At 40.5% G+C, this 217427-nt stretch overlaps 9 protein-coding genes and 1 pseudogene across 15 annotated transcripts; 7 read left to right on the top strand and 3 right to left on the bottom strand.

Annotated features, from left to right (window-relative positions):
- Positions 1-2304: 2304 nt before the first annotated feature.
- LOC113004807 lies at positions 2305-6692 on the bottom strand. Of its 6 annotated transcripts, none has more exons than XR_005575690.1 (9): positions 6543-6692; positions 5174-5400; positions 4799-5070; positions 4505-4651; positions 4197-4343; positions 3885-4085; positions 2771-2930; positions 2587-2686; positions 2412-2505 (listed from the first exon to the last, which is right to left on the bottom strand). XR_005575690.1 is itself a non-coding variant. In XM_039454315.1 (8 exons), exons 5-8 carry the CDS (start codon positions 3981-3983, stop codon positions 2412-2414), a joined length of 453 nt encoding a protein of 150 aa, XP_039310249.1. In that variant the 5' UTR covers positions 3984-4085; positions 4197-4343; positions 4505-4651; positions 4799-5070; positions 6543-6688; the 3' UTR covers positions 2305-2411. The 6 variants fall into 6 exon arrangements, 1 of the variants encoding a protein (XP_039310249.1); XR_005575692.1 differs by having other exon boundaries at positions 2786-2930; positions 5198-5400; XR_005575691.1 differs by having other exon boundaries at positions 3885-4004; positions 5198-5400.
- A 137-nt stretch (positions 6693-6829) lies between these two features.
- LOC105205076 lies at positions 6830-15258 on the top strand. The gene is made up of 3 exons (XM_039454314.1): positions 6830-7015; positions 7276-7719; positions 8120-15258. The coding sequence occupies exon 3, from the start codon at positions 12810-12812 to the stop codon at positions 15225-15227; it is 2418 nt and encodes an 805-aa protein (XP_039310248.1). The 5' UTR covers positions 6830-7015; positions 7276-7719; positions 8120-12809; the 3' UTR covers positions 15228-15258.
- Positions 10647-11402, top strand: LOC105206695. Its single transcript, XM_011176175.1, has one exon. The coding sequence runs from the start codon at positions 10647-10649 to the stop codon at positions 11400-11402; it is 756 nt and encodes a 251-aa protein (XP_011174477.1).
- LOC120358760 lies at positions 11961-12590 on the top strand. Its single transcript, XM_039454014.1, has one exon. It carries the CDS (start codon positions 11961-11963, stop codon positions 12588-12590), a length of 630 nt encoding a protein of 209 aa, XP_039309948.1.
- A 2443-nt stretch (positions 15259-17701) lies between the features above and the next one.
- On the top strand, positions 17702-117422 carry LOC105195850 (ATP synthase subunit b, mitochondrial). The gene is made up of 4 exons (XM_026140667.2): positions 17702-17883; positions 19496-19654; positions 81160-81512; positions 117101-117422. The coding sequence occupies exons 1-4, from the start codon at positions 17856-17858 to the stop codon at positions 117275-117277; spliced, it is 717 nt and encodes a 238-aa protein (XP_025996452.1). The 5' UTR covers positions 17702-17855; the 3' UTR covers positions 117278-117422.
- Positions 117423-166505: 49083 nt separating this feature from the next.
- Positions 166506-167287, bottom strand: LOC120358759. Its single transcript, XM_039454012.1, has one exon. The coding sequence runs from the start codon at positions 167274-167276 to the stop codon at positions 166506-166508; it is 771 nt and encodes a 256-aa protein (XP_039309946.1). The 5' UTR covers positions 167277-167287.
- An 11854-nt stretch (positions 167288-179141) lies between these two features.
- LOC120358758 lies at positions 179142-179750 on the top strand. Its single transcript, XM_039454011.1, has one exon. It carries the CDS (start codon positions 179142-179144, stop codon positions 179748-179750), a length of 609 nt encoding a protein of 202 aa, XP_039309945.1.
- Positions 179751-192707: 12957 nt separating this feature from the next.
- On the top strand, positions 192708-196448 carry LOC120358894. Of its 2 annotated transcripts, XM_039454632.1 has the most exons (6): positions 192708-192917; positions 194035-194138; positions 194233-194362; positions 194927-195428; positions 195526-195639; positions 195715-196448. In XM_039454632.1, exons 4-6 carry the CDS (start codon positions 195226-195228, stop codon positions 196115-196117), a joined length of 720 nt encoding a protein of 239 aa, XP_039310566.1. In that variant the 5' UTR covers positions 192708-192917; positions 194035-194138; positions 194233-194362; positions 194927-195225; the 3' UTR covers positions 196118-196448. The 2 variants fall into 2 exon arrangements, with proteins under 2 accessions (XP_039310566.1, XP_039310565.1); XM_039454631.1 differs by lacking the exon at positions 192708-192917 and having other exon boundaries at positions 193841-194362.
- Positions 196449-200144: 3696 nt separating this feature from the next.
- Positions 200145-200992, bottom strand: LOC105206712 (annotated as a pseudogene).
- A 6718-nt stretch (positions 200993-207710) lies between these two features.
- On the top strand, positions 207711-209736 carry LOC120358757 (golgin subfamily A member 6-like protein 1). The gene is made up of 4 exons (XM_039454010.1): positions 207711-208434; positions 208519-209057; positions 209108-209260; positions 209323-209736. Exons 1-4 carry the CDS (start codon positions 207711-207713, stop codon positions 209734-209736), a joined length of 1830 nt encoding a protein of 609 aa, XP_039309944.1.
- The last annotated feature ends 7691 nt before the right edge of the window (positions 209737-217427 follow it).

Here is a 217427-nt window from a genome sequence, read left to right as displayed (position 1 = left end):
GACTTTGTACATTAATGAAAATTGTGATTTCAAATTTTTTAAACTTGGATTAGAAGAAATTTGGGAAGTTATAAGAATGAGCTTATGTGTATGGCTAAATTGTTATATTTCATGTTTATAACAACAGTGTTTATTGCAACAGTGATTTGTGTTAAAGATAATAAATTTCAAGTATTTTTACATTTTTATATATTTTTTTTTAACAACTTCTACATTTTAAGTACGTGTGACTACATATGATTGTTCGTATTTAAATTGCGCGGATATATTTGGACCCAAATTTCATTGGCGCATCACATTGAGCCACGCCTCTTACCGCGCATTGAGCCGCCGACGATGAGCGTTGTTTCACCTTGTTTTTTACATCATGGATATTATATAATGCCTGTGATCTTTGACTATATAAATATGGACTGCTAGTACCCCTCCACTTTCTTATGTTTTCGTGTAAGAAAGATCTGCAACGCTTTCATCTCCTAAGTGGCAGAAATGTGAAACAAAAAAGCGAGACAGCAATAGTAGAAAATCAGAAAAGAAAGAGACGGAATACAATATATCGCTTTGAATTTATACGTTTACTCCAAAATGCGCGATTATATTTCTGTAAAATAAGAATTAATTTTACTAAATTAAAAGAAAATAAATATAAAATATACACATTTTATTATTAAAGATATATTTAAAAAAATTATATAATTAATATATATATATATAAAATAATAAAATATATAAAGCAAAAAATAGAAAGTAATTAAAAATAAAAACAAATAAGTGATGTCATATAAATAAAAGAAAGCCTCATTAGAAAACCGTCATTTTCGGGTAATAAAGTGTACAGTATAAATTATTGCCCGCTGAAAATAACAGTTTTAATTAAATTACGTTTCATGAAGTCTTTGCGTTCATTCAACGTAATTATTTTACCTTCATAAGCTAATTTAACGTTCAAATAATACGTAATAATTAATTTTATTATTACGTATTTGTGATTCTCTAATATTTCTAGATCTTTAATATGTGTGTCAAAGTTAATAATGTATCTAATCTTAGATTTCTTAATGTTTCTTGAATCATTGTAGGAATTATATTTCTCATTTTTAATTTATTTTTTAATTTAAAAAAATTAAAAAGTTTAGGTTACAATGCAATTAACTAATAACTTACCCAAAATATGGTACAGGAATGTGTTTCTCCTTTACACTTTTATATTTGATTGATTTACAACCATTTATAAAACAATATACTACTATTGTATTATATCACTCAATCGCACAAATGTTTATTACTGTCGCGTATAAAAGCCACACACCACACCATATGTTATTTTATACTGGAAATCGTCGCTTAGGAGATGATGGCGCTGTAGATGTTGTTTACAGCCTAAAAGAGCCAACTAGCAGTCCATATTTAAATAGTCAAAGGAAAAATCCGTTTGTTTTATGTTCCTGAACTCCCTGAATTAGTGTGCACTTAAAATGAAATAGATATATATTTGAAAGTTAGTGAAAGCAAGAAGGAACGTTCCAGTGTAGTCTAGTGCAGGAATAGAAAAAAAGCCTAATGAAAAAATAAAAAGTGAAAAGTGAAACGTGAAAAGTTCCACGTAAAATTACATGATTGACCCTGTTCCGTCGAAAAATATAGCGTGCTCCTTCGTCAAACGAGCGCGACGGATCGAGACTCGATCGGCCGTCGTAAACCAATCGCGACGCGACGTCAAAAAAGGAGACGATTGGCCCACGCAAGAATCACGGATCCGCATATATAGCAGTCGAAAGGCGCCGCGATATCAGATCGTTCCTTGCGTTCACGAGTGCATATACGAATTATCTGCAAATCAGTACTGATTTGAGAGCCGAGTCTCCAGCGCATCCGTTAGCAATACAGAAGCCGAGTCTTCATTTAGAAAACGTTACGAACAGAAGAGATCGAGTTCTCTCTGCATTTTGTACGAGTCTTCATCATCAATAAATTTCTACGAACGAGTTAGTTCCCACATAGCACGTAATATTGCAATGATATCACAGCAATATCACTTTTTCATTGCAATATTACAAATGAAATATTGCAGAAATATCACGAAATATTACTGTGATATCACAGTAATATCAAAATGTCCGCGAAAACGCATCACAGTAATATTATTGTGATATTTCCCAGTAATATTACTGTGATATTACACAATATTTCTGTGATGTTTAAATGATATTTATATAATATTACAAGGAATTAAATAAATAAATTATTTTAATGATTTTTATCATTTTTATTATTATTATTTTAAAAATTGTTACATGTAATATTGATATTGAAAAAAATAACGCATTAATATAATATCAGATATAAAAAAAAATAACGCATTCATATAATATTTAATATAAAAAGAAATAACATTGATATAATTTTTTCTCTTAACTTTCAGTTTCATTCCCCGAAAGGACGAGTATGTCGGTGTCTTCTTTCTGCGATGTTTTATTTTTCACTGCTAAATTTTGTTTCTTCATGCTAAAAGTTTTTTTGTATATATTATCTGTACAAGAGTTATTTAATTACTGTAAGTGATAGACACTTTTAAACTATGCTTACTTTTCTCGAGCCTGACGAGTAGGTGCATTGGCAAGCCAAATTCCAATTTTTTTTATTATATAGTCCTCTTTTACATCAAATTTATGATGATAAATAGCATCTGAAATATTAAATTTCAATTATTTTCCATTATCTTTGATTAGAATAATGTAATATATTAATTTACTAATTTAATACAATTTACCCAAAATGCATTTACATAAAACTAAATCAGAAAATGCTTTCTTTTTTTTCTTTCCAAAATAGCTATAGCTACACGCTAAAGAATTAGTAAAAATTAGACTCATTATTTTGTTCACAATTTCGTCAACATTTTTTCCTCCTCGATAGTATAATTTAGTTACCTTTAATTAAAAACAAAATGATGTTATATTTATAACAAGCAATACATGTATATTTATGATAGAACAGTGAGGCACTATTATTGTCAGTATATTCAGTAAGCATAAATAGAAGTAAAATATACTAATCAATGACATTCATATTTTAAAAGGATTACTAGTTTGCATAAAATATAAAAAATTTAACACATATGCACAAGCATTATGAACAAGTCAATTGTAGTCCCTGTAAAACATTTTTCATATATAATTATATATATTTTAATATATATGGATATTTGATATGTAATTATATATGAAAAATTTTTTACCGGAGTATGTTTATCATTATAGAATACATTGTTTATCTATAATAAGGTAAGAGTACCCTATAACCTAGTACTCAATTACATTATATTTCTTTTTTTCACAAGAAGTGTTGGAAAAATAGATAATAAAATGATCTAATGTTACATTTACAAGTTTATAAGTTGATTAACATATTGATAAATTTATTGGCATATTAACATATAAGAGTAAACAAAGAATTATTTTTGTCAACAATCCATTAAGTGAATAATTGACTTATTTTAACATATGTACCCCGATTTAAATAACTTTTTTTTTTAATTTTTACTGCACCCATGTAAAGATTTGAAATTGCCCCATATTTTAAATTAATGTTTCCTACTTTGAATTTAACCATCAGTTTTTAATTTAGAACTCAGCAAAAAATTAAAAAAAATCGCAAAGCTTAGATAGGCTATAGAGTACAAATACCTTATATAGAAAAGGTAAAATATATATATATATATATATATATATATATATATATATATATATATAATATATTCTTTTTAATAATGTATTTTAAAAAAACATTTTCTATTTTTTAATTAATATTATTTAAAAAGTTGCATTCCTTTAAGTAGCCAAATAATTGATTATTAAGTTGTAAAATTATAAAAATGTACATACCATTTGATTATAAATTTCCTTATTTTGTAATTCTTTTTCAAAGTTTTCCAGTTGTTCCAAGTCTTTAATTGGAAGCAATATTATCTTCATTTTTGTCATTAACTTTGATTTCTACAGGTCCTGATTTATCCAGACAATTTAGCAGATTATTAATTTTTGTTATTATAATATTTTCCTTTATAATAGATAATTTTTGTAATTCTACAAATATTTAAATATAATTAAAAATTGCTATGATCGTCTGAGCTTATCTTATTGAATTTGTCGTTAAAAAATTGTTTAGATCAAGTTCCACTTTTATGTATGACTCACCAATTAAGTAATTCATTTTTTCATCAGTTGTAAAAAATGTGTGATTTGTGTCTATAGAAGTATCTGTAATGTTGGATGTTTTCACGGAAGTATTTGCCTCTTGTACAACTGATGTGTTACTATCATGTTTTTTTAACACTGGGTTATCTATAATAAAAATAAAAAAGATTAATTAATTACATCAGTTTTAATACCTTATTTACTTTCGTAAGAAGATTTTTCTACTTTGCACTTAGTATTTGTAGTTACAGAAGAAATATTTTTAAACTATATATTTTTTTATACTCTTATTTTTATGTATGACTTACCAATTAAGAAATCATTTTTTCTACTACTCGTTAAAAATGTGTGATTTGTGTCTATAGAAGTATCTGTAATATTGGATGTTTTCACGGAAGTATTTGCCTCTTGTACAACTGATATGTTTCTATCATATTTTCTCAACACTGGGTTATCTATAATAAAAGTTAAGAAAATAAATTAATTATATTTAAATAAAAAAACATGTAAATAACAAATTAATAAAATATTTAATAAGTGATTAATGATGCACTGATTACAATACATCACTTGTATATAATTAATTGTAAATATACAATTACCATTTTCAATGTTAGTAAGTGGTGATCTGATGATGCTAGAGGCTGAAGGAAACTTTGGATATTGAATGTTGAGTTCAATTTTTTTTTTGCGGCACTTCTAATATTTTTAAACCTTTTTTTTTGGAGGATGTTTTTCATTCTCAGATTCCTCACTTGATGATGGAATACGACGTGCACGAGATTTTCTAGTTTTTTTTTGCATTTTCTGCAATCACTAATATCAGTTATCTGTTCTGCTAAAGAAACTTTTTTCATAGCATTGTCATAATCGGCTGGAATAAAAGTATTTTTATCACTCGTATATTATAATGTATATATTATTTTATTATTTGATATTATTAATTATATTTTATTATATTATTATATTAATTGTACATAAAAACTTCATTATTATTTTACATGCAGTTCCAAAAATTTTTATAACACTTAAACATTCCCAATTTTCATTAGGTTCTTCTCTTTTCGAGACAGCTTTAAAAATTTTCCTGTCATCATATGGAGGCCATTTAGCTCTTTTTTTGTCTGCGCTTAACCAAATAGTTGGAATAGCAATTATTCCATCATTAAATTCAACAATTGAATACATGTTAATTTTGAACTATCTGTAATAAAAGGAAGATTTGAAAATGAGATTTACAGAAACAAAGAATTCATCAAGAAAATTATTTATAATTTTTATAAACATTCTTGTACAATATAAAGTTACTTAATTCTAATAAAAATTTAAATTGTATCTTAAGATACAAATAGTGACAATTAATAGTGACAATACAAATAGTGACAATTGTCACTATTTGTATTAAAAACCTTAACAGCATATGATGTCGCATGAATATTTATACAATATCATATATGATGCTGTGAGGGAATGAATGACATACTTAACATGTCATTAATTCTTAATACAAATTAATTTGTCATACATGTACATGTTGATTTGTATTAAGAATTAATTGCATCTCTCTCTCTCTCTCTCTCTCTCTCTTTCTATTGCGATAATTGCAACACTAATATGTACATCTAATAAATAAGTTTCAAAAAAATTGGTAAGAAAAATGTTGCACTTTTATAATACCACAATTTTTATATATTTCTTATCCTCATTGAGAAACCTATATATGTGTATGTATGTGTATATTATTATGGATATATATTGTCAAGTGGGAAACAAATATGCTAGTCGAACAATAATGTCAAAACCAGGGCCTACCAAGTCCTGATCAAATTAATGCCAACGAACCAGATTTTACGATAGCAATTAATGTAACGACAATTTGATCATAATTCTTCTCTCTCTCTCTCTCTCTCTCTCTCTCTCTCTGTGTGTGTGTGTGTGTGTGTGTGGTGCGTGCGTGCGTGCGTGCGTGCGTGCGTGCGTGCGTGCGTGCGTGCGTGCGTGCGTGCGTGCGTGCGTGCGTGCGTGCGTGCGTGCGTGCGTGCGTGCGTGCGTGCGTGCGTGCGTGCGTGCGTGCGTGCGTGCGTGCGTGCGTGCGTGCGTGCGTGCGTGCTGCGTGCGTGCGTGCGTGCGTGCGTGCGTGCGTGCGTGCGTGCGTGCGTGCGTGCGTGCGTGCGTGCGTGCGTGCGTGCGTGCGTGCGTGCGTGCGTGTGTGTGTGTGTGTGTGTGTGTATAGATAGATAGAGAGAGAGAGGAAAGAGAGAAATAATAATTACGTGACTATTACCGTGCAATCAAGCGAATCATAAATATGTTAGGTTAGAAATGCAATACCTATACTATACATACCTTTTCCTCACCACTCTCACTTCGATAATACGCAGACTGTGTCAATAATGCCAAGTCAAGTCAGTCGATATTGGTATTCGTTTCTTTGAAAACTGTGTAGACGATACCACAGTCTACTTAAACTACGACCATCCACGACCATCAATCTTTCAAAACCATGCGCTTGCGCGTGTGTGTAAGGCCGGTATATTACACGTGTCGTACGACAAATTTTTTAAGCATGATTGGCTGCAGGATAGAAAAAGTCTAGAGACTCAAAAAATTTTCTATTCTGTAGCCAATCAACACGCTTAAAAAATTTATTGTACAACACATATTTAATAGCACCTAGCGTAACCGAAGTTAGAAATAAGGATGTATAAAATGTACATTGAGACATCGAAGCGTTGGACACTCGTTTGACGCTTGTACGACGCTTTCTATTTTCGCAAGAAGATGCATATGTGCTTCCTAATACGCTAAATTTTAGAAAGGTATAAATATAAATTAATTAATGTATGTACAATTAAACGTGCAGTGATGATATTATACACTCAGAAATGTACATTTCATGATGGTCTCCAGTTTTTTTAAATAATCAATTCATTTTTATTATAGATTGTTTTATGGAAAAGTAAGCGTAAAAATAAAATAAATAATAAGCAACATTTTAAACAATATGTTAGTAAAGTTGTCTAATTTTTTTAACAGCTGAGAAAATAATTATAATAATTTTTTTACATTTTTATTTCAGAGAAAAGTACATATTAGAAAAGCTAGTATTTCAAAGTAGACATTTTTAAACTATCAAACGAACTTGACTTTCTTATAAGTTATAAATACCATATTATTTTTCAATATGTCATCTAGTGAAGAAACAGACAGTGAAGTTATGCGGAAAAATTACACGGATAGACACAAACGTCGTTTAGCACATAAAAAAAGTACAAATGAATTTAAAAGAATATGTAATAAGATTAAACAAAACAGAACTTGTAATATGTCAGCAAATAATAATGATGACCAAATAGATTTATTATTTTGTAATTCCCGTACTGATATGGAAAATTTACAACATACCGACAACATTTATGTACAAGTGCCCGCAGAAAATTGCGATGAACTAATAAACGAGGAAATTTTTAATAACTACAATACAAGCATTGAAACAGAAATACAATCAGAAAACCAAGAAAATGTAAGTATAAATAACAATACAACATGGAAAAGAGAATGAAAATTTATAAGTCTATCGTACACTATAATAATTGTAGTGTTGTTTTAATTAATTTGTTTATTTAATTTTATTTTATTTAATTCCTCAAAATATTATATAAATATCAAAAAAATATATACTATTACAGTAACACAACTGTGAAATATTACAACAATATTACTGTGGTAATCTCAGTAAAATTTCAGCAATATTTCTACTAGATTTCATGTAATATTGCTGCGATATTGCTGCAATATTACGTGCTATGTAGGAATATATTATATGAACACAAGTTTATTTAAGAAGTTTTATTTATATAATTGCGATTATTTTAAAAAAAGGTTATATTATTATTTTATTTTTAAGTTGATTTCTTCTATAGGATATCGAAAATGCTGAGGATACTGAAAACATCGAAATCAATGAAAGAGATAGTGACGTTGCAAATAATATTCCTGCATATAAACTTGAGGAAAATGATTTTAAGTCTGAAATTAAACAATGGGCTGCAGATCATAAAATATGTTTAAATGCATTGACAAGTTTATTACGAATTTTAAATAAAAGAACCAATACAAAATTTCCTAAAGATGGACGTACGCTTATGTCAACTCCAAGAACATTAATTAATTGTGTTACTTCTATGGATAAAGGCTCTTATTGTCATTTTGGTGTTGAACCAGCTATTTATAAAATGATAGAAGACAGGATAAGTTCAAAAATTGATAACTTAACAATAAATTTAATAGTATCTACAGATGGTGCGCCAATTGCAGCTTCTAATGGAAAAGTAATTTGGCCTATTTTATGTTCTGATGAGCTTTTACTAAAAGTACGAGTCATTGGTATATATTACGGTAAAAACAAACCAGTAGATTCAAATAAATTTTTTGAAGCTTTTGTAAATGAGCTGTTACCGTTAATAAATATTGGATATACATATAATGGAATACGTTATAAAATCAGACTGCATGCTCTAGTATGTGATGCTCCAGCAAAAGCATTTATTTTAAAAGTAAAAAATCATACCGGTTATAATAGTTGTACAAAATGTGTTATTCATGGCGATCGCATTAACGATACCAATTGCTTCCCAATGGAAAATAATGAGTTATTAATATTAAGAGACGACGAAGTATTTCGAAATTTTGGTTATTCTGAAAATTATCAGATAGCCGAAACAATTTTAAGAAATATACCTTACTTTGGTGCAGTGAGTAATGTGGTTCTTGATTATATGCATTTAGTGTGTTTAGGAGTCATAAGAAAACTATTATTTTTATGGATAAGAGGACCATTAAATACACGTTTATCTAGCTCAAGTGTACAACAAATTTCAGAAAAATTACTATGTTTAAAGAAATATACGCCGTCTGACTTTCCTAGGAAAGCAAGATCTCTTGAATTCATTAAATTATGGAAGGCTACAGAATTCAGGCAATTTTTATTATATTCAGGTCCAATAATTTTATAAAATATACTCGATATAAACGTTTATGAGCATTTCTTAACATTACATATTGCGATTCGTATTTTGGCCAGCAATGAATATAGTAAAAATCCTCAATTACTTGATTATGCAGAAAAACTTTTAAAAATTTTTGTTCAATCTTTTGCAACAATTTACGGAGCTAAATATGTTTCTCATAATGTTCACAATTTGCTACATTTAACATCTGATGTAAAAAAGTTTGGTGCTCTAGATGTTTTTAGCGCATTCCAATTTGAAAGTTACATTTATGATTTAAAAAGACTAATTCGAAAAGGGGATAAACCACTTCAACAAATTGCTAAAAGACTTTATGAACTAAATTTTTGTATTAGTCGTTCCGAAGTACGTAATAAAAAATTTCTTGATAAAAATCACAATAATGGTCCATTAGATAATGATCGTGATTATAAAGAACAATATAAAATATTAAATTTAAATTCATTTTATTTAAATTGTGACGATAAAAAAAATAATTGCGTTTTATTGAAAGACAATACCGTCGTTTGCATCCACAATATTGCTAAAAATCAAAATAATAATCTGTACATTATAGGAAGAAAATTGATACCTGATATGAATTTGTTCACTACACCATGCGAATCACAACTTCTTGGAATAGCCGTAGCCAAACAAAATAGACATATAGAATCATGGCTCTGCCAAAGTATATACGCAAAAATTTATAAAATTCCGTACAAAAATAAATTTATTGTTTTGCCAATATTACATACAATCATATCATATCATGATGAATGTGTAGATCATGTGTAAATAATGAATGTATAGAGATGACCATATGTATAGGTTTTAGAAGTCTTAATAATAATGCATTTTTATTGAAGTAATGTTAAACGTATTCCATAACTGTCCTGACCCTATATATATAATTTTGTGATACTTTAACAACTTAACAAACTTGTTTAACAACTCTTAATGACATTGTTAACATCAATAAGACATAATTGAAACGTTGTTTGACATTATCTTATTCTTTTTAGGATAAAATATTGCAACAATATATTGCAATGATATCACTGTAATATTTCAATGTTATTATCAATGTGTAATACATCAGTAATATTTCTGTGATATTTCACAGTAATATGTAATATTACTGTGATATTGCAATATTACTGTGATATCACTGTAATATTACGTGCTATGTGGGTTGTATCCATACGAGTAAACCCTGGTCATCCATACATCTCTACGCAACATTTGGTGCCTCCTGTGAGGTCGTTTGCGACGAGAAACGGACGACACCGGATCGGACAGGATTCGACACATCGGAACACGTGGCAGCCGGTTCGAAGGATCAGCGCACAGCGCGACTGGGACCGAGATTCAGGCGAGTCAATTTCATTTGTTTATTTATCGATTAATCTCTCCTTTCCTTCAATTATCCGATACATACAACATGACCGATCAAATTAAATTTATCCTTCAGAAACGAGCGTCATTAAAATCACAAATTACGGGTCTAACAAACATAATCGAACGCGAACGATATGATAAAACCGCGTTAAAGTTGCGTATGACACGAATCACAGAATTATACCATGCCTACGAAGAATTTAATGACGAGCTCATGCTCTTAGAGTCAAACGACAATCACAACGACAAATTCACAAGCGTACAAGACAGATATTATTTGTTAACCGCCAAGGTTAATGAAATTGTAAAGCCGAACGAGCCGCCGCCCGACGCAATCGCCGGACCCTCGAACGTCGTATTAGCCACCGAAAACGCGGGAAATACTGTGACCACAAAACGAAAAATAAAACTACCGGAAACAGCTTTACCGACCTTTGATGGCCGATATGAAGAGTGGCTAACGTTTAAAAATACTTTCCTCGAAATGATAGACGTACGAACGGATCTCGCCGATACGGAGAAACTGCAATATCTGAAATCCGCATTAAAAGGCGACGCAGCCAATAAGATCAAACTCTTAACCATCGAAGGCGCGAGCTACAGTAAAGCGTGGGAATTGCTGACTCGTGCATACGAAGTAAAACGAATTTTGATTTCGCGACACCTCACGCTGCTCAATAATTTACCCACGTTAGAAAAGGAGACCACGGATGGCCTGACTAGACTTGCCGACGACACGCAGCAACATGTCGCATCATTGAACGCGCTAGGGGTCAATATGTGGCATCTGAGAGTTTAGTGAACCTGTTAGAAAGTAAGTTACCAAAGAACACCGCTGAAAAATGGGAAGAAACGCTTGATCGAGACGAATTTCCGAAAATAGACGACCTATACGAATTCTTATATCGAACCGCAGTCCGTGTTTCTAAACGCACCCGAATAGAGAGCAACAGACGAGAAGATATCGTCAACGGCAGGAAAACGGGCGCGACTAACTAGCAAGGCCTTCGTAGTTAATAAGGTCAATAATTGCACCGCTTGCGGGATTAAACAACATCCGTTATTTAAATGCGACAAGTTCAGACAGCTAGACATTCCTAAACGCATTGAAATAGTAAGAAAGGCCAGACTGTGTTACAATTGCATGCGTTCTCATGTAGGTAAAACATGCAAATACACGAATTGTACTATTTGCCACAAACGACATAATACATTGCTACACCTCGAAAGAAAAACAAACGCGGAAGGTTCCGGCGCGACCGACTCAAAAATGGCAAAAGACGAATGACTATCGGAGAGATCGGAAAGCGATACCACATGTCTGGCGGCCATCTCACCGGCATTTGTTTCACAATTGATGACGACCGCGATGATATTTGTTCAGGATCATAACTTCAGCCGAATAAAATGTCGGGCATTTTTAGACACGTGCGCTACAGCTAATTTTATTTCGGTAAATTTCGCGAAACACTTGAAGCTTCCGGTATCGCCATGCGCAGTGTCGGTCGGTGCGATTAATTCTATGAGTACGGTAACAAAGGGTGTTGTGCGGATAATCATTCAAGCGCGACATGACGAATTCACTAAAGAATTAACGTGTTTAATCGTCCCGACGATCTCGGATTTAGTCCCGTCGGAAGTTTTCTCGCGAAAGGGTGTAAAAATATCAGAAAACATTAATCTAGCCGATCCAGAATTTCATTTACCACGTCCGGTAGATTTATTGATCGGGTCCGGTACAACATTATCATTATTTTCACCCGGTCAGGTCAATTTATCCTCTAGAGACCGCGATCTCTATTTGCAGAATACTCGGCTTGGTTGGGTCGTAGCCGGCGGACTCACGACCGGAAGTAATTATACAATTAGTCATTTATGTACACTAACGGACTTAGAAACACAAATCGCTAGATTTTGGACAGCCGAAGAAATACCAAACGATTCGTCAGATTCAGTCGCGCGACACGATTGTGAAGCACACTTTTGAGAAATGTTACCCGCAACAACGACGGACGATACATAGTGCGACTACCGTTTCGCAATAAGGAAAGACAATTAGGAAATTCACGAAACCCCGCACTTAAACGTTTATATTCACTCGAGCGCAAATTAGATTTGAATCCAGAATTAAAAATAGCGTATACACAAATCATTCAAGAATATTTAAATTTAAAGCAAATGACATTAATTGACGATTCAACTAACGATGGATTTTACATGCCACCATGCAGTGATAAAGGCAGCGAGTAACACCACGCGGGTCCGCGTAGTTTTTGACGCGTCTGCAAAAACAGAGATCGGTACGTCATTAAATGATCAGTTATTAGTCGGACCCACCATACAAGACAACTTGTTCGCACATTTAATTCGATTTCGCGTATATAGATTCATGCTCAGTGCCGATATCGAAAAAATGTATAGACAAATATGGTTACACGAAGATGATCAAAGATATCAACGCGTCCTGTGGCGTCATAATAATGAGATTCGCACTTTCCAACTTAATACACTCACATTCGGAGTCGCATCTTCGCCATATCTCGCCATCCGGACGATTCATAAATTAGCGGATGATGAAGACGAAAAATATCCCGATGCCGCGCGATTACTCAAAACGCATTTATACGTCGATGACCTACTTACAGGCGCGAATACCGTGGACGAAGCGCGTAGATTACGAGATGAAGTAATTGCTCTACTTGTTCGGGGTGGCTTTAATATACGACAATGGGCCTCTAACGACAAACGCATCATTCAAGATCTAAGTCCCGATGCCATAAACTCTAATCTCGACTTTAGTAAGAATAACTCTCTGAAAACGTTGGGAGTAGCGTGGGATGCCCGAAACGACGCGTTACACTATTCGGTTCACAAAATCAATTACGCCGAGAGGATTACAAAACGGATTGTCATCGCGGAGATAGCCAAGATTTTCGACCCATTAGGAATGATAGGACCAATCACGTTGTTCGCCAAAAAAATGATGCAAGACCTATGGAAATCAAAAATAGGATGGGACGAACCCATACCCCCTAATATACAATCAACGTGGACGGAATTTATGTCGCAATTAGAAAGCATTAACGATCTATCTATCGATCGCGCGGCAATTATTCCCAATCATAAAATCATACAAATTCACGGATTTTGCGACGCAAGCAAGGCAGGATATGGTGCATGTTTGTATTTACGTTCCACCGATCAAAACAACAAGATACATTGCCATTTATTATGCGCCAAGAATAGAGTCGCTCCATTAAAAACCGTGACAATACCGCGACTCGAGCTATGCGGAGCGCTTTTACTAGCCAAATTATACGGCGAGGTACGTAAAGCGGTGAAACTTAATCCGAACAAGGTCATATTATGGAGCGATTCAATGATTGTTTTACATTGGATAAGAACTTCGCCTCAACGTTTAAAAACGTACGTTTCCCATCGAGTCGCTCAAATCCAGGAGCTTACGAATCCTCAAATTTGGCGGCATGTCAATTCGAAAAATAATCCTGCCGATGCTCTTTCCCGGGGTCAGTTACTGACCGTTTTCTTGAACAATCAACAATGGTTCTCAGGTCCATCGTGGCTGAAAGGGAATGAAAATAAATGGCCTCAAGGAGTTACAAAATTAATCGAAATACCGGAAATAAAGGGAAGCAAATGTTTAATCACTGACTTTAATGACCATAATATTTTGCAAAGATATTCTTCCTACGCCAAAACGTTACGAATTGTGGCATTATGTCTACGTTTCCGACCAAAAAACATATATCGGGGACAATTATGCTCACAAGAAATAGAAGAAGCCGAAATAAGAGTGATAAAAATCATTCAGGCCTCCCGTTTCTCATCCGAATTGAAAAAACTTACAAATAATCAAGCAATAAATAATAATATCGCATCATTAAATCCGTTTATCGATCAACACGGTCTAATTCGCGTTGGCGGACGTCTCAGAAATTCGAACTTAACCTTTGCACGGAAGCACCCCATTTTGATTCCAAATCATCACTTCTTAACAAATCTCATCATTAAAGAAACACATGAAAAACATTTTCATTCAGGTGTTCAAACGACACTATACATTATCAGACAGAAATTTTGGCTATTGGATGGCAGAAATCAAGTACGCAAAATTATACGTTCATGTGTTCGCTGCTTTCGTTTCGACGCCAATACGATTAAATACAAAATGGGCGATTTACCGAAATCCCGAGTATCCGAGGCTATACCGTTCGCTAATTCGGGGGTCGATTTTTGCGGTCCGTTCTACATCAAAGAAAAAAAATATAGAAATCGAAATCGTATTAAAGTGTACGTTTGCGTGTTCATCTGCATGGCTATCAAAGCAGTACTTTTAGAAGTAGTCAGCGATCTGACTACAGAAGGATTTTTAGCCGCGTTGCGACGATTTATATCTAGGCGAGGTATTCCGACACATATTTTCTCCGATAATGGGACCAACTTCATCGGTGCGAATAATCACCTAAGAGAATTATACGTTCTTTTCAACTCCGATGAACATAAAGATCGAGTCAATCGATTTGCTATTGACCACCGAATTACGTGGCATTTTATTCCTCCTATCGCTCCACATTTCGGTGGCTTATATGGGAATCAACAGTAAGACTGTTTAAACACCATTTTAAACGCGTTGTAGGCGATCTTCTATTTACATTTGAAGAATTAAACACCTTTACGATAGAAATTGAAGGAATTCTAAATTCAAGACCAATCTCCTATCTCTCATCTGATCCAAACGATCCTATAATTCTATCACCCGCACATTGCCTGATCGGTAAACCAATCATTAGCATGCCCGAACCTGATTACTCGTCTGTCCCAGCAGCACGCTTGTCCACTTGGCAGCATCTAACAAAGGTACGTCAGGACTTTTGGACCCGATGGAGCCTAGAATATCTTAATGAACTGCAAATACGACATACATGGACCAAAGATGAAGGGAAGGTCGACGTCGGGACAATCGTCTTTCTCAAGGAAAAAAACATGCCATGCACACAATGGGCCATCGGTAGAATTATAGAAACACATCCTGGCAAAGACGGAGTGGTGCGAACCGCCACCATTAAAACGAACACAGGAACTTTGAAGCGGACAACGAAATGTCTTTGTCCGCTGCCCCTCGATCAATAACGCTCAACTACTAAGCGTAATTAATATATTAAGTGTTAACATATAATTGATCGTTACACTCTCAATGGGGGGAGTATGTTCCGTCGAAAAATATAGCGTGCTCCTTTGTCAAACGAGCGCGACGGATCGAGACTTGATCGGCCGTCGTAAACCAATCGCGACGCGACGTCAAAAAAGGGGACGATTGGCCCACGCAAGGATCACGGATCCGCATATATAGCAATCGAAAGGCGCCGCGATATCAGATCGTTCCTTGCGTTCACGAGTGCATATACGAATTATCTGCGAATCAGTACTGATTTGAGAGCCGAGTCTCCAGCGCATCCGTTAGCAATACAGAAGCCGAGTCTTCATTTAGAAAACGTTACGAACAGAAGAGATCGAGTTCTCTCTGCATTTTGTACGAGTCTTCATCATCAATAAATTTCTACGAACGAGTTAGTTGTATCCATACGAGTAAACCCTGGTCATCCATACGCAACAGACCCCCTGTTTGCGCGATGACAGGGGAGAGTTCCGATAGCGCACATCCCGATAGCCCACCAACCAATCATCTTGACTTATCTAACTCAACCTACGGAAAATCTCTAGGCATCTGTCGATAGGTCTGTTCGAGTTGCTTGAAATCCCCAAAAATTTTTGCACTCGAGATGAGATAAATATATATTCGATCGTAAGAAAGAGAGAGACGACAAAGAAATTAATTCAAAAAGGGAAGCAACACGAACAGGCCTATTGTGAGTGGTTTGTGTACACCCAAAGACTTTGATTCTGTCCATGGGGAAATTTTCCAAACTGAGAAGTCACCACTTTCTACATACTCACAGTTCATGATTACTGAAACAACTAGAGCTTATTGGTTGTTACGTTAATCATGAACTGTAAGTATGTAGAAAGATAGCGACTTTTCAGTTTGAAAAATTTCCCCATGGACAGAATCAAAGTCCTTGAGCTGCGTTCAGATTCTCCACCCGGTGAGTGACTGGGTGACTGGGTAAATGGGCGGAGCTAATGAAAAGCTCCCTAGTGGTTTATGGAATCTGAACGCACTCTCAAACATTGGGTGTGTTTAGCAAATAACGCTGAGAAATAGTAACATAAATATCTCAGATTCAGAATAAATTACATAATAAATTAAGATAAACGATAAAGATAATACATAAATATTTTACTATGAATATTTTTATCAATATAACTAAAGTAGATGAAAATTAAATGTTAGTAGAATAGGACGAATCAATTTGAACAATAAAAATAAATTTTTATTTTAACAAATTAGATGAAGATATATATTGCGCATATCATCTATTATATGTATAGGCTTGTTTTCTATTCCTGCACTAGACTGCACTGGAACGTTCCTTCTTGCTTTCACTAACTTTCAAATGTATATCTATTTCATTTTAAGTGTACACTAATTCAGGGAGTTCAGGAACAGAAAACAAACGGAAGGTTAAAGTGGTGCAATTGTCAGTTGCTATCGCCAAAGTTAAAAGTTGGCCAACTCTCGTTTGACGACCGCGACAGTTCGTTGCCACCGGAAATAACGCTAGTTGCCATTCTTTGCAACTGACGACGGAGCGTTTTCAACTCATTAGGTTTGTTCTAGTTGCTTGAAATCTCCAAAAATTTTTGCACTCGAGATGAGATAAATATAGGCTGCGTTCAGCAGACTCAACAGTTTAGTGAGCGCTTGCTGTTATTGGTATATTCTTCTAAATCTAAAAGTTTGATTGGATGATCTAGAAGAATATCTCAACATGTTGAGTCTGCTGAACGCAGTCATATATTCGATCGTAAGAAAGAGAGAGACGACAAAGAAATTAATTCAAAAAGGGCAGCAACACGAACAGGCCAATTGTAAAACATCCTTAAGTGTGCATTTACTGCAGATAATTGGGCGTTTCCGTTGACACCGTCATCGCACAAACTGAAACGTCCAATTATCAGCGACGAGTGCACACTCGTGCGCACTAGTTTTTCAAGTGAAAAACGTTATAAAAAGAACAAACCTATAATCTGTCAATTCGGCCATTACTATTTATTCGTGCAGTGTTTGCCGTTGCTGTTATTAACGAGTGATAGACTCATTCAATCTAAAATGTTATCGAGGTTTTCTCTTCGCAATGGTAAAGCAATTTCAATGCTCTTTATATTTTTTTTATATATAATGTTGTGCGATAAATACATCCATTGAATAAACTTTGTTAATTACAGTTTGACTTTTCTATTACGTAATAGCATTCGGATACGTTCATAATTTCTTTCAGTTGCCTAATTTACACCGAGCACTTTGCTATGCATGCTAGACAAATGCTAGACAATTTACAGCGTTATACATATGCTAAAAATGCGTACTATTTTAATTCGATACATCTGATATGTATCGTATTAGATTAATATATCATCGTTTACACCATTGAACTGAATTTATTAGGAATATTGTACTTAGTACTTGTATTAAACGACCAATATAAACTAGGTAATATTTTACATATGTATCAAACGACCAGTATAAACTACGCAATATTTTAAAACTCATAAATATTTATTTATTACAAAGTTATGTGGGTAATTATTTAGAACATCTTACCTCACCTTCAATTTTGATGAAATTAGGCTCATTCAATGTGTTTTTGCACGAAATGAAAGAATCGGGCAAAAAAAGCATTACTGTGTCCCGCGAACATAGATATTAATCGTTAAAGTTGATTATACAGATTAGAAAACCTGTCATTTTGATGAAATGCAACAATATGAGTATACCTTATGGTCACATGCTCATGCGATAAGTGCAAAAATTTGAAACGTGTGTGAATAAATATTCTCTATACTAATTCTTTACTTTAAAACATAAATTCTTTGTTTTAAAAGCAAATAATTTTTTTATATAATTTTTGTTTTCTTAAAGTAGAAAATTACTTAGTATGTTTAAAGCAGAGAATTTGTATAATTAGAGCAAACATAGCTAAATACTGAAAATATTAACAACACTTCTACCTATACAAGGTGTTATATATCATGAATCAAATCTTTGCCTTATTAAATAGATGAATCTAGAATATATTAAAAATATAGAAAAGATTAGCAAAACTCCTGCAAGACTATTTAGTGAGGCAATGATTTGATTTATGATATATCACATCTTGCATAGAGGTCTTATTATTCTTTTTGGTATCTATATTTTTAGTATATTGTAGACTTGTCTATTTAGTAAGGCAAAGATTTTATTTATAATATGCCTTACTTTGTCTAAGTAGGGGTTTTGTTAATATTTTTGGTATATATATTTTTTCTAATTACACACAAATTCTCTGCTTTAAGAACACAAAAATTATATAAGAAGATAATTTGTGTTTTCAAAACAGAAAATTTATGTTGTAAAGTAGAAAACTTATGGTTTAAAGCAGAGAATTATATACAATTTATGTTTTGAAGCAGAGACTGTGTAATTAAAGAATATTCAGACATATTTCAAATTTGTGCATTTTTTTGAATGTGCATGTGATCATAGGGCATATTCATGCTGGAATATTTTGTTAAAATGACAAGTTTTTTAACCTGTATAATCGTCAACTTTAACGATTAATATTTTGGTTCACAGAGCACAGTGACACTTTTCTTCTGCCAGATTCTTTTATTTCGTACAAAAACGCATTAAATGAGCCTAATTTTATCAAAATTGGAGGTGAGATTAATTAAACTCTATCTTTTTCATGATAATTGTGTTTTCTGTTGTAGCTCAGTTACTATCTACAACTGTGCGTGGAGTACAAAGTACTTCATCAATGGCAACAGAGCCACCTCGTCCCAAACGTTTAATTGATCCATCTCCAGTTAGACATGGATTTATACCTGAAGAATGGTTTCAAGCTTTCTATCCAAAAACTGGTGCCTCAGGTAATGAAATTTCTAATAAATATATGTAATACAGTTAATGTAATAAATAATAATACAGTAATATAAGTAATACAGCAAAAAATTATTGTAATTGAAAAACTAAGAAATTTTATTGACCTTGATCTTTGACCTTTTTGTAATCAACTGATTTGATTTATATTTTGGTGAATCTAATGTTCTTGGTTATTTATTGGAAAACAGATTAGAGAGATTAAACTATTTTTGAAAAATATTATAGAGATTGATGGAAGAATAGTGTATAGACAATAGTATAAAATTATAAACAGAATGTTGAAATAAATTCATTTCAGTACCTTTGTATCCATTTATAAGAATAAAACATATTTTTATTCTAATTAAGATAAAAAAACAAGTTTTAGTTTTAAAAAATAGATTATGAATGGTATAAATACTGTTCAATTTAAAAGTCTGAATAGAAAATGCAGTTTTTTAATCCAATTTAACCCAAATTTAATTCAATTGAATCCAATTAAATAAAAAAAAAAAAAAACGCGCACGCGTGCGTGCGTGCGTGCGTGCGTGCGTGTGCGTGCGTGTGTGTGAAAATATTATATATACATACTTGTGGATACAAAGATATTGAAATGAATTTATTGGAACATTTACAAATACTTCTAAAAATCTGAATCCATTTTAATCTACTTTTGTTTACCATGGGATCTGATATAGCGAATTTGGTTGGACTGCACCAGTGTGTACTGGTGCACATTAAGGTCAATGTACATGAATGGATGTAAGATGTGTGTTTATTGCCAATATAAATATATAAACAGATTAAATTATGAAATTTTCTTTTTTATGTTATTTGATAAGATACAAGTATTAAAAATTTTGCCAGTCGAGATATTTGCAGTTTATTTTTATACTAGATCAATGTACAACAGTTTTAATATGCACTAGTGCATCTGACCGAATTTGCTATTAGAATCAGGATTGGGAAATAACACATGACTTGTTCATTGTTATCAATTTTTGTTACTTTTTGATAAAAATCATTATTTTGTTCTGTGTGTAAAAATAATGGTAATGCAACATTTTTACATATTTTAATGATATCTATTCTATAGATTACATGCTAATTATGGGATTAGATAGAAATATTCCGGCACAGTACTTTATTCTGATACAATACTGCATTCCGATAGTCACTTCAGTATTAAATGATTTACATGTATAGAGGAAGGAAGTGGTAGAATACCATTTTTTTTAAATAACTCAATAAATATTGACGTGACAATTCTCATCAGCTCCAGTTTGTTAGCCATAGAGTTCTACCAAGGATATAAATAGAAGTTTGAGTATATAGAATAAACATAATTTATAACTTACTGAAAAGGAAAAAAAGAATGTGTTTGTGAGATAGCAGAGGGTTGTGGACTTCTAACTAATGTCGTAAAAAGTACTTTTAATTATAAAAAAGTCACAAAATAACAATGCTTTGTAGATCTTACACACTAATATGTGCCACAAAACAAAGTTTTATGAATATTTTATAAAATATAGTTTACTTAAAAAATTTTTTTTTAATTTCTTTGGTGTAAAACATTAAAAACAATAAATAAAGGTAACGTTAATGAGAGTCAGCGTGGAAGTAGCGGCCTTATCTTTATTTATTGTTTTAAATACCGAGAGTCCTTATTTTCTTTTGTTTTAAATCATTAATTTTTAAAATAATTTCTTTGCTGTGTAAGCATGCAACATCCACTATAAGATTGTAAAGTCGCAAAAGCTATCTTACGCTCATAATGCAAATAGCTTACAACTATTTCACAATTCCTCTCACTACATCATTTAACTCTATGTGCCGATAAAACAAAATATAATTCTAGCTCTATACGTGTATATAGAATGTTAAAATAATAAAAGATCAATCAAGAGCATATAGATGTTAAAAATGAGATATGTAATTGTAGTTTAGTTTTTACATTCAACCATGAATTTTTGTTCAGGCTTATAACGCATGATGTGTGATTAAAATTCGTGAATACGCTATTCAAATTTCATAATTTTAACATTTATTTTATAATACAAAGGTTTGGGGTACAGTCAGCTTGGACATTAAAGCAATGGATAGATACAAATTACAAACTAATAGGAGCGAAATCGAAATTGTATTAATTTTTGTAATTTTAATGACGGAATTTTGACAATTTTTGACAAATAATTTTGACATCGACGGATTAATCGCTGCTTGACATGAAATTTGGAAAAATAACACACCATCAACCGTGAGATGCAAGTCCCTACCATTAACGATATCACACATAATAATTGGATGAATAGTACCAATCAAAAAACCACGGCAAAATAATTTTGTCAACGTAAGCGTTAGATTCCGTATCACTTTTTACTTAAATGTTTTTATAAACTGATTTTTGTCGTTTTGTTAACTATTTACGAATTTTAATCACACATTATGTAACAAACTATTAAGTTCACATGTTGGAAAGGGGCAAGTGAGCGCGAAACGTTTATATGATTGAATGTAATAATTAAACTATAATTGCATATCTTATTTTTAACATCTATATATGAATGTTCTTTATTTACCTTCTATTATTTTAACATTATTTATCTGCTAAATTACGACACACATTAAATTTAATTACATTATTTGAAAGCCACATTTAAGGCTTCCAAACTAGACTAAAGTTGAAAAATGAATACAAAAAAATGGAAGGACTCTCGAAAATAAATAGAATTGAAAGAGGGGCTAATGAGAGTCAAGACGCTGATGTTGGTGCGTATATTTCTGAGTTTATTTAAATTTATTTCTGAAAAATGCTACATATAAAGTGCCAAAACAACAGGCTAAATAGACAAGCAGACACTGAATATACACCATGCCTACACTTGTATCTTCGACAGATTATAACGGTTTGACTTAATATTTGTATATGTATTTTCAATTGTTCGATCTTATCGCCGACACTGCTTACGAACGGAGAGCAGTATCGCCTTGACTGTGATATAGGCGAGATGTATCGTCTTTACGCTGTTACATGATTGTCAATTCACCTTACTTTTAATGTTAATGTTATATTTATTTACGTTCTTGTGCGTTTAATATGCTCCTTGCTTCACATGGTAAGTTTTTGTAAGTTTTATTTAACATCTTAGCTAATTACTCATTGTAGTGTTATATATTATTAGTTGGTCACCCTTTAGAATTTCAATTTTACTCGGATGACCATTCGATTGTGACTCGTTAAGAACTAGGACCATGCCATGTGAAGTGAAGGTTATTTGATTTCGATTTTCTTTGCTGAAGATGACTCGAAACAGAGTTGAAACGCCCTTGAATTCATTTTGAATAAACTCAGAAATATACGCACCAACATCAGCGTCTTGATTCTCATTAGCCTCTCTTTCAATTCGAAAAATGAATATGTAACATTTTGAAATTACGTAGAGAATATACAAATGTAAAAATAGCTGCTACTTGCGAAATTGAAATTCAGCTTTTATAAAAACGCAATAAACACTAATAACCAGCCTTCAATATACTATAACGAAGTAATTTTAACGGTTACTCTTAAAATTCAATGCAAATTATAGAAGATAACATGATATCTCATCATCTCGCATGTATCTCACGATCCCCACCTTTCTTCTGCTATATTGTATGTTACTAGATTTTCAGTACTGGCAATGATTATTGGAGTGCATTCCTAATATTGACATTAATATCTTTAAAAAAATGTTTAAATTCTTGTAAGAATAAGTACTAAAAAAAGAAAAAAAATATTATTAAATAAGTTTAATATAAAGAAAAGCTTTGTTCTATACAGAATATAGAGAAAGTTTCTTAGAGAGTTTTGAATCTGCTTAATATTTATTATTACATTTAACATTGATTATCAAACAATGTAATTATAGATTCTGACTTATTTCAAAGCATTTCAAAGGTAACGAAAATGTCAAAAAGTAATAAACCATTATTTTTCAAATAATAACAATAAAGCGTTAACTAATGAAGGTAACGTTTTAAATCCTGTTTAGAATTATTAGATATACAATGTAATTCTCTGCTTTTTTAAAGAAAATGTATTATTTATTTACAAAGAAAGAATATTCTTTTAATCTTCGAGATAGTCAACATTAGTTTTTATATACTTCTCCTATCTTTGGGATAATTGACGAAATCCATTTTGGAAGAAGGATAGTGGTTTTGAGTTGATAAATTTATTGATGTGTGTGCTTTTATCGACTTTCTTAGGAGACTTGAAGTGAGAATCAATTAGGTGATGTAGAGATTGAAAAAATGGTAATCCGAAATCTAGAGAATACGTTGTATAAGGGAGAATTTTCCAGGCCAAGTCGGAGTTGATTTTTAAGGTTTTTGCTGTGTGCGGCCGCGTATTATCATGTAAACGATCCGCCTTTTGAATCCTACCGAACTTATGTACATTCCAAAATCACTTGTTGGCTTACTGAAAATGTATTTGCAAGCTTTAAATTAATTTGACAACGATTTCCTTTTAAAAGTTGTTCCAATTTTTTATTTTAAACTTTTTTTAGTTGGCCAGGGCGATTTTTATTCTAGAAATTGAAATTATCATCCCGAAATTTTTGAAACCACTTTTTACGTATATGTGGTACTACTACTATAACATACATTACAGAATTTGGGTATTCTTCCGTATGCATCACCTATCCAAATGATCTGAAATTTTACATATAAATTGTATTCAATGTGAGTAGTAAAATGTATGTGGTTCCAATTTTAAAAATGAAAAACAGATTTATAAAATATAAAAAGTTTTATAAAATATTATGTTATTATAACATCACATTCTCATCGACTTATTAGAGAATTAGGTAATTGTGCACTATAGGAGCCCAGTTTCGACCTTGACATATGTCAAGGTTATCACCCGAAGTGACCTTCAGAAAGTTTTAGCTGGTGCTCGTTGTTTGTTAAAAAGTTATTAACAAGTAAAATTGACAAATCAAATGTATTTTATATTTTTGCTTTTCGTAGAAGGTCGCAAACTCATGTAGAACAGTACAATCATGGACCACGTTTTCTCCTTAAGTAGGGGGAGGTGAGGTAGACCTTGTTTTATGTGGAAAGTCGCAAAGCCATGTGGAACAAAACATGAACTTATTTTGTCCCTAAGCAGGGAGGAGTGGAGGGGAGGCTCACTTTGCATGGAAAATCACAAACTCATGTGGGACAGTACAATCATCCCAGCAAACATAGTTACATAACAGCAACGTTGACATAATAAACTAGAAGGTAACACGCAATATAACGTGTTTGTTACATATAACGTCCATGTTAGTTGTAATTTGCCACTCAAAAAATATTACAGTTGCATTGTATCTACATAACATGTAACTGAGAGAAAACGTTGCTGTTATATACAGATTATTGTTGTTATATTGTTGTAATGATAATGTTATGTTTACCTATTAACCTAATTTGCTTCTTGCACATTTTAATCCCAGAAAAATTTTTGAATTAATTCTAAGCAAAAGCAAACCAAACAATTCGTTTGTTTTTACAGAGAATTGATCCAAAGATGTTTTCTGCGATAAATATATGCAAGACATATTTCTAGGAAATTTATATTTTAACAAGGAAAAAAAATATAATTATAAATTTTTTATAATTTATTGCTTCTTGCATTACTTTTCCATGGAAGTAAATGATAATAAATATAACTGCAAAAATGAATTTTGTTTCTAGAAGATCGAAAGATTTGTTTTATGTTAGTTTTCATTAAGATTTTATAACGAAATCAAGCCACAAAGATTATAGTATTTTCACAAGTATAAAGGTGATTCAAAATAACCTATTGGTCCCGAAGCTGGCATATTCGTAATTGAATTCTGAGACGATTTTTCCTTTTGCAAAAATTTGTCTGGAGCTTAGTTTTCAAGTTACAAGAAGAATTAGCGTATGACGGGTCGGATACAAGTGGTAGACAGGGGCGACGCGACTCACTGTTACACGTGGGTGTTTCCGTAGGGCACTTCCTGCGCTCAAATGACTGACAAAAGTACATGGACAGCACATTCTTATTTAAACTTTCTTTCTCTCTGTCACTTTAATTATACTACATTTAACTTGTCAAATTTTGATCTATCGTCCGGCTGTCAAATATTGGGATGACCGTGAAATCTTGAAGCAGGTTTACATTATTACAATGAATGTACGCCCGTGAATAATAAAATTTAATGCAAATAAAATTACTTTAATATTATTTGCAAGTTAAAAATAGAACTTTTAAAACGCACAAGAAGGAAAGGAAGAAGATAGAGAGAGAAAGAGAGACAGGGTGGGGCCTTCGAACAAGTTTAACCTTTAAACACGTATGTGGGTCTAAGAGACCCCATATGAAGTTTTGAACGCTTCCTGTGTGAAGACGGAATAAGATAGGAGGTTCGGACCAAGACATAAAAAAAGTTTGAAATCTCTTTTGATTCATATGGTTGATCAACTTTTTGGTCAACTAGAATTTGAACGGTACGGCAGCAAAGTTTTGTTAGGGTCAATGCGACCCATATAGTGTGTAAGTGAAACTTTTTTTGTGAGTATTTAACATAAAAAAGCTGGACAAAATACGTTTGAACAGGTCGGTTTGCGGATGTTACTCGCATATACTCTGTCTAAAGTTGAAATACTATAAAATGCTGTAGAAAAAAGAGTTTGTCTCGAATGTATCATAAAACATCAATTTTCAATTTTAGACACGATTTAATTAAAAATACTCATATTTGCCTTGTTACATAAATACATTTTTTAATAGAAATGACAATGATATAATTTTTTTTGAGTATGAATCTTTAGCTTTAAAACGCCGTATTGTAAAGTCTTTAAAAGTTTTTTGTTGCAAAGATATGACTTTTTGAAGGAAATGTGGATTTTTGATCAATTTTTTATTTTTGCTTAATGATTTTTTCTTTATAACTTCACAATAAATTATTTTTTGGCAATGCCGATTGTGCAGTCATTCCTGAGATTCTAAACTTCATTTAAAAAAAAATTATAGAAAAATATTTATTGTAATCAAAGTTATAGCTTCTCAAAGTTGAAAAAGTCTTCCAGACCCGAAAATGTGTTTCCGTATTTTACAGAATTGGTGTGTTTAAAGATTAAGCACGTTTACCCACGTACATGGCGATCAGCTTATTGTTTCCACGATGCAACAGTGTTATAGCTTAGCAATAACGTAAGGCATGGCAATCGAATGAGGTTAACATTCCACATAAATGTTATAATTAGGAAATACGCGAGGCATGACAACCAAATGAGGTTATCGTCCCACGAATGTAAAGCATTTTTGCAACACGGAGCCCAAAATCCCGAAAACCCGTGGTTTACTTGGACTAAGCGTGTCACGAAAATGCTGATGAACAATTGCGCCAAGCAACGGTTTATTGCAATTACCCTTGTACAAAAGGAGCGCCCAAACGACCAAACGACGGAGAATAATCAGTGAAGTCGTGTGAATAACCGTGTGTCGCGTCATACCCGTAGCTACATTAGGTGTAACTACGTTGTAATCGACTGTGTGTGCAATTATATTCATTATCTGAAGCCAAGTGGACTCCTTCATACTAAACCTTCTCCGCCAGACCTCGGAATTTCTGGTGTCCGCGAACTCATGCTTGCCTCGTGCGTTAGTCGCACAACAAAACTGGTGTCAGAGGTGGGATCTATATCCCGACATCACGGAAAAGAGGGAACTCTGAGAGACAAGAAAGATAAAGGGCAAGCCAGCAGGGCGAGATATCCCTGCTAGAGCCCAAGAAGATTCACCCACGCATCAAGCCATTGAGCCATAAAGTCACAAAGCCATTGAGCTATTGAACCACAGAGCCACAAAGCCATTGAGCCATCGAGTCGCAGATCTATCGAGCAACGAGCCACCCGAGCTGCCAGCCGCTGAGCCACCAAGCCGTCGTGTCGCTGAAACGCTGAGTCAACGAACCTGCAGAGTCGACAAGACCAACGCTGACCTACTGCCCCACTGATAAGCCTCCGAGCATTAGATTACGCAGCGCAGAGCGAGACAACAATATGCGAGCAGTCATTCTCACCGTACTGTAAGTCGCTATTGTTCTTCTTATACCGCGCATGTCAGACGAAAAAAACGACTCACTGACCGCGAAAAGAACCGCGAACAATCCGACCCTTCTAACACGAGTGGAGTAGAAGAAAACACGCCTAGACAAACGCACCGCGACGAAAATAAAGCGCCAACCGACTTCGTTAAATACACACACGTAATTACCGAACGCTACTTTAAGATCCGGTTGCTCAACTTTATCCTAATGGACCACGACAACTAACGCGACGGAAATGGAACTACCGTTTAGTGCCAACTTTCGATTGGCACGCTCCCCCGTACGGCCGCGGGACCGAATAATCCCGGCCCGTTGAACGTCGCAACTACAAGTAACACGCAGCAAACGCAAGATCTCCTGGCAGTCGACCCAGAGGCAAACCTGATATTACAAGAGGTTATGCGCGAGATACGAAGATTACAAATACGAATAGATGAAAATGAAAATCAAGCTCACATTCCGCGAAATACTGTAGCTCGCCGATTAAGTTTCCACGAACACGCATTCTACAATTTGCACGACCGATATTTGCAGGATATAAGGAACCAACGAGGGTTCACGGTCATCTTGCCGTTTAAAGACGCTGGAAATATGATACCCGAGATAGACGGTACCAAGCGAAACCGCGTAAAAGAGTTTATAAACGCGAGCACGTACACCATGAAAAATATACATCCCGCCGAGGAGCATACGTTACTAGAAGCCATTTTGTGCACAAAGTTTAAGGATAAAGCAATGATAGACTTCTAAACGCGTGAAATTCACAATTTTGATCAACTTAAAAGAGAACACGAACGTGAGTATCTCAAAAAGAGAAGCACGATACACAGGAAAAGGAAAAAATTCCACTCCCCGAGACAGCGGCACAAGGAAAGTGTCCGGGATTTTGGCTGTCGCGCCGATCAATTATCCATGAAAATACTCGAATTCATGGAAAAACGAAGAGCGATAAAGGCCACGAAGTCGCAAAACAGAAATAACGATGACGGAAAAAAGGATTCGTCACCCGAACAAACGGACGCTATGCACCGCTTCACACACGTCCAACGCACGCCTTATGCTGACAGTGCCGATAACGGATTAAATATTATTTCACTGCCCGTGCAAGAAGCCGCGCAAAAGAAAATTAAATTCCTCTTCGATACGAGATCAACGAACTCTCTGGTCAAGCTCAAGACGCTGGCAAAAGACACAAAGATAATAAGTAAGCAAATTTAGTTCACAGGACTCACAGGGCACTCAATCGCAACGCTAGGAAAAACATATTTACATCAAACTGACTGTCAAACTGCAGAAGCTTCCAGTATTTGTAATAAACAACGATGTACCGATAGACTACGAGGAAATACTCGGCCTCAATTTTATACACAACAGCCGAGCCACATGCTATTATGCCACGAGGCAAATTGTAATTGGAGACTCACAATTCTAACTTCACCCCTGCGAGCAAAGAACGCTAAAATCTCAACGCGAGATTATAGTACAAGTCACCGCTAACATACACACGATTGACATCGAATATAAAGAAAAAAAAAAAAAACGCCACATATACATTTGGCGAAGGCCCGCGAGACACGGAAGACAAAAGACCACTTGTCGCAGAACGAAATATTTAACGGAGATCATGCATATTATAACAGAAATAACGAGAACGCGGAAAAACACGCGAGAAGAAACAAATAGGAAACCAAAGGAAGAATATCAAACTAATATAAAAAGAAGCTTACAGCAAAACTTTAACAAAAGAAGAATGCGATAATAAAACGGAGGATGAAATAAACGACGAGAAAAAAACCTACTAAATAACAAAGATTACATACCCTATGACAAAAAGGCCGAAAAACACGGAAGAATACGCCAGAGGAAACAAAACTCAAAAAAAGTCAGAATTTAATGGAAGTGACTCCGATAAAGAAATGAAACAAAAATAATACAAAGCGTAATGATAGAAAACTAGATACTACCCACAAAAAAGATAAAATAAATTTCAGAAATAAAAGTAAGCTTGATAAATATTGCAGAAACAAAAAATAAAAAATCATTCACGAGGACAAAGATAAATTTTGAGAAAGGAAAACAAGTACGATAAAGTACCAGAAAAAGAACTGACTGTATGTAAAACAAGTTGTAATAATAAAGATTTACAAGTAATCAGTTATAGACGCAATGATAACGCACCTTGGAGAGGAATACGAGAAACCAACGAAGAAATAGAAAACGAAATCAAAGATAAAAATCAAGAAACTTGACGCAAGGCGAGATCAGAACCAATTTGGCATCCAGAAACAAGCAGCACACATCCGAAAATACTCATTTCAGAGTAGAACATAACCTGAAGAAATCGGAAGTAACACACCGATACAGAAAATATCCATTACCAATAAACATTAATAAATTAAAAAATCTAATAGAAGGTTACCTAAAGCGTAAAATAGCTAAACCAAAACAAGAACATAATAATAATAAGTATACAAAATTTACAAAATGAATAATGGGAACACAAACAAGAACATAATAAGCACAAATTAATAGAAAACAGTCAAAACTAGAGATAACACACAGTCAAATACAGCACTAATACAAATAACAAAAAGTGTAGCCGAGACAAAAACAAGACAGAACAAAATACGCCATTATACCCGAGACCGAATCGGAAGCAGCAGAAATAGCAATACACAACTATTAACAGCGACGAAGAAAAAATAGACCGAAGCAATAAAGGTAGCTTCAAGAAAGAAATTGGAATAAAAAATAAATGAATAAATAACAGGAGCAGAAAAAGACAATTACATAGATGCGTATATAAAATTACGAAGCAAATAATCCTACATAAACAAAAAGTCAATGGCAATAATTAATCAAACTACATAAAAACATAACACGAGAAGCAAAATACGTTAAAATGTAACGCGCGGGAGACAAAAGAGACAATGCGTGCAAGTGAGGTAAAAAAGTAACATATACTATAAGCGCAATAGGGAAAAATAATAAAAATGATAAATACCAAAAAAATTACCGAGCGGAAAACGACGTAAAAAAATGCAATAATGAAACAAAATAAAGTGAAGACAACGAAAAAAAGCGACGAGACGCGATCAAAGAAAAAGAGATAGTAACGCAAGCGAACAAGAGAAATGCGACGCAATTAAAACTGTAACGCGAATTGAAAACGCGAGAATGAAAAAGAAACAGTCAAAACAACCCATACACAAAAAAAGAGGCTAGCAAAGGACAACAAACTTTAAAGACACAGCGAAATACGCGAAGAAAAGCAAATTTCCATTATAAACATAATAACAGGGATAATCATGCATACAGACAAAAAAAGGTAAAAATAATGTAACTAAAATAAGCGCACACAGTTATAAAATAAAGGCACAACAAAAGACGTGGAAAACCACATACCAAATGCGAAAAGTGTCAGAAAAATAAACTGATAAAAAATAAAAGGCGCCAAACAAGCCAGTAAAAAAAAAGTGTTAACTGCTAATCAAATAGCTCGAGAAAATCTCAAGCAAGAAAAAACTAAAGTGAAAGAATACTACGACCAGAAAACAAAGGAAACCACCTATAAAACTGGAGATAAAGTTTTGCTGTACGACAAGACACTACGACGAGGAAGATTGAAAAAACTAGAGGCACCATGGACCAGACCACATGTAATACTAGAAAAGCAAGACGACGTAAATTATACAATCAAGAAGGAAAGAAGAGACTACGCCAGGAGTGTATATAGGCGAATGCTTAATAATCTCACACAACTATACGGGCGTAATAAACATGGTAAACACAACACGTGCCGGTAGAGATAACGACGCTGCACGCGACACTCGATACGATTGAGGAAGAAGACAGCAAGGAAATAAACGCCATGCATCAGCAAGAGAAAGAAAACGACGTGCCACAAGAAAAAAGACGAGATAGATTATGACAATTACTGCGTACAGAACACTTAAACGCTGAAGAACGAAAAACTCCAACAGAAATTGTGAAGAATTTTCCGACATTTTTTTTCGAAGGGGACACACTCTCGTGTACCCCAGCCGTGACGCACGAGATAAATACGCGAGTAGATAGCGCACCCGTAAACATAAGATCTTACCGCCTGCCGGAGAAATACAAAACTGAAGTAAATAAACAATTAGCAAAATGCCGAGAGATGGAATTATTTGACCTAGTGCAAAGCAGTGGAACGTGCCGATACTATTGGTGCCCAAAAAAGCCGACGCATCCAGAAAACGAAAAAGGAGAATTGTAGTAGACTTTAGACGACTAAACGATCTAATTATAGGCGATTTATTTCCACTACCAAACATAATGGACATATTAGATCAATTAGGAAGTGCTAAATACTTCATAACTAGATTTAGCATCATGGTGTTACCAAATACCCATGATGGAAAAAGATAAAAGAAAAACAGCATTCTCCACACCATACGGACATTATGAGTATAACAGAATGCCATTCGAATTAAAAAACGCATCGGCAACATTTCAGCGGCTAATGAACTCAGTGCACGCAGGCATTCAAGGTATCAGATGTCTTGTATATTTAGATGACATCGTCACATACGGGCGAAGCCTACAGAACACAATCATTGCTTTACAGAAATATTTCAACGATTAAGACAACACAACTTAAAACTTCAGACAGACAAACGCGAATTTCTAAGAAAGGAAGTTAACTATTTAGGGCACGTAATTACTGAGGAAAGAATAAGACCAGATCCAAATCAAATAACGGCGGTAAAAAATTTTCCAACGCCAAATAAAACCAAAGACAGTCAAGCATTCTTGGGCTTGGTAGGATACTACAGGAAATTTATAGAAAACTCTTTGAAAATAGCGAAACCGTTAACCATGCTAACACAAAAGGATAAAAAATTTGCGTGGATGGTAACGCAACAGCACACGTTTGAGTCGTTAATGGAAAAGCTGACGACAGCACCGGTGTTAAATTATCCGGACTTTAAAGAGACATTTATAGTGACGATCGTATCTCGCACACAAAAATCACGAAAGACGAAGACACAAGAAAAAGCGTAACAATAATTAAACGAATTAGTCGAAACACGACGAAACTAACGCTCGAAAGACAGCAACACGGCAAGACAGTGAACATATTAAAAAATAAACCAAATATCAAAAGTTGAAAAATAAAAAATTAAAATTACAAACTCATGCTCACGAAGAGCCTACCGGAGGAAGTAAAACGAAGCCACCGTACGAGATGCAGGAATTCCGGTAGGAATCCGGAATATACTTTGAGAAAATAGGAACGTTACAACAAGTAAAGGCATCGTGGAAATTAGCAATAAAAATAGACGTGACAGCAATAGAAGTACGTGTCCAGCAATTACAGCACTACCTACAAAGCACCGAGGAAATGTGCAACCTAAGCATAGCAGACACAAATAGAAACTGCAAAAACACATTACAAATATTAAATAAAGAGAACAAAAAAATAACGACAGCTGCAGAGAGACTACAAACGATTTACAAGAAACAAATACCAAAACAAGGATCAATAGACGCAATAGAAACAATTTCCAAAACATTATTTGGAACAATGGACGCAAACGATGCAAAGATCATAGGCGAACAAATAGCACTAATACAAAAACGCCAACAAACAGTAAAACACCTAGCAAAAAATTAATTAAAAATAGTAAACGCAACAATAGGCCACATATAGGCCTTAAAATAAGTAATAGATCACAACGAAAAAATAATCACTAATATAACAAAAAAAATGCAAGTACAAACAGCACAAGTAATAAATAACGAAGAAATAGACGAGCACCTCCTAACAATTACCGCCGTGCTTACAGAATTCTACGAGGACATCGAGGACGCTATGTACATATATATACACGCGCGCGCGCACACACGCGCACACACACACACACACACACACACACACACACACACACACACACACACACACACACATATGTATATGTATACAGGGTGTCTAAAAAAAAGGGTCACATATTTTGATAGCAAGTAGTATTAATCAAAACAAAAAGAAAAGGTCTAATTAACATGGGTCCTGAAACTAATATCTTCAAAGATACAAGCTATTTTATTATTTGAGCTCTTCGTCATTTTTTTATTAGTCGGGCCATTTTTAGAATGTAATGAACAAAGGAGTAGGGAAGAGTGGGGTACAATGGAGATATCTTTTTTCTAGATGCCTTAAAAAATAAAAAATAAACAAAAAGAGATAAAGAAATCATTTTTATTTTAATATGAAATGTAATCATTAATCTTCTATAAAAAAAAACTGAAATAGAGAAACTAAATGTATGTACATATGATAACAAAATAAAAACTCCTTTTTTTACAAAAAACAAAAAATTTTAATGCTGACTGAGACGATTAATCTCGTACTGACGAACTCTCGTATAGCAACAGTAGTAAACAGTAGTCTTTTGTTTATTAGGGCTGCTCACATTCGTCAAGGCCTACGCAATGTCGTTTGACTTGTAGTATCTATTGCAAATGTAAATATCAGGAGACATTCTAAATATGACACGACTAATAAGAAGATGACAAAGAGCTCGAATAACAAAATAGCTTATATCTTTGAAGATATTAGTTTTAGGACCCATGTTAATTAGACTTTTACTTTTTGTTTTGATCAATACTACCTTTTTTTTTTTTTTTTTTTTAACGGGGGGAAAATACTCATAGTACCCCGGGTTGGCTAGACCACGGGAGTGTGGGACTCGGGACGCGGTACCCCTCGCCGGCACAGACCGCTTGCGCGGCAGAAAGTTGGCGAGGCCCGGCTCGCCTACCCACTAAAAACCCACCGAGCCCATCTCGCCCCGTTGCGTGGAGGGACCGGGATTGCTATAGCACTCTCCAACATCCCTCCACTGGGGATCGGAGCATGAAGCTCCCCGACGCGCCAGTTCGTCGGGTTGGGAGTCGGGCTTTGCTGGCCCAGCCGAGATACGTCAGCCAGTAGGGCCTAGCCCGACCCCGGGGATGCGGAGCGAGGCATCACGCACCCCCGCGCCCATTTAGGGCCATGAGACCGCTCCCGACATATCGCCGGTGCGAGCCCCACGCCCAGGGACGAGCGGTCGCCGCCGCCCGCCCCGCCTCCTCCCGTCCACGGCGCTCGCGTGGCCAGGCCGGTCGCCAGAGGAGGGAACCTCTCGCCTGGCGCCGGGCCCCATCGGCCTGGGCCCCGTCCCGTCGCATCCCCCGAGCGCTAGGGGCAGCTAGGGGCGGGCACCCGAGGAGCGGCACTATCGCCGCTTCCCCTTGCCGAGGACGGGCGGCCCCGGGGAGGGCGCACTTGGCGCGCCTCCCTTGGGCCTCGCCTCCCTCGTGGCCTTACTCCCCCTCCGCTCCCTCTGCGGGAGTTGGCGGGGGAGGGGAGACAGAACTACCCTGGCCACGGGGAGGTTATCCCCGGAAGCGTGACTCGACACGCTGACTGCGTCGGGCGCGCCGGTCTCATCGACCGCGCGCGATTTAGGCGGCGGGGGCTCCTCCCCGGACTCCGAAGTGTCCGAGGTGGACCCCGGCAGCCGAGCATCCACCGCAGCCGGGGGCCCATCTACTGGGACCCCGCCCGCGGGAGACGCACCCCCCTTGGCGGCCTCGGCCACCGCCGGACCGTCGCCCCCAACGGCCTGAGCGCCGCGGGCAGCGTCAGCGTCCGGCGATGACGGAGGCCGCTCCATTTCCATTTCCTCCTCTCTCCCCAGATACGGGGAGGAAGGAGGAGGCCCCCCGGCCCTCCGGGGCATGGGGGGTATTTTGGGGCAGCCCGCGCCACCCGGTCGGTGGCCGGCTGCCCTGTTGCGGGAGGCACACTCGGGACAGAATGGCTGATTAGCGCACCGTGCCCGAGTGTGACCCTCCCCGCCGCAGTTGAAGCAGCACCGGGACCGGTCAAAGTAACCGGGGCACCGGTGCTGCATGTGGCCCTGTGCCAGGCAGCGATAGCAGCGCTGTGGAGGCGCCTTAAGCGCCTCCACGCGCGCAGCCGCCCAGCCCAGGGCCACTTTTCCCACCTTGGCGAGCCTCGCCGCCGCCGCGACCGGGCACTGTGCTATCACAGAGCCCATGCCCCGACGGCCGCGAGTAACTCGACCGACTATGATATCGGTGGCGCTGCATGCTCCGCCGCATGCCAGCGCCACCGCCACCTCCTCCGGCTCGGTGGAGTCCAGGAACCCGGACACTCGAATCCCCACCCTACGCATAGGGCAGGTTATCCGGATCCCCGGGCCCCCGGCCACCCGCCTCATTTCGGCCGCGAGGCGCTCCGCCGCGGGCCGACTCTCGGTGCCGGGGATCTCCAACAGGACACCCCCGGCCTGCGAGACTCTAAATTTGAGGCCCAGTTCGGGCTGGGGGAGAATATCCCCCAGATTTATCGCCGCCCTGGACCTCCTGATCACGTCGGTGTAGGAGGCACACCCCGGCTCCACCGTGATTGCCACCACGGAGGAGCGCGGGATCCGCCTCCCCACCGCACGCGGGGCAGCGGACGCCGCACGAGACGTCCCCCCCCGGTTTTACCCCCTTCGGCCCCTTCTTTTTTTCTTATCGCCGCGCCGCGCCCCGGCGGAGGAGGGGCGGCAATGCCGCCCCACCCCCGCCGAGGCACCAGCACCGGCAACGCCCGGCCGCGGAAGGGAGCGCCCACGGCCGATCTTCGAGGGCGCGGGGGCGGGAGCCGACTTCTTCGTCGGCGCCCCCCCCGCAGCAGCCCTCCTCTTCTCCTTGCGGCCCACCACGGCCGCCCAACTCGGTCCGTCCGTAGACGGAGCTCGAGCGGGCGAGTCCGCGGGGCCGCTGGGTGGCTCGGGGGAAGTGGGCTCCTCCCGCGGAGCCCTGTCCCCCCGACGTCCACCTCTAACGCGTCTCGCTCCGGTACCGGCCAAGGCGGGCGCTAAATCAACCCCCGCCTCGACCCGCACCAGGCGTCTCTCTATCTCCCCCACCGTCCCCGACAGCCGCCCCAGCATCTCGAGCACCGTCTCCTCGAAAGGGGACGGGTCGGTGACCGGAGCAACCGCCGGAGCCGATGAGGGACGGGAGGAAGCTCCCCCCCTGTCCCGGGACGCACCCGAGGACCCCGATTCGAGCACTAGTGCTCTCCTCGCGACCCCGAGCTGGCCCCGTAAATCGTCGACCTCGGCGCGGAGGGTTCTTATTTCCTCCTCGCGCGCTGCGGCCGACTCGTCCTCGTGACCAACCTCATCTCGCCCGAGGCGGCCCATGGCCCGATAGGCCAGGGTCATCAACGCCTCCCGGGCGAGGTGGGTGTACTTTTTCATCCGCCCGGACAAGGCTCCGTGCATGCCGAGATTGGTGCACTTTGCCCGGGCAGTTTCCACCTCCCGTAGCCAACCGTCGGCCAGGCCGGCCAAATCGGTTGTGGTGCTACGGGAGATAACACCTATTTCCCGGTCCAGCTCTCGGCGCTGTTCCGGTGTAAATAATGTCGGGGGTATCCTGATTCGCTGCCTGGGCCGCGAATCAGGTCCCCCCGACATATCTTCGTCCTCCGAGGAGTCTCGTAGCACATTGGCTCTAAGCCGCCGTGCTCTGAAACCCTCCATGGGCACTCCGTGGAGGCGGTCCTCAATGTCCGCCCCGTCCGAGAGGGGAGACGGAGACCTGAAAGGCCCGCTCCCATCGAGCCGGGGACGGCCACGTGCCCGCTTCCTCGCACGCTGAGTCCCGGATTCGGCGGGCACACCCGGAATATCCGGGGTTACCACTACCTCCTCCGATGACTCAGGCGCGGGAGGGGAGACCGCCTCCACCGCGCCCCTGGAGGTTTGTACAACCTCCTCCACCTCTGGCCGATCCACATCCACGGTGGTGCCCGGAAGAGACTCATCGGGTGAGCTAGGCTCACCCTCGCTCCTCCGGCCACCCCCGCGGATGCGGATCGGCGAGCGCGAGCGCACGTCGCCCCCCGCCTCCGCCAGGCTGATCGGCATCCGCCTCGCGGCGTCCGCCGAGCAGCCGGCCCGGAGACAGGAGCGCGTCCGACGCGCCCCGCAAACCGGGCCCCGTCCACCGACTTCCGCCTCGCGGCTTCGGTCGGGTGACAGGACCGACGTCTCCCCAGTGGGAGGCACGGGGGCCTCGGCCTTATCGGCCGGCTCCACCCCGGGCCGCCCACCGGGCAGCGAATCATACCCCTCGACCACGCCCGTTGCGGGGGCCACGGCTCGTTGAGCCGGCTCCACCCCGGTTTCGTCCTCGGTGGAGGAGGAAATCTCCTCCTCCTCCGAGTCCGTAAGGACGTAGTAATCAGGGTACAAGGCGGCCAATTCCCTTCGCTTGTCCCGAGTCCGACGCTTGAGCCTTCTGGTCTCACGCCGAAGGCGCGTCACTTCCTCCCGGATTAGCTCCGGGTGCGCTGCTAACTCGAGGTTAGCAGCGGTAACATTCTCCGCAGTCGCTCTGTGGTCGGCGGAGCCTGCGGGCACTCCGCTCGACCGCCCGTCGTTCGATGACGACAGGGGGGGACCCGGGACAATAGCCCCCCCGTGCCGGCCCTGGGGTGTCCGATCACCCCTGGGCGGTAATTTCCCTTTTCGTTTGCCCATGTGTATGTTCCATTGTGGGGTCTTATTTAACGAGGGGAACCCCACCCTCGCCCCGGAGCCTACTCAGGCCGATGTCCGGGGACCATCGGCCCGAGGCGCCATGGGCAAACGGATCCACCAGGGGGGAGACGGCCCGAGGAGGCCAGAGACGGGCGCAAGCACCCGCCCCGGACCACCCCGGACCGGCACCCCCACCCAGGCAGCACTCTGCCGACCAACTAAAGTAGTTGGCGTCCGAGACACGAGGCTCCGCCCCGCTGTTACACGGAACGACACCCCGCGCCACGGACGCCACCCTTGGATTTTTTATAGAGGTTTACTCCTCGCAGCCCGGGCGGTGAGACCCAGGCCACCGGTCCGTCCCGCACGTAATTTCAGTACGTGACGGATTACGGTATACCAGCTCGGGCGCCAGGGTCGCTGAGATCCCTGAATCTACGGCCTACGAGAGACCGCAGACCCCCTAGCGAGCTCGGGAACCGCAGGAACGCCAATTCCTGTATCTGGAGTCGTTGCGGAGCCTCGGGAGGCCCCGAAACGACTCCAGACCCCTACGGGGGATAAGACCCCTACGGGGTGATCAATATTACCTGCTATCAAAATATGTGACCCTTTTTTTTTAGACACCTGTATATGTACGTATGTTAAACCACATAAAATATTTTAATAACACTAATATTCTGTTTATATTGATGATTGATGTATTATATTAATTATATAATCTACTTACCTTTAATTTTTTATATTAATGATAGGTTATCAATTTGGACACATTTTTACACGAAACGGACAACTCTGTTAAAAAGTGCACTGCTCCGCGAACCAAAATTATTGTTCACGAATGATAAATAATTAGATAATATATATTTAGATTAAAAAATTTGTCAACGACAAATATGATATTACACAAAACGGACAACTCTGGTAAAAAAAAGTGTCGCATTGCCCGCTTGAACCCGCTTGAAGATTATTGTTGATGATTGATAAAAATGTTCAGGTTAGAACTGTCGCGGCGGCCATAATGATCAAGTCAAGAGGTACTACACCACATACACTACAAGTTGCATACGGCTGACTAATGTATAGCCCAGGAATTTTAGATAAAAAAAGAAGCTTACTTCGGAAAAATTGCCACCTAGCTAAATTTTTGCACACACCTTTATTTAGGCATTATAAACAAGGTGCAAAAAGTTCCCATCGATATCGTGTTAGCTTCAAAAGTTATTCGAGGTCAAAGGTCACAAAAATCGATTTTTTGTGAATATCTTGCTTCCTATTAGTCGTACGTCAATTATGATGGAACTGTTTTTTACAAAAAATGTTCTATACATTTTTTATGTACGAACAACCGTTTTCACGTTATACGGCCAACAAAGTGCAAAACAATAATAGCAATACATTTGTTTCCACACCACCTTCGAGGTAGAATATAAGGCGCGTTTTTTTTTTATATGGTTTTCCTTGTAGGCCTAATCCATATTTTTTTAAAAATAAATAAAATCAACCAAATTATACAGTGGATGGTGTATTAATGAAGAGTTAAAATTGAAGTCAAGAAGCATAAAAGTAAAAATGTGATGTCAATGAAGTTGCGCAAAAGTTGTCATAGCGCAAATAAAAAATGTTTCTTGTGCATTGCAGTAAATAAATAAAATTATTCTTCCTCATCATTGCTGTGAATTTTAGGCATCTCTTCTATAAATCAACAGGCGCGGTCGCGCCTTATGCCAATTAAAAAAAAAATAAACAACGCAAAGCGAGAAAGGCCGAGCGCCTTTTACGCGAGTTAGCGAATTCAAGCATAACGAGATTATCAGATCTCAGTAACGGCTGAACCGATCAAGTTTTGAGTAGTCTCAATCGATAGCTTGGTGACGAATTGCATAATAAAAGTGTTTTTATTTTTTCTCTCCGTGCGGAGGTATTGCAACGCAAAGTTTAAATCTCGACGTTTTTTTATGTAAGAAACGTCATTGTGGTCGTCAACGCCAAGCGAATCTTGCCCAGTACACGTTTTCGACACGAGTTCTTATTATATTATAGTCGCGCTCGTTATTATATTATAGTCATTCTACCACATGGTTCAACATCAACATGGCTGAACTCATGAGCATCGTGGCCATATGTATATCATGTAGTGGATAGATTAAGGCTGCGTTCGGGAATACACACCGAGTGCCTTAGAGTGTCGTTTTATCTTTGTTGTTCACTGAATGCTAAACAAGAATAAAGTCAAATACTCGGAAACACTTGGTGTGTATTCCCGAACGCAACGTAAGGTGACAGGTTTTCTAACCTATTGCGTGGTCAACCATGCACCCTCGCGTCTCTCTCGTTTTGTTTTGCTGTTTTCGCGAAAAGCGCGGTGCGTGAACTAGTACGGTTGTTGGTGCCGGTTGATGGTACGTTCTCGTGATGTCTCGACGAGGACAGCACGTAGTGTGTTAGTGGTGGTTGACGACGGGGGTAACGCTCGGTGACGGCGACGACGACGACGACGACGACGACGGGGAACGACGTGCGGTGACAGCGACGACGGGGAACGACGTGCGGTGACGGCGACGACGGAAAACGACGTCCGGTGACGGCGACGGCGGGGAACAACGTGCGGTGACGGCGATGACGGGAACGACGTGTGGTGACGGCGACGACGGGAAACGATGCGTGGTGACGGCGACGACGACGACGGCGGCGGCGACGATGGCAGCGATGCGACGGCGACGACGACGACGGGAAACGATGTGCGGTGACGACGATGACGGGGAACGACGTGTAGTGGCGGCGACGACGACGACGGCGGCGACGACGGCGACCATGACGACGACGACAACGATGACGGCGGCGACGACGACGACGACGACGACGACGATGACGGCGACGACGACGACGACGACGACGACGACGACGATGACGACGACGACGACGACGACGACGACGACCGGGAACGACGTGTGGTGACGGCGACGATGGGGAACGACGCTCGGTGACGACGGCGAACGACGTGCGGTGACAGCGACAACGGGGAACGACGTGTGGTGACGGCGACGACGGGAAACGACGTGCGGTGACGGCGACGACGGAGAACGACGCGTGGTGACGAAGACGGGAGAGTTCCGATAGCCCACCAACCAATCATCTTAACTTATCTAACCCAACCTACGGAAAATCTCTAGGCATCTGCCATTGTGAGTGGTTTCTGTGCTATCGGGATGTGTGCTATAGGGATTCTTCTACTTTGCCTTGCACATTTTTATTTTTCTTTGATATGAAAGAATCTGTGGTGTTAATTTCATAATCTTTTGACTCTTTTATGTTAATATTGTCATCAGAATCTTTATCAGGAGTGACATTCAGGCATGATTGACCACGACAATTACCACAAACTGTAGAGCACGGCAATCCCACTTTTCTCACTCGAAACGGTGATTCGTGATTTTTTAACAAAAAACTCGACTAATATCGTTCCACAACCACCGTATTCACCTGATTTGGCTCCATGCGACTTCTGGCTATTCAGCAAACTCAAGCAAGTCGATAGAAGAGATTCAAGCCGCTGCGAAGAAGGAGCTAAAGGCCATTCCTGAAATCGATTATTACAACTGTTTCGAAGATTGGAAAATCCGTTGGAATAAGTGTATTATATCAGGGGGGGATTACTTTGAAGGGGACAAAATTGATTTGCAAGAATAAATAAAGAATTTTCGAAATAAATGCAATGTCACCTTACTTTTTGGACACAGTAGTAGATGCTGTTGAGCGGCTGCAGCTGTTGGTGGGAGTAAGGATAATTTGACAGGTGTATTGAATCTTGTCAATTTAGCGATGTTCAAGTATCGATAGTTATTAATACAAGATTCTGTGATTGGAGCTCCATACATTGCCAAGAGAAAACGTACTTCATTATCTACAATTACATTTAGTGGGCAATTTTCCTGATTAAATACTTTTGCTGAACGCTGTAAATCTTGACGTTTCTGTAATAACTTCAAAGACTTTTATTTTTTCTTTATTGAAGAGTGCAGAAGTCGTAAAGAACATCTTTTATTTTTACATGCTATCGCATCCAGCGATAGCATGTAAAAATAAAAGATGTTCTTTACAATGAGTATAATTGCCGATGTTATTAGAAGAATATATTTGTGTCTCAATTTTTCTTTTGTCTGGTTAATAAAAAGAATATGTTTATGCGAAGGAGGAAATTGCGTGCTATTAGAAGAACTAAAAGCTTTACATTTTCTCTAACAACAGCTGTAATATTTATGTGATTTTTTAAGTGCTGTTTCTATTATTAAAACATCAGCATCATTTCGAGCTTGTTTCGTAACAAAGTTGGTACTTTGTAATTTTGGCATCAATATTGAAATTAATCCGTTTTTATTGGAGCGATTGGCAAGAAATTTTTCCTGACTCATAGTTACATGCATCGGTTTTTCAAAAATAACTTTAGAAATCTAGAAACTGCAGCGATTTGTTGAAGTTGTTCTATTGCTTTTATATTCTTGCTATTATCATTGTATCCGTCAAATACAACTATTACGTTAGAACCGAAATGTGTTTGTACATAATGAACATATATATTAATTATACAATTGAAAGTATCATTTTTTTGCCATATGACAAGGTGCAAAAGAAATCCATCATCGATTACATATGTAATGTTACTAGTAGCCAATTCAATATGGCAAGGTTCAAAACATTTGTAAACCGACGATTGTTTGGTTTTTTGCCTTCTTCGGTGAAGAGTGCCAAAGGATAGGGAGATAATTTATATTGTAAATGTTTGCTGAGATGCTTGTCAAATTTTTTGTTTAAGCTTATTCAATTTTAGCTCTTTATTGACATAACCACTGTATACTTTAATTTTGTTTATTTTTTGTAAAATAACGAATAGGCTACAGGAGAAACCATGTAAAAAAACGCGCCTTAAATTTTACCTCGAAGGTGATGTGGAAACGAATGTATTGCTATTATTGTACTGCGGACACTTTGTTGGCCGTATAATGTAAAAACGGTTGTTTGTACATGAAAAATGTATATAACATTTTTTGTGGAGAACAGTTCAATCTACAATTTTTATAATAACCATAATTGACGTACGACTAATAGGAAGCGAGATATTCACAAAAAATCGATTTTTGTGATCTTTGACCTCAAATAATTTGTGAAGCTAACACGATATTGACGGGGACTTTTTGCATCTTGTTTATAATGCCTAAATAAAGGTGTGTGCAAAAATTTAGCTAGGTGGCATTTTTTCCAAAGTAAAATCCTAAAATTCTTGGGCTAGTATGCCAGCGCCACTCTGTGTCGAAAATATGAAAGGGAGATTCCTGAGGGCGACGACGACGACGACGACGAACAAGAAGAAGACGTATCTTAATAGACAATGTAGAGAGATTAGAAACTTTGCATTGCGATATCTCCGCTCGTAAGGCACAGAGAGAAAAAATAAAATCATTTTTATTAGGCCATTTTTTTCAAGTTATCGTTTAAGACTAATTAGAACTTGATTGGTTCAGCTGTTACTGAGATCTGATGATCTCGTTATGTTGAATTCGCTGACTTGCGTAAAAGAGGTTTGGTCGCTTTTTGTTCAGTCAGAAAAAAAAACTAGGCTGAATCGCGACCGCGCCTTTTGATAGCTGCGTTAGCACGCGATAAACAAAATTTACAAAATAATGCCCACAACCTCTACGAGCAGAGCTTCGAGCAGTGCATTTAATTCCATAGCCGAATGCTCCCCAGCAATTGTTCTCTTTAATATTTCACAGTTTTCCGATCTTCTGGAAACTAAATCCACCTTAGCAGTCATATTTACAATTGCCATCCAAATGGGGAATCCAAACGTATCACGGAATATCGAATTATCGTATATCGGATAAGTCAGATATCAAACGTTAATCGCGTATTGCTAAATGGCGCTACTAAAAGCTATTTCAAAATTTAAATATAATTTTAATGTAATAGTTATATCTGATGCAATATAAATATTATATAACATTTTATATAACGACAATGTAGATGAAATATAAAATCTGTTATACGAATTTTGGAAAATGGTAGAGGATTTTTTGACTCAGTTTGATTCATTCTACTTACATGCAAGAGATTAATCATTAATTATTAAACACCCTGTATAAGTTTTGTTATGTTGCTGTTATTTCAATGTTAGAAGAAAATAACAAAAAAATGTAACAGTTGCATAAAATAGTTATATTGTACACCAGTAACATTTTAGATTGTATTTACATGATTGTGAGGTAACATCTGTTACTTCACGTGTTACTCTAATGCAATGTTGCAGCTATATTTTGTATTTGTTGGGATGGACCTCGTATCGCCCCTAAGCAGGGTGGGGGAGGACTTCGGTTTGCGTGAAAAGTCGCAAATCCATGTGAAACAATACAATCATAGACGTTGCTTTACCTCTAAGCAGGGGGGAGGGGAGGTTAACCTCGCTTCGCGTAGGAAGTCGCAAACTTATGTGTAACAGTAATCGTGAATCTCGTTTTACTCTTAAGCAGGAGGGAGGGTTAGACATTGAGTTGGGTTAGGTTAGATTATAACGTTTGTGTTTCGCCTTTTTATAGTGAGGGCGGACATCCTCTAGGTGAACCTTACTTTGTAAAGAAATACACATTTAATTTGTCAACTTTTTAATGAATAACGAGCGTTAACTAAAACTTTCTGAAAGTCACTCAGAGTGACAATCTTAACAATTTATGTCAAGATCAAGGTGATAGAAATTGGTTTCCGTATTTTGTTTTTAAATTGGAGAGTGTTTATTTTAAGTAAAAAATTTGTGTTTGCAAGGCCACAGAGCATGTTCACGTCGCTACATCTTGGTCAGTACGACACTTCCTAATAGTTGTTAACTTTAACGATTAATGGCCTAGTTTATACCGTGCGGCCTGACTTATGCACTAATCCTAATTTAAAGTCCCTATTGAGACGTTTACAACGTTTAGCCCTATGGCTACCTTAGGGCCTAATATAGCCTTACCTATCATGTTAATATTCGGGCTGTTACTTTTGACTTTGAAGATTCGAAGTTTTGAAAGAGTTTGACGCTTTAAAGTTAACTTTGATTTTTTAAAGTTTAAGGCACCTTTGAAGCTTTGAAGTTAACTTTGAACTTTGAAGTTTTGAAAAATACGATTGTGCAAATTAAAAGATTAGTACAATTATAATATATTATAGCATGTTCTAAAAATTTGCATTATACAACATATATTTGAAAAATATATATTTTGGTTTGTGGAACTTGGTTAGGTGTGCGTGTGGATGCGTGCGATAGTGAGCGATTGCGAATATAGCGATAATAGAGTAATTAAAGAAGCGAGAAAAGTAAGTAAGTAGAGGTGGGAGGGGAAAAGCAGAGGAAGTGGAGGAGAGTATCGGGGTGAAGTAGAATTAAAGGTTTCGAAGGTTTTAGTAGCGAGGCAAAAGTAAAGTTATGGGCTTGAAGAGTGGAAATGGGATAGGAGACGCGGGGATAGCGGGAAGATTGAGAGGAGATAACAAGCAAAGGAAATTGGTAGAGGATGAAGAAAGTGGAAAGAAAGTTACGTTTAGATTGTTGAGAGAGCATAAAAGTGTAGGGGATTTAGAGAAACTAAGGAAAGAAATAGAGCACTTAGAAAAGACAGTGAAAGCAGAAAGGAGGGCGATGAAAGATTTAGAAGAATTTAAAGTTAAAGAAAAGATGTAGAAAGAGAAGATAGATTAGAAGAGAAACAGAAAATATTAGAAAGGAGGTTAGAAAAAGTTATAGACGAATCAAAGGTTAACGAGCAGGTAGAGGTTAGAAGTGAATATCGTATGGGTAGCAGGCAGTCAGTAAGTAGTTTTGCGAGTTTGGGACTTAGTGTGAGAGAGGTAGACAAACTAAAAAGATGGATGACGAAAAAAGATAGAGAAGAAAGGCGTTGCAATGTAATAATTGAGGGGTTGGAAATACCGAAAGAATTAGAAGGAGTTAAGAAAGGGGGGAGGGGGGGTGTATGGCTTGAGGAATTTGTTAAAGAAAAATTAGAAGTAGAATGTCAGGTGAGAGAATGGAGATTTAGCGGCAAGGTAATTGTAGTTACAGTAGAGAATGAAGTTCAGATGAGAGAGATAATGGCAAATAAGAGAAAATTGAAAGGGGGCTTACTTTACATTGAAAGGGATTTGAGCTGGGAGAAAAGAAAGATACAAGAGAAAATAAACGGGTAAGGGAACAGAGGGGAAAAAGGGAGAAATGTAAAGGCAGGAGCGTGAAGGGTAAGAATAGAGGGGTTATGGAGAGCATGGGGGGGGGGGTTATAGAATACGAGGAAGAATGTAGAAATAAGAGGAAGGAAAGCGGGAGAGAAGAAGTTTTACGTAAGCCAAGAAGGGAGTAGAAGGGAGGGGAAGAAGAGGAGAGAGAAAGGGGAAGAAAAAGTGGAAAAAGCTAGGAGAGAGACAAGGAGAAGGAATATGGAAATGGAAAAGCGGAGAAAATTTGTTTTGAAACGGCAGGGAAATAGGCAATAAGGACAAGGATTTTTGGATATATGTAAATGAGTTTGATTTTATTAGTTTATGTGAAACATGGGTGGAGGAAAAAAGATGGAATCGGTTAAAGAAAAGGTTACCAGACACACAGGAGTGGGTTTTGTATAACTTGTAGTTATACAAAAAAGGAAAAGAATAAGAAGAGAGGGAGATACAAAGAAGGTTTTGTTATACGAAGAAGGAAAGGTTGGGATAGGCAAGGAAATAGTTTAAAGATGAGGGAAGAAGAAGGTATGATTTTATCAGAAATAAATTTAAAGAAGGAAAAATTGAATATAGTTTTAATATATAACACAGGATGGGAAAAAAGATAAGAGAAAGAATAGAAGAAGTATTGAGCGAAGAATTGAAAGAGAAAATGTTATTAGGAGATTTTAATTTAAGGCTAGGTAAGATGGGAACGGAAGAGATTGAGGGTGAGAGGATAAGATGTAGTAAAGATAAGACAATAGGAAATGGAGGTGTTATAACGAGCATAACGACCTGGCGCATGGCAACCGATCTTAGGTTACCATGCACCGAAAAGAAATTAAACTTATTGTCTAAAGCGCTGTCACAACGTGGGCAAACCCGGGAACCTTAAAACCCAATGCTAATTGCCTGAATTAATTGCGACAACGCCGACATAATGCTGACTACGCGGACATATTGGACATCGCACTTGCGATTGGCAATAGCCTTTCGCAATTGCGATCAATATAAAAACGCCGCTTGACACTCAAGTGGCGAGCAGTCATAATCAGCCTTGATACGAAACGTATCTCCATCAGCATACAGCAACAGCCACATCTGCGTAGAGCCATATACTGCGCCAACATACCATTAGCACATATACAAGCACTGCTCAAGGTACCGCACCTGTAATACGAGCCGCCGTTCGTGAGCCATATTTACGTTTATAAATAAATGTTCATATAAAAACGTTCAGACTTCTTTCTGAGCCAACGAATTTGTGGGTCCTCAACCCCTTTACGGCATCGATCGGGCTTAGGCCCGATTACGTACGTTAGCCATACAACAGGAAAGAAATTAATAAAATGGTTACAAGAGAAAGGGTGGTATATCTTGAATGGTGCATTAAATGGTGATTGGGAAGGAGAGTTTATATACGTAAGAGCGAGAAGTAGTATTGTAATAGATTATGTCATAGGAAACGATAAATTATGTGAAAGCGTTAGTAATTGTAAGATAGGAGAAAGAGTAGACTCGGATCACATGCTCTTGTGCTTGAAGCTGGAAGAAGAGAAAGGTGAACAAAGAGAGGCAACAGAAAAGGAAGAAAAAAGAGGAGAGGTAGAAATTATATTATGAGATGAGGAAGCAATCAGGATATACGAGGAGGCAACAGAAAAGGGAGAGGAAGATACTGAAGGACAGGATTCGACGTCAGTGGAAGATAAATGGCAGGAAATTAAACAAGTAATACAAGGAGCAATGGTGAAAAAAAAGATTGAAAAGAAGAAAAAGAACCTAGTTACAAGGACTGCTAGGATAAGAACTGTACAAGGAAGAAGAGAGAAATCAAAAGAGTATATAGGAAGTGGAAGAAAGGAAAGGTGATACAGGAAAAGTATATAGAAGAGAGAGGGGAAAATTTAGGGATCTAAAGAAGAGGAGGCAAAAGCAAAAGAGAGAGAAAGAAGAACAGCTAAGGAAACTGAGGAGAGAAGCAGATATATGGAAATTCATAAATAGGAAGAGAGGAGGTAAAAATTGGGTATAAAATAACATACCTAAGGAAAAATGGAGGAAACACTTAATGGAATTACTTGGAGGGGAAGAAGAAACACAAGAGACGGAGGTAGAGGTAAAAAGAGGGGAACTCCAAGTAAAACTGAAAGAAGATAGAGAAAAAGATCTCACAAGGAAACACAGGGAAGTATCCGCCTCAGATTAAAACGAGTTTTTAATATGTTGTAGTACAGATAAAAATAAGGGACACGTATTTTTTTATACGTGCCCATACGCACTTTAAGGGGGTGAAACACCCCTTTGAAGAAAATCGGTTTTTTTCTTTCGAAGCGTATGCCGTCGAAACTATAAGAGATAGAAAAAAATATTTTAAATGAAAGTTGAATGGCTCCAAGAGTAATTTATAACAGCGGAAAAAAAAGTTTTTTTAATGCTTTCCCCTACCATTTACCTATTTTTTTTCAAAATTTTTATTTTTTTTATAAGCAAAATAAAGCTTATTTTATTACGAATTTAACGGTATATGATAAAGTTACGATACAACATTTCCATTTTCCAAGAATAATTAAAAACCTCTCTATACGCACGGTACGCGCACCCGTCCGCGCGTTCATGCGCTACGGAAGTGACTCCCTCCGATTTTGACGTGCCTTTAATATGTTGTACAGATTAAAATAAGGTACACGTATTTTTTACACGTGTCCTAATACACTTTTAAGGGTGAAACACCCCTTTGAAGAAAATCGGGTTTTTTCTTTCGAAGCGTGTATCGTCGAAACTATAAGAGATAAAGAAAAATGTTCTGAATGAAAGTTGAATGCATGTTTTTCTCGCATAAGATGACAAAAACATTTGGAGGACAGTCTGTGTCTAACATGAAAACGCAGACATTGAGAAAAACATTTACTACAAAATAAAACGACACTACACTAAAGAATAACAACAATTACGGTGTTGACATTAATTTCTTGTTTAGAAAATAATATGTAATTAATATAAGTTAAACATTTATTTACTGGTCTACATGATTCAACTTCAAGAATATTTGTTCTCTTCAACATTTTATAAATAAGGAGACTTGGATTACAAAAAATTATTACTCACACATTCCATACCTTCACTATCTAACGCCAGCTCATCAACTAACAAATGCGTATAGAGAGGTTTTTAATTATTCTTGGAAAATGGGAATGTTGTATCGTAACTTTATCATATACCGTTGAATTCGTAATAAAATAAGCTTTATTTTGCTTATAAAAAAAATAAAAATTTTGAAAAAAAATAGGTAAATGGTAGGGGAAAGTATTAAAAAAAATTAAAAAAAAATTTTTTTCCGCTGTTATAAATTACTCTTGGAGCCATTCAACTTTCATTTAAAACATTTTTTTCTATCTCTTATAGTTTCGACGGCATACGCCTCGAAAGAAAAAAACCGATTTTCTTCAAAGGGGTGTTTCACCCCCTTAAGTGCGTATGGGTAGTACAGATAAAAATACGTGTCCCTTATTTTTATCTGTACTACAACATATTAAAAACTCGTTTTAATCTGAGACGGACACTTCCCTGTGTTTCCTTGTCAGTTTGGCGGAGATAGACAGGGCGGTAAAAAAGTTAAAAATGAAGAAAGTGGCGGGTATTGACGGTATTCCGATGGAGGCTTGGAAATACGCAGGACTTACGAGGACCATGACAACAGAATTATTGGAAACTATCTGGAAAGAGGGGGGGGGGATGCTTTCTGATTAAAAAAAGAGTATCATAGTTTCTTTATATAAAAGGAGAGATCAAGAAAAAGTTGAGAATTATAAAGGCATCTCTGCTTTGTACGGCGTACAAGATATATGCAGAGATAGTGAAGAACAGATTGGAGGAAGAGGTAGAGAGAGAGTAGGCCTGTCGTTGTCGGATGGTCAAGCAAGTTTTAGGAAAGGCAGGTCGACAATCGACAACATTTTTGTACTAACACACATGGTACAGAGAAAAACGAGTGTGGAAGAAGGAAGCCGGAAGGTATACGCTTTATTTGCGGACCTGAAAGCGACCTTTGACAACGTAGATAGAGAGGTACTATGGGAAATCGTAAGAAAGAAAGGAATAAAAGAGCAACTAGTGAGAAGAGTGGAGAGGATCTACAAGGAAACTCCAAGGTGGTGGCGAAGACGAACCGTAGGACATCGAAAGATTTCTACACAAGAAAGGGAGTAAGATAAGGATGTGTAATGAATCTCTTCTTATTTAATATATACATGGCGGAATTAGACGAAAAGATGTGAAACAGAGGGATAGGAGGAGTGGGGATAAAAAAAGGGTGTGGAGTATGACGTATGTAGATGTCGTCGTGTTGTTAGCGAGGAATAAGGAAGCAATGGAAGACATGATAGGCACGTTTAAAGGCTTTTTTAAGGAAAAAAATTAGAGTTAACAATAATCGAAAAGGCCAGTAAGACGAGCAAAAAGGTGTAGATGTTCGTATAACTTATAATACATATTTATTAGTATATCGAGAACACAAACGTTTTGACTCTACGGAGTCTTCTTCAGTGTGTGTGTATTCTTACATTACAGACGCAGAACGCAAACAAATCTTCAAAACAGCCTTTTAAATACAGTAGTCCGGGATTTAAAGCCCATGGTCCAAAATTTTTATTCTTGCTTCGTCGATTTCCAGTTCGCGAAACAAATTGTGTCAACAATTCGGTCTACATATCGCTTCTTGTTGTATGACTCGTGCAATTTAATCGATCTCCGACCAATGATACTTTAAAAAATGTAACAAAATAAAAAATAAAATAATAAAACTCACTAATAGCCGTTTTTTACAAGTTCTGTGTCAGTTGAATTACATATTTAGTGTAAATAGTTAAACTTACGGTTCGTCATTAGAGTCGTTGTAAGGTGTGTTCAACGCTGATCGCTTTTAATATTAACGCGTAACGATCGATCTGTATTGATCGGCGTGACAAGGGAGATTGAACATTTCTGATGATGCGAAGCGTGCGCAACCCGCGTATGAGTCAGATGTTTCTCTATTTACAATTCTATTCCTTATACTTTTTTTGTTACATATTGACCAGTTCATTCAGAATAGTGTTGTAACAGTCGTCTAACAGTTCCGTATCCGTTTTTTGATTAAGACCATTTTTTTTGTTCGTTAATGTGTATCATCTCGGAAATTAAGCGTTTATGATAATTTGGTTCAAAATCAAGGATTTTTACATTTTCCCAATCGATCGAATGACTTTGTTGGAATCTGTGTTCGCTAATAACGGATATTTTCGCTGTTTCAAGTTTAATGTTGTTCACATGTTCTTTGATTCTTGTTTTTAATTTTCTCTTTGTCCTACGTACGAGGCATTGCAGTCGTTACAATTTAATTTATAGACGACGTTGTTACATTCTGTTTTTATATTGTGTGCTTTAATAAACTTATCTAGCTTATTTAGACATCTAAAGCTTAGTCTAATTATATTTTTATTCAGGGACGTAGATATTTTTTCAGACACGTCTTTTAAATACGGGAAGACCAAATACTTTTTTCTTTCCACGATCGTGCCCGACACGTCGATCAGGTTCTGAACTCCGTTATTTAATTTCGTATTAATCAATTTTTTGATTCTTATGTTGATTTTGTTAAAAATCAATTCCATCGGGTAGTCGTTATTAATTAGGGTATTAACGCAAAATTCTAGATTCTTTTTGTGGTATTGGGGGTGTGATAATAACAGCGCTCGATCTACCATGCTGTAAATGGTTCCTATTTTTTGGCTAACTGGATGATGTGAATAATATGATAAGTATCTACCTGAGAAGGTATCTTTATGGAACCAGTCAGTATGTAAGGTGTTGTTATCGACTTTAATTAAGGTATCTAAAAAATTGAGGCTACGTTTCTTTTCACGATTGATAGTAAACTGTAAGCGGTTGTGGTATCCGTTAAATTCATTTAGGATATTATCAACCGCTTCGGTGGGTGCTACCAAAGCGATATCGTCCACATAGCGTATGTAAAACGGTAGAACCACATTTATGTTATTTAGAACTTTGGACTCCAGATCTTGCATCACTATGTCTGCAATTACAGGTGATAAAGGTGAGCCCATAGGGACACCAAACGTTTGTTTGTATATCTTATTATTAAAGGTAAAAAATGTGGACGTTAAGACAAACTGTACCGCTGTAATAAATTCGTCTTTTGGGATGTTGGTTTTTTTCTATGAATTTCCATCTAGAATTGATCTCCTCGATCGCAAGGTCTAACGGCACATTGGTAAATAAGGATGTCACGTCAAGAGATAGCAAGGTCTTGGAGTCCTGTATGTTCTTATTCGATAATAGTTTACAGAGTTCAAAACTGTTCTCGACGTGGCCCAACGCTCGTGGAATGCTGTCCGATATGGTGTTTTGCAGAAGAAAAATTAGAGTTAACTCTTAAACACATAAGTGAGTCTGAGAGACACATCAATTTTTAATTTTAGACATCTTGAGTTTATCAAAAATATCTCATATTTGTCTTGTTACATAAGTATATTTTTTAATAGAAATGGCAGACATAATTTTTTTTTGTTTTTTTTTTAAAGTATGACTCTAGCTTTAAAATGCCGTATTATAAAATTTTGAAAAGTTTTTTCTTGCAGAGATATGGTTAAAAAAAAATGGATTTTTAGACACCCAAAAATATCTCATATTCTTGTTATATAATTCTACTTTTTAAAAGGAATGACAATACCGTAATATTTTTTTAAGTATGATTTTTTAGCTTTAAAATGCCGAATTTGAAAGTTTTTTATTGTGGAAATGAATTTTAAAAAAAAGTGATTTTTTAAAACAATTTCTAATTTTTGCTTAATGATTTTTCTTTCATAACTTAAGTTATTTTTTGGCAATATTGATTATGCAGTCACATTTCTGAGATTCTGAACTTTCGTATGAAAAAAGATTGTTGAAAAATGTTGATTAGAACCAAAGTTATAACTTCTCAAAGTTGAAAAAGTTTTCCAGACCCGAAAATGTGTTTACTTATTTTACGGGATTGGTGCGTTTAAGGGTTAAGCGCGGAAAAATCAAAAGCATTAGTGTTTAATAGGAAAGGTAAGGAAAGAAAGGAGAAGTGGAAATGGGGGAAAAAGAAAATAGAAGAGGTGCAGACATTTAAATATTTAAGTTTTACGTTTAATAGGAAAGGAAATTGTAAAGAGAATATTAAGGAATTGAGTAAGAAAGGAAGGTTAGCAGCAAAAAAAGTGTGGGGGTCTAGGTGAAAGAATGTGCAAGATCAATTGAAGAAGGCAGATATTTTTTAAATACCTAGTACAGAGCGTAATGGCATATGGGGTTGAAATATGGAGATGGACAAAAAGAGCGGAACTTGAGAAGATAATGTTATATTATGTTAGGTAGATATTTGGGATTGAATTTTGCACACCGAGGTATATAATAACAAGGGAACTAGGAATGAAAAAGTTGAGAATAGAGTGGGGGATAAGAGCAAAGAGATACAAGGACAAGGTCAAAGCAGGAATAGCCAGAAATATAGCAAGAAATTGTTGGAAAGAGAAGGAGAAAGGTAGAGAGAATGAAGGTTATGATAAGGAAAAGGAAAAATATAATAGAAATGGAGTCTGAAAGGGCTAGAGGAGTGGGATGAGGCAGAAAAAAGTTTAGAGGCGGAATATTTCTTGTTTTAAAGTTTGGTAAATTTTTTCTAAATTTTTACTGTACCGCTTTTTTTGGTGGGCAGTGTAGATAAGATAGATAAGGGGGCGGGGATTAGAGCATTAGTGAATTTAAGATGTGATAACATGGAAAGAGTAATTAAATATTGCTTGAATGAAAAGGAGAAGAGGTGCGTATTATGTGAAATAGGTTGGGACAATTTGGAGCATTATATAGGAAAATGTAAAAAAGTGAAGGAAAGATTTAGTGAATTAGGTAGAGTTAAAGTTAGAATTATAAAGAAATTATGGGATAATGAACTAAGAGAGATAAAAAGTAGAATTTTAGGAAGGGTACGGAAAGAATGAGAAATAGAGGTGAATAAGAGGAAGAGAAAAAAAGAAAAGAATTGGTAGAGGAGGCAAACAGAAAGGAGAAGAGGTAAAAAATAAAAACGCAAAACAGATAAAGAAATGGGTAAAATTGTAAAGCAATAGGATAAGGATTAGGTTAAGGCGACACGGAACTAGTCGAAGGTCAGATCCTTTTAATATCTATTTCAAAAATGAGTATTATAAATTAACATTTGATTGGCTTATTAATCTTTACGTCGCGTAAATATGCTAATATAAGCTGCTCGTTCATTAATTTTTATTATTTTATAAGTCCTATATAAATAAGATATTTTAAAGACGTCTGAAAGATATCTTATTTGTTTTGGACATTTTTAGGACATCTCTAAGATGTACTGAACATATTCACTTTTTTTTAGGATGAAATATCTCCTGAATATATTAAACGGGAATGATTTTATAATTTACTTATTATAATGTACTGTTGATATTTTTAGGAAATTGAGATATATTTGCGATAATTTTAGTATATCCTACAGATCTCTATTGCTGTATGAGTGGCTTTACTTTACTAGAAACTTATTTTGAAAAATAAAAACATTTGTCAAAATATTTTTAAAAACAAGACAGTTCCGTTGTAACGAAACAATGTTACCCGCAGTTGAGAACTTGTGTTTACAGTAGTGAATAATTGTCAACAATAATATCTTTTGTTAGTTTGCGAGGTACAAACGTATTTTTTGAAATCCTGAAGTTTTGAAGTTAACTTTGAACTTCGAAGCTTTGAAATTCGAATGTTGAAGTCTTTGAAGCAAATTACCAGGCTTAGTTAATACCACTTATTGACAAAGACAAACAAGACAAAAAGTATCTCGATAAACATATTGCGCGAATATTGTATAGTACAATTTAAAAAACCCGTTTTTTTTTAAATTGCTAGAAAAAACCCCCAAAATTTCGATTTTTTTTCTGAAAAATTACTTTTTAGCGAAAAATTCCTGTTTTTTTTCTATAAATGACGTGTTACCTAATTTTACAATATTATTAAAATAAGACACTTTATGTAAGGGCTGGAATTAATATTGAATTAATTTTTAGGTTTGTATTTGGAATATTATATTACTTTAGGTTTGATAATTATTAATTATCAAACAAATTGTTGATTTACGCATTGTAAATCCTCGTGGCGGGAGACTCTCACCACAGTAAATCTTGCATAAAACAAAGCCATCTATCAGGATTTACTGGTACACTTTGTGCCACTTTAGTCTATCTTTATTTACACGCGCCATTTTTGGCGGCCTGAGAGCACCTAAGATAGGTGAGGGATCGCGAAGAAGTTCTCTGACCCAAGCAACTTCACAACTGTTTACAGCGTTGTAACCTATCGCGTTTGGGTCTAATATAGGATATAGGTGGCGGACTAAGCGCTCGGTATGAACTAGGTCAATATCTCGCTTTGCAGGACAGCGACGCTTATTTCTGCCAGATTCTTTTGTTTTGTGTAAGAATGCATCGATTGAGCCTAAATTCATTGAAATTAGAGGCAAGAAATTATACCATGGTGTAAGGATATAAAGTGAAGCAATGTGCATAATGACGTCGGCTTGAAAGGCTCTAGCCGAATAAGAAAGGTCGAAATCCCTCCTTAATGGATTTGCCCAAAATTTGTTTTATTTTTTGTCATTAAAAAGAAAACTAAATTTTCCAAATTTTTAAGTCCCAGGCTCCTCATTGTCCTTAACCTAAAAAAAAATTGACTTGGTAAATCATTTTTTTCTCTACGACTTTTTAATAAATTGATTTCAAATTTGGACTAGTGGTATTATTCAGACACATGACCACAAATTTTTATTATCCATTTTGACAGGAAATTCTAATTTTACGAGCTAAAAATTTTTAAATTGTAATATCACGGCTTTCATAAAACTTGCTACCTGCATATTTTAATTACAGTTGCATTTTTATGAATATATTACTTCCTTGATGTATTTCAGAATTTTTTATTCATGATGAGAACACCCTTAAATATTCCAAAAACCACTTTTTTTTGGTTATTTCTCGTGGTAACTTTTACGTGTAAAGACTTTCGTGGCTGCGTACAATAAAATTCTGTTCTCCAAAACAGAGACAAAATTCCATAATGTTTGTCTTGTCGTATTTATGACATCGAAACACTTACTACGTTACTAATAATTACCAGTGATGTAGAAACAGTTATGTACTGTAATATTTATCTCGATAATTATCCAAAAGTCTTGAGAGATTATTATGACAAGACGAAAATTATTTAATTTTGTTACAGATCTTGAAATTTGTTTGTACACGGAAGAAAAACAATAATTACATGTTGAAACGTTTATTATATTCAATTAGTAATGTTTTCGTTCATTGATTTTTACGTATAATACCTAGCACGGCTCTTAAATTTGTTTCTTGTTTGTATTTTTGAAAATAAATTACATCCTTATATGACATATTCTTTTGTTGTAATATTAATTTTGTATTACAGGTCAAATAATGTTTAAAATTGTAGAAAAATTATTTTAAAATGAGATTTTATACAACAAATAAATAATCTCCCTTGTTCTAAGAACTGGATTTGATTTAAACTGTAAATGTTTGCAGAGATGCTAGCGAATCCTTTTTTTTATTTTTTGTCTTTTTTTGTAAGTGGTCACTTTTAGTCTTTTTTTCAAAATTTAATCACTTTCTGTTTTTTTACTACTGAAATCTCGATAATATTTAGTAGCATTACAAAACAGCTGTTGAACATCTATGTTGTCAAAATCTATTTTAAAATTTGAGACAGCTAAACATTTTCAGTTTCTTTAACCTCATAAGTTGAAAAAATCTGCAACTCGTTCTGGTATCGCAAAAATCAATTGAGTCTTTACTAAGGATCTTTGAGACTTACTACTGTGTCCAAAAAGTAAGGTGACATTGCATTTATTTCGAAAATTCTTTATTTATTCTTGCAAATCAATTTCGTCCCCTTCAAAGTAATCCCCCCTGATATAATACACTTATTCCAACGGATTTTCCAATCTTCGAAACAGTTGTAATAATCGATTTCAGGAATGGCCTTTAGCTCCTTCTTCGCAGCGGCTTGAATCTCTTCTATCGACTCGAAACGGTGTCCCCGGAGCGGCCGCTTGAGTTTGCTGAATAGCCAGAAGTCGCATGGAGCCAAATCAGGTGAATACGGTGGTTGTGGAACGATATTAGTCGAGTTTTTGGTTAAAAAATCACGAATAATCAGCGCAGTGTGTGACGGTGCATTATCGTGGTGCAAAAACCAAGTGTTGTGCCACAATTCCGGCCTCTTCTGTCGGATAGCGTTACGCAAACGACGCATAACGTTCAAATAATATTCCTTATTGACTGTTTGGCCCGGCGGAAGGAACTCGTAATGCACAACACCACGATAATCGAAAAAAACAGTCAGCATAACCTTGATTTTTGAGCGACTTTGACGTGGTTTTTTCGGTCTCGGCTCACCTTTGGCACGATATTCACTCGATTGGTCGGTTGTTTCGGGATCGTAAGCGTAGATCCAAGTCTCATCTCCAGTGATAATGCGTTTTGTCTTGTCAATGTAGTCGGAAAGCATTGCTTCACACACTTCAACGCGGCGCCTTTTTTCCAAAAAATTCAATGATTTTGGTACCAGTCGAGATTTGACGCGTTTGAAAGCCAACACATCCTTCAAAATGGAATTGACCGAGCCTTTTGATATGCCATTCTCATCAGAAATGTCTCTAATGGTTAAACGACGGTTTTCCAACACCAAATCTTTAGTTTTTTGGACGTGAGCTTCGTCGGTTGCGGTTGATGGTCGCTCAGAACGCTCCTCGTCTTCAACACGTTCTCGACCTTCATAGAAGTCTTTGTACCACTTGTATACATTTTTTTTCGACATAACCTTATCGCCAAAGGCATTCTGCAGCATCCGCAACGATTCTGCAGCAGAAATTTGATTCCGCAAACAAAATTTAATGCAAATTCTTTGCTCAACAAATGTAGACATGGCAAAAAACGAGAAATTCACTTTTAGCAGCTCACAAAACAATGCGTATCTCAAACACTAATGGATATTTTGACGTGTTACTTCTCTTGGATGTCAAAGACAGTCCTACCAACCTAAAAAAAATTTTATTCCTCCAAATCCGTGCGCGCGGGAGATTTAAAATGCAATGTCACCTTACTTTTTGGACACAGTAGTATCTCTTAGATGAATGACATTCTTTAGCTTGAAGATATGCCAGTCCTTGCTGAACACGAGCGAATAGATCATTACTGGGAAAAAATTTTGGGTATAAAAAATTTGATGGGAGAATCGAAATTTTGTTTAATAACGAAAATTGTGAAAGTTAGTTTGAGTATCGTACATGGTAGTGCTGATGTAGAGAGGCGTTTTAGTGATTCTGATAACCAATTGACAGAAGAAAGAACCTTAATGTCAATAAAGACGTTCAACGCCAGAATGACACAATTAAAGATGATCTGAAAAAATAAAATAACAAGCCCGATTGAGTTCTCATCGCGAAACAACTTATTACAATGGGATGTCTAGCACGTAGTAGGTACAAAGCTTCTTTAGAAAAACAAAAAAAAAATGAACAACAGAAAGGCTAGAGAAAAACTACTCGAAGAGGGAATTAATAGGCTTAAAAGTACTCTAAAGGAAAAAGATTTGTAACAACACGCCCTCTACCGCACCGCCACTCCGGTCCGAACAACCGACTACCGTGCGTAAGCCGAGCACGTGCGTACGCCCGCTTAACTTCTCCGCGATTACGCGCTACCACGCGCACCACGCGCCGCGTTGGGTAAGCATTCCTACTCCGGCCCGATCATGCGCGCTGGTTGGTGCGTCCAACCGCGTGGATCGATATATAAGCCGGTAGTGGGAAGCCAAAGTCATATCACTCCAAGCCACCGATCTCGCACCTATTTCTCTCCAGCGCCGGGTATCCTCGGCACTTCCTAGCTTGGATATTCTCAAGCATCTCCGCGGGACGGGCATTCTCGTTCCAGCTACCTTATGACGGGCATGCTCGTCGATTCTAGCGGCTGGGAATACTCGACCAATCCAATCTCTCGCCTGAGACGGGAATCCTCATCACTCCCACGGCCGGGTGTTCTCGGCTAAGGGGATCCGTCCGTCAAGTACCTCCGTTCCCGGTGATACACGGGACCATTACCGTTGTCGGGGATACTCGACACCGTTCCCTTGTGTCCGACTTTTTCGTAAACCTGACTCCACGGAGTGTCCACACTCCGCCGGGTGAGATTATTTAAATCTTTATCGTCGACCACCCTCGCGCATTGCGGAACCGTCCTCCGCGTCACCTGTCGGCGATTCTGCGGTCGCGACCGGGCTTCGCGCGGGCCAATCACGGCCCGTTTAAATCTTTTGTTAAGTTTACCGCCTTATGGCAACTCCGCCTAAGTGTTTTTTGTACAACTATTTGTATTTTTTATACGAGTCTGTTTGTTTTGGTAGTTTAATCATGTATACGAGTCCGTTTATTTTGTTATATCCTTACTGTAATCACTTATGCGAGTTTATGCAGTCAGTTATATTTTTATACGTTCGTTCATTTTGGTTTGATCTTTAGTTTCATGATTTATTATACGACTTTGTGCCGTACTTACATCTTATGCGAGTCCGTTCATTTAGTTTAATTTCAGGTACTATTTCCATGGATTAGTAGATTTTTGTTTAACGTTACCGGATACACCGCTTGTTTATTGAGTTATTCTCTGTATTTGAGTATATTTAGAAAATATATTTACACTTTTATATTTCTACACCACTTACGAAGTTATCATTTTTAGAATCCTGGTATCCGGCGAGCTTTCCGAGCAACCAATCCCGATATCCCACACTAAAAATACCAGCGTTACAGACTTTAAAAAATTACAAATTGTTCACGGATTATTTGAAGGGGCTCAGGCAATGAAATCAAATTTAGATAATTTTCTGGTTGAACCACTATATAAAAAATAAGAGACGTGTAAAACTACTTTTATAATTAGTTTTTTAAAAAGCTCGAATTGGGAGTGATACTAATAATGATAATTTTGCCTATTGAAAACGTAATTGATTTTTTTTTTGTAATATATAATAAGAGTTATTTTATTTTGTTAAAATATAATTTATTAAATTTTATTTTGTTTTTTGAGATGAAATATAACATTTAAAAACTGTATTCTAGAACGTGTACTAGATTTTCCTGTTTAATACATAAAATACATATTAGGTTGAGGAAAAAGTAATCCATTATTTTACCGCTAGATGGCTTTGGTGATTTATATCTTGGAAAGTAAACGCTAGATGGCTGTAGCAGTATATATCTTGTGGGGAATGATGGCTCGAGTCCTCGAGACGTACCCACTAACGACGTACGGAAGGGAAGACTGATTAATTAAACACACCACGTAATTAGTAGAACGGATATATTGTCAAGGTACAACGTGTGTACAGGACTAGCGTCAGAGAGAATCTGAATCTTTTTAGAGCTGCTCGCAGGCAGCATAGTACCAACCTTAGAACTAGTTTGTACCGCTCAGCGCTAGGGAAGAAATGTGGTGGAAATCCCCACATACTCCCCCCCGAGTGACAGTAAATAAATGCTATATTAGATATCGATATTACAACTGGAACGTGACTTTTTTCTTTGGACGTGTATACGTTTTTATCAGCGGACGTTCGTTGCTGGACGGTTGACAAGTTGGATTATTACTTAAAATAGAGTCGGTGAGATCGTCACGAATACAAAATGCCGGCTTGAGGTTCTCGACGGACACACTGCGCTTGGTGCCGTTTACATCTATGTCATAGATCCGGTCGGATACGCGTTTGATTATGCGATGGGGACCAGTGTACGGACGTTCAAGCGATTTTTTAGCGGCTCCTACGCGAAGAAAAACGTGCGAGCATGAGTTTAAATTTTTAAAACAAAATGCGCGCTTTTTAAATTTGTGTTCCACGGGAACAGGTTTCACTTTGCGCATGTACTCACGGAATTCTTCCACGAACGCATGAGGGTTCGGCGTGAAATCTTCGGGAAGCACAAGTTCACCCGGAATCCGCAGTGTAGTACCGTACACGAATTCGGCTGGCGACATGCCAGTGTCAAGGCGGACATGGATCCGTAAACCTAACAGAACTGTTGACAGCGCGCGCGACCATTCTTTATCGGCGTGGCACATAATCGCCGCTTTAAAACTCCTGTGCCATCTTTCAATGAGACCGTTCGCCGCAGGGTGGTACGCAGTGGTGCGAATACGCTGGCACCCAATTAGCTGGAGGAGCGCTGCAAACAGTTGGGACTCAAACTGGCTACCCTGATCGGTGGTGAGAGTCTGAGGTGCCCCGAAGTTGGCGATCCAACCATCGTAAAACGCTCGCGCGACTGTGAGGGCTTCAATATTTTTGAGCGGAATTGCCACAGGCCAACGCGAGAATCTATCGACGAGCGTCAGGCAATATTTATAGCCGTCTGATTCGGGCAGAGGGCCCAATAAATCTAAGTGCACGTGCTCGAACCTGCAATCCGGCGCGATAAACTTTTCCGGAACAGAATGGACGTGCCGCGAAATTTTTACTTGTTGACATTGTATACAGTGCTTACACCACTTGGTGATATCGCGGTGCATGTTTGGCCACACGTAGCGTTGTCTTATTAAGCGGTCTGTGACTTTTGGGCCTGGATGAGCCGTGTTGTGGAACAAGTTAAACACACGGTTTCGTAATGAGCTCGGAATGTAAGGTCGGATGGCCTCACCGGTGATCTCACAAAATACCGTGGTGTGAGTAGGACCCCACTGAATACGTTTTAATGAAAGCGGGAAGTCCGGTGTTTCGCGAATAGTTCGTAACTCATCGTCGCGTTCCTGATGCTCAGCGAGTTCGACGAGCTCGATTTCGGTGGGCAAACGAATGGTTTCAACGCGTGACAATGAGTCGGCGACTACGTTGTCGCTACCCGAGACGTGTTCGATTCGAGTTGTAAATTGGGAAATGAAAGAGAGCTGTCTTTGCTGACGCGGTGACGCTTTTCCCGAGCGTTGCAGGAACGCGTAAATGAGTGGTTTGTGGTCCGTAACAACCTTGAAATCACGACCTTCTAAATGATGACGGAAGTACTTGATAGCTTCAAATATTGCTGTAAGCTCGCGGTCGTAAGCACTGTATTTACACTGTGCGGGCGTAAACTTGCGCGTAAAGAATGCGAGGGGTTTCCACGCATCGTCAAGCAATTGCTCGAGCACGGCTCCCATGGAGAAATCCGACGCGTCGCTAATGATGCGCATTTCGGCGGACTCATCCGGATGCGAGAGCATTGTCGCGCTGGCCAGGCTATTTTTACATTTGACAAACGCCTCCTCCGCCTCTGGCGTCCACGCAATTACACGTTTATCGTTTTTTCGGGACTCACGGAGGTACTCGTTAAGCGGCGCTTGCTCGCTGGCGGCGTTACGCAGAAGTCTACGATAGAAGTTTACTAAACCTAAGAAACGACGCAATTCGACGATTGTGCGCGGTTTGGGAAAATTAACGATGGCTTGAACTTTGGAAGGGGATGGCTTGCATCCTTCGCTATTGATTACGTAGCCGAGAAATTCCATTTCTGACTGACTGAACTGGCATTTCTCGACGTTAAGTCGCAAGTTATAGTTTTTTAAGCGTTGCAAGACAATGCGCAGATGCTTCTCGTGCTGCTCGGAAGACGAGGATGCAATGAGTATGTCGTCAATAAACGCGAAAACGAACTCTAAATCCCCCAGTGCGCGAAAGATGTGTCGCTGGAATGTTTGACTGGCATTTCTCAGACCGTAAGTCATGAATTTATATTCAAACAGACCAAAAGGCGTAATTACTGCTGTTTTGGGCACATCCTCGGGCGCAACCGGGATCTGGTTATACGCTTGAAAGAGGTCAAGCTTGGTAAACACGTTTTTACCCCGAAGGATGGAGGAACAATCGTGTAGGTGAGGGACAGGGAATCTGTCTGGAGTGGTTATGGCATTGAGGCGACGGTAATCACCGCATACTCTCCACGATCCGTCTTTTTTGGGCACCATGTGGATGGGACTCGCCCATGGACTGCTGGAGGGTTGGCAAATGCCCAGCTCTGTAAGCCGTTTGAACTCTTTTTTGGCTATGTTAACTTTCTCCGAGTTTAGCCTTCTGGGAGGCTCGGCCACCGGTTGGCCAGTAGTAATGATACGATGTTGTACGTCGCTGTTACTTGGTAGCGTAGCCTGCTTGAGGCCAGTGACTTCCGGAAAGTCCGCGAGAATATGCGCGAATTTCGTGTCTGGATTGACAGTGCTGGCTTTAAGGAAAGGCGTTGCCCTAATAATACCCGAAGTATATGCATTGTTGCGCGCGTCGATTAGTCTGCGACCTTCGAGGTCTGGCAGAAGACCGTAGTGTTTCAAGAAGTCGGCCCCAATGATCGGGTACGGAATCTTTGCAACACAAAAGTTCCACATGAGTGGACGTAAACCGATATGCAACGTGCGAAATAATTGCCCATATGTGTTAATCACGGTGTCATTAGCCGCGTATAACTTGAGATTACCGGGCGTTTTGTTTGAGGTATCGCCAGCGGGAAGCAATGAAATCTCCGCCCCCGTGTCAATCAAGAATAACTCTCCTGTGAGTCGATCGCGCACGTGGAGGCGTTTAGAAAAATTGGGGTCCACCATGCTAGCCTCCGTAATGGTGGACCTGTTTATTCCCCCTTCTGAGTAACTGCGGCTTTGTTTTGTTTCCACGAGCACGGGGACTTATCTGTGCTTTTGCACGCCCGCGCTGCCTCGCCAAAAGTTCTGTGCGGCCAACAGACTTTAGGCTGCCTACTGTTAGAACGTTCGCGGTGCCGTGATTTATCTCTACTTCGCGACCTGCTAGATCGTTTAAGTTGAGCCGAGAGGGTAGCGAGCTCTGCAGCAAGGCGATCGACCTTGCTTTCGAGGTCCGATGGCTGTGATTGTTTTGCAGAGGAGGCTGCACACTGTGCCGATTCGTTGGCCGTCTCCGTGATCTTATCGGCCATTTTCGCTAATTTATCTAAATCCGCGCAGTCCGAAACCGCAAGTATACCACGCATGTAGGGCGTTAAATGTTCGCAAAAAATAGTTTTAATGACGGCGTCATCGCAACGTTTATCTGCATTAAGGTTACGCAGCCGGCTAAGAATTTGCGACGGTTTTCCGGAAGTAAGCACTTGGCCTTTTAATAATTGTCGAAGCTGAGCTTCGGCTGACGCGGAAAAGCTTTCGATAATGCGCTCTTTCAGCTGGGTATACGGTTCTGTTTCGTCAGGGTCCGCGATCAAGTCACGACAGCACGCGATTGCTTCGGCATCTAGCGCACTGATGACATGATGTGCTTTGGTCTTTTGGTCCGAGATGCGGGCGGTCCCAAAAGACGCCTCAACCTGAATGAACCAGATGACGGGATCTTTGATCAAAAAGGGTGGGATTTTAGGAATTCGATAAGAATCCACGCACGGAACTCCGGCCTGCCCTTGCATCTGCTGCAAGGTGGTCTGCATCTGCGCCAATTGTACTTGCAACTCTTCGACCGTGGGCGGAGGCATTGTTACTAAGACGCGTTACAGAGTTAATTTACCACGACGCTCGCGGCTTGTATTGGTTATCGGAAATATAACGATTTTAAATTGCATGAATGTTGAGCCGAAACGCATGCGCCGTACTCAACGCAACGTGCTACGTGTTAGACTTAAAACGATGCGTAGCGAACAAAAGCAAATAAATTTCAATATGGCGTTTGGCGGGAAAGAAGACAGGCGCGAAAATGGCGTTGCGCGAGCTCGCGTGCGAGCGCGAAAACGAATGGCCGTAATGGCGGTCGATGCGCGAATCACGAATGGGACACGCGCGAACCCGACGATGGGCGCGCTTCGCCGCGCGGAAGGGTACCTCGACGGCTGATGCCAATGATGAGACCGCAGCTGCGGCTTGACGCCTCCAGCGGTGATGCCGCGTGCAGCCGCGCACCTGGCGATGATGTCCGGGTCTGCTCGCACCCTCGATGACAGTGTCACGGTGCGATCGCCTTAACAATGACGTGTGCCGGTACTATCGCCTTCCCGGCGACGGTGCCTTGGTGCAATCGCCTTCACGGCGACGGTCCTGGTGGAATCGCCTTCACGGCGACAACGTCTCCTTGGATGCCGAAGTCTCGTTCGGCGCACGCCTTTTGCTGTGGCGCACTTACTGGCGGTTACGCCTACTGCGATGATCGTAGTTATTGTCGTGCCCTTGGCGAGACTAATACCTTGGGCAGTGACGCTCGTTCTGTGCACGGCCCTCCTTTAGGATGTAAGTAAGGGCGTGCAGTCGATGGGCACGTGGCTGCGTGCCTTTCCTCAGTTTTTCTCGTTTCGAGGAACACGTGGATGATCGGCCGGCGGCCGAAATCAGTTGCTTCCTTAGATCACGTCGGGGTCACCAATGTGGGGAATGATGGCTCGAGTCCTCGAGACGTACTCACTAACGACGTACGGAAGGAAAGACTGATTAATTAAACACACCACGTAATTAGTAGAACGGATATATTGTCAAGGTACAACGTGTGTACAGGACTAGCGTCAGAGAGAATCTGAATCTTTTTAGAGCTGCTCGCAGGCAGCATAGTACCAACCTTAGAACTAGTTTGTACCGCTCAGCGCTAGGGAAGAAATGTGGTGGAAATCCCCACAATCTAGAAAGGTGACATTTAGTACTAAATAAATTTCATTTGTAGTTCTGTGTTTGTCCGATTTAGTTAGGGTTATAGGATGCAAAAGATGGACGTTAACAAAGTAAAAATTTGCTATATTCTACAATTTTGCTTTGATAAAGGCAAAAATGCAAGATAGGCGACTGAAATTGTGAATGGTGTGTATGATTCCAATACTGTCACAGCCAATTACGCGCCGATTTTGTTCCGGGAATTTTGATGTTATGGATGCACCTTGTATAGGTAGGCCCATCGTCGAAAATGTCGATAAAATCATAGAAATCGAAGTAGACCGTTGTGTTAGCAGTCGGAACATTACCCAGGAGCTAAAGATCGACCAGAAAACAGTTAAATCAACCACGTTAAATAAAATCTTTAAATAAGGATAAAAATAATGGATTTCTTTTTCTTCAACATAATATTAGATTGTATTTATTCTTAAAGTATTTTAAGCAAAAACTTCCTTTGTACTAAATGTGATACCAAAAAATAAGTATATATAAAAATTTTCTTTTTTGTAGAATCAAATACGTGTTTAAATTGTTTTTAATTTTATTTCGTTATTGAATTCAATTAAACGATACAGCCATGTATTTTATTTATCGTCTTTTTTGTCACTTTTGTGAAAAAAGTCCCTTTTTTATGGAAAAGGTCCATTTTTCCCTATTTTTTCCCTTGAACATTGCTAGCACCCTTGTGTTTGCTATTTCTCAAGCTAGATATTATCCACTGAAAGGAAAAGGATTTTATGCATTGAAAACATTCCCAGCAAATACAAAGTTACTATTATGTAAATGTTAATTATAATTTCCTACTTAACAATGTGAATGTTATATAACGAGTGTGATAACATTGTTGAGTGAGAAATTACAAGTAACATTAATATAATAGTGTTATAATTTTGTGTTGACTAGAATGGGAACCTGTTAAAATATGTTGGTTTTGAGAATTAAAAAGTTTTTGGTGGCATTTTCTATTATGAGTAATAGTAAAAATTATCTAGTTGCATAAGAACTAGCAAATCTATTTGGTTATAAATTAAAAAATCGCCTTTTAAATACACGAAAATGACAAAACAAGCGATAAAACGTGATATTTTTTAAATCAGAAACGTGATATTTTTTAAGTTATTGGTTAATAATGATGATTATTTCTGTTCTGGAGAATGGAAAATTTAATCAGACGCAGCTACGAAATAGTTTTTATAAGTGAAAGTAACCACGCGAAATAGCCGAAAAAGGAGGAAAAACGGTTTTGGGGGTATTTAGGTAAAGGTGTTCTCATGGATAAAAAATTCTGAAATATATGAAGGAAGTAGTATTCATGAAAATACTGTTTAAAATATGGGGGTAGAAAGTCTTATAAGAACTGAGATATTATTATTTAAAAGTTTTTTAGTTTGTAAAATTAGAATTTCTTGTCAAAATGGAAAACAAAACTTTGTTGTTATGTGTCTGGATAATATTTACCATTAGTCTACATTTCAAATTGATTCATTAAAAACTCGCAGAGAAAAATATTTACTAAGGAAACCTCTCGAAGTGTCACACTTCGATTTTAATGAAACTTTACACACATTTAGGTAACATAATTAAATGATTTTAGAAATTATCAGTTGCGGCTAGGGTTACCATATCTAAAATTTCAAAACTAAAACTTCTAGGCCAAAAACTCCGGACATTTCGTTTATAACTCCGGACACATACAAAAATGCAATTGTAGGTTAATAAAATTGGTCAGAAATATTTATTGTAATACATAAATATGAAACATTAAAGAATATATTATACATACATTAACAAAAAATAGTTTACTGATTTTTACTTAGTAATTGCACATTATAAATTAAAAGAATCATTTTTATGTTAAGACTACATAAGATTTTAACTAAATAATCTTTGGTAATATAAAATAACGTACATAAATTTATCATGTGAAAGTGCACATTAATGTCATAATAAAAAAGTTCTATAGGATGTCTATAATAGGAACAAAAAGAAACAAGAAAAACTATTTTAAATTGCAATTGAGAAAATCCAACAAATAATGACACATTTGTAAAAAACCGTACTCTATTTGTTTTTGTTTATATATTTTTCTGAACTTCCAATATTTTTTAGGACTTCCTTATTACCATGTAAAAGATACTGATAGAATTCTTCACATGTCATTTCAAAATTATATTTAGTTTTTATAATATCTGATATAGTTTGTGATTGCTTATTTCTTTCTGTACTTCATTGAGCTTGTATCAAAGAAAATACTCTTTCAACGTTTGCATTTTGAGCTGGCAAACAAAAAAAGAATTGTACTATTTTTTTTTATTTGTTGCAGTTTTTACCAGCTTCATATTTTTGAAAAAAGTTGCACCACATTTGATTGCAATTAGTGATAGTTTCATCTTCAGATATATCTTTTACAAACTTATGAAAACAAAGAAATTCGTTAAATAGTTTTTCTTCATCAATTAGTATGTCGCGAAAATTTAAAAATTCCAGTGAAGATTGCAGATCTGACCATTGTGATACTTTAACTTTATTAATATCCATCCATTCAAAAACATTCAGCTCTTCCAGGGGTGCAATCCAAGATTCTAAGTAATTTTTCATTGTTAAATGAAAGTTATGTACTTCTTCAATGAATTCAGTATTTTTTCCAGTATTTTTAATTGTACTTAAAATTTCTTTTATTTTTAATGGCATGAACTTCTGATTGATTCTTTCATTCAAATTGTGAACAATTTCCTTCAAAACTTTTCTTACTTCAATAATAGAATTATCAGCTCTTTCGAGTATCTCAATATTTCTATGCATTATGTTCATGGTTGAGTGTATTATAAATAAAAAAGCTTCACTAATATCGTTTTCGAAAAAATTTTTTAAAACTTTTGGTGGATTTTCTAAACTTAAAAAGTAATGCTTCAATGGTACAAATAATTTTAATAAACGTTTGATGGCAGAATATAAGCTTAACCATCTTGTTTTTGAATGATATAAAAGTTTAGAATATTCGATTTCAGATTGTTGGCAAAAATCTTTTAAAGCTTCTATTCCTACAGTATATATTGAAAAATGATTAAAAATTTTCATAACAATTGATTCTATATCAATAGAAAAAATGTCACAACCTTTATGAACCGTGTTGTTAATAATATGAGCTGGACAGCCGATGCCAATTATTTGTTTCTGAAGCTTGCTCTTTAATTTGGCGTAAACATTGTTTTTCCCTATTCTGTTTTTACCACCAAAATTGGTATTGCAGTTGTCGCCACTGAAAGCCACACATTTTGACAATAAAAAATGTTTTTCTAATTCAGTTAAAATGACATCACTAATTGTATTAGAAGTTTTATCAGTTATTTCTAATATTTCTAGAACTTTTGTTGTAATACCGCTATTACGAACGTCGTAGTATTGAATAAGTATGGGCAATAATTTTGTTGCCCCGTGATTACTGGTGTCGCATGAAACCCTTATGAAAGACACTTCTTCAATATTTTTCATTATTTTAGAAATTGACAGTGGAGATAACACATTTTTAATTATTGCAGTGGCTTTAGTTCTACTACCAGTTGCGGTTCTAGTAATATCGGAATCTCGAAATAATAATTTATTTAAATTCATCGTACAATCGAGAGATATGAATGACATATGATGAAATATTGTATGATACGCAATAGTTCCTTCTGCTGCGCGGACTTTTTCATTTTCGAACAATTTTGGAAAAAACTATCGATTTTTGAAGTGCCAACTTGATTTTTATCCCATTGTTTATGCTTTATCGTATCACATCACAAATGTTTGACAATATTATTTGAGCCTTTATTTGCAATTGAAATAGTTGATGAGCATAAGGTGCAAACTATTTCCCAATCAAAACGCCCACATTTCATAAATGGATATTTAGTTTGTAGTTCTGCATTAAATTTACATTTTCTTTTTGGCATCTTGTCAGTTCTGAAATAAAAGTTACGCGAATCAAGTCGAAACAAAATATTTCGATTATATTATATATGTACAAAAGTATTAATACTATCCATGTATTTATAAATAATGGTACATTATTTTTTACTTACATTCTTATAAAGTACTCTTGATTAAGTTTATTTGTTTAAATATTGTTAAACAAATTATAGAATTATTTATTATTTATTAAAATTTAATAAATAAATAAACCAAATAATGTAAACTATATAAATATTATAAATTATATAGGTTACATCGCACTGCTGTGAAACCGAATGAGAACTAAACAAGTAAACAAAAGACATTAGCGACTCGGCGTTCACTCGGCAACAGTCAATTATATGTTGGGACTCAGAGATGCTACATGGTGACAGACAATTGCAGCACGCTACGGCACGTGGAAGTGGAAGTGGAAGTCGAAGGGATAGGTCCGATTCCCAACCATCTTCTCCTCTACTGTAGCGTGGCTGCAAACGTCTGCAGTCTGGCATAAGTTTGTCATTTGGCATCAGTTCTTTGCACTTTATCAAAATTTACAAATTTAGAAAATGTCTTGAAACCTCGGACACACATAATTACCCCGGTCGCATTCAGGAACCCCCTCCCCTCCCGGACGTCCCCGGACACTTTAAAAAAGAGAACGGTGTCCGGGGAAAAGAGGACGGATGGCAACCCTAGTTGCGGCGCATATTTGGTTTCAAGGGGTGAAATCATCCCTTATATATATATATAGCGGTTTTCAGCTTTTTTCGTTATATCTCGGAAACTATTCGAGATATCAAAAAATGTTTTATACAAAAGATTTACAATAAAATCATCTCTATTCATTCACGTTAATAACATTTTTTTAAAATAATTATTTAAACAAATTTTTTTAAATTGTTTAAAGAATTATTTTAAAAAAATATTATTGACAAGAATAAATGGAGGTAATTTTATCGTAAAACTTTTATATGAAACATTTTTTTATATTTTAAATGGTTTTTGAGATATAGCGGGAAAAGCTAAAAATCGCTTAACACATGAGGACTGATTTCACCCCTTTAAACCTATATTGGCAGCAACTCATATTTTCTAAAATCATCTAATTATATATGTAAAGTTTTAATTAAATCAAGGTGTGACACTTCGTTTCTTGGCAATAAATCTTTTAGAACTTTTTAAGAAAAGTAATAATTATTAAGAAAATGATAAAGTGCTATCATTTCCACCTACCATAAGGTAGATAAGCATGGCGCGCTTATTTTATAGTGGTTTTTCCCGTAGGCCTAATCTACTCTCTATTCTATTCTCTATTTTTTAATGCACGAATTCCAAATATCATTCTCTTGAAAGATATATTATTATTACATAAAAATTCCCAAAGCACGTACATCACATGTGATATAAAATTGAAATTATTGTCACGTTGATTAATTGTATCGATCAAGTACGAACATTTTTATATCACATGTGATGTACGTGCTTGACTGATGAAATTAATTAACGTGTCGTTAGCGTCATTTTTATGTACGTACCTGATAAGAATAAATAATACAGTGATATTACTATGTAAGTCACAGAAAACTTGCAATAAGTTTAGTGTAACACATAATCAGCAAGTGTAACGAGTAAGTATAACGAGTTCAAGTGCAAAATCAAATAGTGGAAATTGTCAAAATGGTACAAGTGAATTTTGCAAATATTTTCAATATGTTAATTATTTTCTTCCAAATTTCAAAAATTCCGAAAACATCTGTAAACGATAGAGAAATTGAACTACACAATATGATAAAGGATATTATACAATCTTCAATGAATGAAATGTTAGATATTGAAACTGATACTACGTTACTGATACTACTTAAAATGTGTTTGTACCCGCTACTGGAAGTTTTAGTGTGCTGTTGTTAGATTCTTGGAGCGGACATTGTCCTACTAATCTGCAAGAATTTATGCCAAAGAAAGAGAAAGATATATTTTAACTATACCAAAGAAAACTACGGGAATGATTCAACTTCTTGATGTTTATGAATTTAGAATATGGAAAAACTTTATGAGAACATTTAGTGATTGCGTTATATTATTAAATTATGATATATTATGAATTTACATTTGAGAAATAATATCATCAAATTGCAATCTTTAACGCATATACAGCTATTTTCTCCGCAATTTCATAATCTTTTTAAATATATTTGGTTTAAAAGTGGATACATCGAGGAACGGCAGTCACATTTCGAAAATCCAGTCGATTTTTGTTTTTCTGGAAAGGATATGCAAGAACTACCACTTCTCTATATGTGGTGCACCTGCTATAATACGATGTTCTTGGTGCAAAATAATTTTGTATGGAGCATTTTTTTGAAGAATATCAATTGCCAACAATTTGTCATATAATCATCACGTTAGTATTAATAGCAAGATTTACAATTAGTTATAAAATAATCAATATAATAAATACATTCATCACTGTTTATAATAAAAAATGTTTTCATACATTACAGGAAATATATGGCACAGTGAGTCATCTTGATACCATGAAAATATTAAAATTTGTGCATATTTAAAATAAAAAAATTTTATTATTTTGTAGCATTATAACATAAAAGATATTTTGTCATATAAAAGTTGGGTAAATTTTTATGTAATAATAATATATCTTTCAAGAGAATGATATTTGGAATTCGTGCATTAAAAAATAGAGAATAGAATAGAGAGTAGATTAGGCCTACGGGAAAAACCACTATAAAATAAGCGCGCCATGCTTATCTTTATGGTAGGTGGTGTGGAAATGATAGCACTTTATCATTTTCTTAATAATTAATACTTTTCTTAAAAAGTTCTAAAAGATTTATTGCCAAGAAACGAAATGTCACACCTTGATTTAATTAAAACTTTACATACATAATTAGATGATTTTAGAAAATATGAGTTGCTGCTAATATAGGTTTTGAGGGATGAAATCAGTCCTAATGTGTTAAGCGATTTTTAGCTTTTTCCGCTATATCTCGAAAATCATTCAAAATATAAAAAAAATATTTATATAAAAGTTTCACGATAAAATTACCTCTATTTGTTCTTGTCAATAATATTTTTTAGAATAATTCTTTAAACAATTATTTAAAAAAATTTGTTTAAATAATTATTTTTAAAAAATGTTATTAACGTGAATGAATAAAGGTAGTTTTATTGTAAATTTTTTGTATAAAACATTTTTTGATATTTTAAATAGTTTATGAGATATAACGAAAAAAGCTGAAAACCGCTATACACATAAGGGATGATTTCACCTCTTGAAACCGAATATGCCCCGCAACTAATAGTTTCTAAAATCATTTAATTATGTTAGGTGTGTAAAGTTTCATTAAATAAATGTGTGTAAAGTTTCATTAAAATCGGGGTATGACACTTCGAGGGGTTCTTTTGTAACATTTTTTTCAAGGCTATGGACGATAGGACTCCGGGACTTGAAAATTTGGAAAACTTATAAGGAAAGGTCTTGAGGTGTCCTTCAATTTTGACAAGTCTTTAATATGTTATAGTACAGATAAAAATAAGGGACACGTTTTTTTTATACCTTCTTGTTTTCACCTTTAAATGGTGAAACACCCCTTTGAAGAAAATCGGTTTTAGTTTTAAGCGTATATTGAAACTATAAAAGATAGAGAAAAATGTTTTAAAAGTTAAATGGCATGAAGAGTACTTTATAACAGTGATAAATAAAAAAAAAATTTTATACTTCTTCCCATCACTTACGTATTTTTTTCAAAATTTTTATTTTTATTTATAAGCAAAGCAAAGTTTTTTTTTTTACGAATTCAATGGTATATGATAAAGTTATGTTGCGACATTTCCATTTTTCCAAAATAATTAAAAACCACTCATGGATGGGTGCGCGTATCATAACGCATGATACGCGCACCCATCCATCTAATATGGAAGTGTTTCTCTTTGATTTTGACGAGTGTTTAATACTTTGTATACAGATCAAAATAAAGGACACGTATTATTTTATACATGCCCAATCTCACTTTTAAGGTGTGGAACACGTCTTTGAAAAAAACTTAGTTTTTGTCTTTTGAAGCGTGTATCGTTGAAACTATAAGAGATAGAAAAAAAAATGTTCTAATTGAAAGTTACATGGCTTGGAGAGTATAACAATAATTTTTTTTTTTTCAATATCTATATACTTTTACCCCATTACTTATCTTTTGATTTCAAAATTTTTAGTTCTTTTTATAAGCAAAATAAAGCTTATTTTATTACAAATTTAATGATATATGATAAAGTTATGTTGCGACATTTCCATTATTCAAAAATAATTAAAAACCTTTCCATAAGCATATAGTACGACATCTATTAAGCTGACACATCTAATGCAGCACGATCGAATGAAACACGAATAGAAATTTGTTGCTTTTTTGTTGCTACGTTGTTACTCACTTCCGGATTTTGTTGTTCTAGCCGATTCGGAGAAAATAGTAGCTGTACTGACTTAAGATTAAAGCTAGCACAGCCATTTAAAAAAATAAAAATAAATTTAAACAATACAGATTCTTCTTCTACTAATTTGTTGCTAATTAGTTGTTCAATTTTCAATTATGTTGCTCCACTCCCAACTTCTGAAAAACGATCCCAAACAGTCGTACGTTAGCACAATACAATAAAATTGATAATTATTGAGTTATTTTGACTGATTACGATTCTCTGAATTTGTTGCTCGCTATTTTTCAACAAATCCGATTTTGTTCCTCCACCTTTGACCTTCCAAAAGCTACCTCTAGCCGTACGTCAGTACAACACTCGAAAATTGCAAGTAGTTGAGATATCTTGACTGATTACGTCTTCCCGATTTTGTTGCTTGTGATTTTCAACAAATCCGATTTTGTTGTTTGTTTGGAGCATCGAGGGTGGAGCAAAACGTACGTACGGCAGCTAGGGGTAGCGAGAAACAAAATTGTATTTGTTGAAAATTACGAGCAACAAATTCGGGACATTGTAATTATTCGAGATATTTCATTAATTATCAATTTTATTGTATTGTGCTAATGTACGACTGTTTGGGGTTGTTTTTTAGGGGTTGGGAGTGGAACAACATAATTAGAAATTGAGCAACTAATTAGCGACAAATTAGTAGAAGAAAAACCTGTATTGTTAAAATTTTTTATTTTTTTTAATTTTTAAACGGCTGTGCTAGCTTTAATCTTAAGTCAGCACAGCCACTATTTTTTTTTTATCGGTTGGAACAACAAAATCCGGAATTGAGCAACAAATTAACAATAAAAGAGCAACAAATTTTTATTTGTGTTTTATTTGATTGTGCTACATTAACTGTATTAGCTTAATAGACATTGTACCATATGCTTATGGAAAGGTTTTTAATTATTTTGAAATGATAGAAATGTCGCAACATAACTTGATTATATATCATTAAATTTGGAATAAAATATGCTTTATTTTGCTTATAAAAAGAAATAAAAATTTTTAAAACGAAAGGTAAGTGATGGAGTAAAAGTATAAAGATATTTAAAAAAATTTTTATCACTGTTATAAAGTACTCTCCAAGCTATTTAACTTTTAATTAGAACATTTTTTTTCTATCTCTTATAGTTTTGACGATACACGCATCAAAAGAAAAAAAATCGATTTTTTTTTTTTTAAAGAGATGTTTTACTCCCTAAAAGTGAGATTGGGCACGTATAAAAAAATACGTGTCCTTTATTTTAATCTATAACGTATTAAACGCTTGTCAAAATCAAAGGGGGACACTTCTATATTACACGGATGGGTGCGCGTACCATGTGTTATAGAACGGTTTCTAATTATTTTGGGAAAATAGAAATGTCGCACCATAACTTTATCATATACTATTGAATTTGTAATAAAATAAGTTTTATTTTGCTTATAAAAAGAAATAAAAATTTTTAAAAAAATGGGTAAATAGTGTATAAAAAAGTAAAAAATTAAAAAAATTTTTTTATCATTGTTATAAAATACTCTTCAAGCCATTATTATATTAACTTTTAATTAAAACATTTTCTCTATCTCTTATAGTTTCTATGATAAACGCTTCGAAAGAAAAAAACCGATTTTCTTTAAAAGGGTGTTTTACCCCCTAAAAGTGGAAACGGGTACGTATTAAGAAATAAGTGTCCTTTATTTTTATCTGTACTACAACATATTAAAGGCTCGTCAAGATCGAAAGGGTACAGCTTAGACCTTTCCTTGTTTTTTATGATACAAAAATAAGTCAAAAACTCTAGTTGCCTTTATATGTTATCCATTTCAAATAACTTATATATTATTATTATTATTACCTTTTTATTATTTCAAATATTATTGCTTGAATTCAAATTCCCTTCAAATTAAATTTAAATTGAAGTTTAGAAAATGATATTAAATTAAATTTTCTATTTTAGAAATTTGCATACTATATTAATATCATCAAGATAAATAAATACATTTATTTAAAAAAAAAAAAATATTGCACACATTTGGGAGCAAACCCGGATCTTACGATTGTGAAGCAAGCACCTAACGCACGGAGCCGATTGCATTGGTTGCGAGAACAGTTACCGGGAAGGCTCATATAGCGCACCGCGGTATGGCCAATTTTCACAAATTTATTATTTCGAAACTAAGGCTTATTTGATGAAACGCCGGGAGACGTAAACTTTTTTTTCGTCTCCAGAATAACTAAAAAAATTGGGATCAAAATCCCAGGGTCTCTCACCTGGTCCTCCCTTTGTAAAAAACAGTTATTCTTAATTATTTCAGAAAATATTTATTTTACAAAAAAATGTGTTAAACAAAAAATAAAGCTTGTGATAATCTTTACAAATAAAGTTCTATACATATTTTAGCTAACTCCAATACTTTAGGAGTTATTAAAAAATTATTTTAAAAAATTCAAATTTTTACATGTCGTACAGAAAACGCGTAGGCGGGGGAGGGGCTCCCCTCTCTCCTTGTATTTTTTCTACCCTAACTTACCTTGTCTCAGTGAGTCTACTAATGACATGGTGAGTGCAGGAGAGGGTGGGCTATAATTTCAAATCTAATATCGCAACATGATCAATTAGATATTCTTGGCCAAATTACAACTAAAATAGGATTAGGTTAGGTTAGAAAAAATACGGGGAGGGGGTGCAGGGGAGAGGCGAAGCCCCTCCCCGCTCAAGCATCTACATTTCACGCAAAACTATTCAAAATATTTAAAAAAATTATTTTAAAACAGTTTTTCTACTATAACAACAACAGTATTGAAGTTAGGTAAAATATGTATATAACCTTTTTTGTAGAGCTTATTACGAGTTTCATTTTTTGTTTGACACATTTTTTTGTAAATAAATATTTTTTTGTAAAATAAATATTTTTTGAAATAATTAAGAAAAACTGTTTTTTCTTTCTCTAAGTATATCTCGAAAACTAGACGAAACAATTATTTTATAAAAAAAAGTTGTTTTGTATCCTTGCTTCTAAAACATATGTCAAGGTCAACATAATTGGAACTGGATCCCCTATAGTGCATAATTACCAAAATTTGTTTTTTAAATTATGAACGATAGAAAAAAGCCCGGGACTTGAAAATTTAAGAAACTTAATTTTTTTTTTTATGATAAAAAGATGGGTCAAATTTGAGACAAATTTATTAAGGAAGGGGGGGGGGATTTTGACTCTCCTTTCGGCTAGAGCTTTTTGGACAAATCCATTGAGAAGGGATTTTGATCCTTGTTATTCGGCTAGAGCTTTTCAGATCGATCGGCGGGGGGGTGCATTTGGAAGAGCAGCTTAGCATTTTACTTAAGGTTAAGCAAATTATTTCTTTAGCTTTACTGGTATTTTTCTTTTGATATGCGAAAAGGAGACCTCAAATGCTGCTTTTTAAACGAGATTGTTTTTACTACTGCTTTTCGAAGTTATCTCAGCAGCATCAACTACTATATATTTTAAAGCTGAAAGGTAACGCTTTAAAACGATTACACGGCACAGAAAATTTAAATTTGAATAGATTAATTGATGTAATTGATTAAATTTATGAACCGAGAAGTGTATACATAGTGTTTGATAATTCCTACTTATGCTTTTGTGAGTTGATAGAGCAGGTCAAATTGAGAAAAAAAGTTCATCATTTTTAAAAATTTGCAATAATTACCGAGTTAAAAATTAATAAAGTCGGCAAATGAGCACGTACTTTTCCTACCCACCACACGCGGGAACTGCCTGTTGGTCGCCAAACTATGACAGCCGCGGCAGACAGCGCGGTGAGGTAGGTAAGACAGTCATTGCTGTTTCCTTCTCACCGCGCCTGCCGCGACGTTATGGTTTGGTGACCGACGGGCAGTCCTCGCATGCAGTGAGTAAGGAAAGTACGTGCTCATTTGCCGACTTTATTAATTTTTATCTTGGTAACTATTGCGAATTTTGAAAAATGTGAAAGACTTTTCTTCTTATCAGTTTGACCTGCTCTATTAACTCACGACAGCATAAGTAGGTTTCATCAAACACCTTGTATGTGTATACGTATTTTTACATAATACATAGAATTTTTAATAAAAATTAGTAAACATAATTTCTTATATAAATGGTAGAAAAAAGGTATAAGATTCTAGATAAAAAATTAAAGATTGATAGTTTTTTTTATATATAGTTATATATAGTTTATATGTAGTCTTATTTAGTCACTTAGTTTTTTTATATATAGCTGATACTATGTGTAAAATATAATTTGTGCAGTTTTATTAATTTATGGTTAGGGGACATCGGGGTTATTTGGAACACTTATTTCTTTTGCGTTTCTTGAATCCTGTATTATAAAGAAAATTTGTTGCATGGTTTAAGCGATTGAACCTTACCTTTCATAATGCCGTTATAGACAGACCATGGAATTGTACTTGTTTTGAACTACATATGAAAATGTCGACCAATGCAAAGTCTTTCAAATATCTTACAGTCCAGAGAAATTTGAAACAAGTCTGGGATTATTTGAGTGTTTTAAAATCAAAGAATATAAAACAAACTTTTTAAGACTTTATTTTATTAAGAATAGGATATAAAGTATTATTAAGAAAAGTTCCATATTATTAGAGAAAGAGGCAGGCAGACCGGAATGAAAAAAAGCACGTTATTATAGAATAATTTGAGCAATGTATTTTAAGTTGGGTATTATACAGAACGAAAGTAATCGAGAGAGCGATCGAGAGTAGAGATAAAACAGGTAGATGGGAAAAATGAGAAATAGACATCGTAGATGACGCCGTAATAGAGGCAATGAGTAGTTAGATTAGAGATGAATTCCGTAATTCCTGAATCGCCTTGATCCAACACTTACAAAAAAAAAAAAAAAAAAAACATACAATAGAGAATTTATGTCTTCATTGTTTTTGGAACAAGTCAGGGACTATTTCGTGCAATTACTATAATTTGTTGAGTATTAAATTGTGTATTTTAGTTCAAAGAATGCGAATATGAAAGAACAAAAATGATCCGATCGATTGATGAAGATTTAATGTTCTAAATAATTCTGGCGTCAATTCTGCGCATTATTGCATATGATTTACAAAAATAGACATTACACATCAAAAAACAAACACAAATTGCTTTAAATATATTCAACTGATACGATATATTCAAAGTTTTTAAAAATAATTTTATTTTTCTTTCTTAATCGAAAAAATGCTGATTGTCAGAAATTACTTTGTCGTAAAACACATTTTTTATTAGAACGTGATTACAATATTTAAAGTAAATTTTGAACATGTATCTATACAAAGATATTTTCATTATTTCGAATAACACGGTATTCCAAATAGTCTTGGTCTCCCCTAATTTGTATTTTAAAGAAATTTTCTGTTATTGAACTAATATTTTAAGAGATAGTATTGAGATTATAAATGATATTTTTTATTATGATTTTATATTATAATTTTAAGGTTCTTGAAAATAATTTAATAAGGAGAAGTAAAAATGCCTTTTTGAAATGTAGTTTAAAAGATGTCCTAAAGATGTCTTTTTGTATCGACTAAATAAGATTAATTTTTACACATGCCATTTTTGTAATTGCATTTACAGTTTTAAAAATTATTTTTCTTAATTAAAGGCATTACATTCTATATTGATCGACTTTGTGCCGAGAACGTTAAATTTATATCTTTTTTTAAATCTAATCTTATTGCTAGTTTAACATGACATCTAGAACTGAGAACGAGTGCCAATATTTGCTCCAAACAAATATTTTATAGTCTTTTTCTACAAAATAATGTAGTGTAGATTACACGCAAAAACAACGTAGAATTACCGAAATTTGGCTTAGAAATATAAAAAATAAGTATGAAAATTCGTGCATTCAATGAAGATGAACTATGGTAAACAGAGCAATAATTATAATATAGTAGATGACTGATCTTGCATTAAATGATGCTGAAGTCGAAAAACAAGGACAGATAATGTATTTATGAATGTTGACAAAGAACTTTAGCTTATTTTATTTCGCACGTGACCACATACCAACCAAATCTCCACTGAAAAAAATTCTGTAATATCGATGTCGAGTGAGTTCAATCTTTAATGCTAATTAGCATCCTCTTGTTATATGCGCGAATCTTTTGCAACAAACTATATTTTAAAAGGATATTTACACTTCTGCTTCTCTCCTTATAAACTTAGCAGAAAATGCTTTTATTTTAAACATTAAGTTTCTAATTCTGTGAACTATTATTTAGAAGAAAACCTTATACATAAAATCTATTTTATACTTTTGTTTCTGAAAAAAATCATTTTTTTAATTATATTATAGTTTGCTCTGTAATATATAAAGTAACAATCTCTTTATTATTCTTAATTGTTATTTTATTTTTAGGACCATATGTATTTGCTATAAGTGTGAGCACTTATTTAGTTTCTAAAGAAATTTATGTCCTGGAGCACGAATTTTATAATGGGTTATCTCTATTAATAATATGTGTGGCAAGTGTAAAGCTATTTGGCCCAAAAATTGCTGCGATGTTGGACAAAGGAATAGATAAATACCATAATGACCTTAATGAGACTAGAAACAGTGAAATAGGTCAATATGAAGACCTAATTTCACATGAAAAGAAAGTACAATCGAGTTTGGATGGACAGAAAATGATAATGGATATTAAAAAGGAAAATATCAAGATGCAACTGGAAGCAACTTACAGGGAACGCATGGTGCAGGTTTATCAAGAGGTATAACATTGTGTTGTGTGATATAATATAAAATAATGAAATAATTAATGAGGTATCTATCACTGAAGAAATAAATTTACTTATGATTAATTACGACAAAATTTTATCTTTTTTTAAATTACAAGTATGATTAGTTCTTTCCGTTAATTTTTGCCTGCTAAATATGAATTAAATTTGTTTAAATTTGGTTATCAACTCATAATTTTAAGAAAAATGCATTTTGTTTTGTTTTGGTATGCTTTTTTGTTTTTGAAATATAGTAATTTGTAAATATTTTGTATTTCATGAATTAGAGTTAAATTATATTTTTTATTCTCATGTGATTTATTTATACATCTAAAAGATTAAAAAATAAATCAAGATGCAAATTTTTACTTATTTATTAAAATTGTTGACAAGTGATATTTATAATTAGAATAACATAAAAACTCAGATTTAATTTTTATTTGTTATTACTACAAAATTAATAAGGAAAAACACAAATTGATAGTTTTGATATATCAAGACATTTTTATTGTTGATCAGTATTATACAGGATGTTTTGCAAGGAATATACTTTATTAACTGAATGTCATTCTAATATTATTTATTTAAAATGCTTATTTTTAATTTGCAAACGTATTACTTTTTATTGTACATACAAGGGTTTTACGAAGGGTTTTTTTTCCCTATTTATGTAAAAACTTGTAATAAGTATAAGGAGAATAATATTCACTTGATAAAATAAAAATTTTAATATAATCAAAGTAATAATGAGTTTGTTATATTGTAGGGATCTAAAAATGTCGACGAGGAAGATCAAACATGTTTACATTCTTTAACTAAATTGAATTAATTATTTGATTTTAAAAGAATCTTGCGATATGAAAGATTAGCACGATTATATATACACAAGTACACAATCGTATTTTGTGCGGCTCGACTGTCTTACGCCAGTTTCATTCCGTTTGCCCTTTAATGCGATATGATGCGATAATTACACTGTAATCGAAGAGAATCTAATCGATAGGGCTTTTCTTACAGTATATTATTTTTTCGTCTATTATAATGTTAATAAAATTATCCATATCATAATATTGAGTCGAAAATTAATTTTCAGTGTATATGAACTTTTTTGCTTAGAATGATTTTTTCTAAAATACATTCTAAAGTTTTATTCTTTTTTTTGCTCAAATTTTTGTGTATTGTAATTTCGTGTATTGAAATGTCACGGCAGATCAAACGTCGATTTTTTTTTAATTTTTTACAGTTTTCATGTCAAAGTTTGAACAAAAACTGTCATTTTTAACTCAAATTGATTTCATTTTTTCGAAATGTTTTAAATTTTATTTAAATACTTTATATATTTAAAGCATATTTCTTGAAAATAAATCTACCCAATTTTTTTAAACTGAACATAGAAATCAAAATAGTGTAGTGGCTTATTTTCTATCAAGCATTAAACAGTTTTAAAGGAAGAGTCCAGGTTTGACAAACACAATTATCTTTGGCGTGTATTTGTGTAATTAATAATTTATTTTAAGCATTTATTATAAAAGAAAGAGAGGTAAGATGACGAACAAAGTGGTTAAAATGACGAATTGTTAATTTTTGTTACAAGGAAACTGTCACGGGTATCCGGCGCCAAATTGATTTTCCTTGAAATATGTTGTCAAACACGAAAATTTAAGAGACCCGTATTTTTTTATATGGGCGGAATTTCATGTTTAAGGGATGAACTACCTTTTTAAAATAAAACGGTATTTTTCTTTTGGGGCAAATATCGTCGAAAGTAGAGATAGAAAAAATTTTTTTTACTAAAGTTATACGTTTTAAGGAGTACTTTAAAGTTGTAAAAATTTTTGTTTTGTTTAACAAAATACCCTACCACTTAAAGTTTTTTTAAATAAAAAAAAAATTTTTTTTTAGCCACATTAAAGATTTATTATTATTATTATTTTTTTTTTTTTTCAAATCCAACCATATTTAATAAAACTTGAAAAATTTGAAAGAAATTGGGTAGTGGTGGTATTTTGTTAGACAAAACAAAAATTTTTTTTACAATTTTAAAGTACTCTTTAAACCGTACAAATTTTGTTAAAAAATTTTTTTCTGTCTTCTACTTTTGAAGATATTTGCCCCGAAAGAGAAATAATGTTTTTTTTTTAAGGGGTGTTTCACCCCCTAAATATGAGATTCTGCTAATATAAAAAATACAGGTTTCTGAGATTTTTGTGTTTAACAACATATTTCAAGGAGAATCAAATTGGTGCCGGACACTCGTGACAGTTCCTTTGTTAGTTAATAGCATGATAAACCGATACTTAATTTATTAGACTTTAAATGATAATAAATAATTTATGGTATTTTGATTTCAATCTGTCAACAAAAGTAGAATATAATAAGAAATTGGGTTGCACCTATATGTAATTTTTTGGTGTTTGTTTATAATGAATGACATAATAATAAATATTTTCATTAAAAAAAGAAACGCAATATACATTTTATAAAATCTATAAGATCACAATATTGTACGACTATAAACATACAATAATTTTTTATTTTTTTATATAATATTTATATTTAATAAATAAATAAACACGACGACTGTGGATAAGATGACGAACAGCATGCATAGACGAATTAGGGGCCTTGACCAGGGAAACACGGATAGGTGCTTTAGCACCTTTAGCCCCAGTAGTCTCTTTCCCACTGACCCGGCTTTCGACGCTTCTCTTAGATGAGATGGCTTTGAGGCTGCACCCGCGGCTTCTTTCCTCTGGTTCGACTTTCCTGCTTCCACCGTGGAGACGGTAACACTCTTTGGTTTCCTGGAAGGGGTCTGAGGTTAACCGGAAGCTTTGCAACGCTTTTCGGTCTAATCCTTACTTGACCAAATTTAAAACTGGCTTTGCAGCCATTTTTCTTGAGGTTGGGAGAGGCAATTTATTGACATCGTGAGGTAGATCATCTTTCCCCTGCGTTTTTCTTAGGATCCTATAGTCGGTAATGCTCAGGCCATTATTTTGACTCTTCATGAGCTTAAGGATTCTCTCACTCTTGTCTTCTACACTGTCCACTAAGAAGGTGACGATGATGGCTTTAGGTAGGTCCTTTTTCTCAACGGTTTTTAGTTTGACTTCCTCCCATGGAGAGAGGGGGCCCGCGTTCTCCGATAGCCATTTGGCAGCCGTGGCTTCGTCTGCACAGTTGAGGATCATTCGCCCTATGTGGGATCTAGGAACTTAGGCTTCACAGAGCCTTTCTCCAGGTCTACAATCTTCTGTAGGATTGGCTCCCGAATAGCCTTTATTTAGTCATTGGAGAGATTACCCAATCTTCTGGGTAACCTTGGTGGAGAATCCCTACTTTCTTGCGTACCACCGCTTGTTTGAAGTCGATGGAGTCTGTAGCTTTTAGTGCCGTTGAGGTGTGCCCTAGGACTTGTTTGCACCTGTAGGTTTTGGTTTTTTGGTTGAGCCGTCGGATCGGGCCCGCTTGGATTTCTTAATCTCCGGATCTTGGCTTAGCAGCTTGACTCGTCGCTTAGTCTTTCGGGATTCCTTGTTTTAGAAGCCACCTTAGCCTCTTTTTTGCAGCTCTGCTAAGGCGCTTGTTGCGCAGCTTGAGTCGCTCGACAAACTCTTGCAACTGGTCGGTGTGCTCCGCGCTAAAGCTATCCTCCTAGATGGTTGTGGGGGCAGTCGTTGCCTTTTCTACTTCCATCTTGTTGATTGATGCATTTAGAGTGGCATCTCCCTTTATTAGGTTGTTCTCTGATTTCATAAAAGTCCCACGAGAAGCTAGGCAAGGGATGGTTTGCCACGGCAGAACCTTGCATGCCGCAGTAAGGGAGTTTTAAAACTGGAAGTTTCCTTGTCTGCAGAGTCCGCATGCTAGAGGCCGAGCACCTCTTTGGGCACGCAACCAAACGCTGTTCCACCACTGGTTTGGAGTTTTTTTTAGAGAGGTAGTCTTCTCTAGGTCCGAGCGTTGAAGCTAAGACCCCCTCCCTACTGCTTGCGAGACATGTTCACAGACAGCAGTGGGTGGTATGTCGGGTGTGGTCATTAGCCACGATATGATGGCTTGGAGATGGTTTCTCGACCTTCTCTGGTCTAGATTCGTGGTGTTCTGCTAGACAGGGACACCTTGAGGTAGGTTGGGATTTATCACCTTGCTTCACGATCTTTGATAGGAAGAGGCTAGGACCTTAAAGTGCTGTATATCTGCCACTGGCTAAAAATAACCTTACCTCCAAGAACTCCATTTACTGTGATTATTAAATGCATGGTAAGGAATACATCGAACAGCATATGCTAAAACAGCACTATTTTTTTTGGGCTAAAGCGTGAAGCATTGATGAAAGTATAATGTATTATCTTTAGTTAGCTCTCGGTGACTTTTTTCAAATTTGTACAATTCTTTCTTGACATTTGAAGACGCATGATTTATATCCGAGTGTTTCACAATAGTATGTGAGTTAGCTGCACGACAATCTGCTATGGTTGAGCTGTTATCGTCATCTATTAATACTTCAACTTCCAGATTTTTTGATTGGAGAATTGTACAAGAAGTTATAATTTCCTTTGTAACGTCAGGTTCCATTGCTTTCGCAGTGTTCCAAAAATTAAATCGACAATCATGATTAGCTGGATTACTTTCGCTGTAGCATTTTTTACATTTTCTATTACGAGTTGAGTAATCAAGAATAAGTCCAGACATGGACTTGTTCTTGCTTACTCAAGAATCTTACCGATTATTGCTCCAAATCCATTTAAACTATCATAATTCCTTCCAACCTCTTCTGCTCCAACCCATATCGTATGAAACCATAATACGCACATTATTGAATGTTATTGATGCTTGCTCTACTTCAGACCTGTCTAGTGATGAATTAGGAATCAGGAAATTGGATTGCAAACTTTTTGACTTGTACAATACATAATAAAAAAGAGCAATATGTAAATAATATTTATGTAATTTTCATAAAAAGTTTATTATTATTAATTTATTAAATAATAATTTAATATATGGTACGTTTTATTAATTAATTTATAATTATTAATTTATGGCACATTTATTTACTTATTTTTTATAGTCAGAAGATATTGACCTTGATTCTTTTTGTAGGAATTGTGAGAATGATATTTTTAGAAAAAACATTAATAGTTACACTACCTCTTATTAATGATATTTACAATTTAATTATACTATGCTATTACGTATTAAAATAATTACAATAGTCGTTTAATTTTTTCTGTATTCTAAATGCTAGTTGTCGTTCCAAATCTGCTGCGTTCTGACAACTTTCCTCCGCAATACTCTATCGCCTGTCCAGCTTCTTGTTCATATCTTTTGCATGTCTCGAAGTTGATAGTTGGAATATTCAAACTATCGATTAATAATAATTTATTGAGATGCATATGTCCTAATTCACCATGAAGAACGCTTTAAAACAATTATAAGAATAGAATAAAAATTATGTTTGTATTGAAGAGAATCAGGATCTACAGGCTGCGTTTAAAAACGTCCGAGACATTTTATGTATCATTTTAGTTTTGTTTAACATTCGGTAAACAATAATGATAGAATGATACAAAACTCACTTGATGTTCGAATATAGTTCTGAGCCATAATAAAATGTATGGAGTTTCTAAAAGGCGGAATAAATATGGTGAAAGTGCCCTTACGGCTTTTTGAGTTGGCCTTTTTTCTAAGATAACATATAAAAAGACGCTTGCATACCAAATTTTAGATTTCTATATGGAGATATGAACAAGATAGAGCGAAAAAACGATTTTTTTACATTTTTACAATTTTCACTTAAACAAATCAAACAAAATTTTGAAAAAATTCTGAAAAATTAATTATACTTACAAGGAAAACGATAGAGGTGTCCACCTCCGATTTTGACGAGCTTTTAGTATGTTGTACAGATAAAAATAAGGGACACGTATTTTTTTATATGTGTTTGTTTTCACTTTTAGAGAGTGAAACACCCCTTGGAAGAAAATTAGTTCTTTTTTTTTGGGAAGCATATATCGTCGAAACTATAAGAGATACAGTGCTGTTATTCAGTCACTGAAGTCATTTTTTGTTACTTTTTTTTGCAAGTCATTAAAATGTTACTATTGTCCAGAAAGAGTCACTATTATCGCCTTTTTTGTCCTAAGTTGACATGAAATTTGCAAAATATGAGTGGGAGTGGTTCATTGATGAACTAATCAAAACTGTCTTATGGCAGATTTTTATTTTAAGGTCCCTAGCCTTCTAAGGTTTCCAATCAAATTCACTATTATCTAGTTATTTACTATGCCGAGCCGTTACAAGCGGAGTCGTGGCGCGACTGATATAAATTGCTGCTGAAAACAAAATCGCAAAGATGAAACATTTACCAAACAGACAAAAGAATTTTAGAAGAGTACACAACTGTTTGTCAAAGTATCGGCTGGTGCTGTCGCAAGTTGTGGCCATTTTCATTGCGCTATTGAGATATCTCCAACTTAACTTTATTTAATTTTTGATCTCTTTATATGTGCCCAGAGGTAAATATATTTATACATCAGAAATCGATTTGTATCAACTTGTATTCTTTCCTGAATAACTCTGTCTTTAAAGCGAGTCATTTTTTTTCAATTTAACTGCTCAATAACTTACATTATTTGGAAATAATTGTAAGAAACTAATGATGAAAATAGTTGACAGTGAATGTGCTGTGAATAAATAATTGACGCATGCTTTAGAAAAAATAAATGCTAAAAAGCGTTTTACAATTTAGCATGAAAAATACTGCTGCTAATTCAGAGAAATAGACTGTGCTATTAACATTTTTTTTTAGTATCTTAAAATTTTAATTACTTTAATATTTTTTAAAATTAGAACTTAATTAAAATTTTTACAAAGACTATTTATATTTTCAGTTATGACTAATTTATAATAGTAATTTTAAAGAAAATTTTTGAAGTGACAATTTTCAAGAAAACAAGGTTTTTCTTTTTTTTTTGTTAAATTAACAAAATGATTTAACGATTTTAACACCCCACACTTGGATTTTCAGTTTTTTAATACATTGATTATTTTTGGAATTTTGAATGCTGCAGTTAAGAAATTAATTTGATCGCTTTGATTATTTTGAAAAGATAGTGTTATAATTTTTGTATCCAAAAAGTATACTTTTGCAATACGCTTGAAACGAATGTGAAACATGGAAAAAGTGTCATGTTTTTTCAGTACAATGAGAAAAAATTATAAATTTTCGGCTATTTGGAGTAAAAGAGATGATGAGCAAGGATACAAAGCTGGAGAATGGGCAATGAAAGTTCAATCAAATGATAAAAAGGCATACTGTAAAGCTTGTCTGTATAAAATGGATGTATCGCAAAAGAGATTTCAAGCTATTATTCAACGTGCTTCGACAATTAAACATAGAAAAAATATGACAGCGCAAAAATCAGTTGGACAGATGCATCTGACTGTCAGCAATCGGGGCATTATCTTCGTCAGCCGGCGGTGTATTAAACAGTACAAAATTATTTTTTTAAAAAAGGTTAAAAGGCATTTATGCGTGCGCTAAAAATCTTTATTTTTTTAAATCAAATTTATATGTATTAATATTTTCTACAAAATCTCTTATTCAAACCTAAGTCGTATTTACTTAAAATAAATATCTTGAAATTGTGTAATCTAATAAAAATGATGGGGACTTCCGTTTCCGGTAGCGAGAGTGACTGACGTGTGTGTGTGGAGAGTGCGAGTGATAAACAGGTATTAGGGGATAGGGTGAGACGTGGTGGAGTGCGAGGAGGTGAAGGGAAAGGGAAGGGGCTGGTGGTAGAGGGTGAATAAGGGTAAAGGGCTGGGGGAAGAGAATAGGGAGACAGGAGGGATAGTAGGGTTGGGACGGGATTTGGAGGTTAGACGGGAGAGCAGGTTTAGAGTGTAGAGAGAAAGCAGAAAAGAGGGAGGGTAGCGACATCGGGCGGTAGAAGTGAGAAGCAGACCAGGAGAGAGTAAGTGCAGTAGCGGAAAATTTTGAATTAGAGTAACGTTTGAATTAGAGTAACCGATTTAATATCTTAATATATGATTTTATATTTTTGCATTTGCTACAGCGGTATAATAATTATAAAAATAAGCTAAAATATTGTAAAACTTGTTTAAATTGTTTTTTTTTTTTTTTTTACAACCCGACTGCAAGTAAATAAACTCGTGAATAGGAAGTAGGCAGGTTAGAGGAAAGACGAGATGGAGAGAGAAAGGGAAGTAGAGGAGGGTGGGGAGACCGAGCAAAGCAGAGGGGATGAGGGATAGAGCATATAGTCTATCGCTGATAGAGGCGTTTAAGAGAGGAGAGAAAGGAAGGAGATAGATGCATTACAGGCAGATGTCTTTAAGAAAAGTATAAAGGTAGTGAGATCGCCGGAAAAACAGCTAGAAAAGCAGTCGGAAAAACAGCTGGAAAGGCAAGAAGAAGGGGGGTTGAGTGAGATATTAAGGGAAGTAAGGGAGGGTTTTAAGGAAATTAAAGCGGAATTAAGAGAGGTAAAGGAGGGGAAAGCAGAGATGAGGGAATGGATGGAAGAAATGAGGAAAAGATTAGACAGCTTAGAGAAAAGAGTGGAAGAGATAGAGAAAGGTAGGGGGAGGGAGGAGAAAGAGGAAGGGGATGAGGAAAGGAAGGAAGAGGAAGGGGTAAAGCAGATGGAGAGAGGGAGAAAGGGAGAGATGAAGGAATTAGAAGAAAGGATGAAGAGAATAGAGTTAGAGGGGGAAAAGAGGAGAAGGGAAGAAAGGAAGATAAATATAATAGTAAAAGGAGTGAAAGCAAAGGAGAAGGGAATAGAGGGGTTAAGAAAAGAGATAGAAGAGATAGTGGAGGCAACGGGGGCGACAGCGAGAGTGGAAGGGATAAGGAGTATAGGGAAAAAAGATAAGGAAGGAAGGGAAATGGTATGGGTAAGATTAGCGAGTGTAAGGGAGAAAATTGAAGTGATGAAAGGAAAAGCAAAGCTGAGGGAAAGAAGGGAGTGGATAGTGGATGATTTGACAGAAAAGGAGAGAAGGATAGAGTGGTGGATAAGGAAGGAAGCGGAAAGAATAAGGAGGGAAGGTAGGAAAGTAAGAGTAGGTTATATGAAAATATGGATTGAGGAGAAATTATGGGTATGGGATGAGATTAAGGATGAGTTGAGGGAATGGCACGGAAAAAAAGTAAGAGAATGGAAGGGGGGAGGGATGGAGAAGGGTAGAGGAGTGGAAAAAGAGAAAGAGGATTTTTAGTAGGGAGGTGGACGGAGGGAGAGGGAGAGGGAGAAATAGAAGGAAATATAGAAAATGAGAAGCATAGGAAAAAGAGGAGGAATAAGAAAAAAGAGGATGGCAAAAAGTATAAAATAGGCTTTTGGAATGTGGCAGGCATGGAAAATAAAGAGAAGGATTTCAGGGAGAGACTAAAAGAATGGGATGTGATGTTCCTGAGTGAGACTTGGTTACAGAAGAAGGGATGGGAAAGAGTTCGAAAATGGCTGCCAAAAGGATACGTGTGGGATGTGCAAGAGGCGGCAAGGAAGAGTAAGAAAGGGAGGGCAATGGGAGGAATGATTGTGGGGATAAGAGAAGGGTTAGGGAGAGAAAAGGATGATAAGGAAAGAAAAGAGGAGGGATTACAAGCAGTAAAAGTAAATTTAGGGGGAGAGTGGTGGAGACTAACAGGAGTATATGTAAATAGAGATTTGGAGGGAAAAATGGGAAGGCTGAGAGAGTGGATGGAGGACAGAGAGGAAGGGGTGAGGGTGTTAATAGGAGGGGATTTCAATGCTAGGACGGGGAGAGAGGGGGGAAGAATAGGTGAGGATGAAGAGGGAGGGGCAGAACAAGGAAAGAGGAGCTCGAAGGATGAAAAGATGAATAGAGAGGGAAAAAAGCTATATGGTTATATTGGAGAATTGGGATGGTCAATATTGAATGGAAGCGTAAAGGGGGATGACGAGGGGGAATGGACGTATACAGGAGGGAAGGGAGGGACCGTAATAGATTATGTGATCAGGAATGAGGAGACAAGAAGGAAGGTGGAAAAGATGAAGTTGGAGGATTGGGTAGACTCCGATCATCAGCCGATAACGGTATGGGTTGAGGGAGGAGGCCGGAGGGAAGAGAGGACCAGGAAAAGGAAAGGGAGAGGAAGAAGGGGGGTTTGGACGGAGAAGGGAAAAAAGAAATTTGAGGAATACCTTGGGAAGAGGGATAGTGATGGTGAGGGGGTAGGGGAGGTTTGGAGGAAAATGAAAAGAAAAGTAGAAGTGGCATTAGAGAGAGTAGAGAAGGAAGAGAAGAAGGAACGGAGAGGATGGTGGGATGAGGAATGTAGGGATAGAAAAAGAGAGGTGATGGAGGAATTAAAATGGTGGATGAAGAGAGGGGGAGAAGGGAAAAAATATAAAGAAATGAGAAAGAGGTACAGGGAACATTGTGAGGAGAAGAAGAAAAAGGAGAGGGAAAGATGGGAGAGGGATATAGAAGGAATAAGATCCGACAAGGACGTGTGGAAGGTAGTGAATAAAGGAAGGAGTAAGAGAAAGAGAGTCAGGGAAGGGATTGAAATGGGGGAGTGGGAAAAACACTTTAGAGGGGTGCTGGGGGAAGTAGAGTGGGGGATAAGAGGGGAGGTAATGGGGAGAGGGGTAGAGGAGGAAGAAGAGATTAGTAGAGAGGAAATTGGTAGGGCGATAAGGAGATTGAGGGACGGAAAAGCGGCAGGAGGGGATGGGATTACGAATGAAGTATGGAAATATGGGGGAAAAGAAATAAGGGAATGGCTGTGGGAGATATGTAATAGAGCGTGGAAGGGAGAGGGATGGCCGGAAGATTGGAGAGAAGGGATAGTGGTACCGATAGTGAAAAAGGGGGAGGGGGAAAAGGTAGAAGACTATAGGGGGGTTACGCTTACGCAAACGGCGTATAAAGTGTACGCGGCGGTTTTGGCGGAGAGATTGAGGGAAGAAGTAGAAAATAAAGGGATATTATCACCGAGTCAAACGGGGTTTAGGAGAGGGATAGGAACGATAGATCACATATACGTATTAAATTATTTAATAAATAAGAAAATAGCGGAAGCAAAAGGCAAAATAGTAGTTATGTTCGTGGATATGAAAGCAGCGTTTGACTCGGTGGATAGGGAGATACTGGTACAGACAATGAGGAGGAAAGGAGTGAGAGAGAGTCTGGTGGTGAGGTTGAGGAAGTTTTGGAGGAAACAATAAGTAGAGTAAGGGTGGGGGAAAGAGAGGGGGGAAACTTTTGGACAAATAGAGGAGTGAGACAGGGATGTCCGTTGAGCCCATGCATGTTCACACTACTACTAGCGGATTTGGATGAGGAATTGGAGAAGGGGGGATGGGGGGGAGTAAAGGTGAAAGGAAGAAAAATTTATTCCCTGGCGTACGCGGATGATGTGGCGATGGTGGCAGAGGATGAAGCAGGGATGAAAGGGTTAATAAAAACATTAGAAGAATATGTAGAACAGAAAAGATTAGAAGTAAATGTGGAGAAGACAAAAGTGTTGAGGTGTAGAAGAGGGGGTGGGAGACAGAAAAAGATAATATGGAAATGGAAAGGAAATGAAATAGAGGAAGTGAAAAGGTATAAATATTTGGGCACATGATGATGGCAAATGGGGGACAGAAAGAACATATAGAGGAGAGAGTCAAAAAAGGAGCGGTGGTGATGAGAGAAGTATGGGGAATAGGGAAAAGGAAATTTGGAAAGAACTGGGCTAGAAGGATGTGGTTATTCGATAGGCTGGTATGGACGGTGGTTAGCTATGGGGCAGAAATTTGGGTGGAAAGAAAGGGAAAAGGTAGAGAGGATACAGGACAGGTACTTGAAATGGGTAATAGGGGTGGGAAGGTACACACCGGGGTACATGGTAAGGGAGGAGATGCAGAGGGAAAAATTAAGGGGAAGGGCAGGAATGAGGGCATGGAGTTATGAAAAGAAACTGTGAGATGGAGGAGGGGGGGAGTTGGCAAGGTTGTGTTGGGAGGAGATAAGAGGTAGAGCGAAGGAGGGAAAGGTGATGGGAAAATGGGAGGAAGAAAGAAGAAGTTTCTATAAAGAAAAGAGCTGGAACATCAAGGAGATAGAAAAGTTGAGAGAAGAGGGAGGGTTAAGGGGGGAAGAGGTGGTGGCAAGAGAGAGAAGGCGGCAGGAAGAGGAAAGGTGGGAAAAAATTAGGAGCTCAACAGATGGTACAGCAGAGTGAAGGGAAAGGGAGTGCCGGAGTACTTGAAGAGGGATTGGAAAGAGGAAAGATGGAAAAGGATTGTGAGGTTTAGGTTAGGAGATGGTATGAGAGGAGGTAGATACTGGGAAGAGAAAGAGAAAAGAAAGTGTAGGATATGTGGATGGGGAGAGGAAACGTGGGAGCATATATGGGAGGAATGCACGGATTGGGGGACGGAGAAGGGATGGCAGGAGATGGTAGGAGAGGTTTTAGGTGAGAGGGGGGAGGGAGAAGTTTGGTTGAGAAAATTGGTGGAGATGCGGGAGGGAGGAGGGTGGCTGGGTATGAATGAGAGTGTAGAAGGAAGAGAGGAAAGGGTGGAAGAAAGCGGCGGAAACGGAGGTCCAAAGAATGAGTGTGGAGGTGTGGATGGATGAGTGATTTTTCTCTCTCTCTCTCTCGTGCGTTGTAAAAGAAGCAATGAATAAAAAGGTTGAAACTATGTAAGCGGAGCGGAAGTCCGCAATGTACTCCGCAAGGAATAAAGTACCTACTACTACTACTAATAAAAATGATGTGCGTTTCTTCAAAAAAATGTATGAAATTTTTAAAGTGCGCTTATTATAAAGAGAATATACATTTCTACAAAATCAAAGTGGTAGTATTTGTATTCTACAAAATCTCTTATTTCAACCTAAGTATTATTTACTTAAAATAAATGTCTTGAAATTGTGTAATCTAATAAAAATGTATTTTCATTGAAAAATCTTTTATCAGTTTTAACCCAAGTGGTTGTATTTAATTTCAATAAGTTTCAATGGAATATATAACATTTGATTTTAAAAAATTAAAAAGGAAACAGTACAAAATGAAAAAATTTTATTGAAATAAAAATTTTTAATGCACAAAATCATGGCTCTGCTAGATAGGAAAAACAGAAAAGACATAAAGAATTCAATAAATGTAACACTTGTAAAGTATGCGTTATGAAAGCAATTTGCAAAATAAGCTTTAGTTTCTTTAACATTTAAGTAACATCGTAAGTTAAAAATTAAGATATCATCATTTGGATTTTATTAAAAAAATAAAGATTATTAAAAAATTAAAAATTCTTTATTTCAATAAAATTTTCTTATTTTTGTTAAAATATAAATTTTATTTAGGTTGAATTATATTACAAAATTTTAATATATTATTTATTTTCAATTAAATACCATTTGGGTTGGAAGATTTTTAATAACAATAGAGAAATAGTAGCAATTAGGTTTTGTATAGAAATTATTCAATTTTTCTCATTGCTTTTTCTATCTAGCAGCGCCATGATTTTGTGCATTAAAAATTTTTTATTTCAATAAATTTTTCTCATTTTGTACTGTTACCTCTTTAATTTTTTTAAATCAAATGTTATATATTTCATTGAAATTTATTGAAATTAAATACAACCACTTGGGTTAAAACTAAAGAAAGATTTTTTAATGAACATACATTTTTATACACAATTTCAAGACATTTATTTTAAGTAAATATCACTTAGGTTTAAATAAGAGATTTTGTAGAAAATATTAATACAAATAATTTTGATTGAAAAAAATTAAGATTTTTAGCACACGCATAGGCGCTTTTTTTTACCTTTTCGTGAAAAGGTAATTTTGTACTAATATTACACGTTTTGTAGTGTTAAGCGATATATATATTTCATGTGATAAAAGTTGTGATTTTAACTTAGAAGTAAGATTATAAAAAATTCATGAATATACAGGGTGTCACATTTTAAAAAGCGCACCTCGATAATTCTTCAATGAAACATTTTCAGTAAAAATGTTTCAGACAAAAATTGCATGGTTTTAAGGAGGTCATAAGATGGTGTCATTAATTTGACCTTGAATAGTTGTTTGAAGGTCACGTGAAGAACACCTTTAATTTTTTTAATGGGATTTCCTACTTTTTATTACATATTCTTGTAGTAGGAGTACAAATTGAAAACCGCCGTTTTTTGTCAAAATTTGAGGATTGATTGTTGAAAAATGGTTACATACTTATTCTTGAAAGTATTGTCCATCGCTGGCCACTACTTTCTCCCACCTTTCGGGCAGCATACGAATCCCGCGTCGAAAAAACTGCTCGTCTTTTGCGGCGATCCACGAATCGACCTAGTTTTTGGCCTCTTCGTAATAATGGAAGTGCTGCTCAGCCAGGCCATGCGCCATTGATCGGAACAAGTGGTAATCTGAAGGGGCGATGTCAGGAGAATACGGCGGATGAGGTAAGACGTCCCATTTCAATGTTTCCAGATAGGTTTTAACGACCTGAGCAACATGTGGCCGAGCGTTGTCGTGCAGCAACATCACGTTTTTCCTGCAATGCTCGGCTCAAACGCATTAGTTGTGTTCGGTAGCGAGCTCCTGTGATGGTTTCACCCGGTTGCAACAGCTCATAATAAATCACGCCGAGCTGGTTCCACCAAATACACAGCATGAGCTTCGAGCCATGGATGTTTGGCTTGGCCGTCGATGTTGATGCATGGCCGCGGTAGCCCCACGATTTTTTTCGCTTTGGATTATCATAATGGATCCACTTTTCATCGCCGGTTACAATACGATGCAGAAAACCCTTCCGTTTTTGCCGTTGGAGCAGCTGTTCGCACGCGAAAAAACGCCGTTCGACGTCTCTCGGCTTTAATTCGTATGGCACCCAGTGTCCATGCTTTTGGATCATTCCCATGGTTTTCAAACGATGTGAAATAGCTTGTTGAGTCACGCCCAATGAATCTGCAAGCTCCTGTTGCGTTTGAGATGAATCTTCATTCAGTAATGTTTCCAATTGTGCGTCTTCAAACTTTTTCACCTGTCCGGGACGCTTCTTGTCTTCTACGCCGAAATCACCACTTTTGAAGTGTTGGAACCATTCTCGACACGTTCTTTCACTAATGGAAGCCTCACCATAAGTTTTTACAATCATTCGACGCGCCTCAGCCGCAGATTTTTTCGAATTGAAGGCAAAAAGCAAAACTTCCCACAAATGACGCTTATTGAGCACAAATTTCGAAATTTTCGATCACAAAAAAATATATAACGCCGATAAAAATTCACAACTGCAATGATAAGGAATTGTTGCCAGATGCCCAACCTTACATTTAAAATTTTTGATCTAACGTTTGATCTAACTAAGCATTTACCACTGGCGCCATCTACTGGAAAACGGCGGTTTTCAATTTGTACTCCTAAAAGCTTATCTCGAGACTTTTCCAAAACACTACAAGAAAGTTTATTTTTGTTGAGTACTTTCCGAGTTGTGAGGCTTGAAAGCTACAGTATACTGTAACTTTTAAGCGTCATAACTCGGAAAGTCCTCAAGGAAAGACTGGTGCGCGTACTATGTGTATAAAGAGATTTTTAATTATTTTTGGAAAATGGAAATGTCGCATCATAACTGTCATATACCGTTGAATTTGTAATAAATTAAGCTTTAATTGGCCTATAGAAAAAAAAAATTTTTTTGGAAAAAATAGGAGTGGAGGAAAGTATTAAAAAAATTTTTTTAAAGGTTTTTTAACATTGTTATAAAGTACTCTTTAAACCATTTATTTTTCTATTTATACATTTTTCTCTATCTCTTATAGTTTCGACGATATACGCTTCACAAAAAAAAAACCGATTTTCTTCCAAGGGGTGTTTCACCCCCTAAAAGTGAAAACGGGGGACAGGATCCGATAGTGTACAGTACGATAGTCCACCAACCAATCATCTTAACTTATCTAATCCAACCAACAGAAAAACTCTCTGGGCATTGGCCGCTGTGAGTGGTGGTGTGCTATCGGTCGCGTGTGCTATCGGGATCCGCCCAAAAATGGGCATGTATAACAAAATACGTCCTTTACTTTTATCTGTACTACAACATATTAAAAGCTCGTCAAAATCGGAGGAAAACACCTTTGTCGCTTTCTTTGTTAGACATCAATAAAAATATTTTTTTACATTTGTTTCCGGTGCAAATTTCGATTATAAAAAAATAAAAATAACTTTTAAACATTTTTTTATCCTGATTTTATTGATTGACTTCCTTGAAAAAATTATATGTGATTTCTGTTCTCAACTTCTACAACTTTTTTTTTTAGATTTCTTCAAAAGATAGGCCACAATGAAAAAAATATTTTTTTGTTAATTTTTTTAAAAAATGAGCAGGTAAATTGTTTTTATTAGTTTTTTAACATTTTATTTATCTATAAAATTCCATATTGAAATGTTTTGCTGATCATAAGTTGAAAGTTCGTGATAACTAAATTATTTTTCAATTTTTATAATTCCATAACATAAGATTTTTATTTCATAAATATGTAAAATAATTTAGCTATCACTAATTTTTAACTTGTGATCAGCAAAATATTTCAATATGGAATTTTATAGACATATAAAACGTTAAAGAGCTGATAAAAATAATTTACCTGCTCATTTTTTGCAAAAAATGAACTAAAAAATGTTATTTTAATTTTTTGTTATTGTGGCCCACCTTTTGAAGAAATTTGAAAAAAGTATATGTTGCAGGAGTTAGTAGGAACAAAGATCACATGTAATTTTTTTAAGGTGGTCCATCAACAAAATCAAGGTGGAAAAAATATTGAAAAGTTATTTTTATTTTTTTATATTCAAAATTCGCACCAAAAAGATATGTAAAAATATTATAATTAATAATAATAATAAGAAAGCCTTCATTGGTGGTAGCTAGATCTTGGTGCCTATATTTATTCGTGTGATTTTATATACTTCATCGAATTCAACCAGAATGTGCGCCGAATTGTTTTTTCGGTCGTAACACAGCATGTTGAATAAGAAGAAGTAATACGAGGTGTGTTCAAAAAGTATCGCGAATTTTGAATTTTCGCGGGTTACGTATATTCGAATTTCGATCTTTTTGTGGCGTTATGTTGGTACTCATGTCTCTCACTTATGCCGACAAGCTCGGCCATTTTGAATGTTCACTTAATTGTTGACAGCTGCTTTGCTTGCACGTGTTTTGGATCGTCTTCGATTTTTACCTATTCAAAAAAATGGATCAAAGAACCTGTATCAAATTTTGTGTGAAAAACGAAATTAAGTGCGCGGATGCATTCCGAATGTTGACTGTGGCATACGGAGAAGCTACCTTGGACCGAAGCAACGTTTATCGGTGGTACAAAATGTTCTCAGAAGGCCGAGAAGATGTGAACGACGAAGAGCGTGCCGGACGCCCGAGCACTTCAACAACAGACGAAAAAATTAATGAAGTGGAGAAAATGGTATTGGCCAATCGTCGAATCACCGTTAGAGAAGTTGCTGAGGACCTAAACATATCGATTGGCTCGTGCCATTCGATTTTTATCAATGATTTGGGCATGAGACGGGTCGCCGCGAAATTCGTACCAAAATTGCTCAATTGCGACCAAAAACAGCATCGCATGAACATTGCTAATGAGATGTTGGACTCTGTCCGCGACGACCCAAATTTGCTCCAGAGGGTCATAACTGGTGACGAATCGTGGGTTTATGGTTATGACGTGGAAACCAAAGCTTAATCATCTCAATGGAAGCTGCCGCACGAACCAAGACCGAAAAAAGCGCGCCAAGTTCGGTCGAATGTGAAAGTTTTGCTGACAGTTTTCTTCGATTGCAGGGGCGTGGTGCATCATGAGTTCTTGCCACAGGGTAGAACGGTCAATAAGGAATATTACCTGCAAGTTATGCGCAATTTGCGCGAAGCAATCCGCCAGAAACGCCCGGATTTGTGGAAGAACAAAAATTGGCTTTTGCACCACGATAACGCCCCTGCTCACAAATCGTTGCTTGTGCGCGACTTTTTGGCCAAAAACAACACACTAATGATGCCGCAGCCACCGTATTCCCCAGATCTGGCCCCCTGTGACTTTTTCTTGTTCCCTAAACTGAAGAGGCCCATGAAAGGATGACGTTACGCTACGCTTGACGAGATAAAGACGGCATCGAAGGAGGAGCTGAACAAGATAAAAAAAAATGATTTTTTGAAGTGCTTCGAAGATTGGAAAAACCGTTGGCACAAGTGTATAATATCTCATGGGGATTACTTTGAAGGGGACAAAATAGATATTCATGAATAAATAAATAATTTTTGAAAAAACACAAAATTCGCGATACTTTTTGAACACACCTCGTATTACGATTTTTATTTAATTAAGTAATTTAATATAATAATTGATGCTGATTTGCATCTATATACCCATTCCCCCCCTGAAAAAACTGTAAAGAATTTTATTGCGAAAGATAACACCCCATCCAGAGTTTGAACCTGGCATCTCCGGAATCTCCGGTTCCGGCGTCTTACCACCTTGACCACTGGGGCGCAGTAATATTTCTAGCAATATTTGTATATGAGTGACAATGCACTTGAGGCGCGCGATTTAAAATAGAGATATGTTTTTTGGATCGATAATGTAATAACACAATGATAATAAGAAAGCCTTCATCGGTCATAGCTAGATCTTAGTGCCTATATTTATTAGTGTGATTTTATATACTTTATTATTATTAATGTTTAAGTGTAATATTAAAATGTAATATTAAATTAAGTGTAATATTATTAATGTCTAACAATAAGTGTAATTTCATATTTATAAAATAAAAACTTTATGTTATGGAATTATAAAAATTGAAAAATAATTTAGTTATCACTAAGTTTTAACTTGTGATCAGCAAAACATTTCAATACGGAATTTTATAGACAAATAAAACGTTAAAGAGCTGATAAAAACATTTTATCTGGTCATTTTTTGAAAAAAAATTAACGAAAAAATTTGAATTTTAATTTTTCTATTGTGGTTCACTTTTTGAAGAAATCTAAAAAAATATATGTTGTAGGAGTTGGGAACAGAGATCACATGTAATTTTTTCAAAGTGGTCAATTAACGAAATCAGGGTGAAAAAAATGTTTAAAAGTTATTTTCATTTTTTTACAATTGAAATTTACACCGAAAACAAATGTAAAAAGTACAATATTTTTATTAATACCTTAGTGTAATTAATTTTTCAGAATTTTTTCAAAATTTTGTTTGACTTGTTACTAACAAGGAAACACAGGGAAGTGTCCGCCTCAGATTAAAACGAGTTTTTAATATGTTGTAGTACTGATAAAAATAAGGGATACGTTTTTTTTTATACGTGCCCATACGCACTTTAAGGGGGTGAAACACCCCTTTGAAGAAAATCGGTTTTTTTCTTTTGAAGTGTATGCCGTCGAAACTATAAGAGATAGAAAAAAATGTTTTAAATTTAAGTTGAATGGTTTGAAGAGTAATTTATGACAGCGGAAAAAAAATTTTTAAAAAAAATTTTTTTTAATACTTTCCCCCACCACTTACCTATTTTTTTTCAAAATTTTTATTTTTTTTATAAGCAAAATAAAGCTTATTTTATTACAAATTCAACGGTATATGATAAAGTTACGATACAACATTCCCATTTTCCAAAAATAATTAAAAATCTCTCGATACGCACGGTACGCGCACCCGTCCGCGCGTTCGTGCGCTACAAGTGACTCCCTTCGATTTCGACGTGCCTTTAATGTGTTGTACAGATTAAAATAAGGGACACGTATTTTTTACACGTGTCCTAATACACTTTTAAGGGTGAAACACCCCTTTGAAGAAAATCGGGTTTTTTCTTTCGAAGCGTGTATCGTCGAAACTATAAGAGATAATAAAAAAAAAACTCCCGACTGCAAAAGTTGGTTTAATAACAAGAATTAAAAAGTTTAAGATTAAAAATTAATTAATAACAAAAGAATTAAAAATTTAAAAAATAATTTAAAAAATTATAAAGTTAATTAAAATTAAATAAAAATTAAAAAATTAAAAACTTAATTACAAAAATTACAAAAATAAAAAAAACCAACAAATTAATAAAAATTAACTAAATTAACAAATTCAGTAAAAAATTGGAAATAAAAAACAAATTAACATAAAAACAGAAAAACAACAAAACTAAAAAATAATAATAAAAAGATTGCTTTAAAAAGTTTGAAATAAAAATTAATTAAACAATTAAAATAATAACAAAAATAAAACTACGGATACTAAAAAATAGTTTTAAAAGTTTGAAATAAAAATTAATTAAAGCAAATACTAATACTTGACATTTTAAATGCTAATTATACTTTTAGCACATTATTGTACCAATTAAAAATTAAAATTGAAATTTACACTTTGTTTAATAAAATACTTTTTTTTTCAATAATAAATTGTACTTAACCAGCAGTCGGGAGACGCCACGCTGAATGTTATAACTATTCAGGATATAATGTAATGTTATATTTATTATTTAGCGTGGCGTCTCCCGACTGCTGGTTAAGTACAATTTATTATTGAAAAAAAAAAGTATTTTATTAAACAAAGTGTAAATTTCAATTTTAATTTTTAATTGGTACAATAATGTGCTAAAAGTATAATTAGCATTTAAAATGTCAAGTATTAGTATTTGCTTTAATTAATTTTTATTTCAAACTTTTAAAACTATTTTTTAGTATCCGTAGTTTTATTTTTGTTATTATTTTAATTGTTTAATTAATTTTTATTTCAAACTTTTTAAAGCAATCTTTTTATTATTTTTTAGTTTTGTTGTTTTTCTGTTTTTCTGTTAATTTGTTTTTTATTTCCAATTTTTTACTAAATTTGTTAATTCAGTTAATTTTTATTAATTTGTTGGTTTTTTTTATTTTTGTAATTTTTGTAATTAAGTTTTTAATTTTTTAATTTTTATTTAATTTTAATTAACTTTATAATTTTTTAAATTATTTTTTAAATTTTTAATTTTTTTGTTATTAATTAATTTTTAATCTTAAACTTTTTAATTCTTGTTATTAAACCAACTTTTGGCAGCAGTCGGGAGTTTTTTTTTTATTATCTCTTATAGTTTCGACGATACACGCTTCGAAAGAAAAAACCCGATTTTCTTCAAAGGGGTGTTTCACCCTTAAAAGTGTATTAGGACACGTGTAAAAAATACGTGTCCCTTATTTTAATCTGTACAACACATTAAAGGCACGTCGAAATCGAAGGGAGTCACTTTTGTAGCGCACGAACGCGCGGACGGGTCCGCGTACCGTGCGTATCGAGAGATTTTTAATTATTTTTGGAAAATGGGAATGTTGTATCGTAACTTTATCATATACCGTTAAATTTGTAATAAAATAAGCTTTATTTTGCTTATAAAAAAAATAAAAATTTTGAAAAAAAGTAGGTAAGTGGTGAGGGAAAGTATTAAAAAAAATTTTTTAAAAAATTTTTTTCCGCTGTCATAAATTACTCTTCAAACCATTCAACTTAAATTTAAAACATTTTTTTCTATCTCTTATAGTTTGGGCGGCATACACTTCGAAAGAAAAAAACCGATTTTCTTCAAAGGGGTGTTTCACCCCCTTAAAGTGCGTATGGGCACGTATAAAAAAAAACGTATCCCTTATTTTTATCTGTACTACAACATATTAAAAACTCGTTTTAATCTGAGGCGGACACTTCCCTGTGTTTCCTTGTAAGTAAAAATTGTGAAAATGTAAAAAAATATGTTTTTTGCTCTATCTTTGTCACGTCTTCATATAGAAATCTAAAATTTGCTATGTAAACGTCTTTTCATATAAATTATCTTAGAAAAAAGGCCAACTCAAAGAGCATTTTCACCATACTTATTTCGCTAGATCCTTTGCTTTGAATAGCAGATACATTTATATGAACTTACCGATTATTGCTTTAGTATTTACGTCGAAACGAGACAAGCGTTGATTTGTTCAGCTATGGTGTTTACCCGTGGCGACTGTATTCAGGAATAGATACTTGTGGCATCTAATCAACAGTATTGAGCCCAAGTCTGCGCATTTCCTTTTTTATATATTGTAGAGAAAGAGCTTCCTTGCATGATACATCATAATTGTTTAGCGAAAACAGAAAATTCAACTACGCTGCGTCCTACCATGTAATCCTATTGCGATATTTCTTCTTGTACTAAATTCAGTTTGGAGTTTGCGTTAATTTTTCGTGTATTTATTGTTTTGCAATTTGGACTTTGTTTCAGTCTTTATTGATATACCGCTTCTGTAACTAATTTGCTTTTCCATCGTCTTTTTTTGCATTTCGGCATTTTTCTCGATCTTGTATCACGTCTCACGATTGTAAATATTAGTGTACAACTTTGTTTCCGCCGTTTTTTTTTTCGACATTCGAGTCTTTATTGTAAAAAACTGGTTGTACATTTATGATTCAAAACATTGTCTATCGCTGACCACTAATTTCTCCCATCTTTTGGGCAGCGTACGAATCCCGCGTCGAAAAAATACTCATTTTTTTAAGCAATTCACGTATTGATCCAATTTTTGACTTTTTCATAAAAACGAAAGTGCTGGTCAGCCAGACCGTATGCCATTGATTGAAATAAGTGATAGTCAGAGGGTGCAATAGGGAGAATACGGCGAGAGGGGTAGGACTTCCCATTTCAACGTTTCCAAGTATGTTTTGATCGATTTTGCGACATGCGGTCAAGCATTGTCATGCTGCAAAATCACTTTATCGCGTCTCTTGTTGTATTGCGGCCATTTGTCTTTCAATGCTTGACTTAAACGCATTAATTGCTTTTGATACTAATTTCCTGCGATTGTTTCAGACGGTTTTAGCAGCTCATAATACACTACCCCGAGATGGTTCCACCAAATACAGACCATGACCTTTGAACTGTGAATATTCGGTTTGGCCGTCAACGTAGAAACATGGTTGGGAAGTCCCCATGATTTTCTGCGCTTGGAGTTATCATAATAAACACATTTTTCGTCCCCAGTCACAATGCGATGCAGAAATCTCTTTTGTTGTCTTTCAAGCAGCTGTTCACAAGCAAACAAACGTCGTCACACAAACAAACAACTCTTGGCTTCAAGTCGTATTGCACCTAATTTTGTTGTTTCTGAATTATTCCCAACGCTTTTAGTCATTTTGAAATGGCTAGTTGAGTCACTCCCAATGATCCTACCAATTCTTCTTGCGTTTGACACGAGTCTTCATGAAGTAATGCCTCTAATTTTGCATCTCGAAAACCTTCTCTCTTCCACTGCCATACCGATCTTTGATGTCAAAATCACCGTTCTTAAAGCGTTGAAACCGCTTACGACACGTTCTTTCACTAATAGCGGTCTTGCCATAAGTATATAAGAGCATTCGATGAGCCTCAGCTGCAGATTTTTTCATATTAAAGCAGAAAATTAAAACTTCCCGCAAATGACAAGAATTTGGCTCGTAAACTGACATTTTCAATCGAAAATAACTTTACGATGCGGACACAAATCGACTAATGTTTTGATGGGGTTATGTTGACAAATGCCCAAGCTTATTGTATAACGTCTACATCTGTTTATTTTTACCACTACATATCGTTAAAGCCATCTATTGAAAAACGGCAGAAGTAAAGTTGTACATCTAATACAATAACTTAACCTAATTCTCTACCTAACTCACGATCGCAGGGGGTCCAAAAGTGGAGTACAGTGTTGCTGCACTTATTACATGATATCAGACATTCTGTTTTGACTTGTACAAAGTGCTAGAAGGGCAAATATTATGTTAATCTTTAAACACATAAGTGGGTCTGAGAAACCCCATGAAGTTTGAACACTTGTGTGAAAACGGAATAAGATAGGAGGTTCGGACCAGGACGTAAAAAAAGTTTGAAATCTCCTCTTTTGATTGATATGGTTAATCAATTTTTTTGGTCAACTATACTTAAACTGGTTTAACTATAACTTTAAACGGCACGGCAGCAAAGTTTTGTTAGGGTCAATGCGACCCATATAGTGTGTGAGTGAAACTTTCTTGTGAGTAATCTTATGTAAAAAAACTGGACAAAACACATTCAAACAGGTTTGTTTGCGTATACTACTCTGTTTAAAGTTAAAATACTATAGTGCCGTGAAAAAGAGGACTTCTGCGTAGGGTCCGAAATATATTATGAAACATCAATTTTCAATTTTAGACACTTTGAGTTTATCAAAAGTACCTCATATTCGCCTTATTACGTAAGTATATTTTTTTAATAAAAATGGCAGTGACATAGTTTTTTTTGAAAGTATGACTCTTTAGCTTTAAAACGCCGTATTGTAAAGTTTTTAAAAGTTCTTTTGTTGCAAAAATATGATTTTTTTTTTTAAAGTGGATTTTTAGACACCCAAAAATACCTTATATTCTCCTTGTTATATTATACTTTTTAAAAGGAATGACAATACCATAATTTTTTTTTTAAGTATGACTCTTTAGCTTTAAAATCTCATATTTAAAAGTCCTTGAAAGTTTTTTGTTGCGGAGATATGATTTTTTAAAAGAAAAGTGGATTTTTTAACAATTTCTCATTTTTGCTTAATGTTTTTTTTTTTATAACTTAACAATAAATCATTTTTCGGCAATGCCGATTATGCAGTCACATTTCTGAGATTCTGAACTATCATGTGAAAAAAAGATTGTTGAAAAATGTTGATTGGAACCAAAGTTATAACTTCTCAAAGTTGAAAAAGTCTCCCAGACCTGAAAATGTGTTTACGTATTTTACAGGATTACTGTGTTTAAGAGTTAATGATATTTATTTATCTTATGTATTTTTAAGTACCATTCGATACTTGATATACATTAAAGGTAATGTGCACAATGCATCATATATCCTCATTTAACGTTAGTTGAACAAGGACAAATGATGCATTGCATGCATTATGCATGAAACGGAACGCATCCTAAATGTTATCAAAATGCGTCTAGTTTTTTTTATTTCTTACAGTTGATTTCAAGTAAAATTCATGTCCAAAAGTTTTTTGCCGATGATCGCAAAAATTGCAAAATATACAAATACATTTGTAGTGCCAAAATCAGTATCATACTAACTGGCATTATTTAACCCTTAAATACATAAGTGGGTCTGGGAGACCTTCCCGAAAAAACTTTACTTTTGTGCTATTTTATTTTAGTTAAACAATAAAGTTGGTCAATTGTAGCAGTCGATAGAGGAGACTTCAAACTTTTTTTCTACTTAACCCGAATCTTTTTTCTCAATTCGTCTTCACACAGTAAGCGATCAAAAATCTAGGGGAATCTTCAATATGTGTTTAAAGGTTAAGTTCCATACATAATACAGGGTGTTTCAGATCACCCGTACACCCCTTTTCTCTTCGCAGGATTAGGACCAATCAAAAATATGTTCAGACGAAAGTTGTAGGGTTTCAAAAGATCTATTCAATGATCTTATCAGTTTGACCTTGAATGGCGTCGCCAAGGTCAGATCGAAATCACATTAAGTTTTTTAAATGGAACACCCTATTTTTGATTCCAGAATCTAATAGCTGGTGTCAAGACCTTTCCAAAACACTATAAGAATGTTTATTTTCGTTGACTACTTTCCGAGTTGTGCGGCTTGAAAGTTACACTACCGCCAGCATCAGCATTACTCAAGATGTACCATGTGGTGGTTACTTAGTCGGATTTAATCTTGTGTGTGGGTGTGTGCATACGTGCATGCGTATGTGTATGGGGGAGGAAAAGGGGAGTCAAAGTTTTATGTACTCTGCTTTTGTTTATTAACTGGATTGATTATGTTTGATGATCAATCATGTCCAGATTGACTGTATGCATTTTCCCGTGCTTAGCATTATCCAGAATGAACGACGTGGACGTGACGAGAATTTCATCCCATTGGGGTGCTTGATTCATGTGAGTCCCCTTGCCTCTCACGTTTGGGGTGCTTGATTCACGTGAGTCCCCTTGCCTCTCACGTTTGGGGTGCTTGATTCACGTGAGTCCCCTTGCCTCTCACGTTTGGGGTGCTTGATTCACGTGAGTCCCCTTGCCTCTCACGTTTGGGGTGCTTGATTCACGTGAGTCCCCTTGCCTCTCACGTTTGGGGTGCTTGATTCACGTGAGTCCCCTTGCCTCTCACGTTTGGGGTGCTTGATTCACGTGAGTCCCCTTGCCTCTCACGTTCGGGAATGAATGAGTGTATGTTTTGTTAAGCAACTAAATGTTCAAAGTGAGCACCATTCTCTGCGATGCAAGCATCAACTCTATTTTGAAAATCATTGGTTGCTCGAAGAATTTCCTCGGCACGTAAGGATCGAATTGCTTCACTTATTCTACGAATCATATTATCCCTTGTAGTCGGACGTTCATGATAGACCAAGTTTTTTATCCTTCCCCAGAAATAATAATCAAGGACGGTGAGATCTGGTGATCGGGGTGGATAATTGATTGGACCGTATTTGCCTATCCACTTGTCGGGGAACATAGTATTTAATGCCGCACGAGCAACTCTCGATGTATGAGACGGACATGCATCTTGTTGGAACCACATGTTCAGGCGCAATTGCAGAGGAATATTTTCTAGTAAGACAGGAAGATCTGTCATTATCAAGGCGGAATATCTATCACCGTTTAGATTTTCGTCAAAGAAAACAGGACCTATGATTTAACTTCCAATACTTCCACACCAAACATTGACTTTCCAAATGGTTTGATGATCTACTTCTCTCAACCAGTGAGGATTATTTTGTGCCCAATAACGAAAGTTCCAAGTATTAACAGATCTATCACTTTTAAGTGTACATTCGTCAGAAAATAAAATTTTCAAGTGGAAATCAAGTGGTTGCTGTCTTATAAAGTTGCAAAATACAAGTCTCTGTCTAATATCGTTATAATTCAACGCTTGATGAACAGACATTCTGTAAGGGTGAAATTTGTTATTTTTTAGAATGCGCCAAACACTGATTTTACTAACACCAGAATCTTGTTCTCGTCGTAAAGAATCATAAGGGTTCAATTCTGTCGATGCAAGAATTTCCACTGTTCTTTCATCCATAATCGGACGACGAATTTGTGTACCTTTGTTATGTTGAGGCTGAACGACACCTTTAATTTTGATTCGTTTAGCCAAACGTGAAAAAACATTTCGCGAGTGAGGAGTCCGATCAGGATAACGTTCCCGCCACAATCTTTCCGCTGCAATGAATGTACCTCGACACTCACCTAAAATTAGCAGCATATCATATGCTTCTTCATTGGAATAGGACATGGCTAAATAAACCTAGACTAATAAAGAGGGTCGGATTTTTGTTGCGCGATTGATACTGATATGACGGTTATTGAAGACGTAGGTGACAAGTTTGAGAGAGTTATTGTCACTCTTGTTGAGTTGAGTCACAATAGCGTTGTGGTGAATACATCTCTACTACATCCTATGCAAATAACAATATGTATAAAATCACGAGTTAGACATCGTTACGCAGAAAGCCGCGCTCGTTATTGCTCGTGTGCTACCGTTAAAGTAATAATGTAATTACATAATATTATGACATACATATGTATGTGACTATCTACGGTCGCGACAGCTAACTTTCACGATTTTTCATGATCTGTTTTTGTTGGCCCTCGCGTGTTTACTTTCTTTGTGTCGGCTGCACGGCTTTCTGCGTAACGCGTGATTTTATATTGTTATTTACATGGTGTTGGCGGTAGTGTAACTTTCAAGCCGCACAACTCGGAAAGTAGTCAACGAAAATAAACTTTCTTGTAGTGTTTTGGAAAGGTCTTGACACCAGCTATTAGATTCTGGAATCAAAAATAGGGTGTTTCATTTAAAAAACTTAATGTGATTTCGATCTGACCTTGGCGACGCCATCCAAGGTCAAACTGATAAGATCATTGAATAGGTCTTTTGAAACCCTACAACTTTCGTCTGAACATATTTTTGATTGGTCCTAATCCTGCGAAGAGAAAAGGGGTGTACGGGTGGTCTGAAACACCCTGTATAAGCACATATAGTGCACGTCTTAAATTATAAAAACAGAGAATTTCATCAATTTCAAATTTAAGTAACTTTTGTCTGAGATTGTATAGTTAGAACATTCTTAAGATGGCGTAAGTGGAAAAGGCAAAAAAATTTATTTTGCTAGCAAAAAAATCACAAATGTGTTAAAAAATTTGTCGTTTTTGATTTCTTTAACTTCACTTTTCTCAAAAACTTAACATGATGGAGTAATTTGCGTGCCAGATTCGTGTTTAGCGCGCAAAAATACATAGGAAATGATTATTTTTATTCAAACCAAACCACGTTGCCTAGCATTATGGTTTTACTTTTTTTTACTTTTACGCTTACCTTTAATTTTCTTTTTTTTTTTATTTTTGATCTTGCTTAGTGTTGTAAAACACATGCAAAAGATTGAGAGTTTGCTACGAGAGGACGAAACTTGAAAGATACGATTAAACCCAAAATTAGTTTTTATTTAATTGATTAACTACTTGATTGACCTCATTTTTGTTCCAAAATTGCTGCGTGCTCGATTGGAACGTGGCCAGTTAACACTGTTATTGCAACAAAAATTTGATGTGGGTTTTGTTATATCTTTCGAGTTTTGCTCTCTTGAATTTAATCTTCTCACTATATCATATTTCTGTTTTATAAAGTAAAACTGATTTTCATTTTACTGAAACGTGGTTTTTGTTTATGAATGCTTGCAGCATCTCAAAACATGAATTTTTGCAAGCTATATGGTTTGTTCTTGATTTTACTTTAGTTTTGGGAATAAGTTTTATAAACAGAAATTTGACACTTCCATGGGTTCTTCACTATAATTGTAGACCTTGTCATGCAGAATCTGAAGAACAAGGCCCTTGAAAGAATTGGAGTTTATTTTATTTTAGATATGTGGATGATATCGTGATGGCAGTTCTTAACAATCTAATTGACTTCACCTTGACGATTTTCAACTCTTTCTACCTTAGAATGCGATTCACGGTTGAGAGCGGGGGGAGAGGGGGGTGACAAGATAGATTTCTTGGACATCACCATTATTACAAACAATAGGTTAATTTTTGACTGCTATCATAAGCCTACATATTTAGGCAAATACTTGAATTTTCTATCGGCTTACTCCTTGTCACAGAAAAGAGGTATAATTCTAGGGATGGGTGACAGGACATTTTTGTTATTGGATGCGAAATTTCACAAAGAATATTGAGTTTATTGTAGATACTCTGTTAAATAATGACTACCCCGCTGAATTTTATTTTTGAGATTATCAATAGCCCCCTAAAATCTCTTATTCATAATAACACACTTAAACAAACAGACAGTAGCATTGACAATAATACAACAAACGAAAGAGCTCCGCGGTTTTTGTTACCATATATTCCTACGATCTCCGACAAGTTTAAGACTATTACTAACAATTACTTAAATATAAAATTGGCTTTTTCCAGTCTGAATAAATTAGGCAGGGTTATCAAAGTACAGAAAGATGTTCTCTCTAGTGACTCAATGAAAAACGTAATTTACAAAATTATGTGTAAAGATTGTGATGCGTCATACGTAGGTCACCGTCAGAAAATTAAAAATGAAAATTACCGAATATCGTAATCATTAATTGGAACAATCATTCCGTCATTATTGAATACACAGACTAGAATACAATCACTGTTCTAATTGAAAGATTTTGCTTATAAAAAGAAATATTTTTTTAAAAAAGGTGAGTGGTAGGGAAAAGTGTAAAAAAATCTAAAAAGTAATTTTATGCAAAGAAAGCACGTTTTTCGCGACATTCTGGGGCAGTTGGTAACATGGCCATAAATGGGTAATCTTTGGGGTGGGGAATATTGCCATCCGTGGAACACAAAATCGACATTTCTGTAAAGTGCGCATGCGCAATTTTGTCAAGAAACTGTGAACGTTTCGTTGCGCATGCCCTGAACGTAGGGTCGAAATGCATGAGCGAAGGTAGTACACTGATCTCTCATACCCTATAACCAGAATCGGCAATGACAGGAAAACGCCACGCGCTTGTTTTGCCTAGAATGCCATGAAAAACGTACTTTGCATACAATTGTATGTAACATGGAGTCGAGCGCGTTTTCGACTTTGGACGCTGTTTTCAGCATTTGGCTGCGCTACGCGCGCTCTGCTACGCCTCGTACTGAAAACATCGTCTTCAGTCGAGAACGGCAAAGCTCGGCTCCATGTTGCATAATGTACTATTTCTTATTACTGTTATAAAGCAATCTTCAAGCCATTTAACTTTCAATTAAAAAAAATTTTTTTACACTTTTTCACTTACCTTTTCCTATCTGAGAAAATCCATATTAAATCGATAGTCGCATCTCTCGAAGTTTATTGTTGGAATAATATAAAAAGGAAGAAAGAAGCATCAAAGAAGTGTAGAATGGAAATAAAATTGAAAGGAAAAAGGAATTGAAGGTTTTGAAGAAAGTAGAGATTTTTGATTAGAATAATATGAAATGGAAGGAAAGATCGAAGGAGTTTAGAAAGGAAAATAAAATTGAAAGAAGGAAGTAGTTGAAAGTTTTGGAGATGGTAAAGATTTTTGAATAAAATAATACAAAAAGGAAGGAAAGAAGAAAGGATCGAAAAAGTTTAGAATGGAAATAAAATTGAAAGGTGAAAGTAATTGAAGGTGTTTGAAAAGGTTACAATTTTTAATTAAAGAATGAATAAAATTAAGACATTAATTGAACACCAATTTGAAGTTTTTTTTAAAATAATGTGCGAATATTACGCGATAATATCCTAAAAATAAAAACTTTTTCAATAAAATATTATATATTTTATTAAAGTTTTTTCCAAATGTGTGTGCGCGCGCGCGCGCGCGCGCGTGTGTGTGTGTGTGTGTGTGCGTGTGTGCGTGTGTGTGTGTGTGTTACGAAAAATTTGATTAATCGGTTATTATGAATAGTTCCCAATTTATTTGGTTAATATGGTAAATAGAAGGGAATTAATCAAATTTACCGATTATTATATATAATTCTTAATGCCAAACGGTTATTTCGATAAATCATCTTATTTTAATTTCTCGGCAGTCTGAATGTGCTTTTCAACGAAAAACAGTCAAACACTGTGACACAGTATTACACAGTGACAACTTGTAGCTGAAGTTGTAACTTCCACACAAAACAATTTTTGATTTAATTATCGTGCCGGAAGTAAATGCTTTAAAAAGGGAACGGTTTCGCCGCTTCCCCCGCCCCTTTTTCCTAACTTAACTCGAATCCAAGTTTTAATTCAAAAATTGTTTTGTGTGGAAGTTGTAATTTCTATCTGTAGACCTTGCTTCGCTTGTGAGGGTACGGAGGGAATGAGGTGAATCTCGCTTTGCTTGGAAAATTGCAACCCATGTGGAACAGTACACTTGTAGACCTCGTTTTGCTCGCGAGGGCAGGGAGGGGGGTAGGGTGGACCTCGCTTTGCGTAGAAAGTCGCAAATTAATGTGGAACAGTACACCCAAGGACTTTGATTCTGTCCATGGGGAAATTTTCCAAACTGAGAAGTCGCTATCTTTTTACATACAGTTCATGATTAACGTAACGACCAATAAACTCTAGTTGTTTCATTAATCATGAACTGCGAGTATGTAAAAAGTGGTGACTTCTCAGTTTGGAAAATTTCCCCATGGACAGAATCAAAGTCCTTGGGTGTACATTTGTAGACCTCGTTTTGCTCGCAAGGGCATTGGGTGGACTTCGCTTTGTAAGTAAAACAAGTTGAGATTGTGGAAAACAATCTTATTTTTTCAAATATTTTTAAAATATATTCAGTAGTTTAAACCATTAATCATATTGTCTACTTGCCCGTGGACATTATGCATAATAACCGGTTATTTTGATTAATTTGAACATTTTTACTTTCATTTATCACATTTACCAAAACTAGCGGTTATTATGTATAATAACCGTATTCATCAAATTTACCGTAGCACACACACACACACACACACACGCACACACACACACACACACACACACAAAATATATACACATATGTATATTTATACCAAATATAACCAGAAATATAATGTTTTTATACAATAGTAAATACAAAATTTTGAAAGAATCCCGTACGATTTATATAAAAAAAAATATCAATTAATTGAATTTTTGTCAGGAAACTGTAACATATTAAAAATAAAGAAAATTTACCGATGTTTTTCTTATTTAAATCGTGTGGAGTCGTTAATATGGAACAATGAAAAAACCTATTTATTGCATGTAAATAAACATGCCATGTACACTTAAGAATATAATTCTTTCACTGAATCTTATTACATTTGCGATTTATAATCACAGTTGAATGATTGTAATTGATTATAATGATTAATCAAACATTATTGATCAATACAAAAAATTAACTTTAAGGTGGCTCTAAAGTGACATCGTTAGTCAATAATACAACTCACATAAAACTTGATAAAATACATTATGATTTTTCCTAAACATCTTATCTAAATAAAAATTATTAATATTGATAATGTTCCCATTGATTTTTATAAGTAGTTTATAAATTTATAATAATTATAAAAGGTCGATTGATTAATGTTGTCTTGATCGCAAGACCCATCTTTTTTCGCGTCAGTGCACAAGTACTGTGAAGATAGTGTAGATCTAGCAGCCGACTCGCCGTCTTTCCGCTGACGTCTATAACCTCTTAACCATTTTACTTCCGTGACACGCATGCATCATCACTTTCTCAATTAAATTTTCTTAAAAATTCATGGCAACACACAACCTTTCATATACCACTGGAAAGCTTGTGATTTCATCTTTCAGTAATCAGTTTTTTATTAACATCTCTAGTTTTTCTTAAAAGATATCATATCATTTCCGGTAAAAATTCAATAACCTCCCATAAGAGCTATGTTAAAAAGTGATTTTTTATATTGCTTGTTTGCAATAATTTACATGGCAACAGGGTCTCAAATTTTAAGAGATGGTTTATTATATATTAAAGAACAACCTCCCAAAGTTTTATCTTTGTGGCTAGTCTTTTAGTTTACTTTTGAACCACCTTAAATTAATTTAGTGAGTTATCATATATTTAAGAACATTTTCCAATTGTATGTACCTTGCATATTATTATGATTTTGAAAATTTATTGCTATTTGATTTGGATAGAAATATTCATTCGAAATATTTGTATTCAATCAAAACTCTAATGCAGGATCAGCGCATGATCTATTGAATAGATAATAATGAATTAAAATAACGATAAAAGTTACGACTGAATTCGTTACCGTTACTGTAAAAAATGTAATGACCTTACCGTTACAGACATAAAAAAAGTAATGCTCGTTATCATAAAAAAGTAACAAAAACGGTAATGGCGTTACAAGTAACGCGTTACTTCCCAAACCTGGGTTTGTTTATAGTCCAAAAACATTTATTTTATTGTTAAAAAGGCTTTAGCTGAATAAGACAGTTGAAATCACTTAATAGATTTGTCTGAAGTTTGGTCCACTTTTTTGGCATTGAAAACTTAGTTTCCTAAATTTTGAAATCCTGGAAACCCTATTATCGTCCATAACGTTAAAATGTGTTTTTTAATAAATACTTTTTTCTCTGCAAATTTTTAATATATTTATTTGAAATTTGGAATTGTGATACGTATTATTTAAATACGTAATCGTAAATTTTTGTTTTCTATTTTGACTCAAAATTCTAATTTTACGTGCTAAAATAAAATTTCAAATTGTGATATTTCCGGCTCTCATAAGAGTTGTAACCCTTATATTTTATTTATTTGAGTCTTATGAGAATCAGGATATCACAATTTGAAATTTTATTTCAGCTCGTAAAATTAGAATTTTGCGTCAGAATAAAACAAAATGTATGATTATGTGTCTTAATAATATCTACCACTGTTCCAAATTTCTAATTAATTCATTAAAAACTTGAAAAGAAAAAAATGATTTACTTACAGGAAAACGACAGAAGTATCCACGCCCGATTTTAATGAGTCTTTAATATACTGTAATATAAGTCAAATGAGAGACACGTATTTTTTTATATGTGCTCGTTTTCGCGTTTAAGGTAAAACACATTTTTGAAGAAAAGGTATTTTTCTTTTGAAACGAATATTATCGAAACAATAAGAGATAGAAAAAAAAATATTCTGAATAAAAGTTAAATGGCTCGAAAAATACTTTATAACGGTGATAAATACCGTATTTTTTTAAATTAAAATTAAAATTAACATTTTTTTGAAAAAAAAATTTGTTACTTTTATAAAGTATTCTTTAAGCTATTCAACTTTTAGTCAGAACATTTTTTTATCTCATATGTAGTTTCGACAATATACGCTTCGAAAGAAAAAACCGATTTTTTTCAAAAAGGTTTTACTCACTAAAAGTAAAAACGGGCATGTATAAAAAAAATGTGTTCCTTATTTTGATCTGTACTACAATATATTAAAGGCTCATCAAAATCGGGCGCGGTCACTTTTGTCGTCTTCCTTATAAGAAATACTTTAAAAAAAAAATTAAAAAGAAAAACAAAAAATCGAGACTCTTATGAATAAAAATTCAAATAAGGCAAGATGAGCTTAAGAGCCGTACTGGGTATTGTGCGCTAAAAACAAAAACAAAAACAAATAAATAAAACACTAAAATAAATAGAGTAAACATTTCGAATTTAATCATGAGTCTTTATCAGTATAAATCTATAACAAACGATTAAATTAAATACACTTTGTCGCGACACATTGAAATAATTAAAAAATTGAATTTTACCAATAAGAGTCAGTAACATCAGCTTAAAAAATGTACTGATCAAATCGTATCGGAAAGCGCCTTGGTCTAAAAGTAGTCTCGAGGAATGTGAAAATCGTTTTCGGAACATAATCCAGTGGAACAATACAAAGAGTGAAAAACAATAAGAAAAATAATAAATTAATTAATTAAGAACTACAAAAATAAATAAATTAAAATAATAAAAGTTGATATGTAAAAATGATAAATAAGAAAAAAAAGTAATAAAATATAACGAATTGAAAACTGTACAAGTCAAAGTTATAAAATTGTAAAAAGAAATTAAAAAATGAAGAAATTTGAAAGCTGTACAAGTCAAAGGTGTAAAATTGTAAAAGAGAATAAAGAGCTTGAAAAATAATACTGTCGATCATACCTGTGAGTTCCGAAAACGTTATCTTAGACATTTTTTTAGTTATTTGAATTTGTTAGGTTCGCGACAAGGTGTTTAATTTAATCGTTTGTTATAGATTTGTACTGATGAAGACTGATTATTAAAAGTCGAAACGTTTATTCTATTTATTTTGATATTTGTTTTCGTTTTTGGCGCACAACACCCAGCACGGCTTTTAATCTCATCTTGCTTTATTTGGACTTTTTTAAAGTTATAGATGATTAAGATTCTGACACCTCAAAATTTGAAACTTATTTTGATGACAAAAAAGAGGGCAAATTTTAGACAAATCTATTAAAGTGGGACCATTTTATTCGGCTAGAGTTTTGTACTAAATTTCTGCATGAAGAAAAATATGTACAGTTTCAGAATTTTTATTTGTTTACTGCTTATAGGTGAAGAATCGTCTTGACTACCAGGTGCAAATACAAAATCTCGAACGCCGAATTGCACAGAAACACATGGTACAATGGATTGTGAATGGAGTACTAAAGTCTATCACTCCTGAACAAGAGAAAGCGACGCTTCAGCAATGCATTAAAGATCTTGAAGCTCTTGCTGTAAAAGCATAAAGAGTTGCGACTAAATTAGATGAAATAGAAACAGGTTAATATAACACAAAGAATGATTGTCATCAAATATAGATTACTTTATGTATATTATTGTTCTTGAAATTGTCAAAACGTTATAATGAATAAACTATGTAACTCGATACAATATAAATCATTTATTAGCATAAAAAACGAAAATTTTATAAAAAAATATGAGACAATTATCACCAATCTTTAGATATTCTAATGAAGTTTTATTGTGACGCTGTACATTTGTCTACGCATCTAATGAGCAGACTTATTTGAGTGTATTTTTTAAATATTTATATTTTAATTATATTAGATATATAAATTGATTCTCTCGACTCTAGCATTAAGTTAAATGTAGTATTTATTTAAACGGAAAATTTTCCGCTAATATTTGGAGTTGTATATACTAACATAATAGATCACGAAACCGGAATTTGTAATTAATATAACCTCTATTGTACCTCCAGGTACAAGATAAAATATTTGGGATTTGTTCCGTTTTAATGGTTGGAACCCACGAGGAAGGCACTTGGAGGACGAGTGGAGTGGCAAATAATATTCTGTCTTTAAATACTTTCTTTATAATACTTTTATTCCTCAAAGGTTATTATATTTGATTTCCCTTAATGTAATAACGAATTATGGTGAGCGGATCACGTATTTTGTCGCGCACTTGGCCGCTGGATGTGTCGCGGGGTGTCGAGTGACCGACTTATCGCGGAGCGCGCTGCTCGGATTTTACTATAAGAGTCTTTCGCACCCTAATTTATAATCTTGATATTAACGTTATAATGGGGCATCGAGCTCTCGCAATGACCATATGTAATATTTCAACCGTGCGCAACTTAGGTTGCTTGCACGGTTGCAAATTCGGCAATCTTGCATTTCCGGTGCAACGAGAGCTCGTGCCGTGATCTAAGCAGATATGCAAGATGATCAAAGTAGTTAATGGGGCTACAACATCCCTTCCCCGTTGGAAAAAAACGAAGAAACGGCGTTTTTTTTCTCACTTTAGTTCAGTTTATCTTTCGATAAATAGATATACTCTAGTAGATATACTTCTATTTTTGTTTCATTTAATATTTTTTGTGACTTTAGTATCATGTCATGAGCTGTAAGTTGCAATTGTCTTTCAATATGATTTTGCCTGTACAATCGCTTGTTTTATTTGTCCGTGATCTTTACATTGGATATTAATTATTTGTTTCGCTAGTGACGAATATAACCATGAATGCGGATTACTCAAGGGTATTCACTCTTGTTCAATATAATATGTTTTGTGTTACAATAGTGAATTACATTTTCTGTATACATGTGTATTTTGCAACTCGGGTTTGCATTTTGTTCGCTATATCAAAATTTTGTTCGCTGTTAGATATTTGTTGTTAATTATTTTGCATGCTTGTAAGCTATTGCGTAAAAGTGTTATATAAAAATGTTGTTCGTTACTTATAGCTATTAAAGGGTTTTTTATATTGATAATAATAAATATATTTTTTTCATATGGTAACACGATTACATTTAATATAGTATATTTTGATTGTGATATTAAAGGAAATTGTACAATAAATATATTTTTGGCATCGCAATGTGCGCTAACAGTAATTATTTTTTTTATTAGAGACCGTTTATTCTCTGTAATATGAAATGGAATTCTTCTGGCAGTTGCAAACTAGCGTTTTTTTAAATTATTTATTATTTCTGTGATTGGTGCTAATCTAGGGTGTAATTTTCCTTGTTTTATTGCAACTAAATAATCTGATGTATTTTTCGTGTCGTGCGTTAAGTCTGCTATGATTGCGTTAATTACAATAAAGTTCTCGTGTATATTACTGTTCTTTTCATTAATTAATAATTTTTCTCTTAAATTTTTTGTTACATTTGCTAGATTTTTGTTATTTTGTATTATTTGTTCTGTATTGTCAATGTGTGCTATAGTTTGTTGTAGTATTTTGATTTGATTTTTTATTACATGCTGTGCCATCTGTTGTGTGTTATGTAGTAAAGTTAGTTGTTTGTTAATAAGTTTTTCATCATTTGCGTCCATTGTTCCAAATAGTGACTTTGCGATAGTACCTATTTCGTTGATAAGTCCTCTTTTTCGTCTTTTTGATGATTTGCACATGGAGTTTATTTTTATTATCTCTTTATTTATTTCTTCATAATCTTTCATTATTTAATATAAATTTTGACATGCTTTTTTTCTCTGCAAATCCTATTGCCAATATCAATTGGCACATAATTTGTTTTTTGTACATATGCTCTTAGTTGTTCTAATCTTTGGCTTAGTGATGTAATATTTATTCGAATAATTAGTTTCCAAGACGATTCTAGAAGGTGCAGATTTCTTATCTTCTTAAAGTATATCCTTGGATGGTGATTAAAGTTTTAATTTCATACAATCCGCTGGTTCACAGATCTTCTGTTCGGCTTAGTGCCATTCCTAGCGTCGCTCTGTAATATAATAACAGATGATAGGCATTAGTCTATGGTAGTATTTGTTTGCACGTATGTTCGTCCGTGTGGAGCAGTTTTGATTTTAAATTCTTTTATTTCGTATAAAGTGTCTTGTCAGCATTTTCTTCCTTTTGCATTCCCATCCTGGATTTGTTTCCAGAGATTAACGTGAGTTTGTGGACTACTGAACCCGGTCCACGTTTCGAAGGAGTTGGTCCTTGCAAGTTAATGCGCCGTTATCGTGCTTTTATTGCACTTTGTGGCGCGCCGGCTTTTCGCGATCGTGTCGAGGTGCTTCCCAAAGAAAATATACAAAGAGAAGAGCAAGCTCCATGTTAAACGGTGGAAACATGAGCGATCGACGCGATTTTAGTGGCCTGGCCTTGATACTACATGATTCTATATGTGTATATATTAGGTTTATAACTTGAAATCCGCCTTTTTTGCAAAAATTAAACCTTTATTTCAAAAACAAAAAAATGGTTAATCAAAATATTGACCATCGATTAATATAACTTTTTGCCATTTTTCTGGCAATAAGCGGATTCCACGGTGAAAGAACGACTCATCCTTAGAGGCTATCCAGTCAGAGATCTATTTTTCGACACTTTCATAACAATTGCAGTGTTTCTCAGCAAGTGCGTGTGCCATTAACCGAAACAAATGGTAATTGGAAGGGGCACAGTCTGGTGAATAAGCCGCATGGATTAGCACATCCCAGCGAAGTGCTTCCCATGTTTCTTTGACAGCCTTAATGACGTGAAGTCGAACGTTGTTATGAAGCAAGATTCCTTTATACTGTCTTGTCTCAAATTCTGATCGTTTTTCGCGCAATGCTCAGCTCAAACGCATCATTTGTTGTTGATAGAGATTCCCTGTGACTGTTTGACCAGGTTTCAGTATCTCATAATATATCACACCCCTTTGATCCCATCAAATACAGAGCATGGCTTACTTCCCACTAATATTGCGTTTTGGCGTTGATGTCGATGGTTGGCTGAGTCGCAAATGATTTTTCGGCGGGAAGGGTTTCGATAGCGCACATCCCGATAGCCCACCAACCAATCATCTTGACTTATCTAACCCAACCTACGGAAAATCTCTAGGCATCTTGTGGTCATTGTGAGTGGTTTGTGTGCTGTCGGGATGTGCACTATCGGGACCCGCCGTTTTCGGCGTTTGGGGTTATCGAAATAAATCCACTTTTCATCGCCAGTCACAATTCGATGCAAAAACTCCTTTTTTTTTTGTCTTACAAGCAACATTTCGGAGATGATTTTTCACCTTTTGATGTCTCTTTCAGTTCATATAGCACCCATCTTCCTTCCTTGTATACTTTTTTCCATATCTTTTAAACGCTTGAAAATGGCTGCTTGTGCAACATTCAACGTTTCTGCAAGTTGATTTTGTGTTTGACATCATTTATCAATACTTGCGGTTCTATATATTTGAAAATTTTTTTTGCTGTCCTGGATATTCTTTATTATTAGTATCACCAAGTTTAAATCATCGAAATCATTCCTTGCAAAATAGAAATATTTAAAATAGACTAGGCAATATTAAAATTAGGACATAAAACAGAAATGCGAATTAAACGCGGTAGTTAGTGCGTCAATAATAGTAGTACATATATTTCGCTTTTAGTACATCAAGGTGCATACAAATATTGGATGCGTTTTGACTTCCCTTGAAGTCATTCTCAACGATAAAGCAACGGAGTGCTTACTAAATGTGCGCGTTATAAAATCAAAAAAGGAAGAACTTATATTACGCATTATTTCACCTTGCGTGTAACAAAATTAAAATGTTTAAGATAGACTTGGCAATATTAAGGAAGTCGAAACGCGTCCGATATTTGTATGCACATTGATGTACTAAAAGCGAAATATACTATTATTATTAACGCACTAAATACCGTTTGACTCGCATTTCCTACATTTTATATCCTCATTCTTTGCAAGTTGTTTCCGATAAAGCAAGTTCCCCATAACCTTCAATAAGCATTCGATGAGATTCGGTAGCAGTTTTGTTTAAATTGAAACAGAAAAGCAAGGCTTCGCGCAAATGATGCTTATTTGGTTGAAATTTAGACATCTTCCCTGCAAAAAACTATGTTGTCACAAACACAAACTTTTATATGTTGAATAGTATTGACCATTGAACTATACTCTAACTGGAATGGGCACTAGCCGCCAGAAAACGTGACGAGAGAGAGCCATTTCGAAGGGCCACCTCTCTTTGTCAGTACAGTCACGTTAGAAAGTTTTGCAGTACCGGCACATGAGAATAAATAAACGAGCGACTTGAATGACATACATAAATAAAACAAAAACAAAATTGTATTATATTTTTTTAAGTATTTAAGTAACTTTTTAAGTAAAAGTTAATTTCTTCCTCGTTTCCAAGAATTCCGTTGCATGCTGTATCAACATGAAAACAAAAAGAAATTTAACTTTTGAGTAGGAATGTAAGGTGAATGCTAACGCATGCGCAGAGAACGCTTAGAAAAAGAGAGGTGGCACCTCGCACCATGCTATTTCTATCACGTTTTCCGGTTACGGACGTTATATGGCAGTGTCCATTCCAGTTAGAGTATAGTTCAATGGTATTGACACATATCTAACCTATCTAAAAAATAATGCCTTGTTCGATCATTAAACTTGACAATTGTCAAAACTACAGCTATTTATCATTAGAGAGCGGGTTTCAAGTTATAGTGTGGGAATAGTTGACTGCTCCCAGAATGGTACAACATCCGTCGTATACGTGCGGGAAAGCCGAATATAATTTTACTACTTTTTATACAGGAAACAAATATATTTGACATACAACTTATGTGTACTCGACTAGTGCACAGAGAGATCTCAATAGGCTTGTTTTCTATTCCTGTACTAGACTGCACTGGAACGTTCCATCTTGCTTTCACTAACTTTCAAATATATATCTATTTCATTTTAAGTGCACACTAATTCAGGGAGTTCAGGAACAGAAAACAAACGGAATATCGCAGAGCTGCTCGCAGCATGTCGCTAACCGAAAAGCCCTAGCTTGCCTCCACTGCTGCGCTAGAGAAAAGCGGCGGTAAAAGTCCCCACGTATTCTATCTCGAATAACGATGACCTATACCGAGCACTTAATACGCGTACTAACTCGTAATTTTCTATTAAATTATCTTACTTTCGACGATGCGATACATGATACATATATTTAATTATTTCGATTTATATTGTACAGTGCGTTGCATTGATGCCTGGGGTACCGATTTTAAGAACCACGTTTCTTTCTTAGTTATTTTTACGTTTATGACCAAATGCTGCCGTCAACGATCACCGCAGCATTCAGTCATGAACATAAAAATAATCAAGAAAGAAACGTGGTCCCTAAAATTGGTACCCCACGCATCAATGCAACGCACTGTACCAGCTTGTAACGATAGAGTCCTATATAAAGAGAGAAGCGACATCAAACCCCACCACAACCTTCAGTATCCATTTGAGTCCTCCATCGCCATTTTGGGACAGCTTAACGTCATCAAACACCATTCGTATCATTCTACAAACAGCTGTGGTCACAATATGGCTGCTCGTTTAGCCAATCAAGTATCAAGATTACCAATCAGAGCTTCGGACATCAATGTCGCTTCTCTCTTTATATAGGACTCTAGTAACGATACGACTTTTCTCGCGGTCGCGGATTAACTCGCCGGTGTCAGGGTCGTGAAAAGAAGGAACTCCGACTTGTATAAAAATAAAGAAAATATTTGTTTAATAGAGTCTCTGCACACTCCATGTTATATATAAAAATTTATTATGGAGAGAGGAAGTTGACACCTTCGGAACTCGTGTTTCCCGGTACGTTTATTCACACGCGGAGAGAACTTAAAACTAAATTATAACGCACACGCGTAAAGAACTTAAACTAAATTATAATGCTTGCGGTGTCATTTGAAATCTTAGATACTAATATGTTAGAAATCTTAAACATGAAACACGGATCTTACAAATTAACGCTCGGATACAAAAATATTATAAGAAAACGTGAACTTAATGCTAACGTAATGCTAACGTAACTTGATATCTAACGCTCGCCTGAGGGAGGGACAAAGCTACGCTCGCTACGCTAAGAGGGCGCTTGGTCGAACGAGGAATGCTCGGGATAGTGGATATTCGAGGAAATTTTCCGAGGAAGGTCCGGCGAGAAAGTCGGGACTCCTAGGGACCCAGATAGCACAAAATATTTATAAAATATTTACTAAATATTTATATTTATTTTAATATTTTATAAACATTTATCAAAACATTTAATAAATGTTTTTATGGCCGTAGATTGGACTGATCATAAATATTTATTATAAATGTTTCAAAACTATTTATGATTTATGATAATTATTTTGAAAATGTTTGAAATATCCGCATAAATATTATATTACACCATATAATCCCAATGAGTAAAACAATATTTCTATATTATAAAAAACAATTTTCGCAAAAAAATTCCATTCTTAGGAATTTTTTTCAGAAATTCCGAAGCGGTCACTCATCCAAGTCGCGACCAATATTTTAGAAAATATTTTAACAATATTTTTGATAAACATTTTTATAATCTTTTTCCGTCATATGTATATAAAATATGTATAAAATATTTCTATAATATTTATAAAAAATATTTATGATAAATATTTATTAATATTTATCATAAATATTGTGTGCTATTTGGGGAAAAGCGTCGTCGCCGACCTGGGGTATTATTAATTCGCTCTGAAAACAAGACTAAAAGTTAAGAGTTAAAATATAAAACAGATAACGGGTAACCGGATATGCCCAGTATCAGGAGGCCGAGAACGCCCGGCACAGGAGTGCAGATAACCAAGAACGCCCGGTGTCAGGAGTGTTTAGGAAAGCGAGGACACCCAGTATAAGGAAGCCGAGAACACCCAGTCAAGGAGCTCCGAGTACTCCCGGAGTGTCAGCTACGGTGATTTGGAACTGACTGGTTGCTCCTTCCTGGTGTGGCTCCGTATTTATATTCTCTGGCTGCCCATGCAGTCAGAACCACGTGGCTTCCCCATTTTTTGGTGTGCACCCACGCGCACGTGCTCGCGCGATGCTATGCGTCATGCGACCGGGCGCGAGAGCGAGCGAGACGGAGAACGAAACCGACGTCACGTGACCGGGCGCGCGAGTGAGCGAGACGGAGAACAATACTGCCCATGCAGCACAGAGAGGGGAGGGTTCCGATAGCGCACATCCCGATAGCCCACCAACCAATCATCTTGACTTATCTAACCCAACCTACGGAAAATCTCTAGGCATCTGCCATTGTGAGTGGTTTGTGTGCTATCGGGATCTGCGCTATCGGGACCCGCCGCACAGAGAGATTGCAGGAACATTGCAGAATGATTTCATTGAAACATTGTAATATTGCATTTTGATTGCGAAACATTGCTGCAGCATTGCTGGAAGATTGCAGCAACATTAAGATGTCCGCTTTTTGAAATATTGCATTACAATATTGTAACGATGCACCTACGCATCGTTCCCCCTGGGGCCACGAACCGCTCCCCTGTCCGGCCGAACACCCGCCGGACAGACGAACAGGCGCTACGCGCCGATAATCGCCTCACACACGCGCGCGCGAACGGTCCGACAAGCGCACCGTTAAACGCCCGAAGTCCGCGCGCACGCGCACGGATTCGCATGCTCCTGGCGTTGGAGCGACAGAGAGGCGTACGCTCAAGCGAGAGCGCGATACCGGACCGATCTCGGAGCAGCGGGGATGCTGTATTCCAAGGAGAACCGAGCTCCACTCGAACATCCCCGACTCTCCGAGATCGGGGTATAAAAGGCGGACGATCTCACAGAGAGATCGACTCTTCTCCGGTCCAGCCTCCGAGCCAGACCCAGGAAATCCGCGTGGTAAAGCGAGCTCTGTCACCGCTGAGAGATCTCAACGATTCCATCAAACCCATCTCCGTCCGAGAGTCCACGGTAACGACTGCCACCCAGGGGGTAGAGAGATCTCTGCCTCCATCGAGAGATCTCGAGGCAGCCGGTACCGACTCACATCGGGGATTCCCTACTAAGGGAATCCCGCCGCGCATCTGTCGCGAATTCGCGGAACACCGGCGCGGCTTCTAACGTAGGGCGTCCCGACTCGCGCGCGTCGCGGATCGACAAGGCCGGCGACGACGTAAACACCGTGGAGCCCTCGCGACGACACCGAACCAAGCGTGAGCGAGACCGCGCTATCGTGCGCTCTCTCATACCGGCCGCGGGCCGAGTGCGAGCGATCGAGAGAATGTAAATAGATCCCCGTTCTGTAAATACCGCGTCTTATTATTGTGAAATCGCGTCACCGTACCGTCGCGGATACACCTCGTGTATCCCCGAACTACGTGCGCATATTATCAGCATTATATCTCAAATAAAGTAGTTTCTCATTAAACGCACGCCCGATCTCGGAATTAATTAACCCGGCAACCTTCCTTCGAGCCCTGGCTTCCCTGAGCTCGTCCGCGCTCGGACAAAACACAGGTTGTTACATGGCGCCCGAACAGGGACCGTTTCCGGCATCCGCAAATTGATTCCGAGATCGGTATACAATATCCAACGACACGAATTAGTTCGCACATTAGAGAGCCTCCGCCTCAATCCCGTCGGAAGCGTAGCCGAACTGCGCCAACGTCTACGCGACTACGTCGTGTCGCACCCCGAGTACATTCCACCGCCAGCCATGCCAGACCCGGTCACGATCCAGGTCGAAATACCAGAAACTCCGCAGGCCAGTAGCGATCCTGCCGTGGTGATGAACCAGATACGCAAATGGGGGTGTAATTTCGACGGTAAAGATCCCGCCGCTTTCCTCGAACGCATCGAGAAGTTGCAAGTAGAATACGGGGGAGCAACTCCTGCGCGGACTGCCCGAACTGCTCCGCGGGGAGGCACTGTTATGGTATGGAAACAACTGCACGGCCTGGCACTCTTGGGGGGGATTTCTCGCCGACTTCCTACTTCTTTCCGCGCCGGTACATCGCGAAACTAAAGCGCGATATCCAAGCCCGAACTCAGGGGATCGAAGAGCCGTACCGCAAATTTGCGACCGACGTACTCACTATGATGCGGCGCGCGGGCGGATACGATAACGACGAACAAATTGACATACTATACGACGGCATGCACCCGCGGTACAAACTGTACATCCCGCGCGACGGTATATCTTGCGCTGCCGACCTCCTCCGAGGAGTACGAGGACATCAATGCGCAATGTACCGAACGCCAGAAAGCGACCAAACCATCCGCCGCCGCGACCGCGTACGACCGCAACGAGTGCTGCTGGCGATGCAAGCAGAGGGGACGTACCCGATTTGACTGCCGCCGCATCGCGAAAAAATTCTGCTCCCAAAGCTGCAAAGATGGCGTCTTCACGCGGGACTGCCACCCGCCACCGGGAAACGCCAGCCGGGCCGAGGAAGTCGCGGAAACGCTTCGGCCCTCCGCATAGAATACACCCCGCGACCGCACATTCGACTCGACGTAGGACCGGTCCGACTCACCGCCCTCCTCGACTCCGGTTCCGAAGCAACATTCATCAATCCGGAGGCGGCCGACCGCCTCGTACGCCAGGGATTCCGCGCGCGGCCAGCGACCAGCCAAGTTCGGCTGGCCGACGGCACGAACACACCGATCCGCGAGCACTTCATCCTCCCGATTCGCCTAGGCGGGCGAGCATTCGAACACCGGGTGCAAGTAATGTCCGGACTCGACGTTGACGCGCTCATCGGCGTCGACGTGCTCGCGCGCGCCCAACTATCGGTCCCCCCGCCGCTGCTGAAGACGAACCACGTCGCCCGAAACGCGCGCTCGGAGGAGATCACGGCCTCCGCCGAGGAGGACACGCAGGAGGACGCCCGCCTCCGGACGTTCCTAGCCGAGGAGCTACCACGCTTCCGACACGTGCGCGGACCCACCGACCGCGTCGAACACGTCATCCGGACAAAAGGGGGGCCCCCGATCAAACAACGCTACCGCCCGCGTAACCCGGCAATGGAAACCATCATCGACGCCGAGGTCGATCGAATGCTACGGGAGGGAGTGATTGAACCATCCCACAGCGCTTGGAGCTCCCCGATCGTAATCGTAAAGAAAAAAGACGGCAAACATAGGTTTTGCATTGACTTCCGCCGCGTTAACGAAGTCACGGAACCGGACGCGTACCCGCTGCCGCAGATCCCCGCGATTCTAGACAAACTACGCGGCGCACGATACCTAAGCATGCTCGATCTGGAGAGCGGCTACTGGCAAGTGCCACTGTCCGCAGCTAGCCGGCCGATTACCGCGTTTACTGTCCCGGGGCGCGGACTGATGCAGTTCCGAGTGATGCCGTTCGGCTTGCACTCCGCACCCGCTACCTTTCAACGCTTACTCGATACCGTACTGGGACCCGAACTAGAACCGCAGGTATTCGTCTACCTCGACGATATCATCATCGCCAGCCGCACTTTTGACTAGCACCTCGACACGCTTCGCGAGGTATTCCGCCGCTTACGCGACGCTCTCCTCCGCCTGAACCCGGACAAGTGCAAATTTTGCGTAAATCGCATCAAGTACTTGGGCCACGTAGTCGACCGCACCGGCATACGAACCGACCCTGAGAAGACCGACGCGATCGTGAAATGGCCGACACCGCAAAATGTGCGCCAAGTGCGGCAATTCATCGGCCTCGCCTCCTGGTATAGGCGATTCATAAAAAACTTTGCCACCCTCGCGACCCCGCTGACCGCGCTAACTAAGAAAAACGCCCCCTGGACGTGGGGGGAAGACGAGCAGCAAGCGTTCGAAGGTCTTAAAACCACGCTGACTACCGCGCCGGTCCTCGCATGCCCCGACTTTGAGAGGCAGTTCGTCTTGCAAACAGACGCAAGCGCTACGGGGCTGGGGGCCGTGCTCACGCAGTACTTTCCGGAAGGCGAGCGAGTTATCGCGTACGCCAGCCGCACCTTGAACTCCGCCGAGCGGAATTATAGCGCGACGGAACTTGAGTGCCTGGCCGTGCTATGGGGCATCCGAAGGATGCGCGACTATCTGGAGGGATACCGGTTCAAGGTGATTACCGATCACCAGTCACTAAAATGGCTGCAGAAGTTAGACTCACCGGCCGGCCGCCTCGGCCGGTGGGCATTCGAACTGCAGCAATATGACTTTGAGGTGCAGTACCGAAAGGGCTCCCTGAACAAAGTCGCCGACGCGCTATCCCGCCGAGGCAACGTAAACGCCGTCGCGCAACCGCGATGCACCTGGTTCCGACAAATGTGGCAACGCGTCGACACAGCGCCCCAGACCGTACCGGACTATCGTATCGAAGGGGACCGCCTGCTCCGCCACTTATTGCACAGCCTCGACCTGAGCGATATTCCTCCAGACGCGCAATGGAAAGAATGCGTACCGAAAGAAAACCGGGAAGAAATTCTACGCCGCTACCACGACGCGCCTACCGCGGGGCACTTCGGTATCGCGAAAACGATAGCCCGAATCGCCGCACGCTATTACTGGCCGGGAATGTTCCGGGACATTGCTCGGCACGTACGGCAATGTCCGCAATGCCTCGCATACAAGGCAGAGCAACAGCGACCAGCTGGCCTCCTCCACCCGACCGCAGTAACCAGGCCATGGCAACAAGTCGCCATCGACCTCGTAGGACCGCTGCCACGATCCACGGGGGAGCATATCTGGCTCTTCACCATGCAGGACCGTTTTACGAAGTGGCTCGAAATGCGCGCGCTCCGGCGAGCCACCGCGGCAAACGTTATACGCGCGCTTACCGAGGCGATTATTCTTCGGCACGGCTGCCCGGAAGAAGTACTATCCGATAACGACACGCAACTCCGTTCCGCGCTCCTCACGCAGCTCCTACGCGACCTACAAATCCGCCACCGACTAACGCCGGCGTATGCACCGCATTGTAACCCGGTCGAACGGACCAACCGCACGGTGAAAACTATGATCGCGCAATACGTCCAGAAACGGCACCGGCGGTGGGACGAACATTTACACGAACTTCAGTTCGCCTACAACACGGCAAAACACGACGCAACCGGGCATACGCCGGCGTTCCTGAATCATGGCCGCGAGCTACGGCGACCCGCGGAGCGCGCGAACGCGGATCACAACGATACACCGTGCGCGCTGCGGAAACGGCTCCGAGAAACGTACAAGCTTGTGCGCATACGATTAGCGCGAGCATTCCAGCGCCAGGAGCGCTATTATAACTTACGGCGTAGGACATGGGCACCGAGAGTCGGGGAGCGGGTATGGAAGCGCGACCATCCCCTCTCCCGACGCACGGACGCGTTTAACGCCAAACTCGCGCCGAAGTACGTTGGACCGTTCGAAATTCGGCGAATCATATCACCGGTCATCGTCGATCTCCGCGACGACCGGGGGAAGTGGTACCGTCACGTCCACATACAAGACCTCAAGCTGGCTCCCCCCCCGGACCCCAACGACGAGAATGACAGCGCCGATACCGGCACCGAGAGCGACTGAGAAGGGCGCACCGAGAAAACAAAAACACGAGGCACCTACGTCCGGATAACGCTTCGTCCGACGAAATTTCGGAACGATCGCTCACTTTGCGGGAAACTGCGCGATGGAGCACAGCGACGCAGAATTACTCCAAGCTATCGACGACCTCCTGGGGGAGGCCGACGTCGAGCGCTACGACCCCGAACGGCCAGGATTGGACGGGTCATCCGGACGACCGAAACCCTCCACCAGCAGGGAGACCGAACCACCGCCGCAACGCTCCGCCGCAATCGCCGGCATGCGAAACGGAAACTCCGGCAGCCATCCGATCGCCGAAACAGGGCCAAACAGACGTGGCTGACGATGTCACCGCCGCCGCCGCCCCAACGACCACCGCCGTTGAGGGAGCCCCCGACCAGACCCAGACCAACTCTGGACCCGCTCCGGGTAATGGGCCCGCTGCCTCCACCACCAATACCGGTGGAGGTAGAACCCGGCATAACTGTCGTAGTACCGCACTTCGCGGTACACGTCAGCCGACAGTACAAGCCCCGGCTAGGGAACCGCAGGTGGCATCTGCGGTTCAACGGAAACGGCCAACTCCGCTCCTGTAAGGAGAAGTCGCAACACCAGCCCGAGCGACTCGACCAAGGCCCCTAGATTCAGGCCTCCTTGGGAAGGGGGTGTTGTAACGATGCACCTCCGCATCGTTCCCCCTGGGGCCACGAACCGCTCCCCTGTCCGGCCGAACACCCGCCGGACAGACGAACAGGCGCTACGCGCCGATAATCGCCTCACACACGCGCGCGCGAACGGTCCGACAAGCGCACCGTTAAACGCCCGAAGTCCGCGCGCACGCGCACGGATTCGCATGCTCCTGGCGTTGGAGCGACAGAGAGGCGTACGCTCAAGCGAGAGCGCGATACCGGACCGATCTCAGAGCAGCGGGGATGCTGTATTCCAAGGAGAACCGAGCTCCACTCGAACATCCCCGACTCTCCGAGATCGGGGTATAAAAGGCGGACGATCTCACAGAGAGATCGACTCTTCTCCGGTCCAGCCTCCGAGCCAGACCCAGGAAATCCGCGTGGTAGAGCGAGCTCTGTCACCGCTGAGAGATCTCAACGATTCCATCAAACCCATCTCCGTCCGAGAGTCCACGGTAACGACTGCCACCCAGGGGGGAGAGAGATCTCTGCCTCCATCGAGAGATCTCGAGGCAGCCGGCATCGACTCACGTCGGGGATTCCCTACTAAGGGAATCCCGCCACGCATCTGTCGCGAATTCGCGGAACACCGGCGCGGCTTCTAACGTAGGGCGTCCCGACCCGCGCGCGTCGCGGATCGACAAGGCCGGCGACGACGTAAACACCGTGGAGCCCTCGCGACGACACCGAACCAAGCGTGAGCGAGACCGCGCTATCGTGCGCTCTCTCATACCGGCCGCGGGCCGAGTGCGAGCGACCGAGAGAATGTAAATAGATCCCCGTTCTGTAAATACCGCGTCTTATTATTGTGAAATCGCGTCACCGTACCGTCGCGGATACACCTCGTGTATCCCCGAACTACGTGCGCATATTATCAGCATTATATCTCAAATAAAGTAGTTTCTCATTAAACGCACGCCCGATCTCGGAATTAATTAACCCGGCAACCTTTCTTCGAGCCCTGGCTTCCCTGAGCTCGTCCGCGCTCGGACAAAACACAGGTTGTTACAATACTATGAATTTTTCTAAAATATTCATATAAATATTATTACACCACATGATTCCAATGAACAAAACAATATTTGTGTAAAATTTTTAAAAAAACATTTTTTGCAAAAAAAATTCGGGAATTTTTTTTCGGAAATTTCCAAGCGGTCACCCATCCAAGTCGCGATTGCGGTGAACGTTGCTTGACCTTCGTGATCGCTGCAAACTGATCACATGATGACCTGTGAACACTTTATGCTGATATGTGTATATAACTGGTAGATCAGGTCAATATACGTTATTGAAAAAATGAAATATGTACAATTAAAGCACAGTATTCATATAAACAAATATAAAATTGTAGTTTTTTTTACTAATTTTGCAAATGCAGAGTAACATCTGGAATAACTTTTCTATTATTTGTTTAAATAAGAATGCAATTAGAAAATATATATCAATATAATACAGTAATTAAATTAAATATAAAAAAATTATATTAAAAAAACAATTAAAAAATATTGTTTGTTTATTGGGATGTAGATTGAGGTTTCTTCATATATGGACCTATTTCGTCTATTGATATGAATATTTATGTTTCTCGACAATACTATGACGCACACAGCACCACGGGACCGCATGCCTTTTTCTAGACGTCTTAGAGTCAACATTTGGAGAATGTTTGCAGACGTGTATGCAAAGTCGATTTGCAGTCAACTCTGAAAGCCTGACTTGGATGAAGCGACTCTTACAGTCGACATACGGACGGTTGTGCTGTTCGGGAATGTAGAGATTCGGAAAATTTAGTAACGTCGCTTGGCCTTAGTTTGCTAAATGCGGATGAATAATTAGGGATGAGTTAAGTTAATATATTATTATACGCGAATATTCTGCTTTGGCTCTTTATTACCATTATTTTATTAAAAAATTATGATATTGCAATGTTTCCGGAATATTACTGGCATATGCAATGTGATGTTGCAGGCATATTGTTAATTTATGTTTCTGCACTGTCTCCGTAATATTGCATTGCAATCTGCAATATTGCTGCAATGTTGCTGCAATTTTGTGTGCTGTATGGGCTGACGTCACGTGGCCGGGCGTGCGAGTGAAAGAGACGGATTGACATTCCGCGATCGGGCGCGCGAGCAAGAAAGAAAGAAATTTTTACCTGCGTATTGTAACAATGCTATCGTTACAAGCTTAGTATACTATTCTTTAAATTCATTGTCGAAATTAAGATAATTTAATAGAAAATTACTAGTATATCAAATGCTTGGACTTCCGTTTGGAGACGCCTAGTAAATGGACGTGAATAGTGTGACGAGGAGATATTAGGAGAGAACGTGCGAAAGGAGTTGGTGAGAGGGGAGAGAGAAGAGTGGCGGAGAGAGAAGGGAGGCGAGAAGTGGTGAAGGTGGAGTGGAGCGCAAGGAAGGTGGAGTAAAGAGAATAGAGGAGAAAGAAGAGGCACGTGGCGAAGAGAGGTTAGGAAGCGGATAGGCGGGGAGAGGAGGGGAAGCGATGAGAAGGAGAGCAAACAAGTGTGTTCGAAGGAAACATGGCAACCGCAGGCGGCAAATTGTAGAATCGGACCCAACGTTGATAAGCTGGTTTCGGAAGCCAATCACGGTCGGTAGGTTCGGAGCAGTTGGCTCAAGGAGCGTGAGAGTAAGAACACGGCGCAGTGACTCCAGCGGAGAGAGAGAAAGACTAAGAGAGAAGTAGGTTTCTTAACGAACACATAGACAGAGAAGCGGAGAAAAAGGAAATAGGAGGAGAATAGAGGAAGGCTCGAAGGAATGGAGCAGGGAAGGCAGGAAGAAGGAAGTGGGGAAGAGAGGGGAGAAAAAGGGAATCCGGGAAACGTGTTTTGGGGAGGGATAATGAGACAGAACGGGCAGAGAAGTGATAGTATCGGTACAATAAAGGACCTGTGGAAGAGAAAGAAAAAGAAAGAGGAGGAGGAGGGAAAGGAGGCAGAAAGGAGTAGGAAGGTGACAAGGTCAGGAATAGATGACGGAGGAGAAATGAAAGAGATTTTGATAGAAATCAGGAAGGAGATCAGAGAGCTAAGAAGGCAGGGACAAAATACGGAAGATAATATAAGACAGGAAGTGAGAAAGTTAAGAGAGGAAATGGAAAAAAGAGAAAGAAGATGGGTAGCGGAGAGAGAAGAAATAAGAGGCAGGATAGAGAAATTGGAAAAAGGATTAAAGGACTGGGAAGGAAAGGAGGATAGGATGAAGAAGATTGAAAGGAAGATGGATCTATTGGAAGAAAAGGGGAACGGGGGGGACAACAGCATGGAAGAGAGAGTAAGGGTAATGGAATCAAGAATGGAAGCGAAAGAGAGAGAAGAAAGGAAAAAGAATATAGTGATCAAGGGATTGGATAATGATAAGAGCAATACGAAAGAAGAGATAGTAAATTGGATAAAGGGAGTAATGAATTTGGAGGTGGAGACAAAGGAAGTGAGAGAGATAGGAAAGAGGTTAGGGAAAGGGAAAAGAATGGTGATAGTTAAACTAGGAAGCATGGAAGAAAAAAGACAGATAATGCAAAGGAAAGGGATGTTAAAAGGAAGAGGAGAAAGGATTAAAGACGACTGGACGTGGAAGGAAAGGAGGATGCAATATAAATTAAGGTGTATTGCGGAAGAAGAAATAAGAAAGGGGAGGAGAGTGAGAGTCAGATATGGACAGATAAAAATTGAGGGAGAAAGATGGAAATGGGACGAGAGTAAAGAAGAATTGAGAAACTGGAAAGGAGTGAGGTGGGCGGGGAAGAACGAAGGGGTGAAGGGGAAAGGGAAGTAAGGGTAGAAGAAGGAGGGGAAGAAGGAAGTGCGGAAGAAAGGGGGAGAGGGACGGAGGAAAGGAAGATAATGTTCTGGAACGTGGCTGGATTAACAGGAAAAGATGAAGACTTTTGGAAGGAGATGGAGTAATGGGATATAATCAGACTTACCGAAACATGGATAGAAGAGAAGAGATGGGAAGCAATAAAAAGAAGAATGCCAAAAGGATATAGATGGGTATATCAGCCGGCGAGAAGAAAGAACAAAAAGGGAAGAGCAGTGGGTGGGATAGTAACAGGAGTGAGGGAGGATATAAGAGAGATAGGAGAAAGGAAAGAAATAGACGTAAGAAAAGAGAGACGAGTACAAAGAGTGATAGAAATGGTTATACTCAATAGGCCTAATCCCCTACAAAATATGTTTCAGTGTTTACATCGTTATTTGTATCATTTGATACGCATATCAGTTTAGTTCGATACTCTTGCTTGTTTGTACCAAGTTGATCCGGCAACGTTTACATCGTGAGGACTAAAAATTTAGTACAAATTTGATAGAAATATAATGCTTAATACGCGTATCGAGTGCACGATGTAAACTAAGCCATTATTATTTTCAAATTTGTTTTGATATTGGTTTCAATTTGATTTTATATATGTTCCTCAGGTTTGATTTACATCCTAATGCGGACGCAGTAGAATACGGTTTACAGTACAAAATTCCGCTGAAATTTGGTGCCAATTTGATATCCTTTTGCGTACAAAATGTTTGCTGGGAGCTAAAAGGTTGCAACACATTTTCTTCGATGGTTTTTAGAATGTAGACTTGCTCATCGATCGGCGAACATAATTGGTTGGTTCCACAGGTAAGAACCAATTATGTTTGCCGTTTGATAAGCAAGTCTACATTCCAAAAATCATCGAAGAAAATGTGTTGCAACCTTTGAGCTCATAACTGTACACCTAAGGACTTTGATTCTGTCCATGGGGAAATTTTCCAAACTGAAAAGTTGCTATCTTTCTACATACTTACAGTTCATGATTAACGTACCGACCAATAAGCTCTAGTCGTTTCATTAATCATGAACTGCGAGTATGTAGAAAATGGTGACTTCTCAGTTTGGAAAATTTCCCCATGGACAGAACTAAAGTCCTTGGGTGTACACGCGTACGCCCATCACATTGTGAGGGCACTGTGATGCACTTTTGCACACACAGCGTGATTATTATGTTGTGAGAATAACGTAAACTCACGAATTGTTATCTGGATATGCGTGAATTTCGTGCTCGGATTGATTGTACTGATTGCCATGGAGGGTGTTGCTCTAATGATCCCTGTGGCGACTGGCTGATTCCCCCTCTATCCGCCTAGTGAGTTAGAGTCTAGGAAAGCCAGGCATGTTTGTTGCTTGCTTGCGCCGTCACTCACTTGTCTGAGTTAGTCGTGGTTACACACACTCTCTTGTCAGCTCACGCGTTTCTTTGCCTTTGCGAAAAGTAGTGTTAAGTTGCGTCATTCTGTATTTTGGCTCTTAGTAATAAACTTATGTTGTTACTTAACAATCAGCGTACTCAGTAATTGAACGACCTAATAAACATAAAAATTATTGTGGCTAGTCCCCACAATTGGTGACCCCGACGTGATCGTGGTTTTTGCGCGTTGTGAGAATCTTTTTGCGAGGCCCGTCCCGTGTCCACTGCTCGGTCGGAGGACACGCGACGGTATTTTGTTTGTTGCAGATTACTTCTTGCCTGAATTACGAGCATTGCAAACCCTGTCAATAAGAATCTGTGCATCGTGCGTAGACAAGATCCAATACCACATCCACGTGTTGCATAACACGGCCATTGTGGCATCAGCACACGAAGCCACCTCAGGCCTGACACGCTATTGGACGAGGCCACTCTAGTTGGCATCTTATTGGTCGAGGTCATTTTAGCCGTACTATCGCGGAAAGCAGCTCGCGCACCGGGATATCACCCCTGACGTCGGCTAGCCTTCTTTTGTCTAGCGGATCACTGCAGCCTGTCGCGGATCACCGCAGCTCAACGCAGTGTGTTACAGCCGTCAAGAGCGCTCAAACTGTAACGTTGTCATTCAAATTATTTTCTTCGTACCACGCGCGAAGATTTAATTGTCTCAAACCGCCATCGCGCGTAAATTCCTGTGCAAGCAAAGCGAGTGACAGCGTTGTACCCCTGCGTATTCAACGCGTGCCAAAGGCGTAACGTGTGCCCGTCAGCTACCGAGAAGAGCATTCTTTTCGTTATCCTGCGTTCGTGTCTAACGTTTATTCTCGTTTTTATAGCGTTTACCTGTCATCATAACCTACAACGAAACGCCGCGCGTGGAAAATTACAGCGTACCGAAAATTCCGCCATTTTGGAAAAACTCGCCCGAAGCCTGGTTTATCCAGATCGAAGCGACATTGCTCGTTGCTAGAATTACGGTAGATCGAACAAAAGCAGATTTCGTGTTAACCGGTATTGACCAGGTAGTTGAGGTAGTCACTCACGTAACTGATTTAGTTATGGCCGACCCGCCTCCCAAAAATTTATATCAATTACTTAAAGAGCGTACTTTAGCAGTGTAGGCGATCCCGCCCGAAACGCGTTTGCGCAAATTATTAAAAGGTCAAGTATTAGGCGACCAAAAACCGTCTCATTTGTTAAACCACATGAGAAACTTAAATAATGGCCGATGTGGTAATGCAGTGCTTAAGTTGTTGTTTATTGAACAATTGTCGGAAACACATAAAGCGATTTTGACTGCGGCAAACAAGCCTGACTTACAAAAATTGGCCGAAATTGCCGATAGATTAGCGGAAATAAATAGTCCGACCATGTCGGTAATGCCAGTTGTCGCGCCGATTAATAAAGCAAAACCGCAAACCGCCGACTCCGCAACCAGCGTTGATGAGAAATTATCGCAACTCACCAAGTAACTCTTGCTTTTAAATAAAGAAGTGTCCAAATTGCAACGGAGAGGTTTCGTTTTTTGACTTCGTTCTCCCGCGCGTGCGTCAGACGCTAAAACGTCAGGCCTTTGTTTTATTCATAAAAAATATGGTGCAAAAGTGACGTCCTGTCGCAAACCATGTACGTGGCAAGATAAATCGGAAAAGCCGGAAAACTAAAGCTCTCTCCTCGCACGAAAACGGTTGCAGGAGACGGGGCAAACAAAAACCGTCTCAATGTTTACGATCGCGTTACAGGTCGTCAATTTCTTATTGACACAGGCGCGGAAATATCACTTTTTTCCGCGTCGTTTTCCGATAGGAAAATTCCGTCCGACCTTTTGCGGAACTGTTCGCGGCTAACAATTCCTTTATAAACACTTACGGCAAACGTCGCCTTACGTTAAATCTTGGTCTTCGACGACCCATCATATGGAATTTTTGTATCGCCGCAATACCTCACGCGATCATCAATGTTGATTGTTTTACCAACTTCTGATAGACTTACACAAGCGCCGACTTATTGATACGAGCACTAAGCTATTTTCTACAGGCAAAATCTATTCCGTTCCGGTTACTAGAATCTCTACAGTTAACCGTGACTCTGCTTTTGCAAGCATTCTTCTGGAATTCCCAGAAATTACGGGAGTTAGTCAATTTGTACCTTCCGAAATTCGCGATGTAGAACACCACATTTTAACTACTGGTCCTCCCGTTGCAGAACGCCCTCGACGTTTGGCGCCAGATAAACTAGCAGCAGCAAAAGCAGAATATAAGCGCCTCGTAGAATTAGGCATTTGTAGGCTTTTTAATAGCCCTTGGGCTTCACCAATTTATTTAGTCCGTAAAAAAAGCGAGGAATGGCGCATTTGTGGCAATTATCGCCGGTTAAATTCTATAATTGTGCTGGATAAATATCCAACCCCTTACCTCCATGATTTCTTTGCAAATCTAGCAGGTAAAACAGTTTCTTCGGTCCTTGACCTTTTTAAAGCATACCATCAAATACTGGTGGCTAAAAAAGACGTGCCTAAAACGGCCGTCATCCCATTCGGGTTATTCGAATTTGTCTTTATGACATTTGGCTTGCGTAATACAGCTCAGTCTTTTCAGCGTTATATTAACCGCGTTCTTAAAGACTTAGATTTCGTTTACGTGTATATCGATAATATTCTTATTGCTTCTTCATCTGAGGAAGAGCATAAAAATCATCTTTGCAAGGTTTTTCAAAGATTAAAAGAATACAGGTTATTTTTAAATCCTTCTAAATGTATTCTTGGCGCGCATCAAGTAACTTTTCTAGGACACACTGTTATCCGCGATGGCATTAAGCCGATATCTGAAAGAGTAGCTGCCATTCAAAACCTACCGAAACCACGTACCATCGTCGAACTTCGGCGATTTTTAGGTGCGTTAAATTTTTATAGACGTAGCCTACCTCAAGCAGCGCGCGTTGAGACTCCACTTTACGTATATCTTAAGGATTTGTGTCAGAATGATAAATGCAAGATAATATGGACTCCTAATGCTAAAAATGCGTTTGTTTCAGCTAAATCACAACTGGCTAACACAGCTTTCCTAGCGCATCCGTCCGCTAATTTAGAAACTCACTTAGTGACCGACGCCTCAGACTTTGCAATGGGGGCGGTCCTCGAGCAGAAATTTAACAATACGTGGAAACCTTTGTCTTTTTTCTCTAAGAAATTCACTAAGTTTCAACTCAGTTACAGCGCGTATGATTGCGAACTTACTGCGATTTATGAATCGATTAAATTCTTTCGGCACTTCCTTGAAAGTCGAGATTTTAATCTATGCTTTTGTTGTAGCCTGTACAACTACGTTAATTATGCGCATAGTAACAGGAAATTAAGATTCCTATTGCTATGCATACGCGTAGCGGACTAGAATTCCGCATACGCGAGAAATATCAAAAGACGCTGATGGTCTGTCAAGCTTTCCAAAAATACCATCGCGCTGCGTCAGCTACTGCTGAATCGTTTTCCGGTATTTGGATTTCGGCTAAGCGTGGGAGCTGCATACTGCGGAAACACGATTGGCCGAACCAAACGACAGATTTTTGCATAAATATCGCGACAAAATCGGAAAACGACGATAGAGTCTAACGAACAGTTGTCCGGTGTGTTACTTGCTGTGCGTGACTTACACGTCGACCTTGTAACACAATCCGGAAATAACAGCCGACCCATATATACCGGGCCGTCCAAGAAGAAGAGTACGAGTAATAAGCCTTGCTAGTGAGCAAATGTAAACAGAAACATCAGAAGAAAATATACATTTATACTAACGTTGGAACAAGCAAGTGTTTTGTTTTCAACTACCAAGCGGCCCTTCCCAAGAATCCTAACTCCTAAGGCGCCGAAACGATCCCAATATACCTACTGACGTGCCTGAAGGGGCACAACACTTTTAAGCAACGCTCGGATAAAGCCTCCCCGAGGCAAGTATGACAGTTATCGTCCATTGCTCAATTTTCCACTAACATTGATTACCTTTCCGGTCCTGATAACGTGCTAGCGGACGGTCTGTTGCGTATCGAAGCCCTTCGATTACCCACTGAGTTTAAATTAGTTGATCTTGCCGCACGGCAAAAGAAGGATGACAAGTTTAAAAATTTATTAGCTTCTGATACGTTTTCCCTCAAATTAAAAAAATTTATCTGGGGTTACCTTAACACAAAGCTTTACTGCAGACTGTCCGGAGAGTCCATTTGTCCGTACATTTCAGAATCTCTTAGGAGACAAGTTTTTGAATTATTCCATAATCTTGCCTATTCGAATGCTAAGATCACAGACCGCATTATACGTCAATGATACATCTGGCCTTACTTACATTGTAACGTCACTAAGTAGGAACATGAATGCGTAGACTGTCAAAAGTCTAAAACTTCGCGTCATGTCAAACAAATTCTTGCTCCTTTCGTCACTCCCGATGGACGCTTCGAGCATGTTCATTTAGATATCGTTGGTCCTCTATCTCTGGTTAATGGCTATAGATATTGTCTTACCCTTATAGATAGATTTTCTCGCTGGCCGGAAGCCATTCCAATTGGCAATATCACGGCCGATACAGTTGCAAAAACTTTTTACGATTATTGGATCGTTTGGTTCGGTTTCCCAAAAATTCTAACTACCGACCAAGGAGCTCAATTTGAGTTTCAACTTTTTACAGCATTATTATCTTTAATTGGTTGCAAACGCATTTGTACAACCACACACCACCCGCAATCGAATGGTATGATCGAGCGGTGGCACCGCTCTTTGAGAGCAGCGTTAATGTGTCATAATTCAGAAAATTGGGTTAACACTCTTCCAACCGTTTTTCTTGGTCTGCGAACTCACATTCGATTAGATACTCAAGCTTCTCCAGCCGAATTTGGGACGGGATCCGAGCGCACGGTGCGATAGCCCACCAACCAATCATCTTGACTTATCTAACCCAACCAACGGAAAAACTCTAGGCATCAACCGCTGTGAAAGGTAGTGTGTTATCGGTCCCATACGCTATCGGGATCCGCTCCCGAATTTGTATACGGCACCACACTTAGAGTCCCCGGAGAATTTTTCCTCCAAGAAGACTGTACTTCAGATCCTCAGATCTTTATCAATGATTTTAGGTACTATATGCGCTAGGTCAAACCAGTGCTCACCATTATAAAAACGCCCTTTCTTCTTTAAAGAACTAAGCTCTTGCTCTCATGTTTTCCTCCGCCACGATGCGGTTAAGAAACTTTTGGAATGGCCGTATTCTGGTCCTTTCAAGGTTATCCAACGGAATACCAACAAGGTTTATACGATTGAAATTAATAATCGACCCGTAAGCGTCTTGGTGGAACGACTAAAACTTGCACACTTCTTATTAGATAACGTTAGCGAAACTCCTTCCGCGAATACCTCTTCAACTTCAACTCAATCTAACGATTGTTCCCTTGCAGTAGAACGTCAACCGAGTTTAATTAAGACTTATCCCGCGCAGAAAAAACGCGTGCGATTTAATTTAACTAAATAGTTATTTAACGCTTTTTATTTTATATCCTTGATATACAGCATTTCTCCAAAACCTTATTGTAATTAGCCTTTAAGTCTAACATTAGTTCTAACTTTATTAGTTTGTAAGCTCTTTGTTACAACTTTATTGTAATCCTTTAGTTAGCGTTTAAACTCATACTTTTATGCATTACTCTTCCTTCGTTAATACTCGGGGGGGGAGTAGCGACTGGCTGGTTTCCCCTTTACCCGCTTAGTGAGTTAGAGTCTAGGGAAGCCAGGCACGTTCGTTGCCTGCTTGCGCCGTCAGTCACTTGTCTGAGTTAGTCGTGCTTACACACACACTCTCTCGTCAGCTCTCGTCGAGCTTACGCGTTTCTTTGCCTTCGCGAAAAGTAGTGTTAAGTTGCGTCATTCTGTATTTCGGCTCTTAGTAATAAACTTGTGTTGTTACTTAACAATCAGCGTACTCACAAGGGGAGGATCAGGTGAGTCACGCTGGAATTTCGATCCCAATTTTTTTAGTTATTCTGGAGACGAAAAAAAAGTTTACGTCTTCCGGCGTTTGATCGAATAGACCTTAGTTTTGAAATAATAAATTTGTGAAAATTGGCCATACCGCGGCGCGCCATATGAGTCTTCCCGGTAACTGTTTTCCGAACCAGTGCAGTCGGCTCCGTGCGTTAGGTGCTTGCTTCACAATCGTAAGATCCGGATTTGCTTCCGAATGTGTGCAATATTTTTTTTTTTTTTTAATAAATATATTTATTTATCTTGATGATATTGATATAGGATGCAAATTTCTAAAATAGAAAATTTAATTTAATATTACTTTTACCGGGAAAGCTCATGTGGCGCGCCGCGGTATGGCCAATTTTCACAACTTTATTATTTCGAAACTAAGGCCTATTCGATCAAACGCCGGGAAACGTAAACTTTTTTCTCGTCTCCAAAGTAACTAAAAAAATTGGGATCAAAATTCCAAGGTGACTCACTTGATCCTCCCCTTGTCAGTAATCAAACGATCTAATGAACATAAAAATTATTGTGGCTAGTCCCCTTATACCTAAAGTGAACGCGTTGTTACGTGAGTCAATAAGTCTACGACCTTTGAGATCTGGTAGAAATTCCGTAATGTTTAATCATACCGATGATCGGGTACGGAACCGATGCCAAACAGAAGTTCCACGTAAGCGGTCGTAAACCGAGTGCGAAACGATTGTCCATTTGTGTTGATTAGCGTATCGTTTGCCGCGTACAGTTAAGAATTACCGGGTGTTTTATTTGAGGTGTTATCAACCGGAAACAATGATATTTCTACCCCCGTGTCGATTAGAAATAACTCTCCGGTGATATAATCGCGAATATGGAGGCATACGGAAATGTTGGGGTCTGCTACGCTAGCCTCCATGATAGCAGACCTACGTATTCCCCCTTCTCATTCATTATAGTTTTGTTTTTCGACCACGCGCATGGAGATTTGTCCGTGCCTTTACACGTGCGCGCCAGAGTTGGATACATTTAGATAAAATTGAATGACTAAAATTTTAATTGATCATTAGTCAGAATAATTAGTCATTAGTCACAAATGTTTTGTCAAAAGTAATTGCAATTGACAAGTAATTTCAAAGAATATTTTACTTTTGTTAGCCACAATTACATATCAATTTTTAATTATAATTACCGAATAATCATTAATTATTATAGTCATGATTAATGGTTAGTTATTAATCATTAGTAATAATTAATGATAAGAAAAATATTACGATACATATGTTTTTAAAGGAAAAATCATCTATCCGAAAAAAACCATAAATTGTAGTGTTATATCCTTGCCGATTTTGTTGCTCAATGTTGTGCGTTTCAATATCGATATCGATAGTTCCGCAGTCGCAACAGTAGAATAATGTAAGTTGATGTTTATACATATAAAGACTGTGACCGGTAGAGGACGAATAAAATGTATGAATAAATTCATTTATCTCATTATCAAACAGCTTTTTATAAATAATTTTATTTATACATTAAGGAAATTAACAGAAATTATTATATTTCATCTAAACATAACACAGGTGTATTATGTTCAGATAAAATATAATAATTTCTGTTAATTTCTTTAACGTATAAATAAAATCATTTTGCGTTTACATGTACTGTTATTTACATATATCTTTTATTAATAATTTTAAAGGATGATTATACTTAATATTCATTTTTAGTCTTGTAATATACACTAATCAAGTTTTGTAATATAGATTAATAACTACACAGGTCTGCGACTAAAAAGTTGTTTGATTATTTTCATCTAATTTCCATGTATTTTGGTGTGCTGAAAACAAAAAAAATATTGAAAAAAATCCTGGACGTTAGAATTTGCCACAAAATGCAAAATTCTCTTTAAATTTAATAAATTTTTCCTAATTTTTGATATTTTTTTTATTTTAGGGTTTTTAACTAAATTTAAAGTCAAAATTACTATTAATTAATTCACATCAGAGCATTCAAGATATATAATACAATGTCAAAAAAATGTAACTTTCAAAGAAAGAATTTTCAGAGTGAGCTAATGAAACCAACATTAACATGTTGCAAACTGAACGCGCGGGCTCTGACACGCCTGGGCTTAATTCAACTTTTTTCTTGGTTCTCATTTTAGTTAAAAAAATGATTTTCATGAAAAATTTGTAATAAATAATTAATTTCTCATAAATCTATTTTTATTTATTTGAGATATTGCCTTATTCAACAGTTACCTACATTATTAGATAACGTAATGTGCTATGACAAAATGGAGGTCATTTTCGGATTCAGCACACCCCAAAACAAAGATTACGTGAAATAATCAAAACAGATCTTGAAAAGTTTTTTTTGCAGATCTGTGTTATATTTGTGACTACAGTGACTAATTTAATCAGATTTTTATAAATAACTAATCATTATTAATTATTATTTAGTAATGGCATTGATGCATAACTACTAATCATTAGTTACAAAGAATTCTAACCACAACTAATATTCCTTAATTATTAGTGATTATTACACAAATGATTAAATAATCATTAGTCATTTTTCGGAAGTGTCCCAGTTGCGCACAAACCCGATTGAACACCACCAATCATAGCGGCTGATGCCTAGAGTATTTCCGTTGGTTAGGTTAGATTAGATTACGTGATTGGTGGTATCCGATCGGGTCTGTGCGCAACTGGGCCTCATCCCATTTTTCCAATTACATTTTACCCAACTCTGGTGCGCGCTTTTTTACCAAAAGTCCTATGCGGCCAGCAAATTTTAGGACGCTTGCTACTCGAGCGTTCACGACTTTTGTTTGACCTATCCCTGTTACGTGACCTACTTGATCGTTTGATTTGAGCCATAAAAGTTGCGAGCTTTGCGGCAAGACTTTGCTTTTGAGATCCGATAACGGCGGTTCCTTTACGGACGTGGCCGCGCGCTGCACCGATTCACTAGATGTTTCCGCTATTTCGTCAGCCATTTTGACTAATTTATCCAGATCTATATAGTTTGAGATTGCAAGAATTCCCCGCATGTAGGACGTTAGATGTTCGCAGAAAATTGTTTTTATTACGGCATCGTCACAACGTTTGTCGGCATTGAGGTTATGTAATCGACCGAGAATTTGCCGCAGCTCAATGTACCGATATTTGAGGGAGGCTTCGACAAATGGGAACACTTTCGTGATCGGTTCACCTCTTTGATTCATAACGACAACACGCTTTCCAACATCAACCAATTGCATTATCTCTGCTCGTATATAAAGGGTGAGGCAAGTAACGCTTTGAACCACCTCGTGATCACAGACGCAAATTTCGTTGTCGCGTGAAATCAGTTAGTTTTACGTTACAAAAATAAACGACGCCTCATTACCGGACATTTGCAAACCTTAATTAACCTACCAGCAATAACGCATAAAAATCTAAAAGATCTTTAAAACCTTTGTGATCAAACCCACGCTGCGCTGCACGCATTAAAAAATCTCAATTGTCCGGTTGAGATCACTGGAATGATATATTGGTTTTTCTAGTTGCGCGAAAACTTGACAAGTCTACTCGAGAAACGTGGAAACTCAAGCTCGGTGAAACTACCAATTATCCTTGATTTAGTGAGCTTAATCAATTTTTAGAAAATCAAATTTGCGCATTGGAAGTCAATGGTCCCATGCCTCCAAAGGACAAAGAATCCGATACAACCAAGCTCACGAAACGTCAGGCTCTCACGTCAAATTTTGCTGTTCACGCGAACGTATCGTGTCCAGTCTGTAAACCAACCACTTGTTATATCAGTGCACGACCTTTGCAACCAAAATACCGTTACAACGATTTTAATTTATCCGTCAAAACCGGCGTTGTATAAATTGTTTTAGTACAAAGCACGTTGTCAAGGAATGCACTAGCTTGCAAGTGTGTTACCAATGTAAAAAAAAACACCATACACTGTTGCACTTTGATGCATCCAGTAAACCGTTGAACCCGCAGTCGCCACGACTTCGCGCGTTGCAAATATTATTGAGGTCGCAGCGCATAATTCCGTGACTACGGTTTCACCGACTGCCCCGATTCTCCTCACCACGGCCCGCGTTCGGGTGCATTTGCAACACGGACGAATAGTTACGCGTATTAATTGATCAAGATTCTGAGGCTGTTCTCATCACCGAGTCGATCGCTCAGTGTTTGCGATTACCGTGAGTGAAGCGATTTGCTTGCATTAATGGCGTTGGAAACAAGCAATCCATTTCGAAACATGTTGCCGCAGTAACCATAACTTCTGCGTTTAACAACGAAGGTTTTTATTCGATAACCGCGTACATTCTTAAACGTTTGACAGATTATACGCCTAACCGAATTAACCTCGAGTGGCTTCATATTTCTGGCTTTTACTTAGCCGACGATGATCTTCTGAATCGTGATCCGATCGATGTGATCATCGGAGTCGACCTTTACGGAAAACTGCTCTTTGGTGAAATTTGACAAGGAGCAGACAACGAGCTTACGGCTTAAAATACAAAGCTAGGATAGATCCTCTCCGGATCTATCAAATTCCTCCCCACAACTCCGGGCGCAATCGTGCAAGTGCACCACGGAATAATAATAATAATAATAATGGAACTGAGGGGGCGGTCCTCAAATCAAAGATCCGCCTACGGCACGCAGACTATTGTCCATTGTGTTTTTCTCCAGTCGTTTGCCACTTACGGGAGCCCCGATTCTCTCCAGAAGAGACTCAGGTCCCCCATAGGTAGCCTGCTGATCTGCCCTGGCTCGGGAAATGCCGAGCCTAGCAGTTTTAATTTCAGCCCCGCATAGGCCGGACAATCACAAAGAATGTGGAAACTTGTCTCCTCATCCTCCCCACAAGCCCTACACTCCGTATCAGATCGGCCCAGCCTGTGCATGTGCTAATTGAGGGCCCTATGGCCAGTGAGTATTTGCACTACTAGCCTGACGTCTCTTCTGCTCAAGGACCTTATGTCCCTGACCATGCCCTCACTAGGTGTTTCCCCCAGTAGAGCCCCAGCCTGTTGACATTTGGTCCCTAGCTCGTTTTTCCAAAACTTGAGGTGCTCACTCCGTAACCAGGCCCGGATCCTCCTCTTGCCTAGACAGAAAGGGACCCCCAGTGCCGGTCCCGGCCCAAACACCTCCATTTTTGATGTGGCCCTGGCGAGCCGATCGGTCTTCTCATTGCCCTTGATCCCCGAGTGACTGAGGACCCAGGTCACGATAACTTTTTTATCCCTCGCCAGCTTCTCCAGCATTCCTGCAGTCCCAGACCAGCCGCGAAGTGCAGATCGAAGCCTCAAGTGCCTTGATAGCAGTTTGGCTGTCCGAGCATATTCTTGTGCGCCCACCTGTCTCCGTTCCGTCCAGGGCCAGTTAAGCACATCTTAGGATTGCCACGATCTCCGTCTGGAAGACCGTGGCGTACCCGTCTAGAGGCAGGCTCTCCGCCACTCCCCTTTGCCGGCAAACGATGCCCGCGCTGGAGCTCGTACCCGTCTTGGAGCTATCTGTAAACCAGACGTCCCCGTCCCAGGCCTGAACCAGTGTGCTGGGTTCTTCCTAGTCCACGGGCCCTGTGACTTTAAAGCGCCTGTCTAGGGCCCGAACTGCTGGCATCCTATCTTACCTCATTTCAAAGATGGAATCGGTCAACACGCCACTAGGGAACCTAGTGTGCGCAGTTCCCTCCTTCCACTTCAATTCACAGGTTAGTCGGTGTGCAGCGATCGCCGCCGCTCCCACCACCACCTGGTGAAGTCGTTCAATCCCGAGCAAAATGCCCATGGCTGCTACCGGCGTGGTTCGCATTGCACCCAGAGCCCCTCTTAAAGTCAGAGCCCTGACGTGCTCGAGCGCTACCACCGCCGCTTTTTTCCGCGTCCTAGGCCACCACACAACTGCTGCATAAGTGAGCCTGGGTCGAAGTATTGCAGTATAGATCCAACAGACCATCCTGGGCTTCAACCCCCACGTCTGGCCCACGATTCTCCTGCACATTCAGAAGTAAGAGCACAGACTCTTACAGCGGCTTTCAAGATGTTCCCTCCAGGACAGCTTCTTATCTAGGATCACTCCCAGATATTTTACTGATTCAGCTGAGGCTAGTCTTGTATCTTCAAAGATGGGCCCTTTTATAGTGCCCACTTTATATTTGCGAGTGAAAACAACGAGCCCTGTTTTCAGCGGATTCACTGACAAACCGATCCTTCTGCACCATCGCTCTACCGTCCCGCATTCTGCATGAGCTCCAAGAGAGGCTCAAGAAAAGGTCTTCACGCCAGCAGAGCCACGTCATCAGCGTAGCCCTGCACAAAGTGCTCTCTCACTCAGCCTCTTGAGCAGCCCATCCACCACCAGGCACCATAACAGTGGAGAGAGCACCCCACCCTGAGGACACCCCCTCTCCACCCATCCACTGACCTTTGTTGTTCCCAGCGAAGCTACACCCTAGCATGCCCCGGATTCACTCCACGAGTTTCTCCGGCACACCCCTGTGCAACGCTTCTTCACCCACCACCTTATGCAGGGTGTTGTTGAAAGCACCCTCTACGAGGTGTGTTCAAAAAGTATCGCGAATTTTGAATTTTCGCGGGTTACGTATATTCGAATTTCGATCTTTTTGTGGCGTTATGTTGGTACTCATGTCTCTCACTTATGCCGACAAGCTCGGCCATTTTGAATGTTCACTTAATTGTTGACAGCTGCTTTGCTTGCACGTGTTTTGGATCGTCTTCGATTTTTACCTATTCAAAAAAATGGATCAAAGAACCTGTATCAAATTTTGTGTGAAAAACGAAATTAAGTGCGCGGATGCATTCCGAATGTTGACTGTGGCATACGGAGAAGCTACCTTGGACCGAAGCAACGTTTATCGGTGGTACAAAATGTTCTCAGAAGGCCGAGAAGATGTGAACGACGAAGAGCGTGCCGGACGCCCGAGCACTTCAACAACAGACGAAAAAATTAATGAAGTGGAGAAAATGGTATTGGCCAATCGTCGAATCACCGTTAGAGAAGTTGCTGAGGATCTAAACATATCGATTGGCTCGTGCCATTCGATTTTTATCAATGATTTGGGCATGAGACGGGTCGCCGCGAAATTCGTACCAAACGCCCCTGCTCACACATCGTTGCTTGTGCGCGACTTTTTGGCCAAAAACAACACACTAATGATGCCGCAGCCACCGTATTCCCCAGATCTGGCCTCCTGTGACTTTTTCTTGTTGCCTAAACTGAAGAGGCCCATGAAAGGACGACGTTACGCTACGCTTGACGAGATAAAGACGGCATCGAAGGAGGAGCTGAACAAGATAAAAAAAAATGATTTTTTGAAGTGCTTCGAAGATTGGAAAAACCATTGGCACAAGTGTATAATATCTCATGGAAATTACTTTGAAGGGGACAAAATAGATATTCATGAATAAATAAATAATTTTTGAAAAAACACAAAATTCGCGATACTTTTTGAACACACCTCGTATATCTAGGAAGGTGCCCACCGCATAGCCGCCTCTCTCCAGCTACCCCTCAATGAACGACACGGTCGCATGAAGAGCCGTCTCCGTGGAGTAGCCCATGCGGTATGCATGCTGCGCGTGGTGTAGGGGGCGCCGCGGAAGAACAACGTGGCTCACATACGCGTTGACCAATTTCTCCAGAGTTTTCAGGAGGAATGAAGTCAGACTTATTGGTCTGAAGTCTTTAGCAGAAGAGTAGCTCGCTCTTCCCGCTTTTGGGATGAATACCACTTTCGCTAGTTTCCATGCGCTAGGCGTATGGCCCAGAGCCAAACATGCCCTCAAAGTCCTTGTCAGAGGTCCTACGACCAGCTCCAGCCCCCTCCTGTAGAAGAGCCGGAAAGACTTGATCTGGTCCGGCCGACTTAAAGAGTTTGAAGGTGTTTATCGCCCATTTCACTTTTTCGGGCTTAACAATGCTGGCCGCTAATCCCCAGTCCGCTTTACGAGCCCTGCGCGAGCCCGCCGCATCATGGGCGAACAGTTCACCGTGCTCCCTGCGAAAGTCCGGAAAGCTGGCCTCCAGCAAGTGCACCAGACACCGCTTCCCGGTCACCATTGTCCCATCAGGGAGACTAATGAATGGAGTCCAGGACGGCGTCTGGGTTTCTGGCTAGAATCCTGCATAGTCTTGGGCACGCCCTTTACCGGCTCGCAGAACTCTTTCCAGCTTCTTTTCTTAGCTCTTATCACAGAGTCTCTGTAGTCTTTCTGGGCCCTTCTGTGAAGTTCCCAATCCGACTGGCGGTCCGTGTTCCTGGCCCTATTCCAGGCCTTCCGAGCCGCACTTCTGAGCTCCTGCAGCTTGGGAGTCCACCAGGAGTTGCCCCTGGAGTTCTTAACCGCCCTCTCCGGGCAGTTCTTTTTGTAGCTCTCCACCAGAGCCCTCTGCAGATGATCCACGCAGAGCTCCAGTTTCTCCTTAGTCCCGTGCCTCCTTGGAAAGCCCTCGAGATAGCATTTTAAGTCCACCCGATAGGAGTCCCAATCGGTCCTCCTGGGGTCCCTGAACATCGCCACCTCTTCTCTGGCCCAAGCCAGCTTGAAGGTGATTTGCCTATGGTCTGACAGTGAAGGTTTGCGCGAGACCCTCCATCCGACCACGTCCCTCGATATACCTAGAACAGACAGTAAGATCGAGAACCTCTCTCCTCACCGCCGTGCAAAAGGTGGGCTCGTTACCTCTGTTGAGAATCTCCAGGTCCGTCGACGCTAGAAATTCCAACAGCCTCCTACCTCTATCGTTGGTATCCGTGCTACTCCAGACCGGGTGGTGCGAGTTAGCATCGCACCCCACTATCAGGGGAAGCCGTTCACTCTGGCAGTACTCTACCAGTCTGGTCACCGGTTCCGGCGGCGGCGGAGCCCCCTCGTCGTGAGGAAAATACGCGAAGCGCACCACCCTCCTCCTGCTTCCCAAGGAATCGGCGACATTAAGCTCGATCGCTACCATATCTCTGGAACATAAATGTGGGATTAGTCGAGCGTCAATGCCCTTCACCGCTATGCAGGCTCTGGGCTTTTCGGCTGTTGAAGACTTAAATAATTTCCCGCATGCTACCACGCCACTGATACGGCCCCGGACAAGCCAAGACTCTTGTATCAATGAAATGGCTGTGTGCACCACAGCCTGTTTCCTCGACAGAATCGCCGAGGCCCCTTTGCTGTGGTGCAAGTTAATCTGAGTAAAGATCACCCCGGGACGATCGAACTTTACGATTCGTCCATAAGGAGCCCCTTCTCGTCCTCTCTATCCCCACCTTTGGCCCCGTTCACCTTGAAGGTGACTTGGTCGAGCCCGAGGTAGGGCTTGAAGTCCAACGCCTTCAGCTTAAGGACGCTGGACTCTGGAATCCTGAAAACCAGGTTCCTACCATCTCTGGTAGCCCCTACGTTCTCAGCCATAATCTTCCAGCTCCCGGTGCTGAGCCCAGGATTCTGCCTCTCCAGCCGCTCCAGGATCACGGCCGGTTTATCGGGAGCCCTCGGGACCCAGACCACGGCCCTGTGCTGCCTTTGAAGCACCTCCGGGCCCACCACCTTGAGCTTGGCGTTTTCCCAGGGAGAGATGTTCCCCATCTGCTCAGCGAGCCAGATTAAGGACGCCTCATCCCTGCCTAAGACTACCGCGGCCCCTCCCCTAAGGAAGGTACAACGGAAGCATGAAATGGGTCCTTCCCGGATCCCACTAATTGCCCTGCTGATGGCCAGCTTCAAAAGAGCCAGCCGCTTAGCAGTGATTTCCTCCTCGGGATAACCCTCGGGGATGATAACCCTTGTTAAGGGACCATATAGCAAGGGTCTGCTATATGGTCCTGGAATAGCTGATTAGCTGTAAGTATCCAGATGTAAACATTTATATCGAAAAAACTGTACTTAAAACTTTAAACGCGTTTTCTGGAAAACTACATTTTTCGAGCTGGCGACTGTCATATCTCAGTCAATTTTTAACGAATCTTAATGTTTTTTTTTTTAAAATACGCGTAATTAAATTGTCCATGGAATGGACCATAATTACACCGATAGGTTACATATTGGATTTTTTATCGACAAAAAAGTGACGAAAATATTCAGTAAAAACAACACAAAATTTTTCAAACGCCGCCATTTTGTTATTTTTTATTCAATTTCAATAAAAGTGGTCCATTCCATAACCACACTCCTACTAAACAGGAAACTTTTTGGATTTTTTGTTTCAGACGATTTTTACGGCCTGTGGAAGAGTCGCCAGCGCGGTTCGTGTTTTGTGCACTGGCTCACGTTGTGTCGCGTTCTGCTCCAGGATATGCATTATATAATCTGTAGATTTTTTATAAACTTCTTCAAAGTACCATAATTATACCTGAAAAAGTTTCGAGAACCTATGTTTATTACTTTTGCCAAAAAAAATTCCTGAAAATTGCCTATTTTTTGACCCAACAAACGAGAATGGACCCTTAAATGGTCCGCCGCCTTGGCATAAGTCCCAGTATGTTAGCCCTATGCTTCTTAGCGGGTCCTTCCGCCGAAAGGGGAGTGTCCGTGGAGCCCTTCCGGCGTGCCCCTCTTTCTCCCTTGGCGTTGCTACCGGAGGGGTCACGGTGCCTGAGGAGGTCCCGCACTAAGACCTTTCTCGTTCCCGTTTGGCCCTCCTTTTCTCCGCACTAGAGCGGTTCTTCTTGCCAAGAAGACCCGCCGCTGGCGCGGAGCTTTTCTCTAAAACGGTGACGGTGGCGCCTCCGGAGCCCGGACGAGCCTCATCCGCACCCACCGCCTCCGTCTGTGTGCCGGAGCCGACGGCGGTGGCGCTTCCGGAGTCCAGATGAGCCCCGTCCGCATCCTCCTCCGCTGCCTCCGCACTGGAGGTCCCGCACTGCGAGCCCTCCAGCTCCGTTACTACGTTCTTGAGTTGGTTAAAATCCATATAAGTCCCACGAGTAGCTAGGGAACAAAAGGTCCGCCCACACAGAGCCCTGCATGCGTGGGTAAGGCTATTACTCTGGGGTGTCGCCTGGTGCCCCAGAGGCATCGTTCAAGACACTGCTCCCTCAGTGTCACGCAGCCATCGCCACGATAGCTTACAGCTTGGCTTAGGGAGCTGGTCCGCGGTAGCGGCCTTCCTGACCTCACGCCAAGTTTTACACCTGAAAGACCAGTTATAACCGCCATTAACCGGAGACACCCTAATCCCACGCAGGATTTTATCCTTGGGAGACTCGGGCCTCTCCGGCCGTTTTCCTATCCGCCACCCGGAGACGCGCCCGATAGGTAGCTCAACCCAAGGGAAGTGCACCACGGAACTATTTTGGAAAATCTCGACGCCAACCTCCGTGGGTTCTGGAAGTGGAGAAAATTCCACGTAAATCCCATCTGAGACCGGAGAAACTTTAATGTGAGGAACATTTCCTTGCAACCCACCGCCGCACAACTTAAGGCCATTACGTAGTATGATTACCTTTTAAAGGTAACACCTCAATTTTGTTAGGCGAATTGCGTTCCATCGCCTTCGCTAGCTTACAACGCCTTAAACGACACTTCCTTTGTCAGCCGGAGACGGCTTCAGCCTATCGAGAGTTTCTCACTGAGTATCGTGACCTTGGTCATATGGCTACCGCGCCATCCGACAATGTCCGCGGGAACTTCTCCCACCAATACTATCTCTCACATCATGCGGTTGTTTGAGACAACAGTGCCACAACGCGTTTACGTGTAGTTTTTAACGCGTGGTACGGCACCACGAACGGCACGTCCTTGAACGACCGTCTAATGATAGGCCCGAAACTCCAGTTCGATCTCGCTACTGTTCTCATGAGATGGCGTCAATATCGCTATGTCTACATTGCCGACATAGACAAATTCTTGTTGATGAACGCGACGTTGACTACCAAAGAATTCTGTGGCGAAATTCTCCAGAACAACCCGTTGAAGACTATTGGTTACTAACCGTCACGTACGGTACCGCGTTAGCCCCGTACCTTGCGTTCCGCGTTTTGAGACAACTGGCTCAGGATAAGGGAGCGTTATTCTTCTTTGCAGTTCTCGTACTTTTATCACAAATTTACGTCGATGATAGTGTCTTTGGCGCCGATGATAAAATTCTAGCACGCCAGACTTGCGACCAACTGATTGCTATATTAGCTAAAGGAGGCTTTTCATTGCGGAAATGGGCAAGTAACTGTGAAGAACTTTTGTCTGACATCAATTCTTCCAATCACGGCTTTGCCTGTCCAAAATCTCTACAAGATACTGAGCAACTAAATGTGTTGATTCTCGTCTGGAACCCGGTTGGGACGATGTCTTCCAATTTAACATCTCCCTCCCAACGACTTCGTTGGAAAGGTACCGATAGCGCACAGTACTATTGCACACAAGCCACTCACAACCACTCATAGCGCCTGAACAGAAGAATATCACTAGGCACCATCCGCTGTGATTGGCTGTGTGCAATAGTACTGTGCGCTATCGGTACCTTCCTGTTATTATTACCGCAAAGATATTCCTGCAGCGATTATGGTTACTGAAATGCGATTAAGATGACGAGATTCCCGATGATCATTTAATCTCTTGGAAAATTTATTTTTCTAAATTTTCTTGTCTTCACAAACTTGAAATCGCGCGTTAGACGAGGCAAGGGTCACATACTGCGCACTCTTCACTGCATGGATTTTCTGATGCATCCACCTAGGTCTATGGGGTCGTAGTGTACATCCGTACCGTTATCGTCGACGGATCCGTCGATCCGCGATTACCTTAATTGCTGCAAAGTCGAAAGTCGCTCCGCTCAAGACCTTGAGCGTTCCCCGCCTCGAATTGGCCGCTGCGCACCTGTTTTCACAATTATTTCAATTTGTTCGAATCACACTTCAATAGTCGCGCTGGCGGACTTTGTTCGTGGCGAATCGAATATCGTCAATCCAATCAACATTACCCGATGTACCGTGACGCCCCACTCACGATAATCCCGCCAACGTAGCATCCCGCGGTATTGCCCCGAACAAGCTAGCTCAACACCCGGAGTGGTGGCAGAGTGGTTGTCCAAGTGGTTGTCAATGCCTACAGCTTCATGGCCTAGCAGCGACATTCAATTCAACGTTACGACCTCTACCAATTGTTTGGAAGAGAGAAAAATTCATCTTGCTCACGCACCGCCCCTCCCCGAAATGTGGGATCTCGCCTACCGTTTTTTGGGGGTGCGCACGATTGGACACCGCACGATTGGACACCACCACTCACAGCGGCCGAAGCCTAGAGTTTTTCCGTTGGTTTGGTTAGATAAGTCAAGATGATTGGTTGGTGTCCAATCGTGCTGTGTCCAAAAGAGTGTCACCCGTTTTTGTCATGACCTAAATTATTGCAAGTGACCTCTTATCTTATTTGCTTCATGCGTGCCGCACGGCAAGTAAATCGAGCATTAGATCTAAATTCCACGAAAACAGATACAATCGGTAATCATCGTATTGATGAAATTCTAGTTGCCAAAACATTGATGCAAAACCATACAAGTGGCAATGTTTCCAAACGAATTGGCATGTCTCGCTGCTAAGCGAACCGTACCCTTTTTTTTTATAGTTGGGAAACGCCTTTATGGGTCCCCGGTTCTGTGGGGACAGGAACGCGGGGTATGTGAGACTCGTCGACCTGACTAGCCGACATACTCACTATAACCCAACTTTTTCCAGCGTCTGGGCTCGAGACGGATCACGGGATCGAGCTAAGCATGCACCGCGATCCGTCCTAGCCCAAACGGGTCCCCGCCCGGGAGCAGGAACCCCCCTCCGGAGTTAGCGGCCAAAAGCTCGACCGAAGTCGAGCCCTAGCCGCCCAAACCGGGATGCCGAGAGTGCGCCGGACCCCCCCTGGAAGAGGGCCCTATACGCACTCCCACATCTTAAGCCCCGAGACGGGTCAGCCGGGCAACTACCCCCCCGCTGATTCCGCCCGAGGCGTACCTCCTCAACAGTGGAGAGGGTAGGGCTCTCTGTCCGGTCTGGCCGGCGCTGTGAGAGTCCCCCCTTCCCACTGTTCCTTCCTGGCCGTCCCTCCTTCACTCTTCCCTGAGGAAGAGAGGAAAAGGGAAATGCGGCCGCGCCATTGAAGGTTGACCTCGGCGGCGACCACACCGTCGCCGCCAGAACACTGGCGCTCTTTGATTCGGGCAGGGAGAGGGCGACGACTCACCCTCCTCCCGCCTGCTACTCGCACGTGTTTATTCCGTTAAGGGAGAGGAGGTGGTCCCTGCTGATGTTGTTGCAGGAACCTTCTGCGCCTCCCCCTCCCCTTCGCCTCCTCTCTGGTGGCGCATCGGGAGCTTTCTCCCGCGCCCGCCCCGTTGCCTCCTTCCGCGACATGACAGTGTCGCAGAAGGAGGCCACCGCCGCCCATTCGTCGGCACTGGCGAGCATCCGCCCCAGCACCGTTGGGAAGTCGAGACCGGCCCCTATCCTGTCGGCGAGGGCACGGCGCTCGATAGCCCAAGCCGGGCATACCTCCAAGGTATGTTGCGCCGTGTCCCTCGCCTCTGGGCAGTGGTGGCACTTTGTGGTGGCCTCCCGCCCAGCCTTCTCGTGCAGGTACTCTCCAAAAGCACCCATGCCCGGAGAGCACCTGCGTCAGGCGGAACGAGAGACCCCCGTGCCCCCTGCCCACCCATTCCTCAAGAACGGGATCAATGGCCTCGACCCTTAAGCCAGCCCTGGCATGGGGCAGACGCTCCTGCCAGTGCCTTATTGTATCTCGGCGGGCCTGGCTCCGCCGAGCCTCTACCATCTCGGGTGTGGCGGGCTCGCCCCCGCGGGCAAGCTCTTCCCTCCACTCGTAGGTGTTTGCGAGAGAGCACGCCACGTACACCCACGGAGGCGAGCCCGCCAGCAAACACACCGCCTCCCAGGAGATGGTGCGGTACGCGCCCGAGACCCTGATGGCCATTTTGCGTTGCTCCCTTTGGAGCAACCTTACGTTGCTATTATTGGCCACCAAGGCCCCACACCACACGGGCGCCCCGTACATGGCTATCGACCGCACCACCCTCATGTAGAGGCGGCGCACCTTCTCGGATGGACCGCGCAGGTTGGACATTAGCCGACTGAAACTGGAAACAGCGGCGCCCAACTTGGCGGCCATCCACTCAAAGTGGGGTTGGAACCCCCACTTAGAGTCGAGGATCAGTCCCAGATACTTCATCTGGGATTTCACCTCGACTCTAGTGCCCTCAATTAGAAGGCTCCTAAAATTAGGGCCCTTTTCCCCTCGCCCCCTGAGCCAGAGCACCTCGGTCTTGCTCAGGGCGACTCTGAGGCCCAGGCGGCGGATTCTCCTAAGCATGATGCCGAGCCCGTCCCTCGCGGTGCGTCTCGCCTCGCCCCATGTGGTACCCGAGACGACGACCAGGGTGTCGTCGGCATAACAAACCAACGACACCCCCGAAGGGAGGCGGTGATCCAGGGCACGGTCGCTAGGGAGGAGGGTCGCCCCCTCTCTGTGTTAGCGCCGTCGCTCTCCTCCTCCTCCCTAATTGTGGGAAGGGAGGGGGCGACGGCAGCTGATCGCCCGCACCCCCGCCGCCTTTTGGCTGACGGGCCACTGCGGCCTGAGGGGCGGGCCTTCTTCTTCGGGGCGGCCGGGGGAGCCAAGGTGGGTCATGGCCCCCGTCCCCGCCCCCCTGTCTCCGTTGTTTTCGCCGGGGGGCATGCGTCCCCCCGGCCTCCTCTCCCTGATGGTTTTGGCCTCTTCCTTCTGCCGCATTACTTGCTCGCAGAAGAAGGAGACCGCGACCCAAGCGCTCTCCCTGCGGACCATCTGGCTAATGATGGCCCGCAGGGAGAGAGATCGTCGCCGATTTCTCTTCTTAGGACTCCGCGCAGCTCCTCCCACGCTGGACAGTGTTCCAGCGTGTGCTGCGCGGAGTCCCTTTCGGCGTCGCAATGGTGGCACTGCGTTGTCGGCTTCTTCCTTATTCTGCACAGGTACTCACCGAAGCAGCCATGCCCGGTGAGCACCTGTGTCGTCCGGTAGGACAAGCCGCCCCAAGGGCGGCCCACCCATTCGTCCAAGTGGGGTAGGACGGCCTCCAAGATCCGAGATCCCGCCGCCGGCGGGTCATTGGCGAGACTCTCCCGCCAAGACCTCATGGCCCGCCGGCGAGCCCTTTCTCGCAATAGCGCGGCGACCCTGGGGGTAACCACTCCTCCCTGCAGGCGGACGGCCTTAGTCCTGGCATATGACCATGCCAGGGCGTCGGCCGTGAATTCCGCCGGGGGGAGCCCCGCCAGTACTAAGGTCGCCGCGCTAGGGGCGGTGCGATAGACGCACACGATCCTCCGCGCCAGCCGCCGCTACACGGCGTGCAGCACGTCTCTTATGCGGCGGCTGGCCAACGCCTCGCAAAACCAGACCGGAGCACCGTACAAGGCCCCGGCCATGGCCGCGTAGGCGTATGCGCGCCTCGCACCTACTCCCGGACCTCGGAGGTTGGGCATCAACCCCAGAAGGGCACCCGTCATTTTGCCCAATCGCTGGGCCAATTTGTCGAAGTGCTCGACAAAGGCCCAACGACCGTCCAATTGCAACCCCACGTATTTGAGGGTTACCCCCACTTGGACTTGGATGTTGTCCACCCGGACGAAGGCCCGGGGCGGTACCCGGGAAGAGCCATTATGGAAAAAAATGGCTTCCGTCTTCTCCACCCTCAAGCCCAGGCTCTTGATGGAGCCGACGACACAGTTCACCGCCCAATTGCCCATGGCAATCGCCATCACCTAGGAGGCTCCCCGGGCTACCACGAACGTGTCGTCGGCGTAACCAACGACGTGGCAGCCAGGGGGAAGGGCCACACGGAGTACTTTGTCATATGCGGCGTTCCAAAGCAGGGGGCCCAGCACGGACCCCTGCGGGACACCGCACGACATGTCCCTCCGCTGCTGGAGTCCGGTTTTATCCCGGAACTCCAGCACCCTGTCTTGGAAGTAGTCCCGAATGGCGACGAGGTAGGGCGGCAGGCGAAAGTGTTCGCTAAGCGCCGCCCAACCTCGCCCCACGGAATGCTATTGAAGGCGTTGGCGATATCCAAGGATATCGCCAACGCCACCTTCCCGTCCCCCGTGATGGATTCCGAGAGGGCTCGGACTTGTCTGACAGCGTCGATAGTCGATCTCGCCTTTCGGAACCCGTATTGTGCGGGGGACAATTCGGGACAATTCGGGACCGTACCGGGACATATGCTGGATGATGCGGTTGGCGATGATTCGCTCGAAAATCTTACCCGCATCATCCAGCATGCATAGGGGCCTATAAGCGGAGGGACTCTCCGTTGGCTTGCCTTCCTTTTTAAGGAGGACAAGCCGGGCCCTCTTCCACCTCCTGGGAAAAATACCTTCACGGAGGCACTTCGTGTAGAGGCCACGAAGTGCCTCCCCTATTATCGAAGACGCCCGGGCCCAGACCTTGGCGTATATCCTGCCCGGGCGCCTTCGCTCTCCTACCTCTTATGCGGGCGAAGACCGCGACCATCTCGTGGCTGGACACCTCCAGTTTCTCGGTCCATGCCGGGGAGGGTCGGTCTTCTCCGGAATGTTCCTCCCCCTGGTGGGGAACAGTGTGTCCACCACCGTTCCGAGGAACTGGGTGTCCAGCGTCTCCGAGACTGGAGGCGCCCATGGGTCGCAGTCCAGCTCGGAGAGGAGTTCCTTCCATGCCGCGGCCTTCGCCCGCGCGATGGCGGTCCTCAGGGCTTTTCTGGCTTCCCTGAGTACCGCCTCGGCGTTGTTCAGCTCTTCCTCCATGCCCCGCCGCTTGGCGCGCGTGTGAGCCCGCCTGGCGGCCACCGTAGCCCGCCTCAGTTCGGCGAGCTCGGCGGACCACCAGTAGGCGGCACGACGCGCCATTGGTCTGCTGCGGGGCATGGAGGCGTCGCAAGCGCGCGACATCATCGCGCAAAGGCGCTCCGCCTCCTCCTCGGCTCCGAGGTCAGCTCCTCCCTCCGGCCAAGTGGAGGCAAGGAGACTGACCTCGAAGGCTTCAGGGTCGAGTTTCCTCAGGACCCATCGATTCCTGTCCCGGGTGCGGCGGCGTTGCTCTCGCACCTCCGTGGGGGGGAGACCAGCTCCATGGAGATTAGCCTATGCTCGGACGTCTCTCCGAGGGAGCCGGTCTCCACTGTCCATCCTCAGACCCTGCTAAGGGCCCCGGGGGAGGCCCATGTCACGTCGACAATGGACTCTCCCCCGGCCCCCACGTAGGTGCTGATCTGGCCCCGGTTCAAAAGGACCAGGCCGAGCCCCGCCGCAAACTCTAGGGCGAGGCGGCCCCTGATGTCTGTGCGGGGAGAGCCCTAAGCCACAGCGTGGGCATTGAGGTCTCCCCCCACTACAACAGGTCTTGGAGAGCGACCGAGTATGTCGCTCTCCATGCCATCTAAGGCCGCCTCGTACTCCCCCCTGGTTAGGCTAGGGGGGAGGTAACACCCCAGGACATCGATGGGTCCATACTCGACCATGACGAAGCCCTCGCCAGCCGATATAGGAATCATCGGCGGAGCGCCCGGCACATGATGGCTGACCATCGCCACCTTCCCCGAGGGGTCTCCAATCCAGTTGGGGTTGCCCTCGGGTATCCTATAAAGATCGGCGACGATGGCCAGCCCGCCACCCCTCTCCGCCAGGCACTGCGCAAACATATCCTGCGCAGCCCTGGCGTGGTTGAGGTTGGCCTGGAGGGGCCTAGGAGGCATTGTTGGCTTGCTCTCGAGGCTCCTCCACCTCCTTCATCTGTACACAGTTTCCAACTGTCTCTTTCTCTCTTACTCTCCTCTCCCTTTGTGGGAGAGGAGACTCTGTCCCAGGGGCCGCGGCTTGAGGTGGGGCCGGCATTGTGCTCGGTCCCGCTTCTCCGCGGCCCCTGGTGTTCAGGGGTGCCTTTGACCCTTTATTGGCCAGGCACCCCTTCGCACCTATCCGGTGCTCCGCGGGCTTGCCCGCGTCCTTACACATCGGGCAGCCCGCCTTTTCTTTACAGGCATTGGCCAGATGGGCCAATACCTCCGCATTTATAGCAGCAGCTGGATCTGTCGACCCGGCTGCTGCACTGGGCCTGGACATGCCCAGAGGCCAAGCACCTATGGCACTGCAGCCCACGTGAGGGGAGTAATGCCACACGGCAGCTTGACCACCCCACTATAAGCCGGGGAGTGGCCAGGACTGCCTTGGCGGCCTTCACAGAACAGCGCACCCAGCAGGTGCCCAGCCCGTTGGGAACCCTGCGGATCTCCCCCACCTTTATGTCGTGGGGAGAGCATCCGCCATTGGTTCCCAGGACCTCGGCCACCTCATTTGAGGTGACCGAGTCGTCCAGACCCGTAATTCTAAGCTCGACCGTCGAAGACGGTCGAGCCACCTTAACGTCGTCTCTGCCGCCTAGGGCCCCTCTTATGCCCTCGGCGAGAGCGTCCGCTTTGGTGCCGTTGTCGGCGCCCCTAACCTCAAAGATGAGGGAGCCGGTAACGGCCCTGCGGGAGCGCAGGTCCTCGATCCCGAGGGAGGAAAGATTAACTTTCTCCCTCGCTGTCCTAAGGACCTGCGCGTACGATCCCGGGTCGGCACAAGTTATAGTTACGGCCGCCGTGGTCGGCGGCCGGATCTTAAGTATCTTGGCCAGCCCGCGAGTATTGGCTCCCGCCGAGGGTGGGCCCCCGAATCCTCCTTGACCTTCTTTTCGCCCTCCCTTTTTCTTCTTCTCTTAGAGGAGGAGGAAGATGTCGTTTGGGGGGGGGTTCTTAGGGGGAGGGAGTCTTGCCGTGCTGTTGTTGGCAGCCTAGGCGACCTTCTTCTTTGCCCTTCGTCCTATGACTTGGGTCCACAGCTCCAGGACGGAGGGCGCGGTTGGTCTAGCCGCGGAGGGACTGTTGTTGGTCCCGCTGGTAGTCGCACCGGTTCTGCCCAGGGCTGTGGTTCCGATGCGGGGGATGTTATCCCCCGCCGTGGTCTTCTTCTTTTTCTTTCTCTTCTTCTGCGTGGTACTCTGTCTTGCGACCTTATTGGCAGGGAGAGCACCTAGTTCGCGGAGGACGGCCGGGAAGACCCTGATTATGGCCTCGCGGAGGCCGTCCTCCGTTATTACCTTCTTTTTCCTCCCTTCCTCCCCCTCCGTCTGTCCCGCCCCCACCGCAGGGCGTGAGGGAGGGGGGAGGGGCGGGGCCAACCCTCACGTCCGCCGCGTTTGATAGGGGGTTCAGCTGTTTGCGAACCCCCCTGAGCGGAGGACGGTAATATGGCTCCTTCAACTTTTTCACGCTGACAATCACCGGCTGTCGGGTGATTGCAGCGTCGCTAGTCGCTCCAACGGGGGGGTCTCTCCGTCCTCGCGTCCGGAACTGTCGGACGCGGCGGGTCGGGGATCTCCCCCGTCAGAGCGTCCACCACCTCTGTGTCGAGGTCCAGGTCTGTCTGGACCTCGACATCGGTGTTCCTGTCCCTTAGTGTGGAGGCATTTTTCTCCTCCAGCAGCGCGACCCCTGACCCGTAGCTGCCCCAGCTCGGCCTCCAATTTGTGTTTTTCAGAGGCCCACCTCGCCCTAGCCTTGTCCAGGGCCGCGCTGTCTTCTCTACGCTGACGCTCCTCGGCTCCCTCCTCCTGCCTGGCCAAAATTGTGGCCAGGCCGGCAGTCAGCTCGGTGTATGCCAGCCAGAGGTCTTTGCGGATTGGTCCCTGTATATTAGTGGACCTCTCCACAGACTTGGCCAGCATACCCAGCCCCTGTGTCATCACGGCAGCCACTGCTGCAGTCGGCTGCCGTTCTAGTTCCTCGGCGCGCTCGAGGGCCTCATTGTTCGCCCTCGTGGCGCGCTCCGAGGTGGGCCTAATCTCGGGATCCAAAATGGCCCTATGATTCCGTTTGATCTTTCTCGCTCTCTCCGCCTCAGCTTTTTGGGCCAGGGCCTCCGCTGTAAATTTCCCCTCGTGAGAGAGGTCTTTAGCGGGTCTCCCGCGCCCCTTTTTAGGGCGACCCTTTTCCGAGTCAGAGGAGGGCAGAATTGTGTTCTTTGCCGTCCTCCGTCTCGACCTTTTCCTGGTATGCTCCCAGGGCCCGGCTCCCTGCTCCGGAAGGGGTGACACTCTTTTGGACACAGCACGATTGAACACCAACCAATCATCTTGACTTATCTAACCAAACCAACGGAAAAACTCTAGGTATCAGCCGCTGTGAGTGGTGGTGTCCAATCGTGCGGTGTCCAATCGTGCGTACCCCCTCCGGAAGCATGCTGCACGCATTCCCGGAGCCCCCCAGTCACGGACCAGGGCAGGACACCCGGAGAGGTTTTAGTGGATATGTCCCCGCCGACACGTCATCGGCGGGGAAGAGCCCCACATAACCACCAGGCCTCCCCCGGGGCCTGGGGTATGCGATAATGCATTTCCTCTCCGTTAACAAACAAAAAAAAAGAAAAGGGGCCCGGCTCCCTCGGCCTCGACGTCCATGAATACGTCTTCGTCCGAGGGCAGCGGGGTCACGGAACCGGCCGACAGTGAGGCTTCACCCCTCCTCACTCCAGATGGTCCCGGCTCAGTCCCTGGCCCGGTGTTTACCGGGTCGGCACTGCAGCTATCGTGCTTCCTGCCCTTGCTGCAGACCGGACCCGGTTCAGTGGCCATCTCTCGCTCCTTTTTCACAAGGGGCGGGAACTCCCGTGTTTTGTACGGGGGGGGGAGGTACCTGCTTTTTGTTGTTGTACCTAGCATCCTGTGCATCGGTCGGGCTGAATAATTCCAGCCCTCCGGCACCGGTGCTGGGTCCACATTTATACTTTGAAGGGTCTCTCCCTTCGGCGGGTGAGACGTCACCCTTAAGATCTGGGAGGGATGAAGAAGTTTTCATCCCTCCCAGGCCACCACGCGAGCGGACGCTCGCCTCCACGTCACCCCTGGAAAGGGTGACTGTCGGCACTTTAGATTGTGATGAAGAAGAGTTCATTATTAAAGAAGATCCCACTTCCCGTGACGGCTGCACCGACGGGCGTATCTCTCACTCCGCCCCAATACGCGTATTGAGGAGGAGTGCCCCGGGTACTCCCGAGGGGTCGGCTTATGGCGCGGGCACCGGGAATGTATCATCCGGTGCACTGGCTTCCAGCCCCTTACACACCCATACGGAGGAGCCATGAAGGGCTCGCCCCGCATGGGCTTTCAGGGGTCCCCCGCCTCCAACAGCGGGGGCACCGTCACGGGTGGCGCCACCCGGGGGGCCCCACGGACGGGTCGGGTAACGGAAGCGACGCCCCTTCCGCACCCTAACCGCCGTGGCGACCAGCACGTCTACCCAGGGGGGTGACAACTCCCCTGGGGGGACAAGACTCCGGCACAGCACCCGCTTCGGAAGGGACGCCGTCGCGGAATGCCGAGCCAGCCAACACAGCTCCAGGCCTCGCCTCAGAATACTTCCCAGCGGCCCTGGGGCCAGTCCAGCCCGTAACCTCGGGGAGAGTTTCCCGCAAGGAACGCGCTGGACCGTCCTCCACCGCTCCGACCCTGCCCCGGAATAATTCCGGGCGGCCCGGAGACGGCCCAGACCGCTGGGTCCGGTACACTGGGGTCCCAGCGGCCCGTCTCGTCCGATTGGGGGCGGTGTGGAGCTCCGTTCCGGGACGAATCCCTTCACAGAAACTCCTCGCCGCTGTCCACACACGCCCCCGGCCCTGCCTCGGAGAAGTCCGAGCGGCCCGAGGGCCGCCCCGACCCGATGCATCGGGGAGAGTTTCCCACGATGCACGCGCCGGGACACCCCGCCGCTCCGACCCTGCCCTGGAATACGTCCAGGCGGCCCGGAGACGGCCCAGCCCGGCGGGTTCGGTAACACCGAGGTCCCGCCGGCTCGTCCTACCCTTGAGGAGCCAGCTCTCCCCGTGCCAGGACGCGAGCCGTGAAAACGACACCGTCTCCAGACACAGGGATCACCAGCCCCTCCTTCTCTAGTGCCCGCCGCGCCAAGACGCTTTGGGCACTGCAACTGCCTTTTGGAGGAAGACAGGTGCCTTCCCGGTGACCTCTTAGACCCTCCATCTCTCCTTGCCCGAAGGCGACTCGAGGAAGAGGGCAGCCTCCTCACCACGTCAAGGTGGGTCACCATCGAGGGGGCTGCGGCACCCCCCTGCTGACCACTCTACGCATGGTGACGCCGTCTCGGTCCCTGCAGAGGTCTGCACGGTCACCGAGGTAGGCCCCGATTACCTCCTCTAGATAGGGAGGAACCCCCTTTCTCCGGAGGCCCTCCCTGATCTTACTCCAAGGCAGGGTGTTGAAGGCGTTGGCGATATCTAAACTTATCGCCAGCACCACCCTGCCCCGGCCCACTGCGCGATCGACCAGGAATCTCAACCGTTGGATTGCCCCAACGGTCGATCTCCCCGGCCCGAAAGCCAAACTGGGTGTACTCCAGATCGGGGCCCACCGTCGACATGTGCGTTACGAGGCGAGACGCTATGACCCTCTCAAATAGTTTACCCACCTCACCTATGAGGCATATAGGCCGGTAGGCAGAGGGGTCATCCGCGGGCTTTTCCTGTTTGGGGATCAGGACGAGCCCGGCTTCTTTCCATTCTTTGGGGAACCGCCCGAACTGCAGGCACCTGTGGAAAAGGTGCTTGAGGCGGTCCCCCAGGACGCTAAGGGCAATGGCCCACACGCGCCTCGGTACCCCATCGGGACCGGGGGCAGCGTCCTTCCTCCTCATGCGTTTCACGGCCCTGGCCAGTTCCTCCTCGGTGACCCTGAGGTCTTCCGACCACCGAGTGCGTTCCCTGACCAGAGCCGGGTCCTCTCGGGGGCGGGCCTCTTCTTCCGGGTCCGGGAAGAGAGCGGCAACCACCTCTCTAAGGAACCCCGGATCGAGCGACTCCGTTGTAGGGGGCGCCGCCTGTCGAAGCTTGTTTCTGACAAGGCGATACGGGCGCCCCTACGGATCCCCGTCCAGGGTTTCCAGCAACTCCCCTCAGTCTTTGTCCTTGGACTCGGCAATGGCCGTCTGGAGGGCCTTCCTCGCGGCCCGGTATACCTGATAGAGCCGGGCCGCTTCTTCCTCCGCCCTTCTTCTCCGACGGTACCTCGTGTACTGGTGACGCGCGGAGTTGCACTCCTGCCTAAGAGACGCGATCTCCGGCGTCCAGCAGTACACGGCCTTCTTTTTCAGAGGCCCGCCCAAACGTCGCCGGGGCATGGCGGTGTCGCAGATCTGCGACAACGCCTCCCGAAACTAAGCCGCCTCCTCCTCCACGTCGCCCTCCTCAGGGGGAACTTCTCAGGACTTGGCGATGGCAGCGGTCATCGCCAAGTCCCGATCTAGATGTTTCAGAGACCATCGCGGGGAGGGGGCACCCTCTGGCCTCTCGGGCCGGGCGCAGGGTTCTCTTACCGGACTCGGTAAGGAGACCTCCATCACTATGTACCGGTGGTCGGATAGGGTCTCCTCATCCGAGACCGACCATTCGGTGATTTCGCCGTGCGCCTTAGGGGAGCCCATCGTTATGTCCACGATGGAGCTCCCTCGGGCCGCCACACAGGTAGGGACCGACCCCCTATTGACCACGTGGAGGTCCAGTGCGGCGGCCCAGTCCCCCAACAACTCGCCCATAGTGTCCGTGACTGGGCCAGCCCAGTCGACGGACCTCGCGTTAAAGTCGCCCGCCACCAGCACCCAACCTGGCTGCAGGCGGCGGACGACTTCCTCGACCTCCTCGATTTGTGTCTCAAATTCTTCGGGCGAGATGTTGGGGGAGATATAAACCCCCACGATGGCCCTGCTTCCCCATCGGCAGGCGACGTATCCCTCGCCCCTCGATAGAGGGACGAGGGAGGAGGCGGCGCTACCTCCTTTGCTGACAATCGCGACCAGCCCCGCCGTGTCGCCCCGCCACCTGTTGTCGGCAGAGGAGACGGCATAGGGCTCGGCCACATAGGGCTCGGCCACGATTGCCACCTCGATGTTCCACTCCGCCATAGTCTGGAATAGAAGATCTTGTGCCCTGGCGGAGTGGTTCACATTGGTCTGGAGAAGGCGATGGCAAGACATTATAGGTCCATCTCCATCGCCTCCTCCAGGCTACATCCTTCCTCTTCTCTCTCTAGAACGCTGGACCCCGGCTGGGGGTTCACTACGGCCTTATGCTGTTCCTTGTTGAGGGGAACGCCCCTTGAAGGTTTTTCCATCGCTGAGGACTTAGGCCCGCTGTTTGTTTGATTTGCAGTGCCGCCCCCGCTACCGCCCTGCACTCTTCGCTCAGGCGGGGGTTTGCATGATGGCCCCCCCAGCCTGTGACTTGCCGATAGACCTAGGTCCGCGCATAGTGGGCACCTGATGGTCTCTTCCTGGCAGCGGCTGGCTAGGTGCCCCTCGCCACCGCACCGGTAACATCGACCACTTCTGTCAACCGGCGAATCGCAGCCGCCGATCGTGTGGCCAGTTTTCAGGCACCGATAGCATGGGCCTGGCTCTCAGGACCTCCACCCTGGCAATGACCCAGCCAACGCGTATCTTGCCTGTCTCCACCAGTTTCCGTGCCGCCACCGCCGGGCATCTGGCCCAGACGGATCCAAGTCCGCCCCGCAGTCTTCTGATGGTGCCAACCTGGATCTCCCAGGTGACACATCCTCCAGCAGCGGCGAGCGCTTCCACCACATCCCGGCTTTCAGTCATGTCGTCAAGACCTGAGAGGCGAAGCTCCGCCATTTTAGTGGGTCTCGCGACTTTGACCTCTTTCGGGTTTAGCTCCTCGCGAAGCTTAGTCGCCAATTGGTCGGCCTTGTCACTGCTGGCCTCCCCGGGGACCTCATAAATTATGGCCCCCGTGGCTGCTCTTCTTTGGCGCAACGATTCGATGCCCATACTCCTGAGCTCGATTTTGCTCCTTACTTTGGCTAATGCCTCCGCTACCGTAATCCTGTCGCTGTTTACAGCGGTCAGGACCACTGCCGCGTGTTTGGGAACGTTTATTTTCGGAGGTTTCCTATCTTTTCGATCCCCACCGGCTTTGCCCTGGGCAAGGGCACCCGCGCGGGGATGGCCCGAGGCTTGTTTATTATGGGCTTTCTTCGTTGTAGCTATCGAAGCAGCATCAGCCTTGGCCTTTGCTTGGCGTTTTCGCTCTTTCTTCCCAAGTACCTGCGTCCAGGCCCCTTGCACTGCAGGAGCCGCAGCACGGACAAAGCCGGAGCAGGAGCGGAAGTGGGCGGTTTACCTCCTTTCCTCCCTTTGCCAGCAAGTGTCCCCGAAACGGCCGTCATGGCGGCTGTCGTGGGTGGGGCGGAGGCCGGGTGGTGCTTATTTCTGGTCGCAGCAACCTGCTATCTTCTTTACCACCGGCGAGCACCGTATCTGAGCCGCGGGGTGGTCTCCAGGACTTTTCGGGCAGCAACCTGTCCTCGATTGCCTCGAGTCTAGCAGCGACCATAACTCCTACTTTGTCCAGGAGGATGTTGAGGAGCTTGTCCTCTTTAGTACCCAGAAAGCCATCCTTTGACATTGGGTTTGCGCACGTCACGTTGCTTGAGCTACCCGGATCCATGGATTTCTCCTCAATCCCTCTCGACACTGCCGGTGTCTCAGCCGCAACCTGTAGCTTGCGCCTTTCAAGGGAGGAGGCTTCCTCGGCATCGGAGTCCTCGTCCGATATCACCCACGTCTTTCTGTTTTTCTTCTTCTTTATCTTATTTCCAGTGGAAGAGGGCACGATGGCCCGTTGATCACTCAGCTCGGTCTCGGGGCGTAGCTTCCATTTAGACTTGGGATTGACGCTTTCGCTTATCCTATTTGGGTTTGCGAGCATTCCCTTAACGTTTTCGAGCTCGCGTTTTAACAGCTCGACCTCCTTCTTTAGGTTGTCGTTGGCTATCTGCAGCCTCCTGACTTCATCGGTCTGAGTCTTGCTGCCCATGATCTTGACAGCCGATTCTGCCAGAGTAGCGATTTCACGAAGGGCTCTCTGGGTGGTGCCTTTCACCTTCTTGTAGTCCGCTACTTCCCTAATACGGCCATGCCTTTAAAGACCTGCTCTTCGAGGTCTTTGGATGGTAGCGCCGTGATGTCCACAGCTGCTTCCCCTGATTGAGGGGCTTACCCATTAAGGCTTTTGCCGTGGGTGTCTCCTTAACTTCTCGCCACTTCCTGAGTAGATTGGTCTCCGCCTCTACATAAGCATCTTCCCGCGTTTCGGCGGAGATAGTCCTCTTCACCGTGGCTACTTTAGTCACCGTCAGAGAAGGCTGGTGTTTAGCCCTTCTTTTGCGGCTGACCGAGGACGCATCCGTCAGCGTACTCGCGTCCGACTCCGCACACGTGTCGTCACAGTCCTCATCCTCGGAGGTGAGGAACATAGCAGGGTCCACGGCTATCTCCATGGACTCCGTAGAGCCGTCCCGCGATCCTCGGGAATCTTTTCCCTTAGGGAGAGGCGGCCAAGACTTCTCAGTGAGGGGGGTTTGCACCCGAGGAAGAGCTACCCTAACATTGCTTGTGATTCTGGGCATTTTGAATTCCTCCCCCCCCCCGCCCGATTGGACGGGACTGAAGAGCTCCAGTCCACTTCCTCCGCTCTTCGGTACCCCTGCGATCAGAGAGTCGTCCCTCCCCTCAGCGGGAGCTACGTTTCTGCAGCCATTGCTCGTAGCAGCAGCATCGCTGCCATTCACTGGGTTCATAAAAACCTTCTGATTTTTGTTTGTCTTGTTGTTTTGATCCATTTCTGTTTTGATCCCACCGGCTGGTGACGGCTGGACCGACCGGCGTATCTTCCACTCCCCCCATTAAATGGGAAGGAGTGCCCCGGGTACTCCCGGGGGGTCGGCTTATGGCACGGGCTCCGGGAATGTTACATCCGGAGCACTGGCCTCCCGCCCCTTACACACCCGCACGGAGGAGCCATCAAGAACTCGCCCCGTACGGGCTTTCGGGGGTCCCCCACCTCCGACCGTCACGGGTGGCGCCACCCGGGGGCCCCACGGACAGATCGGGCAACGGAGGCGACGCCCCCTCCGCACCCTAACTGCCGTGGCGACCAGCACGTCTGCCGTGAGGTACACGGCCCTCACGACAGACCCACCACCGCCCAGTGTCCCGCTTCGGAAGGGGCGCCGTTGCGGAAACACCGGGCACTTGCGTCTCACACCTGCCTCGGAAAACTTTCGAGCGGCCTCGGGGCCGGTCCAGCCCATAACCCCGGGGAGAGTTTCCCACGGGGCACGCGCTGGACCGTCCTCCACCGCTCTGACCCTGCCCAGGAATAATTCTGGGCGGCCCGGAGACGGCCCACTGGGTCCGGAAATACCGGGGTCCCAGCGGCCCGTCCACTCTGCCCGGGAGAGACTGGACGCTCCGCTCCGGGACGGATCCCCTCGCAAGAGCGCCAACCTCTTCCTATTACACACGCCCCCGGCCCCGCCTCGGAAACATCCGAGCGGCCCAGGGGCCGTCCCGATCCGATGCACCGGGGAGAGTTTCCCACGATACACGCGGCGGGACGTCCCACGCCGCCCCGTCCCTGCCCCGGAAAGAGTCCGGGCGGTCGGAGACGGCCTAGCCCGATGGGTTCGGTGATACCGAGGTCCCGCCGGGCCGTCCCACTCCCCGGAGTGCCGACTCCCCCCATGCCAGGAGACGAGCCGCAAAGCGGCATCATCCCCCGACACGGAGGTCGCCGGCCCTCCTTCTCGCGACAGGCTCCCCGCGCGATGAGCCTAGGGCCCTGCGTTCGCCCTCGCGCTCAAGGCGAACGCCCACGCTGCCCACCAATTACCGACGTTGACGTCCACGACGCGGCGACCGGCACCGCTGTTATACGGCACCGGACCCCGCGCCGCGAACGCCACCCTTGGATTTTTTATAGAGGTTTACTCCTCGCGGCCCAGGCGGTGAAACCCAGGCCCCCGGTCCATCCCGTGCGTAATTTCAGCACGTGATGGATTACGGTATTTAGCTCGGGCGCCAGGGTCGCTGAAGTCCCTGAGTCTACGGCCTACGAGAGGCCGCAGACCCCCTAGCGAGCTCGGGAAACCGCAGGAACGCCGCTTCCTGTATCCGGAGTCGGTCCGCAGCCTCGGAAGGCCACGGGTCGACACCGGACCCCTACGGGCCACCCCTGACATTATGGCAGCGGACTGCCATCCAACTGACTAGTTGGCGTCCGCGACCAGCGCCGCTGTTACACGGCCCAGGACCCCGCGCCACGGACGCCACCCTTGGATTTTTTATAGAGGTTTACTCCTCGCGGCCCGGGCGGTGAGGCCCAGGCCCCCGGTCCATCCCGTGCGTAATTTCAGCACGTGATGGATTACGGTATTCAGCTCGGGCGCCAGGGTCGCTGAAGTCCCTGAATCTACGGCCCACGAAGGACCGTAGACCTCCTAGCGAGCTCGGGAACCGCAGGAACGCCGCTTCCTGTATCCGGAGTCGGTCCGCAGCCTCGGAAGGCCACGGATCGACCCCGAACCCCTACGGGAAAGCGAACCGTACCCTACTCTAACCTGCTCGCATTCCTCAATCCGTAGTTAAGCGCCAATAGACTTATCTGCGTCCGCGGCGTCTGAGAAACGCGCGGCTTCCGGATGCAGCTAAGTACCCGATCGTCCTCTATTCGCATCCGCTCTTGTCCCTACTTATTGATCATTATCACCAACGAATGTTGCACGGCAGTCCCCAACTCACCCTCGCTTCCTTACGCACTGAGTTTTGGATCATCCGCACTTGCACGTGCGTGCGCGCCGTCCTTTATAAATACGTTTGATGTACACGCAAGTCGGTTAAAGTTCCTACCAAACTAATGGGAGATCTTCCGTTGGCACGGGTTAATCGCGCGACGCGCGCCTTTTCATATACCGGCGTCGATTATACAGGCCCGATTCAGTTACGAATTGTACCTGGGCGAGGTCGTAAATCCCATAAAGCATACATTGCATTATTTGTTTGCCTCATAACAAAAGCATTACACCTCGAAATTATCAGCGACTATACCTCGGCCTTCTTTGTAGCTGCATATAACCGATTTGTTTCACAGTGTGGTTTGCCGCAAAGTATGTATTGCGATAACGGCACAACCTTTTACGGAACAGATCGCGAGCTAACCGATGCTTACCGTAAAGCAATTTGCGACCTTAACTTTATTGATATTACCGCGTGCAAAAAAACGTCGTGGCATTTTCTGTCGTCAGCCGCTCCATGTTTCGGTGGTCTCTGAGAGGCCGGAATCCGCAGTGTAAAAACTCATCTAAAACAATGCATCGGTGCGCATACGTTAACATATGAGAAGATGACTACGTTTTTGTGTCGCATTGAAGCGTGTTTAAACTCCCGATCGATATCGTCAGTGTCCGATAACCTCAACGATTGGTTCGTTGTTAGAACCAACGTTCTAACTTCTGGACACCTTTTAATTGGAACCTCATTATTAGCGTCGCCTGAACCTAGCGTACTCGAATTGAACGAGAACCGATTATTGTGGTGGCAATTAACGCAGCGCATTATTGAAGGCTTTTGGAGATCCTGGCTCAAAGATTATTTGCTCACTCTCCAACAACGCTCGAAATGTGCAACAACCAACGCGAGTCGGGCAACTTGTGCTTCTACGAAACCCGTTATCTCCACCAAGTCAATGGGAGCTTAGTCGTATTGTAACCTGCCATCCAGGCGCCAACGGCTTGACGAGAATTGTCACCGTCCGGACGAGCCGAGCGGAATGCAAGCGCGCTATTACCAAATTATATTACTTGATTGTCGACATAAATCACGAAATGTCCATAACTTTTGGCACGGCGAGCAGAGATCAAGGCCAACCGGCCGCTTGATCCATTTAATTTATTGTTAAATTGTAACATTCGTTTTCTTTCCCTGTGGTTTGTATTCATAATTCTTTCGTAATATGTTAAGATTAACTATTTGTTTCGAATGTGATCATTCGAGGCAGGCGGTATGTTTAAGAATTATATATTTAAATTTAAATTGTGTTTAATTTTGCTTGCTTGGTTAATGACCGTGGCGCGATATCTTATGTATAAAAACCAAGGCTGTTCATTGCCTGCGCTTGTTGACAGCCTAGTTTGTATATTTGTTTCCCAATCGACGAGCTGTCGCTCTGTTCTGCTCGCCCATCCTCAGATTGCGACTAGCTTCCGAACCGAAAGCATCGTTCTGCGTACCGGATACTTGTTATTTGAAATTAGTTCAACCATATTGAGTGACTCTGCTTGTGAAAGTGAGATAGATTTACCTCACAACTTCGGTGAATCCATCTCAAACAACGGATATTTTGACAAGAGGTGCATTTCCGGAAAGGACATCGAGCCAAAGTTGTGATTACGACACGAACGCAGAACCGGTCAAAATCAGATTGACGCGACATAGGAACTTAGGCCCGTATAACGTCGGAACCAGCCTGCCTCTTACTCAAAAAATTCAATAAATTGTATTCGAGTCAAATTTGATTGTTTATTTGTGACGAATCAGTTCCTTGGTTCCCGAATCTTTATTTCAAGATTGAATATGCGACCAATTCAACCAATTACAAGCATCATCCGTGTAGAACTTCTGTGGTTTATCGGCTAAAAACTTTTTCAAGTAATTTGGCAGCTCTTTTGTCGGCCAATGTTATTCCATCAAGAGAGTTCTACAAAGATCGAAACAAATAGTAGTCAGACAGTGCAAGGTCCGGGATATACGGTGAATGCATCAAAACTACTCAACAAAGTTCCCTAAATTTTTGGCACGTTATCAAAGATGTCTGGCGTTGTCATGATGGAAGGCAACACCTTTTCTGTTAATCAATTCTGGTCGTTTTTCCTTAATCGCTTTCTGTAATCTATTTAGTTGTGAACAATAGGGCTCTGAATTAATCATCAGGCAATCTGGTAATATCTCATAATGGACGACTCACTTCCAATCCCACCATACACACAGCATTACCTCATTTGTCGTCAAATCAGGTTTTGAAATCGTTTGTGGTGATTCGCCGCGCTTACCCCATGATCTCTTACGATATTCTTATATTTTATCCATTCTTCATCGCCCGTTATAATTTGCTTCAGAAATGGGTCGATTTCGTTGCGTTTTAGTAGTGATGGAAGTTTAGTTAATCAAATTTCTTTGCGTTAATTTATGTGGCACCCAAACATCGAGATTCTTTGCGTAGCTAGCCTTTTTTAAATGATTCCAAACTGTCACATGATTGATTTTTAGCATTGGCTATGTCCTGACAGTTTCGAAATCCGCAGTCAAATATAGGGTGTCCCATTTAAAAAAACCATTGTGACCTTGAAATAACCTTGTGACGATGCACCCCATAGAGAAAGCATCGCCACGGCAAACACCAGCCGAAAAGGCCGCCGGGCCATAACCGGGGGTGCCGCGGGCACCCACTTTTAAACCATCCAAAGATTGCGATACCGCCTGGCGATAGACATCGCCAGAAGACACGCGCCGAGTCATCGCACGCGCTGAGTCGGCGCGCACGCGCTCTCAGACAACACGCGGTTCTCCCTTCCCCGACGACTCCGCCGTCAAGCGCCGAGAAAGATAACGGAGGCGAGCGGAGTCGCTCGGTATAAATAGGGCCACCGCGACGAGAAACGACACTCTGTCACCGACCAGCCTCCCGATCACGGTCCGCTGCGTCGGCAATATCCTGCTCCCAAAGTCGGAAACCCGGTCGAAGAGTGCTTGGCCGCGGCGAGAGGGTACTCCGCCTCCGACGCAACTCCTTTGCATAGCTACCAGCCTCCACGAACCGAAGACCACGAGTCTCGGTCCGCGAGCCGGCCTCCGGTAAACCGGAGGCTATCCTCCTCTCCCCGCGACACCCACCAAAACCGCGACCGCCGTGTTCGGGGTCCCGGGTCAAGGTACTTGACAGGGTGTCGCGCGTCCAACCTACCTGCGACGATCCCCGTCGCGAAAACCGCGATACCGTGCGGGAATCCGACTCCGCCTAGGGCAATCGCGTCTCACCGGCCCGAACCGCGAACGGCACCGTAAGCCACGCCTACTGCGTCGCCGGAGCACGACGCACCGACCGCGGGGACCGCATCCCCCCGGAATCGCGCCTATACGCTCCCGTGCGGGCTAACGCCGAGACGCGCCTACCTCGCCGTAGTAAATGTATATATCTGTAAATAGCGCAACCGTGTACCTAGTAGTTAAGAAATAAACTTGTATAAGCCGCGATTAAAACTCGAAACTCGCGTCGACTGTTATTCGAAGCCGTTCTGCCGAACCTTCCTTTCTCCCGCGTCGAACCCTTTCCGCGGCCTCGCGCCGGGAACCCGACGAGCTGATCCGCGCGCGGAAAGTCGGTAAATTACATGGCGCCCGAACAGGGACCAGACCGGAAGAAAGGAAGGGCCGCCGGCCTGAAAAGCTGGATCTACGAGCGGCACAAAGACGTCCTTCTCGAGGAGATGGAGACGCTCGGGCTAGATACAGAGGGAAGCCTCGATACGTTACGGCAGCGCATGAGCCAATATGTCGAGGAAAACCCAGACCTGTTCCGCGCGGCCGCGCTTCCCCCACCGACCGAACCAGCCGCAACCCGACCGCCGGCACTAACGGCGACCTCCACCGCAACCCCCGCACCAACGCTGACGCTTCTTCGACCGCCGCGACTCACCCTGCATCACGCAACCCCCACCAACGCCAACGGACTCTCGGACGGGTCCACCCCCGCTAAAATTATGAATCAAATGCGGAAGTGGGGAGTACAGTTTGACGGGAAAGACCCCTGGGGTTTCCTGGAGCGGGTCGAGGAATTGCGAGCCGGCTACGATTTCTCGGATCATCAGGTCTTGCTGGGGCTGCCAGAACTATTAAGGGGGGATGCCCTCTTATGGTACCGAAACTCGCGAGACGCTTGGGACGAATGGCGCGACTTCGTCAGCGATTTCAAGGCAACCTACCTGCCACCGCGCTACCGGAGCTACCTACTGCGCGAGATACGCGACCGCGTTCAAAAGCCAGGCGAACCGTATCTCAAATACGCAACGACAATCCTCTCCTTAATGCGGAGGGCAGAGAGTTTCTCCACCGAGGAGAAAGTCGACCAGCTGTACGACAACATGCGCCCCGAATTCCAACTACACGTACGACGGGCCGACGTCCGCACCCCCGCCGAGCTACTCCAACGCATCGTCGAGATCGAACGCGTCCAAGAGCGCTGCCGAGCGCTCCCCTCCAGTCACGCGCAGGCACGCGAGAACCCCGCCGTCGCCGCGACGTACGATCGAAGCGAGTGTTGCTGGCGGTGTAAACAGCGAGGGCACACACGCTTCGAGTGCCGCCGATTGCCGCGCAAATTTTGCTCGCAATGTGGCAAAGACGGCGTGCTGACCCGCGACTGCCATCCGCCGACGGGAAACGGCGCCAGGACCGGCGACACTCCGGCCGACCCCCGGTCCTCCGAATAAAATTTACGCCCCGGCCGCACTTAACCGTGCGCGTGCACGACCAGGACTTCACGGCACTTCTCGACACCGGATCGGAGGTGTCGTTTATTAACCTCGCCACCGCCCGCCACGCCGAAGCGAGCGGCTTTAAGATACAGCGCGCGAGTAACACCGTACAGCTGGCCGACGGTCAGTCGGTGGAGCTGCCCGGCCACGTACGTCTGACCGTGACGATCGGACACCGGCACATCCAGCACAAATTCCGCGTAATGCCACGCATGAAAACCGCCATGCTCCTCGGCATAGACGCGTGGGCAAAAGTAGGCGCGCCCATACCTATCCCCCCCCGCCGGGCTGCGGGGCCGCGAAGAGAATCACGCTGTGACCCACGTGTCCACGTTGCTCACGCCTACCGAATCAGCCGAGCTGAGCCGCTTCCTCGCGACCGAACTCGCGCGGTTCGCGGGCGTGGCCGGCCCGACGACAGTAACGCAGCACGTCATCCGGCTGAAACCAGACCGCGAGCCAATTAAACAGCGGTACCGACCGCGAAACCCCGCCATGCAGGCCGTGATCGACGCCGAAGTCACGGCAATGCTCGACGACGGCGTCATAGAGCGATCGCGAAGCCCGTGGAGCTCCCCCATCGTAATAGTGCGCAAGAAAGACGGCAAGTTCCGATTTTGCATCGACTTCCGTCGCGTCAACGATGCGACCGAACCAGACGCGTACCCGCTCCCCCAGATCCCCGCTACGCTCGACAAGCTACGCGGTGCTCGTTTTCTATCCACACTAGACTTAAAAAGCGGCTACTGGCAAGTGCCACTATCCCCCGCGAGCCGACCAATCACCGCGTTCACAGTACCCGGCAAGGGACTGTTTCAATTCAAAGTCATGCCGTTCGGCCTGCACTCCGCGCCCGCCACCTTTCAACGGCTGCTCGATTCCGTGCTCGGACCCGACCTCGAGCCGCGCGTACTGGTCTACCTCGACGACATCATCGTCGTCAGCGCCACGTTCGAGGAACACCTGCAGACGTTACGCGAAGTTTTCCGCCGGCTCCGAGAAGCCAAGCTGCGGATCAACCCGGAAAAATGCCGGTTCTGCGTGGAGCAGCTCAAATACCTCGGTCACATCGTCGACAGGGACGGTATCCGCACCGACCCCGAAAAGGTCAAAGCCGTGACCGACTGGCCGCCACCCGCTACCGTCAAGCAGGTCCGACAGTTTCTCGGCGTCGCCTCGTGGTACCGTCGGTTCATCCAAGACTTCGCCACCGTGGCTGCGCCGCTAACCGCGCTAACGAGAAAACACGCAAGGTGGAAGTGGGGGGCCGAGGAACAGGCCGCGTTTCAAGCGCTAAAGCGCACGCTCACCGCGGCCCCCGTGCTGACCTGCCCCGACTTTTCCAGGCGTTTCGTACTGCAAACCGACGCGAGCAACACCGGCCTCGGAGTCGTGTTAACGCAATTCTTTCCCGAAGGCGAACGCGTGATAGCCTACGCAAGCCGAACTCTAAACCAAGCCGAACGAAATTACAGCGCCACCGAGCTCGAGTGCCTGGCCGTGATCTGGGGGATCCGCCGGATGCGCGAGTACCTTGAGGGGTACCCTTTCACCGTCGTCACAGACCACCAGTCACTACGGTGGCTACAGAAGCTCGACACGCCCACCGGACGGCTGGGACGGTGGGCGTTCGAGCTACAGCAATACGACGTCGAGATTAAGTATCGGAAAGGCACGCTGAACCGCGTCGCGGACGCCTTATCACGGCAACCCACCAGCGCCGCGGCAAATCTCGTCCCACCGGACCGCTGGTACAGGCGCGCGTTACGCGCCGCACAAGAAAATCCCGCCGCGCAACCCGACTTCGCGATCCGCGAAGGGAGGCTGTACCGCCACGTGCTGCACAGCCTAGACTTTAACGAGTCACCGGCCGAGGAGCAATGGAAGCGTTGCGTGCCGCGCGACGAACGACCGGAAATCCTCCGTCGGAATCACGACGACGCCACCGCAGGCCACCTCGGCGTAGCTAAGACAATCGCGCGCATCGCCCAGACGTACTATTGGCCGGGCATGTTCCGAGAAATCGCCGCATACGTCCGAAAATGCGAGAACTGCCTGCAACACAAAGTGGAACAGCGCAGACCGGCGGGGAAACATGCACGCAACGAATGTCACGCGGCTCTGGCAGCAGGTCACCGTAGACCTTGTAGGGCCCCTCCCCCGCTCCAGGAAAGGCCACACGTGGCTGCTGGTCATGCAGGACCGATTTTCAAAATGGGCCGAACTACGACCCCTCCGGCAAGCAACAGCTCCCGCCGTAACGCGCGGCATCGCGGAACAAGTCTTACTGCGCCACGGATGCCCGGAGAGCATCATCTCCGATAACGGAACACAGCTGAAATCAAAACAACTAAGAGAACTCCTACACGCCTATCGCATCCGACATGTGTGCACGCCGACTCACGCGCCGCATTGTAACCCAGTAGAAAGAACGAACCGCGTGGTCAAGACAATGATCGCACAGTACGTAGACCGCGATCACCGCAACTGGGACGAAAGAATCCCCGAACTACAACTGGCATACAATACGGCGCGACACGAGGCAACCGGCTACACACCGGCGTTCCTAAATCTCGGGCGAGAAATATTCACCCCCGCGCGCGTCGGCGAAGCGACGCCGCCTCCCACCCCACCGCCGGACGATACACGACGCTACCTCGAGGAGGCCCATGACCTAGTACGCATTCACCTCGCACGCGCTTTCCAAAAACAACAAAAATACTACAACCTCCGCCGTCGCCCATGGCAGCCAGAGATAGGCGAGTGGGTATGGAAGAGGGAGCACCCCCTGTCCAACAAAGCCGCCGCGTTCAATGCCAAATTGGCACCGAAGTTCCGAGGGCCCCTCGAGGTATGCAACAAAATCTCGCCCGTGATCTTCGACCTGCGCGACAGGCGCGGACGATGGACTCGGCACGTGCACGTACAAGATTTAAAACCGGCACCTCGCGAGACCGACGGGAGGGGAGACACCGACAACGAGGCAACCGACCCCGGAGAGGAAACCGAGGACGAGCAACCAAACAATAATAACGGAGATGACTCGGGCGGAGAGGCATAAACAGAGGCTTACCGTAACGACAGCCAAAGTCGAAACCCCTCGACAAACCGTTACTTGCGAAACGACCGCTCAACGAGATGGATCGCACCGAGCAAGAGATCATCGGCGAAATCAACCAACTCCTGGCAGAGTACGAGGAGTACGATCCGGCAAATCCGGGGATCGATCCGGCCTGGAGCCAGCTCCGGCTTCGTCAGCCGACCCCGCCACCACAAACAGCGGCGGCAGAGATCCCGCGCAGCATCGCGATAGCCGGCCAGAAGGGAGGACGTCTCGTCCAGCCCTCCGATCGACGGAACCAGGCCAAAATGAAGTGGCTGACCAATCCACCGACCGCACGGCCGAAATCCCGTCGACCACCTACGGCAACACCGCCGCCGCATCCAACACTCGAACCAGCGCGAGTTATGGGGCCGTTACCACCTCCGCCGATTGAAGTGGAGGTCGAGCCGGGGCACCGGATCAGCGTGCCACACTTCGCTGCCCACCGCGCACGAGAATGGAAGACCCGCTCAGGAGGAAAGCGGTGGCACGTACGCTTCAACCACGACGGAAGCGTACGCCGCGTCCGGGAAATTCCGCCGAAGTAACGAGGGGACGCCAATGCCTCGTGCCTCAAATTCAGGCACTTCCTAAGGGAGGGGGTGATGTGACGATGCACCCCATAGAGAAAGCATCGCCACGGCAAACACCAGCCGAAAAGGCCGCCGGGCCATAACCGGGGGTGCCGCGGGCACCCACTTTTAAACCATCCAAAGATTGCGATACCGCCTGGCGATAGACATCGCCAGAAGACACGCGCCGAGCCATCGCACGCGCTGAGTCGGCGCGCACGCGCTCTCAGACAACACGCGGTTCTCCCTTCCCCGACGACTCCGCCGTCAAGCGCCGAGAAAGATAACGGAGGCGAGCGGAGTCGCTCGGTATAAATAGGGCCACCGCGACGAGAAACGACACTCTGCCACCGACCAGCCTCCCGATCACGGTCCGCTGCGTCGGCAATATCCTGCTCCCGAAGTCGGAAACCCGGTCGAAGCGTGCTTGGCCGCGGCGAGAGAGTACTCCGCCTCCGACGCAACTCCTTTGCATAGTTACCAGCCTCCACGAACCGAAGACCACGAGTCTCGGTCCGCGAGCCGGCCGCCGGTAAACCGGAGGCTATCCTCCTCTCCCCGCGACACCCACCAAAACCGCGACCGCCGTGTTCGGGGTCCCGGGTCAAGGTACTTGACAGGGTGTCGCGCGTCCAGCCTACCTGCGACGATCCCCGTCGCGAAAACCGCGATACCGTGCGGGAATCCACTCCGCCTAGGGCAATCGCGTCTCACCGGCCCGAACCGCGAACGGCACCGTAAGCCACGCCTACTGCGTCGCCGGAACACGACGCACCGACCGCGGGGACCGCATCCCCGCCCCGGAACCGCGCCTACCTCGCCGTAGTAAATGTATATATCTGTAAATAGCGCAAACGTGTACCTAGTAGTTAAGAAATAAACTTGTATAATCCACGATTAAAACTCGAACTCGCGTCAACTGTTATTCGAAGCCGTTCTGCCAACCTTCCTTTCTCCCGCGTCGAACCCTTTCCGCGGCCTCGCGCCGGGAACCCGACGAGCTGATCCGCGCGCGGAAAGTCGGTAAATTACAACCTTCAAAATTGACCTCAAGGTTAAAACCAATGGTACAATTGAATGACCCCCTCTGTCCTGGTCAACTTTTATCTAAACCATTTTTTTGTAGATACCGTTATTTGGAAGATATTCGGGTCCATGTCAGTGTTGCTCGACCAGTTGCAAAATTTCATCGACTTTTTTAGTGACCAGAACGAGGTCGATTTTTGACATCAATATTTCCAGAACAAAATTGAATAAACCACTTCTGCGTCCTGCGTTCACTTACAGCATCAGCGCCGTAAACTTCACAAATTTTTCTGCATGTTTGTGCTGTGTTTTTGCCTTTTTTTGTAATAAAAAAGCATCACGTAACGTATTTCTTCAAAAATTTCGCTCACTTTCAAACCAATATAACTTTTGACACGATTGATAAATTACCAAACTTTGTTTACAGAAAATATTACCTAAAATGTCATCTTTCCTACGCGCGTGTTTGATACAATCGAATTAGTATTGCCCGATATATGATCATCTAGTTACAAAAAACAGCGGATACTTTTTAAATGACCCAATATATAGAATAAAAATTCAGAGCGTTGGCCGAAGATTTTAATTAATTTAGTATATATATATATATATATATACATACAGGGTGAGTCATTTTAATCTATGAACCCGAATATCTTCCAAATAACGGTATCTACAAAAAAATGGTTTAGATAAAAGTTGACCAGGACAGAGGGGGTCATTCAATTGTACCATTGGTTTTAACCTTGAGGTTAATTTTGAAGGTTATTTTAAGGTCACAATGGTTTTTTTAAATGGGACACCCTATATTTGACTGCGGATTTCGAAAGAGCGGAAAATTTTACATCAAACATGTCTTATGAAAAAATTGTTTTTGCGACCTTGGAAAGGTAAAAAATGAAGGTGAAATACCTGAAAAACGATCTAGTGTACTTTTTCTGAAATGACGTGGTTTTCTGGGTAACACAAATGTGCATAATGCTTAAACATTACTACTTGCAACTTTCGGCCGGATTCTTCGACGCACGCCTATTGCTCCCCTCCCACCGCTCGCGCCTTAGCAACGGTGCCATGGATGGTATAACGCATGGTCCATGTGTCGCGCTCCTTAGTTACGCGGCGGCGCCATTGCTAAGGCGCGAGCGGTGGGAGGGGAGCAATAGGCGTGCGTCGAAGAATCCGGCCGAAAATTGCAAGTAGCTGACAGCACTGCGATACCTAATGCTAATAATCAACGATTGAAAAAAACTAAACAATTACGTTTGATTTAAGATTTATAATTATTGTTATAATAGAGTTTTATTCCTTTTCTTTCTTACTCACTTCTGCATAATTGAAAAATTTACTATTTAAAGTTGCTTAAATTTAAAAATTCCAAACATACATACAGGGTGTGTAGGTAATTACATTCACAAGTTACCTTTCCAGAATGGCTGATTATAGTCCTAATGAGATTGTTGATATTATATTAGTTTTAGGGGAGTGTCATAGCAATTACAATGCAGCATCAAGGCTTTATGCTCAACGTTTTCCTAAAAGGCCACATCCAACTGATATGACAATACGTAGTTTAGTCCAAAGAGCTCGCAATGGACATCTTGTTCGTCAACGTCAACATCATGAATATGAGGAAAATGATGCGCGAGCTGTAACTATTTTAGCAATACTTCACCTTAATCCTCATGTTAGTACTCCCCAGATTGAAAAGGAAATAGGTATACCACAAAGAACTGTTGTTAGAATTTTAAGAGCTCTAAATTATCACCCTTTCCACATCACTCTTACGCAGGCTTTACAGCCTAATCAGCATCTGATGCGTATTGCTTTTTGCCAGTAGGTTTTACAAATGTTACACGATGATCCTAACTTTTTAGGTATGTGCTTTTCTCAGATGAGGCTAAATTTTATAGTGACGGACAACTTAATAGACACAACTGCCATTATTGGTCAGATGTTAATCCCCACTGGTATAGGCCAATAGATCATCAAAATCGATGGAGTATTATGGTGTGGTGCGGCATTGTAAATGGTTATTTGATTGGACCTTATTTTTTGAAGAGAACGTTGATAGACACAGTTACTTATCGTTGCTAAGAGATCACTTACTAGGCTTATTAAAAGATGTTGACTTAGCAACAAGAGCAAGAATGTGGTTTCAACAAGATGGTGCTGCACCGCATTATGCACTCATTGTACGTGCCTTTTTAAATGCCAGTTACAATGACAGATGGATTGGACGAAGGGGTCCAGTTGAATGGCCTCCTTGCTCACCAGATTTGACGTCGCCTGATTTCTTTTTATGAGGATACTTGGAAAATGTTTTTGCTGAACGACCAACCACAAGAGATGATTTTATGGACCGCATTCGTAGAGCTTGTGCAGCCATTCCTAGAGCTACCCTGCTTAAAACTGTGGATAGGTTTCAAAACAGATTGCAGTTATGCCTCGAAGCCAACGGAGGTAATTTTGAACAATTACTCCGTACGTAATTCATTTAAATTACAGTGTCAGTGAGAAGCGAGGGGACTCACGATAATCAAGCACCCCGACGTGAGAAGCAAGGGGACTCACGATAATCAAGCACCCCGACGTGAGAGGCAAGGGGACTCACGATAATCAAGCACCCCGACGTGAGAGGCAAGGGGACTCACGATAAACAAGCACACTAAAGGAAACAGAACTTACTACGTCCACGTTGTTGTTTCCGGGTAACACTAAAAGTAAGATAAAAGTGCTTTTGATCTTGATATGACCTTGATATGACCTTCAAAAGGTCAGGTCGAAAAACTAAAAAATCCCTATGCTCATGTAAAAAGTGCCATTGTTTAAGAGCTCATTGTCAAGAAACAGGTTCTGCGGTCAAAAATAGGGTTTACTAATCAAAAAATGCGTTATGAGCCTCAAACAACCTTGAAAATTGACCTCAAGGTCAAGCTAGTCAAAGTGATTAACACTTTTATAATTCATTGACTTTGTTTAAGCATTATGCACATTTGTGTTGACCAGAAAACCACGTCATTTCAGAAAAAGTACACCAGATCGTTTTTCAGGCATTTCACCTTCATTTTTTACCTTTCCAAGGTCGCAAAAACAATTTTTTCATAAGACAAGTTTGATGTAAAATTTTCCGCTCTTTCGAAATCCGCAGTCAAAAATAGTGTCCCATTTAAAAAAAACCATCGTGATCTTGAAATAACCTTCAAAATTGACCTCAAGGTCAAAACCAATGGTACAACTAAATGACCCCCTCTGTCCTGGTCAACTTTTATCTAAACCATTTTTTTGTAGATACTGTTATTTGGAAGATATTCGGGTCCATAGATTAAAATAACTCACCCTGTATATTGTAACAAACCGCCTTCCGACCCCCCCGGACCGCCTAACCGTCCGAACCGTTCGGCCGAACATCCGCCGGACGGCAGTTAAACGGCGCATAGCGCCTAATAAATATTATAAGATCGGAGCGAACGAGCGATCGCTCCCGCGCTCTCGTCTTCGCGCGCACGCGCTCTCGTCTTCGCGCGCACGCGCTCTCGTTCTCGCGCCGTCCACAGCCACGCTATGCGAACGTGGTCCGAAGCGAGAGACCCGAGATCGAGTGGCGGGGATGCTGCCGCCGGACCGCTCCGCCGTAACGCACCGCGCATCCCCCTCACCACGATTCTCGGGTATACAAGGCGACGTTCGCCGGAGGCCGGGACCTGATCCGCTTCTGGCCGGTCCGCCGAATAGAAGCTTCCCCAGGTTGTTACCGAGATAGAGCGCCTCGGTCTCTGCTAAGCCACTTAGCTAGCAACCGCTTCCGCCTCCGATCCCAGATCCGTTTTCCCGACTCGTCGACCTGGGCTCAAGAACAACTTGGGCTCCGTCAAGCCACTTGACACGAAGGCGATTTCCCATCCAACCCGTCTCCCGAATCCGATGCCACCTCACGTACGGGGGTACGGTGCTCCGTGCCTTCACCAAGCGCACTTGGCGTGAGAGGGTGTCCTCCGGCGAACATCCGCGGTATTAACCGCCTCGCGACGGGCCGCGCGACGAACCAACGACAAGACACGGATCCGTGTACGCGCCGCGCTCACCGCACCTCGTGCCGCGTCTTATCCGAGCGTTACGCCCACAATAACACGGCCGCCGAGATTCGAGGAAAAACACGCGACTAAGTTCCACGAACCGCGTCTCACGCGACAGGTGAACCCGCTGTAAATAGATTCCCGTGTTTATAGATGACTGCTCGTACCGAGTATACCGAGCCGACTTTCTGTATCACGTCCGTCCGCGCGCTTAGCCAATTTAAGTACTGAATATCTGTATTTCGTCCGTCCGCGCGCTGAGTCGATTTAAGCTCTGAATCTTTGTATCACGTCCGCCCGCGCGCTTAAAAACGAATCTTTGTATCACGTCCGTCCGCGCGTTCAGTTGGTTTTTTGAAACCCGCATCTGACCACCGATGTAAATATACCGAAGTCCTGTAGAATAAACATATTGATATTTACCATCCTTACGAAACGTCTAATTCCTCCAAGCGACATTTCGCGCCCGTTCCTATACCGTCGACCGTCCGTGCGCGAAATACGGTCGTTACAATATATATATACAGGGTGATTCAGAACCCGTTGTCTTTTAAGAGACGTATTCCTGGTCGAATTCTAAGACGATTTTTTCTTTGCCAAAAATTTGTCAGACGCTTAGATTTCAAAATATCAGCCGATTAAGTTAGCGTATCATGGATTGAATACAGATGGTACGCAGGGGCGGCGCACTCACCGTTACGCGCGGGTGTGTCGTGAGATGCCCGCTCAGCTGTTACAACACACAAGTCTTTCTCCCCTCTTACTTTCTCTCTCTTTCTCTCTCTCTCTCTCTGTTTCTTTCTCTCTCTCTGTCACATCACAATGCTAGCTTTAACTTAAAAATGTAATTAATTTTTATCTTAATTTTAATGATTTTAATAAGAGAAGTGCCAAGAGATTCTTTGTACAGTCGAAGACTCGAACAAAGAATTGCACGAAATCTACAAAAGTATTTACATCTCGAGTTTTTAGAAACAGTAATACTTTTTTTGTCACAGAGAGAGAGAAAGGGGGAGGGGAGAGAAAGAGAGAAAGAGCAAACGCACGTGCGCGCACGTGCGCGCACGTGCGCGCGTGCTTGCATGAACAAGTTTGGACATGCATTTACTTACGTATTATTCTGTACAACGATCAATTAGTTGTATCCACAATGAGACAGACCAAAGTTTCCTTGATCATCTCGTAAATTATCACTTTAATGTCATAATACACAATTCATTCACTTGATCGATAAAACTTGAATAACTAATTAACGATCACTTCGAGTAACGATCACTGTAAATAATTATTAGTCATTCGGCGTGCGAAAATATGTAGCTCGATAAAACTCGCGTGACGAACAGACAACACATGTTTACTCAACAACAGGAAAGAGCCGACTGATTTTATGGGATATGTTATGATCGAATATGAATGCGTGATTGGTCGAACAGAAGTTAGAACGCGGCAATTTAAAAGTAAAGTAGTGATTAATATTGTTTTTAATAATAAAATTTATTAAAAAATATTTTTCTATTTATTTTATTAAAATTATTTTTTTATATCAAGAGATTCTACATTGAGAAAAAAAGTTATTAAATTTTAATAAATATTTGTTTGAATACTTGCAATGACATAATTTATTAAATGTACTTAAATATTTAGATTTTGTGCAATTCTTTGTTCGATTCTTCGACTGTATAAAGAATCTCTTGGCACTTCTCTTATTAAAATCATTAAAATTAAGATAAAAATTAATTACATTTTTAAGTTAAAGCTAGCATTGTGATGTGACAGAGAGAGAGAAAGAAACAGAGAGAGAGAGAAAGAGAGAGAAAGTAAGAGGGGAGAAAGACTTGTGTGTTGTAACAACTGAGCGGGCACCTCACGACACACCCGCGCGTAACGGTGAGTGCGCCGCCCCTGCGTACCATCTGTATTCGACCCGTGATACGCTAACTTAATCGGCTGATATTTCAAAATCTAAGCGTCTGACAAATTTTTGGCAAAGGAAAAATCGTCTTAGAATTCGACCAGGAATACGTCCCTTGAAAGGCAACGGGTTATTCTGAATCACCCTGTATATATATATATATATATATATATATATATATATATATTAGGAGTATAAATAAGTTTCCGCCGTTTTTTATCAAAAATTGGACATTTATTGTGAAAGAACGGTACCTAATGTTTTATTCGAAGTATTGTCCATCGCTAGCCACTACTTTTTCCCATCTTTCTGGCAGCATACGGATACCGCGTCGGAAGAATGCTTCATCTTTTGAAGCTATCCACAAATCGACCCAATTTTTTGTATCTTTATATGATGTGAAGTGTTGCTCAGATAGGCCATGCGCCATCGATCAAAACAGGTAGTAATCAGAAGGAGCAATGTCTGGTGAATACGGCGGGTTGGGTAAAACTTCCCAATTGAGTGTTTCCAGGTAGGTTTTGACCGGCGCCGCAACATGTGGACGAGCATTATCATGCAGAAGAATAACTTTGTCGTGTCTGGAGTAATAGTGGGCACGTTTTTCCTTGAGTACTCGGCTCAATCTCATCAATTGTGTTCGGTAGAGAGCCCCAGTAATGGTTTCATTCGGTTTGAGCAACTCATAATACACGACACCAAGCTGATCCCACCAAATACACAACATGAGCTTTTTTCCATGAATGTTCGGCTTGGCTGTCGATGTTGAAGCATGGCCAGGTGGTTCCCTTAATTTTTTTTTCTTTGGGTTATCTTACTGGATCCATTTTTCATTACCAGTGACTATACGATGCAAAAAACCCTTTCGTTTATGCCTGGCAAGCAGCATTTCACATGTAAAAAATCGGCGTTCAACGTTTCTCGGCTTCAGTTCATATGGAACCCAGTTTCCTTGTTTTTGAATCATTCCCAATGATTTTAAGCGATGTGAAATTGCTGGTTGAGTCACTCCTGTATACTATCCACTAATGTAAGTGCTTCTTGCGTTTGGCACGAATCTTCATCTAATAATGTTTCCAATTCCGCGTCTTCGTACACTTTGGGCTTCCGCTACGTTCTTTGTCTTCGACGTCAAATTTACCGTTCTTAAACTTGTGAAACCACTCACGGCAACTTCTCTCACTTAAGGCAGCCTCACTATATGTTTTTACAAGCAATCGATGCGCCTCAGCTGCAGATTTCTTCAAATTAAAGAAGTAAATCAAAAGCTCCCACAAATGACGCTTATTCGGCTCAAAACTCGACATTTTCGCATGAAAAAAGATATATGATGCTGATACAAATTCGTTAATATTTTAAGGTTATGTTGCTGCCAGATGTCCAACCTTACGATATAACGTTTTACAACAGACAATTTCAACCATAACATACTAGTGGGGCCATTTTTTGTGAAACGGCGGAAACTTATTTATACTCCTAATATGTATATATACAGGGTGATTCAAAATAACTTTTGTACGGCTTGTCTTGTCTTTCTTTCTTTAATTATAATAACTATATATTTATTTTAGCTGGCATATTCGTAATCGAATTCTGAGACGATTTTTCCTTTTGCAAAAATTTGTCCGGAGCCTAGTTTTCAAGTTACAATAAGAATTAGTTAGCGTATGACGGGTCAGGTACAAGTGGTAGACAGGGGCGGCGCGACTCACTGTTACACGTGAGTGTTTCCGTGGGGCACCTCCTGCGCTCAAATGACTGACAAAGGTACATGGACAGCACATTCCTATTTAAACTTTCTCTCTCTCTCTCTCTTTGTCACTTTAATTATGCTACATTTAACTTGTCAAATTTCGATCTGTCATCCGGCCGTCAAATATCGGGATAACCGTGAAATCTTCAAGTAAGTTTACATTATTATAATAAATGTAAGCCCGCGAATAATAAAAATTCATGCAAATTAGATTACTTAAATGTGTACTTGCAAGTTAAAAGTAGCACTTTTAAAACGCACAAAAAGGGATAGAAAGAAGAGAGAGAGAGAGATGGAGGGGGCTTTGAACAAGTTTAAGCACGTTTACTTACGCACACGGCGATCAGCTTATTGTTTCCACGATGCGACAGTTCAATTTAAATTTGTCCTTTATCCAGATCTATCCCTCGAAGTTGTTTCATAGTTCACCACATTTACACTATTTACTCTGCATTTGATTGATAAACGCGGAACTACGCGACGAACCGATCGATCGACTTTATTAATTACTATTAATCACTACTGTAAACATTGGATGCGTTAAAATTACTCGAAGAAACACATATTTACGTTACGATCACACAACGCGTGTTCACTCGACGATATGAAGCAGTCGACTGAATGTTATTGGTTATGTCGTTATAAGAGTGTCGAACGATTGGTTAAAGCCATAAGTGAAAACGCGGTAATTCAAAATGAAAATATTGATTAATACGATTTACATCGATACAATTTATTAGAAAAATGTGGCAAATGCATGTTTATTATTACTTTTTGAAAATTGTAAATGACTTTATCAAGATAATTATTTAGAATATTTATTATAAAAAAAACTTCAAGGATATAATTCTTGAAATCTCCTTGCAGCAACGGATAATCTGCCCTTTTCAGGGCAACCAAATATTTTATTTCGAGGAATATTTTCACAGTTTTTGCAAATATTCAAAAATAAGAAATAAAAAAAATGTTTAAAAAAAATTGATTTTGATAAAATTATTTTTTGAATATTTAGAATGAATAATAATTATCTTGATAAAGTCACTATCATACAATTTTTAACAAATATTGATAAACGTGCATTTGCAACATTTTTCTAATAAATTGTATTGATGTAAATTGTATTAACCAATATTTTTATTTTAAATTGCCGCGTTTTGACTTATGGCTTTAACCAATCGTTCGGCACTCTTATAACGACATAACCAATAACATCCAGTCGACTGCTTCACATCGTCCAGTGAACACGTGTTGTGTGAACGTAACGTAAACACGTGTTTCTTCGAGTAATTTTAACGCATCGAATGATTGTAGTGATTAGAGTAGTAATTAATAAAGTTGATCGATCGGTTCGTCGCGTAGTTCCGCGTTTATTGATCAAGTGCAGAGTAAATAGTGTAAATGTGGAATAATATGAAACAACTTCGAGGAATAGATATGGATAAAGAACAAATTTAAATTGAACTGTCGCATCGTGGAAACAATAAGCTGATTGCCGTGTGCGTGAGTGAACGTGCTTAAACTTATTTAAAGCCCCCTTCTCCCCCATCTCAATCTTTCTCTCTCTCTCTCTCTCTCTCTCTCTCTCTTTCTCCTTTCCTTTTTGTGCGTTTTAAAAGTGCTACTTTTAACTTGCAAGTGCACATTTAAGTAATCTAATTTGCATTAAATTTTATTATTCTCGGCGTACATTTATTATAATAATGTAAACTTACTTGAAGATTTTACGGTCATCCCGATATTTGACGCCGGATAACAGATCGAAATTTGACAAGTTAAATGTAGCATAATTAAAGTGACAGAGAGAGAGAGAGAGAAAGAGAGAAAGAAAGTTTAAATAGAAACGTGCTGTCCATGTACTTTTGTCAGTCATTTGAGCACAGGAGGTGCCCCACGGAAACACCCGCGTGTAACAGTGAGTCGCGCCGCCCCTGTCTATCACTTGTACCTGACCCGTCATACGCTAACTAATTCTTATTGTAACTTGAAAACTAAGCTCCGGACAAATTTTTGCAAAAGGAAAAATCGTCTCAGAATTCGATTACGAATATGCCAGCTAAAATAAATATATAGTTATTATAATTAGAAAAAGAAAGACAAGACAAGCCGTACAAAAGTTCTCAATAACATCGTTACGAAAGATTGGCTAATAATTTTTTAATAAGACTTACCACTCTTAATATTTTTTGGAATATGAAACTCCGATTCTCCGAATTCAGCCTTCACGCATTACTGCATTTTCCGGAAATCGGTAAAAGCTTGCTTGCTCCGGCAAGCACTTTTCGCTGTAGTTTATGCACGATTTCATTACGTACCGTACCATATTTTTACTTTATCTTTACATTATCTTTTTAAAAAATAACCTCAAAACATATGAAATTAGAGCAATGGGGCTAACGTCAACTGACATCACAATAGAAAAGAATGTGATGCATGCACTTGTACGTGTGACAAAGATGCAACCATCCAGGTTCAGCAACTTTCCAATAATAAATATTTCATTTTTTCATAGTTGGCAGCCTTGCGGAACAAGAGGCACTTTGACCTCCGATCTCCGTATACTTAGGAGGGATTCACACTTTGGAGGAAAAGCAGACAGCAGGGGGTCGATCATGAAACTTTCTCTCTAGGGCGAAAACGTAAAAAGTGAAAATCTTTACTATTGAAGCTAATGGAGAAATTTTTCACTTTTCACGTTTCCACCTTAGGGAAAAAGTTTCATGATCAACCCCCAGAAAGCAGAGAGCCAATTAAAACATGCGCTGGTAGTATATAGTTTCAATATTCTGCTACAGACCTAGTTTACACCAAACACTTGACACGCATACTAACAAGTAACTTTCTATTAAATTGTCTTAATTTTGACAATACGTGTAAATGTATACGTGATATCTATATTTAATTAATTATCTTGATTCATATTGTACCAGCTTAATATACTATTCATTAAATTTATTACCAAAATTAAGATAATTGAATAGAAAGTTACTAAATATTACGCGTATCAAGTATTCGGTGTAAACAAAGCCTCAAACTGTATGTATGTACACCCAAGGACTTTGATTCTGTCCATGGGGAAATTTTTCAAACTGAGAAGTCACCACTTTCTACATACTCACAGTTCATGATTAATGAAACGAATAGAGCTTATTGGTCATTACGTTAATCATGAACTGTAAGTATGTAGAAAGATAGTGACTTCTCAGTAGAGAAAATTTCCCCATGGACAGAATCAAAGTCCTTGGGTGTACAGTCATGTTCATTATAGTTGCGACACTTTTTCTTTGATGGTTTTTGGAATGTAGCCTTGCTCATCGAGCGGCAAACGTAATTGGTTGGATCCATAAGTAAGAACCAATCATGTTCTCAGCTCTCGTTATAGTTGCGCGTTTAGGAACACATCTAAGAAAAAGTGTCGCAACTATAATGAACACGACTGTACACCCAAGGACTTTGATTCTGTCCATGGGAAAATTTTCCAAACTAAGAAGTCACCGCTTTCTATATACTCGCAGTTCATGATTAATGAAACGACGAGCTTTATAGGTCGTTACGTTAATCATGAACTATAAGTATGTAGAAAGATAACGACTTTTCAGTTTAGAAAATTTCCCCATGGACAGAATCAAATTCCATGGGTGTACATACACTATCGTAGACAATAATAGTGCACAATATTTAACTACATTATGAAAAGTTATCCAGTTAATAAAAAAATGAAAAATCTCATAGAATTTCCTGTGCTGATGAATGACGAGGTAGTAACACTATAGTATCAAGCATTAAAATGAGGTACAATATTTATAATTCTTTGTTTATAGAGAACTCTTCATTTTTATTATCACTATCAGAATCATCACTGCTATTAATGCTTTCAATCTCTTCATCAGTATTTAAAACGATTGAAATTATTATACTCCACGTTTTGTTATTCATTATTTTGCCGCGTATCACCAAACTGCATCAAACGCATTTAACCGTTCCGTTTCTAAACACGCATACTGCACATTAACGGAACGAAACGGGAGGGTCCCAGATGCGCACAGACCTGATCGGACACCACCAATCACGTAATCTAATCTAACCCAACCAACGGAAATACTCTAGGCATCGGCCGCTAACGCAGTCGTGGGAGGAGGGCTCCTCACACCGGTGAGCCCGGCGAAGCAGATCCGACCTGATGGTCCGAGGGGAGCGACCCTGCGGCATAACGCGGAGCCGCTCCCCCCGCTGCCTTGCCGGGGTGGGGGGAGAGGGAAGGGTCTTCTCTCTCCCCCTCAGGGCAGAAAGTAAGGCCGCGCCGCCGTCATCGCGGCGTGAAGAGGCCCGGGAACCTTCCGGTGGGGGCCGGACCCCCGGGCCTGTACCCCCAACAACAACAGGGGAAGAGGCGGGAGAGGGACGGTGTCCCTCTCCCCCGACCTAGTGCAGGCTAAGCCCTTAATCCCAGGGGCGCATATCGCTAAGGCGCCCCTGGCGAGATGAGTCGGCCGCCAACTGGCCGACTGGGTCCGGGGGGTTCTGGAAACATGCTGCACGCGTTCCCGGAGCCCCCCAGTCATGGACCAGGGCAGGACACCCGGAGAGGTTTTAGTGGGTAGGCCCTCGCCGGCACGTTGCCGGCGGGGGAGAGCCCCACATAGCCACCAGGCTTCCCCCGAGGCCTGGGGTATGCGGTAACGCATTTCCTCTTCGTGAACAAACAAAAAAAAAAGGTATCGGCCGCTATAATTGGTGGTGTCCAATTGGGTCTGTGCGCATCTGGGACCCTCCCAACGAAACGCTATTCATGCGCGTAGCGCATTAGGTTTGTTCGTGTTGCATGCACTTTTTGTACTTTTACACTAAGTGTACACTAACTTGTTTCTGTTGCCGGACATGATGTCATAACCGCTGTTCGTTTTACCAGTGCAGTTACAATTCTGGCAATAATTTTTGTACTTGGTCTTGAGGAAGAGTAAAACGTGCAAAGATGGCTGAAGACTAGTAAGGAGGGAAAATATAAATAAAAAAGTAATACATAACCTAATAACTTAATAACCTGTTTCATACGTAAATAAAATTATATATAATCTTTTATACATAATTTTTTATAACTTGTTTTCAGAATTACATATTTGTAGGGACAAATCGAAAAACAATGAGTACATCAGTATTACGTGGCTTTTTACAGCTAGATTCTTTAGGAAACATTAGAAAAATAGATTCAAATGGATGTGTGAATTGCATAATTGAAGGTATTATAAGTATTTTTAAATTGTTTATATAACTTTATTATACAGCCATTGACAAAATTATTAGGCACCCTATTTATTTAACAATGTCTTCAATTTATAAAAAAATACATAACACTATCTTTATAAATGTTATCATTTATTTCTTAAGTAATCACATAAACTAATATTTGCTTGGTCCACCATTATTTTTTATGACTTATTTTTTTAGCTTACACACATACAGTTATAAGAAATTTAGAAAAAGCAAGGGTGCCTAATAATTTTGTCAATGGCTGTATATATAATAATCATAATAACAGAATGTTTAATTCAATTTTCTGTTTTTATATCTTTAAAAATTAACAAAAAATTAACACATTATTTTGAATAATCTAATTAAATAAAACATTTTGAAAATAGCTTTAAATTGTCTTATTTTAGACGCGTTTATAAAGATGTTAGCTCATTTTTTTATTATCTTTGTCGTTCAATAGAAAAAGATTAGAATGACAAAAAAGCGTGTTGACATTTTTATAAGCGAGATTTTAAAATGGACCTATTTATTTTCTAACATTTTTTGTCTAGATGGAAGATAGTTGAAATTTCTAAAGAAGGAAATAAATTTTTCTTCTGATACTATAACTTTTATTTTTGATGGAACTCAAATTTGCATAGACTTTCCTAAGACAAGAAAAGAAACATATAACAATAAACAACAAAATCAAAATAATGAATATGTTCACGAAAATCATCAAAATGATGAAGATGATGAAATTAAGCAAAATGATGAAATTGATCAAAATGATTTAAATGGAACTGCTACAACTTCATCATTCTTTTGGAATGATGCATCAACAAAATTGTTGTTAAACATTTACAAGGACATGAAAGATCTTGTATCTACAAGGAAAATAAAAACTTATAAAATATTATGGAAACATATTGCACAAAAAATGAATCTTAATGATTACCTTGTTACTTCGTTACAAGTGGAAAATAAAATAAAATCGTTTGAACGTTCCTACAAAAATATGATAAGCAATAATAAAATGACAGGCAGAGCACGAAAAACTTGTCAATATAAAGCGTAAGTACTTATAGTTAAAAGTACATAATATTTTATACATTATAAGAAAGTAAATGTATAATGTTACAAATAATACTAATATTCTTTTTAATTACAGGGAGTTAACAGATTTATTAGGAGAAAAACACAGTATTCAGCCACTTGCCATATCAGGAAGAAATGGTTTAATACTTAAAGAACAATTGCATTCCAATAAGGAAAATAATACCGCGTAAGTACAATATAGCTTATACAAACTATGCAAAAATATAGCTACAATATATGATATTGTCATTTTTTTATATAGAATGAACAACGCAACTGATAATGAAGACTATGAAAATAATCCCGGTGTATCAAATAATCTTGAGTCTGCTGAAAATGTACAAACTGTACGAACAGAAGAATTACAAACACATCAAACTAGATCACGACAAAATACTACCAGTTTATATATAAATAAATGTCAAGCAGTTTTAGATACATATATTTCTGAAAGGAGTAATGAAAAACAACGTAATAAAAATATACAAATACAGATTCTACAAGAATTTAAAAATATTGCAAAAACTCAAGAAGATTTTGTTAACTCCGCAAAAATACAATGGGCCATATCAAATGCTAAAAAAGATGAAAATATTAAAGTTCTTAAAGAAATTGCAAAAAATATTGAACAAATTGTTACATTTCCGTTCAGAACAACTGTTTAATTTTTATTAGTAGTATATGTACAATAATGTTTATCCATTAACGTATCCATAACACTTTGAAAGAAGTTAAAATGCCCATATTTCTATATTTTTTTGGTTTTTTGTATATTTTATTAAGTACATTATTTGTCACATTTGATACAGTTTAATATAAAGTCTGAGTTTATGGCTGCGTTTAGCAGAAAAAGCTGCTTTGTAACTGTTGAAAATTCTTTAATCTGATTGATTTGCGCACTTAGATCCGGCAGAAACCAAGGGCAAAAACTAATAGTATTAAATAATTTTATAACAGTTGCAAAGCTGCTTTTTCTGCTGAAAGCAGTCAATATTATTTAAGGAATATGTTTAATTATATTGAATTTTAATAACAAATTTTAATCTCTAAAAGATATTTATAACATTTTAAAGAATTTTTAGTAAATATTAAATATTTTATTTTTAATACTACCAAAAATATTTTAGTATTGCTTTGTTTAAAAAGTTTATGTTTGATACTAAAGTAAAATATTTAGTTTTTATTATGAAAAATAATATATATAACACAAGTGATAATGTTCCTATAAAGTTCCTATTAAAATTAAGTTAAAACATAACTTTTAGTTAAAATGCAATTAAAATTTTTTCAAGAGATTTGTTCTTTTTTATAAGAAAAATTACATATGTATGCGAAATGTAAATTTAAATTTGTAGGTGCCGTGGCTAATACGCACTTCCGAATCGATAAATCAACACAAGATAAAAATTCAAATATTAATAGGAAACATACTTTTTAATTCATATGCAAGGGATAGTGAATTACAAACTGAGAAATTTTTAGATGTGTTTATTGTATAATACACTAGTACTTGTGTACTTTTCAGCGCTTTGATTAATGGGGTAAGCGCCCGCGGACGATGAGTTGCGGCGCTTTTGTCTACCATGTGTACACGGCCCGTGATTCGCTAACTTTATCCTCTTATTATTTAAAAAGTAAGCGTCGGACAAAATTTTCGTACAGGAAAAATCGTCTCAGAATTTATTCAAAAATACGTCTTTACAGGGACACATGAGTCGTTCTGAATCATCCTGTATATGTATAATATTAAATATAAAGATATGCAAAAATAAAATATAATATAATTATAATAACTTTTCTGTTTGCGAATTAACCGTAAATACTTATACGTCTTGGACAATGAATTGACGACACAACTCATCTCGTAAAATGCGGCCATGTTCATTCCCAGGTATGATCTCATCATTATTATTTCTAATAATCTCGGCTTCTGGATCTGGATAATTATCTTCAAGAGGAGATAATTATCGGAGGTTCAAAGAATTCTAGATCGTCTGCGCTTGCTAAATTATGTAAGACACAACAAGCGTGTATTATTTGCACCATACGCACAATATTTCTAACAAGGAAACACAGGGAAGTGTCCACCTCAGATTAAAACGAGTTTTTAATATGTTGTAGTACAGACAAATAAGAGACACGTATTTTTTTATACGTGCCCATATGCACCTTAAGGGGGTGAAACACCCCCTTGAAGAAAATCGGTTTTTTTCTTTCAAAGCGTATACCGTCGAAATTATAAGAGATAGAAAAAAATGTTTTAAATGAAAGTTGAATGGCTCGAAGAGTAATTTATAACAGCGAAAAATTTTTTTTTAATTTTTTTAATACTTTCTCTCACCACTTACCTATTCTTTTCAAAATTTTTATTTTTTTTATAAGCATAATAAAGCTTATTTTATTACGAATTCAATATGATAAAGTTACGATACAACATTCCCATTTTCCAAAAATAATTAAAAACCTCTCTATACGCACGGTACGCGCACCCGTCCGCGCATTCGTGCGCTATGGAAGTGACTCCCTCCGATTTCGACGTGCCTTTAATATGTTGTACAGATTAAAATAAGGGACACGTATTTTTTACACGTGTCCTAATACACTTTTAAGGGTGAAACACCCCTTTGAAGAAAATCGGGTTTTTTCTTTCGAAGCGTGTATCGTCGAAACTATAAGAGATAAAGAAAAATGTTCTCAATGAAAGTTGAATGCATGTTTTTTTCGCATAAGATGACAAAAACATTTCGAGGACAGTCTGTGTCTAACATGAAAACGCAGATATTGAGAAAAACATTTACTACAAAATAAAACGACACTACACTAAAGAACAATAACAATTACGGTGTTGTAAGACATTAATTTCTTGTTTAAAAAATAATATGTAATTAATATAAGTTAAACATTTATTTACTGGTCTACATGATTCGACTAGAACATTTGTTCTTTGCAACATTTTATAAATAAGGAGACTTAGATCACAAAAAATTATTACTTACACATTCCATACCTTTACTATCTAACGCCAGCTCATCAACTAACAACAAGAGAACTAACATAAAACTAATTAAAAAATTAGTTAAAAATTTCATCTTTTATACTGCATTTATACAATTCAATTAAAATGTTTATTAAATTCGATTAGTGTAGAAATATGCATAACCACGCTACTGGCGCGTGCACTTTGGGTCATTTCCTTACATACGTAACTCTTGAATCTATACATGTCAATACTACCGAGACGTAAACATTCTATTTCAAGATAGGAAATGATCCAAAGTGCACGCACCAGTTGCGTGGTTATGCATATTTCTACACTAATGGAATTTAATAAACACTTTAATTGAATTGTATAAATGCAGTATAAAAGATGAAATTTCTAACTAATTTTTTAATTAGTTATATGTTAGTTCTCTTGTTAGTTGATGAGCTGGCGTTAGATAGTGAAGGTATGGAATGTGTGAGTAAAAATTTTTTGTAATCCAAGTCTTCTTATTTATAAAATGTTGAAGAGAACAAATGTTCTAGTCGAATCATGTAGACCAGTAAATAAATGTTTAACTTATATTAATTACATATTATTTTCTAAACAAGAAATTAATGTCTTACAACACCGTAATTGTTGTTATTCTTTAGTGTAGTGTCGTTTTATTTTGTAGTAAATGTTTTTCTCAATGTCTGCGTTTTCATGTTAGACACAGACTGTCCTCGAAATGTTTTTGTCATCTTATGCGAGAAAAACATGCATTCAACTTTCATTGAGAACATTTTTCTTTATCTCTTATAGTTTCGACGATACATGCTTCGAAAGAAAAAACCCGATTTTCTTCAAAGGGGTGTTTCACCCTTAAAAGTGTATTAGGACACGTATAAAAAATACGTGCCCCTTATTTTAATCTGTACAACATATTAAAGGCACGTCAAAATCGGAGGAGTCACTTCTGTAGCGCACGAACGCGCGGACGGGTGCGCGTACCGTGCGTATAGAGAGGTTTTTTATTATTTTTGGAAAATGGGAATGTTATATCGTAACTTTATCATATACAGTTGAATTCGTAATAAAATAAGCTTTATTTTGCTTATAAAAAAAATAAAAATTTTGAAAAAAAATAGGTAAGTGGTGGGGGAAAGTATTAAAAAAAATTTTTAAAAACATTTTTTGCTGTTATAAATTACTCTTCGAGCCATTCAACTTTTATTTAAAACATTTTTTTCTATCTCTTATAGTTTCGACGGCATACGCTTCGAAAGAAAAAAACCGATTTTCTTCAAAGGGGTGTTTCACCCCCTTAAGATGCGTATGTTCACGTATAAAAAAATACGTGTCCCTTATTTTTATCTGTACTACAACATATTAAAAACTCGTTTTAATCTGAGGCGGACACTTCCCTGTGTTTCCTTGTAAGTTTGAAATGATATAGTTGTCTGAATCTTTGTTTTAAAATGCCGAAGGCATTTTTAACTACTACACGGCATGAACTTAATCGACTATTAAAATTTCTCTGCGCTCGTGTTAAATGTCCGTTGTTTCTGTATGGAACCATTAAATATTGCAAACAAGGATAAGCATTGTCTCCAACTATATAAGAGCCTCCTAAAATATTTTAAAATATTTTATTTATTTAAATATTTGGAACAATTTTTTTTATATAAGTACTTAAAATAAGTGAAATAATTGCATATTTGATAGTATTACTAACTTAAACAAATATCCTGAAGACATTCGTATAAATGAGATTCCCGGAAGACCCTTGCATCGTGCACAGATCCGGGATATCCAATAAACACGTTTAAAAATTTCAGTTTGTGATTTACTACACCTTGCATATGAATTGAAAAGTATTGTTTCCTATTAATATATGAATCTTTATCTTGTGTTGGTTTATCGATTCTGATGTGCGTACCATCCACAGCATCTATAAATTTAAATTTAAATTTGGCATATATATACGTAACGTTTGCACAAAAAAATTACATAAAATAAAAATAGATCATACCAATAATTCCAGGAAATTGTTTTTTTCCAAGAAAATATGCCTTTGTTTCTTTTTTTCCTTGTAGTGTAGGAAATCTTATAATATGTGGAGCAAATTGCATTAAAAAGTTTATTACCCTTGTTAAAAGTGTATACAATGTACTAATTGTAATATTAAACTGATCAGCTACATCTCTATATCCTGTGCTTTCGTGACCAAGAAACCACAAGTAAAATGTGTTTTTCTGGTGAAATTGGTGCATATCCTGCATGTTCTACAATATTGGATAGATTTAAATAAATGTAACTACCAAATTTAACATATTAATAAGAACTAATTTAAATTACAATCTGTATTAAATAATCAATAGTGAACATTGCAATGTATAATAAATTTCTAATTCTGTAAATTATTAACAGCTGTTTTTCCTTCTATTTAAATAGTACATCATGTACAACTATAAAGTATGTATTATGTATACATACCTTGTAAAGACGTAAAAATTGGAGATATCGTCAACCGAACGATAAGATCGTAAGCAACTTCTTGTGAAAGACGAAAATGCATTATAAAATCTTTTTCAATATAGTTTTGAACAACAGTTTCTATATAATTATTAACTTTAACATGTTGATTTTGTTGTATAATTATTAATCCTAATTGTAACATTTGTAGTATTTCGTTATCTAATATATAAACAAAAAGACAAAAATTGTAATTTAATCAAAATCAATTCAATAAATATGTATAATATATTAATATATATTGAAAAGATACATTCCAAAACATTTCCGAGGGGAAAATTTTACTCGAAAATATATAATATATATAATATATTTACGTTAAAAATCAGTAATGTTTCTGTCATCGAGATACATATCTAGAAATTTTTAAAGATATTTAAGAAGCAAGTTTAAATTTTAAAAAATTTAAGAAGTTGAAAATTGTCAATTTTTAAATGAAATTATTAACAATAAATGACTATAACTTCATATTTTTTTGTTACATTTTTCCAACATTATTTACCTCAAATTTTTTCAGATTTTTTAAAAATAGACGTCAATGTTAAAATATTAAAAATATAATTTTTTTATTATTTTAACATTGACACTTATTTTTTAAAAACTTGAAAAATTTTGAGGTAAATAATGCTGAAAAGATGTAACAAAAAAAAATATGAGTTAGTAATTTCATTTGAAAATTAACACTTTTAAACTTCTTGAATTTTTTCAAATTCGAATTTTTATCTTACAAATTTCTAGATTTGTATTTTACTGACTGAAATATATATCATTAATATTTTATAATTTTTTATGAATCAAAAGTATAAAAAAAAATATATACACTACTCAAAAGAAAATAGGGAACACTTTCCAGACACCAAAAATTAGGCTATTTTCAAATGACTGTAACTCGATGAAAAATCATCGTAGATAAAAAATAAAAAAAGCATTTTGAAGCTTGAAGATCCAACTTTAACGCTCTATCAGCAGATTTTCAAAATTCTTTTAACTTCCTTGTCTTATGCAGTAAAAAAGCACACCCTGTTTTGTTCCTTAAAATTTCGTATTTTTGACACTTTGCAGCTCGACCAACAAATTTTTTTCGAACAATTCAAGTAAAGCTTCATAAACTACAACATTTTGCCTACAAAATGCTTTTTTTAAAATTTCTCTACGATTTTTTTTGACCGAGTTACGCTACTTTGAAGCTAAACCTGCATTTTTTACAAATGATATCCGTACTCCGTGAAAAATCATCGTAGACAAAAAATCAAAAAACCATTTTAAAGCTCGAAGTTCCAGCTTTAACATGCTGTTAATGGTTTTCAAAAATTTTCTCAATTTCTTAGTACTATGCCCCAAAAAAGATACACTGTTTTTTCCTTAAAATAACGTATTTTTAACAGCCTGTAGCTCAATAAAAAAATTTTTCTCGACAAATCCAATGCAAGTGCCATAAAGTATGACATTTTTTCTACAAAATGCTTTTTTTAAAGTTTTCTCTACGATTTTTTTTTACCGAGTTACAAGACTTTGAAGATATACATTTTTTACAGTACATTTTTCCGAAAAATGACGTCTACCGCCGACATTAGCATTACCCAATGTGCACCACGTGGAGGTTGTCGGTCGGATTTTTGCACTTCGTGTGTGTGTGTGTGTGTGTGTGTGTGTGTGTGTGTGTGTGTGTGTGTGTGTGTGTATGTATGTATCACAGCAGAGATAAGGACCCCGCAGTTCGTCACTTCTGCAGTATTTAATGACTCCAAACCCTCTCTGCTGTGTGTGTATGCGCTCGCGCGCATGAGAGTTCAATAGTGTGTATTTCCTCCTCTCTGATCAATTACTGCTTGCAAGCGTTCTCGCATATTTATACATCTTGCAATACGATCTTGCGGAATGTTGTGCCAAATTTCCGTTAAAATTTCTCCCAATTCTTCTAAATTTCGCGGCTGTTCCTCGCGACGCCTTAATCGTCGTTCCATTTCATCCCAAATGTGCTCGATTGGATTTAAGTCCGGGCTATTGGTGGGATGATTTAACAGTCTAATTGTGTGTCGTTGAAAAAAACGTCGCGTTATATTCGCCGTATGAGGTCGAGCGTTGTCCTGCATAAAAATAAAGTTCCGACAGGTTCGATTTAATAGCAAAACGTGTGGTCGTAGAATATCGTTGATATAACGAACACCCGTCATTGCCGGAGGTGGCAGGATCACTAGATCACTTCGTCTTGTAAGTGATATACACCTCCACACCATCACGGAACCGCCGTTGTAGGATCGTATTGGCATAACGCAACGTCGATCATAGCGTTCATTTCGTCGATGCCAAGTACGTATACGAGCATCATTGCCATAAAGGCAAAAACATGATTCGTCGGAGAAATATACATTTCTCCAATCCCTAGCGGTCCAATTTATGTGATCGCGCGCAAATTGATAACGTACTTGGCGATGTACGAGTGTGAGTCTTGGTACTTGTGCACGAACACGAGAACGAAGACCGGCTTCTCTCAAACGGTTGCGAATTGTTTGTTCGCACACATGGCGCAAATGAATGTCATTACGAATGTTTCTTGCGGTAATTATTCGTCTTTCTAATGCATAACGAACAATGGCTCGATCTTGTCTATTTGTCGTTAATCGAGAACGACCACTACCTTCACGTCTCGTGTAATTTCCCGTGTCTTGATATCGTAACCAAGCTCTACTCACTACGGACACAGATGCACCAATATCTTGCGCCACATAACGCATACTAAAACCTTGTTGCAAAAGCGCAATTATGCGTGCAACTTCTACGGCCGATAAATGTCTACGCGGCATTTTGAAAATTCCGTGTCGCTTATCACACTGCGAGAATCGCCGGCGTACTAAACAAAATTTTATTGTATTGAGCATGCAATGTTTACATATGGTCATCTTTGTCTAAAAAGAGATTTTTTTTAGACTAAGACGACTATATGTTTACAGTTCACAGGATTGGAGAAATGTATATTTCTCCGACGAATCATGTTTTTGCCTTTATGGCAATGATGCTCGTATACGTACTTGGCATCGACGAAATGAACGCTATGATCGACGTTGCGTTATGCCAATACGATCCTACAACGGCGGTTCCGTGATGGTGTGGGGGTGTATATCACTTACAAGACGAAGTGATCTAGTGATCCTGCCACCTCCGGCAATGACGGGTGTTCGTTATATCAACGATATTCTACGACCACACGTTTTGCTATTAAATCGAAACTGTCGGAACTTTATTTTTATGCAGGACAACGCTCGACCTCATACGGCGAATATAACGCGACGTTTTTTTCAACGACACGCAATTAGACTGTTAAATCATCCCGCCAATAGCCCGGACTTAAATTCAATCGAGCACATTTGGGATGAAATGGAACGACGATTAAGGCGTCGCGAGGAACAGCCGCGAAATTTAGAAGAATTGGGAGAAATTTTAACGGAAATTTGGCACAATATTCCGCAAGATCGTATTGCAAGATGTATAAATATGCGAGAACGCTTGCAAGCAGTAATTGATCAGAGAGGAGGAAATACACACTATTGAACTCTCATGCGCGCGAGCGCATACACACACAGCAGAGAGGGTTTGGAGTCATTAAATACTGCAGAAGTGACGAACTGCGGGGTCCTTATCTCTGCTGTGATACATACATCACACACACACACACACACACACACACACACACACACACACACACCACACACACACACACACACACACACGAAGTGCAAAAATCCGACCGACAACCTCCACGTGGTGCACATTGGGTAATGCTAATGTCGGCGGTAGACGTCATTTTTCGGAAAAATGTACTGTAAAAAATGTATATCTTCAAAGTCTTGTAACTCGGTAAAAAAAAATCGTAGAGAAAACTTTAAAAAAAGCATTTTGTAGAAAAAATGTCATACTTTATGGCACTTGCATTGGATTTGTCGAGAAAAATTTTTTTATTGAGCTACAGGCTGTTAAAAATACGTTATTTTAAGGAAAAAACAGTGTATCTTTTTTGGGGCATAGTACTAAGAAATTGAGAAAATTTTTGAAAACCATTAACAGCATGTTAAAGCTGGAACTTCGAGCTTTAAAATGGTTTTTTGATTTTTTGTCTACGATGATTTTTCACGGAGTACGGATATCATTTGTAAAAAATGCAGGTTTAGCTTCAAAGTAGCGTAACTCGGTCAAAAAAAATCGTAGAGAAATTTTAAAAAAAGCATTTTGTAGGCAAAATGTTGTAGTTTATGAAGCTTTACTTGAATTGTTCGAAAAAAATTTGTTGGTCGAGCTGCAAAGTGTCAAAAATACGAAATTTTAAGGAACAAAACAGGGTGTGCTTTTTTACTGCATAAGACAAGGAAGTTAAAAGAATTTTGAAAATCTGCTGATAGAGCGTTAAAGTTGGATCTTCAAGCTTCAAAATGCTTTTTTTATTTTTTATCTACGATGATTTTTCACCGAGTTACAGTCATTTGAAAATAGCCTAATTTTTGGTGTCTGGAAAGTGTTCCCTATTTTCTTTTGAGTAGTGTATAATTGAATAATTGTGTAGTTATTTGTCAATATCACAATAGCAAAGGACAGCGGGTTTTAAAACTTGATGAAAATTGTTTTTTTATTGAGGGCTAAAGATTAATGTATGATAAAAATCTATTTTGGGATGGGGGCACATATATCATATATAAATCCGGCTATACTCTTTATAGTATAATACATACATACATACACACACACACACAGGCACGCACGCACGCACACACACACACACACACACACACACACACACACACACACACACACACACACACACATATATATAATTTTATAAATTTCTACATACCGTCATGATCGTGTAATATAAATGGAGGTATTGCAGCTAATGGCAAAATAATTTCATCATCAAGTATATCCATTATTATTATATTTACCCTATGATCAGAAAGTACCGGGAATTTTTTATTTAAAAGTACCGCGCATGCGGGAACCGGTTTATTTTTTTTTTCTTATGTTGGTACGACCTTAAGACGCACATCTGTCAGGTTTTAGTGCCATCCGATCATTAGTGTCTGCCTGGCGTTTGTTTACATCAGTCAACTTTTTTCATTTTCCCGCATTTTACCATGAATAATTTTGTTGAACAAAGAGTTTGTTTGAAATTTTGTGTTGCGAACGAAATTTCGTGTGCCGATGCACTGAAAATGTTGCAGAAAGCATTTTGCGAATCTGCTCTATCAAAAACAAGAGCATACGAGTGGTATAAAGACTTTAAAAGTGGTCGTACAGTGGTGGAAGATTTCCCTTGTTCCGGACGTCCATCGACGTCGAACACCGATGAAAACGTGAAGAAAGTGAAAGAAATGGTGCTTGAAAATCGTCATACCAGCTTAAGAGAGATGTCTAGTGAACTTGGCATTGCATATGGAACGGCACAGCATATTGTGATTGATGTTTTGGGTATGAGACGCGTGGCAGCCAGGCTCGTTCCGAAGGATCTGAATTTCTTGCAAAAACACCAATGAATTATTTGACCAAACATCAAGTAAATACCATCAAGCAAGCACCGTATTCACCTGATATGGCCCCGTGCGACTTTTTTTTGTTCCCCAAGTTGAAGTTGCCACTTCGTGGAAAGAGATTTCAGTCGATCGAGGAGATCAAAGAGAATGCGACGAGGGAACTAAAGGCCATCCCTTCGTCGGCCTACCAGGGATGCATGGAGGACTGGGTCAAGCGTTGGTACATGTGTGTTGCTTCAGATGGATCATATTTTGAAGGAGATAAAATAAATTTGCCTGAAATTTAACTCTATTTTGTTTTATTTAAAAATTCCCGGTACTTTCTGATCATAGGGTATTTCTGTTTGTGTAATTAGTGCACACTTTAACGTTCGAGTTGTTTCGTACAAATAACTAAATAAATCAGTACACTTTTCATATTACTAATAAACTCACTAGAATTTAAGTGCAAAAAGTGTATGCAACACGAACAAACCTATTGTCTGCTGTCTATGCACTCGATGCGAGAAACGGAACGCACCTGTCGCACAGTATATACAGTAGCGACAGTAGCTGTCGGCTTTTTTGATGTCAATGGTCCTCGATCACGTGACTGTCAGCCATTTTGAGGATTGTATAGGAGGGCTGAATTTAAACGACAACAAGAGACGTTACAATATTTTGCAAACTACTTTTAGAATTCAGATAAATCCTATATATGATTTTCAATATGCAATTATATATACTAAAATAGATTTATTTTTTTAATGTCAATGTATTTCTGGAATAAATTAATAACATTATAACATATGTGTTATACTGCAGTATGTGAAGTGTGATAATTGTAAGTTAACAATTTAATGGCAATCTCAGGCAATACAAGTTTAAAATCGAAATATAAGGCATCTTTAAAACATCATAACTTGAGTAGTCTGTAAGATGTTTTATATCTTAATTTTAGATGTGTATACAAATTTATGCTATCTGGTATTAGAATAAGAATAAGGAAAATAATAAAGTAACAATAAAAATTTATTTAATTATCATTAATACCCTAAAGTCTAAACAATTCCCACTTACAAAGTAATAAAAAATCCTCTGAGGTAAGGATGAAAAAGGAAAGGGTATATATTGTATCAATTTATAATAAGAAGGAGAAGAAATTAAGGAAAGGTCTAGATAAATTTCTAAAGGAGGTAGGAGAGCCAAAACTAGTCTTAGGAGGAGATTTAAATTTGAGGATAGGAAAGATGGGGGGTGGAGATGAGGAGGAGGGAATGGGAAGATGCAGTAAGGACAGGGAACGGAGCGGAGAATTTCATAGAATGGATACAGGAAAAAGGGTGGAGTATTTTGAACGGAGCAACGGAGGGAGATTGGGAAAGAGAATTTACGTATATAGGACCAAGAGGTAGCACCGTGATAGATTATGTATGGTTAATGATAGGATGCGTAAAGATGTTAATTAATTTTAAGGTAAGAGAAAGGGTGGACTCAGCAGACCACATGCCTCTGTGTCTGGAGTTCGAAGGGACAGGTAAAGCAGAAGAAGAGGAACATCCGGAAGAAGAGGGAGAGGAAAAAGAGACGGAAGCGGAAATAATAGTATGGGATAGAGAAGCGATCGAGAGCTTCAATAAGGCAACGGAAGAAGGAGAGGGAGGAGAGGAGATACAAGTCACGGTGGAAGGAAGATGGCAGGAAATTAAAAACATAGTCAACAGCGCAATGGTTAAAAGAAAAGTAAGGAGACGAAAAAAAGGAGTAGGATACAGAGACTGGTGGGACAGGAACTGTACAAGAAAGAAAAAAGAAGTAAAAAGAATGCATAAGAGATGGAAGTCAGGGAAGGTGGAAAGAGAGGAGTATATGCTGGAAAAAGTAAGGTACAAAGAATTCCTGCAGGAAAAGATAAAGGAGAAAAGAGAGGAGAAAGAAGAAGAACTGAAGAGATTAAAAAAGGAAGCGGACGTGTGGAAATATATAAGCAAGAAGAGAGGGAGAAAAGTCTGGAAAGAAAATAATAGAAGCAAGGAAGAATGGAAAAGGTACTTCCTGGAACTTTTGGAAGGAGAAGAAATAAAGGAAAGGAGAGAGGAAGGAGAGAGAGAAAGGGAGGAGCCGCAAGAGGGCTTCTCTCTCAGAGAGGAGGGCTCCTCCTGCACAAAGGAGGAGGATTTGGAGAGAGAAGAAATAGGCAGGGCCATTGGAAGGATGAAGAAGAAGAAAGCCGCGGGGATAGATGGGATCCCAATGGAAGCGTGGTTGTATGCAGGAAGTTTCCTGAGAGAAAAAGTAATAAGGTTGATACAACAAGTATGGAAAGAAGGAGAGATGCCAGAAGAATGGAGGAGGAGTATTATAGTACCCTTATATAAAAAAGGGGACCAAGAGAAAATGGAAAGCTACAGAGGCATCTTGTTACTATGCACGGCGTACAAGGTGTATGCAGAAATAATAAGGAATAGATTAGAGAAGGCAGTAGAAAGGAGGAGTCTGTTGTCAGAAGGTCAGGCAGGATTTAGGAAAGGGAGATCGACTATAGACAACATATTTGTTCTCAGCCACATGGCCCAAAGAGAAATAAGCGAAGGGGGAGATGGAAAAAAGGTATATGCCCTTTTTGCAGACTTGAAGGCGGCATTCGACAATGTGGACAGGGAGATGTTATGGAAAATAATGAGAAGAAATGGCTTGGACGAGAAGATGATAAGAAGAGTAAAAAGATGTACGAGGTAACGGAGATAACAGTGAGGACGAGGTATGGAACAACAGAGAACTTCTACACAAAGAAGGGCGTAAAACAGGGCTGTGTAATGAGTCCACTCCTTTTTAATTTATATATGATGGAAGTAGAAAATAGGTTAAGGGATAGGGGGTAGGAGGGGTGAAAATCGGTGAAGAGAGGATATGGAGTCTGATGTATGCAGACGACGTAGTTCTAGTTGCGAATAATAGGGAAGCTTTGCAGGACATGATGGGAACATTTAAAAGGTGCTTAAGAGATAGGAAATTAGAGTTAAGTGCGGAGAAAATAAAGGTATTAGTATTTAACAGGAAAGGAAAGAAAAGGAAAGAAGTGTGGAAATGGGGAAATAAAGAAATAGAGGAGGTAAATAAGTTTAAGTATTTAGGCTTCACGTTCAACAGGAAAGGGAACTATAAGGAACATATAAAAGAATTGAGTAGAAAAGGAAGGTTGGCAGCAAATAAGGTGTGGGGATTAGGTGAGAGATTAGGGAGAAATGATTTCAGAAGGAGGTGGACTCTGTTGGGTGGGTCTCGATAGCGCACATCCCGATAGCACACAAACCACTCACAATGGCAGATGCCTAGAGATTTTCCGTAGGTTGGGTTAGATAAGTCAATATGATTGGTTGGTGGGCTATCGGAATGTGCGCTATCGGCACCCACCCGACTCTGTTTAGGTACCAGGTTCAGAGTGTAATGGCGTATGGAGCGGAAATATGGGGCTGGGCAGAAAAAGAAGCGTTGGAGAAAATAATGTTAGATTACGTTAGATGGCTGTTTGAATTAGATTTTTGCACACCAAGATACATTTTAACCAGGGAATTGGGAATGAAAAAATTACGTATAGGGTGGGGAATAAGGGCCAAAAGATATGAGGATAAGATCAAAAACGGGGTAGCAAGTAATTTAGTCAAAAACTGTTGGATAGAAAAAGAGAGGAAAGGAAGGAAGGATTTATATAGCAAAAAGAGGGAAAAATCTTACAATAGAAATGGTTGGGGAGTGAGTGCAGTAGAGACATGGAAGGAGGACGGGGGAGAAATGGAACTAGAGATAATTGAGAGGGAGAGGGATATACAGAAGCAAGAAGAGGAGAGTAGGATTTTAGAGTCAAGATACAACAAGAAATACAGAGAAATAGGGTAAAGAGCAGGGAATCCGGGCCTAAGTACCTAGAAATAGAAAGTTTAAATAAGATAAAGGGAGGAGAGGGAATCAGGGCACTAATAAATTTGAGATGTGAAAATATGAAAGAGGCAAATAAATATTGGTTAGAAGAAGAGGAAAGAAAATGCGTGTTCTGCGAAAAAGGTTGGGATAATATGGAACACTACATAGGGAACTGTCAGGAATTGAAAGAGGACTGGGCGGAATTAGGCAAAGGAAAAGACGAGATTATGGAAAAAATTTGGGAAGATAATCTCGATAAGATTAAGGAAAGGATTTTAGGAAGGATATGGCTTAAGAGAAAGAAAGTGAAAAAGATGAGGAAAGAAATAAAGGAACAGGAAAAGAAATTAAAAAAGGAAATAGACGTTAAAAAATAGAACGGGCAATAGCAATAGAAGAGGTAAAGGTATAAAATTAGGTAAAAGTAGGGTAAACAGTGGCGTAAGCGTATATATGCGTATATCAAAATAGAGGTAAAGGTAAGAGAGACTGTATAGTAACGCAAAGAGCAGGATAAGGCAAAATGATAATAGGCAAACGAAAGTATAAATAAAGTACAAAGTAAATTTGTGAGTAGAATGTATGTAGTAGGGTAAGAGAACTGTAAATACTAAGTAATAAGGATGTAAATAGTAGGATAGGTAGGCAGCGGCCGCGAGGCGAAAGTATGGGTTATGGATGGATGCGTGTGGTAAGGAACTCATTGTAAACCAAGTCCCTTCTTGGCATGTAAAATAAGCCGAAGTAATAAATATCTAAGTAATAAAAAATCCAATATTATATTTTTCACATTGTTTTGTATGAAATTATTTACAAATTGACTCTTGCAGTATGTAGCAGCATTTTCATCGCAATAGATGATACGTATCTTAAAAGATTCTACCGGGTAACACTCTTTTGGACACAGCACGATTGGACACCAACCAATCACCTTGACTTATCTAACCAAACCAACGGAAAAACTCTAGACATCGGCCGCTGTGAGTGGTGGTGTCCAATCGTGCGCACCCCGATTCTACCTATCTTAAAAGATTCCAAGATATTTGGTGTTATTCTAAAAAAATATTAAATAAATTAATCATAATTAATAATTGTTGATAATAAACATTTAGCTCCCATTGCACGGAAGTGTAGGATGTTGCAAATGGGGTTAGCAGTTGACATATATCAGTTAAAACCCAGAAATTAATTAATTAATTAATAGAAATTTGAAAGCAGAATAAAAAATAAGAATTAAAGTACAATAGAAATTGTAGTAAGATTATGAATTATTTTCTGTCCGTCTAGAAATATTTTTGCATGTAGCAAAAACACAAGAATAGCCTCCTCTTGCATTTATTTTAAATAATAATAATAAAATTATAATTATAATATAAAATTTTCTTCAGCTTTACTAATTTTTACTTATTTCCCACATAGCACGTAATATTTCTGTGATATCACAGAATCATTGCAATATCACAGAAATATTACATATTACTGTGAAATATCACAGAAATATTACTGTGATATTACACAGTGATAATGACATTGAAATATTCCACTGATATCACAGAAATATCACAGAAATATTATTGTGGTATTACACAGTGATAATAACATTAAAATATTCCAATGATATCATTGCAATATATTGTTACAATATTTAATTTCAAAGAACAAGGTAATGTTAAACCACGTTTTTATTATGTCTTATTAATGCAACGTCACTATCTCTTTGATTAATTTCGATATTTTTAGTATCCTTAATATTCTTGGTAATTTCGGTATCCTATAGAAGAAATCAACTTACAAATAAAATAATTATGTCTTTGCCCTTTCGTGAAATAAAAGTAAATGTTAAGAAAAAAAATTAATTAACTTTATTATTAGTTTAGATATTTACTTAGTTTAGTCCTTAAACTGTATATATGTATAAACTGTAATGTACGCTCTTCTATGTAATTTATCAATTTAATTGTTGCTTTACAACTCGATCAATAATGATTTTATTAAAAAATTACAGAAAAACCTTTGTATTTATCTTATTGTCATTTATAATTTTTACAGGAGCACAAAATTGATTTTAATTTTTAAAAATTTTTATCATGAGGAATTTAAAAAAAAAAATGTTTACAAAAAGTTTTGTTAATACACATTTATTATTCACTTGGCAATAAATATTTCAAAGTATATTAAGAAGTTTTTAAAAAAATATACATTTTTACGTCATTTAATATTTACTGCTCGGTACATTATTTTGTGAAATAGTTTATTCATTAATATTGATTAGACTATTATACACCACAGTAAAAGGTTTTTCAAGTTAATTAAAATATTAAATTTCCAACAAATTTTTCTTTAGATTTCACTTTTTTTCAACTCTATTAAAAAATATGACTATATATATTCTATCATTAATTAGGTATTTTACAATGTTCATTAATTATATGTATGTATATAATGTTGCGGCTCGGTCACCGACCGTCACAACATACGACGAAACAAGCGAGCGCGTACACAGCCGCTATGCGGTCCCGCCGTGTGTATAAGACTCCACGCAAACAAGTGAGTGCTGGCACCACCGCTAGGTGGCCGCGCCTCTGGAGACCTTCTCGTGAGTCAAGTGCAGCCTCAGGTGTTATATCTAGACGCCACTGCGGCCGACCGGGCCGACTCACCACGACTCACTAGCTCACACTTCAGTGAGATTTTAAAGAAAATTGTTGCTTGTTGTAATTTGGAAACGAATACTTGTTCTAATTTTTTTCCAATGTAACGTTCCTTGAAAAAAAAGTTAATAAACTTGTTTCAATAAACTGATTACTGATCAGTAACTGATTATATTTTGTCAGTTACTGATCAGTAATCAGTTTATTGAAACAAGTTTATCAATTTTTTTTTAAGGGGTACGTGTGGAACGCTGTTCCATATAAAATTTTATATTTTTACATGTAAATAATATTTTGTATTGTTATTTAATCTTGAACATAAATTAAAATTATAATTCAAATTGAATCTTTTTTAACAAAAATGAAAAAAGATACAAGAGATTTTTTTTGTAAATTAAACATTTAATACGTTTACATTATTGTATTCTGTTTTAATAAATATAATTATTTTTTTATGTTTAATATATATTACATGTAACGATATGAAAATAATATTAAGAATAACAATAAAAATAAAATAAATTGAAATAATTTATTTATTTAATTTTTTGCAATATTATTTAAATATCACATAAACATCACAGAAATATTGTGAAATATCACAGTAATATTACTATGAAATATCACAGTAATATTACTGTGATGCGTTTTCGCGGACATTTTGATATTACTGTGATATCACAGTAATATTTTGTGATATTTCTGCAATATTTCATTTGTAATATTGCAATGTAAAAGTGATATTGCTATGATATCACTGCAATATTACGTGCTATGTGGGTTTATTTGCCGGTATATCGTCACAGTTCAGTGCAGCTTGACTACAGGTTTGTTTTCTATTCCTGCACTAGACTGCACTGGAACGTTCCTTCTTGCTTTCGATAACATTGAAACATCTATTTTATTTTAAGTGTACATTTATTTAGAGAGTTCAGGAACAGAAAACAAACGGTACATATGTGATATCATGTGATATTGTTATGATAGTCTGCCATATTCTTGATTGTATAGCCAACGCATGCGCAGAAGAAATTTGATCCATACTTTTCTTGCACTGTCGCTACTGTATATACTGTGCTTTAGGTGTTTATCACGCATGATTGTTAAATCTGACCAATCTGGCAAGTCAGATTTAACAATCATGTGTGATGAATATCTAGATGCGATGCGTGTACCTGGAACGCGCTTAACCTCCTTAGGGAAGGCATTAGCCTAGTTTACACCGAGCACTTGATACGCGCACTAACTAGTAATTTTCTATTAAATTATCTTAATTTCGGAAATAAATTTAAAAAATAGTATATTAAGTTGGTATAATATGAATCGAGATAATTAAATATATGTATTATGTATACACGCATTGTCGAAAGTAAGATAAATTAACTAGACCGCTAATGGCCTAGTTTACACCGAGTACTTGATACGCATACTAACTCGTAACTTTTATTAAATTATCTTACTTTCGACGATGCGTGTATACATATATATAATTGGCCTAGTTTACACCGAGTACTTGATACACGTATTAACTAGTAATTTTCTATTAAATTATCTTAATTTCGGCAATAAATTTAAAGAATAGTATACTAAGCTGGTACAATATACGAGGTATGTTCAAAAAGTATCGCGAATTTTGTGTTTTTTCAAAAATTATTTATTTATTCACGAATATCTATTTTGTCCCCTTCAAAGTAATCCCCATGAGATATTATACACTTGTGCCAATGGTTTTTCCAATCTTCGAAGCACTTCAAAAAATCATTTTTTTTTATCTTGTTCAGCTCCTCCTTCGATGCCGTCTTTATCTCGTCAAGCGTAGCGTAACGTCGTCCTTTCATGGGCCTCTTCAGTTTAGGGAACAAGAAAAAGTCACAGGGGGCCAGATCTGGGGAATACGGTGGCTGCGGCATCATTAGTGTGTTGTTTTTGGCCAAAAAGTCGCGCACAAGCAACGATGTGTGAGCAGGGGCGTTATCGTGGTGCAAAAGCCAATTTTTGTTCTTCCACAAATCCGGGCGTTTCTGGCGGATTGCTTCGCGCAAATTGCGCATAACTTGCAGGTAATATTCCTTATTGACCGTTCTACCCTGTGGCAAGAACTCATGATGCACCACGCCCCTGCAATCGAAGAAAACTGTCAGCAAAACTTTCACATTCGACCGAACTTGGCGCGCTTTTTACGGTCTTGGTACGTGCGGCAGCTTCCATTGAGATGATTGAGCTTTGGTTTCCACGTCATAACCATAAACCCACAAGTCGTCACCAGTTATGACCCTCTGGAGCAAATTTGGGTCGTCGCGGACAGAGTCCAACATCTCATTAGCAATGTTCATGCGATGCTGTTTTTGGCGCAATTGAGCAATTTTGGTACGAATTTCGCGGCGACCCGTCTCATGCCCAAATCATTGATAAAAATCGAATGGCACGAGCCAATCGATATGTTTAGGTTCTCAGCAACTTCTCTAACGGTGATTCGACGATTGGCCAATACCATTTTCTCCACTTCATTAATTTTTTCGTCTGTTGTTGAAGTGCTCGGGCGTCCGGCACGCTCTTCGTCGTTCACATCTTCTCGGCCTTCTGAGAACATTTTGTACCACCGATAAACGTTGCTTCGGTCCAAGGTAGCTTCTCCGTATGCCACAGTCAACATTCGGAATGCATCCGCGCACTTAATTTCGTTTTTCACACAAAATTTGATACAGGTTCTTTGATCCATTTTTTTGAATAGGTAAAAATCGAAGACGATCCAAAACACGTGCAAGCAAAGCAGCTGTCAACAATTAAGTGAACATTCAAAATGGCCGAGCTTGTCGGCATAAGTGAGAGACATGAGTACCAACATAACGCCACAAAAAGATCGAAATTCGAATATACGTAACCCGCGAAAATTCAAAATTCGCGATACTTTTTGAACACACCTCGTAAATTGAGTATACTAAGCTGGTACCATATAAATTGAGATAATTAAATATATGTATCATGTATACACGCATCATCGAAAGTAAGATAATTTAATAGAAAGTGTAACAACCCGTTTTTCTTGGATAGATATCGCGCACGGACGTAGCTCGTCGGGAATTCCAGGGCACGATCCGGGTTAAGAGAGAATTAGACTCGTGTGTTTGAACGTATAAAATATGTACAAGTTTTATTGAGTGAAGGGACGAATACAATTGTCTTAAAGCTAGTATTTACAGAGGGTGCGTCACCGCCGATACGTCGTCGGCCGTATCGCGCGCGGGGTGACGGCTATCTTGATCGCGGCGATCGGGAATACCGTCGGGCAACGGTTTCGGCGCGGGGAACGTCGTCGGCGCGGTTGCCGCTTATTCACACGGCAGATGCGTTGTTTACGCGGTCGGCGTTCTTTTCGGCGCGCCGGCGGCCTCGTGTTTTTCGGCCTTGCGAGGTCGCGTGCTCGGCTTTTCGCGGTCGTCAGCACAGTAGCGGGGCGCGGGGCGGCGCTCGGCCGAGCGTCCCTTTAAATCCGCAGCTGTTATGTTGCGATCTCGCTCGCAGGCAGGATGCGACGGCTACGTCGAGTACGCTCGACGGAGGCAAAGACGCTTTACCCCGTTTTTCTGTAGCCGCCGCGGTAGGATCGGATCGGTGTCGAGGAAAGCCGGTCGGGCAAGTACGCTTGCCTGAGACCAAGACGCTTGAGCCCAGCTTCGGCGAGGAGAGACGGGTACGTGAGTGGTAGCCGTCGAGAACGCTCGACAGAGGCCAAGACACTTGACCCCAGGACTACCTCGGGAGACTTCTTCGGAGACTAGTCGGCGGAGTAGCGGTCCGAGCAGTCGGCGGAGAAGAAGCGCAGCATCTCGCTGCTCCGGCGCTTTTATACCCGCATCTCGAGACGTCGGGAACGTTCGGTGGCGGTTCGGTTTGTGTCGGAGCCAGCGTCCCCGCCGCTCGAGATCGGTTGCGTGGTGGGCGGACGGAGGCGAGTGAGCACGTCGCTAGCGCGTGCCGGTTTGGGGCCGGTGCGCGGCGCGGTCACCGCGACGCGCGGATGCCTCGCTGCTCGCATTGGCGCGTTTGAAGTCGTTTATCGGCGCGTAGCGCCTCGTTTGACGCTCGGCGGATGTTCGGCCGGCGTTTTGCGGACGATGACCGGTCCGTCGGGGGCGGGGTCGCGCGGAGGCGGTTTGTTACACCACCCTTCCTAAGAATGCCTGAAATTGGAGGCATACTATTTATTTTCCCGGTGTGCGGGGAGTGTCGTAGGACTTCTCTCGACATGATCGGAGTCGTCCGGCACGGTCGAAGCGTAAATGCCACCGTCGAGCTCCGAGTCTGGCCTTGTATTCGCGGCCGGAGTGGATGGCGAAGTACGGTACCTCTACCGTGATGCCCGGTGCGACTTCCACTGGCACAGGTGGTGGCGGCAGCGGCCCCATCA

This window comes from Solenopsis invicta, chromosome 10, assembly GCF_016802725.1.
Source record: "Solenopsis invicta isolate M01_SB chromosome 10, UNIL_Sinv_3.0, whole genome shotgun sequence".
NCBI classification, from domain to species: domain Eukaryota; kingdom Metazoa; phylum Arthropoda; class Insecta; order Hymenoptera; family Formicidae; genus Solenopsis; species Solenopsis invicta.
This window is presented reverse-complemented; position numbering and strand designations above follow the sequence as displayed.

What these genes read in the sequence shown, in the direction of transcription:
- LOC113004807 (XM_039454315.1), bottom strand. Translation starts at nt 3,983, where the DNA reads ATGACAAAAATGAAGATAATATTGCTTCCAATTAAAGACTTGGAACAA. An exon ending in AGGAAATTTATAATCAAATG is followed by an intron (nt 2,931 to 3,884) that starts GTATGTACATTT and finishes TTTTAATTAAAG; the next exon opens with GTAACTAAATTATACTATCG. An exon ending in TTTATGTAAATGCATTTTGG is followed by an intron (nt 2,687 to 2,770) that starts GTAAATTGTATT and finishes TTAATATTTCAG; the next exon opens with ATGCTATTTATCATCATAAA.
- LOC105206695 (XM_011176175.1), top strand. Translation starts at nt 10,647, where the DNA reads ATGACCGATCAAATTAAATTTATCCTTCAGAAACGAGCGTCATTAAAA.
- LOC120358760 (XM_039454014.1), top strand. Translation starts at nt 11,961, where the DNA reads ATGACGACCGCGATGATATTTGTTCAGGATCATAACTTCAGCCGAATA.
- LOC105205076 (XM_039454314.1), top strand. Translation starts at nt 12,810, where the DNA reads ATGGATTTTACATGCCACCATGCAGTGATAAAGGCAGCGAGTAACACC.
- LOC105195850 (XM_026140667.2), top strand. Translation starts at nt 17,856, where the DNA reads ATGTTATCGAGGTTTTCTCTTCGCAATG. An exon ending in GAGGTTTTCTCTTCGCAATG is followed by an intron (nt 17,884 to 19,495) that starts GTAAAGCAATTT and finishes TTTCTGTTGTAG; the next exon opens with CTCAGTTACTATCTACAACT. An exon ending in TCCAAAAACTGGTGCCTCAG is followed by an intron (nt 19,655 to 81,159) that starts GTAATGAAATTT and finishes TTTTATTTTTAG; the next exon opens with GACCATATGTATTTGCTATA.
- LOC120358759 (XM_039454012.1), bottom strand. Translation starts at nt 167,276, where the DNA reads ATGTCTTGCCATCGCCTTCTCCAGACCAATGTGAACCACTCCGCCAGG.
- LOC120358758 (XM_039454011.1), top strand. Translation starts at nt 179,142, where the DNA reads ATGATCGCACAGTACGTAGACCGCGATCACCGCAACTGGGACGAAAGA.
- LOC120358894 (XM_039454632.1), top strand. Translation starts at nt 195,226, where the DNA reads ATGAAAGATCTTGTATCTACAAGGAAAATAAAAACTTATAAAATATTA. An exon ending in AAAACTTGTCAATATAAAGC is followed by an intron (nt 195,429 to 195,525) that starts GTAAGTACTTAT and finishes TTTTAATTACAG; the next exon opens with GGAGTTAACAGATTTATTAG. An exon ending in AATAAGGAAAATAATACCGC is followed by an intron (nt 195,640 to 195,714) that starts GTAAGTACAATA and finishes TTTTTTATATAG; the next exon opens with AATGAACAACGCAACTGATA.
- LOC120358757 (XM_039454010.1), top strand. Translation starts at nt 207,711, where the DNA reads ATGAGGAGGAGGGAATGGGAAGATGCAGTAAGGACAGGGAACGGAGCG. An exon ending in GGACGTGTGGAAATATATAA is followed by an intron (nt 208,435 to 208,518) that starts GCAAGAAGAGAG and finishes AACTTTTGGAAG; the next exon opens with GAGAAGAAATAAAGGAAAGG. An exon ending in AAGGGGGAGATGGAAAAAAG is followed by an intron (nt 209,058 to 209,107) that starts GTATATGCCCTT and finishes CAATGTGGACAG; the next exon opens with GGAGATGTTATGGAAAATAA.